Source organism: Podarcis gaigeae (assembly GCF_964106915.1).
Source record: "Podarcis gaigeae genome assembly, chromosome: 2".
In the NCBI taxonomy this organism is placed as follows: Eukaryota; Metazoa; Chordata; class Lepidosauria; order Squamata; family Lacertidae; genus Podarcis; species Podarcis gaigeae.
In genome coordinates, this window is record NC_139679.1 from 59,364,971 (window position 1) to 59,651,159 (window position 286,189).

At 40.8% G+C, this 286,189-nt stretch overlaps 8 protein-coding genes and 5 long non-coding RNA genes across 26 annotated transcripts; 9 read left to right on the plus strand and 4 right to left on the minus strand.

The window, feature by feature from the left end:
- Positions 1-1,168: 1,168 nt before the first annotated feature.
- Positions 1,169-5,824, minus strand: LOC310839753. The gene is made up of 3 exons (XR_014561637.1): positions 5,422-5,824; positions 4,143-4,195; positions 1,169-2,163 (listed from the first exon to the last, which is right to left on the minus strand). It is a non-coding gene; the product is annotated as an uncharacterized lncRNA (long non-coding RNA).
- Positions 5,825-21,745: 15,921 nt separating this feature from the next.
- On the plus strand, positions 21,746-28,743 carry LOC310839750. Its single transcript, XR_014561632.1, has 2 exons — positions 21,746-25,465; positions 25,978-28,743. It is a non-coding gene; the product is annotated as an uncharacterized lncRNA (long non-coding RNA).
- Positions 26,309-53,266, minus strand: SAR1B (secretion associated Ras related GTPase 1B). 2 transcript variants are annotated; one of them, XM_083728641.1, is made up of 8 exons: positions 52,338-52,436; positions 51,799-52,162; positions 40,636-40,711; positions 35,683-35,802; positions 34,907-34,972; positions 33,189-33,292; positions 31,669-31,800; positions 26,309-30,178 (listed from the first exon to the last, which is right to left on the minus strand). In XM_083728641.1, the coding sequence occupies exons 3-8, from the start codon at positions 40,691-40,693 to the stop codon at positions 30,062-30,064; spliced, it is 597 nt and encodes a 198-aa protein (XP_083584767.1). In that variant the 5' UTR covers positions 40,694-40,711; positions 51,799-52,162; positions 52,338-52,436; the 3' UTR covers positions 26,309-30,061. The 2 variants fall into 2 exon arrangements, 1 of the variants encoding a protein (XP_083584767.1); XR_014561604.1 differs by having other exon boundaries at positions 26,309-30,478; positions 30,623-31,800; positions 51,799-53,266.
- A 4,395-nt stretch (positions 53,267-57,661) lies between these two features.
- On the plus strand, positions 57,662-91,839 carry SEC24A (SEC24 homolog A, COPII coat complex component). 2 transcript variants are annotated; one of them, XM_083728375.1, is made up of 23 exons: positions 57,662-57,924; positions 67,200-67,718; positions 68,677-68,832; positions 70,161-70,238; positions 71,534-71,685; positions 72,195-72,367; positions 72,768-72,870; positions 74,337-74,463; positions 74,746-74,855; positions 76,873-76,985; positions 77,778-77,896; positions 78,752-78,807; positions 80,171-80,377; positions 80,588-80,708; positions 81,041-81,199; positions 82,930-83,103; positions 83,633-83,743; positions 84,130-84,305; positions 84,830-84,967; positions 85,561-85,665; positions 85,814-85,906; positions 87,231-87,334; positions 88,700-91,839. In XM_083728375.1, the coding sequence occupies exons 1-23, from the start codon at positions 57,840-57,842 to the stop codon at positions 88,812-88,814; spliced, it is 3,294 nt and encodes a 1,097-aa protein (XP_083584501.1). In that variant the 5' UTR covers positions 57,662-57,839; the 3' UTR covers positions 88,815-91,839. The 2 variants fall into 2 exon arrangements, with proteins under 2 accessions (XP_083584501.1, XP_083584502.1); XM_083728376.1 differs by having other exon boundaries at positions 68,695-68,832.
- Positions 91,840-94,612: 2,773 nt separating this feature from the next.
- LOC310839744 lies at positions 94,613-95,850 on the minus strand. Its single transcript, XR_014561626.1, has 3 exons — positions 95,728-95,850; positions 94,856-95,688; positions 94,613-94,715 (listed from the first exon to the last, which is right to left on the minus strand). It is a non-coding gene; the product is annotated as an uncharacterized lncRNA (long non-coding RNA).
- CAMLG (calcium modulating ligand) lies at positions 95,736-106,740 on the plus strand (the record flags this gene model as incomplete). Of its 2 annotated transcripts, XR_014561603.1 has the most annotated exons (5): positions 95,736-95,913; positions 99,475-99,926; positions 101,212-101,277; positions 103,487-104,530; positions 104,570-106,740. XR_014561603.1 is itself a non-coding variant. In XM_083728629.1 (4 exons), 4 exons carry the CDS (start codon positions 95,736-95,738, stop codon positions 103,667-103,669), a joined length of 879 nt encoding a protein of 292 aa, XP_083584755.1. In that variant the 3' UTR covers positions 103,670-106,740. The 2 variants fall into 2 exon arrangements, 1 of the variants encoding a protein (XP_083584755.1); XM_083728629.1 differs by having other exon boundaries at positions 103,487-106,740.
- On the minus strand, positions 104,975-109,404 carry LOC310839764. Its single transcript, XR_014561648.1, has 2 exons — positions 109,257-109,404; positions 104,975-107,234 (listed from the first exon to the last, which is right to left on the minus strand). It is a non-coding gene; the product is annotated as an uncharacterized lncRNA (long non-coding RNA).
- A 116-nt stretch (positions 109,405-109,520) lies between these two features.
- On the plus strand, positions 109,521-147,094 carry DDX46 (DEAD-box helicase 46). 4 transcript variants are annotated; one of them, XM_083728377.1, is made up of 24 exons: positions 109,521-109,654; positions 111,998-112,030; positions 113,354-113,542; positions 113,819-113,986; positions 118,734-118,830; positions 119,350-119,515; positions 120,612-120,769; positions 120,917-121,030; positions 122,152-122,317; positions 122,878-122,998; positions 123,513-123,688; positions 124,505-124,626; positions 126,745-126,823; positions 129,160-129,242; positions 130,379-130,543; positions 131,163-131,325; positions 131,414-131,607; positions 133,021-133,158; positions 134,179-134,328; positions 135,356-135,556; positions 139,730-139,948; positions 140,757-140,901; positions 143,762-143,835; positions 145,469-147,094. In XM_083728377.1, exons 1-24 carry the CDS (start codon positions 109,638-109,640, stop codon positions 145,514-145,516), a joined length of 3,186 nt encoding a protein of 1,061 aa, XP_083584503.1. In that variant the 5' UTR covers positions 109,521-109,637; the 3' UTR covers positions 145,517-147,094. The 4 variants fall into 4 exon arrangements, with proteins under 4 accessions (XP_083584503.1, XP_083584505.1, XP_083584506.1 ...); XM_083728379.1 differs by having other exon boundaries at positions 113,846-113,986; XM_083728380.1 differs by having other exon boundaries at positions 109,528-109,654; positions 113,846-113,986; positions 135,356-135,532.
- A 7,062-nt stretch (positions 147,095-154,156) lies between these two features.
- LOC310839715 (UPF0461 protein C5orf24 homolog) lies at positions 154,157-167,191 on the plus strand. Of its 6 annotated transcripts, none has more exons than XM_083728637.1 (3): positions 154,157-154,468; positions 162,551-162,980; positions 164,823-167,191. In XM_083728637.1, the coding sequence occupies exons 2-3, from the start codon at positions 162,554-162,556 to the stop codon at positions 164,861-164,863; spliced, it is 468 nt and encodes a 155-aa protein (XP_083584763.1). In that variant the 5' UTR covers positions 154,157-154,468; positions 162,551-162,553; the 3' UTR covers positions 164,864-167,191. The 6 variants fall into 6 exon arrangements, with proteins under 6 accessions (XP_083584763.1, XP_083584759.1, XP_083584762.1 ...); XM_083728636.1 differs by lacking the exon at positions 154,157-154,468 and adding an exon at positions 154,471-154,631; XM_083728633.1 differs by having other exon boundaries at positions 154,184-154,468; positions 162,551-167,191.
- Positions 167,192-175,594: 8,403 nt separating this feature from the next.
- Positions 175,595-181,962, plus strand: TXNDC15 (thioredoxin domain containing 15). Of its 3 annotated transcripts, none has more exons than XM_083728611.1 (6): positions 175,595-175,732; positions 176,045-176,427; positions 177,298-177,785; positions 178,765-178,928; positions 179,517-179,647; positions 181,701-181,962. In XM_083728611.1, the coding sequence occupies exons 2-6, from the start codon at positions 176,355-176,357 to the stop codon at positions 181,895-181,897; spliced, it is 1,053 nt and encodes a 350-aa protein (XP_083584737.1). In that variant the 5' UTR covers positions 175,595-175,732; positions 176,045-176,354; the 3' UTR covers positions 181,898-181,962. The 3 variants fall into 3 exon arrangements, with proteins under 3 accessions (XP_083584737.1, XP_083584735.1, XP_083584736.1); XM_083728609.1 differs by having other exon boundaries at positions 175,597-175,732; positions 177,295-177,785; XM_083728610.1 differs by lacking the exon at positions 175,595-175,732 and adding an exon at positions 175,821-175,902 and having other exon boundaries at positions 177,295-177,785.
- Positions 181,963-183,824: 1,862 nt separating this feature from the next.
- PCBD2 (pterin-4 alpha-carbinolamine dehydratase 2) lies at positions 183,825-216,860 on the plus strand. Its single transcript, XM_083728670.1, has 4 exons — positions 183,825-183,978; positions 190,430-190,561; positions 213,880-213,960; positions 215,918-216,860. The coding sequence occupies exons 1-4, from the start codon at positions 183,883-183,885 to the stop codon at positions 216,011-216,013; spliced, it is 405 nt and encodes a 134-aa protein (XP_083584796.1). The 5' UTR covers positions 183,825-183,882; the 3' UTR covers positions 216,014-216,860.
- A 1,436-nt stretch (positions 216,861-218,296) lies between these two features.
- Positions 218,297-244,165, plus strand: CATSPER3 (cation channel sperm associated 3). The gene is made up of 8 exons (XM_083728586.1): positions 218,297-218,507; positions 221,394-221,547; positions 225,109-225,348; positions 232,768-232,950; positions 234,578-234,718; positions 236,803-236,922; positions 241,343-241,500; positions 243,878-244,165. The coding sequence occupies exons 1-8, from the start codon at positions 218,389-218,391 to the stop codon at positions 243,972-243,974; spliced, it is 1,212 nt and encodes a 403-aa protein (XP_083584712.1). The 5' UTR covers positions 218,297-218,388; the 3' UTR covers positions 243,975-244,165.
- Positions 244,166-260,408: 16,243 nt separating this feature from the next.
- Positions 260,409-270,582, plus strand: LOC310839759. Its single transcript, XR_014561643.1, has 3 exons — positions 260,409-260,450; positions 268,946-269,142; positions 270,300-270,582. It is a non-coding gene; the product is annotated as an uncharacterized lncRNA (long non-coding RNA).
- The last annotated feature ends 15,607 nt before the right edge of the window (positions 270,583-286,189 follow it).

The following is a 286,189-nucleotide window of genomic DNA, read 5'->3' on the forward strand; positions in this document are numbered from 1 at the left end:
ATCTAAAAGCCCCTGCATCTGAAGACAAATTTCCTCCATCAATCAGAAAATCCACAAAAATGTAGATGCAGATCAGCAGAACAATAACATCTATAGGTAAAACAGCATGACTCACCAGAAAGCTGTTTGCTGCAGTCATTGTTCTTAATAGGTAAATCCATTCAGGAAGACTGTCCACTATGTAAACATCCTGGATGAGTCACCCTTATTGTGGACACGTCCCAATCTACTTCTTACCTTTAAGACTGGGGTCTTCTCTCCTGAAACCCTTCCCCTATGCGCAAGCACACCTACCTGGATTTTGCCCCCTTCTCATTGGTTATCATGCCAACTCACTGAGACACACTCTTGAATCCCCTACAAACCCTTGCAAGCCCAGATTTTAACCTTGCTCTCTGTGTGTGTCATCTCTATGACTTCTGTCTCTATATGCCATCTTTCTGTAGATCCCCTCTGGGTTTCCTCTCTGTGCACCCCAGGAACAACTTCAGACTTGCTGCTGGACTTCGAACCCAAAGCTCAGCGAAGGGTCTGTGCCTGTGACCCTGTTTTACTAATAAAGACCTGAAATCTCTTTGGCCATAGACTCCTGAGCAAAATGTCTGGGTCACTCACAGCTCTTTTATTGTCTACACTCACATGGTGTCAGGAATACTTTAGCCAGAATGGAAAACGAGCGAGGTCCCGACTAAAGAAGAATGGCAACTTAAGCTGATGGAATATGTGCAGCTTGCAGACCTAACATATAGAATAAGAGAAGAAGAAGAATACCGTATTGGAAAAGAGAAGATTGGAAAATGTTTATTAAATATATGGTGTGTACACCTGAAAATGTTGGCAGCATTAAGATAAATACAACAGTGTAAATAAGTTTTGATGGATGTAATAATGGAATACTGAATGGTTTGGTTTATGTAAAATATGCAGGGATATATGGTATGCAAAATGAACCATGGAAAGAGAAGAAGGGAAGATATTGATATTTTAAGGATGTTTAAGTAAGTATTCAAAATAGTAAAAGAGAAAAATTAATAAAAATTATATATATATATGGTATACTTTAGCCAGCACTAGAAGAGGTGAACTTTGCAACGCTCTCTGTTTTTAGTGCTATTCCCTCATTTTTAGTTTAGAATTCTTATTTCTTTAAGACAGAAGTGTATGTTTGAATATTCTTATGTGTGCCTGACACTGTACCTAGATATATATGCTGCCATGCAGTGTTGTTAAAAACTACATTTATAATTATCTTCTTTTTCTATCATCTTTGTTTGGGTATAAATCCCTAGCCTGAGAGCGTTCAGATACATGTAAATAGGACAGCACTCAGTTTGACGCTAGCTAAATATCCTTTTGGGGGAGCATCTTTCCAGGACCTATTGAATATCTTTCTCTTCCAACAAGTGGAGGTTTTTATCCAAGTCTTTATATATATTGGACTACAACTGTATTTTTATGTTTTTATTGTTACATTGCTTCAGGATGTTTTATGGGAAGCAATTCACAAATGAAAATGAATGAATGAATGAATGAATAAAAAGTTATCTATGTGGTGTGGGAGTGAGCCATGAGCGAACAGATTTGGGGCAACAGCTTCATAACAAGGGTAATGAATGAATTGGGCCTTTTTATTAATTTGCTCAAGCCATTCTGGATGTAGCAATACAGTTGGCTTAGTTAGCAAGTGAAGGGGAAAGGGAACTTTGGGATCACTTCATTTTGCAATTTTTTTTATATTCATCTGAACAAGCTGAGTTTTTCAGCAGATTCTGGCAAGTGTAACCAGTCACAACTCCTTTGACAAAGGACCATTTTTTAGGGGCTGAAGTCAACGCAAGTTGGTTTCTTCAGCTTTTTTGGCAAGCCAAGTCAGGTTTACGAAATTTCTGTCAGGAGTCCAGACTGCAGCCTGACTCATCTCCGTTTCTAAAGTTCTGTTAAGATATGGCAGGTCACATTTTCAAACCAATACTGCATTTGAGTGCATAAATCAGTGTCCCGTGACTAATTCTCTTGTCAGGCAGAGCAGTCCAAACCTCCTTATGCTGGGCTGGGCGAGGTGTTGGGCGAGGTGTTCCTCTACTCAGCTCTGCTGGCTGAACCTGCAGATGAGAGGCCTATTGGCAGTTTCCCCACCAGCAGGAAGCTCCAAAACAGGATGTTCTGAGGACAGAAAGGGAGCAGGGATGAGCCGGCCTAGGATCCTGAGCTCGCCTCACAGCCATCATACCATGACCTTGGCTCTAATTAGGAGTGAATCTGTCCAAAGTTTAAACTTCATTGCATGAACATTTTAACTAGGGCCTCACCTACATAAATTTGCCTCTCCGCAGAAACACTCAACTGTGTTATTCCTGCAACTTACCAAAAAGCCAACTAGGAGTGATTCTAAAATGCAAACAAGTTGCTTATCAGGGCAACAATGAGGAAGTTCCATACAAACTAGAGAAGCAAAAGTTAATGCTGATGCTATCTTTAAATTGCCCTGACTCTGAAAGTTTGTGACACCCAGTAGCACCACACAATGAGGCAAGAGCTGACTGCATGACCCTCAGGTGGGAAACTCGCATGTTGAGCATAGAGAGCCAAATAGATCCTCTGCTACTGGTTTAGAATTTAACCGATGGACAACACTACACTACAAAAAAAATGCCTGATTGAGCTTTCGAATGGATTATCCCTTAAAAACTGGGTACATCACGCTGCCCAACTGATGGGCAAATATGACCTCTCATTGACCAAGATCAAAGAACTTCCTTTATATTCACAGATAAATATTTTTAAACAAACTGTAAGGGCAGTGGCAATTAAAAACGACCTAAACTCTATGTACACATCCACATGCGCCCCATTATATTTTAAACTTAGAGAGGCCCACAAACAAACACCTTATTTTAATGAACTGACTTTTGTACAACTTTGGAAAGCTTTTACAGAGTTAGGATTAAATACAATAAACTCTGATAATAGAGATGGGAGACACAGAGGCATACCAACAAACAAACGTGTTTGCATTAGGGGATATCCTGAAGTAGAGAACCTTATGCATTATATATTGCACTGCTCCTTATATAATGAAGCAAGAGAATGATTTTTAGCACCTATAATGCCAAGGTCACCTGGCCAGAACCCCTCTGACATGATTTTATATCTCCTCGCAGACATAGATAAGTATGTGACCTGGTGTGTAGCACTCTTTGCAACTGCCGCTAGGAAAATTATATAGCAAATTATATAGCCAAGATAGCCACCAACTGTAAAGGAGATGAATTTATTTGACCCTACCTACATTCAAGCTATATTCTCTCTTTATCACTAAACTCCGAATATAATTGTACATTGTATTAATTAACATTATTTTTAATATATTAGTGGCCATGTGGTGATTTTAGCCTATAATTTTTATTGTTTAAAGTCTTAACCTGTATATTAAGGTACTTCTATAACTCTGTTTTGAGCAGGAAATGTCTTGGTAATCTACCGGTAAATGTTTTAAGTTTTTTGTATTAACCCAGCATATTTCCCAGCATAACTGTTGAATGTTTCTGTGTACACTGTGGCAGCCTTTGGCTATGTGCAATAAAACTGACTGACTGACTGCCTGCCTGCCTGCCTGCCTGCCTGCCTGCCTGCATGACCCAAACAAATTATGTTAATGGACCTCACTGGCTCTCATATTTTGCACTACCTGCTATGATTCCTGCTGGTACCTCTTTTTAGTCTTGAGTTTTGTTTTCATTTGAATCCTAAATCTCAGGCTCTTTGATCACCTTGGAAAGACTTCCTTTGTTTAATCAGATTAAATACTTTGTTAAGAATGAAATCTGATGGGATGCTTTGCTGTAGCCCTGTGTGTGGCTTCTTTAATTATATCTGATATTCTTGATATCAGTGTGAGATCCATGTTAAAAAAAAAAGTGGCAAGCTGTTGGTCTGAGAAAGTGACATTTGCTTACCAGCTCTAGTCACGTAATGTGGGCCAGGGCTGCAAAATGTTTTATCCTTGACACAGTCAATATCCATTGACTCCAGGGTCTATTTTTAAATTTGCACTTTCATAAAATTGAACTGAAGCCTCTTACGCTTGGTTGGTTGGCATCAAAAAAACAGCAGCAGAATTGCAAATTATTTTCAGTACTCACCTCCTTGACAATTACTTCTAATGTCTTCAGACATTATTTGTGTTTGGCAATACCTACGGAGGAAAGGAAACAGTTGCATGTGAAGAAGCAATATCTTTCATCCGGCTGTGAAGTCACTCTCAAGGACACTAATGACACTGTCTGAATGGTATACGAACCCTCCCTTCCTCTTGTGTCATCAGCACTATAATAAATTTTAGCCCATCTGTTTCAACCACAGTTCATAGGAAATATACAAAGCACACTGAAATGCAGTATTGCTGTAACATCAAATATGCAGTTCATACAGAGCAGGACTGTGGCACCAAAGTTTAATCACATTTTAGTCAGCACTAAAGTAATGGGTGTGACCTTTTCGCAGGACTATCTGGCATCAATTGCAAGTTTGTTTTTAAAACAACAACAACAACAAAACATTTAATTCTTCTGTATGGGGCCCAATGAGGTGCTGGGGCATTCAAACCATCAATGACCCAGGAGAAAAAGTTGTCTGAGCATTGTAGAAAAACTGTTGTACATAGGCAAAGTTGAGTGTTATAAAGAGGTGTTTGTGAAAAGCAATATGATGAGCTTACTAGAGCCTTGAGATTGTGTGAAGCAGCACTGCTTGGGCTGGATGGATCTCTATAAATATGGTTCATAAATAGCAACACCCTAGTGGTCCCGGGCCCTAAGGAAGTTAGATTGGCTTCAACCAGAGCCAGGGCCTTTTCAACACTGGCTCCGGCCTGGTGGAACGCTCTGCCTCATGAGACCAGGGCCCTGCAGGATCTGATTTCTTTCCGCAGGGCCTGTAAGACAAAGTTGTTCCGCCTGGCCTTTGGTTGGAGCCAATTTGATTCCCTCCCCCTCTTTCTTTTTTCTTTTCTCCTCCTGCAATGAGGCTACATTTTAATATTTTAATGTTTCAATATTTTAATGTTGTATTTTAATTTTGTTTTTAAGTTGTATTCATTCAACTTGTTTTTATTATTGCTTGTTAGCAGCCCTGAGCCCAGCCTTGGCTGGGGAGGGCGGGGTATTAATAATAATAATAATAATAATAATAATAATAATAATAATAATTCCCTCAATTAGCACAGTTGCAAACACACAGGTGATCACAAAGACACCACCCATTTCCATGACTTCTTTCCCTTGATTTGGGACGAAACTAACCCCTGCCCTAAAAGTATGAATCTCCAGATTTGAAACAATCATCAGAATAGTGGACCTGGGGTCCTTTACGCTGAAGAGTGGGATATACATTTCATAAATAAATGAAATGAATAACTCTTACTTTGTTAGCTAACTTGCACCATATTTATTTCTGTTGAAGATCTCTTGCAAGACTACGTATTCCTACCCCTGACATCTTTGTTAATGACAACATTACTAGACTCCTGGTGGGCTGAAAGGTAGACTGTAGTGCATATACAAAAATAAAAATAAAAGTAAATGAATGATTTAATAAATACTTCAGTTGGGCCCTCTCAGTTACTTCACGGAGAGCCCCTGCCTACAATCAATAAAATTCATATTTTCTCTCTGGAAATAAAAAAAGGTATATTTTCATACAACCTCCCTGACAAGACTCTATTTTGGGAGAAAGATGGAGAATGTTCTTTTGTGCACAAAATATGTGAACAGACCCTATAATTGTGCATTGCCAGAATCCTGTGTCCTCATGCAGCATCCTAAGAACAGCCACAATTCTGCTGGCACAGTAAAGGCTACAGCAAGGCTGTGTGAGAGACAGAGAAAAAGAGACAGTCAGACAGAGAGACTTTGTGTTGCTTATAAGAAGCCAGGACCTGTACGTATCTCAGTTATATTTTGCTAAATTGTGCATATATGCAGTCTCATGTTTAATACTGTCGAAAGGAACTCTCAGGTAGGAGTTCTGGGAAAGACTTTAATGAGCTGTTGCCAGTTAAAATACTCAAGACTGTGCTGGGTGGATTGTTAATCTGGGTATAAAGCAGCTCTTTATAAGCTTGGGTGTGTGTGGTTCCCATACTTGCATGTTCTTCCTGGTGCTAGAGCCTCTGAAAAGGAGGGTAGAATTAAGCCATAAATTACGTAGTTACTCTTGTCAGATACTTACATGGACGCTTCACCTTTATGCTTGAGATCTTAATCTGAATCATATTTTTAATTAATTAATTAATTAATTTTAACAATTTATATACCATTTGACTATGCAGTATACAGGAGATTGAAATGAGTTTTAAAATGAGTTAAAACTGTAAAAACTGAAATAAATTAAAATAAAACAGTTGTCAGGAGCTGTAGTCCAGGGGTCAGCAAACTTTTTCAGCAGGGGGCCAGTCCAGCGGCCTAAGGCTCCTTTGTCTTGTCTCTCTTCACTCCACTCTCTTCACTTCTCTGCATGTTCTGGGAGACATGGGAAGAGGGGAGCTGGTTGCAGGAGGAGTAGGAGACTTCCTAGATTCTTCAGCAGCATCTCTATCTCCTTGCCCCCACTCCTCTCCTGCCTCTGAGTTTGGACTGCTCTCTGCCAGAGCCTCTTCCTGCTCACTTCAGCTTTGACACCTCCTCCTCCCAGTCTGTTCCCTCTTCTCCCTCTGACTGCTCACCATCGACCTACCAACAATCCCCTGGCTCTGAGCCTTCCTCCCTTCAGAGTTCCCTTGGGGGTTCCCCCAGCTGGTGTCTCCCATCGCTCCCCTGCATCCAGTCAGTCCATGACAGTAGTGAACTCGTGTTGAGTTATGAGACCCAAAGGGTCTCCAAGCAGTCTATATTGGTAAAAAAATAAATACATTATACTATAGAAAAGAGGAGGGAGATCACATAGGACATTACTATTTCATACAGAGAAAACATAAACAAAAAATACCAGCATAAGCTCCCTCAGAACAGTGACAGAAAACATTAGCAGCCTGCAAACAATAAACAATGGTTTCTCTGCTTATCTTACTGGGCTGTATAATAAAATTGCAATGCTGTTGTCATGCTCCAGTTTATGTGGCCTCCAATAGCGTGAAGACAAAACAGCAAGCAGGTGATTGAGCAAGGAGGGCTGGGGGCCGGGGGCCAAGGCAAACTGTTTAAAGGAGGGTGGGAGGTGCTTCCAAAAATGGTTTGGCAAACCATTCTCAGATGTGCCTGCCCCTCTCCTTTAAAATAGGGTGGGGGTGTGCTGAGAGGAGGTAGGCAAGGGGTAAAGGGAGGGAGTTGGTCAAGTGTAAAGGGAGCAGTGGTTGGCTAGGTATGTGGGAAGCAGATTGGCAGGTAAGTGGGGTTGGTGAACAGAACAAGCAGGAATAACAGCCCCAGTACATAAAAGAACATAAGTACAGTAAAGCCCTTCATTAGCAGGCCCAAGGCCCATCTGGTTTGGCATCCTTTTCTCTCGTTGATGAACCAGATACAGGTGGGAAGCCCACAAACAGGACATTAACACAATAGCAGTTTCCCACCCATGTCCTCCCCTGCAGCAACTGATATTCAGAAGCATATTGCTTCTGATACTGGAGGTTGTATACAGACATCATGACTAGTCTCCATTTATAGTTTTACTGTCCATGAATTCGTTTGAGCCCCATTTAAAGTTGCCCAAGTTGGTAGCAAATTCAATAGCTTAACAATGCACTATGTTTCTAGATTAACTATACAGCAAGTGAGGATTGTAACAGTGGATTCTGGTGCCACAGTATGGTCTGTATTTTTACCTCATATTCCTGTTCAGAAGGCTCAACCAGACAGTGCATGCAGGTGTGTATAATATAAGCCTAACAACCTACAATAAATAAGAAAAGCCACTTCTGTAGGGACAAGCAGAATGGGAAAAGGTTTGTGTATTTGTGTGTGAGAGGGTATGTGAGAGGGGCGGGGAAGAGAATGCAACTCTTTATTTGCACATTGTTTCCAGACAACATCTCTATTCTTCTTAGAGTGGGCAGACGAAATATTTAGACAACTGAGAGACAGGAGAATGTTCAACAACAAAATTCAAGGGGCAATTTTGAGAACTCGAGGGAAGAACATTTATTTCAGCTTTAGTCTAAGCTATCCTTTCACACATTGCTGACAGACAGGACAGCATGCTCAGGGGAAATACACCCCATAATAACTGCTTGCTGCCACTACATCAAATCCTCCTTGCTGAGAGGAATGTACAAGGAAGGTCAGTGCTGCGGGCACCAGGGTAGAATCTTGCCCAAATCTGAAAAGAAAGCTCTAGTTGGGTAAAGCCAGTTAGAGAAGCGTGGAGTGGGGCTGTTTGTCCTGGCATGGCGGCTCCTGTCCCTGTTCTTAGCTAGCTCTGCCTTTGACACACATCTGGCATTTTGGCCTTGGGCCCAGAATCCCAAGTAATTTTCCAAACCCTGCTCCCTGAGTAGGCAAGGGGGGGAGTGTTGCGGGGGGGGGAGGAGGGAGATCAGTTTCCTTGTTAACAAAGGCTAACAACAGACAGAGCTTCCTGCTTAAATCTCAGTCCGTTACCCACCTCCTCCCTGTCATCTGTCTGCTCATAACTGCTGGAGGAGAATGCTGTAGCAAGTTCACCTGAGGGGGTGGGGGAGGAGGATAGAAGCAGAGCGGGAGAACTGATCTCTCGCAGCAGATAGCATCATCTTCCCTGTGAAATGAATGAGTCATCTCTGCAACACACTTTGCCTCTGTCAGCCACAGACACGGGGTCCCATTTCCCTGCCTGCGGAAGCAGCCCAAATGTGCATCAGCTTGACAGCACAACCCCCCCTCCTTTTGAGCCACTTTTTTCATTTGTTTTTTAATGGTCGGCACCTTTTATTTTAATACACACAAACACACACACACACACTCTTTCAATTATGTTTGCTCTTTTGGTCTGAACTAGTCACTTTAAAGGACAGATTATTTGTGCCTTTTATAGTACTGGCACCATACAGGGCCAGTAAAACAAAACACATTGTTTATTTAACTACACTAAAAAGGGTGCATGTGAAATCTAGCTGAAGTTCTTTACTGCAGTGGCTGCAAAGCTCTTTGCAGCTCTTGGCTCAAGCTGCTTTGGAAAGACAAGAATGAAGGACGTTTTTCTCCCAGCTTGCGAGTGGGAGAAGAAGAATAACCCTCTGCCTCACCCTGCCACCAATTTCTATCCAGCCTCCCCCACCCACATAGGCAAATGTGGAAGGATGACTCAGCACACCAAAGCAAAATATACTGAGCTGTCTCAACTCCAGTGTCCGTCCCCCCGCCTCCCCGGCAATCTTCTCCTTTTTCTGAGCAGCTGGTAAGGCCTGCAGAGCCAGGGGCAATGGACATTTGTTAGCTCCTGCATTTCCAAGCGTGAGAGTCCAAGGAAGAACATATGCCCTTGGCGTGAAAAGTTCAAGCGAGCCCTGCTTGGCTGAGGTCACAGAACAGTGGAAGAGAAGGGGACCGTGCCAATCAGCACTAAGTGACATGTGAATACCAGGAGATGAGATGGTGTTTAATGATGCCATTTCACATTTTAGGGCTGGAGTGGGCAAAGATGGGTGGGGGGTCCTCAGCAAGATTTGAAAGTCCATGAAAACTAGTTGGCAGGAGGGTGGGGTAATGAAAGAGTTTCAGTGGCCATTATTAGGAGAGCAAGGACTTTGCTAGACACATTATATACAACATAGGAAACATAGGAGCCAACTCCTAGGGGCCTTGGGGGGCTTTGGCCCCCACAATAAAATACTTGAGGGGGCCAGGCCTCCTAAAGTTGATGGGCATTGCCATTCAAATGGTGTGTGTGCACTGCGTCATGTAATTGATTATGTGACCGGGGCTTATCTGGGCCTCCACAATATCTTATTCAACTTGGTACCCCTGAGATACAAATATACTGTGAGTGAAGACTAGAGAAGAAAATGAGGTGCTAGACCAGGCTTCCTCAACCTCGGCCCTCCAGATGTCTTTGGCTTACAACTCCCATGATCCCTAGCTAGCAGGACCAGTGGTCAGGGATGATAGGAATTGTAGTCTCAAAACATCTGGACGGCCAAGGTTGAGGAAGCCTGTGCTGGACAATGTTGGGGGGAATGCCTGGTATCCCTCCTTATTACACGGAGTTGTTCTTGCTTAAAAGCGTCTGAAGGAGCGTCGCCACCATCTACCCGGACACTGAGGTCCAGCGCGAAAGGCCTTCTGGCAGTCCCCTCACTGCAAGAAGCCAAGTTACAGGGAGCTAGGCAGAGGGCCTTCTCAGTAGTGGCACTCGCCCTGTGGAACGTCCTCCCGCCAGATGGCAAAGAGAACAACTACCAAACTTTTATAAGACATCTGAAGGCAGCCCTGTTTAGGGAAGCTTTTAATGTTTGATGCATTACTGTATTTTAATATTTTGTTGGAAGCCGCCCAGAGTGGCTGGGGAGGTCCAGCCAAATGGGCAGAGTATATATAAATAATTAATAATAATAATAATAATAATAATAATAATAATTATAAAAGTCCACTCTTGAATAGTGTTATGGATGTTCAATATTTGTTAAGCTGATTGCTTGTTAAAAGAGATGATTGGTTGATCTTTCTTCGATGGGAGAAAATAAATGACTCATTCATTAAAAAACCACAAATCTATCTGCAAAATGGGGTCTGAGGGTGTGTGCTCAGGGGTACGTGTGTGAGAAAAGTAAGTAGTTGGTTATTTTTTTTTTCCCCCTCCTCCCCCACAACAAACACTCTGTGAGGTGAGTGGGGCTGAGAGACTTCAGAGAAGTGTGACTGGCCCAAGGTCACCCAGCAGCTGCATGTGGAGGAGCGGAGACTCGAACCCGGTTCCCCAGATTACAAGACTACCGCTCTTAACCACTACACCACACTGGCTCTCAAGTAGTTGGTTATTTGAATTAGGACAAAGAGATTGTTGTTGTTGTTTAGTCATTTAGTCGTGTCCGACTCTTCGTGACCCCATGGACCAGAGAACGCCAGGCACCTCTGTCCTCCACTGCCTCCCACAGTTTGGTCAAACTCATGCTGGTAACCTCGAAAACACTATCCAACCATCTCGTCCTCTGCCGTCCCCTTCTCCTTGTGCCCTCCATCTTTCCCAACATCAGGGTCTTCTCCAGGGAGTCTTCTCTTCTCATGAGGTGGCCAAAGTACTGGAGCCTCAGCTTCACAATCTGTCCTTCCAGTGAGCACTCAGGGTTGATTTCCTTCAGTATGGAGAGGTTTGATCTTCTTGCAGTCCATGGGACTCTCAAGAGTCTCCTCCAGCACCATAATTCAAAAGCATCAATTCTTCGGCAATCAGCCTTCTTTATGGTCCAGCTCTCACTTCCATACATCACTACTGGGAAAACCATAGCTTTAACTATACGAACCTTTGTTGGCAAGGTGATGTCTCTACTTCTCAAGATGCTGTCTAGGCCTGTCATTTCCCTTCTCCCAAGAAGCAGGCGTCTTTTAATTTCGTGGCTGCTGTCACCATCTGCAGTGATCATTGAGCCCAAGAAAGTAAAATCTCTCACTACCTCCATTTCTTCCCCTTCTATTTGCCAGGAGGTGATGGGACCAGTGGCCATGATCTTCGTTTTTTTGATGTTGAGCTTCAGACCATATTTTTCGCTCTCCTCTTTCACCCTCATTAAAAGGTTCTTTAATTCCTCCTCACTTTCTGCCATCAAGGTTGTGTCATCTGCATATCTGAGGTTGTTGATATTTCTTCCGGCAATCTTAATTCCGGCTAGGGATTCATCCAGCCCAGCCTTTCGCATGATGAATTCTGCATATAAGTTAAATAAGCAGGGAGACAAAATACAGCCTTGTCGTACTCCTTTCCCAATTTTGAACCAATCAGTTGTTCCATATCCAGTTCTAACTGTAGCTTCTTGTCCCACATAGAGATTTCTCAGGAGACAGATGAGGTGATCTGGCACTCCCATTTCTTTAAGAACTTGCCATAGTTTGCCGTGGTCGACACAGTCAAAGGCTTTTGCATAGTCAATGAAGCAGAAGTAGGTGTCTTTCTGGAACTCTCTAGCTTTCTCCATAATCCAGCACATGTTTGCAATTTGGTCTCTGGTTCCTCTGCCTCTTCTAAATCCAGCTTGCACTTCTGGGAGTTCTCGGTCCACATACTGCTTGAGCCTTCCTTGTAGAATTTTAAGCATAACCTTGCTAGCGTGTGAAATGAGTGCAATTGTGCGGTAGTTGGAGCATTCTTTGGCACTGCCCTTCTTTGGGATTGGGATGTAGACTGATCTTCTCCAATCTTCTGGCCACTGCTGAGTTTTCCAAACTTGCTGGCATATTGAGTGTAGCACCTTAACAGCATCATCTTTTAAAATTTTAAATAGTTCAGCTGGAATACCATCACTTCCACTGGCCTTGTTATTTGCAGTGCTTTCTAAGGCCCATTTGACTTCACTTTCCAGGATGTCTGGCTCAAGGTCAGCAACCACACTACCTGGGGTATACGAGACATCCATTTCTTTCTGGTATAATTCCTCTGTGTATTCTTGCCACCTCTTCTTGATGTCTTCTGCTTCTGTTAGGTCCTTTCCACTTTTGTCCTTTATTATGGAAATCTTTGTACGAAATGTTCCTTTCATATCTCCAATTTTCTTGAACAGATCTCTGGTTCTTCCCATTCTATTGCTTTCCTCTATTTCTTTGCATTGCTCGTTTAAGAAGGTCTTCTTGTCTCTCCTTGCTATTCTTTGGAAATCTGCATTCAATTTCCTGTATCTTTCACCATCTCCCTCGCATTTTGCTTGCCTTCTCTCCCCCGCTATTTGTAAGGCCTCATTGGACAGCCACTTTGCTTTCTTGCATTTCCTTTTCATTGGGATGGTTTTCGTTGCTGCCTCCTGTATAATGTTACGAGCCTCCATCCATAGTTCTTCAGGCACTCTGTCCACCAAATCTAAATCCTTAAACCTGTTCCTCACTTCCACTGTGTATTCATAAGGGATTTTACTTAGATTGTATCTTACCGGCCCAGTGGTTTTTCCTACTTTCTTCAGTTTAAGCTTGAATTTTGCTATAAGAAGCTGATGATCTGAGCCACAGTCAGCTCCAGGTCTTGTTTTTGCTGACTGTATAGAGCTTCTCCATCTTTGGCTGCAGAGAATATAATCAATCTGATTTCGATGCTGCCCATCTGTGATGTCCATGTGTAGAGTTGTCTCTTGTGTTGTTGGAAAAGCGTGTTTGTGATGACCAGCTTGTTCTCTTGACAAAGAGATAAGCAGAGAGAATTTAATGTCTGTAGCTAGAGGAAGCAGCTGGGGAAGAGGTTGTGCCGTTGCTTTGTGAGATCTGAAGCAATGTTTTTAATAGGCCAGTCAAAATGTCACAAAATACTGGGTGTGAGCTTTTGAGTTATCCAAAACTCTTCATCAAGCCAGATGGTTTGGGCGGGGGAACACAACCTGACTGATGTTGATGCCATAAGGTCTGAATCTGATCATAGTCTCTGATGGAAAAATTCATTGGAAGCCAAGATCCAAGTTTGGGGCAAGTACAATTTGGTGAGAGAACCCCAGCAGAGATTGAGCATGGCAAAACATGTAATGCTTCTCAATGTTAGTTGCTGAAAACTACGGGAGGGGTTCTTGTGTTTATGTTGTGCTCCCTGGTTTCACACAGGCTTGTGGTTGGCCACTGGGAGAACAGAATGCTGGACCAGATGGGCCATTGGCCTGATCCAACAGGCTGTTTTTATGTTTATGTTCTTAAGCTGCCCAGAAATGTTAGTGGATCGTGTAATTATATACCTTAATCACTGGTGCCATTGGACTTGGGGTGGAGTCAGGTACTATTCTATTCCTGTTTAAGAGAAACAATAAAGTTATTGCCTTGCTTCTTCACTGACATGTCTTGACCATCTTTCTTCCCATTGTTTGATCCTGCCCCTAGAGGTGAATGTTGTTTTCAATAGCTAAAATGGCTTCCAACATAATAATGCTGACTGCTTGAGGCAATGCAGAGTCCCTTGACAGTGTTTTCTTTTTAGTGCCGATCTTTAAAGCTTACTGTGACTCATTCCCCATGCCAAAATAATGCTAATATGTATGTGACAGCAGAAAACATTCCCACATAGCAATCAGGCAGCGTACATTGTATATTCTAAGAGCTCCTTTTCTAAGGCCATGCTGCTTTTCCCTTTGGACCCCTACTATACCTCTCTCAGAGGCTCAATGGCTGTGCTCCTAACTTACATTTGATCTTGTCAAGCAAAGGCAGGAAGTGTCAGGTTGCAACGTACATGTGTGACAGAAAAGAGGAACAGATGCCAACTGGAAAGGGATAATATAGGAAGCTGCTCTACAGCAAGTTATACCATTAGTCCATCTAGCTTAATATTGTCAACCTGAACTGGCAAAGGCTCCCAGCCCTATTTAGGGACACCAGGGATTGAATATGGAACCTTTCACATGCAAAGCATTTGCTCTGCTACTGAGAGAGGGTTCTTTTCCTGTGTTGCTTGAGTGGGATGGTGGATGTGCACAATGCATGTATCTGAGCTACTTGGCTTCCAAAGCAGAAACATTTGAGAATGGTCCCTTTCTTGAAAATGGTACTGTTTGAGCCTCCTCCCAGAAGAATCGATGACACAATTTCTCAGGATGCAGCCATGGGGTAATTAGCATCTTTGTTATTATTATCCCTTAGGTAGTGTATAGTTGTGGATCATTTGCAGGGAACCAGGTGCACAGAGGTACACTTAATACCCGGCGGAAAGGCCTTTATTTCTTAATGATCATTACAATTGGCTCTTGAGGAATCGCTGAGAACATTAGGAGAGGCAATCATGTTGGATAGCTGCTCTGGGGTGAATGGAGCTGAGCCTTATTAAATCTTAATGCGAGCTTTATTCCTGGGAAATGTATAAAGCAATTAGGTAGAAAATTCTCATGATTTAATTAGAAAAATGTCTGGGAAATGCTGTGCCACGTGGGAAATGCTGTGCCACGTGATCCTATTCTCAAGAGGGAAAGGCCAAATCTTGAAACACAATATCTGAAAAGGAGAGTGGAAATTTAACTACTCCTTCCAATAAAGTTGCAAGCTCATCAGATCGCATCCAGCCTAAAGATAGTAAGTGGGAAGCATTTGAGCACACCCTCTTGAATATTCTTTCCCCAAAGATGCAGCTCCTTCCTCATAGCTATAGGCTAGCTAAGATGGCATTTTGGTGCCTTCGGGACCAGTTGAGTGGTCTATTTCTCCTCCTCCTCACCTCACCCTCTTCATTCACAGTGATGATCTTACAACCACTCCCCAGCCATTCACAGTGCCTATTTGCGGTAGTATTTGGAAACTACAGGTCTCCTCCAAAGCAAGCAGAGAAGAAAGGACCTGGTGGTACTATTTGGGAACTCCTGCATTAGGGAAAGAGACATGGCTCAGTGGTACAGCAAATATTTTGTATGCAGAAGGTCCCAGGTTCAGTCCCTGGCATGTCCAGGTAGGTCTGGGAAATTTCCCTGTCTGAAACCCTGGAAAGTCATTATGGACAGTACTGAGCAGTGGTCTGACTTCATATACATCAGTGCCTTGTGTTTCTGCCCGGTCTATATCGTAATTTTCCCATGGAGCTAGAATGTGGTTGCTGTTCTTTAAATCATAGGGAGGAATTCAACATCATCAGCACAAGCATTCCTTCTTGCCTGGCAGAATGACCCTCCCTCTCTCCCCACTGCACGCTGTTCTGGGGACTCTCCTGCTTCCCCCAGAGCCGATGGGAGGAGGAAAGGGGAGCAAAGTCCCATTGCATTATCAGTGACACACTGTTGTTGGGGCTATGTAGGGGAGATGTTGGGGAGTGGTAAGATGTGAAAGAATCTGCAGTGATGGTAGTTGTGGGGAGAGAGGGTGGAACTGGATGGCCATAATCTCACACAGCATTAGGCATGTTTCAGTCCCTTGATCTGAATGTCCTTAAGCATCTCTATGGGGTCGCAGTCATCAATTTTGTAGGTCTTTTCAGCTCTATGATTTATGAACTGTTAATGAGACCTCTCTAGTTCTTGGCCATACTTTTTACTGATTGTGTGGTGAAGCACTAGCCCTGCGCAGACAGACCCCACAACAACTATATTTAACTGTAATGCCTCTCTTTTTGGAGTGTAATGAAAACTTTAAAGGCCAACACATTTTGTGTGGGCCAGAATCTAGAGAACTGGAGTTTGGGGGCATGTCTTAATGTAGGGTGGCTATATTTCAAACAGCAAGAATATGGACAGAAAAGTTGTTGAGCTGTTTTTGGCAAAGTTGTTGAGTTTTTGGGGAAACCGGTCAAAGCAACACTGCCAACATGGGCTGCCATATGTCTGGATTTCCCTGGCCCCCCTTTTTTTACTGATTTCCATCCAGACACTGCTGCCGACTGCAGTATTCTGAATATGTCCAGGAATTTCTGGACATATGGAAACTCTACTTAACTCTACTTCTTATAGATTAAGCTCATCCCACCGATGGCATTTATATCTCAGTCTGTTTCTGCTCTGCACTGTCAGCAAACGAAAGATAAAAAGGTGGAAGATGACTGATTGCTGAGTCATCCTTTTCTTTTGCTCCACTTCCTGTCACCTGCTACTACTACTACTGTTAATCCAGGAACTTTGAGTTCAGCCTAGAAAGGCAGAGGTATTTATTCTTCCTTGCAGGCAGTATTTCACGCTGTGCTGACAGACTGCAGCATGCAAGCTGTGTACTAAGATGCCATCTTCTGGAAGCTGACAGTTGCGAGTGAATTAATTGTGACAGGAGAAGAAACTCTGCAGACTGGCTAAGGCATCAGGAAGAAGTAAAGGGTTGTCTCCAGGAGCTGTTGGTGCTCTTTTCCTTTTGTAGCGAATAAGCTGAGCTTCATCTTAGACCACTTTAGCTTATGGGTGATGAATCAGCATGAACACTAAAGATTGCGTGGACATGTAAACACAAATCAGGACTCAAAATGATTTTTCCTCTTGTGGTTTGAGCCCAGCTTCTCTCTGAATTTGCGACCCATTTGATAGATGCACTGGCCAATGAATCACATTCTGGCTCCTTATTCTTTTTACTCAAGTTTCATGCAATCTGTCCAAATTTTAATTTGTTTACTGTTATTAAATGTAATGTACCTTCACCCTCTTCTTCTATTTTCCTTTAAGGGCAGAATAAAATTTTGAAATGTGGACAAAAATTTATTTGTAGAAGAAAGAGGAAGTTAGTAACATCAGCCATTCCCAACCAATCAGTGCTACCCACCACTTGTTTCTGCAAAAACCAGAAATTATGTTTCCCCCCTTGAACTTGATTTCAGGGAGTACTTCTTAGACTCATAGAATCATAAAGTTGGAAGAGGCCGTGAGGGTTCTGAACAAAGCATGGTGGATGCTTCCACTGTGGGCTCACTGCTACAATGTGCACATTGAGATTAGGCACAGGGGAGAAATGCTATTCAGTTCCAATTTAAAACATATATCTAATTCTCACAATATACCTAATTCTCACTTTCCAAAAAAAAATATTTGAACTGAAGCACAGCCATCCTTTCAAATTTACACATTCTGAATTATGCAGTGCAGTTCTCCAGCAAAGTAATGTGCATAAAAATACATATACTAGGATAAAGTGTTATTATATTAATTTGCAAAAATGTGTATTTTAGGGGAAAAATGTATTAAAAACTGCATATTAGGAGCAATTAGCACTAAATTGCTGTTGAATTTTCACTTTAAAAAAAATTGCAAACTGATATGGAAATGTGGACAACTGAACTTAAGAATGGGAAAATGAGAAAATATTCAACTGTCCTTAATATAGACACATCTTACAATACAAAGGAATGGCTAATGTGCATTCAATTTTCAAAAAGGATGGTTTAACTTCCTTTGGAAAAACCACTCTTCTCATCTCAGTGCCTCCAGGTGTCCTACTGCAGATGTCTGTAAATGAATAAATCTTATCCATCTACTCCCTATTGAACTAGCTAAGTTCTTTCAAGGCAGATAAGTACATAAGAGACACTACCAGATTATGCAGCATCTTAATACTCCCCCCCCCCCAATCTTGACCAAAGGGATTTGAAGTTCCAAAAGCAATGGAGCATCCATCGCCCATGAATTCTGCTGTGATCACATTCCACCATGCCTGGTACTGAATTAAAAGATGTAGCAAAATGCTCTTCTCTTTAAGAATTATATAATGGTTTGGGCCAATTCTATGGGCAGAATCACCAAGCAGATTCACAGCTATGTTGACAAGGCACTAGCAAAACTGAAATGTCTGCTGCCAGTTTTTTCAGACACGACAAATCCATTGTTTTGTGTTATGAGAACAAGTGACAGTGATCCTTGGACTCACATGCTTTCCCCCAACTTATACAGCGTGGTCACAAGGAAATAACCAGAAGCTTCCACTCCACTTTTAGATTAACCTCAGTTTGCTATGATGTCTAAATCCAGACAAATGGTGGTTAATTGGTACTATAGTCTGTTGAAACAAGCTGACTTCAGACCATTATCCATGGAACTGAGCTGTTTCAACTAGTCATAGTTATGATCCATCATATTTTAGGGTTCAGAAAATACACTAAACGATGTTTAAGCAGAAGTGATCTTGCTGGAGGGGAGGAAGAGGACTCATGAGCCTAGGCTCACCGAGATTTGTTCTCATAACACTAAAACACTCGGTTTAGTGTTGTGTCTAAACTCAGCCAATAATAGGGAAAAGTTAATGTAATTCTTAAGCATATTTAAAACTTAATGCAGCAGGCAGAGGAAGCTGGTAGAAAGCCTGTTCAGATGAGTCACCTTATATATGTGAATAAATTACTAAGCAATTAGTGAGGAATATACTGTGAAAGATAATGACTTGGGTTAATAGATGCTGGCATGGCCAATTACAGAGGCCCCTGACCCAGGAGCACACCAAAATGATAAATTAACTTTGAGTCTCAATACCTATCAGAAGACATAGGCTTCTTGTTGTTATCTGACATTTCCACAAATTTCAACAAGTAAAATTCTGGTAATACCAGGAAGTAGAATTCCACAGTTGTTGCTAGCTAAAGATCTGTCTCAGGCACAGAGAATGTGGTACTCTCCAGATTTTGCTAGACTATAACTCCCAGCACCCCTGACCATTAGCTATGCTGGCTAGAGCTGATAAACATCTGGAGGACACTACATTTCCTACCCCAGTTGCTATCTGCAACATGGTCAAAATACACCCCTTTTTAAAAGTTTAATAGTAATCTCCTTCAAAATTATTATTTATTAAATTTGTATACCGTCCTTTATCTGTAGATTTCAGGGCAGTTCACAACATAAATACAAGCTAAAAGACACAACATACATAATAAAAACTAGAACAAAAACAACAACCTAATAACCCTTAAATATGGCTGCATTCAGACAGCATTTTATTTTTCCTGATATTTCATTACTGGATAATTTTATTTTATGTGATCTTTCACATGACAGAAAAGCCACTTCTCAATATCTAGTGGAATCTAGCAGACGTTTAGCATTTCTTTCCATAAGTACTGGAAAAATCCATTTGCAACTCCATTAATCCAGAAAATTATGGGTGTTTTGCATTGTATTTCTCCCGCAAATTTCATGGGTCACGTCACCACTGCTCACAGGGCAAAAATGGAGGTTGTATTCCAACATACAGTTATTTCATGGGGGAGCAGAACCACCCATGACATGTCCAGTAACATCCGCTCTTGGTGTTGGCAGTAACTGGAAACAGCAAACATACTGCGGTGGAGATGGTGGTGGGAAAGCAAAGGGAAGAGATGGAAGCTCAGCAAGTCTAACAAGGCCCATGAACTGCCTATAAGAAACAAAGATCCCTCCTTTGGCTCTCTGGTGGGATCACACTCTGGTATTATGACACATCCTGATTCACAGGAGCACAGAGGTGTGTGTGTGTGTGTGTGTGTGTGTGTGTGTGTGTGTGTGTGTATAGAGTTCCACTCCTGAAACAGGGCTTCCTCTTCCTCCCACTACATGCTCTCAAATCTGCTCCAACCCTCTAGAGCAGCTTTTGAAGGTGTGCCCAAGAAGTGAACTGGGGGAGAAGAAAGGAAAGAGGGCTTTTAAGATTCTGGTGAACTGTTAATGTGTTCTATCAAAGGTGGCACAGGGAATGCAGCCATGTTGACCAGCTCTGCCCCCAGTGCATACTCTCCTGCTTGCCTCACCCCTTCCATCTGCAAGTATATGTGGCCATATTCACACCATGTATTTAAAGCACTAGGATACTGCTTTAAATAGTAATGGCTTCCCCCAAAGAATTCTGGGAGCTGTCGTTTGGTAAGGGTGCTGAGAATCATTAGAAGACCCTTATTCCCCTCCCAGAGCTTCAATTCCTGGAGTTCCCCGTGTGGAGGGATTGATTTGTTAAACCACCTTGTGACTTGTAGCTCTGTGACAGCAGTAAAGGTAAAGGTAAAGGTAAAGGGACCCCTGACCATTAGGTCCAGTTGTGGCCGACTCTGGGGTTGCGGTGCTCATCTTGCTTTATTGACCAAGGGAGCAGGTGTACAGCTTCTGGGTCATGTGGCCAGCATGACTAAGCTGCTTCTGGCGAACCAGAGCAGCACATGGAAACGCCGTTTACCTTCCCGCCAGAGCGGTACCTATTTATCTACTTCCACTTTGACGTGCTTTCAAACTGCTAGGTTGGCAGGAGCAGGGACCGAGCAACGGGAGCTAACTCCATTGCAGGGATTCGAACCGCCGACCTTCTGATCAGCAAGTCCTAGGCTCTGTGGTTTAACCCACAGCGCCACCCGCGTCCCTTGTGACAGAAGTAGGGTCTCCTAAAAACTCTCAGCACCCTAATGAAGCTACAGCTCTCAGAATTATTTGGGGGAGGACATGCCTGTTTAAGGCAGGATCATATATTAAATGTATGGTGTGAATGTGGAAGGAAGGGCTAAGAGCCTAAGAAGAGCCCTGTGTGACTTGGACCGATCTAATCTGATTTCTTTCCGCAGGGCCTGTAAGACAGAGTTGTTCCGCCTGGCCTTTGGCTTGGAGCCAATTTGATTCCCTCCCCCTCTTTTTTCCTCTCTTTCTTTTCCTTCTCCTCCTGCGATGAGGCTATATTTTAATATTTTAATGTTCCATTATTTTAATGTTGTATTTTATTTTTGTTTTTAAGTTGTAATCATTCATCTTGTTTTTATCATTGCTTGTAAGCCGCTCTGAGCCCGGCCTTGGCTGGGGAGGGCGGGGTATAAATAAAAAAATTATTATTATTATTAATCCAATAGCCTGTTTCTCACAGTGATCATCTAGTTGCCTATGGGAAGGTCACAAGCAGGACATAAGGACAATTGCCCTCTCCCACAGTTGTTCTTCAGTAACTGGCATTGAGAGACCTACTACCTCAGATGAAGCAGAAAATATACAGCTATCGTGATAAGTAGCCATCCAAGTTGGTGGCCATTATTCCATCTGTCTGCAGAAGCAAATTCTGTCATTTAACATCAACTGTGTCCTGGATCGTTTATCATTTGCAGTGGCGTAGCGTGGGTTGTCAGCACCCGGGGCAAGGCAAGTAATTTGTGCCCCCTAACCCGTGAATTTGCGCCCCCTAACCCGTGGATTTGCGCCCCCTAACCCCCAGATGTTGCGCCCGGTGCAGCCGCCCCCCCCTGCACCCCCCACGCTACACCACTGATCATTTGGCATCTTTAGATTATGAGAGCAGGAGAAAAAAATTCCTTTCTAATTTCTCTGCAGCATGTACAGCTTCTCTTCACCCCACCCCTTACTTGCCTTAAAAACACACACACTAATGCTAAAAGGGGTGGCTCTGTGTTTCATGTGAGAATCCCATCCTATTTATACCCTTTGCATCAGCTTGGAATAAGGATATTAAAATTAAATGGATTTCTGGTTATGAAAAAAACTAAAATCCCTTTGCCTTTCAAAAGACTTCCAAGAGGTAGACTCCTATATATTTGCAATATGTTCATATGGATATTGTTTAATGTTTTTGTGGAATTTATTCTCCCCCCCCCCCACCAATAATCAGAAAATACTTTGGGAAATTGCTCACGTTTGATTATTAGCTGAAGTCAGCCACAGTAAAATGAGGGAAGGTCCAGTGTTTATGGGTTGCTGCCACCTAAAGATGGGAAGTAATAAGGACACCCTGGAAAAAAAACTTTAAATAGATTTCTCTGCATTATATCATGTCTTCAACAACAAATGGCCAGCAAAGGGGGGGGGGGGGCTTGCAACTGCAGTGAGGAATTGCCATAGCTTACTTATGCCACTGCTGCCCCCCCCTTCCGAAAGCTGGAGCCAATGTAGCATAAGTGTGGACATGGCATAGCCTATGTGGGCAGCCTCAAATAAGAAGCCAGGAAGTGGAAGAGAAATGGGGTTAATCTGACACTGGGGGAGTTTTTAAGATGCAAGTAGGAAGGAACTAGAGAGACATGAAGAGAAATTTCTCTAGAACTGTGAATATTCCTTCTAGGTATGCAATTAGACAAGAGCTATTTTGCACCAGAGAATTGTCAAGGCTTCAGCTATCTGGTGTAACAGAAGGCAACTGCTTTCCTCAAACAGAAGTGCTTGGGCCTGAACTATTTTCTCACATGTGAAGCTTCTTCACAATATCACTGCCCACAACTGTTAGGTTTTTGAACTTTGAATTTGTCCGCTATTTCCCTCCCAACCACCACCATGTTCCATCCTATCCAGTAATCTTTGGTGCAGATCAGTGGCATAGCATGGGGGGTGCAGGGGGGCGGGCGCAACATCTGGGGGGGGTGCGCTCGCACTTGCAGCTCTCTAAAATCCACGGGTTAGGGGGCGCAAATTACTTGCCTTGCCCCGGGTGCTGACAACCCACACTACGCCACTGGTGCAGTTTGTGTCCCCACTCTGCTCCCACCATAACCACTATTACTAAAAGAACATAATAGATTTGTAATATTTTAGGCAACTCTTACATAGCATAGTGTGCTATGATCTTCGGCAGAGGACCAAAAATTTGGTTTTTAATAATAAATCTCCTTCCTTAAGGCTGTTCTATCTTCCAGTTAACATAAGTGGCACCAGGGGCTTGAACTGGGAATCCTGCAGCTGCTAATTCCACTATTTTTGTTTGCAGTGTTGTAGATTGGGCATGGCTTAAGCCCCAAGACAGAAATAGGGCCTTAGAAGCCTCTGGCTGATACTTCACCTTTTGCCTGAGCAAAGCATTCCATGGCTTTTTTCCAATACTGCCTTTCAGTTTAATTCCCATACCTTCTTTCTATCCATGCTGCTCTTTGCCTCAGATACTAATATCTGTATCCTGCATGTTTGTCCTTTTTCATACTCACCCTTATGAGAGGTTCCCTGCTTAAACAACTCAGGGTCACACCCTTGACTCCTTTCATGTTTTCCTCTAAGCAGACATCAGTTGCTTGTTGAGTTCAGTTTGTCTTTTGTTGTCAGCCCAACCTGGCTGCTAACCATGTTCCCTATGGTTGACTTGGGCAGTATCTTTGATGATAATCAGGAGCACATTTCTGGTTAAAACCTGCTTGGGGCCTGGCCCTTAAGAGTGCAAAGTGCATCATAATGCATTCTATAGCAGAGGCTATCTGTTTAAAAAGTAATAATTACCGGTAAATACTGATTTTAAAATGTCAGTGCACAATATGGAGCTCTTAACAGCAGAAAGATGTTTCTGTCGGGAGGGGGAAGATGGATTGAATATTTAATATTTAAGAATATGAAGAATTATACAGTAAAAGACCATGCGAAAGTTATGAAATTAGCCATTTCACAACTTTCTTGTGGTCTTTCACTGTATAGTTTCTTAGACTATTATTTCCAAATCCCACACCACATTGTAATATTTAAAATCAACAGCAGGTTGTTTTTAGGGGAAAGGCTTGCAGGTACTCCATTTTCAAATTATCAACTTGGTTTGCAAGTTGAACGATACAAGAGAGAGCAACAGAAGTTAGATAATTCACTGTTCAGTTACATAAATTTGAAAGACTGGCTTAAATCACATGACTGTCCCAGTTAGGGATCGGAAATGAGCTAACGGGCAGCACTATAAAGCACTGCTTTTTTATTAAAGCTCAGAACCATAATGCTAAGCTTTGTACTTGGAAGTTGTGCAGCACACCTCAAGTCTGTATCTGGAACCAACTCTGATATACAAATCTTTTAATCTCTTCTCCAGGAATACACTGGAAATAATAGTTGCAGTAAATTTATATTCTGTGCAATCAGACTGTCCTGGTGAATTCTTTTTATCCACTGATTTTGTAGGGCAGCCTTCCTAACAGTTCACATTAGGACTTCCTAATAGGTCAGGTTAGGACTTCAGTAAAAACAACCCATGCAGGATTTCATGTTTACAGTCGTATAAATAGATCTGATAATGCTGTCACATGGGGAAAGATTAGTTTCATTTTCTTGGAATAAAGAGGAGCAGGCAAAGCTCATCTCTGCTGTGGTTATAACACACCCTCTCCTGCTTTTGAAATTTATGTAATGGCAGTGCAGCCATAAGGTATTGGTTTCATCCAGCGCAGATTAAATCTAAATCAAAGGCTACAACTACATTTCCATATATAGAATCAGCTGTTTGATAGTCTACCACTTCCTCTTACTGTACAATGTTGCAGATATTAGGCTATTAACTAGTGTTTCCCAGTATGGGAAAATATTTGAATCGCTAAGCTCCAGAAAAGAGACTCGAGTATCGTCAGTCAGTTATTAAGGACACATTTGAGGAGATGCTGAAATAGGAGTATAAGGTTAGAGAAGGATATGTAAGACAAGAAGGCTGGTGTCCATGACAGTTAAATACTCAGTGCCATTAGCTTATTCCACAGAGTCCCTGGTTTTGAACTGCAGCTTTGATTCCTGGGGTAGACTCCTCTCGGGAAGTTTGCTACGTCACAGTTCCAAACTCCAGCTCCAAACTCCAGCTTAAGCAGAAAGACTACCTATTGAGTGTGAAGTGTTATTAATACAACACTAAGCACAGCTCTCTTGAATTTTTAAAGAAGCACAACACAGGAATTCTCCACTACAGTATTGTCTGTCCACAGTCATTGCATCCAAAGGAAGTGTTCAAACACACACAACAAAAACAGTTCCGCAAACAGTTGAAAAAGAACACTCCAAGGATAAAATTGCTTTTTTCTTTTGCTGACATTCTGCCTTACACGCAGAAACTCAACAGGCTGCTTTCTCCATTGCCTTTTCTGCATTTCACGCCTGTAAATGGAGCCTGGAGATAATTCAGAACCAATAAGGGAGGGTATACAAAAGATCCATTTATTTGGTGCATAGAACATTAATATATAGAAAAAGCTATAGCTAGAGTTTCTCTTAGACCTTCAGGCCTTCCTCTTAGCCTATATTCCCACAATCATTTTAGTCATTAGCAATTAATTCCACATCTTTAAACATGAAACTCAGTGCTTTTCTTCTAGAAAAAAAGGTGCTGGTACTCACCATGAAGTTTTTACAGTAAGTGCCACGATTTTAACCAATGCTTTTCGGGGGGGGGGGGGGAGGTGCCGGTACTGCGTACCCTTGAGGAAAAAAAGCACTGATGAAATTGTAAGACTACAGAATTAGGATGAAGTGTGCATATTTACATAATTTGCCTGACATTCCGAGCACATAATCCAAATTTCATTGAAGCAAAATATAAAGGGTTTCTTTTGGTTTTAAGAGTAGATACAGTTTAATCAAACCGTAAGTCTCTAAATACTGGAAACTCACAGTGGCAATTCTACTTCATAGCCCAATGGGAAGGCACTGTGGATAGAAACTTGGAATCGGATGTAGGAAACCAAGGTACTAATCCCAGAATTTCTCTACTTCATTGCCTCTCTTGTAAATATATATTTATAAGAATTAATGAGAAGCAAACAATTAATGAGAAGCAATTCTAAATCTTAAAAAAACCCCACAAATCTAACCACAATCCACCCACTTTTCTGTCTAGCATTTATTAAGTCAATACTGATAATGCCAAGAAAGACTTATAGTTAAAATATATCAGTATTGTACAGCCAAATGTTAATCCCAGTTTAGTGACTATAATACAGTACAAGGAATCATAGAATTGGGAGGAACTCTGAGGATTGCCTAGTCCAACCCCCAGCAAAGCAGGCATCTCAACAAATATGTATGCTTTAGTCTCACTAATGACAGCGGCATGCACGGGGCACCTGAAACCACGGTAGGAAAAATTAAATTAGACACACTTCATTCATATTAACATTTTATTAGTGAGTTTCTTCCAGCACAGTCTTAAGAGTTACTATCCTTTTAAATGAGTTAGCGAGCCAACTCTGAGTGGCAAAACAAAGTATGAAACACTGCCAACTCCCCCCGCAAAACACAGAAATAATGGCTGAATAACCTTAGGAACTGTCTGCTTTCTGGAAATAAATGCTTAACTTGCTAAATAAACTAAAACTGCCTCATGCTGAAGAAACAAAAGCAGCGGGAGAATAATTCCTTCATCTTTTTCTTTGGCATTTCTACCTAAACCTGTTAACAAAGTCATTTTGTTAACAGGAGAGTGGCTGGTTTGGACAAAACACTAAATTTGTCCTTCCACTTGTTCTCTGGTATGGGAGTTGGTTATCATAACTAGTGGTTATCATTAATGAATACAAACAAGCTTGAACCCTAAACTGTGGTTAATCTAAAACAGAAGCTTTCAATTTCTTCCTCACCATCACACTGGAGAAGGAGAAGAGAGCACACAAGCCCAGGAGGAGTCTAGGCTCATTTTTAAAGCACTAAACCAGGGATAGAGAATGTGTGGTCCTCCAGACATTTTTGGACTCCCCAGCCAGCACGGCAAATGATCAGTGATGATTCGAGTTGTAGGCCAATAGCTGGAGGGCCACAGATTCACCGTCCTGAACTAAACCATAGTTTAGTGTTATGTCCAAACATAACCAGTGTCTGATTTCTCATTCTATAAATACTGGCAAGGTACTCCAAGAGAAGACTGTAAAAACCTAAAGGGAAAAAGGATGATCATATCACATTAAAAACAACAACACTACTAGGATGGAACATGAATTGTCAATACAGGCGTCTACTGATGCTTATCACGTTTGTTATATCCCATGTATCAAGCCTCTGCTTTGCTGCCAGTTGGGGATCCATGAAAGTGCCCCACATGTGAAATTAATTTCTTAATGCCTTGTGTGGAGCAGTCCTGAAATTGGGGTCCTAGGGTGTGAAGAATAATAGGGGCATGTGCTAAAAAACAAAACAAAACCTTACATAATGCTTCTTAAAGTATTAGCCTATTCATTTTAATTCTTAATACCTCTCCCCTACTGTTACAGCTCAGAATGAGACTAATAAGGCATTCCTGCACCATTAAACAACATATCTTGACAGGATAGCGTCTTTCTTCACTAGTGACATGACAGGCCTAGTCTCCAAAATGCTCTTGTCGTCACACCACTATTTGAAAACCCTAGAAAAATGCTTAGGTCACAAGGTGGAAACCTTTAGCTTTTGTATTTCCTTATGCATGTGTGAAATATTATGTGATAATTACACTCATATATGAAGGTCTGCCCAGTCTATCAACTAATAGGATTGTGTGCTCAGTCCATAATTCAGTGATGGGGAAACCTGTGACCCACCAGGTATTGATGGGTTGTAACTCCTATCATCCCTGACCATTCACCACACTGGAGCCCAACAACACCTCATATTTGACTACTGAAAGGATTCCAATGAAAGTCAAGACACCCAGAAAAAGTATCAACAATAATCTGTATAAATGTATTCAAAGCCCTAAATTAACTTTATTGGTACAATACTGGGACTCAGATGGTGATTCAAGCACAAGTGATTCAAGCACAAGTAAATTAAAGAATTACTCTGTCTCTCACCAACAAACCTGGAAGTGTTATATTTTAAAATGAGAAATCAAGAAAAATAATAAACACATGTTAACAGCTATAAGCCATATTTCAAGTTCTTTTGCAACATCTGATATTTAGGCACCTGCTTTCAAAAGCACTACATCGGCCCTCACTTGATTTTAGTGATAGAATTTTTTGTACTTCTTGAAAAGATGTCTTCAATATCTGAAAGCCTTCTAAATAGACAAAGACTCTTCTTTCCATGGAAAAAAATGGAGCACTCACTTTGAACAAGGCTACAGAAGAAATATGCAGATTGAGCAATATGGGAAGTATAACCAAACTGTAAGTTCAGTTCCTCCCTTCCAAGGTATTGTAGAAACTGCAACCTTGTACTGAAGTTGGAGAAATCTTAAAATTCTTAGCAGCCTTTCAAAATTGCAGTCCATTGTTTTCTCTAGGGAATGCCACACAGTTAAACCAGTTTAAAATGGTTTTACTTGCATAGTACAGTGAAAATTAGGTACCAAGTAGCAGCAGCCATACTCGGATATAGGTACATAGAAAAGCTATCCTTGAAGTCTCAACATTATAACAATCTCTGACCATACTTCAAAAATAAGTATTCGATGTATTACATGACATAGGTTAAGTTCGGGTGCCACAATAATTGTTTATTGTGACAGGAAGGAGCCAAGTCCCTGCTCCTCACATGACTCTTACATTAAGGAGGTTACTCTGCCAGGTTACTTTTGTAGGTAGTACCCCAGATCAATCAACTCTGCCAAGAATCTTAAACTATTCCATTTCCTAATACAAAAACCACAACATAGTACCTACTCATGAATGAGGTAACTGCAAAGCTTCTTCTCTGCACGACAGCTATCAATTTCATCAACCCATGAACAGTTCATTAAAGAAAGTATTTTATCATAGCCAAAATGGGCAACTAGGAATCTCCTTCCTAGGGAGTACTGGCTGATAAGAGATAACAAACACTGCATAGCAACTAACAGAATGCACAAACACTTCCAAGAGGAATGAAAACTGCTCAAGGTAGGGGGTATAACAGCTACACTCAGAGCCTCAACCTAGTGAATAAAATCTAGGAAATCTAGGAAAAATTTAGAAAATCCAGAAAAACAAAATCTTGTAGATCTTAAGTGCTGAGTACACTGCCCTATTCCTTGGGCCAATAGACTGCCACCTAAATTATCCATCTTTGCCACATCCAGAAGCTTGTGCAAAACACTGTTCAGCCTATGGATGCAGCAGGGCACAAAGCCTTTCGTTCTTCCTGTGGTTCTTTAAATTCCTGCACGAAATCCAGGCATTCACTAGTACTATGATATAGTGAGATCATGGTACCTCTTGCTGTACAACGTGGAAAACTGTGAATGAATGCTGATATTCAGAAAGCATGGTTAAAATTAATTGGATTAATTCCCAGCAAAAAAGTAATCAGATAAATAAATTTAAAAATCTACAGTGCACTGAAATTATACTGCATTTCAAAAAGCTACCCCACATATTCACATTTTGAGACATCCTTACTAGGTTAAGACACATTAAAATGAAGTATCTCCCATTAAAGATGTCAAGAAACGGGATTTAGTTTTATTGCATGACGTTGCATAAGAAAGTATATTATTGAAAACTGTAAGGCATCATGCAATTATCCGTAAGCTGATTCATTACTATTCTTTGAGAGGTGGTTATACACTCTACATTTATAAAACCAGTTTTGAAAAAAGTACATAAAAATTTAACATGATGAGCATTATATATGACCAACAAGTCTGCAGAGTTGAGCTGTTAAAAACTGCATTAAAAAAAACACCATACCGAGCTAGAAAGTCACGGTCACACAAAAAAGGACTGCAGACAAGAGACAAGCTATGAATCCCAAAAGAAAGTGGTTTTATAGGACTAGAGACTAATGTTACAAGATCCAAATTGACAAACTTGCTTAAAATCCATTTTCAGTCTTTACACTTAAAATTTAACACAATTGATACAATAATAAAAAAAATACGCTATTGTAACCAAAGTCTATTGAGTTCAAGTTATGTACACTGAGAGATCAAATAATGAACAGGCTTGGGATAGTGTGATTTTGGCATTAATCAATGTATTGTGCCATCCAACGAAATCCTTCACCATAGCCTTGCCTCTTTAACACACTGCACATGAAGACTTCTAAGGGTCGGGTGTTCAATTCTTTCACTGAAACATTCCCCTGAAAATGACATAAAAAAGAAGAAAGTGGGTCAATAAATTGAAACTCAATCTTTCCCATTTCTCTGTAGCTTTTGAGTCTCAAGTAGCCAAACTGAATGACTTCCTATCAGCTGAGACCAATATGATGACCGCAACCCTCTTCTGGCCAGTTCTCCAAGCCCTGTTAAAGATCACTACAGTAATCCAACCTAGAAGTTGGGTAGGGGAGCTATAATTGAAAACAATTCGGCCTTATAGTTCTTTTCACCTCTACCCCTCTCTTCTTTGGGACTGTCTTCAACAGTTAACACCAGGCTTCCTCAACCTCGGCCCTCCAGATGTTTTGAGACTAAAATTCCCATCATCCCTGACCACTGGTCCTGCTAGCTAGGGATTATGGGAGTTGCAGGCCAAAAACATCTAGAGGGCTGAGGTTGAGAAAGCCTGGTTAACACACAACTGCCTATTGTTTTGCTTTCTCAATAAAAACTCATTTTCTGGGAAAAGTCAGGTTCCATCTCTGTCCCCCCCCCCCCCTAAGTACCTTACAAGGGCAGTACTGCTGCATGTTTTGGTTCTGTACTAGTTTTGAGGCCTCTCCACTATACTAACAGGATTTCTCGCCTCTAGCAGAATAAAGTGCAGAGAGTTGAACTAGATGACTAACAGGACCCCTTCCAACTTTCAACAATTCTATGATTCCATGAAGACACAACCACTGAGGGAATAGGTTCCCCTAGCGCTAGAAGGCAAGTGTCTTTCTCTCCATTGTCATTCATGTTCACGGAGGGCTTATTTCCTGAGCATAGAAAAGTAGGTTTCAGATGAGTGGGTGGTAACATTTTCAGAAGCCCAAGAAATAATAGAGAAATCTGCTTCTGGTATTCAAACATAAAAGTTGCCTATTGTAAATGACACAACCTGGGTTATAATTATATTTAATTAAAATATTTAAAATAAACTTTGTTTAAAATTGGAACCCTTCGGTTTATTGCTAGAGGCATTAGCAAGAACATTTCACAAGGCAACAATTCAGATTTCCATTAGACAATTAGCTCTAAAAATTCTGTATTATATTAAAAGTACAATTTAACAAAGCCAGCTTGGCTTTATGGTGAACAAGTAATCTGTAAAGGCTTACTTGTTAGTGACTTATTTTAAAAAGGAATCTATGAAGTCCTGTAAGCATCCTTTTAAAAATGTATCTTGAGAACCATATGGAACCGACAAAGAATTACTGTATTTTTCCGTGTACAAGACTAGGTTTTTTCCCCTTAAAATAATGTCAAAAATTAGGGTGGTATCTTATACTCTGGGCCATCTCCCCCCATTTTCTTAAACCTGAGTCCCCCAAAATAGGGGGCGTCTTATACATGGGGGCATCTTAGACGGAAAAATACGGTATATGCAAGCTTTCAGTAAAGCAGACCACAGAAACACTGGGGGGAGAAAATGATAGGTACATTGAAATTATGTATTTTGAAGCAATGGGAACAGGACAATTAATACCTTTCCTGTTGTCTGGCCATACAAACCGAACAGCTCTCGTAGCCCTTCTTCACTGATGGCTTCTGGTCTGTCAATCTTGTTACCAAGAATTAGGATAGGCACGTTAGCAATAGTTTCATCTGTCATAAGTGCCTATGTAGAGAGGAAAGACACATGCGTTAGGTTTTATACATTCACATAAAACATACATGAAGTGAAGCTTCAGAGACTCAATGGAGAAAAGGTGGAGAAAATTTTGACACCTTTAAAAATATTTCATTGAAGGATCTCTCTCACTCTTACATCAAGGCCAAAATATATTCAAAAATAGAGAGAATGGCCACATATTAATCAACCATAACATGGCTTTCCTCCATCAAACTAAACAAAGATTCATTAATTAACTAGGGAAAGAAAATAAAGCTTTACAGAACTGCATATTTAACAAATGTATAAAACCTGTAGAAAGATTCCACTGAGCACATGGATTGATAATATGGGCAGACTAGCTACATACGAACGAATTGCATGTCAATGTAAATTAAGAATGCATAAATATGAAGAAATCTGGAAGGAATATTTAAGTGATAAGGTAGACAGTGGTGGGAAGTAGGGGGAGGAGAGGTGGGGAAATATTGTTTAAAAGGTGTAGTCATAGGTATATCAGTATTCAAATCTGAATTGTCAAATTGCGTTATTAGTGTTATTATGGTTTTTGTTGTATGTGTCTTTTGCAGTTGTTGTTTGTATTGAAAAAATGATTAAATAAATTAAAACACACACAAAACCCCAGTAGAAATACCAAATATGATAGAAAGCTGTGAAAATCAAATGCAACCAGATAATCCAGTGATGGCTTATGCCTAATGAGACTGGTGGGGCAGAAGGAAGGAAGATTAACAGTAGGTGGAGCCAGAGCCAACTAATTCTAGTTTTGTTCCCTTCATCCTATTTTCAGAGTTCTACAAGGACAACCTATAGACCAGGGGTCAGCAACCTTTTTCAGCTGGGGGCCGGTCCACCGTCCCTCAGACCATCTCGTGGGCTGGACTATATTTTGAAAAATAACAATGAACGAATTCCTATGCCCCACAAATAACCCAGAGATGCATTTTAAATAAAAGAACACATTCTACTCATGTAAAAACACGCTGATTCCTGGATCATCCGCGGGCCAGATTGAAAAGGCGATTGGGCCGCATCTGGCCCCTGGGCCTTAGGTTGCCTACCCCTGCTATAGACTAAGGAGAATTAAGCTAACAGGTAGTACCTGGGGTGGTTTTAAATAGGAAGAGCAACACTGGTGGGGCAACGTCCCATTTGCTCTTATGCACCAGTCTCCACCAAGATAACCTTTCCCCAAAAAGTTCTCTTTTTTATTTTTATTTTATTGAGTTGTAGGGTCATATATGATGCTGTAGCCATACAGATGCAATGCCCCCTATCCCTGCAAAATACAGACTCTCCCTCTTTTCCCCATCCATCAAAACGTCACACACTTCACTAGTATTTTACAAATACCAAGTACATTACTAACTCACATCAATTTCTTGCTTTGATTCAGCCAGTCTTTCACGATCTGCACAATCCACCAGAAAGACAATCCCATTGATGGCAGGCAGATAGTTTTTCCACACTCTGCGAGCTAACAAAAGAGAGTTATAAAGGAGCTGCAAGAGGAAATTATCTGTTATTCTTCTAACTCTATTCATAGTAACACCTAATTAAGGAGCAGAAACTTTAAAAAGGGCATTAGGAGATATATTTAAAAGCTTTTTAAAAGCCCACTCTCTTTTGTTCTACAGTGTGAAGTACTGGGTTTAAAACTGAAAAACCATATTACCATATTAATTTTACTGCAAGAAACAGCCTTAATAGCCATAAATCCACTTCTAAACATCTGCTACAGTACATGGCTTGCAGGTTTTAAAAAAGAATGCTAAACTTCGTGGTAGAACTTAAAAAACACAACAAAATGGCTGTATCGCCATTAGAAATATTTATCTCCTAAACACGTGTTTATAGAAGGCAATCTTACTTGGCTACAAGTGATCGTCAAAGAAGAAGATTTATCTCCTAAAAAAATTAAACTACACCCAAGACAAAAACATATTTTCTGTTTCAGCTTCTAATAAATTCTAGAAAATGCCCTCTTTGATCCACTGGATATCCAGTATCCATGCTGAAGTATTTACACACAAAACCAAGAAATATTTGAGGATCAGTTCACTGTAAGGGTGGAGGGTTGTATCCATTGTAGTCATTGTTATTGTGGAACTTCCTCTTTCTCTCCTTTCTTCCAAATCTTTAGAGCCTACCAAATCTGCTCTGGGGGTTCCCCAATCCCACTGGAACAGATTTTGGGGTCACAGGAGTAGGAGAGGAAGGGGGAATTCCATTGCATGAGCCGAAGTTGTTCCAGGAACACAATGAACTGCATTGGATACAACTATCAACTTAAATCCACTTGATCAAATTGCTGCCTTAACCTATTTTTATTGTGTATAATGAAAACAGAGGTGTTTCACAACTTTAAGCTCTCTAAAGAATCAGAGACTAATTAAAGGCACACATTGACTTTTATTTTAGTATTGCATTGAAAATTCAATGCTGCAATAATCCTGGACCTTTTAGAAAATTCTATCACCATAAGTGCAATGCACCGCTTCCGTTCTATTAAGTACAAATATTGCAGTTGAAGCATCCTGTAGCTCATGTCAGTGTGTTGGTTTTTCTTTATCTTAAAGTGGTCAGTGAACGGGGTTGGTTAATTGAAGCTCACAGGTGTATGTTTGCAGTTTGACCTACTTAGCTGCACACCTGTGATCTCTCGACTTTTTGCCTAATTAGAAAGGGAGTTACTCTCTGCACCGAATGCAGGAAGGGATGTGATAGGATAACTGATTATTTGAAAACTGTATTTAAGTTGATCATATGTTTTGTATGCTGCTGGTGAGGAGTGGTGATGGCTTGCAGAGTTTGGCTGTTACATTTTCAATATTAAAACGAAGCAAAGATATTGCGGACAGCCTTTTATTTCTACACTCCAGTCGCTGTGCACACTCTGTGTTGATGAAAAAGTCCAACATCCCACACACCTTACATGTGTATATAACAGACTACAGTAAAAAATTAATAAAATCAGGAATGTTTTCAGAATTGAAAATACACAACCCTCTTGCAATGCAATAACTTTTGATGTGCAACCAAGGAAGCTTAACATGTTAAAAGAAGCCTTCTGTATGTTAGCATCACTTACCTTGGGTATGTCCGCCTAGATCAAAAGTAGTGAAAGTCATACCAGCAATTGTCAGCTCTTCTGCAGCTGCAGAAACAGAAAATACTATTTTTCAAAACCCTATCTTACAGCAAACTCTTCTCTAGTAAAGGTAATAATCATACTGATAAACCATATTGCATTACAGTGGTACCTCAAGTTACAAATGCTTCAGGTTACAAACTCCGCTAACCTGGAAGAGTTACCTCGAGTCGAGAACTTTGCCCCAGGATGAGAACAGAAATTGTGTGCTGACGGACCTCTGGAATGAATTAAGTTCGTTACTAGCGGTACCACTGTATAGAACAAGGTGATGAAACTGACCCTATACATGCTTCCTCAGAAGTAAATGCTACTAATCACCTGCAAGCATGCATAAGGTTGCAGTCTAACTCACACTGAATGGAAGAGTTTATTCTGGTTCCCCATTCCTGATCTAGTTCAATAGTCTACTAAAGTCCTGAGATTTGAAACAGCACTGGGCATATTACAGTGGTACCTTGGGTTACAAACACCTTGGGTTACAAACATTTCGGGTTACAGACTCCGCTAACCTGGAATAGTACCTCGGGTTAAGAACTTTACCTCAGGATGAGAACAGAAATTGCGAGGCGGCGGCACAGCAGCAGTGGGAGGCCCCATTAGCTAAAGTGGTACCTCAGGTTAAGAACAGTTTCAGGTTAAGAACAGACCTCCGGAACGAATTAGGTTCGTAACCAGAGGTACCACTGTAAGAGAGAAAGGATATATTGACTTACTTGCATGTAGTGTGGGGACATGTTGACCCAGTCTGCCATCTTTAAGCATATGTAGGAGAGTCGTTTTCCCAGCATTATCCAAACCAAGGAATACTAGTTTACCAGTTTTTTTGTACAGTCCTGGAAAAGATAAAAGTATTTGATGAGTAAGTACTAATTTCCACAAGTGTCTCATCATAATAGAATGTCTGATGATTAAGTTTTGCCAAATGCTTATTTAGGATGGAACACAACAATTTCCCTATCATCACATAATCTCAAAACATTCTACATATGTAAATACAGCCATGCAAGTATTCAGGATCAGGTTACTCTAGAAAAGATGGAAAGAGGGTGACACCTTTAAGACAGGCTATCATTCTAGCTCAAGTTTATCTGCTAAAACTAAGAGAAGAATGCGGTACAACAAGCGTAGGAGGCTCCATCTAAGATCTCCACAACATTTGGAAGGGATCATAGGTCAGTGACAGAGATATCAAACAGAGATGTGGAAAACCTCTGTTTGATATCTTGGGGAGCCACTGCCAGAGTAGACTATTGAACTAGATCAGGAATAGCGAACCTGCAGCTTTCTGGATGTTGCTTGGCTTCAGTTCCCATCAATTCCAATTTAGCATGGCCAACAGTCAGGAATAATGGGAGTCGAAGTCACTTGGGTATGTATATCTACATTATGAATGTTTGTGTTTTGATCCAGGCAGACATTCTCCTTAGCTGAACAACAAGTCAGCCCTCAGATGTTTCCTAACACATTACTATGATTATAATGCAATTATAGTTATGTTTCTAAAATGCCATTTTTAATTTAAGCCCGTTTGAATAATGAATAATAGAGAATAGGAGTCAACTGAACTGAGTTTTACTGAGCCAACTAGGCTGACCGTGAAAAAAGAAATGAGAAAGGGAAAGCTTCAGAGCTGCACACAAATCTTCAAGCAGAAATTGCAAAGATGAAAAGTGATAAAACATCTGTTGAGTTCTAAAAGTTATTCCTTTCTCAGCGAGTTCTCAGTCAATTACCCCTCCCCCACAGTGCCTATCTCCTTTTCAGAAACATTTAAAATTACTAATCATGTATTCCTCTGAAGGCCTGCAGAATGAAGTCAGTTATGAGTGTGCTTTTCCCTAAATCATAAGAAAATGTAGACTGAAAGGCTAAAAAACAACCTTCCATTAGCATGCATCATCAGAAAATGAATGGAAAATGAATGTGTTTCAGAGCCTAAAATAATACATCTTAGCTTAAAATTCATGCTTTATCCATGTACTGATTTTTTAAGGTGAGTCATAGAATAGTAGAGTTGGAAGGGACCATGAGGGTCATCTAGTCCAACCCCCTGCAATGCAGGAATCTTTTGCCCAATGTGGGGCTCAGGTCCACATCCCTGAGTTTAGGAGTCTCATGCTCTACCGACTGAGCTAACAGGGGTTATTCACTTTTAACAACTTACCCATAAATGGTGAATTTTGACATTTGACTGGGAAGGGCCATAAATCCCAGGTGTCTCCACCTAGGGATGGGAGAGACCTGTACCTGAAACCCTTGAGGGCCATAGAAAATCCTGGACTAGATGAATGGTATAAAGCAGCTTCCTATGTTATCTCTGAGCAGCTGCAGGGGATTTCAGAGAACTCTGCTTACCCAGCAAAATTTCTGAACATCCAGTCTAGGAATAAAAGAAGCTACCTTATACTGTATCAGACCATTGGTCCATCTATAACCAGTGCTGTCTACACCAACTGGCAGTAGGATTGCTTTTTGAACTTTTGCATGCAAAATATGTGCTCGAACCAATGAGCAACAGCCCTTTTTGTGGTTACTGCTGCCCCTGAGGAGGAGGAGGGTTCCCACCACAGGGACCCAATCCTCAGAAGCATGTAAAAGGCAGCAGGTGATGACAGCCACTAATGTTCCTCCTGAGCACCAGGAGGGCAGTGGTGGGAGTTCCCAGGGTGCTTGGGGCCTCAGCTCTGAAAGTCTAGCTAACTTCACAAATGATGCTTTGCACACGTAGACTATCTCTGTGTAAGAATTATGAACACAATACTATTTTAGACAAATTCAGGATGTGATGAAAAGCACCAGCAGACCTTTAGATGAACTCCTGTGTGTCATAAACATAATGATGTGACACATTTGCTTCAAAATTGCAGTGAAGCTCTTCACACTGCTGGTCCTAAATGGTTTATACAATCTATATTTTTAGCTTTTGCTGCCCTGCTCTTCAGTTCAACAGATTCTCAAATCGGCTTATGATGAAATTTAAAATCCACAATGAAAATCAGGAAAACATCACCACTTTTTTTAAAAAGAGAGCAACCACCAAAAGCAGAGCTTTTAAAAAAACCTAATAGCTTTAAAAAGTGGGGGGGGGGGGGGAATAAAAATATTTTTCATCTCTTCTTTCCTCCCCAGACTTGCAACCAGGGAATAATTTAAAAGTGAGGATGCTACCTCAGAAAAGACCTATCCAGGGCCTGCACCACATTTGAGAAGGTCCTTAGCATAGTGCCCTCCAGTGTGCATACAAACACCACCATTTCTGTTTCCCAATGAAAGCTGCCATTTTAGTTCCCCACAATTCCTTGGACCAACACTATGTCAAGGGTGCTCTGGGGCATCCCTAATGGTTGGCCATGCTGGTCGAGACTGATGGGGATTTGGGGGGTGTAAAACCAACTGGAAGGTAACAGGTTCTCTAAAGGTAAAGGTACCCCTGCCCGTCAGGGCCAGTCGTGACCAACTCTAGGGTTGCGCGCTCATCTCGCTCTAGAGGCCGGGAGCCGGCGCCGTCCGAAGACACTTCCGGGTCACGTGGCCAGTGTGACGAAGCTGCAGCTGGCGAGCCAGCACCAGCACCGCACATGGAAACACCATTTACCTTCCCGCTATAAAGCGGTCCCTATTTATCTACTTGCACTTAGGGGTGCTTTCAAACTGCTAGGTTGACAGGAGCTGGGACCGAACGACGGGAGCTCACCCCGCCGTGGGGATTCGAACCGCCGACCTTACGATCAGCAAGTCCTAGGCACTGAGGTTTTACCCACAGCGCCACCCGCGTCCCTAATATTCTCTACCCCTCCCTTAAACTGTATTTGAAAATATACTGGGATTATTTTTTTTAAAAAAAGAATGGATTATAATTCATTCTGTTCCAGACAGTAATGTAACTACTGTATTTTAAACCAACTGTTGTTTCTAAACAGTCTTCAAAGGCAACCCTAAGTACAATGCACTACAGTAATGCAAACAGTGGGGTTGTGCTGTGTTTGCAGATAGTTTTTGAAATATATGTATGTATGTATGTATGTATGTATGTATGCATGCATGCATGTATGTAAAGTTATTCTTCTCAATAAGATGTATTTTCCTCCTTTAGGAGTTTACAAATGCACCATCTTAAACCATTTCAATGTCCAGAGCTGCAATCCCGTGCATCTTTATTTCTGAGCAAGGCAAGCCCCATTACGTAGTTTAAATTTACTTCTGAGTAAGCATGTGTAATCTGCAGTTTAGTGCTGGTTTGTACAATTTATTATGTTTGTCATGCTAGTGAGTAACCTAGATAGCTTTAAGAGGCAGTCTTAAAGAGTTCATCTGTTACAAAAGATCTGCCCCAAGCAAAACTGCAGCTCATAATGATTTGAAGGACAAAGTTCGCTGCTGCTAAGCGTACTATGATACAAAGGTGCCTTTATTGCTGCCAAACTGGACAAAGTCAGAAGGCCTATCAGGGGTGCAGGCAATTCAGCAGGGATAAGAGCATTTTACAATAACCAGTGGCAGTTTCAATCAATTAGAAAAGGTGTGTTCTCTCTTCAGGAAGACTTGCGAACAAGTACATTGTTAAGGCTTCAACAGGCCGCTTTAACATTTTATAGACCAAATTGAAAATGCTACTACATTTTAGTTTTTAATTGAGGCTTTATTACTATCCCCAATTCAAAGTATATATTTGTGGTACAGAAGCTAATTTATAGAGGTAGTGGTCAGTCTGTAATGAGTAGACCATAGTGATTATTAACTAGTGCAGGCTTCCTCAACCTCGGCCCTCCAGATGTTTTGAGACTACAATTCCCATCATTCCTGACCACTGGTCCTGCTAGCTAGGGATCATGGGAGTTGTAGGCCAAAAACATCGGATTGGACAAGATGACCGTTGGGGTCCCTTCCAACTCTACAATTCTATGATAGTACTTAGTCACTTAATTGTACTGCATAGACCAATGGTCCGACTCTGTATAAAGCAGGTTCCTATGATTTTATTAATAGCACAACACGCTTTACAGTTGGCATCTTTCAGAAAAGAAAATCAGCTCTCCGAAGGATGCTGCCCAATTTGGCAGCCGTCAAGCAGCTTCCTTTCTCACATTGCCGACTGAAAGTACTTTGCTTTCCACTCCAGCTTCCCATGTTTTGCAGAGCAAGGGAGAAGAACATGGCACATGGGGTTAGAACAATGCAGTGTATTTCTGTGGCTCCCCTTCCACTGCAACTGCCAGGAGCAGGTTAATTTATTTGTCTAGTAAAGATAGGTTGCACGGTACAGCATAGGCTACGGAAAAATTAAACCAGAAATGGAACATTAGTGAGGTGGACTGCTAGCAGATATGTATCATGACAGTTGATTGTATCCAAGGTCGTCCTTCCATCCACAGACATCTCTCTGATCAGCAGGGGTTTCTTTGAAGGCAAGATGGAGGGAGGTATACTTTGCTGGTTTCCCTTCCCTCCATAGTTCTCTCTGCTCCCCAAACTGGAGGGTCCCACAAGTCTCTGAAACAGATGGGTAATTGAATAGAAAGGGAGAATCTACCCCCCCAATACCTCTCCTGCTTCCATTCATGAAAGCCTTTGCTGGATCAAAGAGCCATCCATGAATATATGGATATAATCAGTGTGATGGAAATGGAAGTAATCAGAATTGTCCATTCCATATGAAGATGTCTTACCTAAAAACTGTAGTACACTACTGAAACCACTGTAAATCCAGTCAAATATAAAGGACATGTCCAAATCTTGCAGGTTCTGAAAGAAATCAAAAGAGAAGCCCCATACATCAAATGGCATTAACACTCTACTGAAATAACATTGAAAATGAATAGAGAAATGTGGAGTACTTGACAGAATTAACATATCCAGAGATAAATCACTTTTATTATTCAGTTGTGAAACCACCAATACTGATGGATTGGAATCTTAAAAACTATTATGGAGCGGTAAACTTTCTGCACAACTAGTTCTTCATGTCCAACAGGGTTTGAAGTGTCATTTTTCAGGTCCTCCATCCCTTGCACTCGGAATAGGTGTGCGAAATAAGAATTTACTTTGATGAAAGTGGTGAAATACAATGCCTTAGAGTTTAACTCTCCTCCCTTCCATATGAAAATTTGGAAGTACTTTTTGTGAATCATAATTTAAATTCATGGCCATTCATGTTTATTTAACTAGGTAAAAGACCCAGCGGAAAACCAGGTCATTTGTTTAGAGTAACTGGCAATGCTAACAAAAACAATTAAGTAGTTCTTCCAGCATAGCATAATCAATTTCATATAATTTTGGGTGAGACATCTCCATTTCAAAATACAAGGAATGTGACCTTCTCCAGCCAGCCAGGTAGCACAAGAAATCACAATATTATTCAAATTAAACTCTACTATTGCAGCTTGATGTGTTGTCTGAAAGTTCTCAGAAAAGTAACCAATAGTGCTGAGTATAACCGCGGGGGGGGGGGGGCATTATGGAAATCATTAAAATTTTCACACACTCTGAAAAAGAGCACTCTTTTTGGCCATTTTTTGCTGGGGCTCCAAATGACACAAAAGCATTCACAGCAGGGTTAAACAACTGATGTATTCCTTCTTCCTCTCCATTCCATATGAAGATAAAGCTAAGGACTTTGTTTGCCTTCTGTAACATCACCAACTAATTAAATTTACATGCTGCAGTGACATCATAGTGGCCACATGAATCATGACTGGCTGGGACTTCAAAAAGAGAACACACAAAATGGTTTTGAATCAGTAGGGCAGCAAATAGGTTCACCACCTAACAGACCCTGAAAGACCATTTTCCATGCCAAAAATATTCACCCCAAAGTGTGTTACAGTAACTAATCAACATTCTGAGCACATCATGGTATAGAATTAAGTCTTAAACAGCCTTCAGCAAAGGGCACATCCTTCGAGCAAACCAAGATAATATCTCTCATTTGGAGGAGCCGGTTTTATTAGTTACAAACTAGGAAGCCTACAGGACTTATAGATTCTTATCTACTGGCCAGTGAACACTTCCCTCCAGTCTTAACTCTTAATTGTTTAGATTGCATGAGATTGGTGTACTTGTATTAGGGTTATACCATCCATCCCTTTCCTGCTGCCATTCATGTTTTGGACTTCTACTCCCATCATGCCAGACCACTGGCCATTTTGGGAATAGTTGTCCAGCACATGTGGAGAGTACCAGGCTGGGCTTATATCTAAAGGGTTTCAATGTAAAACTGGGAGGAAACATAAAAGTACAGCAAGTGTCCCTTTGTTCCTGGAACTCCTGAACCAACAGCAAACCCTGGTCCAGACACACTGCACAAAGCATCTGCATTAGCCATTAAGAGACGAATTGGTATGAGTACAGCCAGGACTGAAAGATCCTTTCACCCTGAATGCGACTAGAAGCAGCACAATTAAAACAGCTGCTGGGGGAGCAGTTCACTATCACCACTGCCGTGTCTTAAGGAAACACGTGGATCCAAGTGACCCTCGCACTCGTATTTCCTTATCACTGCACTGTCCTACTTCCAATCAAAATTAAACATGTCTTCAGCTCCTTGAGTGTTTGCATTTATAGCCTGCTCAGAAACAGATTGCAACACCACCAGGATAATTACTGATCGGGTTCAGTTTCCCTGATGGCACAGGAATCTGTGGTTACAACTTTTTATAAATGTTCACCCCTAACATCTGTGTGGATTGGGTCAGGTGATATGAGTTCAGAGTCCCTTGGCTGTAGTCAAGTGTAATCAAAACTTCAGTGATTCAGAGAAGGCTCCAATGTCCATTTTTTGTGACAAGACAATAGAAACTGCGAGAAAGCCACATAAGAGAAACTTTAAACCTTTCTATCACCTGGTGTTGCAACATGGAGATAGATGGTCAATAGTTTTTTTGAAACAGCCAGAAACTATATCCAGACCGCAAGGACTAGATCCTTATTTTCTCTTTTGAGAACTGCATTGCTCAGTATTGTGCATGAAAAACATTTGAAAGAGGAGAATAAAAACAGTTTATTTTTATTTTTATTTTTTTGTTGTTTGGTTATAGAAAATGAATAATAAGAAGTTTAAAAAAAGAGAGGAGAAAAAACAACTGCTTCCAACTTGCTGCTTTATTTTATTAAAGTCCCTAAAGCTCTCAGATAAACTCTGAACTTCTGAAATACTTTAAATTACCACAAACAAACTGCAAAGGTGACACTCACGTTCTTTCACTCCCAGAAATACCTATATACTGGCCTCTCCCATGAAAATATATACACTCACAGATTTGCAATACATCCACAATAGCCATTGGCCACAAATTTATCCCACTTACCTCATTAATATTAGCTATCTGGAAACATAGACAGGCTGAATAAGAAAAAAAAATCTGTTTTACAACACTTCCTCTCCCTGCTCACCAGGAATAAAATAATAATCACCATAGGTGATCTGGTAGTTTCTCTTTACAAGTCTGGGATAACATCTTACTGATTATGATACAAAGTAGCCAGGGCAAAATTCATCAGTGGATCAAGACCTAAAACAGCTCTATAGGCACTGTTATTAGGAGTGAGGAGCTATGTTTTTCCTAGATTCCTGAAGACTATTATTAATTATCAAAAAACCCCAGAACCTTCTGTTGTTAACATAAAAAGCAAAGATCTATCACATGAAGTGTAACAAGAAAAAACTAATATTAGGACCTATGCTGTGCTTCCCCTTATTAGAAAAAACTGACAACCTGATCCTATGTTTACTCAGAACTAAGTACCACTGACTTTGATATGATTTACTCCCAAGTAAGACTGCATGGGCTTGTGCTGTAAAAGGCTAGGCTAAACTATACAACAACTGATTAGATACAAGATGCATTACAAAGAAAACATTAAGGACAGAACATGCTCATCACATGAACTCCACATTACACAACGGCACGTCTAAAACTGACACTTACATGACTGAAAAGCAAAGGTCAAGAACAAGCAAACACAGCAGTACATAAACGTCATCTGATTTATTTATTGCCTGAACAAAATACCGAACAGGAAAAGCTTCCAAGAGGTTTAGAAAAACTATCTACTCAAGTAACATACAAATCAGTCCACAGGGTGTGATGCAAAATAACTGCTCATATTTCAGAGGTGAAAATAACATGACTCGGCTTTAGGAAGTTGAGCTGGAAGGATCCTTTTGGGTTAAGCAATCTTGTAAATAAAAACAGAGGCCTCTGGAGATTTTATTTAAAGTTACACTAAAATGCAACACACTATATGAGAGAGGAAATTAATATATTGTATTGAAACAAACTATGGAGGGGGAGCACAGTAGAGAAGATACCCAGCATCCAAAGTGGACATTTCTATTGCTAAATGGGAAATTACATATCGTACTGAGAAGCTTGATACTTAAAGGTAGTTTGTTCTTTTATAATTGCTGCCCTATGCTCCTTGCAGAAGGACAGACAAGATAGAAATGATGCAGTAGTAACAACAACAACAACAAACTACAAGACTGAAATTAAATATATCTACCATGGAAAAGAGGAGGGGAAAGAACCATAAAAATGCAATAGTGCAGTACTATTGGCATGTATGATTAAGGATTTTGTCACCAGATATCTTTATATAAAAATCCTGTTTGGGTCTTTCATGCTGAGGCATATTCAAGCCTAACCAAAATAAAAGACATATGCAGTTGTTTGAGGAGAAACACTTAAGATCCCATATGGCATCTCCTGCATGAGGAGTGTCAGAGATTGTGGCACAGACGGAAAGTCCCACCACAGCTTCACCGTTTGTTCATCCAAGTCACTCTAGGTCAAGCAAGAATTCAAACCAGGTCTGGATACTGGGCCCACCCTGGATCTTCCATGCACTTGTAACACTGGCCTCTAGAACAAGTTGTGGAATGGGTGAGGAATCTTCCACACCTCATCACATGAAGTAAACAAAGGGTAAGGGAGGGCATCATTCCTTCCCCCGTTTTGCTGCTGATTACCCATTGCACATTTCAATACTGTATTTGCTAATGTCCTATTCTAATGTCCATTACTATGTGTTTGGTGCAATGTGGCCTCTGCAGTGATGTTTTGAAATATCCAAAGAAATGGATCAGCCTGACCCAGGTTCTTGTGGTTAAAACTCTTCTTTTCAATGAAGCTTGCACAGGTCAGATCGAGTATCAAAACCCCACAAAACACAGCTGGTGTTCTTTATTTCAGAAAGCTATGGCTTTGCCAAATATAAATCAATATACAGCAGTGCTTTTTTGAAAGGTTGATTTCAAATCTCTCACTGCAGGCCAAGGATACTGATGTGATTTGCACACTCCTGCCTGAATACCTATGGCTATGACTACTAAAAACACAGCAAGAGGCAAGTAAATGTTATAGGAAATGATCTAGGAATAGGTGTCCTTTCACAAAGAGTATAATGTTTGTTGCTGCTGCTGCCCACACTCAGCATGGGGTGGCAGAGAGAGGGCAGATGCAAGAAAGTAACATTGCATAAGCATAGCCCACATAACTCTATCCAATGCCCTCTTCCTACACTGCGGTCCTTGAAGTTGACAGTTGTTCTACACTGTCTGCACAAGCACATGGAAACACTTTCCTTCCACTTTAGCATATATGCACCCAAGGTTTTGCCTCGCTCCCTAGCTACCACATTCAGAATGCAGAGTCATTTTTTAGATCTAAACAGCTTTAACCCTACAGGATCTTGGATACATTTTAAAATGCATTCTAAATGCCTTTATATTAGTCCTCGAGAAGAAGGCAGCCCCAGTCCCCACAGCAAATGGTCAAAGACGAGGCAAGAAACATCTGGAGGGCAGCAGATTCCCCCTTTCCCATTCTCGAATAAAGGGATATTTGAAACAGTGGCTTTCTCCAAGGCTAAACATCATAGCTTCCTCCTAGCCAGCTTACAGGATGACAATTCTAAGGTAATTATTTTATAAACGTAGTAAATGATAACTTACTATTTTGGAAATCTCCCTCTCAAAATTATGATAAATAACTAGAAGAGAATTCACTAGATAACAGCAACAGCTTTGTTTTACAATATCAAGTAAAAACTCCTCTAAGAAAAATTACGGAAAGAGTTAACATACAATCTGATTGCACTTTAGCCATTGTACTTTGTGCACCTAGAATTGTAGAAATTCAATCTTCTAGAAACAGCTTGGCAAATGAAAGTTTAAAGTCTACTGTGTGACTCTGCAAGACTCACAGCAGTTTTATTGAACTTTGCATTCTAAGAACTGCCTGTATTTTCAACTAATTTTCTATTGATGATTGAGTTCTATTCAAGTAAAGCAGAAATATATTATGGTCTCTGGAAGCTAAGTAGTATCCAATTACCTTGGAGAACAAGAAAGTTTCCAGATGAAATATTTCCATATAAATCAAAACTGTGATTTAGGTAAGCCTTTTTTCTATGGCTATCTGGTTACAATACAATGTAGTGAAACCTATTAGATGGTCATGCATTATTTGAGAGCTACCAAAGGGTGAGGTAGCACCTTTTATTTGAAAAACAGAAGCTGACCTGAACCTGCAGGCTTCTAATTCTACAAGCTATGCTAAGCATCTTTATGTAACTTCTGTAACTGAATACTGCTTACCAATCTTTGATGTCTCAATAACCAGTTAAGTTTCAGATCTCAAGTAAAATGGAATCCTGGTAAACCTTAACTGCAATTAGTGCTAATGGAGATTTTGGTAGGCTTCAGACTGACAGGGTATGAGCAGTGACAATTCACGCACCAGAACAGAAGAACTGGGAACAGGGGGAGGTATATGACACCCAGCCTGCAATGGCTCACACCCAGTCTCTTAACTATAGTTAAGAAATTGACTACGCCCAAGTTAATGAAATTATATCATGTACACCACTTCTGTTTCCCTCCCTGTCCTCTGTATCAACTTTTCAATTGTAAGCTCCATAGGACAGGGCCCATGCCACTCGTACCTTGCAAATTACTTTTGTGCATTGATGGAGCTATAAACAAACAGTGAGCTCTAACTAGTCCATCTGCACCGTGTGTGTATGTGTCCCCTATGAATGAACATAGTCATAGTGATCTATACCAATGGGGTTCAAATTTCTCAGACCGTCAGTGATCCCATTTCATATTGCTGTTCACAGAATCTCTGCTCATCTTCCATTGAATCCTTGTGTGTTACTGTTTCGACCTAGTCATTGCCCCATATGTGCTGACAGGCCCTCCTAGAACACACACCTCAACCCCTTCACAGCTGCACATTGCAAGGCAATACTAATGATGACAGACAAACTGTCTATCAGGCAGCTCACCCACCACTAATAATCCTATCACTGTGGAGCTACCATGCTTTTATGGAATTCCAAAGTTTTGTGAACACAGTTTGAAAACTGCCACTCTATTATTGAAGGGCAATTCCGTAGTGACCAATATAACATCTGGAATCTTATGTACATAACATTTGTGTTTTAGCTACTTTTATTTGAACTCTAATTAACATTAAACTATTTGTGTGGTAACTTTATTGATCTTCCCTCCAAAACAAAACCAGTATTTTTAATTTAAATACTTCCTTTTTCTTGTTTTTTTTTAAAAGATGTAACCAACATGACAATCTTGCAACCTTAAGAATTTACCTATAACTTTAATAATGTTATTGTCTTTAAAAAAAAACCAATCAAAAAAAGAAATCCATCTGCAGCAATATATGTAAAAAGCTAATGTTTCACGGACAAGAGTCAATCATATGCTGATGTTTCTTGGGAACTGTGGAAAAATGGTTTTCTGTCAAATGATCTGTGACCACTATAAGTTGTTACAATTCAATGACAGACACTTACAAATAAATGCCTCCAAAGAAAGAGCCTATGTATATGACATTTAACTATGCATTGACAAGTTGTAGGTCAGCATCAAGTCCATGTGGAAAATTGTAATGTCATTATTTGTTTCTTTTCAACCCAACATTTATCATCATTTGCAGGGAAAACCAAGGTCACAGAAATCCCCTTTTTAAGATGATGATTTCATATCGATAAATATAATCTGGCATCATTTGGCCAACAAATTTTCATTTAAATTTCTCTGCCTCAAACTTAACAACGAAGTTGCCAGCTGACACCAATACTTCAGTGGCTATTTCTGCTTCTGCATCCTTTCAGGATAACCACATTTTCCATAGGGGAAGTATTTCCTGTGCTTGTGGCTTGTTTTAAATTACCTGAAAACTTCATATACACTTTGTGTTCAAGCCTGTTTTCAAACTTTACAGGGTTGTACGGCTCCCTAAGGCAAGGCAAGATATCTTTAGCATTTTTTTTTTGGGAGGGGGATATATCTGAGGAGAAGATAGAAGCCCCTATATGCTTCAAGAAATGGGGTGGGATTCTAGTAGCAACATCAATTCTACACTTTTCCAAACCACACCTAGTTTGAACTTTCTAATAATTAACCTAAAAGGTTTTCCAACTATTAAATATGCTCTCTCTTGAAAGCAGTAACATATATCCACTCCTCATCCGACCTGTCTTTCAGATTGTAAGCTTCTTACAAAACCTCCATAAGATGCCCTACATGGTACAAATTTTAGGCCCAATAATTATTAAATTCTCAGGGAAGGAATTATGACAGTCCTAAGAAGGGATTTAAATGACACATATGACAACATATTTACGGTATGTAAGTTGCACATTGTGGTGTAATATGAGTCACAATAACTGTTGCATATAATATACATTTCAAGTAACATTTTATAACTATTATGCACTGTATGTGACCTGTTGTAAGAACATATGGCTGGGCTAGTAGAGGTGTGTGTGTGTGTGTTAGTTTTCTATGTATGGCACTCAACGTGTTTTGTCACTTTCAGACCATGGCCAGTGCTGGATGATTTGGAAGACACATACCAGAAGGCTCAAGGCAATTATTTAGTAATCCAACCCCTGCCATTCACTGCTTAATTTTGAGTAATCAGAAGTATAAGGACACCTTGGGAGTAGTGTTGCAATTGTTTGGTTGCCTTGCGTCTCTATCATCTCTGTCTCAACCTTTTAACACAACTGCATTCCTACCTTTCAACATGTAAGCAGCAACCTTTCTTGAAGTTGCCCTACTACAATGCTAAAGCTAAGAAAGTATATAGGTCATGCCATGCAAACACTTATTTTTTACACATTCTTAAAAAGCTAGCCTGCTTCATAGCACTTTGTAGTGGTATATATGTATAACAGATTAAATACAATGATTTTAATGCCAATTAGATTCACTATCAGAGAGATGGTGGCAATTCTGTATTCATTATATAATGAGGTGGTAATGGTGATCAACTAAAAGTAATTTAATACTGTTTAAATTTACCTTGAATGAATTTCATTTTTTTATTGATTCATTCCATTTCACCTAATGTTCCTTCCACCCAAAAAAGGTAGAGTTAGTAATGCAAAATAATCTACACTGACATATGTCATCAGATTCTTAAATGTTAGGAAATCAAAGTGAAACTTCCATGCCTGACCTACAGTGACCTACATATGACTAAGATTGCAAAATTACTTCTTAGTAAGAAACAACTTCTTACAAATTCCCACAGCAGAACTTACAATTTTAAATAGACGTGTGGTTAATGTTTAGTGTACTCCAGAGTCCATTTAAATACTAGCATATTGATTTGGTATGCATTACATTCTACAAGTAATTGATGTTTTCTTTAAATACAGACCTCTTTCTTGTATACTATTTTGCTGTTGTTAATCTCTGAAGACTTCGTAACTTTCTACCAATGTAACACAATGCCTGCCTTCTTTTCCACATTAAATATTAGAAATATATGAAGCTTTATATCAGTGAATAATATTTTTCAGTTTGCCTTCTGGTACAATTCATTTTTTGAACTTCTGACACATGCATAAATTTTCACTCATCTGTTCTAAATTAATTCACCTAAAATTCCTACCACCAAACATCAGGTCCACTAATGTGATAACTGCATTCCTACTTCATTGATGAACAAATTTAAAAGTAGGAGGGTGAGTCTAGAAAATCCTGATTACAAACACTACATAGTTAAAGCATGTTCAGGGGGAACTAATTTGTATTAAGCAACCTTAATATCCATACCTATTATTTTTAACAAAGGAACACATTCCCCAGGAAAAGCCTCCTAGCCTGACTTCCACATAAGAAGCATGAAAACATTTTAATGAGCAGGTTGAGTAATGAAATATGTTTTAATACCAGTTGTAGGAAAACAAGCAAACGGAAGCACTTCTTAATAGTTAAATTATAATTGTATTTGCTAGAAGCAAACAAAGTTCAATAGGATTTCCTTCCTGGTGCAAGTAGTGTTAGGATTGCTATCCAACAATACTTTTGATTTGCTTCCAGGGTAGAGCTGCAGGAACCAGTGATACTCCAGATGGTGCTAGATTACTACTCCTATCGTTCCTGACCATTGATCTTACTGGCTGGGGCTGATGGGAGCTGGAGTCTAATACAGTAGTATCTGGAAAGCCTAAGGTTCATCATCCCTACTCTAAGTGACTTCAGATGCCCCAGAAACAGCAGTGAAGAGCGGACAAAATATTAAACGAACTAAAAGTTTATGGGCTAGTTATCACTTCATGTATGCATTTAATTCTGTACAAAATAGCTGATGGGACAAAAAAGGTTATTATAAAAATTATGGTGTGTGCTTTCTCTTTCTCCCAAGCTGCTATATATACTACACTATAATAGCCCACCAGCACCAAGGCAGCAGTTTCTAATTTTCAATTAAGCCAAGTTCTTCCCATACAGCCAGTGGTGTGTCTTCTGAGCTTCCCACCACTGAGAATGTATCAGTACTGTATTAAGCCTTTTGTTTCATAATTATCAATTGGAAGAATTTGCCAACTGACATCTTATCTGAGAACATCATGTCCTCAGTGAGAACATGTGTGGCCATGGGCACGGCTTGCCAGCTTGGTCCAGAGGTGGTGCGCTTGGCTTGACCCGACTTATGTTTATGTGGGAAGTTACCTGGGCAAATCACTCTGAGTTCCGCATCCGTATATGGAAATGACAAGGGCCTACCTCACAGAACTGTTGTCAAGGGTGAAAGAAACAGAAACCGCCACACATTTTTCAGCTCGTTATGTGTGCTATAGCAGTGATTCATTAGTGGCAACTTGAGACGTGACAGCGGCAAAGGTTACTACTAGTCAAATCACCAACCCAGTTTCACCCTTCGTGCTCCCTGCACTGACTCATCATATGACAACTGGGCAAGGCACCATACTTGCTTTCCTTTCTAAATTGCAAGTGTCCTTTACTTAGGCAAAATGCATGACAGCACTGATGAACTACGGAGCCACCAACATCTATTTTAAAATAAATAAATAAATAAAAACCACCACCATAAACAAAACAGGGAAGAACATAAAGAAATAAAGAGGGGGGCAGGCAATCGAGAGACAGGGAGGGTGTGGGGGTATTGGGGGCAAGTGACAAAAGGAGAGGGGAAGAAACAGCACGAGATTATTGTTATTATTTTAGTGGGGAGGGGAAACAATCAGTGGGGCGAAAGAAGGGATCTTTTGCGAGAAGGGGCAAACAAATATCAGAGACAGCACTAAGGGCACAAGCAGAGCCAAGGGGTCGGGCAAGGGAGGACTGGGCAGGGGGTGGGGGGCAGCAGAGGTAAGGTGGGAGTATATGGCTAGCAGGACAGACCCGGCAGAGAGGGGCTATGGGGCCGGAGAGTCGTCGCGGGGCTCTGTGCGGAGGACAGGCCAGAGGCGGCGAGAGAAAGGGGAGCCAGTCCCTGGCCAACCACCTTCCCTCCCCGCCGGCAGCCCCGCCGCCAAGCGCCACTCACCCGCTACCGAGAGCCTGGGATCCGGGCCAGTCCGTCTTCAGCTCCGCCCGGCACCAACACAGGAGCCCGAGGCCGCTCCGCTCGGCTCTTCTCCTCTCCTCCGCTCCGCCCCTCGCCGGCTCCTTCCTTCCGGGTCCCGTCGGATTACGGCCGCCGCCGGTAGCTGAGCCGCCGCCTCCTCTTTCTGCTGTGGATGGTCGGGGTCGGCTGGTGGGACGTTTTGCCTCTGGCTGGGTCCCCCTCCAGCATCCCGCCCCCCAACGAAGGCTGCTCCTGTTCCAGACGCTTCTCGTTCAGAAAACAACCGCCACCATCAGCCTATAGCTGCTATCAAGGGGTCTATTCGGAAAGATGGTCCTTTCCCCTCAAGAGTACTTATGGGGTCTCGCTGGAGAAAGGAGAGCTGCGGCTTCAACCCAAATCCGCGGTTACTCCTTCAGATCCTTTGTTAGGCAGGCTGCATCCACCCCTTATTTCCTCACCCTTTTATTATAGTTGGATGTTTTAGGGTTCCAAGCCCCCCCCCCAATATTTACCACGGGGCCAAGAGCAACATTTGAAAAATGAGAGATATTACTAGATCTGGTAGTCCTAGATATCACTAGGCCTTGCGTTGAGTTCTTCGCAGCGCAAGCCTAACCATGTCTACTCAGAAGTAAGTCCTGTTGAATTAAATGAAGTTTACTCCCAGGTAATAGTTATGCAGCAGGTGAAAGTGTTCCTGCTACCCTGGGGTCTGTCAAACCACTGTAACTCACGAGAGCCCTGCTAGTATTTCTGGGTTTGTTGCTATTTTATTTTATTTTATATTTATTGCATTGTACTTTTGTATTTGTATTTACTGTAGTTTTGCTATATTTTCTTTGTAGTAATCAGTTCATCACTTTGGGGGCTGTGACCAAAAAGCAGTACAGAAAATAACCAATGATGATGGCTGGTTTGCAGTCCCACACAGTCTGTGCCTTTCCCTTTCAGGATCTCCTCCACCCCAGATGCTATGCAATAAGGACTTTGATATTGCCACATGTGTTTGTATGTTTGTTGCCAGGGTGTGGGAAGTAGGAATCCCTTTGCCTCACACTGTTATGATCTGGCTTCAGCTGCCCTCAGAATGGGACTTTCAGTAGGGAGCAGGGAACTTGAAAAGCTCAGACACAATAGCCCTTCCTCATTCAGATCCTCTGGACTGAAGGAACAGGCTCTCAGGGTGCACAAGAAGGGTGCACGGTGTTGCCAGGGTACATGAAGCGATCATTTGGAGATGGGGGGTGGGAGAGATGGGAAGAAGGGGAAAAAGCAGAGGGTAGAGGCCATTGGGCATTTAGCTCTGTTAGGATGCTACCTGGTAAAGATAGCTTATCAGGCAACATTGGGGTGAGGTAGTTGGTGAAGTGGGGTGCCCCTGCTACCCTTTAATATACCGGTACAAGCCTTTCCTCGAAGTGACTCACTTGTTGAAATGTTAAGCATTTTGCTAGCATTATATAATTATATATCTGGTTTTGGTCATGCATTGTTTTTTAGAGAGCTAATCTTATACCCTGGGACACTTCAGTCAAACATCAAATTAGGTAGATTTCCAGGATGCAAAGGGATTGTTAGCAACTCTGCAAAGGATAATAGCCTTAAGCCCACTGATTTCATTAGATCATCTTAATTGTGTGCTGAATTGTGGTTAGGATGTGAATATAAGTAAGGTCCAATTGCTAGGTTCTTCTTTGTAAGCATGGTATATTAGCTGGATGTAAAGATCATAATCTGGGCACTGAAATGCTGCATTCAGGAAGTCTTGGTAAATAATCTGGTAGTCTTATTTTGCAAAGTATTGTTTGCAGCATGAGAAAAAGATTGCCTGATTACCTTGATTCTTCCCATTGTATAATATTTCCTTAACTTTCAGCTGTTGCATAGTTTAAGTTTTCATTATTTGATCCACAAATGTCTTCTGTACTCAAGTATTAAATAACTCAAGCGGTTGGCATTCTTCCATGCAACTTTGTAACTGGGGCCAAGAATGGAATGCACTAAACTATATCATTCTACTAATATCATTCCAAATAATTTTAGAAAGTAAAATAGTTCTGTGATTAGAAAATGCTTTACTAGGCAAATATTTAAAAGGGTTAGGTAACATTTGCATTGTTCAGGGCAATTATAAGTAAAATTAATGTGGTTTGGAGTTTCGTGCTTGGTTTCTCCCCTTTCAGAAAAAAACTGAAAATACAAGGTAAATAAGACTTGAATAATTAATGGGATAGGGATAAAGCTTAGTCAGTGTGGCCTTGTGTCAGGGGAATGGCCCATCTGTAGAAAATTCAACATGCCAATGTGCCACGTTCATCAGAAACATTGTCAGGATATCGGTCATAGGAATCTACCAACCATGTTCTTCTCGCGTCATTAAACACGCCCTCCATTAAACACAAAAAATGATTGTGGCCTTCTTCCACGATAGAAAGATTGCATCATGGAAACGTCTTCTTTCACAAGTCACTTGCTAAGGACGCTTTTTGGTGTACAGTAAAAGCCAGAATGAATCTTGTTGATTTCATTTTGATAGTATCACAGTTCTCTGCTTGCAGGATGTGTTCCTTGCCTTTTGCTATTACCTTGTAAAACCTATTTTCCAACCCCACCCTTTCCATCCCCACCCAGGTAAGGGATGTATTGGGACACTCTGAAGCTGAGAATTTACTTCTTGTGACAGAGTTTAATCTAAAAAAAAAAAATTGACACAAGAACTGCATAAATTCAAGCCTACCAGCGAGCTACTTTTATTTTATTTATTTATTTACCCTTCATCTGAGGATCACTGGGCCGTTTGAAATATTAAAACCACAAAAATACATAACAGTAGCAACAATAAAAAACCAACCCCCATAGTTTAAAAGGCCATAGATTGTTTTATTAGCAAAAGGCCTGGAAGAAGAGGAATGTTTTTGCCTCTAGTGTGCACTAACAGTCATTATTTGCTACTGTCTTTGTAATAATAGTGTTATGAGTTGTGGGTACAAGATTTGCCTAAATTCTTGGGTCTGATAGGTGTTAGAATTTAATCAGTGTTTGGGGTGTTAAATTTGGTTGCCAGACACAAAATTTAACAAAGTTAAAATACTGACCAAACTAGCTTCCTATTTTCAGGAAATCTCCTGGGAGATTAGTCATTAACCAAAGACAAAGGGAAGGTAATGGGCCATTAGGAAAGCCAGACAGAGGACACTTTTTGCCAGTCAGAAAATGGGAGGGATCCATTCCTCAACCCAGATTTAATTTGGAAGACAAAGGAGAGTTTTGAGGTAGAGTTTTAGAGGTGACTTTAGGATTGGGTTTTTGCAGCAATGTTGCAGTCTGTAAAATGCAGCAAGTTGGAGAGAGGATCAGAGCCATGTTTGAGAGCATGTTGGATTTCTGTTTGAATCCAAGGCTGCAGCTATGGAGGAAGCTAGATCCTCTTGGAGTGTGATGATGAGAACCTTTCCATTGTAGTCCCAGGTTGTATATATGTGTAAATAAACCATATATCATACAGACACTACAGTCTCTGCTACCCCTCATTTCCTGAATGAAACATGAACCTTGGGTAAGCACCTAGAAACCCCTGGAATCTTGCACCACTCAGAGATTGGGGTAGTGTGTAGCAATACATATGTACAGTCATACCTCGAGTTACAGACGCTTCAGGTTGCGTTTTTTTCAGGTTACGGACCCGCTGAAACCTGGAAGTACCAAAACGGGTTGCTTCCAGGTTTTGAGGGTTGCGCATGCGCAGAAGCGCTAAGTAGTGCTTTGCACATGTGCAGAAGCGCTGAATTGCAACTCGTGTGCGCAGGCGCACGGCTGCGGGTTGTGAACGCTGCAGGTTGCAAACATGCATCCCACACGGATCACATTCGCAACCCGAGTGTCCACTGTATATGCTTACCTTCAAACTGGCTTAAATCACAATTTGGATGGCAGATGCAGAACATGGGGTGCATTTACATTCCATTCCATATATATATAAAAAGGAGGCTGGGCTGGAATACTGTAGAGTCCATGGACTGTCATCCTCCCAACTGCTAACAGTTGTTTCTAGGAGGGAAACGCAGCACAAATGTATCTATTGCATTTAAATTATAAATCAAACCACAATTAGCATAGGCACAGGGATTTGGCAAACACTGAGGTACATTTGATTAGCAGAGCCTGCAAAATTGCTTTGAGCCCACAATTGAGATGCAGAGCAGGTTGGTGTGAAAATGGTCTTCCAAGTCAAATCCTGCTGATGCAGAGGTTCCCTACCACTGTACTTTCTCCAGAAAACATGGACAAAATATCACTAGAAACCACCCTCCCTTAAAAAGTATTTCCCAGACAGGAAAATAATCAGACTTAGCACCATGCTTATTATACTTCTATTGATACATATATTAGAAGAGAGTGGAGAATTCACGTCATTGTAGAAGTGAAGGCTGACATTACTTTACAAGAAAATAATGGGTGGCAGTCATTATTTGATGAAGACATAAAAAGCTTTTATACCTTTCTGTGTAATGCCATGACTCTGAGGAAGGAATTAATGCATTAACACTACTAGGTATCTGAAGAAGTGTGCATGCACACAAAAGCTTATACGTACCAAGAACAAACTTAGTTGGTCTCTTAAGGTGCTACTGGATATATATATATATATATATATATATATATATATATATATATATATAATCTCGACTGTGTCAGACCAACATGGCTACCTACCTGAAACTATTTTAATGATTTATGTTAATTTATAATAGAAATACTAGATTGAGGCACATGTTTAAATACATCATAGTGGTTGAATTCTTTCAACAAATGATACGATTAATCAATTGGTTAAAAAAAGACCACAGATGTGTAGTATCTTGGTTTCCTTTTTAAATATAATGAAAATAAAAGCCACTTGATAGCACTTTTGACATGCTTGTTTATATTTATTTTTCAGCAAAAAAAGAGTAGAATGTGGTGGAGTGCCCTTATATCTGAAAACCTGAATCGTCTGGCTGATGGGGGAACCCATCACTGTCATGTTGGTGCCACTATATGAGGAGTGGTCTGAAAAAAGTTTTCAACTTTGTTTCAGCTCACTGGAGGGGAGAAAATAACTTTTAACTCATTGACGATTCTGTATAATGAACATTTCAACTTATACCAACAGGCAAGTCCCAAAGCCTGCACTCCCAAAATAATATAGTGTATGTAACAGGGAGTAAGTAGTTATTTCCACACGATCTAAAGGTTTCTTAAAAGATAATGTAGAATGATTTGGAAGTGACCGTTTTGCCTGCAGAATGCAAAATAACTCATAAGCAACCATACCCTCAACATTTAGATAACTATCTAAAAGAAATACAGTATATTCAAACACCAGTGTCTATAAAACAAGCAGCAACAAGAACACCCCCACCCCGCCCACGGCCCAAGCCCAAACACGCTCGGTCTGGCTGGTGGTGGTTATTCGACGGCGAAGAAAGCTCACTGCACATCCTAGGGATACCCTAATATTTGTTCGTCGCGCAGAATTACTGCCTTGCATTGAAAATAGACACTGGCAGCTCGGTTGCAACGAACTGATACAGAATAGACAAGCTTCCTCAACCTCGGCTCTCCATATGTTTTTGAGACTACAATTCCCATCATCCCTGACCACTGGTCCTGCTGGCTAGGGATCATGGGAGTTGTAGGCCAAAAACATCTGGAGGGCCGAGGTTGAATAGAACAACAAGCAAAAGTCCGGGGCAGCGCGTTCGCCGTCCTGCCCCTTTAAGCACCCCCGCCTCCATCTCTCCCGGGCGGCTGCTCTTCAGCCGTAAGCCCCGCCCACGACCCCTCTCGCTCACTCTGTCCCCGGAAGTGCCACGTGTACGAAGTGCGCTTGCGCGGCTGCGTCCGGTCCCTTCCGGTGTGAGGAGGGCGAGCGCCTCCCCGCCCTCCCACTCTGGGCTTGGCGCTGGGGCCGGGCGCGCAGTCACGGGAGCCCGCGCACCGACGACCCTCCTGCCGCCGCCACCGCCACCGCCACCATGGCCCAGCCGGGGAGACCAGCCGCCTACAGCAGCCAGAACGGAGCTGGGCAGCCGCCGCCGCCGCAGCAGCCGTACAGCAACGGTGAGTGAGGCCCGGCCGCGTCCGGGTGGGGTCGGGTAGGGGCAGCGCACGGACTGCGCGGAGAACCCCAACATGCCGGCGCTGGCGCCCGTCTTGCGCCTGGAAGGGCCCTTGGGACGGGGCGCGAGGCGAGTGAGCGCCACCAGCAAAGGCAGGGAGGGGTGTGTGTGTTTGTCTAGATGTGTCTAATGAGGAGCGCTGGGTTTTCCTTCTCGTTTGTTAGCCCGCCTTGCTGCTAGAAATAAGGGCTAGACGACTCACACGGCTTTGGGAGCCTGGGAGGGTTTCTACTTCTTAACCCTGACCCAGACCTTTCAGGCTTCGTTTCCTGACCGGCTTCTTAAGTCGCAGTCACGGCTTCTCTAGTAGCGAGTGACTAATGGGGAAGTGCTTTGAGCAGTGGCACTCTTCTTATTATTGTTCAGGCTTGATTTGATATCCGGTTTTGGCTTCATGGCAGACCTTAGTGTTTTCCTGCTAGGAGGCTTGTGAATGGCGTGGGTTCGGAGCCCTGGTGGCACTCTTAAGAGCGAAACGTTCCTTGCCGGAATATTCACGTACCTTAATGCAGAACAATAGGAGAAAGTGTCGAGTGACTGCTCTTGTACAGCCAGCTGCTCATGTAACCTTTTAAAGGTAGTTTCTCGATTTCACAATCACTTGATCAATGATAAGTTGCTTCTTCGGTATAACCGCCCCAGAGTTTTTTGTAAGAATGAAAGGCTTGACGTGAGGAGGGCTGCATGCAGTGTGGTAGTAGTAGCTTTAGTTTGTGTTCTTCATCTGCTACAAAGAATCTAGGTGGATCATGACCAAGAACTGCTGGTGTAGGTATTTGGATACAAAGTATAACATCAGATCTCTTTTATCTGACTGATTGCTCAAGTCTTATTTTACTGCGGAACATAACTATAATCTGAGACTGGGTGGATACATGTCTGAACTATGCCCCTTCACCCACAGGTACACCTACAGATGTTTCTGGGTTAAGCAACACAATTTGTAACCTTTAGATCTGGTCCACTGTGCATTTATGCGGTTGGATGGGGCCGATAGAAAGCTATATATCTTTAAATTGTACTTGCTGGAAAACATAGGAGGGGAGAGTGCTCTTGTGCTTGAATCCTGTTTCTCACAGGTAATCACTGTGAGAATAGGATGCTAGACTAGATGGGTCATTGGCCTGATCCAGCAGGCCCTTCTTATGCACCCCAGTTTCAGGATTTCTGTTGTCTGAAAGACACTTTTCTTACTGATTTCACCAGTCGTTAGTAATTACAGGATTTATGGGAATGACCACAGAACTTCATTATTTGGAATAATAAAATGCTATGGCTGGTGGCAACATTTGGATTATCTACAGTTTCATAAGCCATGGAAAACCATAGACATGCACCATGGAAGTATGTTCTTCCCTATCCCTCCTCTTCCTGTTGCATGCTACCTATAGCAAAAACATTCTGTCTTCTGTTAAGCCAGAGTTCCCATTACATACCAACTGGGAAACACTAACTTAATGTCAGTCATCCTGGTTTGCAAGCAAACATTAAACCAAGGAATTATTGCTGAGACATGTCGTGTCTAGAGTTTTGTAAACCATGGCATATAAAGCTCTGAACAGTTCTGCCTATATGACCCAATGCTGCCTCTATGTAGCAGCAGAGTGCTGCACATTAAGTTCACATTAAATCAAGTTGCTCACTCTTGATCATATTTCTAAACAGTATCTGAAATCTGTGTAGCACCTTAAAGAGGAACATTTCTTGTTTTGGAATCAAATGAGGAAATAAGGTTACAGATTCAGTGTGGCATTTTGGAATATCTTCACTTAGCTGAAATATCCTTGAGGCCTCAGCCACCATTTTGAACTTGGTTTGCTTATGTGGCACTATGTTTATGTGGTGGTGGGAGGATCTTGATTGCGCCCCCCCCCCTGAAGTACGGCTCCTACGCTTAAATAGCTGCACATTTATAGTTGAATATCTGCAGTTGAAATGGCTAGCTTTAAAAGATTGTTGTTTTATAAAATCATCATTTAATTATTTGTCTCATAAGAGATTCTAAGTAAAGTTTGGATACATGAATGTGGCTTGTGTTTTGCCAACATCATGAATGGCTCATATAGCATAAAGACAGCCCTTCTTCTGAACAACTTGTACTCTAAATAGAACAATCTACAAGCAGAGAGTAGGTTGCCAAAAAAGTGCTGCTGTTAAAAATGCACAGTTCTGAACAAATGAATTTAATTATATGTAAGTATAGATGGAGTAAAGAAGAAGTAAATTTAGAACAAGCTGAAACAGGGAAATCAGTGGCCTGGATCAGACATAATGGGAAACATGAACGAGCTCCTCCTGCCCTTCATTTATTTATTTATATTCATAATTGGAGGAGATTTGTTTAGCAGAAAACCAAGGTTTCTAGTTATGCCTAGAGAGGCCCTGAGGCCACTGGAATATGTGAGGGAAAGGAGCAAAATATCAGGCTAGTGTGATGCTTCCCAATAAAGGGAGATTTATTTTCTTGTGGAATTAGGAATTGGTTTGGTCACCTCATAAGATGAGAAGACTGTCTGGAAAAGACCCTGATGTTGGGAAAGATTGAGGGAACAAGGAGAAGGGGACGACAGAGGACGAGATGGTTGGACAGTGTTCTCAAAGCTACTAACATAAGTTTGACCAAACTGCGGAAGGAAGTGGAAGACATAAGTGCCTGGCATGCTCTGATCCATGGGGTCATGAAGAGTTGGACACGACTAAATGACTAAACAGCAACAACATCTTAAAGGAACTTTTTGGCAGAGTAAATAAATACCCATCCTTTACACATGTCAGGCATACCGCTGGCCCACATCCCTTTAACACCCATACCACCACTGTGCAAGGCCAGCAGCATAGCCCCAGTCATTGTGTGAGCTGATGTTGTGGTTTGCTTTCTGGAAAGCCATGTTTAATTGTCTGAATAGGACCCAAAAATCTAAAGACTGTGTGTAAGGATGAATGTAGTTGTAGAACTTCCCAGGTCTTTCAGTTTGTGAGCTTCTGAGCAGACCTGAGATTCCAGCAAAACGTGCCTTACATGACACACGTATTTATTCCTCCACATCCTTTATACTCTAGTGATTCATTTCATTCCCAGAGAATTCTCATTGGACTTACCCTTGATACTTTGCATCTCTTGATGTTCTCACTTTTGCTGTTCTCATTTATTCTCATGACTCCTGGGACAACATATTCTAGCAGTGGGAAACTTCCAGCCCGTGGGCCTAATTAAGCCTGGCATGAGTCCCAATTTGGTTTTTGAGGCCTTTATCCACAAAGCACATCCACTTGCCCCACATCTCATGTAATTAGTGGTATCAGGTGTGAGACAGGTATGGATTTGGCTACAAAGGAACAAATGAGGGCTGAGGTCCTGATCATTCTTTTGGAAGTGGTGCTCCCTGCCAGTGCCGATTGATAGCTACTGACAGGGAGTCCCATTCCGACTGGCTGTACTAGGGAGTTCTTTGACCAAAATAGTGTAGTTGAGGGGGACTATATCTATTTGGAGCAAGCTTTGAATTCAGACCACTTCTTCCAAATAGTGCATTGATCCTTCTGCAGATGCATGCAGAGGGGGAAATGCAGTTTGGAGGAACGGTTATAGCAAACCTGTTTGAAGGTGTGCTTCCCATCTGTATCCTTATGTTATGACAGGTAGGTGGTCTCTCTCACCTGTCAAAGTAACCCTGCCCGGGTGGGTGGGGAATTGGGGATCCATCATGATGAATGCCCAGTTCCCCACACCTGCCTTATACTGATACCAATCCTGTATCTTGATTTGAATTTTGTAATTTTGCTGTCTAGTATTGTTTCGATTCATTTATTTTATTTATTATACTTTTGTGGTACAGTCAAACCTCAGTTGCTGAACATAATCCATTCCAGAAGACCGTTCAACTTCCGAAATGTTTCACAACTGAGGCACAGCTTCCGATTGGTTGCAAGAGCTTTTTGCACTCAAGCGGAAGCCGTGTCAGATGTTCAGTTTCAAAAAAAAACATTTGAATATCGGAGCATTTATTTACGAGTTTTTGCCATTTGGGAGCCGATACGTTCCAAAGAGGAGGATTCGGGAACCAAGGGTTGACTGTATATTTGTTTTGTATTGGGAAGTGTTTTTATTTCTCCTGTGAGCCACTTTGAGCTCAAGTTGGTTGCTGGGGAAATGACATACAAATATTAAACAAAATCATTTTTAAAAACTGTCCGATCGCTTAACCTAAGTATTACAAGGATATCTGGATATTCTCCAGAACACATCTGGCTCGGTGCAGATCTTCTTAACAAAGAATGCTTACAACACTTGTATATAATAGAAGAGTGGCAAGCTCTAAAGAATGGAAGAGCAGAATTCAGCTTTGAACTCCAGCTTTGAAATGTATACAGGTGCAATTCTATTCTGGTATACCCCTGTTCATAGCACCCATAAGTTTGGTCCTTCCACAGGTAATTTTGTCTTATGGCAACTTCACATACTCTGTGTCATTTGATTACTTTTCAAAATTATGTGGATTGCAGTTCCCTTACAGCCCTGTCCTGGAACAACTGCAGGATATTAGCTGGGGATGGGAAGGGAAAGCACATTCCTAAATTTACTGATCTTCATGAAATCTGGCTTGAGGAATCAGAAATCAATGAGAGCTCACTTGACTGTTCGAAAGTGTGGGATCTTGCTGTTTTCTGAAAAACAGGAAGTACAGATCAGTTGGAGAATTGACTGAATTGATGAGTTGTCATCTTGAAACTGAAAATCAAATATGAAAGAGTATCTTAGACTACTTATGTCTGGCAGTTACACTATACATAGAACACACACCTTAAAAATTATATTGGATACCAAATTATTTTAATGGCTAGGGCATTTGCATGCATGGGGAATGATTTTCCCAGTAAAAATTATGCTGTGTGGTAGGTATTATTTAATATCTTTATTCCACAATATAGATTTGATTTGTACTTGTTCAGATTATACACAAAAATCTGCCCACTACTGTTGAGCAGAGCTTTTACTGAGGTAAGCATTGGGGAGGGGGTGGAGAGAGGGCATGATGTTTGTCACCTTATTCTGGCCGTCGGTGACAGTTGGAAGTAAAACGATTCCTTACTGCATCCAAAACCCAGCATAGATGAGAGATTTTCCCAAGCCCCTTTCCTTCTCCAGAGAAGGATGAGAAGAGTTCCTGCCAGAATAATGAACATGCTTTGTAGCAATGACATTGTGGACCTTTGATTCCAGTCTTTCCCATGAAAGGAGGCAGACTTGGCCCTGCAGTCACATTAAGATTCAGAGGCCCATGAAACCTCAGCAAAATGTATTTTAGAGACACTGCCAGCCTTCTGAATGATGGCTGGTCAAAATGTCTGTACCCTTGGGTACAGCTCTGTAAAAATTACTCTGTACTGGTCAGATTATCACTTGTTGTAATTAGTTATTTACTCTGTTACCTATCTAAAACTAGGTCCCTCACACCCATTTTTCGGATCGCACCATCACAGAGACCCAGGGCGCAGTGGTGGTAAAATAGAAGATGTGGAACTTATTTCTCATGGATCTTAGCATTTTGTTTTTTAAAAACCGAGTTAATTTTTCAGAAACAGATTGTATTTTGCTGAACATTACTGATGACGAAACTAAACTTATATTTGTGCACCAGCCATGAAACTGAACAAATAAACATCTGTTTCAAGATAACCTATCTAAAAATTAAAAATTAAAAGATAGTCAGCATTTCATGCCCAAACTTTCTGAGAGAACTGTTTTGGCAGATTGCCCTTTATTAAAGATTATTGTCCAAATTATGCCTCTGGTCTTAAGCTACAATTTGAGAGAATGATGTGCTTTCTGATACTGAATTTTTTCAGAAAAGTTTTTAAGAACTATTCTAGGCACCCCAGCTCTCCATGAGTATTTACTCTGAAGTGAAGTAATACTTGGGGTAGAATTGTATGTGCATTTGAACCTTTTCAAGTATTGAGTTATATTGCTAATAGATCCAAAGCACACTCCTCAAAATCTGTTGTACAGAATGTACTCAGCTCAACCTACCAGTTAGTCATATGATACAAGAGTTTTGCAGTGATGTTTTGATCATGTGGATTTTTGTTTTCTCAATTTTGAGCATCCTTTGTAATGCTGGGACGTAAATGTAATAATTCTGTCTTAGTGGGATGGATGGGCTACATGAAGATGGCCCCATGTTGTGTTTATGTACTAAAATGTTGCTGGAAATTATTTAACTGATATTAACAGTTGTGTTGAGCAACCCAAGTGTTTATCATTCTCACATTCTACAAAATACCACATGCAGTTCTGCATTAGAAATATTGGAAATCCCCTTCAGTTTGCCCCTTTGTGTCACCTTTGACGGCATTATTCGTTACTTGCTTAGTTATTCTTCAACTGCAAGTATTGAAAATATATTTGTCCTCCAGCTGATAAATTTGGTAAAATCTACAAAACAAGTCCTTTTATAATGAAAATAAGCAGACTGCACAGTCACCACATCTTCCTTGGCAAAATTATTTTTGAGCCTGATGCTCTTGATCTGTTACTTGGATCAGGGTGGTGGTATTTGCTGTGACTCTTCAATAACAGGAAAGACTCCTGCAGTTATTTGTTCTTTCATCTTATCTGTTTCTGCCTGTTTTGTGTTATTGTTTTATGCCTGCATTTGTTTGTGTATGGCCTGTGGCTGAAGCAAATTAACTATACCGTGGTCCCCTCTCTTACTGCCTCATGGCAGCTTGGAGCCAAACCAGATGTGACACAGGATACATGGGGAACATCTGCTGACAGCTCCTGTTCTGTTTTCAGTTTAATGCAGTTGCAGCAGGTTCTAAATTTGATCAAAGCAGTAGTTTGGGATGGTCATGCCCCCTTCTTCTTTCACATTTGTAGGGGCGACATCAGGTCAACTTAATATTTCCTCTTTGGGGAGAAAAATATCCTGGATGGGAGAGTTGGATTTTTTTAGGGCTAAGCATCCCCTTCCCACTTCTCTGATCAAACATGGAGCTCTCTGTGGCTGCATTAAAGTATCAATCAAAACTGTTGTGATACATTCCATATCATGCCCATAGGGAGCCTAAACATTTTGGGAAGGGGACCAAAAAAGCAATAGGGCATTTATCTGGTCTGTAGGACTTTTAAAAACAAAATTGTAAACTGTTTTTATTTAACCTTTAACTGTACTTCAGCTTGTGTACATTCAAAATATTTCACTAAGCAACTTCGACAATTGCTACTTTTCTTGCAATGAGTTAACAAAAAAGGTAAAAAACAAGACAAACTACTAGTAGAAAGTCAAGAATGAGCTTCAGCAGTATTCTTATAATTTATAACAAAAGTTTTATTGTTTTCGATGCTGCAAAATGTAGTGAATCTAAGACCAATGCTATCGTCATGACGTTACTCCTTAAAAGAGCAAGCTCTGCTTTACATTATTACAGTACTGGCAATAGCTGTGAACCTTAAAAAGGGGGCGGGGGGTAAAGGACCCCTGACAGTTAAGTCCAGTCATGAATGACTCTGGGGTTGCGGGGCTCATCTCGCTTAACTGGCCACGGGAGCCGACGGTTGTCCGCAAACAGTTTTTCCGGGTCATGTGGCCAGCATGACTAAGCTGCTTCTGGTGAAACCAGAGCAGTGCATGGAAACGCTGTTTACCTTCCTGCCGGAGTGGTACCTATTTATCTACTTGCACTTTGATGTGCTTTTGAACTGCTAGGTTGGCAGGAGCTGGGACTGAGCAACGGGAGCTCACCCCGTCATGGGGATTCGAACCGCCGACCTTCCGATTGGCAAGCCCAAGGCTCAGTGCTTTAGACCACAGCACCACCCGCGTCCCTTGTGAACCTAAAACTAGTGTTAAATTAGGAAAGCAGTTTTCAGCTGTTGACATACTGCTTAGAATAGTCAGTGCAGTCTTAATGAAAAGACCATGTCCTGGAAATGCTGTTCCATATTTTGTGAGCTCGTATGCAGATTGCACCAACGATGGACATTCTTCAGTAAGGGATTTTACCAACTCAAGCTCTGATTTCAAGTAGTTGTGGGTTGTGTTTCAGTATTTCAACGAGTGGATTCAAATTGTCCTCATTCAGTGCTTGAGCAAATGTTTGCAAGCTACAGATATAACAGTATTGTATGTCTCCTTGAATGTGTTTTTTGATTTATGAGTGCAATGGTCAATAACTCACCTAATTGGTGAATTTAGATTTTTAAGAAAAAATTGACCAGCTCTGTCAATCTTCCGTCTTTCCGTTTTAATGGAAAGCATCTTACCCTTGTCACATGATGTTTAATGGTAGGCAGATTCTGCTCCAGTACCATCCCAAATAAGAGCATATTTAAGAAGAAAAACAAAGGTTGTCATGTTCATTTTCTAAAATAATTTTAATTATCAGTTCATTAAAAGTTAGGGGGTGCAGAGAATTTGGGGGGCAATCTCCCCTATCCCAACTACAGACCTGCTTCACATGTCTCCTGCATGACACCTGGGTTGGTGATTCAGGGAGTTAACATGACTTACCGGTAATTCCATTCCCTTGTGTAACCATGTGCCAATCAGCTTGCTATAATGCTACAGTGCTAATGGAAAGGGTATCTGCTTGATTTGGGTCTATTTCCTGTCTCCTCTGGTAGCTCCCCATCTCACACCAAAGGCCTTTACTAAGGGTTCTTTGAACCTTTGGAGAAGATTTTTAAGGTCACAGGGAAATATAGTGAGGAGCAGTGGGTTGTGAATTGCCTTGGTGTAAGCTTCCCTTCTTTTTGTGCAACCAAGCACTTTTTGTGCAGTAGTGATTGCATACCTTTTTGTTTGTGCAAAATCTTAAACATGTTACTGTATTTTTTGCACCATAACACTCACTTTTTTCCTCCTAAAAAGTAAGGGGAAATGTCTGTGCGTGTTATGGAGGGAATGCCTACGGGTGGCATGCCTACGGATTTTCCTCCTCTAAAAACTACGTGCATGTTATGGTCGAGTGTGAAAAATACGGTAGTTCTTTTTATGGAATTATACCCCATTGTGAACAATGATATGGGGGCTTTATAATTAATGTGAAGCAAATCGGCAAAAAATGCATATAGTTACTGCTTTTCCTGGTGGCTTTCTCTCTGCCTTTAACTTGTATCTTCAGGAAAATTTAGTTTCTGTTCCTGAAATGTTTGCATTCCTCAATAGCAAGAATATATAGCATTCATTCAATGATTTCCTCCTTCCCCAGGTCCTGTACAAAACCCAATGGTGAATTCATCACGCTTACCAGGTGGACAGGGATACAATTCTTTTGTCCCAGGCATGTATTCTCAGCAAGCGCCTGCAAAGAACCTGGTGAATACATCTTCTGGACCCTATAACTATGGTGCACCTCAGAACGCTTCACCTTTTAGTAATTATCAGGGACCTGGGCAGACTCTTAATCGGCCACCTATTGGATCTGCTTCTCTAGCAACAGCACAACAGGGACCTGTTGCCCAGATGCCTCCTCTATCGCAGAACTCAGCTGCTTCATCAAGCTCTGCAGGTAGCTTTCATTCTGGACTTAATCTCCCAGCACACTCAAACTGGCAGTACGGACAGGCTCCTTCAATTCAGCCAGCAATGGGCTCTCAGCCAAACCATTTTGCTCATGCAGGGGCAACTCAGCCATTGTTACCTTCATCAGGGAATACAAATCCATCAGCAAGCTATCATGTTTCTTCTGCTGGAGGTCCTCCAGTTCAAAACAGCTATACAAAGCCAGGTAAGAAAATAAATTCTCCCAATATATTTCTGCAACTGGAGTAGCAAAGAATATTGACTGTCATTCATCTTGAGCATTCTTGAGTCCAGACTTTTGAAATAATGATGTACTTAAAAGCAATCAAAACGAATAAATGTTCTCATGTGGGTGGAAATCAGTGCTTTTTTTCGGGGGGGATGCAGGGATACACATACCTCTAAACATTTTGTGTATCTAAGTTTGGCCTCATGGAGGGGCAGTATTTCAATATGAGTAGGAAAATGAGCGTACCCCTAAACCTTTTTTAAGATAAAAAGCACTGGGTGAAATTCAACATTGTGCTATTATGATGGTTCCAGCAGTGCAAGCATTTTGCAACAGACAAGTAGATGCTTCATTGTTGCTGGTATGAGAAAAAGGTGGGTGGGGAGAACATTTCATCCCTGCTACATCATTGTATATGTTGTACCTTGTGGCATTATAGACAGAATGTGTCATGTGGATGGGGGTTACACCACGTGTAGCTCTTACCTACAGAGTGATTTATTACACTTGTATGAAACAAAATGAACAGGGCTAAACCTGGTGGTGTGGGTAGCCAAATACATTTCACAATATTCACGCTACACTAATTAATACTAACATTCTAAGTGAACTCCCTCAACCTGTCTTAGCAGTTTTGTATGACATGATTGCATTGTGAGTGATATATTATCACTATATCATCATCATCATCATTGGCCATTCTGCCCAATTAAGACTTCTGTGCATATTCCTACACCTGCTCTTTGGATCAATATGCAGATTGTATTGAAAAGGGGAGTAGAATGAGTTTGGCTTTGAATTTTATTAAGTTCACCTGAAATATCCCTCATGTAGAAGAAATTTAATGCACTTATTAAACCCTCTTGGTTGGTTCTGTACAAAAATAAAACAAATCAGAAGCAATGTTGACTCTATGTTCTGATGATTCTTGCAGGTTCTGTTCCTCTTCCAGGTAATCAGCTAACATATTCGCCAGTTAGACCTCCTTTAGGACCTCCTCCAGTTAGCAGTCCAGCGTCTACACGGCCCATGGCTCCTCCAACAAGCATGACACCCCAAGCTTTACAGAATTCATCAAATACACAAGGAGGTAAGGAATTTATCCTGTAATAAGGAAATGTTATTTAATGTTATTACTAAGGATTAGTAGGGTATCAGTGTTGCTCTATTAAACAGCAAAAACAAGAGTCTTGTTGCACCATAATATATTTATACAGGTATAAGCTCTTAAAGGCAAGTGTATAGATCCAGAGGTGTGTAGGGGATGGGTGGGATTAAAGATGGCATTAAAAATCTAAAAGTACTGTATAGTCTTAGCAATTCAATTAGAACATAAATTAGCTTTCCTCAACCTCGTGCCCTCCAGACGTTGTTAAACTACAGCTCCTCTAATCCCTTACTATTGGTCATGTTGGCTGGGATTGATGGGCGTTATAGTTCAACAACCTCTGGAGTGACCATTGACAACAGCAGTCAGGGGACCCTCCCACATGGCATGGGAGGAAGGAATCAGCAGAAATCAGGGTTGGGTATCTCTACTTTTAATGTTGTCCATAGCCTTGCCCTACCCTCTTTCAGCTCTTGTTATATCTTGAATGTTATAACTTGGATGTTGTTGCTTATGTATTAAAATATTATTATATGGAAGGAAATCTATGCAAGATTCTGAAATCCTAAATGGTTACTAGGGAGTAAGCCCTATTGAGTTACCATGCATAGGATTGCATTGATTTATCGTAAACTTGAGGTGGCAGTCTTTATCCATTCATAACTTCCAATTCACTCTTATTTTTCTAAAATAAGAAATATTCATCTGGTTCAAGTCTAATCAAAGGAATCTGGAGGGAAGAACAGGCCACCTTTGTTTTCAAAATAGGCCAGAATAATGAAATCCTGGCTGCAAGTATCTTTGAATACTCTTAAGCAGCTTTGCTTTTCAAATAGTTATCCCTTAGGATCTGACTTAAACTCAGGGTGTTATTTTACGTGCCAAAAAGCTTATGCCTTACTGGATTTATAGGACTACTGTTAACCTTACTTCTGCAGTACTGCACGACAGAGGCCAAGGGGTAGCCACCAATTTTATCAGGCTGTGTATTTCTATATTTACATGTTTCTGTATCAGAAAGTGCATTTAGAAAGAGTCTGTTAAAGGTGACTTCTACACATCCCTTCTCTCATCATTCATGTAAGCATGCTGCAGAAAGGTAGCATGATGAATTGTGGAAATTGTACTGTTTGAATGGGTAGAATTGTCATGTAGGGTGACTGAAGAATTATTTTCCAGACTGAGAAAAGCTGTACATAATGGGGGTTATTTAACCTTAACAACATTTATCCTTTGCATATCATCCAGAATTGTTTTTAGTGGCAAGAACTACACAAGCATTTGCTTTTAACAGATGCCTTTCTTGGCAGGTGATCCTGCATCCACTGCCAGTGATGGATTGTTGGTCCAGAACAATTATGATACAATAGAAGGAGGAGGCTTCTTGGGTAAGACATACTTTCTTCAATTTATCAGCCATCTCATTTCTACTTCATGACAGCAGCTTCCTGCCTCTTCCATTGCTTAAATGTAAATATATGGAGAGTTAACTGTTTCAAACATTCTGAACCTAAACACATGGGCCTGTTTAATATCCATGCAATGGTGTGACAGGTAAGACTTTGGGTGAAAAAATGTATAAGCCTTTTGGTGCAAGAGACTGAAGTCTGTAATAGTTTGGCCTCTGCTCTTTAGCCATGCCTATTTTTTAATGAACACTGTGCTGCTTTTGTTTGGAATTGTTTTACTTGTTTTTATAATGGTTGAAACCACTGGGCTTCTTTGATTATATTGTAATCTGCCTTGGGATCTTATGGTGAAGGGCAGTAAGAAATATTATGAATACATTTTTATTTTCCAGAGCTAGAAAGTGAACATAACATATGTAGATTATACATTGTATAAAGCTAAGCCCACTTTAAGTTGAATGACTTCCTTTTAATTTTAATAACCTTTAATTATTTAACAGATAAGATGAATATTCCTGAAAGTATTAAGTCACTCACTGAACTCATGTTATATTGGGCAAGATGATAAAGTCTTGACTACAGGGGGAAATTGCAAATTACATTTAAGACCTCCTAGTGCTGCTTGACATAATTGGTCAAACACAAAGCATGAAGACAAACAGGCAAATGGAATCAGTTGACACTTGCAGAACTACAGTCATTAAGCTGCTGTTGGCAAATCAGGAGCTGAAACATGTTTCCTTTTCCTGATAGGCTAATTAATGAAAACCCTCTGGCCATATACAGTATTCCTAAATTAAGACTAGCAAGTTAGAAATGGAAATACTTCAGTTCCGTTTAATGTTAGATTGTAATGATATTGTTGCTGCTGTATGACCTATCCAAGTGCATGGTGCAATGCAAGCCTTAGGTCTTCTTTAAACCACATACCCTGCAGAGTTGTTCACTCAGAAAGCATTTTTACTTCAATTACAGCAGTGTATAGATTGTATTGATTATTGGGAGCTTGTGGCCCTCCAGATGTTGCTGGACTGGGGGGGTATCTCATCCTTGACCATTGGCCATACTGACTGGAACTGGCGGGAGTTGTAGTCCAGCAAAATCTGGACTCGCAGTCGCAGGTTCCTCATTACTGAGCTAGAGTTTTAAGGAACGTGTAAAGTGGTGTGCATATTGGTTGCTACATAGAAAAAAATATGAAGAGAGTTCCACCTTGTTACGACTGGAATGTTAGTGTTATTGCTTGCATTTTAATGAGTACATTCTTCTTTTAGCAACTGCACATCCCCCTTCTGCTCCTCAGAATCTTAAAACAAACAGACATGTTGGGAGTGCTTATCCCACCTTGCCACCAGGCTACCAGAATGCATCTCCATCTGCAGGACCAAGAATGCAGTATCCAGGTGGATCACCACAGTTTCCTCAAGTAAATCTTTAAAATCTTACTAAAATGTTAACTATGTAAGTTATCTTGGGAGTTCATTGAGCTGTCTTGAGCACTATTTGTTGGGGGGGGGGGGACACACAGAATAAAAAATGAACTAATAAATACATCTACATAAAGACATTGCTGACTTTGAATTTCAGCCTTCTTTATTCCAGAGAGCTTTAGTGAGTCCAATATCTATACCAATTGAGAATTCTGGGTACATTATTTTCCCACCAGTCTTTTCTGCATTCCTTTCTAATAATCAACAATCAAGCATTGCTGCTTGATATTGTAAAAGAATATTGTCTGAAATATGTGTTCCAAAAATTATTTAAAGTCCATGTCCAGTTTGGCTCTTAGTTCAAACAGCATTTTGGGCAAGATCAACTTCTACTTAAATGCTCTAGTGCAAGTGGTCTGCAAACATAGCATTCTTCCATCCAGTTGATATGAATGAATTTTAAAGGTGATTCAAACGGCTAACCTTGCAATTCTGTTTTCATTAGCCTGGCCTGGGAGCAAATTCCTTAGCTGCATCTATGGGTGGACTGAGCCTTCAACCAGAAGGATTAAGACCTATTAATCTTCTTCAAGACAGAAATATTCTCCCTGCAACCCCTTTGCAAGCACCTATTCCGAACTTGCACGAAGATATCCAGAAGGTCAACTGTAATCCAGAGTAAGGCCAATTTAAAAATTATTTATTTTGAGGGTTGGGGGAAGGAAGACTCTTCACTTTCATATGTCCTGAAGGTGTGCCTGCCTTCTGTTGGGAGCTTAGTCGATAGCTGGCATGTAGCCTGTGATTGCTTTTCAAGTAGGATTAATAGTAAACAGAAGAACACTTCTGTAGATACCCTCTTCAGAGTGTGTCCCTGTGGTTTTCACCTGGGGTATTATAAACTATATTTAGATTTTGCATTTGTTGGTGGTTGTCACACTGCATAAAACTGAATCTGAGCTTATTGCTTGACTGAAACTTTACGTAAGAGAGGGTCATAAGGAAAACTATCTGTCCTGATCAGGAAGGGGTGATGCATGCAATTAATAGTGACTTTCACCGTTTGTCCCTCATGTAGGTTATTCCGATGTACCTTGACTAACATTCCTCAAACTCAGGCCTTACTGAACAAAGCCAAACTTCCTTTGGGGCTCCTGCTTCATCCTTTCAAAGACCTATCGGTATGATACATTATGTAAAACTCTGAGTGATGGGGAGTTGGCTTTCAGAAGAAAGCATTCAAATAATCCTCCAAACAATATTTGGAGGATGGAGTGTGAGCGCTGTGCACATGCATTCCCCCCACATCCCATTTCTTCTGTAGGGCTTGAATCAAATGGTGTGGCCAGTACCTACAAATCGGGATTGCAAACCAGGATAGATCCTTTTACGCAATATCACCCAAAGCGACGGTTCAGTGGTTTGGGTGGCACTGCAGCTTGTGGTTTGGTTCAATACAGAAAGTAAGGAATTAGGCCCTATGTGCAAGGGAAGGAAGAGTGTGGTCAAAATTCCCCAAACCATTGTTTTAGAAGATCATATGACTGCAGCCAGTATAAACAGTTTTGTTAGCCTTGCCCTAGAAAAATAACATTTCCTGCAAGATGACATTTCAGAGCCCCACTTGAAAGGAGCTTTGTTAATGGAGACCTTCCCATTCTTCAACATCTTATCTATACCCTTATGGTAGTAACTTTGTGCATCATTCAGTACTGCAGCCTTCAAAAGCCGTATGGTGTTAGGTTTATTCTTAACAGATATTTCAGTTGCTAATCTTTAAATCAAAGAGTGCATTCAAAATCTGCCTTTCCCTGATTTGAATAGGTTGCTGTTTGCAAATAGGTAGAGGGTTTCTAGGCTGGGGAATAACTACTTGATCCTAGTGGGAAATGATTGTGGCATCGGTTGTTATCATAGTAGACAGCCACTCTACCCTGTTTTCTTATAATGGGTTTACTTTTTATGTAAATGTACATTTGAATGTGACCTTACAGGATTAAGTTTAATACTCCAGTTTAAGAATATGCTGGTAAGGGGACTAGTGGCCTCAACTAAACAACACTTCCTGATAAAAGTTATTTAGAAGCAATTTTGATTGTATCCTGCAAAGTCATTGCACCAGTGGAACAACATCCTCTTGCAATGGAATTTCCCTTCCCTCTCCTCCTCCTACAACTGCCCCAGTTTGCTCTGGGGTTTTTCAAACCCTCTGCAGCAGTTGATGGGGGGTAAGGAAGGAGAGGGAAAGGAAGTTCTGTGGGACAAGCTAAGTTGTACCATTAGGAACAACCCTAGTAGTCCTCCTGCTTCCATTTTACTGCAGCAATAAAATTTGTGCATTGTCACTTAAGATAATTTTTTGCTTGTAAAACTGGTGATTTAACATAATATGGTGGTCTTGCAAAACCATTTCCCACCACAGAGCATGATTCATGTATGTCTCAGTGTCAAATAAAACACTGGGGCGCAGTTAAAATAATTGTTGTTATCACACATGTGGAAACCCACCTTCAGCTGACAGAGACGCTAGTGCTTAGACCATTGTACCATATCTGTTTACATCTGGGCCAGAGGTAGGCACCCAAATTACTCAAGGTGGCTAGTGCATTCCCAACACATGACTTACAAAAGCCTTCTTCTTTTCCAGCAATTGCCTGTGGTAACCTCCAGTACAATTGTGAGGTGTCGTAGCTGTAGGACATACATCAATCCTTTTGTCAGCTTTCTTGACCAAAGGAGATGGAAGTGCAATTTATGTTACAGAGTGAATGATGGTGAGTTTTTTTGTCAAATGAGCATAAATCCACTAAAAGCATCAACTGTATTGATATCAGATACCTGCTATATGTTAATATGCTACCTAATTCCAGTGGGACATAATTGTATCAATTGCTAGCTCTTTCAAGGGTTTAGTGCTTGAGGATGTAATATGTTAGGGGGATAAATTTTACGTGATAACCTTAGGGAATGCTAGGTGTACGACTATATCTAGAATATTCAATCCCTAGAATGCTTGTATCTTACAGTAAAGCACTATATTTTCCCCCCTCTTGCAGTTCCTGAAGAATTTATGTACAATCCTGTGACAAGAGTTTATGGAGAACCTCATAAAAGACCTGAAGTTCAAAATGCCACAATTGAGTTTATGGCTCCTTCTGAATATATGGTGAGGTCCTTTACCCAAGCTAGCTGCCTGCTATAATAACCCAATAAAAAACAGCTTCTGTTTAGTAGAAGACCTTATTCCCTTCCCTGTCGTTTACCTGCAAAGCAGGGCTTTCAAAGTGACTACCCCTGTTCTGTGGAATAGCATCCTTGTTAAGGTACAACAGGTGTCCACTATCTGTACTTTGGGAGTCAACTGAAGACATTTTTGATATGACAGCCTTTTCCAGATGGATGAAAAGGCGACTGCCTTGGGTTTAAAAACAAATCAAGGGAACACCTGTCTTCAAGGAGTAGGTAAAGGTAAAGGGACCCCTGACCATTAGGTCCATTCGTGACCGACTCTGGGGTTGCGGCGCTCATCTCGCTTTATTGGCCAAGGGAGCCGGCGTACAGCTTCCGGGTCATGTGGCCAGCATGACTAAGCCGCTTCTGGCGAGCCAGAGCAGCACACGGAAACGCTGTTTACCTTCCTGCCGGAGCGGTACCTATTTATCTACTTGCACTTTGACGTGCTTTCGAACTGCTAGGTTGGCAGGAGCAGGGATCAAGCAACAGGAGCTCACCCCGTCGTGGGGATTCGAACCACCGACCTTCTGATTGGCAAGTCCTAGGCTCTGTAGTTTAACCCACAGCGCCATCCGCATCCCTTAAGGGGTGGGTGGGGGTTGTATTTTTTTTTTATTTTAAAAAATAGCTGTTTTGCATGTAAATGATCTGGCAAAACATGTAAAATGCAATTTATAAATAATAAAAATACAAAAGTAAATCAAGGTAAGTGTACTGCTTTAGGAAAAAGTTGCTATTTTAATATAGTTCTCATTTTTATTATATTGCACTGTATTAGTCTAGGAGAAATGGCTGTGATCCTCACAGTGCCAAGCATAAGCATAAGTGCTTATGTTTTCAGTAATGAGGGATTACCCATTTTTCTTTGACTATCGCATTCACACCATGTTGAATGCTGTTCCCTGGTGGTGTCCTTGCCATCAGGAACGGCTCCCCCCATCCGTGTGTGTGTGTGTGTGTGTGTGTGTGTGTGCAGAAGGGAGCACAGATAAGCCCTGGAGGACATGCAACACACCAAATCTATCCCATGGATGCTGCCCACTGAATACAGCTTTTTTTGTAAAATTACAAGCCTATTGCCTATAAATGCAATAGACTGGTTGTATTTACTCTGTTAAACTTCCATAATAGAATTGTGACCCATAAGTGTATCTGGCTTGGTTATCAGGCATAGCCTTTCTCTGTCTTAATATGACACCAAGAAAAAGAATGAAAATCCTCTCAAATAAAGATGTTAATTTTTAGTAGAGAAAACACCCAAGACACCCCAACATTACATATTTTAAAATGCTTCCAGACCACCCTTCAGCAATTGAGATAACAGGGTGTCATACAAAGACAAAATAAAGCAAATTCATTATAATGCAGTGAAGGATAAAACAACAAATTCGTACATAAAAACAATGGCAAGCAGAACAGGTTGGATACTAATCAACTTTAAAACTTCAAAAAGCCTCGGTAAATGTGTATTGACTCTGACATTCCAGAGATCTGGTACCACAATGGGGAAGGCTCTGTCCCTCATTGTCACATAATGAACTTAACCCAGTGATGAGTCAGGAAGACAAGCCATGTGTATTGTGCCTTCTAAGGAAAAGATGATCCATAATATATTTTCTTCAAAGAACAACTGCTTGTTGTTCCTTGAGACTAGCCTCAGAATTTCAAAACATATTTGAAACCTTGGACATGATTGGGACAGGACATGGGATAATGAGCATTCCAAATGTGTGAGAAATTTGGTTTCCTCTCCCACATTCCAATCCTGGCATGTATATTTCAAGTGATGGAAGAAAACACACAATGCCTGGTTGTTCTCAGTTTGTCCCCCCCCCCCAGCAAAAACCTACCTTGTCCAATTGTGCTTCTAATTTTAATTTAAAATCAACTAGGAGTAGTGTTGTGACAAGGTTTAGAAATTTAAACTAAGGTAACTGTTTCTTTTTCAGCTACGTCCACCTCAGCCTCCTGTGTACCTCTTTGTGTTTGATGTGTCACATAATGCAATAGAAACAGGATACTTGAACACTGTATGCAAGACCGTGTTGGACAATCTAGATTTGTAAGTCCTGCACATCTTTTCACTCTGTCCATGTAGTTTTTAATGTTCATGTCATTGTCATGTTTGGTCCAATCCTTTCATGTGCCAAACCTGGAAAAAAATCAATTGATGTTATTTCAAGCTGCCATTTTCATAATAAGCACCCTACGCACTTACTGTGAATTTCAGGTACCAAATTTGTATTCATCACCGAAACAATTTACATTCTCAAGCTCATTGTATTAAAACCCCCAATTTGCTGCACTGTATTTCTTTTCATTAAAGCAACTAAAGGACTTTAGTTTCTTGTGGTACTGTACTGGATTTCAAAAGAATATATTCAAGAAGCACATTCACGCAAATAACGAATGCAGGTACTTTGTAGAGGCATTCTGATTAGGAACATTGTGCTTTTGTATTGTTTTTTCAGTAAACAAATGTAAATATATTGGTGTAACAGATGAAATCTTTATAGAACCTACAGTGCATTTGAGATATGCTTGAAATAACCCTAACCTAGATCCAACCCATTCCAGATTTTTTCTTCTTGCAAGATTATTTTTCCTTAACCATCCTTAGCATGGTGATATGTTTTTGTTACCTTAATAAAATCACCATAAGGTTTTAATCTACTACATTGAATGCTGCCACCCTGAATGACATTTTGATAGCTGTTTGCAAGAAAAATGAAGCATTAATCAAAGGGTAATGCATTACAAACATTTATTCCCAAAGAAAATACATCTATCTGTCATGAATGTGCACTTAGGGCCTTATTAAACATGATACCAAGTTTCTATGTTTAATTTTCAGACTTCCAGGAAACACTAGAACAAAAATAGGCTTTATAACATTTGACAGCACAATCCATTTCTATAGCCTTCAAGAAGGTCTCTCTCAGCCCCAGATGTTGATAGTTTCAGATATTGAAGGTAAGTAGAAATAATCTGTAGCATTAGATTTATGAAGTATGCTTTTATGAAGTATGCTTTGTGATTCCTAGAATCAGAACTGGTGTAATATACTTGCCGCTGTAGAGGTCCAGGAAGGCTGCTCATTCACTTGGTTTCTCAGATATTACAGGCCCTTTCAAAAGAAAGGGCAACTTTATTGACTCTCTCCTGTCATTTGTCTGACCCAATAAAGGGAAAATTGAGGCACTGCTGCTTCCTGAAAAGGCTGCCTGAGTCAGCACATGGGACATCAAAAGCTGCCTTTTTCAGTATGGGTCAAACCACCTTTTTGACAAGAATGGGATGGAGCACCTCACTTGCCACTCTCAAGGCTTTTGCATCTTCATTTTTATCCATTTCTGTGTTCTTTAAACAACTTTTTACCTGGGCTTTCTAATTGTTGGGGGTCATTCATTCCTCTTGGAAAGGACATCAAAGTTGTTGGTCTTGCCTTTGACTGGAGAATGGGTTAACTGTTTCCTGCTGACATACAAGAATGGAACTTGGCAGTAAAACCAACTTTTCATTTTCTTGCAGAGGTGCGTGTGTGTGTGTGTAGGGAAATTGCTAAAGCAGCTAAACCAACCAGTTCTTCTAAAGCATTTTTCTCAGAGGACAGTCTAAAGATGTCCAGTTGCATACCATATCCTTGACTGAAGTGTCTGTTGCTGTGAAAGAGTCTGTTATCTCCTTCCCACCTGCCTGGACTATTATGAAGAGAATGCTTTACAAGCACTTAATGCATTTCGTAGATGTGGGGAATATTTAAGAATACTTCTTAAACAAGTCAAACTGATTCAGAGAGCTTTCATCGCATTTTTGTTTTTCTTGCAGAAGTGTTTATCCCAATGCCGGAAAACCTACTAGTAAACTTAAATGAAAGTAAAGAGGTAAGATTAATACTATGAAGTCACTATGCAAGTATATGTTTAAAACAGATGTCATTTAACTCTGTCCTTTTGATCATTTCCCCCTAGCCCTTATAAGGCTATGAGCTAAAGTTTTTTGCCCACTCCAGTTGATTGGTTGCGCAAATATGTACAGTGCAAAGTTCTTTGCCAACTGACTAGGCAACATCTTTTCTAAGAACAGAATAAATGATAAAACCGCTAATCTGAATTTGAGGCAGTGGGGGGAGCTGACTTCTGAAACTTTAACAGTTATACTTGAACATGTTCAATTTGAAATCCTTTTAAATCAGTGGTGTCCAATCTTTATCTTCAAAGTAATGTTTTTTTAAAAATATTTCCTTTATGCTTCATGTTTATTTGGTATAGATTCCCTCTTTCTAGAAGAAACCAAATATGGTATAAACAGGTGCTTCCCAAATTATCAAATCATTTGGTATTAGTGTTTCCCAAAATATCCAAGTCTTCAGTTTTATTAGATTATGCTGCCATATACAGTGGTACCTCGGGTTAAGTACTTAATTCGTTCTGGAGGTCCGTTCTTAACCTGAAACTGTTCTTAACCTGAAGCACCACTTTAGCTAATGGGGCCTCCTGCTGCCGCCACACCACTGGAGCATGATTTCTGTTCTCATTCTGAAGCAAAGTTCTTACCTCGAGGTACTATTTCTGGGTTAGTGGAGTCTGTAACCTGAAGCGGATGTAACCCAAGGTATCACTGTAGTCTGAAGCAAAGCAAAGTTCCATGTGTGCTTGCATGTGAATAGGTAGGATATAATGCATATTACAGGAGTTGCAAGACTGTTTTAAAGCACAGATACTTTGTAATACTAATCAAGAGGACTTGAAATCCTTATTAAAGTGTTTCTATATGAGATTCCACTTCAGGAATTTAGCATTACTTTTAAGCTCATACCCTTGGTGAACACGCTATAGGCACAATAACTAAGCCCCCCCCCCCCCCCGCAAAAAAAGAATCCCAAATTCTGTTTATCCAAGTGCCCACCTGTGTTGCAGATATTGAAGCTTCTTTTAGTCTATCTTGAAATTATATTCAGGGAGGCGAGGATGGTAATGGGCTGGAGTTTGGGAGCACATTTTTGGACAAGTATGTGAAAGATAGAAAGGAGAGTTCATTGAATTTGTGGGGTTATGTTTGATTTTGAAAGAATGTGTATCTTGGAAGGGGTTGGGTGGGTTGGGAATCTTCAGAGACCAGTTGCTATAAAATGGCAAGGCTTAATATTTGCTAACAAAATGTCTTTTATGAATGCTTCTAATGAAATTTTGAATTCTATGGGAGACATGTCTTTTGAATATTCTAATGCTCTTATTTTCCCCCCAGCTAATTCAAGATTTATTGAAAACTTTGCCTCAAATGTTTACTAACTCCCTGGAAACTCAGAGTGCTCTGGGACCCGCACTACAGGCTGCCTTTAAATTGATGTCCCCCACTGGTGGTCGGATTTCTGTCTTCCAGACACAACTTCCAACTGTAGGAGTGGGTGCTCTCAAACCTCGGGAAGAGCCTAACCAAAAAGCTGCTGCAAAGGTTAGCAAAAGCTGCTTTCTATGTATTCTTTAAGTAACCCTCAATTTAACTTGTCTTATTGGCTGCAACTGCATCCCTCAAAACATCGTTTTGAACCCATGCCCAGTCTCTTTTACGGATAAGTTGAGCTACTGCTTCAGTCCACGCGAGTTCATGGAGAACAGCAGAAATGTGTATTTTGAAGTTCTATCATTTTGACTTTTTCACCAGGATATCCATCTTACACCATCTACTGACTTTTATAAAAAGTTGGCCTTGGACTGTTCTGGACAGCAGGTTGCAGTTGACCTGTTCCTCCTTAGCGGGCAGTACTCTGACTTGGCTTCATTAGGTGAGTAAGGTATTTTCACATTTGTGTGAAAAGGAAAAGAAATCAGCATGATAGTTTTAACAATACGTTTTAAATAGTAAACTGAATCTTAATGCTGGGTTCCAGTTGGAGTATAGAAAGTTAAATTTTAATACAATAAGCTGAATGCGTACAAGTTAAATGTGCATAAGTTGTGGGCTTACTGTAACATTTCTACAATATTTTAAAATACCCTGGCACATACTTTCTCCCAATACTGTTAGTGCATCTCCCAATACTATCAATGTTAGATTGTATTTATTGTGTTGACTGTAGTTTGTTCCTTCAATTTATCCTTGGATTTTTATTTTTAGGTTGTATATCGAGGTATTCAGCTGGTAGTGTCTATTACTATCAATCTTACCATCAACAACACAATCCTCTTCTGGTGGAGAAACTACAAAAAGAGCTGAAACGATACTTGACTCGGAAGATTGGTTTTGAGGCTGTCATGCGAATAAGGTGTACGAAAGGTCAGACAATTTAATTTGCTAATGTTAAGCAAAGCAATGCTTCCATAAGTGCCTAAATAAGTAACTGGCAGAAGCAAATATTTAAAAGCTTAGCATCGTGAATTTAGAATATTTAGAACAGTGAACATGCACTGTGAATGTATTAGATTCTCCCAGTGTGTTGTGATCCAGTAGTCCAGAATACTGGGTGGTTCTTCTTTCTGTCGATGAGTAGGCCAGGCTGTTTCCAAAAAGAAAAGACTTGGATTAGTTGAATTTGGAGTCAGGAAGCAGTTTCCACATCCCTAGAGCTGGATTTCTGCTTCAGTTTTAATGGATACAGGTCTTTAAATCTTTCCTTATACAAAAAATAGCACTTTTGTCTATTTGTTATTTACTTTTAAAAATAAATACAGTGGTGCCTCACAAGACGAAATTAATCCGTTCTGCGAGTCTCTTCCTCTTGCGGTTTTTTCGTCTTGCGAAGCATGGCTATTAGCGGCTTAGCGGCTATTAACAGCTTAGCGGCTATTAGCGGCTTTAAGAAAAAGGAAACAAACTCGCAAGAACTCGCAAGACGTTTCGTCTTGCGAATCAAGCCCATAGGGAAATTCGTCTTGCAGAACGACTCAAAAAACGGAAAACTCTTTCGTCTTGCGCGTTTTTCGTCTTGCGAGGCATTCGTCTTGCAAGGTACCACTGTAAAGGTAAAGGGACACCAAACCATTAGGTCCAGTCATGACCGACTCTGGGGTTGTGGCGCTCATCTTGCTTTATTGGCCGAGGGAGCCAGCGTACAGCTTCAGGATCATGTGGCCAGCATGACTAAGCTGCTTCTGGCGAACCAGAGCAGCGTACAGAAGTGCTGTTTACCTTCCCACCGGAGCAGTACCTATTTATCTACTTGTACTTTGACGTGCTTTTGAACTGCTAGGTTGGCAGGAGCAGGGACCGAACAATGGGAGCTAAAACAAAATTAAAGAGAGAGAGAATATTCTTGAATTAACTAGCCTTGGGAAAAGGTAAATGTTTGTTTGTGTGAGCTTGCTCTGAATTTACCTATAGAGTCTACCAAGTCTAGCTAAAAATAACCTTCAGACAGTTCTGCAAGTGGAAAAAATTGTTAATAAAGTGAGACCATCCCCCAAGTGTTAATCTTTAAATCAAGTTCAGGTGAAATAGTAATGGAGTTGCTTCTGTGTCTTTTAGTTTGAGAGCATTATTTTATTTTCCTTAGTCCCCCTTACAGGACTTGACTGACTCCCTGTGATAATGCAAGTGTTAATACATGTGTGTAATTATTCCTTAAGGTATTGTGCTACTTATCTGTTTAGTCACTGAGACTTTGAGACATTGGCTTGGTCCAAAGTGCCCTCTACATGTGCCAAAATAGCTTCCACATCAGCACAGGAGGATTGTTGCCCTTTGCACTTATGTTAAATATTTCTCTAATAAAGCTTTCCAGCAAAGCGCAAGTTTGTAGTGGAAATGGGTCCATGGAATATCACATATGGCCCTTTGGATCTCAGCCATTACCTTATACAAGTTCTCTGAATAGAGGACACCCAGTAAATAGGTGTTTAGTGGCACTGCCTAAGGCTGGTCTGATGCTGGAGAGCTGGATAAATTACTGAACTTCAGCAGCTTTCAGACGTGCTTAAGACTTTCTTTGCAAGGAGACAATGCAGTCAAAGTGATTGTGCAAGATTTGAGTTGAAATAGTATTCCTGAAACACTTTTCTCTTCCATAGGCCTTTCGATTCATACCTTCCATGGCAACTTCTTTGTACGGTCAACAGATCTGTTGTCTTTACCCAATGTGAACCCTGATGCAGGATATGCCGTACAGATGTCAGTAGAGGAGAATCTCACAGACATGCAGGTTGTCTGCTTCCAGTCAGCTCTCCTCTATACGTCTAGTAAAGGTAAGGATGTCATGGCATCTATTGCCACTAGTAGTATCTGCTAAAATATATACATGCTTGTTGATCTACATTTTTTGTGAAGATAAGATTAATTGGTCTTGAGTCTTCATAGATCTGACTAATTAGCACACACTAGCTTGTTTGTAGTTTTTTCATTACTGCATTAATGAACTCCAGGCCAGAATGCACATTATTAAATAGAACAACTGCTTAGCTGAAGATGGACATTTGTAGTATTCACAATTCTATGATTCTGTGTTGAGATTCCTGCATTGCAGGGGGTTGGACTAGATGATGCTGGGAGTCCCTTCCAAATCTACAATTCTATGATTTTTCTTCTAAAGTGTCTCTGGTGGAAGTTTGGTTGAAAAACTGCAACCTGTGTTTGACTTATGTGAAGAACTACATTAAGGCGGCGGGGGGGGAGACTATTAATTATAATGTTGGGCTACATCTGTGAAAGTTTCTGAAGCATCACCTGGACACATTTGTTAGATGCAGCTCTGATGTTATGGATTTCCCTGTACAGGTGAAAGGAGGATTCGTGTTCACACTTTGTGCTTACCAGTTGTTAGCCAGCTGAGTGATGTTTATTTGGGAGCTGACGTGCAAGCAATTACTGGGCTGCTAGCCAATATGGGTAAGTGCTTTGGTTGTTTTTTGAAAGTAAGGTATTTGTAGTTCTGAATAATAATGTCTGAACAATTATTATTTTATTACCACCATATTGCTCTTGAGATACTGAAGGTGGTGGTGAATGTTTTTGGTTTGTATTGCATAGCATTGTGCTATAGCTGTGTGGGTTCAAGTGGCTGGAACAATGACTCACTGTGTGAAGGGCTGACATTCTGCCATCTCTGGTTTGCATTCTTCCTAGCTTTTTGTTTGTTTGTGTGTGTGTGTGTGTGTGTGAGTGAGTGAGAGAGAGAGAGAGAGAGAGAGAGTGTCTTAAGCAACTGTATAACCATAGATCATCAAGAACGCCTAACTTAGTAGCCAAAATCAGTATGTACTTTTTTTCTTTAGCTGTTGACCGGTCAGTTACTGCTAGCCTGAGTGATGCTCGAGATGCACTGGTGAATGCTGTAATAGATTCTCTGTCTGCGTACCGGTCCTCTGTCCTAACCATTCAGCAGCCTGGACTCATGGCTCCGATTTCATTACGTCTCTTCCCATTGTATGTGCTGGCTCTCTTAAAGCAGGTAAGGATGAAAGTAAATTTGAAAACATAATATCCAGGATATGAAGGTGCCGAGATGTGCACCAAAATACATGGAAACACTGGTTTTACCATTTCCTCTGTCCACTGCAGCTTCAGTGGTTTTTCAGTGTTCCATTTTGGCTTCCCTGAAACTTTACAAGTTGTGGTTAAAGCTTTTTGACAGCAGGTTATGATAGGAAGTTGTTCCTCAAGTCCTGGAGTGTGAGGAGAAACTGGCCCTCTGGATTTAGACTAATGAATCCTTCCTTCTAGATTGATTAGTGTTTGTTGCTGTTGCACTTTCAAATTTATTAACTGTATTTAAATCAGACTTTTTCAAACAACATGAATTTTATACAAACAAATAAGCAGAGCACAGATAGATCTTGGTGTGTTGCCCTCTGAGATGTCCTTTCATCTTCCTCTCTCACATATATTACCAAATGGGATATAAATTGTATGCTATGCTGTGTATGTTTACTTCCTGAGTAATGGATGTGGCAATGATGCTACTTTTATTCACAGAAAGCATTCCAAACCGGGACAAACATACGTTTGGATGATCGCATCTTTACCATGTGTCAAGTGAAGAACCAACCTTTAGTGTACCTCATGCTTATGATGCATCCTAATTTATACCGGATTGACAATCTCACAGACGAGGTATGATCATTTTTCTCTAAATTGTGCCTGTAAACACCACCTCTTAGGCCTCGATAAGGTTTTGCCATGATTAAGGTTAATCATAGGTAAAGGTAAAGGGACCCCTGACCATTAGGTCTAGTCGCGGACGACTCTGGGGTTGCGGCGCTCATCTCGCTTTATTGGCCGAGGGAGCTGGCGTACAGCTTCCGGGTCATGTGGCCAGCATGACTAAGCCGCTTCTGGCGAGCCAGAGCAGCACACGGAAACGCTGTTTACCTTCCTGCCGGAGCGGTACCTATTTATCTACTTGCACTTTGACGTGCTTTCGAACTGCTAGGTTGGCAGGAGCAGGGACTGAGCAACGGGAGCTCACCCTGTCACAGGGATTCAAACCGCCAACGTTCTGATCGGCAAGCCCCAGGCTCTGTGGTTTCACCCACAGCGCCAACCGCATCCCTTAAGGTTAATCATACTGAAGGGTAAAATGCAGTTGCAACATACGGGTCGGTACATTGTGCCTTTTTACACGATAAGGTCTCTATTCCTATTGTTAATCAAGATCTGACCTGTAGCCTCTTCATATCTTACCAATTATATGCATATTTCTTTAGGGAGCCCTCAACGTCAATGACAAAACAATACCTCAGCCTCCCATTCTCCAGCTGTCTGTGGAGAAGATAAATAGAGATGGTGCCTACCTTATGGATGCTGGCTCTGTAAGTTACATTCTGCTAATATTCGTATTGTGTGCAAAATGTGGCTCATTCTCTTTGAAGCTTTATAGCTGTCATTTGCCAGAAAGTGTATGAGAGGAGTAAAATGCAAAGAGTAATGTTTTCTGGTTATCCATGTCTGTCTTTACAGGTGATGTTTTTGTGGGTTGGAAAGAATTGTGGACAGAACTTTATCAGCCGTGTCCTTGGAGTTCAACACTATGCATCAATACCACACAATATGGTAAGAATGTGCAGGCAACTCCCAACTCGCAAAACTGTGAACAAGGGTGCACAGTGCCGAAAGGGTGCGGGGGCAGAACAGGGTCAGAATGGACTTCTGCACATCCCAGAATGGAACCCCCATGTAAGTGAGGATTCCTCTGTAATTCAGAAGAACTTCTGGCTCCTTAGAACTACATGCAAAAGTTAAGCTACACAATTAAAATTCCTGCTGTGCAAACTGCAGTATTTTTAAGGATTGGCTTACAGGCAGCTCACTTCACCTGTTCTAATCTTTAGATATCCCTCACAAGTGTCTGAATTTACGGGCAGCATTCAGTGAAGTAGTGCGGAGGGATGTCTTTCCTCTAGGATTCCTCCAGATTGGCTCCAAAGAGTTGAGAAAGCCCCCAGAGCAGATTTAAGGGTTGTGCAGGCAGAGGAGAAGGGGAGATGGTTCCATTGCATGAGGAGAAACCCTTACACTGATAGAATGATCCACTTAACACAATGTTGAATACACCCTGTATTTCCTTATTTAGGGGAACAAAAATGTTTCCTCAAAGATTTTCCACTATGTAGGCCTGAGGGTGGGGAATCTCCAGACTGTGTGAGCTGCCATCATTTTTAAGGCTGTTTGCAAGTGGATGGTACAGAAATTGCTTGGATAGGGACTTTAGAGGCAAGTCCCTTTGACATTGTCACATGATGTCACAATGGTGTCAGGTGATTGAGGAATCATCTTCCAGTCCTGAAGGAGACATTTGGGATAGGATCCAATGGAGTGCAAGCTGGTGTGCACTGCAGCATTGCCCTCTCCTCCTGTCCCATGCACCCCAAAACTTGCGCTGGAGAGTTGGAGGAGCTTCCAGAGCATGGGGGTGGGGAATCCTGTTGCACAAGCAAATTTCTATTGCACATGCAAGTGAACACCATTGAATGCCTCTTTGTTGAAGTATACACATTGTTCACTACCAATTAGCCAGGAGTTGAAGATAAAGAACGGTGCAGAGAGTGAATCCTACTGCTGGCTAAATCTAAATCTAATCCTAAATCTAATCCTGCTGACTAAGTTTCAGAAGGGCTGCTCTTTCACCATGGTTGATTGATAGTGGGTTGCTGACAGACTGCTAATGGCATTTTGCACAACGCTGGTTTACTTGAGCAGCAGTGCCTGAAAAAATGCAGTGGGGACAGTTTTTGCCTCCTTCAAACAAATGAGGGTTATGCATATTCTTGCAGGTATAGGGGGGCCAGTATCAACCTGAATATATCTGAATATAAATAACCTGAGTACTTTAGATATTATTTTTGACTGGCATTCACAGTAGCTCTTTTTGTGACAGACACAACTTCCAGAACTTGATACGGCTGAGTCTTCTAGAATGCTTGCTTTTATCTCTTGGCTGAGGGAGCAAAGGCCCTTCTTTCCTATATTGTATATTATAAGGTAAGTGGCATTTTTATATGAGAAGACTACATCAGCATAGAGACCTGGTAGCCGTGCAGCTTGCTGCTCACCTGGGACAAGTAGCAACTGGCTCTCAGCGAACAGCTTAGTTACAAACTTCCTCTGTGGCATGCCCCCCACCTATTAAAGAGAGGAACATTCTTTGCCTGCTTGCTTCTGGCAGAGATAGAGTGAGACCACATTCAATGAAAGTAAAAAGGGGTAGCAACACTGATATTTGGTGGCATATGGGGAGTGTTAAGGGGTGTACAAATGGAGGGATGCTCAGACCCTTAAGTACTTACCTGAAATGGCCATGTTGTGGCATGCATGGAATTCCCACACAAGCCAGTAGTTCCCTTCCATTTCAATAGCAAGAACAGCTACAGGGCTGTCCCAAGTATTGCCATGAATGAAGAAGTATTTGCTTCCTCCTATCCATGTATGTATCAGAGTTTGTGCCCATGCAAACAGCATGAGCATCTTTAATGCTGTAGATTCCCGACATGTTGCATGGCGATTCCCGCCTCCCACCAGTTGGAATAAATGAAGACACGGGACACCGTTATTTTAGGTTAATGGGCAAAAAATGGCCACAACTTTATTGGTTACAGGTAAGAGTGGTATTGGCTTTAGGCATTGGTCCTATCAGACTATCCGGCATGAAACCGGAAAGGGTTAACACCAGCAAGGGGAGCCCCTGAGATGCACATCCCTAGGCAATCCCCGAGGGGTCACCGCTCAGGGGCGCACTTTAGGCCCTAGCCTCCATAGGTTTCAGACGAGGCAACGCCCTCTGGAATCCTTTACCGGACTACCCTTAAATATTTGGGGGAGGTGATGGTGCTCCTCCCCTCCAACTCATCTGCATAATAATAATACCCCTACCAATCCCTAACCGCCAAACCAAGGACGTTGTGACAATTTGCTACGAGGTAGGCGAAGAAACCAAATGGCCAGTGCCAATTTGCCAAGTGGAAAAATTCCTACCAGGCCCCTTTCGGCGGCCAACTGAGGTCCATAGCAAGGTCAGAGGGAAAACCTAGAGGGTGGGTGGGTGGGAAACCGCAGCTGCTGTGAGGACGAAAAGGGGAGATCCCAGGGCTGCGCCGACCTTAAGTGACCCAGGCCACGCCCCCTGGGGCTGACGCGGCTCAAGGATTCCCCAGGTCGTGCGGGCTGAAGACAGCCCCACGCGGTTGTTGGGGGCATGAGCCCGCAACTCCACCTCCTCCTTATGTCGAAAGTGGTTTTAACAAAATAGATTTTGCTTTTATCAGACAATTCACATTGTAAATATTTTCTAGGAATAAAGCATTAAAAAGTGTTGACACTCATGAAATTCTGTTTGCTTTTATTTTTAAGGGATGAAAGTCCATGGAAACCAAGTTTCCTGCAAAATATGATAGAAGACAGAACAGAATCTGCATTATCGTACTATGAGTTCCTTTTGCATATTCAGCAGCAAGTGAATAAATGAGCCCCTTTCAAAGGACCGTTCCTGCATACAGAACACTTGTGCTTGTAATGCTCCTATAAAGTTTTTGGCCTGATGCAGTTGATGAGAATCTCACTGTGATTTTCAGAAAGAAAGGAAAAACAAAGCAAATAAAGGACCACCAAATCTTGTACTTCAAACAATTAAAATCCATTTGAACATGTTGGATGCCTTTTTAATTTGCTGCAGAATGTTTCACTGTAAGTAGCATTATAAAGGCAATATTGAAGAGCTGAACCTTTATACAAGATTTTTTTTGTTCAAAATACTATGTTTCTAACTTTTTGTTTTGTTTTTCTGCTTTGTTTTGCTGCTATATTTCAAACCTCCCAAGACTGAGTTGCAGGGAAACTATATTGTCTTGATTTATACAATATGTATCACTAATTTTTTTAAAAATACATTTTTAAAGAAGCAATGAAACAATTCGTGGTGAACAAAATATTTAATGAACTTAGTTTCTAGTGCTTTTCAAAATGGATTATGATAAGCAAGGCAGAGTAAACGTGAAGGGATCTGGCTGGATTTAAATGAATATGAAACAATTCATTTAAAAAGCTTTAAGATGCACCAGTATTCTAGTACCTGAAAGAACCATGAACTTGCACTATGTCCATTGAGAATTATAATCACATGGCCTGAATTGGCTACAAAAATGGTGACCATGGATTCTTGTCTTCAATAGTAACATGATGTGTGTAAGTCTTAATTCATTAATTGAAAGTAAATAGGGGAACAGACTGTCCAACCAAAAGTCATGGATTGCATTTGATTAAATATAAAGTCACATTTTTATATTCAGTTAAGATTTTTAATACGAGTGCTTAATGGTGACACTAAGCCATAATCATCACGTTAAAAACAGTGTTGAGTAACTTGTCTAAAATCCAGATGAGCATCTAACATGCTGCCATTTAAAATTGCCATTTAAAATTGAAAAAATGCAGGGAAGAATTTTTGTGGCTTTAATGGAAAAAGATTTCAGAAATCCCACTTAATAGGCAAGAATCCCATTTTCTGCATAGAATAAGCAAGAATAATAAACGTTAGTTTTACTCATACCCAGGAAACTACTGTGAAATAAATCATGGCAAACAGCATTAGTGTTTTTATGTAGATTACCATACAAGCAGCCAGCATTGGTATCATCCTTCATCCATGGTAGAACTTCAACTTGTAGCTGTCTTGGATTTCTATTTTCTCTCACACCTCTTCTCCTCTCCCAAGAAAAGTGGATCGGAAATATATTTCCATTGCACTTCTTTCTTGGTGTTCCTTTTGTGGAATGATACTTTGCAGCCATTTTTTCAGACCGTTGCTTTTGTTCAGTTATAGAAGATTAACTGAAATGTCCTCAGTGACGGGCATGGGTAAGCATTACATGCACAATAAGCCACTAAAGTTCTCTAAAGAACTGTGGTGTTTATAAACCAGCATTTCGAATCGGAATACCAACTCTTATCTACTTCTAACAACCTTGTCTGCTAATCTATCCAGTGTGTCAGAGTGGTTTATAAAAGGTTGCTTATAGAATTGTTTACTTTCATGTTACAGGTGGGGGTGAATCTCCCTCTTCAAAAGGGATTAAAATACCTGTTGAAATCTGCAAAAGAGAAGTTCCTTATTGCTGGTGTCATTCTTTTTTTTTTATAGTAGTAATCCAGTTATGGAAGTTGCTATCAAGAATGATATGCACATTTTCAGCATGTCATCATAATGCAGTGCGTGCTTGTGAGTGATGGAAATCAAAACCTGAATATTATTATTTTGACCATAGTTCCATTAACTCTTCTAAACAAAAGTGTACAAAATATACCAAGAAGAATTTGTGCATAGATTGTGTGCTTAGATTATTTTTCTGGCTCAGGCACAGGTACTGTAGATGGATAACAAATGCATCCAGCACCCCTTGGGTGAATAACTGCTCCCTATGCTGCACGCATAATATTTTGAACAGATAACTGGTGTCACCAGGCTTGACTGCACTCCTTGGGGTGGTGGGAGCCCTTAAATGTAGCACCATGCCCAGCTATCTCCTGTGCACAAAGATACTTTGTTTGAAGAGTGTGTCGTGGGGTGTGTGTATTTCAAACGTGGTTTCACTTCCTGTAAGACAGGATGATAGGCCTTGACTGAACTAGCCTACCTGAGGGAGAAAATGATTTCAAGAATAAATCCCTAATCTCCACCTCTTTAACAAAAATAAAAAGGATGGTGAGCACATTATACTGTCTGGATAGGAATGCTTTTTAGAATGTTCATACTCTTTTTTGCAATGTTGAATTTTCTAATTTTCCTCATGATGGACAAAACTACATCTGCTTCAAGTTGTACTCCTTTTTTAATAATAGGGATTGCAGGGCAGACCCATGTGTAAAATTGCCTATGCTATACTTTTACTTACAACTGTCTCTTTTAAGATCTGTCACAACTTAACTAGGCAAGAATGGCCCTGATGCTTCCATCTTAGCATGGCAGTTCACAACAGATGTTCTCTATTTTTCTAGTTTTAAGATTTTTAAACAATTTAGTATGATTGATGGATATGTTAAATTCAGTCAGCATCAAAACCATCCATTTTAATTAGCCTTTACATTTCTGTAATTTCATAATTTGCAATAATGATGAGGTTTATTTTTATTCAAAATTAATTTAACAGAATATATAATCATACAGAATGTGAAGGGACCATCAAATGTGACATAAAGCTTCTGTCCACCAGTTACAGATTAAATCCTTACGTAGTAAATTTGATTTTGTAAAGTAGTGTAAAATATTGTAATATTAATCCTTGTTTTCTGAACTCAGACATTGATATTCGGTGTGAAATTGTAAACCATGCTCTTCTGAAATTGGAGGCAAGGTTTTACTTGTTCCCCTTTTTACAGTTTGTAATTTTCACTGTTTTATTCCTGTATAAAGTCATTTGTAACACATGCAAATGCTTATTTTAGCTGTGCTAATTTATCAAATTTGGCTACTCAATAAAATTAATTGAAAGAGCTCACACAGAACTTCATCAGTCCTTTTTTACAAACAGAAGTTGGACGCCACAGGAAACTTGGCAGTGTTAGTGCCATAGCCAGGCTTGAAGCCAGACTGGAATGGATCAAAGGAATCAGTTTCCTACCAAGTACAGTGGTACCTCGGGTTAAGTACTTAATTCGTTCTTAGCCTGAAACTGTTCTTAACCTGAGGTACCACTTTAGCTAATGGGGCCTCCCACTGCCACTGCACCACCACCGCACGATTTCTGTTCTCATCCTGAAGCAAAGTGCTTAACCTGAGGTGCTATTTCTGGGTTAGTGGAGTCTAACCTGAAGCGTCTATAAACTGAAGCATCTGTAACCCGGGGTACAATTGTATGCCTGAAGCTGGACTGCCATCACCTTCCTGGCCACCTTGCCCCAGAAGGAAATATTCACCATTGTGCAATAGATTAACACTTCTGGGTCCAAGTAGGTTTTCTTGAGGAGATGCAACACTGCCTCCTCTATGACAGATGGTACTCCTCACTCTCTATTGAAGAATTAATCGCTTCCTGAACCCACCTAATCAACTCCCTGCAGCTAGCTCTAAGAAGCCAGAATCGGCAAGGGACAATGAGACCTGTGGTCAGCTACACTTCTCTAAACAGCTTGCCCCACACCCTTAGGTTGCAATAATCTAAACTTATCCAGTGCTCCAGATGCCTTAGTTGGACTTAGTGTACCCATGAGGATACTGCCTACCACCCTATTCACAAAAAGTTACAAGTAGAGAGTCATTAGTGCACATAAAGGAGCTTAAAAGCAAATGTCTTCATTATATAACACACACACACACCAGGAAAAACTAAAAGTTTGTTTAGGGGGTGGTATGGGCATTGGCACAACACTTATTTAGAAGGAGGGGAGGAATGAAGGATAAAAAACGAGCAAGTAAAAGCGTAATTGCTTCACATGTTGTACAAATGTTAATGCTGCAATCCTATGCTTGCTTGTTTGGATTACAGCCACTGAATATAATGTAAACATGCATAAGATTTGGGGGTGCATGGATTTTACAAAATCTCAGGAAAGAGCATTTACAATGGCAAGGTATATTTCACCAAAACTTTAAAAACAACCAGAAACTATCAGGTATACACAACCCCCACAAAAGACATGTCATGACATCCTTGGCACCCATTTGTATATCGACTCTATTGCTGTTTTTTGTTTAATTGAAAAGCATAGGTTTAATGCAATTTATGAATGTTATCCTCTAGCTGTAAGGATTTCTACATTTAGGAAACAACCAGTCTATAATAGCATAGCAGGATGGGACAGCATTCATTACTTGTGTAACCATAGAAGTGTGAGTAGAAGACTTGCGTGTTTATGCAAAGATTGCTGGTGGGGGTGGTGAGTGCAGGAAACAAAAACAACCCCTAATTGGTTTTGAGGATCAAGAGAGCAGTGGAAAGAAAGTAGAATGGGAACACATGGAATTAAATGGAAGGTGCCTGAGTATGTCTTTTTGTGTTATCTTTGGAACACATTAACACAATGACACAGTCACTTTCTCAAATTACTTGACAAGGCTTTAGAACTTCTAAAATCACCCTTCAATAATTCCAGTAAGAATGGTGCAGTCCCTTTTATATTCAGACAAAAATATGGTGATCTCTAAATCAAAATATTGCAATTACAAAGGTGTGACAAAACAAATTTAAGCCACAGAAGAGGTGGCTAAGTGTGACATGTTTTATTGCAACAGTAGGGTTTTGAAATGGGCACTAATATTTTAACTTCTAAGTTATTAGCTGGACCAAATGATCTCACCTGCTAGACTTTTTTTTTATCCATATGACGACACTGTCTGTAAATGACTTCACTGTTGTAGTTAAGTGTTCCTGTAAATGTGTATGTGCTAGTCTTTTTGTAAGCAGAGGGAATTCATGGTTCTGCCTGAGGAGGGAGAATATGAACCATAGAAAAATATTTCTCCTAACAGTACTAGGAAGACTGATGCTGTAGTAAGTTTATTAATACAGTGGTACCTCGGTTTACGCACTTAATCTGTTCCAGAAGTCTGTTCTTAAACCGAGGTGCGCTTTCCCTAATGAGGCCTCCCGCTGCCAGTGCCCTTTCACCATTCGGATTCCATTCTTAGACTGAGGTAAAGTTCGCAAACTGGGACACTACTTCCGGTTTTGCGGAGTTTATAAACTGAATAGTTCGTAAACAGGGCTGTTCTTAAACCGAGGTACGGCTGTATAGAATTGTAGAGTCGGAAGGGACACAAAGGGTCATTGAGTCCAGCTCCCTGCAATGCAGGAATCACTGCTAAAGAATTCCTGACAGATGGCCATCCAACCTGTTTACTACATTTGAGGTTTTGGTCTACCACCTTCCCAGGTAGTCTGTTCCACTGTCAAACAGCTCTTACCATCAGAGGACTTTGTCTATCTGCAAAACAGCTCTTAGGTTTGGAACTCCAAGCAAGATGACAGAAAGCATGGTTTAATTCTAACAGTGTCATTTTTAACACTCCATAGTAAGGAACACTTTATTATATTTTAAGTGCTGGTGTTTATGATTTCACATGTCAAATTCTGGAGGGTCTGCTTTAGATTTTGTTAGGGTTGTGAAAGAGTAAAGAGATGAATGTATATTTTGTAATTTTATGCATGAGAAACATCTTTGTATGCATTGCATAGCTGAGTCAGTTTACACTTTGAGCCTTGGAACAATCTTAGATTTCTTAACTAAATACAGCTCTTTCTGCTTTTATCTTGGACATCCCAGACCCCCAGGCATCCAGGTGTTTTTAGACACTCATGATAGGAGAGAGAGACAAAACCTTGTATGTGTGTACTTGCTGCTCTGTTTAATATACGTTTCCATAAAAGACCACAAGCTTCCATGAGAGATGTGCTGATTAGCAGGCATTTTCTCGAAGACCAAATAAAAACGCTAAGAGCTATGGAAACGGATCTGAATGAGACAAACCCTTAAAATATGGGCAAGTTATCTGTATTTCCTCAGATAAAGGTGCACGTTGCTCAAAATTGCTTAAAAGGGTATATTGCTTTTAAAGGAGCAAAATAGGTGCCTGATAATTTTTCTTTAAAGAAAACAAAAGGCTGTTTAAAAAACGAAAAAAAGAAACACTAAAATTTGTGTTTCAATATGAGAAAGGCAAAAGTAAAAATCGATATGCAATAGCTGTTGGCAGTTGTTCGTTCATAAATTGAGATCAGGCTATTCAGCTTGGATGCTGGGCTAATAAATGTTAACTCCAAAAATAAATCCGATTGTGGACTTCTGGTGCTTACTCCCAAGTGCATAGGATTTGCAGACTACATTTCCTCGAGTAACTGTCGTATTTTTCTGTGTCACTTCCCCAAATACATTTGTAAAGTCAGGTTTGAAGATGCCACCATCTCCTGCATTAGGACAAATGCTACAGCGTGGAGCGATTGTGACACCCACCCACCCTTGCTGTATGAGGTCATTGCATACGCCTCATCCCCGCACCGGCGCTATCAATGCCTCTCCCTCCAGCGTGCATGCGCAAGCACTTCTTCGCGAGGCTGCTTTCGCCATCTTTGCGAAGGGCGCCATCCTCCAGCGAAAACAGCCTCAGGTTACGAGCCCGTCGAGGGGGTTTGCCATAAGCTCTCGCGGTTACAAGTAAAAGCCTGTCCTCACAACCCTCATCCAAGATGGCGCCGCTCGTGCCACCGGCTGGAGGCGGTACCTAAAATGGCGGCGGCGGCGGCGCCTGCGCGTTAGCGAAGGGTTGTCAGAGCGGGGCCTGGCCGTTCCCCCATTGTGTGCCTGCTGCGGAGAGGAAGCTCGAGGGCTTTTCGCTGCTGCTGCTGCTGCTGCTGCTGCCGCCGCCGCCGCCGCCGCCGCCGCCTCAGTACTGCTAGGGATGGAAACGGAGCCTCTGGAAGGAGACGGCGGCGGCCATGAGGGGCCTAAGACGACTTCGGCCACGGCCCCCGCACTCACGGCCTCTCAGCGCCGGGCCGAGATTCGCCGGAGGAAACTGCTGATGAACTCGGAGGATCGGATCAACCGGATCATGGGCTTCCACCGGCCAAAGGCGGGTGAGGACGGGGCGTGGCTTTGGGGGGGCGGTTTTTGACTGCGCTGGGCATCCCCTGCCTTGCCAGGGCGCCTATGAATGACCTCCTTCCTTCCTTGCCGGGGCTGGGAGCTCAACACGCGCCCCTCTTTCCCCGTCAAGTCCTTCCCGAACAATGGGATAACATAGTCCGTATATTAACGAGCTAATCTGATCGCTCAAAATAACGCTGCCCCTCCTCCCCGAGCGATATATCGCATTCGTCTTATTTGAGGTGCTCCCGCCCCTCTCCTTTTCAGTAAAGGTGCTTTGTTTGAAGATAAATCAAGTTCTTTCATGCTATCCAAGGATGTCTGTTTCAGCATTGAAAATGGTCACACCTGCCTCTACGTCCTTTGGGAAGAACGGATCATGCACAATTTATAAATTACAGTGTGTTTCGTTCAGGATTTGTGTTCCCATTTGCAATGGAGAAAGCTGAACGCTCTTATATTTGACGGGAAAGTGCCAACAAACCGTGCTGAATTATTTCAATACTTATTACTGAATGAAATCAACATTTTTTTTTCATAGTTCTATTCTCTGAATCATTTTTATCTCACCTGTTGCTTATTTATTCACTCAATTTATTAGTTTTTTGGGATGACATATGGGTTTTAAACAGCTATTACCACCAAGAAGCCCTGGTGGGTGTATCCTTGCAATAAGCTTGAAGGTCTGACTGCGCAAGAGCTTTATGTGAGAGAACTTCGAGAGTACAGGAATTTGAATCTACTCCTTTAACCCTAAGCAGTATAACACGCTGACTGGTCTCTCTCCTATTATTTATCATTTAGATAATGTTTCCAATTCACAGTATAACTTGTAACACTTGTTTGCCTTGTGTTGCCATTTTTAAATGTGGAACTGAGACCAAGATGATTTGCCTACTGCTTGCATAATGAATCTTTGTCATGTTCCTTGATTTCCTATTGAATATGTAGATAGTTTTATTAATGTGCTGTGCTTCTGGCTGCATTTAAAAGCAGAGAATGTAACTTAACATTTAGGTGGGGAAGCTGTACAGTAGCTCCTGCTTTTAGTACTTTTTGGTGAAGAAGAGGAGGAAGAGAGTTGCATTAGAGCTTGCAGGTGTTTACGTGCTTTGATTCTTTCTGTGTCCTTCCAGTACTCTTTAATATTTTCAGAGCTGAGATTCCATAGTATGTATTGGTGCCATGCTCATCCTTCTATAGTGTGTTTGAAATATTGGAGATTGAAATTGTTTCTTTTTAGTTTAAGGGTGCTAGTAATCCTCTGAAGAAAGATGACAACTTGAAGCACTTAAGAGTCCCTGAACCAGGTGTTGCTAAAGCTTTTTTGTCCCATGGGTCACATTCAGTATTGGCCAAACCTCTAGAGGCTACAGGTCAGCACTGGGTGTGGGCACCCCATACCCTCACTCATGCACACTTGCATGTGTGTACTTTGCCCTCGGCTGATTTGTGGAGATTAGCTGAGGATCATCAAAGTATTATTGGTCATCAAAGTCTGAAGGCCAGGGAGAGGGTGATTTTCATCCCCATCAGGTTTACAGCTTTCTATCATTGTAGCACCATTACCAGTACTTTTTTTCTAGAAAAAGAGTTGCAGGAACACCCACATTTTTTTAGTTGAGCTTTTTTTAGAGGAAGCCAAATCTGGCCTGGGGGGCAGCCACCCCTGTGCTAAATGAGGGTTTAGCACTGCTTCCTCCCCACAAACATGCCCTCCTTCCTTCTCTTCTTCCTGGCCAACACTAAGGGGAACAGATGCTTCATTTTAGATTAACCAGTTTAGTTTGCTGTCCGAACCCTGAACTATGGCTAATCTTAACTATGGTTAACTATCTTAACACAAAAAAATTCCTTCCAGTAGCACCTTAAAGACCAACTAAGTCAGTTCTTGGTATGAGCTTTCGTGTGCATGCGAAATACCAAGCTCATACCAAGAACTGACTTAGTTGGTCTTTAAGGTGCTACTGGAAGGATTTTTTTTTGTTTTGACTATGGCAGACCAACACGGCTACCTATCTGTATCTTAACACAGTTTGACTGAGCTTAGATGACATGAGAAGCTGTGACTAATAAAAAATGGAAAGCTCTGGGAGAGGTTGGGTGAAAGCATGTGAGCCTGGGAGAAAGATAGACTTGCTTTTGCAACGCTAAACTGTGGGTTAGTGTTCTGTCCAAACTAACCCATTATGGTCAGCTTTCTCCCTGGCAGGCTTTGTGACTTTTCATATGTGTGCTATAAAGCAGTTTTGGAAAGCCTGTAGAATGGTGTTTTTAATTATTTTGTCACAGTTCTTGGAAAAAATAGGCATGAAATGTTTATACATTTAAAAGATTAAAGATCACATTTCTGGTTTGTACTTTTGTTCTTTCTACAGTTTGTAGTCACAAATCCTTCTTGGTATGACTTGTTTCTCTCCAAACCACTGTTACATGCAAAATGAGTTATTTAAAGAGCTTTGGCAAAAAGTCTCTCTGCAATCAATCTATTTGACTGAGGGAAAAAATATGTGTGGAAAATTTATTATTTGGTTATTTGGCCTCGATAAACTACTGTAATTGGAATGGAACCAGAGGAAAGCACATGGAATGGAGTTGGTAGAAGTAACCACTCTAGCTTCATGAAAATCTGCTCTTGAGGATTAGGGAATGCTTTTGGTTGGAGTGGGCTGTAGTGCAGGGGGATGAAGGTGGGAGAGGGGATCCCCCCAAATTAGGTGGAGACATGAGCTCTGATTGTGAAAGTTGGCTTCTATCTGACTTTTTAAAAAATTCTCCTGCTGTCCACATAGTATGAAAATTAAACCAGCAATAAAACGCAAGCAGTGCAGTCCTTTTTAAAATTACCACTGAACACCTAGTCCTTGTGTTTCTTTCAAAAGCAGCAAGTAACTTGTCCTGTGTCCTTTTGAAGGGAGCTGTTTTGTAGGCTGAGGTCTGCAAGGGAAAGGGCACCAACTCTTAGTATCTTTTTGAAATGGTATTATGCTTCATTTTTATTTATTTAATAAAATTATGCCCTTCCCCTTTGCCCTATGACTCTCCAGGACAGGTTACTGCAATAAAACACATAAAGCAACCAGTACTTCAAACTCATAAAACAATCAGTATAAATAACTAAAGCCTTGGCTATCTGTCAGTGTATCACTGCACAGACCACTTCCTTAATGCGCAAAGGCATGAAAGAAACAGCAGGTATTTAGCTGGGGCAGGAAGGGGGAGTGTTATTAGGCTCAATGTGAAAAGTATATGCCATTCTTGTTTGACCCCTGTTTTCCTTACAGTGCTTAGTTCCACAACTGCATGGCCTAGGACCTTAGTCTGTAGGGATCCACTATCAGTTTATGACCTGATCTCAGATGGTCACAACAGCAGCCCTACCGCTGTACAAATATATGGTTAAAAAAGAAGAAGAAAATGTTCCACAGATGCATGTTTTGGTTTAAAGTGGGTCCCAGGTTTGAAAACATGGAAGACTACTAGCCTAGGTCTTGTAGAGTAACCTACAATATTTAGCATAGTGACTCCTTTCTTTTTTGCCTCCTCTTTAGATGATGACAGCCATTCAGAATCAAAACTTCAGCTGGAACAAGATAAACCAAGCACTCTTCCCACTCCTATTTCCAAACGGGTTGTGCTAGGTGACACTGTTTGCAGTTTGGCAGGAACAGCCGACCACGCAAGCAGTGCAATAGAGCACAAGGGAGAGAAAAAGGACTTGTTTAGCATAACTCCCGAGGTTGGAAATAATGGCACTGGCGAGCTCCGACAGCGCAGCAGAGGGGATCTGATGGAGGTTCCCCAGAGAGCACCTCGCCACGGGTTAGACCAGTATCTCTCGAGGTTTGATGAAGCGATGAAGCTAAGAAACCAACTTATCAGTGAGAAGCCAAGCCAGGAAAATGGAAATGTGGTGGAGGAATTTGATTCCTTCCGCATTTTTAGATTAGTGGGGTGTGCGCTACTTGCCATTGGAGTTAGAGCTTTTGTCTGCAAATACTTGGTGAGTAAAAAAAAAGTCTTAGTAACTTAGTTCTTCTTGTTTATTTGACCTGGTTGCCTTACTGATTAGCCCAGAAAGTTTGACAGTGGAATTTGCACTTGACAGATAAGGAATTTATGCTGAGAAAAATAACAACTTTCCCTAGGCCCACCCATCAAGTTCATAGCTGAGTAGAGATTTGGATTTAGGCCCAAATCCATAATTCTGTCCGCTCTTCAACAGTGGCTTGTCCTACGTAGTGATGATTGAGCAATGATTATTTTAAGACACATGGTGTTTGGCAAGAGGATCAGAACCACAAGAAATTGTAAGCCCTGGCCTAGCAAAAGCATCAAGAAATTACTGTACTTTGGTGCTCTTCTGTATTGACAATAATTAAGCTATGGGTAGTCCTGGAAGCCCAGGACTGCCAGCAGTGTTGTTTGCTTTTCAGGCTGTGCCAAGTGCTGTTCCAGTCTATGCAAATGGTGCTAAAACACAGCTGACAATTTACTAGCCAGTGATAACATTTAATAGTGGAACAAACGTGGCCTTATGCATGAAGCTTAACTACAAAATATGCCTAGGTTTCACCTTGTCTTAATCCTGTTGTGAGCTAATCACATGAAGCAGCCTCTCCAAAGCAATTGGGCTAAAGTTTTCTTGCCATCAGAACCCTTAAGGAAGATGTAACCATCTAATTTTAGGATTGAGGTCAAGTTGGCAAGATACGGACACAAATTCCTAGACATCAAAAATGAAGAAGACTGCTATCTTAAATTCCTTAATCATCTGTCAAAAATCATACAAAACTATCCAAACCATTTCGAGATTCCCAGGCTCGTTTTTATGGGAACTGGATAATCAAGCAGAAAAGCATTTCCTAACTATATAAAGTGCAATTCCTAATCACTGCTACTATCAAGTTGCTTTAAATTATTCAAAAGTAAATTTGAATGTTATTGTTTAATTATGTGCAAGGTTGATTATTGACTGAATGATTCATCTGAAAGTTTTCCTTGGGGACTTTTTGAATGGACATGTTCCTAGACATTACTATAGCACTCTAACCCTATAGGTCTGTACCATTACGTTAGATATATGTTCGTGACTTCTATGGATTTTCCTTAAATATAAATTCCGTCTGTTTTGACAGTGGTGCTTTGAAATTTGGTTCTCTTCTCTATATTTTCTAATCAATTGGCTGAAACACTTCATAGACTATTTCCTTGAAATAATGTAGCAATGTGAATTTCTTGTTACTACTTTCTGTTTCATTTAACTTTTTTGTTTTTTCCCCCCACAGTCAATATTTGCTCCATTTCTTACCTTACAGCTTGCATACATGGGGTTGTCGAAGTATTTCCCAAAGGTAAGACCTTTTTTTTTAGGATAAACAGATTATCAAAATGTCTAAACTTAAAAAAAGATTTGACAGAGAAAGCACCGTGTTAGAATTTTCTTAGCTTTTATGCAGCATAGCAGATAATGACAATACAATGCTAATTTAGGTTTATCAGCAATTGTTTGCATTTTGTGTATGTACATTTTGAATACTTGACTCTGTAGTCAGCTACAGAGGCAAGAGGCAGTACTGAGGATCTTCATGGGTGTAAGTTACATTCAAATTTAGAATACCTTACTTCTGAGTAAAAGTGTTTTGGACTGCACTCTAAGGTTGTGATTCTAGGCACGCTTACCTGGGAGCCACTCTCTGAACTCCATGTAGTTTACTTCTGAATAGGAAAATACAGGAATGCCCTGTAAGATGAGCTAATCTGTTGATCTTGCCCTTCCTGGAAGTCACCATTCATAAGCTTGGTGGCATCATTGTTGTAAAATAGACTTTGTCAGACTTCAGTCCCAGGGTTCCAAACTCCCATTCTTCTAGGCGCATATTGCGACAGGGAATTTCATTAGCGCGAGCAGTTTTCTGAGCTCTGGGTGCAATACTGCGCCTGATTTTGATTAAAACTGCAGAGTGGAAGGAAAGGAGGACCTTTTTCTGCCTCCCCACTTCCAGCTACTCTCCGAAAACTGGAGAAGAGACCCTCTTGAGAATATTGGAGGGGTGGGCAGGGGAAGGACTAGACCATGTGAAAAATGAACATAATATTTGTATTCTTGTTATAAAAAAGCATGCCTAGACATTCCGTTGTTGTGCCCATAACATAGATTTAAGGTGCCATTTAGCTCCTTTCATATCCCAGTTTCTAACACTGACCAGGCCACATATTGTGGCAGATTTCTCAGAGGCTTTTTGTAGCATAGGCCATGTATTTTCATCTTGAGATTTTCTTATGGCATTGACAATAATATTTATGTGATAGACTGATCATCTGAATTCTAACTAGGAAGAAAATTCCTCTTGATTGAATAGGTCTCATTCCTGTTGGTGTATGTAGGATTGCAGCTGGTTTGTAAAAGAAAAGCACAATGTTTACTTGAGCGTTATATCTCCCCCACCATGTTTTGTGACTGTGAATCCAGTGAACTAATCACTTTTCTGCAGATTACTTTTGAATAACTTTTGTGGGAGATGTTGGCCTTCTTGATGTATATCAGGGGCAGGGAACCCTTTTCAGCCTGAGCGCCGCATTCCTGTGTTGGCAGCCTTCCAGATGCCAAAAGTGGGCAGAGAAACAGACGTGGCATGTACCTTTGTACGGAAGGTGACATTCCAGCCACACACAACAGCCAGATGTTTCTAAATACACACACCTCTCTCTATCTTCTATCCAGGCAAGCAAAGTGCATCATTGTAGTCCAAGGACACATTCTAGCTAGGCAGAAGCTCTTGAGAGATCAGGACTCATGAGGGCTGAATTTAAAGGCCTTGCAGGAGGCTGCATTTGAGACCCTGGGCATGAGGTTTCTGTCCCCTTTGCTTTACATTTTTGCCCAGGGATTGATGCACAGCCTCATGTCTTCTTCTCACCTTTTAGTGTATTGATCAAATATCTTACTTTTCTTTCAAACTGGTGACATTTTCAGCTAACTTTCCTTTGCTGTCATCATTGTTTTTGTGAGAGTTGTATTGAGTGAAACATGAGAATTACCAAATGTGGGTGACAAAGGACTTATTAAGTAATAATTAGTGGACAAAAATCCCTTTTAGTATAGGCAACTGGCAAGTGAATGTAATGGAACTTTGAAGGAACCATTTCCAGTGTGATAACACCGTTTCCAGGTCCCAAAGTCATTACTTCATCACTGTAGCCTCTGCCCTTGCCTGATGAATGTAAGAGAATAGCACCAGCTGCTATTTGTGAACAGAAAGAGCTCATCATAATAGAAACAAGCAACCAAGATTACAGGAAAATACCTTTGAGAGGCATTTTTAAATGCACTTTGAGAAGTGTATGGTAAAATATTAGGTAACCTTATGAAATGTATTATTATTATTAATTGAATTTATATACCTCCCTATACCCGGGGGTCTCAGGGCAGTTCACAGAATAAAATCAAGATATAAAACCACAAAATGCCTAATAAAAATAAAAATTAATGTATTAAAGCTCTGATAAGGTGCTTAAAGATGAAAGCTGTGAAAAACGAAGTAATTTTTATTTCTTATACAGAGTGAAAAGAAAACGAAGACCACGGTATTGACTGCTGCTCTTTTACTGTCTGGGATCCCTGCAGAAGTGATTAGTCGTTCCATGGACACTTACAGCAAAATGGGGGATGTTTTTACAGACCTTTGTGTCTATTTCTTTACTTTCATCTTCTGTCATGAACTGCTTGTGTTTTTTGGTTCCTGAAGTGCCATGATAGCTGTGGAACCTGGTGTAATACTTCAGCTGGACTGCGTCACTCTTGATTTCATACATGCCTCTGGATATATAAACAGTGTTAACCCTATATCCAATACTTGGTTCAGTGCAGCTTAAACATACTTTGATGGGGAAGAGCTTTGAAGTCCCGGCTTTGAAGCTGAATTGGTAGATTTTGAGTACAGTGCAGAGTGATCTCAGATATGGATAGTCAAATGCAAATATTGGTCAATGGTCCAATGACACACTTTTCTGTAAAACTGAAATGTGTCCTTTCTGTCCACCACCCCAATTAAAAGGAATCACCCTGAAACTGTAACCTTTCCCTTTGGCTCTATGATTTGAGAGCACAGTGCAGCTGAGGTCTCCTACTTGAATAGAATTATGTTAGTCTTTATGGGTGAATCCAAGGATTCCATGAGCAAAACTCAACTCATCAGACGCTCCTGCTGGAGGAAAGTTGGGGAAGGTGATTTTTGTGTTTCTCCTATACAAGAGGGCTGGGGATTCTCCAGAACTTGTGGGGGTGGCACAGGAGGAAATGGAGATCAGAAAAATTGTTACCCTCTCCCTTTTCCCAGCAGGAGTCTCTGATGGGTCTCTGTTTTTCCTCCAAATGGATCTTTCTGTTGATGGAAGGAATGCTCTGAATACAAGCTTATCATAGGAATATCCTATTTTATTAGCTTATATCCCTCAATTCATGCATTTTAGCAGTCACAATAGTCTTACCAAAATATGGTCAGCGCCAAGATTGATTCTACAATAGAATTAGGCTGGATATAAGTCATCATTTTATGTCTTCCTTAAATGGGGTAGTATTCTCTTTGTTTTCTTGTAGTTAGGGAGGTTTGATTTTAGGATGTGAATGCAAGAGCTAAGACGAAGCAGTGAAATTCAACTTCTTTATGTGTTCCCATTAAGCATTCACTGGGTGATATCAAACATTAATCATACTCAAAGTAGGCTCATTAAAATCAGTGGATTTTAGTCCTTCATTTCAGTTAGCCTACTCTTGAGTTTGACTTCCATTGGATATTGCCTGTTATCTTTTTTTTACCTGACTAGGAATCTTAATTACTTGTGTTTACATGATCTAATGCAATATACAGCATTAGTGCAGATTTAAAAGCTGCTCTCTTGGGTAACTATACTTTCGTACCTAAAAATGTCACAAGTTTTGCTCATTCCTCTGACTTGACAAGTGCTTTGTTTTTGTTCATTGTAGTGTAAACTAACACAGGTTTCTGCTTCCTATTTCCTATATCTTCCGTTGCAAGAATATTGCATGTGGAGTCCAGCCTCTTCTGTCTGGACATTCAAGGAATCATTACATTTATCAGTAGCAGGGGGGAAATGTGACTTGTAAGAGTACAGACCAGATTTTAACCATAATTTTAATCAAATTATTAGTTTGTACAGTTGCTTACATGTTCATTTCACATGGGAATGCTGACTCACAAGTAATTTTTTTATAACCCATCTGAAACAGATACTTCAAGCGTCTTCCATCAAAACCATTAGGGCAATTCTAGGTAAATGCTCTTGATTGGTTCATTTCCGAAAGATTCCGTTCTATTGGTCAGTACCATAAAACAAGTCTTTACTTGGTTTTAGCTGGTGGTCCTTCATATTTATTTATTTATTTAAAGTTCCTTCAGTAAATCACAGTTGTTGTTTACCATTAAAAACAGATTTTATTACTAAAAAATAAATACAAATAAATTAAGAACCCTATAATATTTAAAGGCTGGTTCAGAGGAAGCCCAGATTAAGAGAGCATGCACACCCAACCTTCCTTTCTCCCTCCCCATCTTTTTCTGCTCTGCTTCAGTGCTGTGTGCAATGTTTGCAATCCCTGGTTCACTTCTGAACCTGCCACCCTGAGAAGTAATTGGCACCAGGCTTAGGTATTCAGTGAGAAATTAGGCTGGGAGAAATCAGGCTATTATGTAATAGTTCCCTTTATGCTGAAGGATGAGTGGATATTTGCCTGGGACCTTAAGAATTAATGGGAATAAATGTTCTGGAGGTACAGTGGCCATCGTAAACAATAGGTGTTACCCATGTAGCTGTAATCCCCTAAGTTACTGAAATCATTCTGTGATTATAGAGGCTAATGTCGCTTCTCTTTTTAGAGGCGGTCACTTTTTTTTTTTTGTTTTGGATAATCAAAATAAGCTGTTTTCCTTATTTTGCTTCTTTCCTCCGTTATAGTTTGCATTCGTTGACCCAAGTTTCATTGTTCTAATTGTATCTGTTACATGAAGAAAAGAGTTTTTAGAGTAAATATGGATGCACTGGAGACATCTGTGCACTTGGATTGAGGTGTTTGCCGTGGCAGTTCCCCGCGCTGAATACATGATTCTGCTCAGTTTAAAAAACCAACTTTACTCTTTAGCAGTAGGTACTGTTGTGGCAAAAACAGCAAGCAAAGCCCTGTTTGTATCTGAGTTATTTCCTGGGCATGTATTTCTTTCCTCTCTAGAATCGGGCCATGATATATTCTGTTGTGTTCAGTAGACTTTGCACTACGATAAACTCTCAGCATCTAATTGTATATGTTAAGGTCTGACTATATCTTTGTCGACATGTTGAAAGGTTCTATTTGAAGCTAATGGATGTAATACAAAAGATTCAGAACAATTGCTTTGCAAGTGAGGGCTGAAATTGAGCTGGCATTAATAATTCTATCTGTAAGGAGTGACTGTTGCAGAAATACTGTATCTGTGTCACACCTTCAAAATGCTTTGAAATTTTCATCATTCCCAACTAATAGTTTCAGAAAGCTGATAGACTTAACCATTAAAACACCTTCCAGCTGGTGTTTCTGAATTTCTTTAATTCATATTTGCCAAGCTGGACTTTTCAACAGTGATAAATCAGTATCAAGTCTAAAATTTAATGGGTAGAACATAGAATTTTCCCATATTGCCCACTTCCGCTATGAAAAGTGATGTATAGGGTGGGATAGCAGGTGAATAGTAAAAAGGTGTTTTGTATGTGGTTCCTTTTGCAAAAACCTCATTTTGCAAAATCTAATAAACCTCATGTGGTCATGTATGTCCTCCGGTGTAATTATTTCTAGACTGCTTCTATAAAGTCTGTTAGCCATTTCTTTGTTGGCATGCCTTTGTAATTCATTTTTAAAGACTACTTGGGTTGTCAAGTGTTTTACTAATATATTTCCAATGTTATTTTCATTTCCAACTATAGAATATATGTTCATGTAACTTATGGACAAGCATGATTTAGAAAGTAAAGAATTAAACACTGCAGTTAGCTCTGTTGAATCTGTTTACACACCACAATAGCAACCTGCCATCTGCCAGTTGAACAAGGACAATAATGTGTAGAAAGACCAGAATGGGAGTTATGCTGAACAGCATTGCATGTCACCCTTCTAGAAAAATTAACACAGAAACTAATGAGAGAATTAAAGAAATGTCATATTTCTATTTACAATTGTGAAAAATGTAAACTGTGGTACTGTACTATGCAATTCCATCCTGAAAGAACATCTGGAGAACTACGGAACACTGTGTTTGGACATCTGTAAAAAAGGAAGATTATTTCACCCTTTGTCATACTAACAAACTAAGCATGCATCTCTGCAGATCCTGCTCCCGTCTCACCCACCCAGTTCCATCACGACCATGAAGTAGCTTTTTACTGTAGGCTATACCAATGCACTACTACTAGGTCAACAGTTGTCCAGTCTCTCTCCAGATTTGGTGGTTAGTTTTATTTATTTATATCTACATCCGTTAGTCACATGGTGTACTGGAGCATGTTAGCATATTTGTAGATGCTTAGGCAGTGACTATGTTAAAAAAGTATATATACAGTACACACGAATTAAAGCAGATTGATAGTGTAGCATGTATCCGCATTTAAAGTCATTGAAAGCAGCATGAAGTAGCAATAGTAAAGGTAAAGGTACCCAGTCGTGTCCGACTCTAGGGTTGTGCGCCCATCTCACTTAAGAGGCCGGGGGCTAGCGTTGTCCGAAGACACTTCCGGATCACGTGGCCAGCGTGACAAAGCTGCTCTAGCGAGCCAGCACCAGCGCAGCACACAGAAATGCTGTTTACCTTCCCGCTATAAAACGGTACCTATTTATCTACTTGCACTTAAGAGTGCTTTCGAACTGCTAGGTGGGCAGGAGCTGGGACCGAAAGACGGGAGCTCACCCAGCTGCGGGGATTCGAACCGCCGACCATACGATTGGCAAGTCCTAGGCACTGAGGTTTTACCCACAGTGCCACCCGCGTCCCCGAAGTAGCAATAATTCCATATAATTAAAGAACTTGCTATCCCAGGTCTCCTTATCCCATGATTCTGCTCACTGTAATACTGTTGCACACACCTCAATTCAGTTTCCTTGCAGTGAAGGTCACTGGAGACTCTGGTGATTTTATGATTTAGTATAACAAAATAACAACAACAAAGTATTATTATATACTGTATATCCCTCCGACCTGGCTGGGTTTCCCCAGCCACTCTGGGCGGCTCCTAAGAGAATCAAAAGCACAATAAAACATCAAACATTAAAAACTTCACTAAATGATATTAACACTTGAATAGATCTTGCTTCCCCATTAAGTTTATAGGGAGATCTCCAAACCCAAAGCTATGGATTAAGCACACACAGAAAGTCAGCCCTCCTGTCTTTTTGCAGCTTCAGCCCAGACTAAAAATTGTGACTAGCTCTTGGCTAGTCTCCTACCTACAATATGTCATCTCTTCTTGGAAGCACCATTAGCTTCTTGTTCCTATTGCAACATGGCCAACTCTCTATTCTTGTAACAAAAAAGGTGCTTAGCAGCCCAACTAGGGCTGTTAACTTAAAAAACAAACAAAACAAAACAAAACTGGTTTGGCCAGTTCAGCAGTTCCTTCTACCACAGACTACAGTTTTACAGATTAAAAAATATCCCAGAGTGGTTAGGATCCACAGGCATTAGCCAAACCAGCCACCCAATCCTATAGCAATACTCTACCATCTCCATTAAGATAAATAGTTGCATACCTGGTCTGTGTTAGACATGAATCCAAGTTGTAAGTAGGAAGTATTTGCTATCGCATCATATTAGCTAGTTTCGGGTATTTGTGTATGTTAATATTAATACTAGATGGTTGTACACAGGGCATTGAAGCAATTGCCTTCAGCTTTTTCCAACCCAGCACCCAGGCATACATTTTGGGGAACAATTTCTTAATTTCTGGGGTGGTAGTGCTGCTTTTGCAACCCAACTTAGATCAGGCCATGATAGTGTGTCCCTCCCCACCAGTTGAAGACCAATGCATTAAATACATTATAAATTTATTGGGTGTATTACTTTTCTGTTCTCCTGGAGGTAACGCCCGCATTTTCTGTCTCTGGCATCAAACCGTATTGTAGCTAAAAAGAGAATTGGTGAATTTTATTTTATATCAAGGTGGCTTAGAAATCAGAACGGAATCACAGACAAGTCAGTATTAAATGCAAACATTAAGAAGCAGCTGATAAATGGAACGTGTCTCCTAGCTCAGCACCGTCTATTACAGAAGAGATTACAGCTTGCTCAATTACAATTGCAATCCATAGGTTGAACATCAGCTTGCCATGGACATCCGTCTGGTCACTATGAGAACGAGATGTTGGACTAGATGGGCTTTGGGACCCATCCAGAATGGGCTCGGCTTGCGATCTCATCTCTCTGCCCCCTCTTCCACACAAACACGCAGGAGAGAGCAAGGTTCCGGCCAGAGCCTGTGAAAGCTCGGCCCTCCGGACGCTAGGGGTCGCTGTGTCCGGCTGGCGGAAAAGCGGGTGACGGCCCCTTCCTTCCGCTTTCTGCGTAGCGCGGTTCATTTCCGCTTCGCTTATTCCTTCGGAAATGGCTGCCGCTGCTGCCGCCGCCGCCGCTAAGCCTTGAGGGATCAAGTCAGGAAGGAGGAGGAAGAGGCCGCTATGGGTCGCGAGTCCAGGTGAGCCGGGAGGCCTTTGCGGGAGCGGGTCGGGCCCTGCCCGCGTCGGCCTTTCCGTAAGGGACAAAAGTGGCCGGCCCCTCGGGGAGGCCCTTCGCGGGGCCGCGTCAGGGGGAGCCGCGCGGGAGGAAGGCCGTTCGGGGGTCGCGAGGTTCTCCACGAGCTTCTCGCCGTCAGGAGTGTCGCAACTGCCAAACGAGCCGGGACTTTATTTCAGACACTTTCATAGAGTCCGTCATGATATTTCTATATTATAATGATTTACAACTTTAGACGGGGCATCATCAGGGCAGTTTTTCGCTCTGCTTCTCTGTTATGTGTTTGAGGCGGCTGATGGCCGTCCTTCTCCCCACCCCACCCCCGGACAGGAATGTTTCTGTTCCTGGTTTTGAACCCACCTCATCCCCAGGCCAGGGGTCGATAGCATTAGCTTCAACGACCCAACAGAATGGTTTTCTAAATATGAATTTCAGCCAGAAAAGGAAATGCCACATATTTCCCATGCAAGGTTGGATTAATTTTGGTGTCCATGAGATCAGCTCTACTCAATTGTAATAAAATACAGTGGTACCTTGGGTTAAGTACTTAATTCGTTCCAGAGGTCCATTCTTAACCTGAATCTGTTCTTAACCTGAAGCACCACTTTAGCTAATGGGGCCTCCTGCTGCCGCCGTGCCGCCAGAGCACGATTTCTGTTCTCATCCTGAAGCAAAGTTCTTAACCTGAAGCACTATTTCTGGGTTAGCGGAGTCTGTAACCTGAAGCGTATGTAACCTGAAGCGTGTGTAACCTGAGGTACCACTGTATGCAAAATGATACCCTCTCTCTTCTTATTAATTTCTAATGTGTTGCTGCTTCTCACCTTTACCAGGCCATTAGTTATCCAGACTGGCCATAATCCTCTGTAAATTGGGATGACCTGTGAATAACAATTTTATTATTTCTACCCTGCCCATCCAGCTGGGTTTCCCCAGCCACTCTGGGCTGCTTCCAACAAAATATTAAAAATACATGAAAACATCAGTCATTAAAAACTTCCCTAAACAGGGTTGCCTTCAGATGTCTTCTAAATGTCATATAGTTTTTAATTTCTTTGACATCTGATGGGAGGGTGTTCCACAGGGTGGGTGCCACTACTGAGTAGACCCTCCTGCAAGGTCAACTTTGTTCATTTTTAAAAGTTCAATATGTCATTAGCTGCCACTGTGTTACTGCTGTTAATCAATATTGGGATGAAACAGATTTGCAGGTTTATGGTAGTTAGGCTGAACCGAGGCTAGCAATGAATGGTTGTAGCATACCTGAGCCAAAATAATTTGTAGAGAGAGCCTTAATAGTGACTTGGCAGATTGCGTATTTTTATTTTTCTCGGTTATATCTCATTCTTATTTTAGAGGAAGCTCAGGGCAACTTTTGTGGGGCCCACAGTAGTCTGTCAGGCACTGATCTAACCCATCCCTGCTTAACATCATTACATCCTTGGAGGCTCTCAGACTGTTCACTGAACCAGTAACAATAACACAAGGCTGCTTCTTATGATTTTTGTTGTAGTACATGGACACGAATACATAAGTAAAATTCAGTGTTGTACTATGACAAATGTACAACCATCACCAGACAGAATGATCTCCCTTCTTTCACCTGCACACTGTTCTGAAGGTTCTCCTGACTCCCCTTAGGCTAATTGGGGGTGGGTGCAGGGGGAAGCCTCATTAGGTCAATCCCACTCCGTGAGTTTAAAATGCACATTATCCAACAAGTATGAATTGTGCATGTGTGTGTTTTTAACTGTGATCCATACTAAAAATACATACAACCAGGTGATTGTGTCTCTACCTGCATGTATGTTGAAATGAAAAAGTGTGTGTATTTTTATATGTATATGTTTTAATGGACAATGTGTGTATTTTGTGCTTGGGAATTCATAGCTGATTACTGACAATTCTTATAATATTTGGACCTCTGACTTTTCCAACATCCCTATGGTTTGCCCTGGAAATTACTAATACTGTTGGAACAACTTCTACAGATTGGTTGTCTTGTACAGGTGAAGCCTGGCCTCAAGGCAAATGGATTTCCATATTAGCCATTTCTTAAAAGCCAATGTAATGCTTCTTGGACTAAATGGAAGAAAACTCTTGACTGGCATGGAACATGGTTTGAAGACTTATGTAATAAGCTTGTAATGACTTTCACAGTAACACATGGTTTCATGACATTAGGGAAAATCCCAGTATTGCATGGCATGAGTCTGGACCATTTATGTCACATAGTGTGAAAGGTTACATGCTGGTTTAGTAGAAGGTTTCACCTTGTTTATCTTAATCTCTCTCATTTCCTTAGATCAACAAAGCAACAGGTGTCCAAACAAAAACAGTGAGTTACCCTATTTAAAATAATAGTTTTTGATCTCACACTTTCTAAGCTCAGATTACTATGTTAATGATTGTGTTAATAAAGTTCTCATCCTTTTTCAGTATATCTGTATGGGGCCCAATTTAGATATTCACAGGGCCCCTATTCTTTTCTAACCTCTGTGGGTTCTTCCTGCTCAAGATGAAGTGCACTTGTTGCAAAGGAAGAAAACACTGGGACCTGCCGGTTTTTCATAGTACTACAAGATACAGTTCTTTAGTTTTTCTATATTTTCAGTTCCACAAAAGGTTTTAGCAAGATATTTATTTAGGTTGCAGTGTTTTAAGTAATACTTTACTCTTTTCACCCTATGTTTGATTTTCTTGGTATGGTTTGCTTAGCAGCCTTAACTGTGTTATAGGGTGCTAGTGGCTCTTGAGAATGTTTGGCATGTATTTTGGATATTAACCCAATACTTCTAATTTATGATATATGGTAGAGGGAAAGTACAATTTTTAACATTTTGGGCATAAAAATACTACTGTTTCTACTGCATTATTTCTCTCTACCCCATCTCAAAATTAAACAATAGGCAATGCTGACATGAATGGCTGTCCCATTGTAATTTAGGGGCTGAGTATACAATTATCCAGAGATTGGATTGCTTGATCAAGCTGCCAACAAACGGATAATGTTATCTTCTGTCCTAATTTATAATCTACATGACATTACAGCCCTAGAAATTAACAGTGTTAATAGTTAGTTGCCTGGAAATGGTTCAAAGTATGTTAGTTTATCATTTATTTTTGCTTTTACTCACTGTTTTATTAATTCCTAAACTGCTTTCCTTCTGTTATTGTTATGCTTCTTTGCCTTGAGCCATGCTTCCATTTGAAAAGGAAATACTTTACATACAAAATAATAGAGCTCAAAGAACTCTATTATTGTCAGCCCCTCTTATGAGTTCTGAATTTTATCTTATTTAACATACTTTTCTGTGTATAACACGCCCCGTGTATAAGACGACCCCTATTTTTTGAGACTCCAAATTGAGGAGGGGAGGGTATTACCCAGACTTATCAAGCTTTTTTGGGGGGGGAAATACTAACAATCACTCACCTGCCTGTAAAGTAGATTAGACTAAGAGAGACTGGCCCACACATGGTTGAGTGAGATTTGTAGCTGTGCCTCCTCAGTCCTTGTCCAGCATATGAAGATAAGTCAAGAGCTAATGTTTAACCTTTTTAAAAGCTCTAAAGCTTGTATTCTTTGAAAACATCTGTGGTTGTGTATGCTAAACTCCAATTTTGGTGTTGTGTCTTGACCATTCTGTTGCTACCACAGGCATTATCGGAAGCGCTCCTCATCACGAGGGCGTTCTGGTAGCCGTTCTAAGAGTCGCTCTCCAACTGACAAAAGAGCAAAACGTGGAGATGATAGACGTTCTAGAAGCAGGGACAGAGAACGTAGGCGTGAAAGATCACGGAGCAGGGACAAGAGGAGATCTCGGTCACGTGATCGAAAGCGTGTGAGGTAAGCAAAGGAAAATTGAATAACTTATTAAAACATTCCTTCCCTGGGAGATACTGGGTGTTTTCTGGTGAAAGAGGTTGCTTCTAACTAGAAGATGTGTCCAGTAGGAAGTGTTCTCAGTTGGTCATTTTCCTTGAAAAGCTGTAATCATTGGTATTAATGCTTGTCCTGTTTTCTTTTTAGATTACTAATGAAATCTTTTTAGATTACTAATGAATATTTTCTACTATCTCTCTTTTTAATGATTAAACTAGAAATAATATTTTGTTTACACAGTATTACCCAAAATCTGCTTGTGCGTAGGCGTTCACGAAGCAGAGAGCGGGAACGGAGCAGAGAGAGGAGACGATCACGCAGTCGAGAGAGAAGAAGATCCAGAAGCCGCAGTAGAGGGCGACGGTCCCGATCTTCTAGCCCTGGCAAGAACAAGAAAGTAGAAAACAGGTAATTGACATACTAATGCATGCCATTTTGTTAAATATTTGAATACTTTAATAGAATAGCTGTAATTATGGTCAACTTTCTATAGACAAGTCATAAGAAAGTTTGAACTTACTCTGGCTAACCATGAATTAAGCATATACACAGAGAGGGAACTTGCCATCAGTACAGCTCGTTTGAAGATTAGAAAAAAATATCCGGGGGGGGGGGAGTGTTTCATTGTGTGTGCTGTGAAGTGGTGATGGTGACATTGGAGCATCTCTGATAATGTGATGAGGGAGTTACAGCTACCTTTTCTGTGACTTTGGGAAGGAAAAAAACACTTTGATAAATACCAATGAGAGAAGAAGAATGTCCGTTGGTAGAGAGCAACGTATAGGAAGGCATGGAGATAAGCATGGTAGAATAAAAAATAAGGAGGATTGTATTGAGTTTGTGAGGAATAGGGACAAGAGATTGAATATGAAGAAACAAGTGAGTAAATGAAGTGATTAGGGAAGAGCATTGGGGAAATATGCCTAATTGCTTCTGTATGGTATCCAGTTAATAAGTTCTTTTCTCCCTTCCCTCTGTCCTGGTGTGAACTGCTAGTAAATTTCTAATACTTTTGCTGCAACCATTAGCACTAGAGATGAAATGCCAAGTTTCTGAAAATTCAGAGTCTGACATTAGAAGATTAATTGTTGGGAAATACTACATTATAGAGTCCTTTCCTTTATCAAGTTTTATTACAATATTTCATTTGACTGCTTTGAAATCTGCTTCACCACCACCACAGTGCCAAAAAGGAAGAGCCCCACATTTTTTAACATACGTTTGCCTCATCTGAACTTGGCATGATTGCAGCAGAAACTATCATGATAATAACAACCTTAAAATTTTGCTGAGATCCAGGACAGATGTTTTGCATTTGCCTTCTTCTTAGGTTTGACCTGCTGTTCCACTGTGGTGGACTTTCTCCTTTTATAACTTTTATTTACCTCAGGCACTTCAGTTCTGTATTCTCTCCCCCCCCCCCATTTCCTAAGCTGTACCCACACATTTTTAAAGCAATCCCAATAAAAATGGAAGAGCATGTATGGGCAGTGTTTATGTACACAGCATTGCAGAGTCAGCAAAGACACAAAACAGGAAATGTTGAGTATTGTGAGGGACATGTAATGCAGAGTACTTTTTGTATCTGGCTTCATAATGAGGAAACCATTTCTTCTTGTTGAGGTTCTTAACTTGTATCCAAAAACCTTCCTTCATCCTTCCTGACAGGGGGTTGGTGTTGCATACACTCTAATCTATGTACTCTGGTGTTGTTACCTGTACCATTATGATAAAGGTAAAGGGACCCCTGACCATTAGGTCCAGTCTTGGCTCATCTCAATAAAGCGCTCATCTCGTTTTATTGGCCGAGGGAGCCGGCGTACAGCTTCCGGGTCATGTGGCCAACATGACTAAGCCGCTTCTGGCGAACCAGAGCAGCGCATGGAAACACCGTTTACCTTCCCACCGGAGCGGTACCTATTTATCTACTTGCACTTTGACGTGCTTTCGAACTGCTAGGTTGGCAAGAGCAGGGACCGAGCAACGGGAGCTCACCCCGTCACGGGGATTCGAACCACCGACCTTATGATTGGCAAGTCCTAGGCTCTGTTATTTAACCCACAGTGCCACCCTCATCCCCAACCATTATGATAGGGAGCCCTTTATTTTTATTTTTCTGTAAATAATACTATGTAAGAAAAGATTTAGTTCTGTTACTTGTTTGTTGAGTAGCTGCTCTTTATAGAGAGAGTTGTGTGCCTGCTCCACCTAGTGATTGATCTTGGTGCTCTCGTTGCTGGGCACTGTGTTTATCTGCTGTTTCGGAATCCTGGGCTGCAAGAAAATGGCATTGGTGATTCTCTGGCCTCTCAGAAAATCAAACCATTCTTTATAACTTGTTCCTTTGGGGCCTCTGTGCTGCTATCACTACGTTTAGAAAACCTGAAGGAGTCCTCTTTGTTCTACAGATCTGCTTTCTCAAAATTAAAAACAGGTGTGTTAAATGAAAAGTATTGCGCAAGCATGTGGTCAAGGTATACAATAAAAATATGTAAGCCATTTCAGAAATATATCCATCTAGCTTTATCAACCTTATTCTAAAGTCACAAAGATAATGTCTTGAAAGTTCAGTGACATAAACTGTTGTTTAAGATAAGCATATGGTTTTTGTTAAAACCTTTCAGTGGGCTCTAAAGAGAACTTTATAAGATTTTACCAACCAAAATGATTTCTACATTTATAGCCAAGGGTTAGCACATGTTTGAATTGGATTTGTCCTTTTTGTGGGAGAAGAGGTGGGAATAATAAAAATCCATAATAAACATGATAAATGGCTTTCATATTGAAGCCAAGTCTGTCAGATTCTGAGGGAAGGTGTGTGTTTTAAAACATTCATTTTAGCCAGCAGTGACTCCTTGGAGGACACTAACACTTCCAAAGCAAGTGCTAAATCACTTAGTGAAACAAGCATTCATTTTTAGTTGATTTGCACAAGCTGTTTCCTTCAAGGAGGTGTAAAATAAACACTGGGACTATTAGTTACGCGTAGGTATTCTGGAAATTAAATTTTCAATAAGTGTTTGCTTTCAAAAAGAAAGAAAGAGAGAAAAAGAAAAAAAGAAAGAAAAGATCAAAATGGAGCCTAACACTTGGTATATGCCTATAAATTGTAAATGTCTGAAATTATGTGCATGATGAGATTAAGGCCAGGATCTAAAGAGGCAAATACAGAGCGCTGCAGACAGTTTTCTTTTTCCTTTTGAAGCCCCTTGAGTCACATGGGCATAAGAAGGGCCTGGTGGATCAGGCCATCTTGTTCAGTGTCCTGCTCTCACCGTAGCAGCCATATGCCAATGGGAAGCCCACAAGCAGGGCATGTGCAAGAGCACTCTTCCCACCTACGGTGTCTAGTAACTGATATTCCAAAGCATACTGCCTGTAATTGTGAAGGCAAAGCATAGCCATCATGGTTAGCAGCCAATGGTTGTTTTTATTTTTTACTTCCATGAATTTGTCTAAGCTTCTTTCAGAATCATCCAAGTTGGTGGCCGTTACACCTTCCTGTGAAAGCAAATTCCATAGTTGAACTGTGTAAGGAAGACACTTTATTGTATCTTGAATATTCCAAAATTCAGCTTCATTGGGTGTTATGAGACAGAAAGAAAAACTTGTCTATCCACTTTCTTCATGATATGCATACTTTTATAAACTTCTGTCATGCCTCCTCTTACTTGCTATTTCTCTGAATTAAAAAAAATAATCCAAATACTTCAACTTTTCCTTATAGGGGAGTTTTTCCATCCTCTTGATCATTTTGGTTGCCGTTTTCTGAACCCTATCCAACTCTAAATTATTCTTTTTGATGTGTGGTCACTAGAACTGTACACAGTGTTCCTAATGTCTTCATACCAATAGCTTTGTGTAATGCTGTTATGATATCAGTAGTTTTATTTCCAGCTTCTTTCCTAATGCTCCTTACAGCTGCCACACACTGGATCAACACCTTAATTGAACTATCCACTATAACCCCAAGGTCTCATTCCTGGTCAGTCACTGCTAGTTCAGACCCCAGGAGCATATATGTGAAATGCATCACTTTATACTTGTACTCTAGATTGCTTATGAACAAGTTAAAAAGCACTAGTGTGTGGGGCAGTGGTATGCAGTAGGGCCTTTTCAGTGGAAGCTCCTACATTTTGGAAACACCTATTTTTAGATGTGTATCCAATGGCAGCTCTACATATATTTTGAAGGCATGCTAAGGTACAGCTTTTTACTCCAGCTTTTGGGAGTGTTTGGTTGTTTGTGATTGTATGCTGGTTATGTTGAACTGAGTTTAGCTGTCATTATTTTATATTGTACTGTCTTTTTGCTGTGTAGCCTGTTCTGTGACCTTGTGGTGTAGGGCAGGTAATAAATGCACCAAATAAGTAATAAATCCTCTCCAGCCAGCATGACAGTAGTAAGGGATGATTGGGGTTCTAGTCCATCAATTTTTGGGGACTCAAGGTTGGGGGATGGTGCTTTAGATTATATTTTATGGCTGTAATGTTTTGCACATTTACTTGGGTGTGAATCCAGTTGAACATGATAGTCTTATTTTTTAATAAACAGGTTTGTCTCCATCGAATTTAGCATGCTTATTGAACAAATTCTACTTGTTCAATGGAACTTCTCCCTCTTTTCCCCCTGTGTGCCCCTCCAAATCAGCTCTTAGGATTTTACAGTACAAATCTCCTAATCTGGGAAAAGAGAGGGATGGGAATTTCTGTTGCGTGAATGGAAGTCATTCTGCGAGTGCAATAACATTATTCCCAAACCTTTTGCGTTTCAGAGCACATTTAGGAAACTAAAACTATTAATTTCAGCACAAAATTCAGTATCCCACTTCATGTAAGAAAAACCGGCAGTGCTCAGAACCCCCTTCTCAGTGTGGGCAAAGCACCTGCACATATGCCAAAACAAACAGAATGCACAGGAAAGAAGCAGGCAGCTCACACCCAGCAAAAATTGTGAGAGGCAGGGGGCATTGACAGGTGCAAAGACTGTGTTTGTGGGTGCCATGTTGGGGATTCCAGTGTTAAATAATATTTTTCCATAGTATATTGTTACTTATGTGCAATACCATTTTTGTTTCCTTCACTACACCTAAAGCTTCTTAAGGGAAGCTGACATTCACCATCAGTCATATGCAACTCTTGATACTGTCTTTCAGATCACGATCAAAAGAAAAGGTAGAAGGTGTGGAAGTTAACAAAGAAAAGAAAAAAGAGAAAGAGGACAAAGAAGAAGAAAAGGGTCAAGATGTAAATGTATGTATAGTAACTATTGAAAAGTTTCATTGTTCAATAATGGGCACAATACTGTAGTTTATCAACTTCATAGTGTTTCTAATGCTGTATAAAGTATTGTTTCTCTGCATGTAGCACAAACATCTGTTCTAAATCATCCTTCTGGACAGAATGTAGTGGCTCAATAGAGGACTTCTAACAAGTAGAACATAAGCTACATTTGTGTTGTGATTGTGGGCATTTACTTACTGCTGCTGTAACAACAGTTTCTTGTAATTACAGCTGTGCAGCTGGAACCTGCTTGCTTTTTCCTATGTTCTGCTGCTTATGTTTTGCTTCATTAGTGAATGAAACACAGTAGCTGTCCAAGGCACAGAATGACAGTACTTAATTCTCCAAGAGAGTAGACTTGTATTGTTACACATGAGTTTCCCAAGATTTTATGTTGGATGTGACTGGCAATGTCTTGCATCTCCTTTTAGAAAAACAGAGTTTATGTCAGTGATCAGTAACTGCATATGGTTGCTTTTTCTCCCTCAGAATTTCGATCAGAACAAACTAGAAGAGGAAATGAGGAAGCGAAAAGAAAGAGTAGAGAAATGGAGAGAAGAACAGCGCAAAAAAGCTATGGAAAATATAGGAGAACTAAAGAAAGAAATTGAAGAAATGAAGCAGGGGAAAAAATGGAGCTTAGAAGATGATGATGGTATTAACTTCTTATGTAACTAACTGTGGGGAGGGAAGACTTTTTGTTGCTGTTGCACATGTGCAGATGTGGAAGATCATGTTCTGTACAATGTCATATGTACTTTACTTTTTTGCATTCAAAGTGGTTAAGGGAAAGGGGAAGATATGGGCTGCATTTGCATGTCATGCTAAGCCCAAACCATGGCCGATAGTATGCAAATATGCAAACTCCCAAGGAGGAAATAACACCCACTTTACTCCTTCCCAGACTTCTTAGTTTGCTGCTGTGTAGCAGCTAAGCCGAGGTTTGGTTCAGTGTGTTGTCTGAACCCAGGATCATGGTTGAGGTCTCTCCTGAACTATGATATGTAGCCAAGGTGTGCAGTTACAGGTCCTAGTTAGGTAGGGGAGACATTAGCCACAATCCCATATTCGGACGACACACTAAGCCAAACCTTGGCTTAGCTGCCATCCCATGCTGGGGAGGAGCAAAATAGGTGCACGCTCCTTGTTGGGAACCAGCATTTTTGCATTGCCATGATAAATCATTCATTGGTTTAGAGTGATGTGCAAACCCAGCCATTGGGTTGGGCACATGTTAAGCTTCTGAACTGACCCAGACCCTGTGATCATCATCTGAGGTCCTTTGTGTGCCCCCTCCATGGGAGGTCCAGAGAGTGGCAACATAAGAATGGGCCTATTTTGTGGTGTATCCCTGTTTATGGAATGCTGTCCCAAGGGCAGCTTGCCTGGTGCCTTCATTACATATCTTTAGGTACCAGGTGTAAATGTTTCTCTATAAGTAGGCCTTTGCCTGATTAAATATTCTATGGCCTCTTAAACGTGTTTGTGGGAGGGGATTTGTTTTTATTATATTTATGTATTTGTGTTCTCATTTTCTATTTTTATGTTGTGAACCACTCTGTGATCTTTGGATGAATACAGTATACAAATATTATAATGATGATGATAAATGGATGCATGCAAGTGTTAAAGTTGTTTGGCAAGAAGAAACAATTTGATTCATTTGTTTATGAAAGCATGAATTGTAATTGTACAAACTTCTTGTATCTCAGAATGGTATTAAATATTGTTAAAACCTCTTTTTGCATTAGATGATGATGAAGAAACTGCAGAAGGGGAAAAGGAAGGTAATGAGATTGAAGATGAAGAACTTGATCCATTAGATGCATATATGGAAGAAGTGAAAGAAGAGGTTAAGAAGTTCAATATGAGAAGTGTAAAAGGTGGAGGTGGAGGTGGAAGTGAAAAGGTAAATTTTAAAAAATCATGTTCAGGTCTTAAAATAGTATATGTGCATTGAATCTGAAATATATGAAATCAAAACTAGTACCCTATAGGGTTTGCTAGTAGGATGGCTTGTAAAATTTCTAATGTTTATGACCTTTTCTTTTTAAAGAAATCTGGGCCAACAGTTACTAAAGTAGTAACAGTGGTGAAAACCAAAAAAGCATCTCCAGAAACAGAAAAGAAGAAAGGAGAACTTATGGTGAATGACCAAGATGCAATGGAGGTAATTACAACATGCCAAATTGTTTATTTTGCCATATGAAATCCCCTATAAAGTTTATAGATTTTAGAAAACAGTTTGTTTTAACCATGTATGTAACCCAGTTTTGTGGTGTTCACCAATCTATATGCAAAACTGTATATTTCCCACAGGAAAAATGAAGAGTTGCCATAGGTGTTGTAAAATATAATGGCATTTGCCTATACTTAAGTCTTAATACCTTCCTTTTGAGATTTACACTTTCAGAACTGCAGAGTCACTGATAATAATTAGAAGTAAGAAGGATTAGAATAAGCATCTTGCGAGGCCTTATGGTGGCAACAGAAGAGGGCAGCAATAGTAGTGGGGGGCTTACAAGGCCTTGCAGGCCACCTCTGCTTCTGCTAGCGTCTCCTGCCACCACTGCAAGGCCTCACAGGCCACTGCTGCCACCACCGCCATGAGAAAGGCTTGCAGGCCGTTGCCGCTTTTGCCAGTGTGGCAAGGCATTGAAGGCCACTACTACTGACGCCACCTCGACAAGGCCTCGCAGGCTGCTGTCGCTGCTGCTGCCCACTGCCATGACAAGGCTTCTCAGGCTGCTGATTATTGTGCCACTGCTGCCAGGCTGCCATGGCTACTGCCCCCCCCCCCCCCGTTGTTGATTTTGCCACTGCCAGGCTGCTGCTGCCTCTGCCGCCTAGAAGGCCTGCTGGCAGTCTGGCAGTCCCAGATTATTTCTTTTCACTATGACTCATCACCATACTTTGGATTGTCCTGAGTACCACCATTTGCCAAGTCCCAAACCAAACATTTGGATGAATTTTGGCTTTCCTGCTGCTGAAAGTGGCCATGAGGTGATTGATAATATCATTTATCAGTTTTAGACCTGTAAGTAGTAGCAGTTGCTAGGACAGTGTCCTGTTCGCTTCTGCATATTTCCTTATTTCAGATATTGTGATATACCACGATGTTTAGCTGGTGATATATTGCTATATTGGAAAGCAGTTATTGCCCAGCCCTAGACTGCTCTTAGTATAACTTTCAGTTAGCAAGGTAAGGTAAACATGCTCTGCAGAAAGCAGATTTTGCCTGAATATTACTTTGCCTGAATGTTTGGCTTTTGTGATTTTATAACTCAACAGTATTCTTCTGAAGAGGAGGAAGTAGATCTCCAGACTGCACTGACAGGGTACCAGACCAAACATAGGAAATTGCTGGAACCAGTGGATCATGGGAAGATTGAATATGAGCCCTACAGGAAAAACTTCTATGTTGAAGTCCCAGAGCTGGCTAAGATGACTCAGGAAGGTAATAACAACCGACAAAGTAGTAGTAACTCTAGTTTCAGAGCTGTTGCATTTCAGATGACCATGGATAAAAATAGGGAGATACCTGGCATACAGTAAGCATTCACGCTTACATGGGGGCTACATTCTGGGGATTGCACTATTTTGTATATAGTGCATATATAGCCAATTTTGTATATAGTCTAAACGCATTGGGTACAATGTTGGTGGGATTGCCAAATTCTTTTCTCCTGAACACCCACACCCTTCCCCCCTTTTAATTTTTTTCTTTTTCTCCAAGTGCTTAAAGCTGAATGTACACAAGTTAATTACGCATAAGTTGTAAGCTTACTGTGTTAGGAAAAGAGAGTCATCAACATATATTAATGCCTATATTAATGCATAACACTGCCTTTTGTAGTCATGCTTACAACATAGAAAGCTTATTGGAAATCTCAATATGCTTTATCAAAAACATTGCTGCAGAGGTCAATAATATCACATGTGCAGAGAATATCTTACAAGAGGGCATTGATTTATGTGGATAAGTTAATCAGTATGCTAATCTGGATTGTGTTTCAGAGGTGAATGCATATAGGCTGGAAATGGAAGGAATTATAGTCAAGGGTAAAGGATGTCCTAAGCCAATTAAAACCTGGGTACAGTGTGGTATTTCTATGAAAATCTTGAGTTCCATGAAAAAGTAAGTGAACAACAGCAAAATGAAGCATGCATGTCTTGAAGTATATATGAATTCTCCTTGTGTCTTTGCTTTCTGACTTGTGCTGTTAATAATAATAATAATAATAATAATAATAATAATAATATTTATACCCCGCCCATCTGGCTGGGTTTCCCCAGCCACTGTGGGCGGCTTCCAACAAAACACTAAAATACAATAACCTATTAAACATTAAAAGCTTCCCTAAACAGGGCTGCCTTCAGATGTCTTCTAAAAGTTTGGTAGTTATTTGTTTGCAGCACACAGTTACCATGTGGGTCTGTGTAAAAGAAATTATCTAACAAAGCCATTCAAATTCAAGATTTCAGGGTAGCTACAGGTAACTTAATTATTTAGTGTCACTTGTTCACTAATCATATATATGCTGTGATGTATTTTAATTTCAATTAATAATTTTGACTCTGTAATTTTTTTTTTAAAATGTGCATAATAGAAAGTTCACGTTCTTAACATACAATCTCTGATTTCCTTTAAGGCATGGCTATGAGAAGCCCACCCCTATCCAAGCCCAGGCTATACCTGCAATTATGGGTGGACGTGATTTAATTGGCATTGCTAAAACAGGAAGTGGAAAGACTATTGCTTTTCTGTTGCCCATGTTCAGGCACATCATGGATCAGAGACCACTGGAAGAAGGAGAGGGTCCAATAGGTACATGATAGCAACATTCTTTTTAATGCCATGCTGTTTGTGTGCAGGTTAATAATTTAATGGATCCACCATGAACTGGAAGTGAACTATGAAAGGAAATGCCTGCTTGTGCTATATAGTTATAATTTCACTATTAAATTTGGTAACTGTTCTCCTTGCCAGGCGGAGGGGAAGACAATACAGGATATGCTTTGCTTCTGTGTTGCAGGTGTTTCTTAAATGTTAATTTCTTTTAGCAGAATATGTGTGGATTAGTTTATGGAGCCATCCTCAAGTTTCCTTCCCTCCCCAATCTTTCTTCCCAAACACCGCCTCATATATATTGAGGTACTGGGTGCTACTAAGCAACTTCAGGATTTACTAAGGAAAAGCACCAGGTTGCAGTTCAAAGGAGAATGGAGCACAGCAGGAAATATGCAGCAAAATGAGGAACAAAACTGAAACAAAATGCAAAGGATGGTTGTCTGAATGTGCCTGTAAGCCACCAAGCTAGAGCTTTGCCAATTTGTTATCTAAAAAAACCAAGTTCGTGGCTTAATGGGAAGAAAATGGGTGAAATTCATATTTACCTTGTTTCTTTAAACACTTTTATATTGTACATAAAATCCTATACATCTATAAAATACCTATTACTATGACATATTAGATTTCTCTCACAAAAGAAAATTGTGTCATTCTAGAAATTGGATCTCTTTTGTGGAAGGAAATCTTGCTACCTTCTAAGCATGTGTTGGAAGTAAGGTGCTGAAAATGGTGAGATTTGTTTATGAGTAAAGAGTCAGGATTTTTGTGATTACACTGCTTTGTTCTTTTCAGCTGTTATTATGACTCCTACCCGAGAGCTGGCTTTGCAAATTACAAAGGAGTGTAAGAAGTTCTCAAAGACACTTGGGGTTAGAGTTGTATGTGTATATGGAGGAACAGGAATAAGTGAACAGGTACATATAAATCTTGTCTCGCTATTCATAGTGTCTTGATTTGTGTTGCTATCGGTGCAGAACTTGTTGGGATGCTTTTTCTTTTTTAGGTTTAAAGTTGCTTCTCTGTAAGAGTTGTTTAATTTAGAGAGAATACGAAGGTTACTATTTTGGTTCCATAGAGGCATGAGCTGGGCTCTGCTCTTGCAGCAGCCTTCCATGGCTATTCCACACTACACCCACCCCAAGAGGGACAGGACACCCACCGGGGCGGGGGGGGGGTTCCTGTTTCTTCTCTGATGCATACATTAGCAAAGGGGGCTTTTTGCTGAGCGATTTCAAAATCACCATCTTAGTAGCTCAGTAGGTAGAACATGAGACTCTTAATCTCTGGGTCATGGGTTCAAGCAAAAGATTGGGCAAAAGCTTCTTGCATTGCTTGCAGGGGGTTGGATTAGATGACCTTTGTGGTCTCTGCCAACTCTACACATCTATGAAACTGAATATGTTCCTGTTCTGGTAAAATTTTATGAACTTTCAGTTTTGTTGTTGAACCCACAGCTGTTGTTTTGACTGCAGAGCTGCTTTCACAATTTACCGTATTTTTCGCCCTATAGGACGCACTTTTTCTCCTCCAAAAATGAAAGGGAAATCTGGGTGCGTCCTATGGGGTGAATGCAGGCTTTCGCTGAAGCTTGGAGAGCGAGAGAGGTCAGTGCACACTGACCCCTCTCGCTCTCCAGGCTTCAGGAAGACATCTGCAGCCTAGGCAGCCCTGCGGGAGTTCCCGCAGGGCTGTCTAGGCTGCGGATGGCAGCCTGCTTCCTGGAGCACCAGGTGTGCTGAAAGCAGAGCGCCCGGCGCTTCGGGAACACATCCACAGCCTAGGCAGCCCTGCAGGAGTTCCCGCAGGGCTGTCTAGGCTGCGGACCCGGCGCGAGGGGCGCCCTGAAGCAGAGCGCCCCTCGCGCCGGGCAGACATCCGCAGTGTGGGGAGCCCTGTAGGAGTTCCCCGCAGGGCTCCCCACGCTGCGGATAGCAGCCTGCCGCCCGGTGCGAGGAGCGCCCTGAAGCAGAGCGCCCCTCACGCCGGGCAGACATCCGCAGTGTGGGGAGCCCTGTAGGAGTTCCCCGCAGGGCTCCCCACGCTGCGGATAGCAGCCAGCTGCCCGGTGCGAGGAGCGCCCTGAAGCAGAGCACCCCTCGCACCGGGCAGATATCCGCAGCGTGGGGAGCCCTGCAGGATTTCCCCGCAGGGCTCCCCACGCTGCGGATAGCAGTCTGCCGCCCGGCGCAAGGAGCGCCCAGGAGTTCCCAACAGGGCTCCCCACACTGCGGATAGCAGCCTGCTGCCCAGCGGGCAAAGTGCGCTAAAGCAGAGCGCCCTGCGCGCCGGGCAGACATCGGCCAGCCCCACAAGCTCGGGGGACAGCAGGGAGGCGCAGCGCCGCCATCCCGCTGTTCCTCGACCTGGTTCGGTTTCCCCGACCTGCTTTTGGGGGGGAAATAAAGGAAATTTTTTCCCCTTTATTTCCCCCCCGAAAAATCTAGGTGCGTCCTATGGGACGGAGAGTCCTATGGGACAAAAAATACGGTAGATAGTAATTGGGAGTTTCGCAGCTGCATATTTGGGACATTCCACACTTAATAATTCACAAGAAATGGAATGTATTGAGTCTAAACTCTGCCGCATAACAAGAGCGCAGTACTCAACTAAGTTTTATTTGGAATAGACCCATTGAAATTAATCAACATGGCTAAGTTAGCTCCATTAATTTCACTGATTCTACAGTGAAAGCTGGATACCACCCAAGGCAATTTAAATTACAATAGGTTGGATGCAGACTTTGCTTTCTATAAACAAAAGGCCGCCCTGAGCTAGCCAACTGCAGATTAATCTTTGTGGGACACCATAGTAAGTAAGGTGTTTGCAAGCATCTTACTATGTTTTGATTTGTTTTAACTGACAAAAAATGAGCCAGTCAGATGTTGCAGGGGAATAGTACCCCCAACCTTTAATGTTTACAGCTGAGGGAATTTGTACTAAATCACTGATGAGTAGAATAAATTGCTTAAGGGTTGCTGATAATACCATAAGTGTTATATATTTTAATTTTCCTCAACTTATTTTATAACCAGATTGCTGAACTGAAAAGGGGTGCTGAAATAATCGTTTGCACACCTGGCCGCATGATTGACATGTTGGCAGCTAACAATGGTAAGAAGAGACTTTCATTTAATGATTTTCTTTAATGATAAATAAATGGAACATTTTATTCATAAATGGAATTCTGGAAGTTATGTATTTCTTGAAGCTGTGATATCAGATATCGTGAATACAGTTATAAAAATGGTTCTTTCCAATAACTTTTAGATGTGGGTCTTATAAGTGAAGGACAGTAACTCTTAAGAATTTCTTAGAACAAGTACATGCATTTTAGATTTATATATCAACTTCAAAATTGGCTTACTTAGGATTACTGTTTCTTAATTTGAAGTTATGCTGCCTGTCTGATGCTTGTTGACATTAATGCAACATAGTAATTAACTTTAGTTGAAGGAAATATAGCTGCACATTTCTAAATTGAAGTAAATCCACAATTCATTTTCAACGAAAACATGAAATTTCTCCCATATATCGTAAGTTTTTCGTCTCAGTACAAATCAGAGACTAAACAGAGATATTGCAGCTTTAAAATGCTTTTTATTTCCGTATTGCATGCTTGTCAAATAATGTTTGATTTGCTTAAATATTGTACTTCAAAACCTCTACTAAACTGTTGACATTTGACTTCTGTGGGAAAAGTTCCTTCAAGAATTGTAGAACTGGGCTTCCAAGACTTAAGCCATCAAAGGTAGGTACATCATTGCAGTTCCCAAGCAATGTACACTTTTAGGAGCTGAATAAATAATGAAAATTCTGCCAATTAAAATGGGATAATAACATATGTATTTAGTCCTGAAGGAGGAGATTTACCTTTTATCCGCTTTAAATTAGCTACCTTAAAAGCCACATTAAAACAGCTTTTCTTTAAAGCAATATCATTGCTTCAAAATAGCCAAATTGTGTGTTCCTCCCCTTGTGTGTAACTCAGTCCAGCATCCAAATAAGTAGTTGAGAAATTCAGATCATAATTGATGATTGAGGTGGAAGTAACCTAGGGATCTGCAGAATTAAAGAATCACCTGGAAGGGAGCTTGTGGTGGAGTGCATAACCCCTATGCTGTGGAGAAAGTTCCATGCTTTCTTAGATTTTAATGTACCCCAAACTTCATGTCAGGGTTCTGCTCTTCCCATGTTCAGAGGAGGTTGGGTAGGGTTTTTCCTGCCTTACCCATTCCCTTTACAGCATATAGAAGCAGCAATACCTGCGGGTTTTAGACATTTCAATTCTTCCCTAGTTTTAAGTGTTTAAGGGTTTTGTTGTTAAAACTCAATCTGCTCTCATGTAATTCCGAATCACATGAGATAAGATCCTAAAATCCCAAGTGGACAGCACTACCACAAATGCAGGGTGTGTATGTGTTCTTCTGACCCCACCCCTTATTTTTCCATCCACACCCTGTCCTTCACACTGATTCATGACCCCCTAGTGTGGTGGGGGGAGGGCTTTAGATGTTGCTGCTAATGGAGGGGGGAACCCACAAATTGCATATGCAATGTGTGTAGGGCAGTGTGTTCTACTTACATATGGAGGTTCTTCAGTTCAATGATATAATGTAGAATTGCTACTGTGTACAACATTTAAGTTTAGCTTCAAGTGCCTTTTGTATTGGCATTTCTGAAAGAATCTGTTGTGATTTATTTTTAAAGACAAATTCTTTGAGTTTAGACCATAAAATAAGACAAAAGACATACTATGCATAGACCCATTTGCCACTACAATTGGGGTAGCTTTTTAAAGACTGAATTATAAGTGTTGAGGTGTGTCTGAAGGTATGGGAAATGGGGCTTGTACAATTCTTGTTGTTAGCTGCTGTCTAGATGATTCTCATCTTCAAATCAGTGTGAGAGGTGCTGCTTCTGATGAAAAAAAAACAGTGACAAAACTCTTGTCTTCTTTGTGGTTACTTTCACCCATCCTAAATATTTCAAATAATAATCTATGTAGAGGCTTTTGTGGGGCTTCTTCAGTTAGCTCTTGAACTTTGCCTTCCACACATGCGCTGTAATCTCTAATATGTTTTTTTCTAGGTGGCGCTCACAGATAGTGGCTGATGTGGCTCGTTGCTTCACCTCAGTCTTAGTTTTATGATGTGTTTTGGTGAGGGCTGTTTTCTGAATTTTACAGGTTCTTCTGGCCCTGTACTGGTATGCAAGAGAGGAGTTTGACAAAATAATGGGCCTTGTGCATCAGTACACAATTGCCAAAATGTCAGTGGAGCAAGAGATAAGGCATTTAGCAAATTGCTTTTCTAAAATAAATATAACGTTTAATGTTTGTTTAGCCAGTAGTCAGAATATGTACCATTTTATTTACATTTGCTGTTGAAGAAAAATGGCCTTTAGATTTATTATTGTTTCCTCTTTATTTTTCTCTCGCCTTTTCATAGGTCGAGTGACAAATCTTCGGAGAGTGACATATGTTGTCCTTGATGAAGCTGATAGAATGTTTGACATGGGCTTTGAGCCTCAGGTGAGAATGGGAAACTACTAGACTTAGAATAATTGTATTGTAGGAGTTGGAAGAAGTTATGTGTGTCTTTTTAGTTTAGACCTTGGGCCACATTGCAACCCTCCAGGTCTTTCTATCTGGTCCTTGGAACTCTCCCTAAACCACATCCTGGCTCTGCTTTGCACCATCCTTGAGTGGTTTGCCTAGTGTCAGTTTGTCCTCGAACACTAATAATGCTACTTGCTTGGCTGGATGAAAGATAGAGAAGGATGTGTAAACAGGTGTACAAACTAGTTTGCTGTACAAAGCAAAATTAATATTTGTTGTGCCCATCGTTACCTCTGCCCTTGCCCATGTGGCCTCTGAAAGACGCCTAAAAGTGATTTCAGCTCCCAAGACAAAAATAGTTCTTCCATCCATTGTTTAGAACATACTTGATTAATCTGAAATGGGTGCCTGGAAAGTTCAAAGGCTTGGCTGGCACATACTTAGCCCTATAGTGCCGCCTGCTCCCCAGTTCAGTAGACTATATACAAAGTAGCATCAGGCAACAACAAAAGGGATGTATTTAAGAAACTCTAGAAGGCTTATGCTTGTGGCAAACTTATCAGAAAGATTAGCCACCACTAATGTAGACACAGAAGTTTCTTTTCAGTAGAATGCAGGGGGGTTGTTCTGCACTTTTTGTTGCAGAATTTGTACAGAAGTAGACCTGTAAAAATAATCCTTATAGGAGATTGTCCCATGCCCAACAGTAAACAATGTCCCCAATATTCACTTGCTTTCCAATTACAATTTTCTTTCAGTAAATGAAAAAGCACTGAGAGCATATTGCTATTTGAGTATTTGTACAACCAATGTAAAGTGTTGGGGTAAACCGGGCATAGGCAATCTCAGCCCTCCAGATGTTTTGGGACTACAATTCGCATCATCCCTGACCACTGATCTTGTTAGCTAGTGATCATGGGAGTTGTAGTTCCAAAACATCTGGAGGGCTGAGTTTGCCTATGCCTGCTATGTTCTATAGGCTTTTGCAAAAATGTTTGGTTACTAAAATGTTTCCCAGAACTGTCTATGTAAGGTTTTGTATTGCATGAGCTAAGATGCAAGTAATTTGATGAATTGTGGTGTTAACCTTCCCTTTGAACTTGCTTTAGGTTATGCGCATTGTAGACAATGTGAGACCTGATCGCCAGACTGTTATGTTCTCTGCTACCTTCCCTAGAGCCATGGAGGCTTTAGCTCGTCGAATATTAAGCAAGCCAATAGAAGTCCAAGTTGGTGGTAGAAGTGTCGTCTGCTCTGATGTGGAACAAAAAGTGGTAAGTTTCAGGAATACATTTGCTGCATTTGCAACAAACTGCTCAAAACTCAGTTGTACATACAAAACTATACATCCAAGAAGGCTTCAGCTCTGGATTGTTTTGAAAAAAATAGACCTCTAAAATACATTCACTTTACAAAGTAGGGAATAGTGATTATGTTTATCCTTGTCTTACATGGCTTTGGCTAGTGACAAAAATATCTTACAGTAGTGAGATTTATTTTTCCTTATACCAAGGATATGATTTATTTTTCCTTCGACCAATGTTACTATTTGTATCCACAGTCTATGAACTGTTGTGCCAGGAAGCTTATATATAATGGGAGCTTCCTAGCAGCACAGCTCTTTCTTGTACTTCTTTCATAGCAGGGTGACTCCCCAACTCCCAAAAGCAAGAGAAGAAGAGCAGAGCCTTGGCCCACTTCCTTAGATGCAGCTGTAGTTTTTCTTGCAAAAATTAGCAATTTGCACTATCAAAATTAAAGCAAGAATCATAGAGTTGAGATGGAAGAGAACTGTATATTGACATACTTGATTTTTACTTCCAGTATCACTGGAAGCCAATTTAAGCAATTACCCGTGAGATGCTGTCTCCTTAAACTATGTTGTTCTTTCAGATTGTCATAGAGGAGGAGAACAAGTTTTTGAAGTTACTTGAATTATTGGGACATTATCAGGAACAAGGAGCTGTCATTATATTTGTAGATAAACAAGAACATGCTGATGGATTGCTGAAAGACTTAATGAGAGCCTCTTATCCCTGCCTGTCTCTTCATGGAGGTAATGGACATTATTCAGTCATTACATCTAGAGTAATGAAACCTGAATAATGTCATTTCTCAACATCTGTATTATGTGTCCTCCACAGGTATTGACCAGTATGACAGAGATAGCATAATCAATGATTTTAAGAGTGGAGTGTGCAAGCTTCTTGTGGCCACATCCGTGGCAGCCCGAGGTCTTGATGTAAAACATCTTATGCTTGTAGTCAACTACAGCTGCCCCAATCATTATGAGGATTATGTGCACAGAGCCGGCAGAACTGGACGAGCAGGGAACAAAGTATGTATGCAATATTTTTTATAAATAAACTGCTAAAAATGGTACTCTGATAAAGATGAGGTAGAGAATTTGTAGAACACTGCAGGTGGATCAGTTTTAAATAAAGGCTATTTTAAATCTAGGGTCGCGGGTGGCGCTGTGGGTTAAACCACAGAGCCTAGGACTTGCCAATCAGAAGGTCGGCAGTTTGAATCCCCATGACGGGGTGAGCTCCCATTGCTCGGTCCCAGCTCCTGCCAACCTAGCAGTTTGAAAGCACGTCAAAGTGCAAGTAGATAAATAGGTACCGCTCCGGCGGGAAGGTAAACGGCGTTTCCGTGCGCTGCTCTGGTTCGCCAGAACCAGTCATGTTGGCCACAGGACCCGGAAGCTGTCTGCGGACAAACGCCGGTTCCCTTGGCCTACAGAGCGAGATGAGCATGCAACCCCAGAGTCGGCCATGACTGGACCTAACGGTCAGGGGTCCCTTTACCTATATTAAATCTCATCTAAGTTATGATTTAAATCAGCAGGAAGTTCATTTTGACATTCATGTTTTCTGAACAAGCATGCGTTCTAACTGATCACTCAGTTAGATCAGAAGATGATAATGATAATAATCTTGTATTGGTTTGTAACTATATAAAGCCATTGTGTAACCTCAAGGCAGAATTCAGATTCTTTTGGCCATGCATCCCACACCAGTTTTGTACTGTAGAATTATGTCTGCTTCAAGGCAACCATATTCATATGCAGGTACAGTAAGATCACTGCAGTCCTGGAACAATTTAGCATGCTAATTCATGTTGCACTGAACTATGGATAATGTCTATGTACAGCATATGTTTGCATTGTTCTAGTTTCTTTTTAAATTAGGTTATTTTTTAAAGAAGACCTTTTTATAACTGAAATGTAGAAAGATAAAATTAAGACTTAAAAATGTAAATTCTAGGTTGCTTCCAGTGCTATGCTAGTGAGATTCTGCTGGTGCAACAGATCTTCTCCCCCCCCCCCCAATCTTCTCTAGAGTCCTCCCCAACTGTCTGGACTTGATGAGTGGGCTGTTGAACACACAATGGTTTCTTGCGTCAGTGTAGTTGACTTGTTGGATGCTGCCCCCTGTCTCTTGCTTTTAAAAAAAGCTAAAAGTCAATCCTAGAATGTTGTCAGGTCCTGTGGAAACATTAGCAAAAGAACTGTGATACCACAGAAGTTAGTGACTACATTCCCATTGATTCACCTGTGGGTCAAGAAGTCGCCACAAGATTAAAACAGACTGGTGTCTTGTGATTGCTCTTCTTATCTGTCACTCTATTTGTTATATATTTGGTTGCCCCCCAAACAGTGAATTAAGTTCTTCACATTAGCTTGGTGGGTTGTTGTGTCCTAAAATATAACTGCCCCCAAAGTTTATACATAATATTTTATTAACAGGGTTATGCCTATACCTTCATTACTGAAGATCAAGCACGGTATGCTGGTGATATAATTAAAGCTTTGGAGTTGTCAAGTAATCCAGTTCCTCCTGAGCTGGAGAAGCTTTGGACCGACTTCAAAGATCAGCAGAAGGCTGTAAGTAATCCGCTTTTCCGTTGTCTGATAATGTTTGTGCAAAGACAAAACAGTTGTTAAATAGGCTTCAGATGGGCACTTGTTGGGACATAGTTTTAACGTGGCTTTTATGGGGCTGGAGCCAAAGTGTCTTCTGCTCAAGAACACCTCCCACTTTGAATGTTGGGAGAGAAAAGTGAAACTAATCCAAATATGTTTTTCTGAGAAAGCAAACAGTAGCTTGAGGCTTGCCATAGAGCCTGCCTGTTTGAGCACTATGTGTCCTTGTTTGCAGGAGCTTTGTTCCTTTTGCTTTTTGAATCCAAGCTGTACTTTTAAAGTTTGGAGGCCATGCTGTAGAGTTAGGCCTGGTAATAATATAATGAGAAGGAGGTAAAAGAATGTAGTTTACTTCAGACTGCTGGTTTGGTGATGGCATTTTTGAGTGCTATTTTGTGCAACAACTTCTCACTAGTAGAAACCTAGAAAAGGGGGTGCTCTGTGTTTGTGTTTTAGTTTTTACTTCTAGGAAGTTTCATACATAAGGAGCAATAAAAAATAGCACCCACCCCCTACCTGCAGCTTGAAGTGGTGTTATCTATTGTCCCTTCCATTTTGCTGCATATGTACATCATGCCTCGATTTATAGGCTGAAAGCATTGCAGTTTCATTTTTTAGTTTTTCATTAAAATGCTGCTTGGGTGTGCATGGAAATATCTAAAAAAGAATAAGGGTTCAGTGGATTTGTTCTTTTTGTTCCACAGGTGCCATGTAGTTATTTTTTAAGGTGAAATATATTTCTATTTTATGTGTGATACCTGTTAAATCTGCTTTTTTGTTTCTACATTTGGACTTTTTCTGCATATGGAATTTTTCTACCTGCATTATTTGTTGTGAGTGCTTAGCAGCACTTTAGCAGGGTCAGCTCCCCCATTCATTAACATAAACAAGTATAAAAATATTTGCAATAGACATGTTAAAAGCTAAGTTGGAATTTTTATATTGTGGAAGTGACTTTGAACAAGGAGATTTGCCTTTTAGGAAGGGAAAACAATTAAGAAGAGCAGCGGGTTTTCTGGGAAAGGATTCAAGTTTGATGAAACTGAGGAGGCTTTGGCTAATGAGCGGAAGAAATTACAAAAAGCTGCACTTGGCTTGCAAGATTCAGATGATGAAGATACGGCAGTTTCAGTAAGTATTTAAATTTACTTATTAGTATAGCATTTTTTTCATATATACACATAGTAACTACAGAATTGTGACTTGCTCTTTCTGCTTCTGTTCGGATTGATTTCACAAAAACATGGTTGCTTGTTAGCTGAATTTCCTTTTAATATACAATTAAAAGGATTTTTGGCATTCAGATGCTTCATACTCTTTACATTAAATGGAAACTGAATACTGGATGGCATCCAACCTTGCACAAGTGGACATCCCCTTGTGCAGCAGGAGTTTCCTGTCTTCACCTTTTGTAGGCCCCTGGTAGCTCCCAGGCTTCACTCCAAAAGATTGTCAGATCCGCTGGATCAGATTTGGGGACATGTGAGGGGCTTCAGGGTTGAGGAAAGGAAGGGAAGTCATGTTACACAAGTGAAGTCCCTTGCAGAGATGGGCAGACATCACTGGATGTTACCCACTGTTTATAACAAAGAACCTTGTGAGACCTTGAAGACTAACAGATTTATTATACGTACACTTTTGTGGGCTAAAGTCCAGTCCACTTCATCAGATACATTTGATGGAGTAGATTTTGGTCCATGACAGCTGTATGTCATAAGAAATTTGATACCCTTCAATGAGTCACAAGGCTCCTCATTGTTTTTTTCTGCAATGAACTAATTTATCTGCCTTTCTTGAAACTGTTTATAATGAAGGTCAGGCATGGTTTTCAAGTTTTAATGATTTTTCTATTGCCTTTCACTCAAAATGAGACTGTCAACACCCCAGGCCGAATTATTTCAGAGACTGATTTTTGCTTTTATTCATATAATAGGTGGAATTTGGCGTTGCACACATCAGATGGAACAATCCTGCCTACAGTGTGCTTTTCTGGGGGGTTCTGACCTCCCCCAGAGCCAATTGTAGGGGTCACACAGGGGGAGGAGATGGGAGAAGCCCCATTACAAAAGGAAAAGCCCTTGCACTGGGCTTCCACTGACAGAGTTGACCATAATTTCCAGAAACTTGAAATTACATTGTTTTTTTTCTTTTTCAATAGATTGACGAGCAGATTGAAAGTATGTTCAATTCAAAGAAAAGAGTAAAGGACATGGCATCATCTGGCGGGACATCTAACGTTCCTGCCCCAACAGCAGGAAATGCAGAAAAGTTAGAAATTGCTAAGAGATTGGCATTGAGAATCAATGCACAGAAGAATCTTGGAGCCGAGGCACAAGTATTGGTCTCTTTTCAATTTAAGGTCACCCTCCTTTACAAAGCAAACATTTCTAAACTTTTATTGAATATGTTATATGTTGCCAACTGCATCCAGTAGAATTCTCATTATCTGGACAACCCTAAGAGACACACACATTTACACTGGGGTAAAAAATGGTGTAGACATTGTTTACAGAGTTCTGTATTAAAAAATGCTCAGTTTTGATTGACACAAAACCACAGTCCAAGTTAAGCAAAAAATTCACATTCCCTTTTAATGCCTTTCTGTGGTTCTATATATGAAACTATCCCAGAAGTGAGGAGTGAAGTATTTATTTTGAATAGCTGCTATAGCAGGGATGAAGAACCAGATGTTGCTGGGCAGTCTAGGAATTTGATGGCCTGGTTAGCAGAGCAGAGGGCACAGGGCATGAAAAGGAATTCATATATGGGAGGTCCAGATAACCAAAAGTTCCACTGCATATATGTTGGTAATATTTGAAGTGTTTTTGATGTGACTGTTGATGCAGAAATTCAAAGTATTAGTGCCAGTAACTGGGCCAACTATGAAAGTTATAAATACCTTAATAATTTTTCAAGGTCCCTAAAAAAAATCATTAACCATATTTGATATGCAAATATGCCTTTTTAAACAAAAGTTCTTTGTAGAATGGTATTTCTGCATGAACAGTTTTTTTGTGGTTGGCTGTTAGCATGCTCAGTAACAGTGATTACTGAATAAGAATTTTCTCATTTTTGTCATTCTCATTTTTTTCATGAACGCTTCAGTCCCAGTTTGGGATAGATAGCAAAAAAATAGGTGTCTATTTAGTCCCAGAGGACATTAAATAAAATTAAGTAATATGTTTGTTGACCAAAAAACAAGGGAAATAGAAAAGGGAATATGTATGTACAGTGGTGCCCCGCAAGACGAATGCCTCGCAAGACGGAAAACCCACTAGACGAAAGGGTTTTCCGTTTTGGAGGTGCTTCGCAAAACGAATTTCCTATGGGCTTGCTTCGCAAGAGGAAAATGTCTTGCGAGTTCCTGCGGGGTTTTTTCCCTCCCCCCCCCTTTTCTAAGCCGCTATCTGCTTATCCGCTAAGCCGCTAAAAGCCGCTAATAGCGCTAATCCGCTAAGCCGTCAATGGGCTTGCTTCGCAAGACGACAAAACCGCTAGACGAAGAGACTCGCGGAACGGATTCTTTTTGTCTTGTGAGGCACCACTGTACTAATGCTAAACAGGCCCAACTTATTTCAGCCATAAAGTTAATATCTGAAAATGTAAGGGTCTGGTGACTTTTGCTTCAGTGTATCTGAAGAAGTGTGCATGCACACGAAAGCTCATACCAATAACAAACTTAGTTGGTCTCTTAAGGTGCTACTGGAAGGAATTTTTTAATCTGAAAATGGGTTACTGTTCATATACTTTTTGCTCTGCATGAGCCACTTCCTAGGTGAGCAGTATTTTGCCCACTATTTGTGTGCAATGTGGAGAACATGCCAGAATCATGAGTTAATGCAAAGTTCCCGGAAAACCTTAAACAGGATCTCTTTTCTCTGCAACAATATTTTGGCACTTATTTTTTTGGTCTGAGCTATCTTCTCTGACTTACTCTAACCGATCTAGGAACATAGAGGGAATCATACTATAATGACCAGTGTTGGCCATGCCACCACAGTACTATCAGGGAGGGGTGTACGACACATGCCCTGGTTGCTGAGGCAGCTGTGCGGACGCTCCCTGCCTTGCTGTGTGGCAGTGAAACTGCCACAGTGCAGTAAAATCGGGAGCATTCCCAATGCTGAAGCACCTCAGTCACTTTTTCCTATCTTGGCATGCTGAGGTAATTTCACTGAACTGCAAGAGAGTGTGTTGACTCAGTTGTCTTGGTAACCAGAGGCATTAAAATGCTACAGAATTTATTTGCTGCTCTTTCAGCACAGACTCTCAGAGCAACAAACAGTCATAACATAAAACTAAACAGTAAAAATTTAGTTACAATCATAAATAAATAAATGCAGCAGAGCAATAAAAACATATGAAAAGCCTCCTGTCACAGCAAAAAAAAAAGAGCAACCAGTTATAACAGCTAGTTGAATGATCAGTGACTGGTTGGGATCATTCAGAGAATAAATAGCATGCCAGTCAGATTATCACTAGCTGGTAAACGACATCACCATACTAATTTTAGATTACTTTTGGGTGTAATCTCTTCAATTCTATTGGTCCTAGGATTTTATGTTTGGGGTGAATTCATTTTGCTAAGAAGCGAAGGGCTTTTCTCATAGAAGGTATTTCATGGTACAGTGGTGCCTCGGGTTACAGACGCTTCAGGTTACAGACTCCACTAACCCAGAAATAGTACCTTGGGTTAAAAACTTTGCTTCAGCATGAGAACAGAAATTGTGCGGCGCCGGCGGCAGGAGGCCCCATTAGCTAAAGTTGTACTTCAGGTTAAGAACAGTTTCAGGTTAAGAATGGACCTCCAGAACGAATTAAGTTCTTAACCCAAGGTACCACTGTACTAGGGTAAAACCCCATTCCAAACTTAGGCCAGAATTCAAAGATGCATGCAACTAATTGCATGCAGAAAATGCAGGTGTGGATTTCTGGAACAGCAGTGTTTGGAACAGAGGAGTTACAAATACAGTTTTTTGCCTAGCATTGTTTTCTTTTGTATAACAAAAGCATCCTGAAACCCTTGGGCTTTTTGGATCTCCACCACTTGGTTGCTTATACAGAGTTGCAACCTAGGAAAGGAAGTCATAACTTGGGGGCAGCTGTTTTGAGAAAGTGCTTAATCCTGTTCCAGATTATTTTCCTCTTACTATAAAGCTGTTAGTCCAAGCTCATTCTGCAAACAAGCCAGCACAATACAGTTTAGGCCATGTTTATAGACATACCTGTATGTAAACCCGTGCAAAATTGGACAAGAGCCTGCTAACGCTTTTCAGCATTTTCATTTAAAAGCATAATTGGTAGCAAAATGCTGTTTTAGTTTTGTTAGGCCAAACTTGATGTGCTGGGGCAGCCATGTTTATTTAGGAATATGTCTCACTTTCATGCCTTAATTGGGCAGACATAAAAAAGAGTACATGGATGAGGGAAGCTAGGCCATCCCTTACTTTGCCTGGTGCTCCACTGCTTCAAAACATTCCCAGCCAACTCTAATATCTGAAGTGGGGAGAAAAACATTTGCAGCAGAGGAAGCCAGCCATTTTGGGCAAATGAAAGAATAGCTCTCCTCACTGGCATATATGCCTAGGTGCAAAAAATAAAATAAAATAAAAATTCAAAAAGGACAGATGTTCTGCTTCATAGCTGCTCCAGTCACTTATAATTTGGCCCATAGCTGACCTACCCAGTTGATAATGAATTGAAGAGTTTGTAATGAGAGCAGCTCCACTGTTAAAATTTCAGGGTCTAACAATATATGAACAAGATCACTCTTGGAAAATACACTGTGCTGTTTATTATCTAAATAAAATAAATATCCAGTATTGCAGATCTGTAGATTGTCACAGCAGTGGCCCTAGCCTGCATTATTTATTCTGGCAGTTCCTTCCAAAACCTGGGCACGTCACATCTGCTATGACCTGGATTATAGCTAGTGCATTTCTGACCACACTGTGTTTGATTTCAGGCTTAACTTTTGAACACCAAGACCGCATGGTTCTGCTCATAATTGTTTCAATTTTTTATGTGAGGTGTGCTGTGCTTATATATATAGTTGCTACTAGAATGCAAAGACTGTCTGAAGGCCCGATTTTATGATTAAAAATAGCAGTTTATGGCACTTTAAAAATTAAGAAATTTATTATGACATAAACTTTTATGGTTCATCATCCATGAAAGCTTATTCAATAATAAACTGGTTAGCCTTTACGGTACCACAAGCATTTTTGTTTCCAGTCTTTTTAACTGCTTTTGCTGCAACAGGCTCGCATGGCTACCCATCTGGGAATTTATATGATTAGTTATCCTGGGATAATATTGTCTTTGTTTCAATTCAACATTTGTTTTGTTTGTACTTCCAAGGGGGTTTGGGATTAGTCAGTGATAGGGATGTCTCATTTGTGCAGGTTTAGAATATATATGCACAGATGGTTATGAAACAACATTCATATGCTGATAAAATTCTTGTACTACCTTGTGCTGTGGTATGTTTCTGAAATTTGTTTTGTTTTATTAAAAAAATACCTTATTACAGGATGTGATGCAGCAAGCTACAAATGCTATCCTGAGGGGTGGCACCATTCAGGCTCCAACCGTATCTGCAAAGACCATTGCAGAACAATTGGCTGAGAAGATCAATGCCAAGCTGAATTACGTGCCCATAGAGAAACAAGAGGAGGAAAAACAGGAAGGCGGACAAAATGAATCTTTTAAAAGATATGAGGAAGAACTGGAGATCAATGATTTCCCACAGGCAAGATTTTGTGGTGGTGGATTCTTCATATTGCAATGGTGACTGGATAGCTCAGGGCTCTAGCTGGGAATCTAGTAGACAGTTTCTTGCTAGCATAGGTTCTTAATTGCCCTATCCATCCTTAATATTATCAACTGTTTAACTGCTGCTGTGCAACTATGGAATTTCTCACTAGTCAGCAGCATTTGTGGTTTAATGAAGGATTGAAACTTTCACACTGAAAAAGATATTCTTCCACTGAATAAGATTTCCTTACTTTTTGTTTTCTGACCAATATTTTTGTTGTTGTCTTGAAAATTACTTTAAAAATATGTCGACTATATTCACACTTAATAATCCATTGACATTCTGCCAAATAATTTTTCTTTCCAACTCATAAAGGCACTTCAGAAGCTCACTGCAGAGACTTCATTCATGAACAAAACTACACTTCCACCAGGGTGGTTTTTAAATAAGAGATTATCTGAGGAAAGCTTGCACATATATATAGCTGTCTTCTGATAATGTTTTATATAGACTATTTCTGATACATTAAGAAGTGTTTAGCTTTTTAAAATTGTCCTGCATAGTGATGAGAGAAAAGAACTATTAAATGGCGCTTGTATTTTTTATAAAATGTTATTTATAATATTTTTTTTTTAAATTCTAAATATCAAAGCATTAATCACTTACAGTATCTCCCCATTTCTGGTTTCCGGTCATTCTGTTATGCTACTTACTGTGAAGTCCCTTTGTTTAGAATTCCACTTAGCCTTTTTAAATTTAATACTTAGCATCTTTCCTTTTCTTTGCTTCTTTTGTTTTACAGACTGCCAGGTGGAAAGTAACATCAAAGGAAGCTCTGCACAGAATAAGTGAATATTCTGAAGCTGCCATTACAATCAGAGGAACATACTTTCCTCCAGGCAAAGAGCCCAAGGAGGGAGAACGAAAAATTTACTTGGCCATTGAGAGTGAGTATTGCTAATCATTTCCACTAAAACAATATATTTACTACAGTCTAACAATTGTTATGGGAAAACTCCCATTACAGCCGTCTGGTGAATGTAAAATGAATGCCACATAGGGCGTGTTTTTAGCAAGCATTTTAGCAGCTAACTAGGCTAACAATTCTGTGTCCAGGGCAGCTGTTTACCAGCTCCATCTGGTATGCAGGCTGAGACTCTATCTGCCCGCAAACTGTCTTGCCAGAGTTGTGCATGCTCTAGTTGTCTCTCGCTTGGACTACTGCAATGCGCTCTATGTGGGGCTACCTTTGAAGGTGACCCGGAAACTACAACTAATCCAGAATGCGGCAGCTAGACTGGTGACTGGGAGCGGCCGCCGAGACCACATAACAAGTGTTGGTGCTGACCTTTAAAGCCCTAAACGGCTTCGGTCCAGTATACCTGAAGGAGCGTCTCCACCCCCATCGTTCTACCCAGACACTGAGGTCCAGCACTAAGCGCCTTCTCTCGCTTGGATGCCCTCCCACCAGATGTCAAAGAGAAAAACAACTACCAGACTTTTAGAAGACATCTGAAGGCAGCCCTGTTTAGGGAAGCTTTTAATGTTTAATAGACTACTGTATTTAATATTTTGTTGGAAGCCGCCCAGAGTGGCTGGGGAAACCCAGCCAGATGGGCGGGGTATAAATAAATTATTATTATTATTATTATTATTATTATTATTATTATTATTATTATTATTGAAAGTCAAGTGACTTGTGGTCCTGTGAAAAGATACCCAGACACATCTATTGTTGCTGTCTTAAAGGGCAAAAAAAGAGGAATTCTGCCTTGTTCTAGAAAAGTTGGCACAGCAGGTGCTATGTGCTGCTGTTCTCAGTGAGGTGGGAGAAGTGCTTGGCACAAATATTGGCTGTAGTGATTAACCACATAGTCGATTTGACACAAGCCAGTATTCAGGAGGGTACATCTGCAACGAGGTGTGGAAAACCTGCAATATTGAGCAGTTTCAGGAGTCAACATGGTCTGACATTTCCCTGTGTGCCCACACCAGCAGAGGGCTCACTCTTGACCAGAGTGTCCAAAACTGCTGACAAGAAGAAATTAAAGGAGCAAGTTGAACAATAGTAGCTTTTACATTTTTAAATACTGCCATCTGGACTTCCCATTGGTTCACCTGGAGATGAAGGACAACGGATGTGTGTTCCGTTACAGTGGAAGCTCATTACAAGCCACCTTTCCCATCAACAGTGGAAGCTCATTGCAAGCCACCTTTCCCATCAACCAGCCAGCGACTTGACCTAAATATATTTGCAATGATTTGTCAAAAGCAAGGGGAAGTGCAGGGCTTCTAGTGGTGGCATTTTTAAGCTTGAGCAAAACAAGTACCCAGTCTTGACCAGGGTAACACACCAGAGTAGATTCAGGTTTGTCCTCCCTAACTGGAAATGCCCATACAGTAGCAGGATGAAATGTCAGTGGTAGACAGGGCCTGTTCCCTCTCTATCTATCAACTGAAGGGGGGTGAGCACACTCCACTGCATTGTTCTAGTTCTAAGACCAACACCAGACACTCCTGGCAGCCTCAGTTATTGGAGCAGGAATCTTCCATATTGTCAGATGTTTCCATGTGATGGGGAGGGGAGCCACATTAGGGCCAGCTCCAAGAACTTAACAAGCTCTAAGGCATATACAAATTTGTATCACATCTTGCATGTACAGGTCATCTCAGCAACTGGGGCTCTTGGGATGCAGCAGGTAATTGCATCTGCACATCAGCCACCATTTTACTTTTGGCTCCAGCTAGGAGGATGGTAAGGGGTGTGGGTGGCGCTGTGGTCTAAACCACTGAGCCTTGGGCTTGCTGATCAGAAGGTCGGCAGTTTGAATCCCTGCGACGGTCCCAGCTCCTGCCAACCTAGCAGTTCAAAAGCACGTCAAAGTGCAAATAGATAAATAGGTGGGAAGGTAAATGGTGTTTCCGTGGGATGCTCTGGTTTCGCCAGAAACGGCTTAGTCATGCTGGCCACATGACCCGGAAAAACTGTTTGTGGACAAATGTCGGCTCCCTCGGCCAGTAAAGTGAGATGAGCGCCGCAACCCCAGAGTCGTTCGCGACTGGACTTAACTGTCAGGGATCCTTTACCTTTTTTATTTTTTAAGGAAGATGGTAAAAAAGATTCTACAAGCCTCTTTTCCTACCTCTTATCTAACCACCGTCGGCCATAGCCATAAGATGCTGCCAGTGTAACTTCAGGATGTTGAATTCTTATTTACAGGCACATCTCACTTTTTTCTTTGGGGGCCTTTGGAGCCCATCATCGAGAAGGCCTCCTTTCAGATCACCACCCACAGTGTCTGCTGGGAGCAAGACATGGAGCAGGGTTTCCCTTATTTAATCAAAGTGTGCAGGCAGGTTCATATGGGAAGCCACTGTTATAGACCTAAACTATTTTAATGGCTTTTAAATTTGGTGTAATGTTATAGAAAGAGAGAAATGCATCACTCCTGTGTAGCTATTCAGACATACAAAACTCACTAAATAGGTAACCCTGGCAAGCACGTTCCCATACGTATATCCTTGTTATTAATTTTGGTGGGAACTCCATGCAAGCCCCATGGATTTAAGGCGACATGAGGGTGCTTGTTCCATTGTTCACTAATTTCTTCTTGCTGTTTTTGCTGAATTTCTTGGTAATGTGAATATGTATGTGTATAACATTATGAAACTTAATGTAGGTTTAATGTCACAATATACGAATTATTGGATTACTGAAGCACTTTCATGGCTACCAACACAATGTGATTCCTCTGTTTGCTTGCTTCGTCCTTGATGATTTAATTTTTGTTTACTTTCTGCTTTCAGGTGCCAATGAATTGGCTGTGCAGAAAGCAAAGGCAGAAATCACCAGGCTTATCAAAGAAGAGCTTATCAGACTGGTAGGTGAAATAGTCATAATTTTTGTCTGAAATTCCAGGTATTTCATAGCAGTTATCAGCGGTGGGGAGCAGCTCACCCATGGGCTTAATTAGGCCTTTCAGGCTTCTCCTTTTGACATGTGGCATGAGTTTGGTCTAAACCACGCCCACCTGTCCAACACCTGACATCGTGTGACAGCAGGTGAGGGACAGGTAAATTCACATGGTTAAAATGTAAAGGAATAAATAGGAGAGCAGTCAATTCATCCTTTCCAGCCACTGATAAAATTTGGCACTTTGGTATCTTTTTCTGTTGCCCTGCCAAATTTAAAAAAGCACCAGATTAAAGGAAGAATGCATTTCTTCTTTTGCAGCAACAACTTGAATTCTGGGGTTTTCCTTTTGATCTTAGAAGTGTATTAAGCTAGAGCTGCAAAGGAAAAATCAGGAGCACGCTTAGAGATTCAAAAGAAAATCACCTGATGTCATATGACAGGTGGGCAGCCCCACCCATGTGTAGAAACTGCTCAAGGAGCATGAAGGAATTCTGGATTAGCCACATGCAGTTTGCCACTTGTGCTATAATTCCGCAATACTATCTGGACAGATTAATCCTACGAAGTTCATGGAGCGCGGGGGAGACTCAGGGGTGAAGTAGCCTCCATTTCCAAAGCCCTACCAGGTTTATGCGAGACAGGGCAAAATATAGTTGTGTGGGTGGCTTTTTACCTAATCCTCCCTCTTTTTTCCTCACCAATTCCTTTGTTTGAAAAACCCTCCCATTGTTTCCAGTGGGAGGGAAAATAACCTATACCAGCTCCAGAACTGGTATAGTTACTCCTGCGTTCTCGAGGCATTTCTGGGAAATGGAGGAGCTTTGGATCCAGGAAAGCCAGTGCCTCCCCCAATCTGCCCTGACATGCTCCTGTAATGACTCGCTTTGTTTTACTGCCTTCTGAGCAGAGGACAAATAAGCTGTGGCAGCAGGGCTTTGTGCTGCCGAACCAGTGAGGCCTCTGATCATGGTCCTCCCTTTCTAGTCATGGAGAGGAAGGTTCAAGTTATTCAGCAGCCTCCCAGGCGCCCTCCACAGAAGCATAGGGTTGCTTCCTTAAGCTATTTATACTTAATACCTCAAATCCAGAAATACTGGACCAGTCAGCCCCCCAGTGTTCTTGCTAGTCTGTTATAGCAACAGATAGAGACAGAATATTGTGAGGATTTTGCTGTTAGAGACATCTCCCCAAGGGGTTAACAAACATATCCTTGTACATTAAAAAATTAAGAGGGTTGCATATGTGCTTCTTTGGAAAAATCTCTTACCTTTCCATAGAAGACAACTGATTTATTTCCTTTTGTAAATTGAAGCTTTCTTTTTTTCAAAACCAGTGTTAATAATTTTCTGCTCTGTATCATGTTTCTTTTGGATTTGGATTTGGGATTCTTTGTTTATTCCATGGTGAGCTGACTTCAGACACTTAAGCTCACAATCAAATGCTTTATTGAGCTTTCCATTATGTGTTTCCTTGCCCTTAGACACTCTTGTTTTGCTACACTGTAATATACTTTTGTTACTGTTTTTATAATTGAGTTGGCTTAGAAAGTATGCTAACTACATGTCTGATTATTCATATACTGCTTTCTTCTCTTACAGCAAAATTCATACCAACCAACCAACAAAGGAAGATACAAAGTTTTATAAATATTTGGAGTAAATATGTCTGCCAGTTTTCATTTGTGAAACTTGTCATTTCTGTTTATCTTAGCTATTTACACTGCTTATTGTAAATTACATTTTTTAATGTAGTCATGCTGGATTTTTTTAAAGATCAAAATTACTTTTGTCAGGGGGTCCTTTTCTGCACAGATTACAACAGTTTCAGGAGGGCATAATTAAAGTTTTTTAAAAAAAATTGTGTGCTTCTAAGTATACAGAATAAAATCAGTTACAACTTTTATGGACAACTAGTATAAGCTCAGCTTGAAAAATCTTGAACAGGGGGTGGTAGTTGTACTTCAACAAAGGTTGAAGTTTCCCACCTCGCATAGAAAAAACCTCCCTTGCCCATCTTCCTCCCATTCCGAGTTAGATCAGTGAGAGGCATATGAACTTCTAGAACCATATAAATGGCCTGGAAATCATGAGTACTTAAACTCCTAATGGACTTTGATGCATAAGGATAACAAAAGTAGTGTCTGTATATTTTCCTGCAAAATGAGAAATTTGGAAGATTTAAATAAGTTTTCTATATATGTCTGGTTTTAGGAATTAGCAAAAAAGGTTTTTTTAAAAAATTGAACTTATTATTTAATGAGAGAAATCATACTTCCATTACATGAGAAATCTTTTCCATAAGGGAAGTACAGAATTAGTCAAGCTTATTGTGAATGTGTGTGTATATATATTCTTTAATTATTTCCCCCCATTTTTCTGTGTCGGCATATGAGAAAATAGTTTGTCAGTCACCTCCAATGTTGGTGGCGATTGTATCAGAATATGGTAGCCTACTTGAGACAGTCTCTGACCTGTAGACACTTAACTGAGAACATAGTCTAACTCTCCCTGGTTCCAAAGCTGTTCTGTTTTCCACTTCTTATCACATTAACATTTATGAGAGAATTTTTCTCAAATTCTTGTAATTTTGCCTTTATCATTGCATCACTGGTGGTATCTGTGTAAACAATGGCAGTAATAATTGGAGCTGAAAATTTTTCCAGTTTTGAAATGTCTGTCTTGTAGAAGGGTGTGATGCTATGGGGCAAAATCTAATTTTAATATGTAAAATGTACATTGATCTAAATAAATCAGGCTCAAAATTTAATAAACTGAAACACCAAAAGAAGCTCATGTGTTTTTCAAAGCATGAATTGCCTTTAACTGTGTTGGACTTCCCAAAATATTTTGCCAGATTAATGACATGTGCTGATTTTATGTTTCACTTTTCAACAGCTTTGACTTGCCATGTGGTAGGAGTGTAGCTGTTTTGTTTTTAAAAGAAAATCTAAAACACTTTCACTGGGCTGTAAGAATTCATGGGAAGGTGAGGAGATTAGCAGGGGCATGATTATGCTGTTAAATACTTTGCGATGGGAACTACTTTGAGAAGCCATGATATTGGAAACATTTCATTTGAGAAGATACTTAATTCTTTCTATACCTGTAATTTTCAGTTTTAGAATGAATACAAGGTCTTTGTAAAGAACAATTTCATTATATGTGTATTTTCTAACTTCCTCATAAAATAAAATAAAACGTCATTGTGTATTCCTTTTCTGAAAATATTGAATAGCTAAGGTTTTTTCCTTACTTGGCTCAGACTTGGTATTTCACTCCAGCAGTTCAGCTACATTTTTAAAAGGAAGGTTAAACGTCAGGAGCTCTCTGTGATAGGCAACAGGTCACAAGAACTACAGTTTCAAATCTAGAAACATTGAAATGCTTTAAAACTAAGGTTGATTTTTTTCCTCATCTGGATCTGAGCTTATTTTGGTTTGAGACGTGGATGTTTTCTTGCCTCAGCCAGCTTCTGCTGAAAGAAAAGTATGTGCATATTTGTAGACATAGTGGGTGCTATGTCAAATATAGGGGGTGTTTTTGTCAGTACATACACTAAAAACATTTGCTACCTCTGTGGAAATTGACATAGAAAGGGATCAGACAAAAAGTCCATCCTGTTTCCCACTGGAAATCTTTGAAGTCTGCTTTGACTTTTAGCATCCTGAATAATACCATATCATCTGCTTACTAAACTATTTTATGCAACACTTCCTTTTACGTGTATAATTTGTATAAAGTTTGTAGGCTGTTAACTGCTTTGATATTTTATTCTTTAAAATGTGTAGTGTTATAAAATTGAAATGAATAATAATGAAGCTATGCATGAAAATGAAATACGTTTTGACAACTTGAGTTTTAGGTATTGATGAGCCATCAACTTGTAAGCTTGCTTTTGCTTTGCTCCCCATATATTCTTTCTTTCTTCTTCCTTGGATTTTTCATAATCTGTTCAACTTGTCCCTATAGCTATGTTTCCTGCTTGTTTCTACTTTTTATATTGGGTAATTCTTTTTATATTGGCTAATTATTTTCATATTCTACTTACATTTCTTCTGTTAACTTATATATCTGCTGCTCCACACACTCTTCGCTCCTGTAATGTCCACAGGATTATATCCTCCATATCCTGAGTTTGCCGCCTCTTGCTTGCTGCTCCCTGTCATTGGAATTCTTTACCACCTGACATCTGGCTGGCTCCTTCCTTTTATTTGTTTATAATATTTTTATCTGCTGAGCCTGTTTCCGGTTTTAAGCTTTTTTATTTTTATATATCAATGTTTTTTATTGTAAGCTTAACTGATACTGATGTATGAGAAGGGTGGGGTACAAGTATTTAAAAATAACAGTTCCTGATTTTAAAAATGTACCTCCTTATACTAGCATCTTATAACTGTTCTCAAACATCTACCCCTTTCCTTTCTTTTCCCTCCCCTGCTGTGTCTTGCCTATGATTTAAGCTCTGATGGCAAAACCTTTTGTCTTCTTATGTCATGTATTTAGTCTTGAAAGATGCTTAGCAAATCTTATACCACTTGCAACTTGCTATCATCTGTTGGTAACATTTTATGTTAACATAATGGGGAGAGTGTTCCTGCGTGTGCATGCACGTTTATTTAATATATTTCTACCCCGCCTTTTAGGGCACGTTTATTTGCTTGCTTTTCCAGTCACATGACTGAAAAGGAATGTGCTGCTCCTATGATTATTTTTCTTGACCAAGATCTCTTCCAAATATGGTATCTGCTTAAACAAGTTTGTGTTCTTAAAGGCTAGAATAGAATAAATTCTGCCTCCTACTTATCCCTGGTTTAGGACAGGAAAAATGCATTTTTGCTCAGCACTCTTGACTGAAAAATGTAAAATCCATAGATCAACCTTAAAATTATTATTTTTTAAACTGTTTAAAGATAACTTACTGTGCAGTCCTGTATTTATCTAGTCAGAAGTAAGTCCCAATGGGACTTATTCCTGGGGAAGGGAGTGCAGGATTGCAGCATTAATTTTAGGATTTAGTAACTTCTTTGTTTAGAAAGCATGCTTTAAAATAAATTGCTACTGTGAAGGTAGCTATTGATCAATATAGAGGAAATTATAGGGGTGCAGGGAAAGGACATGACTGACTGCCCTGGGAATCAGAAAAAATAGTTTGCAATTTGCAAGGCTAAGGATTGATGGTGTCTTCTGCATATGCACACACTACTCATTTTTTGTTATGTTGAGTTTCTTTACGCAGGTTAGAGAGGACTGTAATTCAGTGATATATAAATAAAATATCTACTTTTCCTACCACTGACTGAAAAAAGATTAACCCCCTCCACCTCTACATTGGAGTAGTAAAAGGAAGAAGAGGTTCAGTCAGAAAAACTATTCAAGCTATGTAAAGCTGTATATGGAGAAAAACTCATTCTTTAAGGGATGTCTTCTATGTCTTACAAATATGACTTGATGTGATGTCTGCTTTTTGCTGCAGACTTCTAGGGAGGCCACAGATAAGATTAAAATCAGTGAGGCAGAAATAAGTCTCATACATAATTAACAAAATCATTATGGAGCACAAAAGCTGGTTTGACTGAAAAGGTTTCTGTGCTACTTCTTCCTGCTACTTAGTGTTCCGTAAACATGCAAAAACTCATACTACTGTTACTTCGGCCCTTTCTAATTCTTCCCAAGATCAAGGCTTTGGTTTGAGGTAAGATAAATTACTCATTTCTGCAGCTGCTTTTATTCCAAAGGTCTGAAATATTTTTAACAATCCTATCTGAGCTAGAGAACAAAAGCCATCGCATAACCCAAGAGGGGAAGGTCATGTCCAATTTTTTTAAAGCCACATTCTTGTTGAAAAGCACGGCCAAACAGCCTATTTAGTCTGGTAGAAAATATGGGTTTCCTGAGGAAATTCTGTGGTGTGTCTATAATAATACAGACCTCTTGTGGTGAAAATATTACACGTGCGTGTAGGCAGCATCTGCTGAGCCCAAAATTTAAAGGGCACCTTGTTTCTCAGGCTACCTCATTCCGTTTGCCCTGGCATATTATTCTAGCACATTTACCAACCTTGCTCTTTACAGGGTATTTTATTTTCCAACATGTTCATGCAAGGAGTAGGAGAGTTGGTGGTAGTGTGCAAGCAGATGTAATGTAACAGCACCTAAAAAAACTAAGCACAACTCTCCTACAGGCCTAAGCCCCCTCTCTGAATTTGGCTGTTGTGCTATATGAAGAATGGTGATCCTGATAGCAGAATATATGTGCTAGTAGGCTGCCACAATTGGATGTCACCCAACTACTTTGGCTTTCACCCACTACTGTAATGAATACATTATGGAGATGTAAGGAAGTGATTTAAAGTACACAATGTGCATTTTCATGTATTGATAGAATGCTGTGGTACATGTTTTTAGCATATCAACCTGATAGTACATAAACTTTCCACAGTAGTTTGTTTATCATTCAATATCCTTAGCTTCCCCTTGTATCAGAAACCTGAGCCAGAGCAGCAGCAGGACATCATGTTTGCTTTCCACTATGTCAATGTTTGAGGTCCACCAGCTCATCAATGGAACAGTTCTTAAGTATACTGGAATTCATTCGTTTCCCAAAATTCAGAAGGACACCCAACCTAGTTGGTCTACCACTGTGGCAGCAGTACAGAAGATGGTGATCTGACCACACAGCTAACATTGTATATATATTTATAATGTATATATTTTTACACCTGCCAACTTGGGATAATTTTCCATTCATCTGCTGAAGTGGGCTCTAGTCCATGAAAGCAACTATAATTAATTGCTTAGTCTTTAAAGTTGCAGCAACACTGCTGTTTTTGCTGCAACAGTTTATTACCTCTTTGGAAATGCATGGCAGTAATTCATTAAGTAATAATCTGACATGATAGATGCCTTCTTGCTGATCCCAGTAATTCCAGGTGAAAATATAATCCAGTTTAAATAGAAATACAGGCAACTCATTCGTAAGAATATGTTCTAACTAGCACTGAACAATGAGTGGTAATTCAACCCTAGTATTCCCCAGTGTAGTAATGCTGTGGGCTGTTATGTGAAATGTGAAGCAGAGTCCCTTAGTCCTAGGAGGAAGGTAGCAGACGTGGTTTAACGATTCTGCTGCTGAGAAGGGCAGGGAACTAGACGCGGTTAAGAGGGAGAAAATATGAAGTGGCATGGTTGGTGTTGCCTTAATTCTGAGAGGAGATGAGTCTACAGAGATGGTGCCACAACAGAAAAGGCTTGTCATTCTGCTTGTCATCTCTAGGCTGCTGCACAACCAGGAAGGCCTCATCAGCAGACCTTAATGACAGCTCAGGCCAACACATAACAAAGCACTCCCTTAGGTAGCCTGATTTCAGGTTGTTTAAGGGTTCACATGTTTTTGTTAGATGTTACAAGGAAATAGCACTCATGGGGGTGGGGCATCAGTTTTGTCTTTTATAATTGTTTGGTCCTTAGACTAGACAAAATTATGTGCTAGTCTGGTAGCTCACAGAATCTAGTTACTAGAGATACAAGCTAATAGTTTTCAGTGGGGTTTGCCTGCAACCAACTATGGCCATCCTATGAGTTTATAAATCACACAGAAATTCCATTCATGTAAACATGCATTTATGTGGATACATTTGTACATCAATGTGGTGGCAGAGGAGTTTACACTATTGTAACACAAAAGTAGGATCTGCTTTAACTGAAGGAAGAATGAATATGTTGTCAACAAGAATAACTGATGTTTGTGCCACCATGAATATGTGCAGATAAATTATGAAGGTTTATGTTTCCGTAATCCTTGGTTTTTATATTGGGATGAAGGGTCCAGCATTCACGGATTCTGTGCTTCAGCTCATATTCTAAAAGGAGTCCATTTTATAGCAAGCCTTTCTAAGGAAAGAGCCAGCAAGGGAACTGCACTCTGGCTCCATTCCGCTTGCAAGCGTTATGAAGAGTGCAGTAGATTAATATTTAATTGTTTATTTGCTGCTGCAAAGACTCTGCTGCCTCATGCTGCATGTACCCAGCTTATGGGTAATGTGTGGCAGCAGGGTAGCAGCTGTCTTCCCTGTTCAAAATAACACAAGGTTTTGTGTTTTTTTAATCCACACAATGTCTTCCTTAAAAATAGTCTTTAAATCTAATGCTTATTTATACTGTGTGTGTGTGTAAAGGAACTAAGGTGGCCCTTTTGAAGGGAATGCTGTAAAATAAATTTAGTTTTGAGGCAGATATGCCATTGATACTAACCCTTCACATGCCCACATCCGAAGATAATTTAAAAACATCGGAGTCCTGGTGGTGACACCCTAAAGATTAGCAAATGTATTGTGGCATAAGCTGCTTTGGGCAAGAGCCCACTTTATCAGATGTAACTTATGAAAGCTTTTGTCACAATACATTTGATCTGATAATCTGTTTAAAACACAGATGACACAACAGTCTTGAAATTGCTATGGAATACTATAAAGGCCAAGTAGAATAGCATTTTATAAAACTAATCTAAGAATATGCAAATATTAATTCAATTTAATATTTCTAATATTGTGTAGCATGTGTAGGTATAGAAATCACCCACAGAATGAAGCTAAGATCTCCTGTATCACTTACAGTACAATCCTATCAGTATTTCTTGAGAAATAAAAGTCACTGCATTGAAAGGCATTTACTCCTAGGTAGGTGTGTTTAGGATTGCAGCTTTGATGTCATAACAGAAGGATCATGCTAACACTCATCCTAGATCTTTTTACAAGGATAGATAGATAAAAAACTTTCCATGATCCTTCTGTTATGACATCAAAGCTACAAGGAAGGGCTGTAACTCAGTGGTAGAACATCTGCTTTACATGCACACGATCCCAGGTCCGATCACCAGGTAAGGCTGGTCCACATTCCTGTCTAAAATCCTTAACTACTGCCTGTCATTGTTGACAACAGTGAGCCAGTGTCAGAGCTTGCACATAACTATGTCAAGAGCATCGGAAGAGGCTTGAGAAATGTGGGGCAGAGAGCTATAACTCTATTTTGCTTGCCTTGCACTGGTTGCTCATGCAACTTTTGCCATTATGACAGCTTAAACCCAAGTTGAGAGAATCCAGCTGCAATAAAAAAAGCATTTAAAGTTCCACAGCTCATGACTCATTGTTGCCAAAACTGATTAAGATGCTTTGGCTGGTAAATTCTAACCTCTTGTTCTCTCCTCAGTCCCTCATCTCTTCCCTCTTGGCCATGTGTCTCCCCCCCCCCCCATCTTCTCTACCTTCGGTCTCACACTTTAATTAATTTTATAATGAATGATTTTAGAGTGTTGTTTGTGCTGTACTTTTGTACTGTTTTATTGTTGTTAGCCGCCCTGAGCCCGGCTTCAGCTGGGGAGGGCGGGATATAAATAAAATTTATTATTATTATTCTCTTTCTCCCCAATCCACCTCACATCTGTGAGCATCCCCTTCCCACCCCTCCTCCTTAACACACGCGCTCTTGCGGCGAGCTTTCACCGCCTGAGGATAATAGCATAGCTGCCTTAAATTATTCCTCCAGCACATTCCGTTTTTTAAAATGAAAAAAGTCCAGTCCAAGTGACCAAAATGTTTCCAAACTTGGCATGCGTTCTACCCAAACCTACATTAATCATGAGTGAATTCTAATATTACTCAACATTAAGGCAGCTGCTTAATATGGAAAGGCTACTAGAACTACTATTCTTACAGTAAAGAGCACTAAGCACTTTCTTAAGAGAAAGTTGAGGCGATATTCCTATATGCATGCACGGCTAGGCAGGGGCAAGTCCCATCCAGTTTGATGTGTTCCCTCTCTCTGGCAATTGGGTTTAGGAGAGCCCTCTTACCGGGACTCCTCTTGCTTATATTTTGCAGTCATTTAATCTTTCAGCTGAATGCTCGCGGGCTGCACTTTTCCCGTTTCATTGCAATTCGACTCCACTGTTTACATTTTCCCTATCCACACCCGTGTGTGTGTGTGTGTGTGTGTTTTATACGTCTGCCAAATGGGGGCTAACATTTCATGGGGGGCGGGGTGATGAGCTTATGCCACAACAATACCGCACCGGCTCGCCTTCGCAGCGCTGCGGGGCTCTTTGTGGGCCCACGTCTCTCCCTCATTTCGCCTCAGAGCAGGCTGCACCTCCGCCACGGCCGAGCCAGGCCCTGAGCTGCTCCCCCGGCGAGCGGCCCCTTCCCCTCAGGCGTCCGCCTGCCGCTCCCTTCCTCCTCCTCCTCACAGACCAGCCGCCTCCCCTCCCCTCCCGTCGGCCTCTGCCTCTCCTGCTCGCTCCCGCGGCGCGTTGGCCCAGACCAGGAGCGCGCACGTCGCCGCCACGGCTCCCTGCAGCTGCTCCGGCCCGGCTCTCGCGGCCCGCTCCGCCGTCTCCGCTTCTCCCCGCCGGTCTCTCTCTCTCTCGCCCGGCCGCCTGCGACGAAGGAAGCCGGCGGCGGCGGGGAGGGGCCCCAGCGCCCCGCGACGCGACCCTCCGACGACGACGACGACAACCCTCGTCGAGCTCGCGCCTCGCGGACCGAGCCACCAACCGCCGCCGCCTTGTCCCCTCCCCTCCCCCTCCGCCCTGCCAAGAATCCCTCAGGTAGGAGCCGCCCCGGGCCTGAGAGTGCCGCCCGCTTCTCTCCGCTCTCTCCTGTTCTCCGCCGCGCAAGATGGAGCCTCACCCAGCTGGCTCCAAAGAAAGGAAGGCAGGAAGGAGAGCGCCTTTCTCTCTCCTGGCGCCTTTCGGGCGCAGTCGGCGGAAGGCAGCACCCCCTGCGCCTCCCTCCTTCTTGCACCCCGGGGTGCCCGTGGGGTTTAGCGGGGTGGCGCCATTTCCGCCGCTTCCTCTACCCCCCCCCGGTTTCTGTATCAAATTGTACAATTAGGTGGGTGGAATTGAAGGACCCTTCTTTCGCCGGGTGCCCGGAGAATAGACAGCCAGACAGGGCAGCAATAGGTTGAACTAGATCTGGACAGCCTTTTCCCCCCCCCCCTTCTTTTTCCTCCCCTCCATGTAGGCGAGACGGGGTGGGTGGCTTGGTCTGCAACACACACACACACACGGAGCTTCCTCCACCTTATTTCATTTGTTCTCTTCAAAGGCCCTCACAAAATTAAAACTACGACTTTTTGTGGTGGTTGAAGCCGTCTAAATTTGCAGCATCGCCGCAGCCACCCTTAGTTGTGCCGCGTCACATAAATATAACTAAATTGAAACAAAAAAAACCCGAATGCTAAAAAACCTAGGGGGGAAAACGGAGGGAAGCCTCTCCTCGGCTTCTGCCTATCATCCAAGTGTGAACAAAAGGGCTATGTAGGTGAGAGAGCATATTAAAGGGTAACTTATTTAACTAGCCAGAGTAAGGCAGATGCGGAGTCTTAACAGCTTTTTGGCCCAAGTGGAATGATGGAAAAGGTTATCATTCCCATGCCCCAAGACCTATTTAATTTCCCCCAGTGCTGATAATGAGGCACCATCTAATACAGACACAGAACGACTCTGTGTTCCTTCTGAATGTCCCAGGAAGGACGATTATGCTCCAGTATGGGGTTGGAGCAGAAAGCAGGGATAAGCTTCTGTCAGTCTTGCCCTCTATTCTTGAACTGCTATGGTCACTCAGTAGCAGGGAAAGATATACATTTTGTGGTTTTTATAACAGTATCTCTTAGAATTTGTCTTGTTAAGTGTCCTGTTAGTTAACAAAGGCACTTTGAGCTGTTCTCTTTGTGTGTGATTTCTTGTTTATATCTAACCAACTATATGTTTAATGAAAAACAATGCCTGTCCCTGTATTTTGCACATATGTGTAAGCATACCTTTAATATATGGGACTGACAAATATTTGCATTGCTAGTTACTTAAATATTATATTGATTAGTGCTACCCACATTTATTAAGACCTGCTGCTTAAGTGCATCTCATTAGACCATTACATGTATAGCATTAGTGTGTGATTTAGAATTGTTTTATGGGATCTAAGTTTATGCTTGTAAACATTTAAAATGCAATCCTAACCCCCAATCCATGCTTCTGGAGGGGAGTAGGAGCCAATGCATATTCCCATACACTGTTCTTTACTCTTGCAGGGTATCTGGTACTTCTGGTGCTACAGAGTATCTCACTGCAGCACAGGAGGGATGGCAGATGCAAATGTATTATTGGTGATGGATCTGCTGGAGGACCCCCATACCAAGGTGTTTGGGGTAGAATTGGAGTAACAAGGATCCTCTATATCCTAAGCTGGTCCACTTCCCAGAAAGGGGTCCAAATTTGGTGCCTCTGCTGCACCAGTCTGCAGCAAAAATTGTGATTTCAATCTCCCCATCTTCCAATCTAGTCGATGCAGGTAGGAGGGCTTTGGAGACACCAGTGGTTCTATCACTCCATTTTGCCCTGCTGTTTCCCATCCAGAGGTAGGATTGCTCCCTTAGGCTGCAATCCTATACACACTTATCTGGAAGTAGGTCCCAGATTCTTGTGTGGTTTACTTTTGATTGCACTATTATTGTTGTCATGCATTTAGCTTGTACATATTTTAAGATTAGATGTTTATTTTATGGTAGATGTTTAGGAGAAATCTTTCTGCTCATGCAGATCTAAGAAAATGTTTGTTGAACATCTTAGGCTTCAGCACAGTCTTTGCAAAACTAGTGAAGAGCATGGTAAAGTACAGTCTCTAGCATGTTCTTCTGCTATTGATAGTGTCTTTATTTGCATCCTCAAATTTTTTTTTTGGAGGATAGAATTAGACATTTGAGCATAGTTTGATTCCCTCCCTCCCCCCCTCTCTTTTTCCCCTTCTTTTCCTTCTCCTCCTGCGATGAGGCTACATTTTAATATTTTAATGTTCCATTATTTTAATTGTTGTGTTTTATTTTTGTTTTTAAGTTTGTAATCATTCATCTTGTTTTTATTATTGCTTGTAAGCCGCTCTGAGCCCGGCCTTGGCTGTGGAGGGCGGGGTATAAATAAAAAATTATTATTATTATTATTATTATTATTATTATATGTCAAGATCCCAGAGGAAGCTATTAAATTTGCCTAAGAATGTACATCAGACTGATTTTATCTCCAATACCCATTACAATATGAGAATTCCAGTTGCAATGTTTTTTGTTTAATGGTAAAAGCCAGAAAAGCAGCATGCCAACTCCCCCCCCCCCCCCGGTCCCTTAGGAGTGAAGTTGATTAGGCCAGAAGATATCTGCTTGCACAAATGCCCTCTCTATTAGAGGAGTTCCTGTGAGAAAGCATTCCAGCTTCATTTTGACACAGCAGGCTGGAGTGCTTATTCACCAGACTACTTTGGTGGGACCCATTTCCATCAATCTCCCTCCTGAATGAACAGGAGTGATGGGGATTGCAGTCCATGCTCTTGAAGGGTCAAAGACTTTCCATTCCTGACCTAAGGCATGTTTTGTGGCCACATGGGGTAGCACCCTCTGGCTCTGGTCAGTACCCAGATGGAAAATCACCTGTATCCTCCTCTCTGAGTAATGGAAGAAAGGCAGGATACCAAATGTTATAATTGTTTTATTATAATGTTTGTTCTGCTCTTTGCTACAGGAACTGCAAAGAGCAGCATACAAACTTACTGGGACAAGGTGGAAGAGTTCTATCCTTGACCAGATAGCAATTTTAGGATTGATAATAGAGTTGTTACCGGATTAAAGCGATATCAATTGATTAATTGTATGAGTCTTTGTCAGTTAACAGAGTACACTTCCATATGGTAAAAACAATAGAATGGAAACAAGATGAGTAATTTCTGTGTTGTTAATGCATACTCACACATGTTGTATGTGTACTTTATAAGAGACATTCCTATGTTACATGAAAGGGGGAACACCTTTTAAAATACTTGCTATTTGCAGTTTTGTGACTTTTATAAAATATTTTGCTTAAAAATATGCTGTCTGATTAATCCAGGTAACTTTTTCGGCCAATTAACAGTTCAATTCTATATGTACCTACTTGGAAGTAAGTCCCATTGGCTTATTTGCAGTTTCCTTCCAAATAAATGAATTAAGTGGGGAAAATGATATATTCATAAGACTTAGGCACATATAAGATTGCACTGTAAAAGTTGTTAAAACTTGATTAAACATTGTAGCTTCTTTATTTAATCATGTATGGCCTGCCATTTTGTTAAAACAATGTTCAATTCAAGATGCTGAACCTGATTCACTGCTGCTTCTTATCAGTAGCATGAAGCAAATAGTAGCATAAAGCTAATCTAACATTTCCATTGTTTGGGATATTTTTAACTAGAGGAAGTTGCATATACACCTTTCCTTCTATTAACAGCCTGTATAACTTTCTCCTGTATCCATCTCTTTCCCCCATTTGTCCCTGCAACAATAAATTGTTTATCCACAAAGAATAGTAGAATAATATTGCATCAGCCCCATGTCCTATGTGAGGACCTAGTTCAAAGTGCTGATTTTAATCTTTAAAGCGCTTAATTGCTTTGAAGCAGGATAACTGAAAGATCACATTTTCTCACATACACCTAACTGAACATTGAGATCCCCTTCAGAGGCCTGCTTCAGTTGCCCTTGCCAAGTGAAGTAAGACAGTGGCTACCAGGTCTTTTTTGTGCTAGCTCCTCAACTGTTCAATGCCCTTCCTAGAGAGGATCAACTGGCACTTTCTTTATGGCCATTCTAGGACCATGTGTTGTCCTTAGCAGCAGCAGCAGCAACAACAACAACAACAACAACAACAAACCTGTGTGAAATTAAGTTTTTTATACTAAACCACTCTTGAGTGTTGTGAATTTTTTCAGTACAGTGGTACCTCGGGTTACATACGCTTCAGGTTACATACGCTTCAGGTTACAGACTCCGCTAACCTATAAATAGTGCTTCAGGTTAAGAACTTTGCTTCAGGATAAGAACAGAAATCTTGCTCCGGCGGCGCGGTGGCAGCAGGAGGCCCCATTAACCAAAGTGGTGCTTCAGGTTAAGAACAATTTCAGGTTAGGAACGGACCTCCGGAATGAATTACATACTTAACCCGAGGTACCACTGTAACTTGGTTTCATTATTTTTCCTGGATATTTAATAGCAAGTTGTTACATATTTTTGTTACATTTTATTTTATTATTTTTGTGAACCGCCCATAATTCAATGTTTTTAAATGGAATTAAATTATTAAAGTAAATGATGATGATGATGGAATATACATGGTGTCCTCACATGCTTCTGGCTAAAAGTAAAACATTGGAAGTATGCCTGCTGCACACCATGACTGCATGCAAGACAAATGCCCTACTTGGAAGTTATATATAATATGTATTTATAATACACACATTCTGCATTCTCATGTATATACTTGGTAGGAAGCATTGATAGATGCCAGCTTCCTATGGTGTGCATTACACAACATGGTTTGATTGATTGATTTATTTATACATACATACATACATACCCCGCCCATCTGGCTGGGTTTCTGGGCGGCTCCCAACAAAACACTAAAAACAAAATAAAACTTCAAACATTAAAAACTTCTCGAAACAGGGCTGCCTTCAGATGTCTTCTAAAAGTCAGATAGTTGTTTATTTCCTTGACATCTGATGGGAGGGCATTCCACAGGGCGGGTGCCACTACTGAGAAGGCCCTCTGCCTCATTCCCTGTAACCTCACTTCTTGTAGGGAGAGAACTGCCAGAAGGCCCTCGGCACTGGACCTCAGTGTCCGGGCTGAACTATGGGGGTAGAGACACTACTTCAGGTATACTGCATGACCAGGTGCATGTGGGATTCATGCAACTCCTTACTTTGAATTCACTTCAGCATAGGAAGCTTGTTGTACATGAAGCAGCACTGCATGAAAAGCTATCTGGAAGCCAGTTTATAAGTGGCCTTGATCAATCTACATTACAACAAAGCCACTGGCATAACTGCTGCTGAGGTTAGTGGAGAAATCCTCCACAGACAGTGGGGTCTCCAGTGAGCACCATGACACTTTGAGGATAGATGATCCTAAATTGTCACATTGACAAGGTCATTGATAATAAAAGGGCTTGTGCATCAAATGGTTGATCATTGTTTCCTAATTGGATGACCTCTTGTTAAGACACTGTATTTCAACACCACTTCGAAGGCCAGATTACATGTTGACTGGTATACCATTAGCACCTCTAGTTTACCCACCTTTCTAAAATGTTCTTCAGCAGACATTGATGAAAATTGATGTAAGTTTTTTTGGGGAAAGTTAAGCTTCTTGGATGGAGAAATTATTGAATTAAATAGTTCAGTGTCATCTTTCTAAGCAACAATGTGGTTTTCACAGATTGCCAAACAATTACAACATAAGTAGATTTGTGTGCCATACTACCTAATTCTTTCTAGGCCAAATTTAATAACAACATTTCCATAAAAATTCCATTGATGCCATTGCTTTTGAAACAATCTGGGAAAAGAACAATCATTTCATAATAATACACTTGTTTAATGAATGAGCTCTTCTTAAGATCGGAGTTGACATTATACTGATTTACTTTTGGTATATATTCAAATATTCTCTAAAATAGATAAATATTTCAAAGCTTACATTCATTTAGAAACTTCCATTTTGTTTTCAATCTGGATACCAAGACCACAGTTAGTATTTTGGAAATGTAGACTAGAGCATCATCTTTGAAGGAAAGAGACCTAGAATAAACAAGAAGCAGCTATACAAACAATCAGTAAAGAGAGAAAGAATTACACCACTACTGAGCCCATATTATGAGACCAAGCAGTTAAGAGGCTTTTAAGAGACTGATAAACAATGGGTCACATCAAACCTTTGATTTGATTGAATCCTCATCAAAACCAGAAGGATTTATATGGGAGATGTCATATCTATCTATGAATGAATAGGAGAGCTGCTTCATAACAAATTCATCATAACTATGCTGAAAAGCAGGAAAGAAAAAACAATGTCTGGTACTTCATAATTGATTCTACTGGCCTCCCATCCTGAGTTTGCGAATATAGGCAGGCACTGTAAATTTGGGGCATTAAAGAGAAAACAATATTAGAATACACTGAGATCCAGCACTGAGAGCCTTCTGGCGGTTCCCTCATTGCGAGAAGTGAGGTTACAGGGAACCAGACAGAGGGCCTTCTCAGTAGTGGCACCCCCCCTGTGGAATGCCCTCCCTTCAGATGTGAAGGAAATAAGCAGCTATCTTCTTTTTAAAAGACATCTGAAGGCAGCCCTGTTTAGGGAAGTTTTTAATATTTAATGCTGTATTGTTTTTAACACTTGATTGGAAGCCGCCCAGAGTGGCTGGGGAAACTCAACCAGATGGGCAGGGTATAAATAATAAATTATTATTATTATTATTCTATAATGATATATGCCTTGTAATGGGGAAGATAGTTTAATTTCCTATGGATGCAGAAACACTTTCTTAATGAAAGCTAAAATATAAGAGCTGACCCTGCATCCTTAACTATCTTAGAATAGAGAATATGAATACAGTTGAGAGAGGACTGGTCTCTAGTATATAGGAAAACATGGAAATTGATTGTGGCAGAGAAATTACAGCAGTCCAGAATTCACTGTAGACTATCCACTCTTAAAACCAGTTTCCAGATGCACAATATAAACTGTATTAAAACCATTATCCTCAATTTATGGCAGGGTTGTGTGGCCAAAGTAATGTGCTGCCACTTGTGCAAACACTTTCTGGTCTTTATTTTTCCAGGAACTAATCACAAAGCAACAAATAAACATTGACTCCCAGTTAGCACTTCTGAATAGTGCTTCTAAAATGACAGATATTAAAAGTAAAGCTCTGATTTTGTATCTACTATTGACAGTCTGGTTTTGAAAAAAGACTATAAAAGGAGCCACAAGAGAGTATGCAAAATGTGAAGTATTATGTCAGAGAAGCTAACATAAGCTGAGCATGGGGGGGGGGGGGCAAATTATTTTTGGAATGGTTTGATTTTATTATTTATATTCACACACACAATATAAACAATGGAGTACCACCATAAAATATCTATGTCCTTTTAAATGTGTTTGTTGGAAGGGAGGTTATTGGTTTGTTCTTGTTCTTGTTTTTATTATGTATTTTGTGTTCTCATTTTGTATCTTTATGTTGTGAACTGCTCATGATCTTCAGATGAAGGGCAGTATAAAAATTTAAGAAATAAAATAAAATGTCAGTATACACTTACTGGAATGGCTTTTTCAATTCTTGGTCAGATATACCTGAAAAGAACTAAGAAGAAAAGTATGAAAAAATACAGTCCTTAGAATCCTATCTATATATAATTGCCCCTGAAACATTATTTTTTATGTTCCTGTAAGTTTTATGATTATGAAACCAATAAAAATTAATTTAAAAAGAAACTTTTGGTTCACTGTGATTTTTTTTATTAAAGCACCTATCATTGCAATGCTGAAACTCTGTGTAAGATTTATTTGTGTTAAATCAAAGGTTAATGCAAAAATGTAAAATTAGCAGAAACCTATGCTGTAATATATTAATAGTGTTTTGGAGTAGTATTTGATTAATGAGTCTGTTGATATTCAAGATGTCTTGTTTAGGTGTTGGTTTGTGCCCTGTGCTGATTTTTCTAATTTTGGAGGGCATTGCAAATATTTCCCTGCTGAATGCTACCTTATTTTTTATTTTTATTCTTTACATCTCTCCCTCTTTCTCTCTCTCTTTTGGTAGAAAATGATGCATCCTGTTGCCAGCGGTAACTCCCCTTTCTGTGGGCCTGGGAAGAGTTCTTGCCTTAATGATGACAACGTGACCCCCACTGATCAGTTTGATTTGTATTCCACACAACAAACCAAGTATAGCCACACAGTCAGCCACAAGCCAATACCATGCCAGAGACAAGATGCGTTAAATGAACCACATTTGCAGACCACAAGTGGCAGGAGTATAGAGACGAAAGATGATATAAAGAAAAAGAAAAACCTCAACAGATCTGGTAAACGTGGAAGACCTTCGGGGACCACAAAATCAGCGGGCTACAGAACGAGCACAGGTAGACCGCTGGGGACCACCAAAGCAGCTGGATTTAAGACAAGTCCAGGTAGACCCTTGGGTACAACTAAAGCTGCAGGATACAAAGTCAGCCCAGGGAGACCTCCAGGTAGCATTAAAGCTCTATCACGGCTTGCAAATCTAAGTTATACTTGTAGCAGCGCAGCATTTCCCTATGCTGTGGTACATAACAGAGGAGTGCATGCTGCTGGTGAAACAAGTAGCAAAATCAAGCAACCCGCTGAGTGAAAAACGAGGAATTAAGTAACATTTCCTCAGTAATTCTTTTTAAATTATCTGAGTTGTGGCATGTTTTTTTCACTTCTTTTGTAACGTTTCCATAACTTACTTTCCTACATTTTATTTTTTTAAAGATGTCATATCATAATCACTTAATGTTTCTTACGTTCACAAGCGGACTCCTCAATGGTGCCCTTGTCTATTTCCAGAAAATAATTACTAATATTCTAAGTGTCAAAGTTATTGTCTGGCCATTTTAGTTATGTGGTTAGCAATTCAATAGCAGAATTCTGCATCCTAGGTTATTTATAGTCAAAATAAACACTTGTTCAACAAGTAACCAGAATAAACTAATAGAAACCAATTATTCAGGACAGCTTTACCAGGAATAGTTCTATAAAGTTTGCAGTGTATGTGTCTCTTTTTTCTTTTTCTTTTTGTTAATAGGAGGAAGTAGAAAAAGAACTAAATTTTCCACAATGGCTGGAACTTAACACGGACCTCAATATTTGTAGATACTTCAAAATTTCAAAACTATATTTTTTAAAAAGTGGTCATTCCAGGCAGTCATTGCATTAAAGTGCTATCAGTTTCAAGTAATCCAAACATTTAAAAAAAAATCCTATGTAGCACCTGATATATATCCAAAGTGCTATTTTTCCATTAAAGTATGGTAGCTCTCCTGCATATGCTAACTGTTGGACACTGACTTACAATTTATAAAAGCCTAAGACTACACATACCAAATCAAAAAGAATTAAATATTTGAAATATTTTATAATTTAACTTCTAAAAAGTGCTATCAAATATGCAAATAATGTACAGGTGTAATAAAAGTTGTGTCTGAGATTTTGCACATTTGTGTGCTCCTAAATCCAGTCCATTTCAGTGACATTTGGCATACACAGATATATGTGAGATTTGCCCTGTGTTCTCAGATCTGTCAATAAATATACACATTTTAAGTGACTGCAATATCTGCATAGATGGCAGCAGTTTTTTAGGATTTCACATATTTGGTGTGGTTGAAAATTATACCTTTCAGATAGATAATCTTGTCATGTTTAATAATTTTGCCAGTGGTAGTCTTATTTATCACACATACTGTAGCTAAGAGAGCGTATATCTACCAAAGGATGACATTTCATGGATCATAATTGGAAATGATACAGTTGATGCACAAGCAAGTTGCAATTTGATGTGTTTATAGACCCCAGATATATAACAAACTATTGGAATACATCTATGCATGGAGGTGCAGAACTATACATACATTTTGCCATTTTGTGCACCTAAAATAAATGTTCTGCATTGAATTGGGTATGTGTTGTTATTTTTTAAAATGTGTATGTGTGAGAGAGAGACAATGTATAATACACACATTACGTTGTAACTGAATAAACTCTCAATATTGAATATATTCCAAATATTTCTTTAGATCTAAAGCTATTCTGAAAATAAGTTTACATATAGTTATAGATTAAAAATTTAAATTTGTATCTTCAAATACGCAAGAGAGAGGTTATAGATAAATATTTGCAAATTCATGGGGACAGACTTCTTTCAGGTTAATTAGAGAGATGAAAATGAACAGTATTGATTCTTTTCCTTTGTAACATAAATATTGTGGCCTGCTGACATTTTGATGACAACTCTGATTTTAGTAATGACAACTTAAGAAATGGATGTCATTTCATGCCTTTTTTATCAGGAAAAAAGCAGCAAGCCTTCAGGTGTTCCAGTGATGCCTAACTCATAATGAGCTGGACTTTATCCTGTATTTTATAATAGGTGTGTTGAATTGTTTTGGGGGGACTTTGTATGCACTGGCAACCTTGAACCTCAACAGTACTGGAAGGCTCTTTAGTCATGTAAACTAATGGCAGCTAAATGCTGGTAAAATAATTTTTTGCTGAAGCTAAGAAGTCCATTATATATTTCCTCAAGAAACTTCGGAATATGAAACTCTTATTAATTTTCCCCACAGTGGTGCAACTTCTGACACACACAGTGCTAATGTGAGCTAGTTCACCCTCAGGACATATATTGTGTTGGCTGTTTTGTTAGATGGTTCTTTTTTTTTCCAACCCAGAGGCTGCTTCAGACCCTTTCTGAACTCTCTCTAGGAAAGCAGCTGAATGTAAAAACTACAAGAACGGCACACCTTACTGGCAAGGAGCAAGTTGCATGTCACCAACGTACCTTTGAGTAACTCTACTTACCTCCTCCTGTTTTTTAAAGCTACCCTTTTATTTCTCACGTGTGCATCTCCTCAATGGTGTCGTGCAGTGTGTTGGGAGACAACGCAGATGCATTATTGCTCTAGTATAATGAATTTTGTATTCACATATGCTGAGAAAATAATGAACTCATCTAAGCAATTTATGTTCATTTATAGTGCTTATTAATTATATCATATGGAAAACTTACCCATTAAAATAACTTAATATTGTAAGTTGGGAGGGGGGCCAGAAAAATCCTCTTTCATTTCTCTAAAGGGCAGTTTAACGCCTGGATTTGTTAATGAGGCCAGAGAAACACTGTTGGGCATTTCTTGATTCCAGTTCATTTTATCCTCTACTGCGGTTTACAAGTGCCATGCTGTGGGGGAAAACAGAAGTCAAGAACTTGAGATGTTTGAATGGTATATTCAAATATTTTTGCTACTCCTGTATATAATCTCCAGAATACATTGTCTTTTTCTTTTTCTTTTCCTTTTTTGTAACACTGTCTCTTGTCATGACAAACACTGAAACAGCATGTTAATTCCTATACTTTGATATTATTGGAGAGGGGGAGGAGGAATGTCCCTTTCTCCTCGTAGTATTAATACATGATTTGTAAAGCAAATTGATAATTTTATATTATATACCTTAATTCTGCTCTTCATAAGCTAGGATTGTTGATGTGTATTGGCACTGTTCAGAAAATCTACATGTCAAACTTGTGTTCACTTTTCTTTTGATTTAAAAATAGCCTTTTTCACTTTTTGATAAAGCAATTAGCATAATTAAGCATTAAGAGAGATCTATACTACAGCCGCTATTTTAAACACTTACAGAAATTGCTGTTCATTTTCTGGTGAAATTTACTTAAACCGTAGAACCAAATAATTTTACTTCTATTTTTGAAGTCTTGCACTGGATATTTTCAAAATCTTTACACACACACACACACACACACACACACACACACTGCTGTAAGTTTAATTAGGGGCTAACTATTGTGAAGGTGGCATTTTTAAAAAATACAGGTAATTTTCTTAAATGAATTCATGTTTTGCAAGTTTTGAGAATAGAACTTCCTGGTCAGGACTCATTTGGCATTTCTGTTTTGCAGTGGTCCATTTCAATTATGCTTTGAAGTTGCTTTTGGTCTTGGGACAAACCCAGCAAGTCAGGATAATGCATATGGGATGAGATATTCCCTGATCTACAATGCAGAAGGCAGTTAATATCAGAGCATTAACATTTGCCTTCTTTTGAAAGACAGAGTAGTAGAGATAACTTTACAGCTTTTTCCTAAGTTGTCATTTTGGTTTTTATTACAGTATGTATAGAGCAGCATCAATCAATTTATTAAACACAAAACAGTTTCTTGTAATCAAAGTTCTTGGATTCCACTTATATTCACATTATGTTTTATTCTTATACATATATTTAACATAGTTCAAACATTATTATACATGTAAGAAAATACTAGAGCGGCCTTTCCTTCTGATTTTTTTCCAGATAGATAAATCTAGGTTCTGCGATGTGTAATCTATTTCATCTTGAAAGTTATAGTAATTTTATGAAATTTTCAGAAATCTGCTTAAATGGGCCATTTTAAGATTCTCATCTTTCACTGTTTGCTTTTCTGATGGGATGGGTTATTTTGGTGGAAACAGTTGCTCATTAATTATCACCCTGTCTTCTGCTGTAAAAAGTCTGATTAGATACTGTGTATGTTCTTATGTCCATGAACTTCAGCTACTCGTGTGCAATTGTCTGTATGGGAATGGAGTAGTGTTCATGATCTGTATTTACGTCATCATATGGATGTATATTTATTAATAAAGTAATTGCTTTAAACACCAAATAACTTTATTACTGTATGTTTTATATTCTTGCCATCCCCACCCCCAGTGTAAGTTGAAACCCAGCAAACACCTGTTAAATTAACCAGCTTTGCAGATGAATAAAACAACTCTTCAATTGTTACCCATAAAAAGAAATGGAATGTTTTGAACTACTTTTTTATATGCTTTCCCTCGCTTGTTGTCTTATCAGATGGATATATTTTCCAAACAAAAATAATTCCCAACTCCCTTCTCTCCCCCACTTTATTTTCTGAAAGTATTAGGGACTGGGCCCACCATATAGGGATTACTTACTCCCTTCCTGCTTGTTATCTCCAGGCCAGCTTACTAATCATAATTAGGATGCTGGGCAATGCAGATAGTCTTAGTGGCCATAAACAGCAATACTGCAGCCTCACTATTTCTTGAAAGACTTTCAGAAATGTTATAAGACCACCTTGCATTAATTTTAGTGACAGATCAAACCTTGGTTTGAGTGACTTCAGGTTTTTTATTTATCTGAACTTAATTTATTATATGTATGTTTTCAGCTTACATCAACAGACTTGCTCTGTAATTTGACAAGGAAAACATTTTTACAGTGGTATTGCATATAGAGGAGGGGTGGGGAACCGGATCAGATCAGCAGGCTGGATCCAGATCTGAGCCACCCTCTGCTGACCACTTTTGACTGGCAGATGTCATGTGACAGCCATTTATTCAAACTCCAAAAGGAAGAATCAGCAGCACACTCTTAAGTGTGACTTCCCTTCTTCCTTTGTAGCCTTGGCTTGAATTGAAGCGGCTACTGCTGCCGCAAAGACTTCTGCAGAAAGCAGTGCTAATTGTACACCCTGTTTTGGCAGGGATCAGCTCCACTTGGGTGCTCTGATTGGGAGCTCCTGAGTGGAGCTGACCCCAGTGGTCTTTGCATTTAAAAGCACTAAATGCAGGTCTTGCTTGCCAAGGAACAATTCAGAGCACAATTCAAGACTCCTGGTGGTTTCTTTGCAGTTGTGACTTTACCTGCCCCACACCTGTTACCATAAGCTGTCAGGTGTGAGGCTGGTGGGTGTGGCTTGGAGAATACAGCCTTATAGGTTAAAATTGGGGACCCTGGTGGGCCTAATTTGCCTTGTGTGCTGGATGTTTCCCATCCTGATAAAGAGAAAGGGGATGTAGTTCGGTGCTTTGCATGCAGAATGTCCAAGTTTCTACCTTAGCATCTCCAAGTTGGATTGGGAAAGACTTGTGTCTGCAATCCTGGAGAGCTGCTGTTAGTCAATAGGTGATATATAATGTCATGTGAATGGACTTCTTCCCCACCCCACCCTACAGAGGAAATTTGGGGGGGGGCTGCAGAAGGGAGGAGGACCTACAGCGGCTATTATTTATTTAATCTATGAATCCCAAAGCAATTTAGAATATATTATGTTGCATGTCACCTGGTGTAGATACTTGTGAGCTAATACCAGATTCTTAATCCTCTTCTTATTCTAGATTCTTACTCCTCTTGCATTCAAAATTTTAGAGACATCCAGCTAACAATGGTGCTATACTATAGTGCTGCTCATGCCATTTTTATGTAAGTCACTTGATACAATTTTGCTTAAAATTTAGAATATGCAGGGTTATATCTGATGTATTGCTAGATAAGTTGTTATGAGTAGTCCTCTTTAAAGATCTTGACATTTCTATTTATTGCTGTGATGTGGCAAAGTTCCAATATCAATAATAATTAGGGGAACTATCAAAATTTAGCATTGTTCCTGTTGGCAATGGTACTTATGGTTCAGTAAGAGGCTTTTATCCAAACAGCTATATTTAAACAATTGACCACCTTGGTGGTCTACACACCGCTGAGTATTTATTGATAACAAGACAGAAAAAATGTCAACAACTGCACCTTAAGTTGTCATTCAGGTACATAGGGTGGGGGCATAAACCATTCTATGATTATTTTTTTCAAATAGCAGAAACAACCCCCACCCTTTTATGCAGATCACAGCTGTTAGTTAACTGTTTCAGGATAAGTTACTTAATATTCCATGAACACCATGAATTGAATCCAAATGAACTTACTTCAACAGAAAATCCAGTCCCATATGGGTCTCATCTCCAATGTAAGATGGGAAGGCATTCACAAAGTATATCATTTATGCATGGACATGTAAGAGTGTAGATCAAAACTGAACATCTTTTTTGGGCCCAAGCACTGCATTTCATGGTGGGACAGAGACGCAAAGCAGATAAAAGATAATTATGCGTGCTTCGTGTCCAAAAAGCAAATTGCCAATAATGCGAACAATTGAAAGAGATATTTAAGAGCATGGCCATGCTGCCGGGGGTTGATGGGATTTGGAGCTCAGTAACATCTGGAGGGCCACAAGCTCCCCACCCATGATCTTAAAATATCTCTCAATTGTTCATGTTATTGGCAATTCTCACCTGTGAGTTTCTGATCCCAATGAAGCAGACTAATAGATAAACTGCAAGATACAACTGCTAACCAAACCTGCCTTAAACAAATCTATAATTTTTGTTGATGCAGAGAAGGCCTTTGATAATATTTCTTGGATGTTTATGAAGAAAAACTTGGAAGGGATGGGAGTGGGGCGGGGGTTCGAAAATGGTATAGAAGCAATCTACACAGAACAAAAAGCTAAATTGATAGTAAACAATGTGGTGACAGAGGAGTTTAAAATTGAAAAAGGGACACGCCAGGGGTGCCCTCTATCCCCCCTATTGTTTATTTCAGTCCTGGAGGTGTTGCTAAATATGATTAGAAAGGACCGGTTGGTCCAGGGAATTGAGGTCGGAGTGAAACAATATAAATTGAAAGCATTTGCAGATGACTTGGTATTAACACTTCAGGAACCAGTCTCCAGCACTAAAAGAGTGTTAGAATTAATTTCTGATTTTGGTCGGGTGGCGGGGTTTAAGTTAAATAAGCAAAAAACCAAGGTTTTAGCAAAAAATTTGACAGCTACAGAAACAGATGAGTTCTCCAAAGAAACGGAGCTGAATGTGGTTAAAAAAGTAAAATACCTAGGGGTGTACTTGACCTCCAAAAATTTGAATTTGTTTAAAGATAATTATGAGAAATGCTGGTCAGAAATCAAAAGAGACTTGGATATATGGTCAAGACTGAAACTTTCCTTGTTAGGCCGAATAGCTGCTGTAAAGATGAATGTATTGCCGAAAATGTTATTTTTGTTTCAGGCCCTACAGATCGTGGACAAGGTGGAATGTTTTGGAAAGTGGCAGAAGGATATTTCTAAGTTTGTTTGGCAGGGCAAAAAGCCCCGAATAAAGTTTAAAATATTAACTGATGCGAAAGAAAGAGGGGGATTTGCCCTGCCAGACTTGAGGCTATATTATGAATCTGCAGCCTTCTGCTGGTTGAAAGATTGGATTTTATTGGAGAACACTGATGTCCTGGATCTGGAAGGGTTTGACAATGCGTTTGGGTGGCATGCATATCTGTGGTATGACAAGGCCAAAGTGCACAAATTGTTTAAAAACCATATTGTCAGAAGAGCAATTTGGAGGGTCTGGATAAAATACAAAGACTTATTGGAGAGTAAAACTCCGAGGTGGCTCTCACCGGTGGAGGCCAAGGCACGTAAGAGACCCAACATGGAGGCCCACTGGCCTAAATATTGGGAAATAATTGAAAAAACTGGAGACAATTGGAGGTTGCTAAGTTTGGAGAAATTGAAAACTAAGGTACGAGATTGGTTGCACTATGCGCAAATTCAAGAGGTATTTAAAATAGATAAAAAAATTGGATTCCAGGTGGAAAAATCGAAACTAGAGACTGAATTGTTAGAGCCAAAAAGTAAACTACTTTCGAGAATGTATAACTTGCTGCTTAAGTGGAATACACAGGATGAGACAGTCAAATCCGCTATGATAAAATGGGCTCAGGATGTGGGGCATAACATTATGTTTGCAGACTGGGAAAGGTTATGGAACACCGGTTTGAAATTTACGGCATGCACTGCCTTGAAGGAAAATATTATGAAAATGATATACCGGTGGTACATGACCCCAGTCAAGTTAGCCAAGATATATCATCTGTCTGACAACAAATGTTGGAAATGTGGAGAGGCGGAAGGGACATTCTTTCATCTCTGGTGGACCTGCCCGAAAGTGAAGGCCTTCTGGGAAATGATCCATAATGAACTAAAAAAGGTATTGAGATTTACCTTACCTAAAAAACCAGAGGCCTTCCTTCTGGGCATGGTGGACCAGAGAGTGCTTAAGAAGGACAGAACCTTTTTTATGTATGCTACCACAGCAGCAAGGATCCTGATTGCAAAATACTGGAAGACACAAGATTTACCCACGCTGGAGGAATGGCAATCGCAGTTGATGGACTATATGGAACTGGCTGAAATGACTGGCAGAATCCGAGACGCGGGAGAAGAAACAACTGAAGAGGATTGGGAAAAGTTTAAGGACTATTTGAAAAAACACTATAAGCTGTATGAATGTTAAAAAAAAAAATGCACCTTTCAGGAAATTCTGGCTTCAGCAAATGTAAGTTATTGGAATGAAAATTAAGATACAAGAATTCAGAGGTAAAATAATGAAATAACTTTATTGTGTTTAATATAAAACATATAAGAATTGAGCGACAGTAAAATTGAAAATAGGGAACATGATAAAATGGAAGTTACAATAAGTTTTGAAATAAGTTAACAAATTGCTGATGCTTTATAAGACAGAGAACGCAGGGTTCGGAGGATGTGGGGAAGTCCTATAGGTTAGATGGAAAAAGAATATGGAAATTTGTTATTTATATCTCTCTTTCTTATAACCACTCTTTATTCTTTTTTCTGTATTTCTGTACTTTTAAAAAAGCAATAAAAAAATGTTTAAAAAAATAAATAAATAAACAAATCTATAATTTCCAGGATCAAGTGCCTGGATAAAAGGGCTTTTCTTTTTCCAAGGCATGTTTTGTTTTGCATTTTTCCAGGGTTCTTCTTTATGTTTAAGTAATACCAAAAGGATATTCTTTAGACTCAACAAGGTTTTTTTAAAAAATCTACAGTTACTTATTTTCTAGGTTTGTTGTAAGTTACGTCACTGTAAAATCTTCCAAAGATTAAAAGCAAAATGTAACTTGCAAGTGAGAGCACTTTAGATTGTTAACAGGGTCTAAAGGCAGATGGGTATTTTTCTGTACCACTTTCTGGCTTCTTTGGCATAATATCCATCTAATGAATAAGTTAATACTTTTTGTCATGGTAGAAATAAATACAAAACCTAGTTTATTTGGAACATACAATTGCAAACAGTGTGCAGGCAACCCTATTCTGTTTCAGAATTCTCATAAATTTTACATTAAAGTGCACTGAATTTGGGCCATTTCAAGTCTGCTGGGTAGCTATGAAAAGAAAGAGATGATGTATGAGAGTCTGGTTATCCAACAGTGCCAAAGTAGGTTGTTTCATATGCTTCCCTAGATAAGTATAAACAATAATCTGTGGACTATTCATGTTCCTTTGCTGCATCTCTCCCATTATATTTGTTCTTGGATAAAACAATCAAACAAACTTTGGTTTAAGAGAAAATTTTACATGCTTAGGAATTTAATTCAAGTGCCACTCTACCCTAACTAACGAATCATGCTTGCAGAAAAATGCATTCTACAGGCTCTTACGTTGTACTTACTTAGAAAAGCATTTTGATCCTAAAACAGCTTTTTGTTTTTAATGGATACTTTTTGAAAATGGAATTCAATTAACTTAAGGCCAATGATGGTGATGACTTGTCTATAATACATAACTCTGCAGTGATCTAAAATATTGAAAGTATCTCAGTAATTAGATATTGCCCCTGCAAGGTGGGCCATCTTCATATTGTTGATTTTTTTGGTATGATCCTAGTTTGTTCTGTAGTCCCATTTGATTAGCTGTCTGGAGAGGAGGAAGTAAAGCTGAGACAATAGCCTTGGAATTCAGTCCTTTATTATCTGAGACTGAAAATTAAGTTAACACAGAGATATCAAAAGAGATGAGATATAGAACAACATACTTGAAGTGAGCCAAACCAGTGAATAGAATCAGAGAACTGTAGAGTTGGAAGGAACCCAAAGGATCATCTAGTTCAACCCCCTGCAATACATGGTCTTGGCAGCCCTTCATTCTATCTGTCTGTCTGTCTGTCTGTCTGTCTGTCTGTCTGTCTCCTACCTACCCACCCAATAATCATGAGAGCATCACATGCAAACATGAGCAAGCACACATGCAAGACTCAGGAACATAGCACATGCAAACATGATAATTGGCCATGCATGCTAGTTCAGTAACAACTGGAGAACCAAAGTTTCTCTACTCCAACTGCAGAGCAATATGCAGCAGCATGCCCACACATGAGCACATAGACCAGACAAACCACTTGAGGTGGCACAAATGGTTTAACTTTAGTGTGTCTGGCTGTTAAACAGAAGGTTGGTGGTTTGAGCCTACACAAGGACAGCTGGGGGCAGGATTCCTGCATGACCCTCAGAGTCACTTCCAACTCTATGATTCTATGATAATCATTTTTGTATGCAGGCTTTGGAATTATCATAGGCATATGGAAAACTATCTTATGCTGAGTCAGACCATGGGTCTATGTTGCTCAGCATTGTTTACACTAACTGGATTTCAGGCAGGGTTCTTCCCCAACTCTACCTGGAGATCCAGAGGACTGAATCTGGGATCTTCTACATGTAATGTAGATGCTGTAAGCCTGTACCACAAAGTTATGATCTTCAAATGTCTGTAAAATAAGTTCCTATATTGTACCTCACTGGCTTCCATTGGAAGTTATTTCTATGTACCGTATTGGCCTAAATATAAGCCTCACTTCTTTCCCAAATTCCGACCGTGAAAAGTTAAAGTGTGGCTTAAATTCGTGACCTTACAAAAACTGGCTTTTACAATATCACTGCTGAGACATATATGGTAAAATGGAACGGGTGTGAGTGCCAGCAGAATTTTAAGGGAGCGGCTTATATTCAGGTATTGTCTTTTTTCTCTCTCTCTCTCCCCCCCCCCCTTGAATTTTAAAGGTGCAGCTTATATTCGGGCCAATACAGTAATATAATTAGAATAAAGGCTAATTAGCATAGATATCAGCACAACACAGTGGGTGAATCTTTGGGATAATCTAGGAGCCCTTTAGTCATGTCACTCTAGAACATTGCTTACATGTGAGGACTACAGCAGCTTCAAATATTAGAATCAAATTGGTTCTGCTAGCTCCATGTTGGAATAACTGAGCATTTTACAGGTTAAGTGTGGCCACTGTTGGTCAGATCCTAGCCAGTATAATGTGTGGTAGAAATAACCAAATAAATTGGGTTCCTTAATATTATCACAACAGTATTTCTTAGAAGTTATTTTTCTTTCATAATAATACTGAGGACAGGAAATATTGTCAAAGCACCAAAATAGCCATAAATTTAAAGCAGATTATTTCACTCAAAGAATTCTGGGAACTTTAGTTTGTTAAGAGTGCTGGGAATGCTAGCTCTTTGAGGGGTAAACTATAGTTCCCAGGGATTTTTTGGGGGGAGGCAGTGTGTGCTAAATGTGATTTAAATGTATGGTGTGTATGCTTAGTGTCCCTTCTGAGACAAAGCTCCTAGTTCACTGAAAGGGAACATATTTTGCATGTAAAAAGTTCATTTTTAACATCTCTACTAAAGCGCTCTACTTGCTTACCTAAAGGCATAAGCTGTGTTAGGTAACCACTGGTCATAATTTCTTCTGCTTTATCACTTTCCGAAACATCTGCATTATTGCAGTGGTATGTTTTAGAAGTAGACCACGTTACCTTTGCCAGCCAGCACACTCAGAATCCGAAATGTTTACTGCTGTTGTCTGGGTGCAGAAATTGAATCTCCTTACAGCAGGTGTTTTGTTTGTTTTGCTGCTGCTGCTGTAATGAACCCAACTTTAGGAACTTCTACTCTTCTACAACACTGCTACTACAACCCATTTACAGAGCCCCAAACTGTATGAAGATGTTATTGCTGTGTCTTAATTAGGGGGAGGCGTTCAAGCTAGATCAAACTAACATCAGCTTCCGTCGAATCAGTAGAAGGCAGGACTATATTACCGTAAATAAATAATTGCCTCTGCAGCAGACTACTCGCCTGGAGGCTGGGCAAAGTATTCTGCGGGTTGTAAACAATGTTGCCGCCTCGAGATGCAGAGTGCTGCGGAATCGATTTTGGTTTAATGCTTTAAATACTTTCAATTTGCGCCAACTATCGTAAATTCATTGTTATTGCTTGGCGTCGGCAGTGGGTATTGTTCTTTTTCCTTCCTATGCATTTAGCAGCCCTATAGCGACCGCTACAGGCTGCATTTCCCATGCACCCAAAGCTGCGCAGTTCTACGCCTCCTTTTCCTTTCAGGCTGCCTCATGTATCGGGGAGACGCCCGGTTTCGAGCCGTCCCTTTTAGACGGCCCCTCGTCTGGTTTGGATTCCGTTTCCGGACAGACCCAAGGTGGCAGCCACAGGCAAATCGATAATGACAAAGGCTCCTCCCACGGTAAAAATGGCAGCCGCATCGGGGATCTCTATGGGGATTGCCACAGGGAAGGAAAATCCCGACTTTTATCTGAGCTCTCCTTAGTTTAGATCTGTGCTGGGGAGACAAAAGTACCAAGGCCAGGATTGTCACAGAGGTCTCTGCCTCAGTCGAACTCTCTTCCCATCCTCGTAAGTTGGTGGCAGATAAACTGAACTAATAATAATAATAATAATAATAATACTCCGCCCATCCGGCTGGGTTTCCCCAGCCATCCCAATCTGCAATACGACGATAATAATAACAGGCACTTTATTTCTTCTTGCGCAACAGTTAGAAAACGGGGTAGACAGATACAGTGCTGGCAAATCCTGACAAGGGCAAGGTCTTGGGTTTCTGCACTGCCGCCTGCCGCCGAACGAGGCACAGTCGGGACCTCGAGAGAAACAGTCAGGACATCCGGTCCGCCAGCGGACAAAAGGATTGTTCAGGCTCCATAGAGTTTGTTTGTTTTCGTGGTGCCCCGGAAACGGAAGAGAGTGGAGAGCGGAAGCGGCTGTTGTTGGACGGGACCTTGTTTTCCGGTTGATCCGCCGGGTCTTTTTCTTGCCCCCCTCTCCCAGCTCCCCCCTCCCTTGCGAGGATGATGGTCTTGTCCTCGCGCGGGCGGGGGCGGGGCCTCTGGCTGGCCTGGCTGCTCGCAAGTCTTCTTGCAGGTAAGGAGGGCTCGGTTGCTATGGTAGCACCGCCAGGGGAAGGGGCAGCTGAGCGGAGATGCTGAGGACAGGCGGCGCGCCTCCTTCGTGCACCTGTGGGGAATGGGGGGGGGGCCGAGCCAGCTAGGCTCGCGTCGCCACCCCTTGCTGCTGCTGCTTCTTTTTTAAATGCTTTGGAGAAGTAGGAAGCAACTCCTCAGTCTCCTGTTCTCTCTCTGGAGATCAAACAAGATAGGGCAGAAGATAAAATATAGTCTTGCGCTTGGGAAACTTGCGGGCCTACATGCGACTTCGTTTGATCCAGCAAACCAAGCGCTGCTTTAGCTAGGCTGCATGCATGCTCGGGAGCAAATGCCTAAGTGAAATATCTAGCGTTGTGTACTCTTGTTTATAAGCTTGAAATGTGCTTGCGGGTTCTAGGGGATTTGGGGGTGGGGGGAAGCAGACCATACAATTCTGAAGTTGCCCACCCCTGCTGTAGTAGAATATGTAGAGTGGTAGCCAGAGTTGAACTTGTATTCTTGGGTGGCAAGATTCTATTTTTTTGTTATATGTTTCTTTTCTGTGCATATCTTGGATGGGGTCTATTTTCTACAGTACAAAGAAAGACTTCATAAAAAATGACACTGGGCTTTGGTCAACAATACTGAATATTTCATGCCACGCTGGTATTTATGGTGAGGTGAGGGTGGCAGCGGTTGCTGCAGTGTGTGAGCCTCACTTGAACGGTTTGCTTTCTTTGAGCCCCCTCACTTCACACATTGGATTGTAAGTTCCACCCACTGCTGCGTTGCTGCGTTGAATAAAGATAGATGTACTCCTCTTGTTCAGCACTAAAGATGTTATATGATCTTGCATTTTTCGTAGCAGTAGCTGAAATGGAAGAAACCCCTGACGTGCCATCTGAAAAGTTAAGTGAAACTGCTGTACCATTCGCTGTGAAAAGCAGTTCTGTACCTGCAAGCAGCGATGGGCCTAAAGAATCGCTACAGTACAGGACTGCAGAGATAGCTGATGCTATGATGGGTAGCAGCATACCTGCAGCTGAGCCTGTAGTTCTGTCAGTTGTTCCAGGTGAGTCCAAGGAGAGACATGTCTTGGAGCATGACACCGGCACCTGTGATGCAGCCGTTGATGGTGAATGCAGTACGCAGGGTATTGTTTCGTTTTTATCTCAACCTGGGTCTCCCATACAAGAGCAAGTAATAGATTCACCTGTAGTTCTGGAAGCAGTGCATCCTTCATCAGCAGAGGACTCTAATAGCACAGATGGTATGAAAACCCCAAAAGTGAATTGTGAGGAAAGAAACATTACAGGGATAACAAACTTCACATTACAAATCTTGAATATTTCACAAGTAAGTGGAAAGCACTCTAATTGATTTTTATATATATTTACATTATTTTAATTTAAGAGTTTTTTTTTCATTTGTCTTCTTATTATCAGAATTCTTTGTATAAATGTGGATGGCATAACTTGCTTGAATAAAATTATTCAGGAAGAAAAAGGATGGATTCTATGTATACTCTGTATTTGTTTTCCTCAAGCCTGAAGGCTGCATCTTATACTATTTCCCTTACATCTCACTTTAGACCACCTCACTTTTTCTGGCTGGCAGGACAGATAGTTATCTCCCTACCCTCTAGTAGGCCAAATTTGGCAGGTGGGTGTGGGAACAGTTGTGCATAGCCATACTGGACTCTCTGCAAACTGCCACACACTGCTCCTTTCAACTTGATTTTGGAAGTTGAAAGGGACTATGGGGGCTGCTTCAAAGAGCAGTCCTAGGAGGGAGAAGCAATTTCTATTTCATGGAAACTGCTTCTTCCTCCTTGAGCAAGGTGCGTTCCTATTGCCTATCAGCTGATGCCTTACTCCAGCAAAGAAATATGCCTTGCTCCAGTAAAGAAATAACCAGGAGGTTGCTTTAAGCTGTTGGTTGCTCCTTTGGAAGCCCCACTCTAACCAGTATGACATTGGGTGGAGGGTGGGTGTATGGGTGAGCAGGTGTGGGTCCTCCAAATTAACCTGGCCGGCCAAATTTGGCCTATGTCTGGGATGAGGTTGTGGGTTGTGTCTCTGCTGATGGTGGTAAGTAGGTGAATGTCAAAATATCTCCTGAACTTCATGGTTGCAATGTAAGTTAAAAGCTCCCTAAGTAATTTAAAAACTGTTGGGCAGGTAATAAGTTTTTTTAACCTGAATTGACCAAGTTCACCTTGCATGTAGAAGTACTTCACCGCCTTGTTGAGATCAGGATAATTAACATGAACAATACTAGGTTAAATAAGTTCCCATTATGACTTTAAAAAGTCACCTTTCTCCTTCTCTTTCAGGATTTAATGGAGTTCTTAAATCCAAATGGCAGTGACTGTACCTTAGTTCTGTTTTATACTCCTTGGTGCCGTTTCTCTGCCAATCTGGCTCCTCATTTTAATTCTTTGCCCCGAGCATTCCCAACTCTTCATTTCTTGGCATTGGATGCCTCTCAGCACAGCAGGTAACTTTTACATCCCTCTCCTTTCAGGACTACTGTACCATCTTCATGTTTTTTAAATCAGGGTTAAGCAAATGTGCAGAAGAGGACTTTTTCTTGAAAAGTGCATTTTAATTGAATGATACTTTGTCTATAAATTTATTTTCCAAAATTTAGGCTGTTTTAATTGCATACATTCTGCCCATTTCACACTAATCCACGTGCCCATTATCAGCACTTAGCAGAAACAACTGAAGACATTTTTGTTTCCACAAAGTTTCCCAGCTGGATGAATATGTCTCTGCTAAGGTTGTCTACTTTGTCTTGTTTTTAAACTCAACTTCTGTTTTCAACTGTTTTTAGCTGTTTTTATTATACTTTGTACATTGCCTTTGGCCATATGTGGGAGGCAATTGATTAACAATACTATCAATTTTCTAGAGCACCCGTTTGAGTCTAAAGTATGTTGTGACCAAATGAATATATTTCTTCTGCTGAAATTAGCTATGGTTCCAATTTTGTACTGAAAAACGCTCAGTTATTTTATCATGGGGTTAAATGCAAGACATATTTAGCAAAGCTAATTCTTTGTTTGTTATTTTATGTCTTCAGTTTATCAACCAGGTTTGGAACTGTGGCTGTTCCCAACATCCTTCTTTTTCAAGGAGCTAAGCCAATGGCAAGATTTAACCATACAGATCGAACCCTGGAAACATTGAAATCTTTCATTTTTAATCAGACAGGTAGGATTTATTTACTCATTTATTTAATATATTTATATTCCACCTTCCTCCCAAGTTGGGATTCAAGGCAGCTTACAACATTTAAAAACATCAGTTATATAATACAGAATAATAAAAAGAAACTCATTGACAACAATAATTAAAATGCACTTCAGCGTATTTAAAACCAACAATTAAAATACAATTTGTCCTGACAGCAGCCCAGTGATCAGCATCATCTGTACCTTAGTTTCCAAAGGTTTGTTTGAACAGGAAGATCTGAACAGGAAGCCAATCTAATCTCTCTTAGGAGGGGATTCCACAATTTGGGAAGAGTCTCAGAAAACACTCACTCATGTTACCACCAGTCATGCTTCTGATGTTGATGGGACCAAGAGGAGGTACTGACCCAAGGGTCTCAGAATCCAGGCAGGTTCATACAGGGATATTTCGGGTAGCCTGAGCCCAAGCCATATACGGCTTTATAGCCATCACTTTGAATTGTGACTGGGAACAAACCAGTAGCTAGTAAAATTGTTTTAACAATGGGGTAACATGCTCCCTGGAAGCAGCACCAGTCAGCAGTCTGGTTGCAGCATTCTGGGCCAGATGAAGCTTCTGAACACTTTTGAAAGGTAGACCCATATGGAGTTTGTTACAGTAGTCCAAACAGGATGTAACCATGACATTTAACAGATTCCGTAGTCTGATAGCCACATGCCTTGCTGGATAAGTCCAAAGGCCCATCTAGTCCAGCATCCTTGTTTTACAGTGGCCAACCAGATGCCTATGGGAAGCCTGAAGGGAGGAACCAAATCCAACAGTACTCTCCCTGTTTGTGATTCCAACTCCCACCTACAGCTAGTTTTAAGATGTTTATTGTATGATCTCCAGGAACATTGAGTTAAAAGTTTTGGGAAACATTTCAGCCTTAATCAAGGTGTGAAATTTTGGGGCAATACAGAATAAGGCTCCATGTCCCAGGTACAAATTGATTTGGGACTAAGGACTATTGAGCACAGTAGGGATGCTTCTGAGTAAAAATGTGCATGTGGGATCTGCAATAAAATGTGATCTGGAGTGCTTCTGTTTGGTGTTAGAGCAAGCCAGCCATACCTTGTTTCAGAGAACATTCTGTTCCGTTCTCTCTCTCCAGCCCTCTCCCATTTTCCACTCTTTTTTTCCAATTATTGGAGGACCCCCAGGCATTCCAATCTCTCCCTTTTCTTTCTCAGTAGCTCTGAGTAGCCATCAACTCAGCACCTGAGTATGTTATTACAGCCAAATCCTGTCCTATTTGGTAAGGTGGATTAAGAATCCTTCAGCTCTTGTGTGGTAGCAAAAGTTGGGAGTATGATAGGTATTGCCTGGAGAATGTACGTGATACATGGGGAGAATTTAAGAGGAGAAGGGTAACTGTTTCAACAGTTATCTCTTCCTACCTATGTTAGCAGTGGAGGCAACCCAATGTCTTATGTGTTCTACAGAAGATGGGATAGTAAGTTGGGATCCACTTTGATTTCTTCCTTACATGCTGCAGCGAATAATAAAGAAAATGAAGATAGAAATAGACTTACATAAGCAGGCTCTGGTCACCACTGACTCATGAGAGAAAACAATAAACTTTTCCCTCTACCGGTGTGTTTACAGATCTTTATCTGGGCATAAAAGGGAACTTGTCAGTTGAGTTTCTGTTGCTTTTCCCCTGGGAAGCTGAAGAACATACAACTGAAATTGTAGTTGGCTAATTAAGAAGCTGTTATTAAAATAGGAGTTGTAAGCTTTCGTACTGGTACATTTTCAGGGAGAGGTGGAATTAGAGCTGTTTCCAAATGACACTAAAATACTTAAATTTGAGAGTCATATTTTCTGTTACAGTTAGAAATTCCTATTTATTTAATGCACCAGAAGGCTATAATTCAAAAATTACAGAGCTCTGATGATGTTCTAGCAGCTGGTAGTTTAAACTGCTTAGTCCTAAATTTAAAATTATAGGTGTTTTGTGCAAATATCTATACATAATGTTGATTTTGTTCAATCTTGCACCACACTAATAAGGAATACTTTTTTTCAGGAATAGAGCCCAAGTCTGATGTGGTGGTAACTGAGGAAGATCAGGATGGTCCCCTGCCTAGCACACTGACTAGAGGCATAGACTGGCTTCTTTTATTTTCTTTATTGTTCCTCATCAGCTTTATCATGTATGCCACGGTCCGGACAGAGAGCATCCGGTGGTTAATACCTGGTCAAGATCAGGAACATCAGGAATGATATGTGAACTGAGAACTTTGTTTTCAGAACAAGCTAAACAACATTAAATTAAATGGTGGATCGACTCTTTGTGATTTCTTGTTAGGCAGGACCCTGTATTGTTAATCATACATCACTCAGCAGAAATTCCTTGTGATACAAATATGAAAATGCACAGCTGGAAATTGTTCATAAAGTTGTTATGAGGGAATGACAAAAATATCTATACCTATAGATAGATAGATTCTTTATTACTATCTGATATGCTTAAGTTTTAGGAACTGTGTGGTGTCTTTTGGGGGACATCTGATGATCTCTAGTAATGCAAATGGATTGCTGCTTTCTATTTAAAAAAACAAGGATGCTATGCATCTGTGAAAATTGTTGCAGATGCAGACAGTTCTAATAGGAAAAGATCAGGTATAGGTGTAAGATGCAGCTTTTAGAAAGTTTCCTGAGCCACCCCAGATGGTCATTTTAACTATGCTAGATTTGGAGCTGCAACAATTGACCCCCATGTTTTCCCTACACGCATTAAAAAAAATAAAAGTAGGGAATTTGTAAGAATTGGCTCTCTTGTCAATTTGATGCTGTCACACATGTGGTGCTATGATCACAGTATTTGGATGACAGTTCTGCTGCTAACATGTCAGAGCTTTTAGTAAGGTTGCACTGACTACTGATACACAAACTTGACATTTATTTACGACTGAACTGGGAATATATGTTTTAGCGTTCTAAAGGGTCAGAAAACACGAATGGGAGGAATACACATACATGATAATAAACATACTTTTCACCCCATATTCCATGTTTTGCAATGTTAATGTAATTTAAGCACTATTGTGAACTTAGATAACCTTGAAAGGGTGTATCTCTACTTGTTCATGTTACTGTTCTTATTTTGATGTGTTATATAAATTAGTATGACTTTTTAAGGGTAGCCAATGCAATCCAATGAAGCTAGCTGCATTCCACATTCTGTACTACAGCAGCACCAAAGTTCTATGGCATTTAAGAGATTTCTTTATCATAATAAATCCATTAACATCCCAATATCCTTTTGGGCATCTTCAGTGGTGGTCTTTGCATGGTTTTCAGTGTAGAATACTAAAATGCTTTAATCACACAAGGCACCAGAAACCAAGAAATACCTAACGAAGCAACTGTAGGTTACATTCAGCTCTGGAGATGGCTGTGGTCGCTGTCTTCTGTCCACATTGGGTGTACAAGTTGCTAGATCCTTTGCATCCTTCAAATGTGCAGGTGGAAGAGTTAGCCATGCATTTGTGGCGTAGCTATTGCCCTGCAATCCTGCAGTGGCAGCAGACTTCCTTCTCTGAGGTCAGGTAAATTTGTGAGTTGTCTGCTGAGGGTAATGAAGATGGGCAAGTACAATAAGAAAGTCTGTTTTCCTTTCAAGAAGCCCTAGGCAGTAGGGACAGAGCCAGGTGCTGAGAAAGGTGGCAGCTGTTGTGGGAAAACACCAGGCGGCTGTTTTCTGCGCCTCACAAAGGACACGGCCGGTGGCTCGAACCTCTGGCAGAAGATTTCACCCCAACACTTTCGCTCTTCTAAAAATTGTTATGCTGTGAGAGCTCAGGCCAGGCGGTCTCCAAGCGACCCCCCCTCCCCCCATGGAGGCTGACTCAGGCTGGGGTAGCAGCAGTGCAGAAGAAGGCCAAGGGGCTAGATGCGCTTGCAGCGGTTCTCAACCTGTGGGTCTCCAGATGATGTTGGACTACAACTCCCATCATCCCTCGGCTCTGACCTTGCTAGCTAGGGGTGATGGGAGTTGTAGTTCAACAACATCTGAGGACGCACAGCTTGAGAAAGGCTGCCGGGCATAATGAAAGTAAAGTGGGCGGGGAGAGCGACGGCCTCTCGCGCAGGAGGTTTGCCTTCCATCCCGCCTCTCCCTCAGCCGGGGAGAGGGGGAGTGGGCGGCGCATGCGCTTCCCCGTGGGAGGCGGCAGGTGGGCGGGCGGAGAAGCCACGCCGGAGCCATGCGAGGCGGCGCCTGGGCCGGCCTGAGGTGGCTGCGAGCGGGGCTGACGTCCGTGGCAGGACGAGGCAGCGGCAGAAGGGAGTGCTCCGCTATGGTGAGAGGTTGGGCGGCGAAGAAGGGAAGGGGACCTCGGAGGGACTCTCCCCACCCCGGCAGCAGCGTCACTTGGGCGGCGTTGGGTTTCGTTTCTTCACCCCCCCCGACTTCTCGGCCTACCCTCCCGCGCAAAGTGGGTCCTGGGGACCTTTTGGTTTATATCCGCCCGTGCAGTCATTCATAGTGGGATTCCTCCGACAAGCATCTAGAGTGATTCATTGGGCTTTCACGCGCCCCACTTTCCGACCCAGCGAGGGAGGCTTGCACCAACTTTTGCTCTTCTCACGATTGGGATTCGGAAAGCGCGAGACTTCCTTTGGAGAGAAAGTGCATTCAAATAGGGCTCCTGTGTTTGGTAACGTTTCCTGCCTGATGCTCACTGAGGTGCAAAACCCAGTGTCTGGATTGTGCCATTTAAGATTTGGGAGGGGGATTCACGCGAAGGAATGCGCCCCTGTTTTCGGGGGATGGCGACGCATTTCTGTGCACCGCAAGCTAGCAGGTCAGGGAGGACAGCAGGCTTAGAAGTCTTGACACACTGACGTTTCCTTTTCTGTGTTCCAAGTCCTGTGAGTTCAAGTCCACCTCCTGCCTGAATTTGTGCAGCTCAGACACAGGTTTACCATAACCACCTTAATGACAACTAGGCTGCATCGGATGGGGCACTTCCAGACTGTCACTACTTTTGGTTAGGATACAGTCACATACTGTATCTGTAAATTCATGTTGCACAGTTAACATTGATCTTGTGCAACGAACCTGCTCAACACCCCCCCCCAATAATTTTACACTGGAAAAATATAGAATAACAGTTGCTCGATTCAACTTCATATCATCTCTCTTGAAACAAATCAAAATAAATGCAGGTGCTTAGAAAATAGCCAATATAACCGAAAATATATTTTTTTTGTAACGGGTTCTTTCCACACATTAGTGTGAACACCAGATGCTAAATGTAGTAAGCAGTGAACATACATGTATCAGTCAGCCCTGCAGTCACCCCTTCTGTAGGAAGAAGCAGGGAATTTTCATCAATGCAACATATTGGTGGCCTGGTGCCTGTTTGTTTACTCAGAGGTAAAACTCACAGCCTTGAATTCAGAGGTACAACTGGCATTCTTATTTAAATTGGCAGGGAGCCTGTATGTTAGTTGCAGGCTCATCAGTACTGAATAATATTAAGGGATAAAGTTAAGGCACATTTTGAGCAATGCAGAGATATAGTATAATGAAATAAGAAACACTAGGAACCTATTGCTATTACACAATGCATGGTAGATTATGTTTAAAGGTAAGAATTCCTCAAAATTGAACTCGTTTGTATCTCGCCTTTCCTCCATTGAGCTCAGAATGGGAAAAAATATATTTCCCCATTTTATTATTATAGCCTTAGGTACTTAGGCTGAGTAAGTGACTGACTTAAATTCACCCAGAGCGCTTCATGGGTGAGCAGAGACACCTGTGACTGTAGAAGCACTTTTTAACATTTATTTTGCTCTAGGGAAATGCCTGGTGCCTCAAAATTCGGAGAGCTTACCATTTGCAGTAGTAATTGAAACAGAAGAATAGAATAGATGAAATCAGGCATATAATTAAGGATTTGTGTCTGAATAATATTGACTTGTACTTGCATAAGAAGCAGAGAAATCAATTGCATATTCTTTCTGCCAGTTCTCTTTGGTACAAATTTCCCTCCTTGACGGAGTAATTTATGGGGATGTGAGTTCAGCACAATTATACATGGTGCAAAATTCAGCAGTCTGAAAACTTCAGCATTTGTTTAAATGGCAGTGAGGGGACACCAAATATGTTTCTGGCCATAATTTTTGGCAAGTGGGACTTGAAAATGTGGGGGCAATTGTTGATAAACACAAATTTGTGTATGGTTATTTTGCATAACATGCCTTAAATATATACTGAGTACATAATGTAACAACTAGACAGAGAATTTTATTAGCTAATAAAAATATGTAGTTCAGGATATATGCAGCCTACAAATAGGACCTGAGAGATGTGGGTTTGGGATCAGCCTCTCCAGTTTCAGCTGATTTTTGTCTATGTAGATCTTCCACAGAGCCTTGAAAGCTTCATTTGAGAATGTAAATTCAGAATGAGTAAATCCACTACAATTAAATATTGCCAGTTTGGGGGGTAGGCAATGGACCTCTGGGTTTATATGAGGGAGCCATGCAGCCCTAAGAAGCCTGAGCATTCCAGTGGTTTTAATCCCTCTTCAGCTTTCTTTATGATCAAAGTAGATTTCTGTTGGGGACGCAGGTGGCGCTGTGGGTTAAAGCCTCAGCGCCTAGGTCGGCGATCGAATCCCTGCGGCGGGGTGCGCTCCTGCTGCTTGATCCCAGCGCCTGCCAACCTAGCAGTTCGAAAGCACCTCCGGGTGCAAGTAGATAAATAGGGACCGCTTACCAGCGGGAAGGTAAACGGCGTTTCCGTGTGCGGCTCTGGCTCACCAGAGCAGCGATGTCACGCTGGCCACGTGACCCGGAAGTGTCTCCGGACAGCGCTGGCCCCTGGCCTCTTGAGTGAGATGGGCGCACAACCCCAGAGTCTGTCAAGACTGGCCCGTACGGGCAGGGGTACCTTTACCTTTACCTAGATTTCTGTTAGCAAGTACTTGTGATCATCGTCAATTTCTTTCCATACCACAATCCACAAAATTGTACCCAAAGTGGCTCACAACATTCTGCCCATCTGGCTGGGTTTCCCCTGCCACTTTGGGCAGCTTCAAGCACATATAAAAACATATAAAAACATAATAAAACATTAATATAATGAAATAATGAAAACATAATAAAACTTCCTGATGCAGGACTGACTTCAGATGTCTTCTAAAAATTGTGTAGTTCTTTATCTCCTTGAGATCTGATGGAAAGGAGTTCCACAGGAAGGGCGCCACTGTCAAAAATAACAACCACTTTTAATTTTCTTTAAAAAATCATTTTATTGCAGGAGTCATTTGAGTGTTTTAATTAGCAAACTCGGATTTGAAATTGGTTAGAAGAAAGTTGGGTCTGAGTAAAAATTGCAATAGGTTGTATCCTTGTGGTCTTTTTCAACTTTACAATGTTAGTCCTACTTAGATTCAACCCCTTGAAAATAATGAGCATGAAAAGGTTAGGTTCATTAATTTCATTGGGTCTCCTCTGAGTAGAGCATATTCAGCTACTACCCTGTGTTGGTTTGGGTTACACTCTGTAGTAAAATATACATAGGTGTACAAATTGAAGACCTGGGATTTAGCCTTGACTGCCAGAAATGTGCCCTGTGTGCTTAAGTGAGTCATGTGACAGACTGGTACCTCAGGTTCCTTCTTTGTACAAAGAAAAAAATACTGCCTTTCTATGTCACAGACGAGTTAGAGATTTAAATTAACTGCTGGCTTCCACAAATACATAGGACACACTTTCAAATAGACAAGTGTGACAAACTACCCAGACATGGTTTTCCTGTGCAAAACTGCTGAAGAAGGACATGGAATTTTGTAACATCAAAAGCAAACAGTATGTGGACATTGAATTGTCAATATTGGACAAGCAACTGAAACAGCCATACTTGACCCCGTGATCTTGTCATTGCATCCTACCTCATAACTGCTTTAAAGATGGTCAGCAAATAAAAGTGATCAATTATAAATAATCTGGGAAGCTAGAGTATGACATCCACCGGACCTCCTATATCAGTAATTCAGGTATCAGAGTGATGTCAGAAAAGAATGGAAGGAGGACCACTTATTTGATAACAGTGCCCTTTGGTTCAGACTCCGTTTGAAACCTCTGTCTGAGGCTTAAAATCATGACCCCCTTGCCCTGTTTATCCTCATATTCTTCACATGTGCTAATTATATTAGTGTATTGTTCAGGTTGTTTTTTTTAAAAAAACCTTGTGTAATTGGAAGTGAGAATTTTTAAATTATTTTTATACCAAAAATATACACAGAGAGACAAAACACAAGCTTGAAAAATATAATATCACTGCAATCTTATGCATGTCTACATAGATGTAAGCCCCATTAAGTTAAATGGGGCTTACTTTCATGTAAGTGGATTGTAGCCTAACTATATTAAATATCAATTAAGATTCCAAAATAAAAAAGAAGCATTCTTCCCCCTAAAGATAATTTATATTTTGAGAATAACTCTCTCATCAACAAATCCTTTTACATTAAATTTGAATAGTAATTATTAACAGGCTAGATATAAAATTTGTCACCCGTCATTAGGCTTCCAAAATTTTTAATTACTACCAACCATTTAATATACAGTTAATTTGATTAAAATATGTAAATAATTTGATTAAAATATGCAGTTAATTTGATTAATTTTTAAAGGTTTAGTAAGAGATTTCTAAAACTTCAAAAGTAATCCTAACTGCAATAAATAAACAAACACATACATACATGCATATTGGGCTCTGAATATTTTAAAGACATGAGAAATACAATACTATAGGTTATTTGTTTTGTGAGGATTTTTTTTCCTCTTTCATGTTAAGTAATGTTTCATACTTATTTGTTTCGTACTTATTTGTTTACATTTATTTTGGTGTCTACAAAATGTTTTCTAATAAAGGAAAATTTTAACAGCCTGTTTTGTTTTATATTATCGTGCATCACTATTGAGACTTGAAATAATACAGTGCCATCTAGTGGGTAAGCTTAAATTTTCACGCAGCAAATGTAGCTGCTCAGATAAAGGATTCATTTTTAAAAATTGTCCATGGTTGAAATATATATGAGTATGAGGTTGAATTTTGAAGTTTACAGTGTGATCTCATACATGTCTTCTCAGAAGTAAGTCTCATTTACTTCCATCGGGACTTACAGGTATATGGGTATAAAACTGGAGGCTTACAGTGCAACCCCAACTGTGTCTACTCAGAAGTAATGCATATTCTGAGAAAATTCTGAATTTGGATATCAGAACATTTTTCAGCGCCAGTTTAACAGTGTGGGATGCTTCTGTTCAAGATCTTCACTGTTCCATTCCATTCCCACTCAGTTTTCCATTCACTCAGCATTCTGTGGGCACAGAACATGCTCATTGGGTGATTTTGATGTTTGTGTGGAGTGAACACACCAATGCCCAGCACCAGATATATTAAAATCTAGCATATATCTATTAAGTTCTATGGGCAGCTGTCACTTGCATCTCTCGGAACATTTAAAAATAGCCCATTGGTTTGTATTCAGTGTCGGTCATTCTCAGAATACACCCACTGACTTGAATGGGTATGACTAAAATGTATTAATTTCAGTGGGTGTACTGTGAGCAGAATTTAGTTGACTATAGGTCAGGCATAGGCAAACTCTGCCCTCCAGATGTTTTGGGACTACAACTCCCATCATCCCTGACCACTGGTCCTGTTAGCTAGGGATGATGGGAGTTGTAGTCCCAAAACATCTGGAGCGCAGAGTTTGCCTATGCCTGCTATAAGTCAATATGTGTAATCATCTTTGCCATATGTCATTGAAGTACATGGTTACTAACTTTTCAAAGATGGCTATTTCAGAATGAATGAAAATAGTTGAACTCACAGGATTCTTCGGTTACTTCAGGACTTTTGATGTTGGATAGTTTTCAGATCACTCAGAGACAATTATAATAATACTGTAAGACAAAAACACTTTTGACTACATACTTAATTCTGTATAATTTAAAACACCTCTGTTGAGTTGTATTGTTTTTAGAGTGAGAGAGTTAAGCATATGCTTATATATTCCATTCAAACAAGTGGGATTAAAAAAGTGTTTAACTTTGGCAGGATCATGCACACAGATTTAGAACACTAATAGCATATGTTTATTTGGAAGCTATATTCAATGGCATTTACTCCCTAGTTGAGAGTGGTTAGGATTCCACCTAAGATACATGTTAATTTAAAAGCAACACATGGGCAGACAAAGGAGCTGCCATAGTCCAGCATCCCGTTCTTACAGTGGCCAACTAGGTCTCATGGGAAGCCTGTTAGCAGGACATGAGTGCAAAAGCACTTTCCTCACTTGTTCCTCAACAGCTGGCAGTCAAAGGCATACTGCATCCAAACTTGGAGGTAGCACAGAGCCATCGTGGCCTTGGCCTAGGTCAGTGATGGCCAAACTTGGCCCTCTAGCTATTTTGGGACTACAATTCCCATCATCCCTCACCGCTGGTCCCGTTAGCTATGGATGATGGGAGTTGTAGTCTCAAAACAGCTGGAGGGCCAAGTTTGGCCATCACTGACCTAGGTGCTGTATGTAACTGGATGGAAGTGGTTTGCCTGATACAAAGATAATGACCTCATATAATACATTTTCTGTTAATGTCCTGTAGTATTTTCACTGTGACTACGCAAACCAGTATGACAAAAAACACATTACAGCTTTTGAAGAGGAGCAGAACTTGGAAACCATGGTTTTGAAATCCATTTCCTCCCCTCTTTGTCTACCTTGATAGTCTTCACAGCTTCACTGGTTGACTACGGAAGAAAGGAACCAAGTTTTACACGAGCTCAAAGCTTCAGGATGGTCTGAGCTGACTGAAAGGGATGCCATATACAAAGAATTCATCTTCAAAACTTTCAACCAGGTAAATACTTCATTATTGCTATTTTAAGGAAATGCATTTAGCTTATATTTTTACTTCTTAGCTACCGGAACCTGTTCTTCAAAGGCCAACCTATTCACACAAATATTATCACTTTAAAAGTATTGGCGAAATCCTGATCTGGGTTCCATATATATCATTTCAGTTCTTTAGTGTTAAATCCCTGTTACAATGATGAGCCAGTCTATACTTGAATGACTGGGGCAGGCCATTTGTAGCACTGGATATTTATTGATGCCACACCTGATTTGAAACTAATTAAACTTAGCTTCAATTCATGTTGTCTGGTTTTCAGAAAGAATTTGCATACTTCCTGCTGTTTTTTCCCCTGTGCTAGTAGGATTCTGGAAAGTAAGCTTCACCAGCAGAAAAGCATGCTTGGTGAGGAGGTTTCAGAAGGATTAGTTTGAACAAGGGAAGATTAAGTAACCCCATTCTGCCCACCAGTTCTCTGATTTAAATTACTCTCACTGCTGTGTACCCATTTAGTATGACCCATATTCTAGCACACCATCATGTTTAGTTAGGCACTGAAACTTGTGACATATAATTCTTTTGACTTAATGTGGGTTAAAATGATCAATTTTTTTTTTTTTGCTTTTGGAGATAGATATAAATCTTTACAATTTCAGTTCCATGATGTTGATAATATTTACTAGTACCCCAATGCTTTTAATTTATAGAAACTTCCCAAATCTTAGGTTTGTGCACACACACACAGAGAGCAGATCTAATAGATCTAACACAACCTATGCCTAAAACTCAGCTATGTATCAGTCAGTATAGTTTAAGGTCAGGATGTAAACTACCATATTCTTCCTCAAGTCAGTAAATCTTCAGTTTACAGAACATAATACAACTATTTAACAAAAGTCAGACAGCCAAGAAGTATAATTTCCTCAGTGAGCTTCACTTTGCCCTTTGCAGATGGCATAAAATCAGGTGTGTAAAAAGCTGACAAGTTGAAATGACATAAAAGGCATTTCAGATTTATTTGTTGCACATGATATTGAGTTGATTGATCTGTTCATTGAATTTTTATTGCTTTCACAGATAACACAAATGACATATGATGCTTAGAAAACTCTTTATTCATTCCAGGTTTTGAAGACTGTATATCAACAGATGTTAACATACCTTATTGCCAAAGTTTTGTAAGCCCATAGGAATATCTATTATTTTGTGTATTACATCCAGCAGAGGAAGAATGGACAGATTCTTTGCAAATCAGGGTAAATATGGGTCAGAGGTAGTTTACTTGGTAAAAGTTTTCACTGACAAGCTGTCAAGTTATGGATTTACGGAATTGTTCTAAAATACCATGCTTTAGAATTCTGACAATCTCTATATCTTCTACCAAGTTGTAAATATGGTATAACATCTTCCCTCCCCCTCCTTTTTTCCTTTGTGTCATGCCTTTTAGAAAGTCAGCCTATAGGCAGGGACTATCTGGTTTTTCTTTATCTTACAAAAGCTACTCAGGGAGCCTTTTGGGCTGAAGGAAGAAGACATAAAATTGCTTTTAAATACGTAAGACCTATTGGCTTATGCTCGGACCATAGGTGAAGAATAAAAAGGTGGAATAGGAACTCCATTTTTTCCTTTCCTTTCATTGCTTTTAGATTATACTTACCATTATATTGCCTTTGATGTTGTGTCTGAACAATGCAGACATGGTCATTTATCTTAAACTTGCTCATGTGACCATATCCTTTTCATCTGTGGGGAGAGGAATGATCAACGTGAATAGGATTCTTGCAGGTACATATAAATCTGATAGTAAAACCTTCCATAATAATATATGTTTCTTAATATTTATATAGCACTCTTAGTTGTCCATTTTTAATCCATACAACCCAGGACTGAGGCTGTGAGAGAGTAGCTTGCTTAAGTTCATGGGTGACATAAGATTCAAACCAGGGAGTTCTTGATTCCTAACTTGGTCTCCAACTACTACCCAAAAGAGTTCTGTATTTATGCACAGCCCACAGTGAAAAACCAGTCTCTAGAGCTGTGGTTCCCAACGTGGGGCACCCCCCCCCCACAGGGGGGCAATTTGATTTTTAAAGGGGGCAATTCGAGAATTCACAGTTAATGGCCTTTTAGGCTTCTTCCATGTGAATAGGAGTTCATTTTTTGAATAATAAGGGGGTGGCATCAGGATTTTAGAGATGCTTAGGTGGGGATGGCAAAAAAAGGTTGTGAACCCTGCTCTAGAGGAAAGCTAGCTCTTTATTTGAGCCAGGAAATATGGCTGTTGAAGAGCTGATTATATACATCCAAACAGAAAGAAGCTCTTTACACTTCCTTTTTTGGTCTATATTTTTTCTTTTTTAAAAAAGGAACAGAAAAATTGGGGATTTGGGAGAAACGGCTATCTGTTACTTTCCTGTTTAATATGTAGGCAGTTCAGTAAGCTTCGCTGAAAATTACAGCTATAACTTGAATTCGTCGTCTCTTGTGGATTTTTTTTAAAAGTACAAAACACATGCAGTTATCAATTAAAACCTAATTCATTATGTATCAGAATTCTGCAGTGCAGCATTCATTAACCCTATTTCCTCTCAGCGTGCATAACAAAAGTCTTGCAAACATCTAGACCAGAGAAGGTCAGTTTACCAGATGTTTGGAGATGAGACATCTCTGCTTTGCATCACCTCTTGTTTGTTTCTGATTGCATCCCAGTCTGTCTCTTGAAAAGGGCCATCATCACAAGGCTGGATTTCATCACAAAAGGAATACCCTTCAAAATCATGTGTTTGACTGGAAAGATTCTTCTCTGGGTGTGTGTGTGTGTGTGTGTGTGTTTTGTAGGTAGCATAGAATATGATTACAGTTGAAAGGGTAGAGGAAACGGCGTTCCTTGAGTTTGGAAGTAGTTACGGAGTTTCTTCCTTTCTCCCGTATTGTCAGCCAAGTTTCCTGTTTATTTTGGCCAAACGGCAATAGAAGAGAGAAGGATATTTAGAAAAAGGGGCACATGTTGAAGATACGCAGGACTGGCTGGGATACTTGAAGGCAGTTTACAAAAAACTACTATGTTTATTAAATAAAGGCTTCAAGTTAAAGACTTCATTTAGCTTTTGGTACCACTTTTTTGCGTCTTATAACTGATGTGAGAAAGTAAACCCTGTGAGTGTCAGGACTGTAGTTAATATGTTTTAACAGGGTGGTATTCCTGTTTGAAGACTTCTAGTCTGATTTTTAAGATGCATGACTAGGTTCTATTTCAGTCTTGTTAGATACATGAATAATCTAATGGAAGTAGGCTGCAGGCAGGTCGCCAATTCAGTTGTACAAAGAAATATGTTTCAGGAATCTCGCTGAGCTGAATTGAGTTTCCTGGAGAAGATTTTTCAGGGTTCTTGACTTCATCTGCAGTGATTGTATTTCACAATTCTGAACCATAAGAATCATAGTGGATATCCCTTTATAAGATTTCTTGTCATATATTTGTATAAAGGCTTGAGCAGTATGCAGAGCAAACTAAATAGTAGTTTTGGTACTGAAGTTTTATTAACTGTCAATTCCTTAACTCCAGTAAGTTTAGTAATTTCTGAAAGCATACAGGTTTCTCTCAGTTGCCTGTATCCTATTAGGGTAGGTGTCCTTGGGCCCATTAAATGATACTATTCTCTAACTGAGATTTATAATTAATATTTTCTTATTTAGCATGGATTGATAGTATCTAATTCTCATAGTTTTGGAGAAATGTTTGAGATAATGCAGGTGAATGTTTCAGTCCAGCAACAGCAATCTGCACATAGAAATAGGTTTCCATGCATGGATTTGCTGTAGAGACACATCACACATGGGGTGCAGGCAAGAGTCCTGCTCTTTGTGTACAGTGCAACAATTGAAGGAGAGGGAATTGCCTCCAAATCCTCTCAGTAACGTATCACTGAAAAGCTTCACCCCACACAGTAGCTTCCATTAGCTGTTGAGTGGGTGGAGTAAGGAAAAAGGAAAGCATGAGGACCCTTTCCAGGCTAGCAACTGAATGTTGTTAGGAGAGATTCCACACACAAGGCAGTTGCCTTGGGACACAGCAGCAGATTGTATAGACACTTGTTGTGGTTGTCAAGCTCCCAGCATGTCTCTCAGTTTGGGACCTGAAGGATGTTGGATAGGAATTTATCTTGGTTTGCACCACTGAACCAAAGAATGCAAAGGGGAAAGCCACAGTCTGACACTCAAAAAGTAGAATTTAATATGATGTATAAGATGGCTGATATGTGTCGATTTGTTTGTTAATTGACAGACTTCCTGGTTTGGATCTTTTTCTACCCATTCCCATCCCAGCATTATTTGCAAGAGTCGAGTCCTTATAGTAGCTCTATGTTTTGGGGGGTACTTATGCTGGTGGTGGCGCAAAAACCCAACAGGGCTTTCGGCTGTTTTTTTGGGGGGGGGGGGGAGATTCAGGGCTATAGCTGTCAATGTTTCCCTTTTTAAAGGGAAATTCCCTTATTCCAAATAGGATTCCTCGTAAGAAAAGGGAAAAGTTGACAGCTATGTTCAAGGCTCTAGATTAGTTGTCTCCAATCTCTTCAGACCTGGGGCTCACGATTAACTCCAACATGCACCTGGGGGCCTATTTCTTAAATTTTCTTAAAACAGTTGTATGGTGGTAGTGCTGCTGTTGCAGACCCCTCTTGGATTAAACCACAACCCAATAATTGGTCCCTCCCAGCCCACTAATTGAAAACCAGTGGTCAGGTGGCTGAGGTACTAGACAGGTATTTGGAGACAGTAATGGGCTTGATATGGGCCAATAAATTGAAGCTGAACCCTGAAAAGACACAGGTGTTGTGTGTTCCAAGTTCTCAAGGAAGCGGGTAGACTGCTTGTTTCAGGCAGAGTTGCATTCTCCTGGAAGGATCAGGTCCATACTCCTGGATCCCATACTGCCACTTGAGATCCAGGTGGCCTTGGTAGCTAGGAGTCTCTATTCGCAGTAACAGTTCACCAGACCTGGCTCCTTTTGGATAGAGATGACTTGGCCACATTGCCCCATGCTCTGGTAACTTCCGAACTGGATTATTGCAATGTGCTCCACATTAGGCTGCCCTTGAAGACAACTCAGAAACTTCAGCCGTTTTGAAATGCAGTAGCCAGATTATTGGCAGGGGTTGCCTTTAGAACCCATAAAAGCCTTGTTCTACAGTGGCTGCCAGTTCATTTCTGGTTCCAATTTAAGGTGCTCACACTAGTGTTTAAAGCTCTAAATTACTTAGGGCCCAAATGTTAGAGACCATCTCCTGTCCTACAGACCCTCTTGGGTGTTAGGATCAGCAGAGGGGACCCTCTTAATAGTTCCACCACCCTTTTAAGTTTTGGGTGGTGTTGACTCAGGGGAAGGCATTCTCTGGCAGCCTGTGAGTTGTGCAATTCCCTCCCCACAGATGTGTATCTGATGTCTTCATTGTACAGCTCTCAGTGAATGCTGAACATGCACCTCTTTACTTTAGCCTTTACCATCTGAGACATGTGTTTTCAGCACCCACCCTATGAGTGCAATTTGTCTTAGCTGTTTTTAATACTGATTTGTAATTTGTTGTCACCTGCCCTGGGGACCCGCTGGTGAAGGGTAGGTCATTACATATTAGTAATAATAGATAGCCTCATTGCTACACATAGTCTACAATACCATTCGTACTTATCTGGAAATAAGCGCCATTGAACACAGTGGGACTTACTTCTTTGTAAGATTGCCTTGTTAATAGCTGCTAGCACCTGTTCCCTTGCTAACTACCACCAAAATAGAATTGCTTTGGCAGACTGTGCATGGCATTCTGTGTGTGCATCAGGGCTTTTTAGGCCCCCTTATCCCCACCCTTGGAACTTCTCTTGCCAAAGCTGCTTCTGAAAGTCAGGAGACGGCTTCCCCCCATGACGACATTCAGTGTCAACACAACCACAAGTTGGCAACCCCTCTTTATGTTCTTGGGGCTCTTTTGATCTTGGCCTTTGAATTCTGCAAAACCACAGCTATTGCAGTTATGCACGCTTTATAGAATGTGAATACTTCGGAGCACAGAGCGCAAGTTGAAGAATTTAATTCTCCCCATGTGGAACTTAGAACTTTTCGGCTGAGGGACAACCAGCTCTGCTTATAAGCGGAGCATTAGGGGTGACCTAGATGGACTGGTCTCTACTCATAGTATTCTTCATGTGTGGTGATGGCTTCTTGGCATAAGGTGCTGGGTTGGTTTTATTTATTTTTATCTCTACTTAATTAAGTACCATGAAGGGAATACTTCTCTTAGTCTGTGGTACTAGAATTCTTTGGCATAGGTTTTTAATTAATTGGCAGCTTCCTGGAGTCAGCTATTCCTTAAATGTAGGTCAGCTTGCTGTATAAAACAATGAAGTCCTTGGGAACTTACTTGATTTTGGATACATTCTTCCCCTACCCCGCCACTCTGTAACTTTCTCATCACATCCCTTTGTCTCCTCTGTTGATCAAAGTCGAGTCAAGTTGTTTTTATGGGCATGGTCCGAATATTTCATAGCTGTCTTGCAATACTTAATCCTTTGGCTCTTTGACTGAAAAATGTCTACGCCTTTTTATGTACTGAAAACATAATATCTTTCAGCCTACAACCTGCAAACTTAAAATGAATTTTATGTCAAATATTCAGTTGTGGGCCACATCTTTTGCTTTTTATATGCCACAGTGGCCTTGTGTTTCCCTCCCCTCCATTGTCTGATAGTGAGGTCATTTCTAGTCCTCTGAGAAACTTTATTCCCAGCCAGATGCGGCCCATATATTAAAAGTAGCACCTGTGGCTAATATCACAGCAGCTTACCATAAATTTACATGGTAACCAGGATTATATCTGTCAAGACTGTTAGAAATGTCTAGATTTAATTTGATTTCCAGTATTGAAGGGGTTCTCCTAACATTTTGCTTCATAACTATATTTTTTAAAGTTTTAAAAAAATCACTCCACTGTTAAGGTTTTTACGGCACTCCCAGCACCCATTAAGTTGATTTGTTAAATGGAGGTCAGAGTAATGTAACTTGGCTGTATTAGGATCGGAAACAAAAGCATTTGTGACAAATTTAGCCCTTTTGCGTGAATGTTCTTGGAGTCACAGCAGTGATTGCTTTTGGGTGTAGCTTGTGTCTGATGTGCTTCTTTTCTAAAGAAGAGCACTGAAGATCTGATAGGTTGACCATTCAAAAGCCAAGTTCATTTTCATGGCTTTCTGTAGATTCATTGTCTTAGTTGCTCCCATTTTATACTGTTGCACTTGATTACCTTTTGAATGAGTTTTATATCCACCTACGTTGGGCCTGTGTTTTTCATATGTTTTTTCCTGAGCCGCCTCATTTCCCATTATCCTGAGTCCTCTGCCATATGCTGTGATTTGTGCACCTGCAAAGTTTATAACAGTAATTCTTTGGGTAGTTAGGTTGATGGGTAGCCTCCCTGTATACAGGGATAAAATAGCTGATTTGCTATAAATCAAGGTTATTTACGAGCAGTGTTTGAAAGCGGAGAAAAACCTCTGTATTTGAAAATGGTGGTTGAATATTGAACTTCTGGTTTCTGTACCTGTTTGAGGTTATTTCTTTTATGAAAAGCTGGTGGTAAAATTTCCAGGACTCAAAGATATCAATTCACAGGTGCAAAAGTATCAAAACCTTAGTGCAAGAGTAGACTGGTAATACAATTCTAAGCATGTGTGTGTGTGAAAAACAAGTAGTTCTGACGTGACCAGATTCTCTTTTGGTTTATAACTTCTCATTGGGTGAGTAAATAACACTCTTGTATCAGACTCAAAAGATTGCAGGGCAAAGGTTTAGCTGTGAGACCTGGAAGCTTTCCATACATTCGCAATTTTAACATGCTGCTAGTTCCAAAAGCTAATTTTCTGGGTGATGATTAAGTGAACTTTAAAATTAACCATTTATCATTTCTTCTGTCTTGAGAGAAAGACTAGGAAACTAGTAAACCTGATCAACATGGTCTTTTTAAAAAATAATACTATTTTATTATGAAATTTGACATTGTTTTTCCTTGTAATAGGAGAATTTATGAAGTTCCACAGGTTGTTGCAGTTGTCTGCATTCAAATGCTTAACTTCACAGTATTCAGAGTGTCAATGGTAGTCAAAAGCATCACTAAAAATGCTTGAGTCTGTTAAAAGACCTAAGGTCAAGGCAACATTCATCCTTATGTGCAGTTAGTTTAAAAACAATATCAGCTCCCCTCCCCCCCCCCAATTTAAACAATAGAACTTTCACGCTACATTGGTAGCTCTGTTTTCATAAGGGTGTGCTTGCACCAGCAGAAACCTACTTCATCTCAGTTGGTCTGAATGCAATGGAATGAACAGAGTTGGTGTTGGCAGTGCAACTAGTATAGAAGAGCAGAGCTTTAGCGCTAATGCAGCTATTGCAGCAAACCACTTCTGAGTGAGAGGGCAGGTGTGAAACTACCCTATGTGAGTCCCATTCTTTCTGTCTGTAGTTGTTCCACTGGTGACAGATTCCAAAGCTTCATACTTTCTCAAGATTTCATTTCAAAATACAGTGCCATTGTAAACGGCAACATGCTTATGGAAGAGAAATTAGCACTGTTGCCATATATTATTTTTCAACATTTATCAACTTTAGGAAGTTGGGCTCTCTTAACTATCTTCATTCATTCTGCCTTCTTACTATGGGGTTGGTCCTTTGGTAAACCAATTTTTTGGGGGTACAATTTATCAGAAGACATCCAATTAGGTTGTTGCCTTTGTATTCCATTGTGTCATAAAGGCAGTGATGGCTCACACAGGAATCAGAGCTCACCTCTCTTTTGGTAGGGAGCAGTTGTTAGTCCTGTGAGTGCTTGGTTGCGGGGCGGAATTCTGCGCAAATGCCAAGTATTATTTTGTTCATGTTTTGCTACTGTGAGCTTTACTGCCCAAATAATAAATTGTCAGTATCAGGAGGCACAGCTATCCTTCATTTGACTGTGTTTTTAGAATGAGAATGGCAGTTTGATTGGGCACAGAAAATGCCATGTTGAACTATGAAGGATAGAAATTGAGAAACGGTGGCTGGGGCTATTATAGTCTGCCTTCTAAGAACTGCCCACAAGAGCTAGTGTGCAGTGCTGATAAAAATGGGATTCTAGCTGCACATAGGAGTATAGGAAGCTGCCTTATACTAAGTCAGACCACTGGCCAATCTAGTTCAGTATTGCCTACACTGTCTGGCAGTGACTTTCCCAGAACTTCAGGTAGGAGGTATTCCCAGCCCTACCTGGAGATGTCAGGAACTGAACCTGGAACTTTCTGCCACTAAGGCGGATGCGGTAGCCCTTCCCCACACTTCTGGCGTGGTGCATATTATTATCATCGGTAAGATAATAGCTGTGGCTTTTCTTTAAGTGGTGGTGTGAGGTTCTTTAACTTGTTACAAGTGAATAATCAACACTATGATTCTGTTATTCTTCTGTGAAATAATTTACCCATCACTTCCTCCAAGAACCTCAGAGTGATGCTTGCACTCATAAAAGACCTGTATGTTAGATTACGTTGAGAGATAGTGACTTGCCCCAAAGCTTCAAGCCTGCGTAGGGATTTGAACCTGTGGTTTTCATGTCCAAGCCCAACAGTCTGGACCACGTGTGTTTGTGTTTGTGTGTGTGTGTGTGTGTGTGTATTCTCTCTCTTTTTCTTGAATGGAGATGCTCTTCTAGAATTTACTGTGATTATTGCAATACAGGTTTAGGTATGTTAATCCTGGCCTATCCAAAATAAATAGAGCCAGGAAGTTCCATACAGATTGGCTCTTATGAAAACAAATCTTTTGAAAGTAGTATAGATTTATTAACTATTATATGCTATAATAATTATTCTACAGTGAATCTTAAGTATGTGTGAAAACACTGGCCGTAATCCAAACAACTGTGTGACTGTCTTAGCTTCTCAGAGAGACTTTACACTTTTAAAAACTTTTTTTAAAAAAATCCTGGCGCTTTTAAGAAGCAGTGTAGTTTCGTTGCAGTGTTGCACTAGGACTGGGGAGTCCCAGTTTTAAATCCTGACTCTACCATGAAGCTTATTGGGTTAATTTGTGATGGTAATTCTCTCATAGCCTGATAGGTTTGGTGTGAGGATAAAATGGACAACTATATATATTGCATTTACCTTCTTGGATAAAAGATGTGTTGTATATGTAAGAAACAAAAAATAATTGAATAGCAGCCTTCACCTCGTCTCTCCTGCTGATTTTGAAACTTTATGGTTGTTTGAAGGAAAGAGGATAAAAACACCACTAGATATCTCAAGGCATGGTGGCAATTGTCTTTGTCAGCTAATTTGAAAGGATGAAAAGAGATGTGTTTATAGATAATGAATTAAATGTTCTGGTTTTAACACAGACATTTATTTTATAGCCCATCTTTCAGTGTATAACAGGGCCACAAGTTTAGCTGTACCAAATCCAGAAGTTTCACATAGTTACTAGCTTTGTGAATTCATGATTCCTCATTACGTTCAAAAGGAGAGGAACATATGGTTGGGTCAACTGCAGAAGGAAGGCAGCTATTTATTCTTAATTTGAGCTGCCGAATACTTGTAAGATGGCTTGATTAACTAAACTTTGGAGTTCTGCCATGTCTGAAAAACCCATCACTATTCATTCAATCTGCACCATGTATTGTTTTCAGCTGCTTTGTTTCAGTTGTGCAAGTCTTTAGCCTCCGTCTTCCAACAAGATCTCAGCTGGACATTCATTTTTAAAATGTTAATAAACATTTTGTCTTGTAGATTTCATGAACACTTTTGGATAAATATTTGGTGTCTTGGATGTAATATTTAGTGCAGAGGATACATCTATCCAAATCTCTTCAACAGCCTTCACCTATTTTGAAATTGCGGCCGTGAACAAGTTCATAAAAATTGTGTGTTCTTTTCGTTCTTTCTAAAAGCATTAAAAAAAATTATACTCTGTAATTAAAATCGACTCTGGCTGGTAAAAAGGTATAAAGGGGGTGGGAGAGAAAAACTACAATTATACCTATTTTAAAAATTAACCATTACTTGCCAAAAGAACATCAAACCCACTTAGCGGACATCCGTTAATCCAGTGGTTAGCTGTTTCAGGCTTTAATGCACACTGTTTTACACGTTAACGGTTTTGAAGTTCCAGGCCAAGGCTGACCTTTCACATCTGCTCCTTTCACAGTAGGAATCTCCACTTACTGCTTCCTGTCAGAGTGGATTACAATGACAAAGTGCAGAGCTTGTGCTGGCTGCAATTTCGTTTTTGATCAGAATTATTTCTTTCACAAACAATCACATTTGCTAAAATGTTACATCTGCTCTGAAAAACCACTGGCAGCTCCACAGTTTATCAGTTGGGATCAAGTACAGTTTTTCATTTTGTCTTTTCATAAAGCTGTAAATCAGCCTGACTTGCTGGGGCTCTATTTTTAGTTTTTTCCTCTGCTTTCGCTGTTTTGGAATTTTTGTTCTGGCTGGGCCAAGAAAGTTAACTGGTCAGTGCATTAAAGTAGCATGAATGTGTCTAAAATTCTAGATGTACAGGTGATTCCCCCCCTTTAGAAACAGAATTTCAATTCAGAGTTTTATTGTTGCATCTAGATCTTACAAGGTGTTGGTGAACCTACATTAACTTGATTTTTGTGTTTAGCAAACTCTGACATTGTTGATTGACGAAAGTTTCTTGTAATACAGTATTTTGAATTGTAAAAGGGAAGGTAGGGATTATTTTCTCGTTATTTGGTTTTATTTTCTTGATGAAGATGGCAGTAGAAGAACTAGAATTGAATTAGAGTAGATTCTTCATGCAAAGGACCACCTTCTGGATTTATATTACACATACCATTTTGTGTGTGTGTATAAAGGATTTATCTATCAATTTATTGCATTTCAGTAAGCATGTATGTTGCAGAATCTCAAGGAAGATTTTTTTTGAGATTCCTTTAAAAAAAAGCAGTTCCTCTTAAGTGTGAAGTACAAGCAAGTTCAAACTAACTGCTGGCTTTAGATAGAGACTGTCATCTTTACTTTACTTTTCATCAGAAAGGACAAAGAAGAAATGCTGCAACATGGTGGAATACATGGTACTTTTTAAGGGTCACAATTCAGGGGCAGGGAACTTGATTAGCAGTGCAATCCTAGCTATGTCTACACAGAAGTAAGTCCCTCTGAACTTACTTCAACATAAGTGAGTATAGGATTATAGTCTAATGATCTAGTTGATTAATCAAACCCGTTGAAATTTGCAACCATAATAAAATCAGAGCAGGCTTCTTCGTTGCCATTCTTCAGGTATAATTTGGACATTTTACCTAACCCTTAATAACAGTTTTATAATCCGGCATGCCTTTTCTTACGCACACACATAACACATTGTTTTAAATGCTAAAAGCAGAAGATAGGCCTTGGTATGTTCAGCGTATAAAAAATTTCCATTAAACAATTTTTTAAAACTGCATAATGAAAGCTGGCTAGGTATAATTTTCACGTTTCCTTCTTCCTTATTTTAGCTTGGATCCAAAGTCTCCTTTATATTAAGACATAAATTATGGAAAATTGTCATTTGTGCACAGACATTAAAAACATTGTTCACAAACCAGTCTCTGGGATTTGCATTTGGCACAGAGAGTCTAGAGGATTCTACACTCTCAAATGATCTCAAATAGTGCTAATTGCCATGAACACTTACATGCAGCTCCCAAGGGCCAGTGTGCCAGATTTATGCTGTTTCTGGTACAGGAGTGACACACCTCCATACTTCTCAGCAGGGGATGCTGCCATCTAGGCTGGTTCTTCTATGTAATTCTGAATGGATTGTCTGGAGGATCTGGGCCAGAGTGTATGAGGGGGGTCCATACCGGCAGGTGTCCTACAGTTCTCCCTTGTAGTCTTGTACTCCTCAGGCTGCCTCTGAACCAAATCGAAAGTTGAGGTAGGCTTCAAGTCTGACACTAACGTTTGCTTTATATAATATTACTGTCAATTTCAAATTAGTTTTAAAGTATAAATGATAATGCTGTTTCATTGAAGTTGATTTATTTTGGAAAGCAGATGAATAAATTGGTCGGATAATGGTCATTTATTTATTAGTCTTTAGAGTAATGATTTCCAAGGCAATTTTTAGCCATGCATATTCCTTTTTTTGTTTGTCCTTGATTTTAAGTAAAAAGAAAATATTACTTTGTGATATTTGTGAGCTGTAAACCAGTGGGAGACCAGCCATTGGGCTCTTACCTCCAAGAAGGCATGTTTTGCATATGCTATCAGTGCTGCTAATTTTTCAAAAAAACATTTATTTAGTAATGGGAGAATTCCTTTCTATTTGAAATTGGCCTTGCTTTGTTTCTTTCAGAGACCCAGAATTGTCATTAGGAGCTCAGTGAGGCCACCTGTGAGCTGCTTGGAACCTCCCACTGTGGGCTCCAGAGCCCTGCCCTAACACTCCCTTCTACTCTCCCAAAATTGTCTGGCGGCAGTGGCAGCGGGACAGGAGGCTTCTATGTAAGGAAATATGTTTAACCTCTGAGGGGTTTTTTGGATCTCTCTTCTCCAAGGGCAGGGACAGAGGCCTTGTAGAGGAGGATCTGACTCCCTGTGCCTGCTCTGTGAGGATGGAGAAAGTTCTGCAGTTGGTGCTCCTCCATCAGTGTGGGCCAAAAGGAGGCCTGCCAGTGTGTTGGGAGAAACTGGTTGACCGCTGAATAGAGTAGGAGCTGCGCCAGCCCTCACTTTACAATAAAGGTTAGGAAAATCCCCCTCCCATTTTTCTTTTAAGCTTGAACAGGACAAAAAAGAAAGAGGAGAATTGTACCCTACACATCTCCCACTCTTCTGGGGAAGGGCAAAATAATCTATTTTGCATGGAGAAAGTCTCCAGGTAGGACTGTGAATGTCCCCTGTTGAAACCCTGCAGCCACTGCCAGTCGCTGTAGACAATATTGAGCTAGATGGACCAATTGGTTGGCTCGGTGTAAGGTTCCTGTGTTACTGTCCTAATTCTGGCAGAGCAAAGGAAAAGGGGAACATACACATCCTGTACTTCTCCCACCCTCTTTGGATTTCTTTGCTCATAAATGCATGGATTTCTGTGTGGATACTTCTTTCTTGTTTTAGGATCTTCGTTGCCATATACCATTGTCCTTTCATACCCTCCTTTGTGGGGAAGGGGCATTTCTGTGAGCAAGATGCTTGGGTTTATAATCTTACTGCACTTTTCCTTGAGTTTACAATTTCAGACATGCTCTGCTTGACACATCTGTGAAGTTTGCTGTGTAATATTCAGAAATTGCAGGTGAATAAAAATCATGTGAGCTGACAGTTTAAAAGTACATATTCTAATCAGAACGACTTTAAGAAGGGCCCGAAATGTCTAGTTTTCTTTGAGAGGTGCAATAAGGTAGTACTTTGAGTGTGTTTGAACAAATGAACTTTCTGTCCTTTTGAATTGTACACAGAGACTTTATTATTTAAAGCCAATGATTGCTTTAGCAGGTGTTTTGCTGCTAGAGCTTATAGAATAACAGAATATTTTGGCTCAGTGCTGGAAGTCCATTTACTTAAAACAAAGAACAAAACACTCCACGACCACACAGGCATATTTCCTAATACAAGTGACATCTTTTCTCCCACCCCGTTGCTTATTGAGCACAAAGCATGATAACTAACCTGGGGAAAGGAGATGGCAGTGGGATGTCAGCTGGTAAGTGATATTTACCCTGTGGTAACACATGGAACATCTTACATCCTTTCTTCTTTGCTGTTTCCTTCGACACACTTTTTTTTTTTTGACAATACTACAAATAAAAAGCAATAAAAAGAAAAACATCACTTTCAAACTTTTTTGTGAAGCTGGAGAATGCTGTAAAAACTTGTGTTATATTATGAAGAAATATAACCCCCCCAAAGTATGGCTTTATAAAGCAGCATCTGTGCAGTATGTTTAACGATCAAGGCTCCTACCTGTTTAGCATGATTTCTGAGTCTCTTTGCCAGAAATGTGGGCGAGGGTCCAAATAGCTACTTTCTGCTCACTTAAAAGCTTGTGCATGGAACTTTCAATCCCACCCTCCCAAACAGCTGACCTTCATGCTATATCAAAATGGTTTTTAAAAAATTCCCTTCAGATCAAAGGCAGTTTGTCATTTGGCATTGGACAGGGTGTGGGGAAGGAATGTTGTTTGAGAGAAACAAATTTGAGACCCTCTGGGCTCTGTTGCATGGTTCATTGGATCCTGGCTATAGAATCCAAGTTTGCCTCTTAGCTGAATTTTGTTCATGCTTTATAATTGCAAGTTGCTTTTGAATGTAAATTTATTGTTACTTATTTTATTTATTGTTACTTACTTCATTTATTTCACAAAATTTAATACACCGCTTGATTGTGTAAAACACCTCAAAGCTGGGCATTTGCATAGTTATGTAAGAAGTGAATGCATCTTTCGTCAGTGGAAAGCAGGGTTCACCTGTGGAATTAAGTGTGGGCTTAATTCTTTCTAGTTATTTCTTTATCAATAAGAGAATCGAAGTTGCTAGTTATTTCTTTATCAATAAGAGAACTGACATGAAAAGACCTCCAAGATAGGACACAGTAATAAAAAACGTAATGGTAAAATATTCTTTAACTCCTAGTTCCTCACTACTGTAACAGAGTATAAGGGCCGCTCATTTGCACACCTACTTAATATCAGTGGTGTGTAAATAATACATTTCCACCTGTTTTCTGACCAGTTTCTCCCACTCCTTTGCTCGCTGCTGGACCTAGTCTTTACCTCTATTTATTTGGGAAATACAAAGCTTCCAAAACTACTTAAGAATTAAAGCGTACTGATTTAAACCAATGTTTTCTCTATATATCTCATACCCACTCTTGCAGTTCTTGACGTTGTGCTAATACCTGCATGTGAAAATACTGTGTAAATGGCCATTACTTTTACCCACAGCTCGATTTGGCTGCATTTATTCTTCATGTCCTGAAAATTAGCAAATCATATGACAATAAACAGAAATGCCCTCAGTGAAGAGAGAGGGGGAAGCTGTTGTTTATCTGGTCAGGTGGTTTAGATTAGCAGTGGTGCTGGTCTGTATTATGTTACTTTAAATCATGGTGTCCCAACAGGACATAAATTATGAAGATTGTTACAGTATGTTTCATCCAATGTAAGATCAACAAATAGGAATAATTTTATAGGAAAATCACAGCATTTTGGCAGGACAGTTGTTAAAGAATTTGCTATAACGTGAAGTTTTGTTCACATTATTTGTTAATATGTAAAACATTGTTTGAATAACATACTTAGTGTAAACAGTCTAAATATCAAAGGCAAGAATGGCTTTTACAAGATTACACAGAGTGGCAAACTACTTAAAATAGATCAGTGTTTGTGCTTTTGCTGTCAAAATGTTTGATATAGAGCTGGCTAGCTAGTTTCTTCACCAGCATAATTGTAAACAAGTGTGGAAGCTATGGAGCAGTCTACAATCCTAGTAAAAAGGGCAAAGTTCCATATATTTTCTTTAAAGTTCTTCTAATTTTCTTAGAAAAATACAGAGTTGAGGTGTAGAGCTCTGTCTCTGAACACTGGTCTCTAACCTGCCCTTGAGCATAAAAAGAACAAAGTCTCTGTTTTATATGAATAAGTTGTGATGAGGCAGATACCAGAAGTTATGTAGGTTCCAGTGTGGCATGCCTTGTTTTTTGCCCTACTGGAAGAATCTAAATTTGGAGCCCAACATGAATTAGTGTGTAAATGAAGTGAAAGTTGCATGTTGATGCCATACAGCTGTAACTCTACTTTTGTATTTTTCAGAAATGCAAACATTCTGATTTTTATGTTCATGAATGCCCTGACGCCCCCCACCTCCTCCTAGGATGTGGTAGGCTCCTAGAGGAGGCTGGTTGTCCAGACTATTGCAGTTTCCCTCTTTCTTCAGTGTTACTAGGGCAAGCAGGCAGCATGTCTCTCCAAATATGATGTTATATACAGAATCAACTCTGTGTATATAAATGTAAACCAAGGTAACCCAGTAGGAGTCATTTGTGGAGAAAAGAGGAATTAATCATAACTGAGTGTAATTTTTAGGAAGTGTCAGTATATCATAGTTCGTTTAAACAAATTTCGGATCCATCTTCATTGTGATGAAACTTTCTTGGTATGATGGATCTGATACCAGAAAAAGGAAACCCAAGGATTAAACAGTGTACAGTTTGCATGAAATCCGCTCACATCCTCTGTTTGTGGATAGACAACTCTAGTGCCTGTTGCCTTCATGCCCTGATTGTGATAAATATTTGGTTGGCCACTGTTCAGAACAAAATGCTGGTTTTGTTCTGATCCAGCAAGGAGTTCCTATATGTAGGAAGTGGCATGCTATGTTGATGAGTGGCACTGAAGCACGTAAATTGGATTTGCTGATAAATTATTTGTAGAAAGTAGAATGGAGACCTATATAACACATCTATTCCCAATCCATTTTATACCCAGTTACTTAGAAAACTGTCGTATTGATTTTGGCTGTGTGTGTTGGACATAGTAATTGTCACTGGCACAAGAAGAGAATATTATGAAGCTAGTCAAAGCTAAGTAAAAGATAGTTAGGAAGTGTATAGCTTTCTAAATAGCATGGCCTTCAGTAATTTTGTTCCATTTCCCAAAGAAATTGTATGAATCCTTAGAAGTGAATAGTATGCATATGTGTTGCAAAATGGGACCAGAATAATGGTATGCTACAGTAATGTTATAGGACGTGTGCTGCAGAAATCGTTTTATGACATAAAAGCAAACATAAGATCATAGACAAAACAAAAAAAATTCCTTCCAGTTGTAGAGTTGGAAGGGTAATCTACCTACATGTCAAGAAATACTTATCAAGCTTGGTAATGTATCCGAGTAATACGAAAGGCTGTGGTGGACTTATGTGTCAATATTGCCCTTGCTTGCACCTAAACTAGGGCTAAAGATGAATGAGGAAGTGTGCTGGTGCATAGATAGAAAATCACATCCACTTTATTTCTCTTACCTGGAGCAAAGTAATGGTAATTCAGGGCTCATGATCTGCCTTCTCCAAAAAAACCATGAGTGTTGAGCCAATAACGAACCTTGGCTTTATCTCATTGTTTGGAGTGAAACAAACTGAGTTTGCATGTAAAACTAATCCAAACAACCCATAGCACTTTACATTGCTTGGATAAATTGCTTAATAAGTTTTATAAACATGTTCCAAAATCATTGGCTTGGATCCCAAGAACCAGGTGGATGGAGAAAATGCATAAGAGTTGTTCTGCAAGCTAGAGGAGTATGACTTGTAGTATACTACCACAATGTCCTGGTGAATTGCATTACAGTATGAGAAACATGGTGAATAGGAGAGGTGTAGGCTGTAGTATATAAAATATAGTGAGCTATAGAAGGCCTTGAGAAAAACCTTGTGACAATTTTGTGCAGAATGACCTGTTAGGTTGGAAGCAGTCCTTCCATGAGGGGAAGAGGTTTTTCTGCTAGCATCTTTGGAGTCATTGAGTTTTAAAAAGTCTTGAAATAGTTTTCTTTCCTGATCTATGAGTGAGTAATAGCAAATTACCCCAGACACAGTGTCCTCCTCTGATAGATATTTGGTGATTTTGAGCGCAAAGAAAGTAGCACAAAATGTCCTTTCATTTATTTCTGTTTGGACAGATTTATCACAATGATGTCATCAAATGCAGATTGCATAAAAACATTGCCACAGCATATGGAGGTTGTATGTTTCATATATCTGGCCCATATAAAAACAGTTTTCTGGCATCCCCTGATTGTTTTTCTTAGAGTATGTTCATAGAAAGCAAGTCCTGTTGAGTTCAACACAACATGTTTAGGATCCCACATTTATAGAACTACCTGTATTTGCCCATAACAGAGGAATTTGCTGTCATTTCAGAGAAGTTTCAGCTCAGTTTTATTGGGAATACTAGATTATCAAGGCCATCTTTTTGTAAATGCAGACTATTGCTTATGGTTTTTAAGGATGCATTTCTAGCTGCTTACTTAATTTTTTTTTTGCTTCTTAAAAGATGTGATAGAACATTTTAATGCCTGTATTTTTGTGCTTGTGCTTTAAAAACAAAACACTTTAGAATAATTCTAGCCAAATCACTGTTGTTATCATGATCAGAAGTATGATGGTGGAGTGTGATGAAACCTTTGGAACTGGCTATTTATTTATCTGACTTTTCAAGGCACAAGGCCTTCTCATAGCTGCTTTCTGATAAGCAAGTATCTAACCCTCTTCAGGAATCAAGAAGTGGCACCCAGTTGTGATATGGGAAGGAGGGAGGAATTGTAATGTAGGCTGCAATGTTTGATACACCACTTAATTACATTAGTAAGCAGTGGACATCAATTTCCTAAATATAAATGAATGAATGAATGAATGAATGAATATGCTAACCCTATTCAGGTATCAGGTCTACTGATGTTTAGGGATTGTGCACTGCATATGCTATATAAAAAAATGCGGTTTTGTGTAATGTGTCATAGTTTCCTGGAGTTGCAACTAAAAAAACCTAGTTGGATCATGTTGAGGATGATGAGAAATTCTCTGTGAAAAATCAGACATATCAGACATTTGTATCTGAACATATCTCGTATTGGCTCCTTTAGAAAGGCATTGTGTGCATTTACTGAGAGAGACAATAACTTTTCTCCCTCTCCTCTTTATCCTTTGGGTCAGTTCTGTTGATAAGGTGTGGAGTTGAAAGCCTGGACTATTGTATATTGCTTTGGGAAACAATTCATAAATTAAACACACACACACACACACACACACACACACACACACACACACACACAAAACCTCTTCTTCATCCTAGCAAGTGCCAGATCACAGTAGAAGCCAATGACCTTTCATGGCTTTTCAACTTACCTCATGGATGACATGAGTCTGCATGATTCTGCACACTTCTAGTCTTCCTGGCCCAAGGCTTGTGATGTGTATGAGTAGTTTGCTCGAATGTTTCTACCTTGGCTTCATTTTACCTATTTTTTAGGAAGTTTTAGCTTGGTTCCTTCCTTCCTTATTTATTTATTTTTTAAACTATTTTTATATTGCCTTTCATCCCTAACAAACCTTTTCAGGGTTTATTTTTCACTTTCAATCAGTGGGATAAGGAGACACCTTGGCCTTAAAAGGGCTCTCGTTATTAAAAGAATCACAGTGCTAATTTTTGTTTTCCACTGAGTTGCTTTTTAAAACTGATGAATGATTTAAAAATCCGGATATGAAAATACTCCCATTGTGGTAAACTAGAATACTTATGGTGCTGGAATGAAGGTCAAGGCCATGGTGGTATTTTTCAGAATAAACAAAACACTTTCCAACATGAAGCGGCTTGCTGGCAAACAAAACTCACCAAAACGAATCTGACACTACTGCCATATCACGTATGCTTGACCATGATCTTGGCTCGCAGACTGCTTAATAATATTCATTCTTTTAAATTAAAGTTGAAGAAGTGCAGACTCCAGCTCAAATTAAGATTGGTCGTGATGCCGGAATCTGGTAATTACTTTAATTGATCACCAGATAGTTTCCTTGATCACCAATTACACCCAATTACTGATTATGTTTCAAGACGTGAAGAAATGTCCAAACTGATTATGTAATAATGTTTTCATATATAATCAATCCTAAATAGCTTCTCCCTCCACTGCCAATTGTATTTTATAAAAGGAAGGTTACAGGCCTACAGATACAAAAGGTGATCCATAAACAATAAAGTTCTAATTTCATTTAATTAGCAAGGGAAGTATTTAGGGGGCTTAATGGAGATTGCTCTGCTGAAATTACTTCAACAGACCTGCTTCTCATTTTCATGGTACAAAATGTATGCAATAGGGGGATGGCTGTACGTGTTTAAAATGGACTGTAACCAAGATTTGTGCCTCTTGCATGTCGATGTAAACCTGATCAGAAGACTCCAATATTCCACACTACATATGTGCAAATCAACAGTCCTTACAAGAGGAACAAATCATTTATTTACTTAAAATGTGCCATGTAACCTTTGAAGCCCAAGAGGTCTTACAAATGCACTTCAAGTTGATTAATATTACTTTTTTTATTTGAATGAGACTTGCCTGTGCTTAACTTTCCCTAGATTATGTCCGGTGAAGTTTAGCCTGCATTCTAATGGCTGAATTATTCCCTACGGGATGGCTACCAACTAACATTTACCCTCTGATTTGCTTGCCCTTGCCTGCTTATAAAAACATAGGAAGTTGACCATATACAACAGCCAGCCATATGTTGAAGAAAGCAAATATTAAATTAAAATACTTGTACAGTTGGTATTTAAACATAGTTATGGAAGCCTTTTGCATAAATTACTGCTGAGCGCTTACATTATTCACAAAGGTTTCAAGTTTTGAAAACATTGCCATTTAGTGCAAGTGAAATAAAGACTGCACTTCTGTTCACGTTTACTAGAAAACGTCCTGTAGAACTGAGTGGCGATTAATTCGGGTAAACATGGATAGGTTGAGGCTGCGATGAAACAAGACTGTCAAGGAAACCCGTATTGGAACGCTCCTGACCGTTTCAATTGCTGACAGTTTGGTGATTTGTAAATGAAAAACTTCATTGGAATAATTTGCCCTGATTGTAATGACTGCATTCATCTTGCTGACAAAATGGTTTGCAAAGCCGTACTTCATTCAGTCACCAGTGGCGGAGGAAAAAAAAATACTGGAACTATTACCAGCCATTATGCTGTTTCTTGATTATATGTTCGTTCAAAATTGCTGCTGTAGGATTGAACATATTTCTATGCAGGCCCTTTTGTAATGAGATTTCAGTTAGATTTATGGTTAGATAGTAAATTTATAAAGATATATTTTTAAAGAACATATTTAATAGATCATAGATAAATTTCTTTTAAAATAATCTTTACACTAGATTATTAGTAGTACTTTTGACTTCAGTATTGGAAGTCAAGTTACAGAGTTAGATTCATACAAAGCCAAGCTGGTATAGCCTAGCAGATAAGAGTTTGTATGTGGAAGCATCTGACTCAAATCTCACAACAGCCACAAACTCACTAGGTGGTCAATAAGCCAAATAATATGGTCTTCGTTTCCCTGCTACCAGCAACAGTAGTAGTAGTAGTAGTAGTAATGCTCTACTTTTATACAGCTTTTGTAAGAATCGCTGAGGTAACGTATGAAACCAAATCATTGCACACATAAAATGAAATTTCCCCTCCCTCCCCCTGCATGCCCCCCTCCAACCGTTCACAAATATTCTCCAGAGGGTTCGGCGGATCCCCCAGAGCAGATTGGATGGCGAAGTTCCATTGCTCTTGCAGAAGTTGTTCTATGTGCAAAAGAATTTCATTATCTACAACACAATCCATTTGAAGCACTTTGAATGCAACTCCTAAAGTATATTTCCTATGTTCAATGTTAGTCATACTCAGTGTAAAATCATTGAAATTAATGGTCTTAAGCTAATCATGTCCATTAGTTTCAATGGGTTTACTCTAAGTATAACTAATGTTGGATGCAGCTTGAGAATTTTTTTTATTATTATATGGATGGGCTTGATATGTTTTTCCACCTCACCCGTCAAATATTGTATGGCCATTGAGAATTAATTCTTAGCTAACACTTCTATTCCTCAAGTGAAGTTATGCTGGGTTTTGTTTGCATTGGAACCACTGCAGGCCTTTTCTCAGCACCTTCCTTGTTTTGTTGTTGCCCTTCCCTTCTACTATTCTTGCACAAGTTAAAAGTGGCATATGTATGTTAAAAAAAAAGAGTAGACATGATAGGAGTGTATAAAATTATGCACGACATGGGGAAAAGTGGATTGTGGAGATCCAGGACCGGTAAAATAAAAGATTTTTTCATTCAGTGCACAGTTAAACTATGCAGGCCCATTTCCGCAGGAGACAGTGATGGTCACCAACCTGATTGGCTTTGAAAGAAGATTAGACACACTCATGGAGAATAAGGCTATCCGTGCCTATCATCCACAGTGGCTCCACAGTCGGAGGCAGTATGCTGGAAGCCGCAGGACAGAAGAATGTTGTTGTACTCAGGTTATCACTTTGGGTTTCCCACTCCACTGGCATCTGGTTGGCCACTGTGAGAACAGGATGCTGGACAAGATGGACCACTGGCCTGATCCAGCAAGGCTATTTTTACAACTGTTTTTTTCATGCAGGGTTGTTGTTTTTTTGTTTTTAAGTTTTCCCATAAGGAGGGAAACAGCAACAAAGCATATAATACCTTTAAATATTTTTCTTCTTCTTAACACAGGCTTTTGGCTTTATGACTCGTGTTGCTCTTCAGGCTGAGAAGATGAATCACCACCCTGAGTGGTTTAATGTATACAATAAGGTAATGAACTGCATCATAATATACTTATTTTCACTGGCTGGTCATACTTGAAAAACAGCCTGGAAATGTGAGTAGAGAATCTTGGCCTTATTTGTTGTTTCTGCTATCCTACGCTTGCTCTCACCTTCCTGAAAGGTGCTTCCTCCATTCACAACAGAGTATTTCAGAGTCTTGCATGCTTCTGTTAACCTCCCAGCAGCGAGACTATATTTCGCTGATTTTAAGGTGCCAGTACTTCTAGGGCTGCTTGAGAGATATTAACTCCATGTTTATAAAAATCATGTATGGCACACTGAGGAAGACATTTGTGTAAATGTATTAAGTATCTGAAGACAGAAGTGCCTGGCGTGCTCTGGTCCATGGGGTCACGAAGAGTCGGACACGACTAAACGACTAAACAACAACATTAAGTATCTAATGTTGGAAACAGATGGTGGTTTTGAGAGCTGGACGTTTGAGAGAGGCCTTTTCCCCCATAACATACATCAGGAGTGAGGAGCCTGTGAGTTTCCTGATGTTGGATAGTGCTTCCCATTGTCCCTGACCATTGGCTGTGTTGCTGGGGCTGCTAAGAACTGAAGACCAACCACATCTGGAGTGCCAGAGATTCCTCACCCAAGTTGTACAGACCTATTTCCTTTGTCTCACTGTTACTTTGGGTCAGACAGGTTGTGCAGCTTTTTTAAAAACTGAAGAAAGCAACTCAAAACCTGTTTTGCCATACATGAGTTTAGGATGACCCTACAACACACCATGAGCTGCAATCCATCTTCCAAAGTAGATCTCTAAAATTGGTTTCTCCTTAGGCCTCTTAAAAGTAAAAGAAAATTAAGACCTCTTTGCTTTCAAATTTTCCAAATCTAATGACAAATTAAGAAATCAGAAATTCAGACTCTTAGGATGTTAGAATCACAATTAGTATTATTTATTAAATTTGCCCAGGGCAACCCAAAGCAACTTACAACCAAAACATGCCTCTTAGCTCTGAAATGAGGGATAGGAAACTTGTGAAGGGGGCAGGAATCTGTGAGAAAGCAACTTGAAATGAAAGTCTCAGAGAAGGATCTTAAACTTATGTGCTTATGATTTGTTTGCTAAGTGTTCACATTGCACTGTGAGAAAGGTTTGCTTGCAGATAAATATAACCCATTTTAAACCAAATCTAAGGGTGACTTGTATGAGTGCAATATGCACAGCATCATTTTTGATAATAACAGGCTCCTATATTTGTATTGAAAATTGATAATCAGTAGTAGTGGAAAGCAAGAAGTCTGAGTTAAACATGTTTCCGGCACAGTTTTCATATCTGAGAGTTAGACAAAAATCATAAAGGCTCTATCACTTACCTCCCTCCACCTTTTTTTTTTTTGGCTAACAGAAATTTAGCAAAGTAGCATGTAGTATTCCATTCTGGAGGTGTCAATAATTCCTTGCAGGCAGCTGTATTTAACCATTAAAGGACCGATCTTGTTTGTTTTCCCTTTCAGGGCTGATCTGCAAAGTATTGCCAGCACTTCACCGTTAGGATTCTGGTTTGAGTCGCACAACTTAGCATTTGCAGTTGAGTCAATGACTTCTGAAATCAATCTGTGCAACTCCCCCCCCCCCAAACTGAGTAACTTAATTGGACACCTCTTTCTGGAAGAAGCCCAAGAATCCTAACCCTAAAGTGTTCTCTGTGCTCTGCGCTGGAGCTCTCTTTGGTTAGTCTCCAAGTTCTCTCAAGGCTGCTCACCTGACAGCTGTGTTATGTGATGCCTTTTTATTTGAAAAAGCCGTGCCATTCCAATTTACAATCAGACAGGTCTTTTTTTATTTATTTAAACCAACTGTTTGTAAATATACAAATCAAGATGTGTGTAAAAGAGTTTCAGGCTGAATCCGGATCTGGTCAGTCTGCATTAGACCACATGGGCTGGCAAATTATATGTATTTTCCTCTTCTCTTGTTAAAACAGGTCCAGATAACTCTTATTTCCCATGACTGCGGTGGACTGACGAAGCGAGATGTCAAGCTGGCTCAGTTTATTGACAAAGCTGCTGCATCTGTCTAACAAATGAATGCCGAAATCATCACAAAATAGCATTTCCTTCAAAATATTTTTCTTTGCATTGTTATGAGATGCTTGTTCAGTCCTCTCTCTCTCTCTCTCTCTCTCTCTCTCTCTCTCTCTCTCTCTCTCTGAAAATTGATTTCAAATTTCTCCATTGCTTCCGGGGCTGAAGAGTAAGGAAAGAGAGATTCCTTAGGCATATCCTCATATCCTGTAATGGAGAAGACACAGATCAGCCTGAGAACTGCAGCCCAAATTTCTGATACTGCATTGAATGGTGATAAGCATTATTTGTAACCGCAGCTTTTGCTTGATAACTGACCTGTAGTAACTTGCGCATCAAAGGCTGAGAGATTAAAAGGCCCTTTGCAATTTCTATGGAAATCCTGGTGCTTTTCAGGCTTACCTGTTTCACACTGTAGCTCCTCATGACACCCCCCTCACCCCACCAAAAAGAGGACTCACCATCCTCATGCATGGGACTGTTGGATACCAGCCATTACACATGACCTAATTCTGTGCTCAAAGGTCACGTTGCATTCTTGAAAATCATAATGGTTTATGGACTTAAAGAATTGTGGCCACAATCCACTTAGGGTTAAGTTCCTTTAAGTCATGTTGATTGCATCTTTTTGCCCAATGTGGGACTTGAACCCACCACCCTGAGATTAAGAGTCTCATGCTATGCTGGCAGAGTTTGGAAGTGTGTCCCACTTTGTTCATTGGGGCTTACTCCCTGAATGGGACTGCAGTCTGAGATGACTTTCTTAAAAGACCTGTTAGGTATTTAAGGCATTTGTGTGGTTTTTAAGCAGGGCATTGCAGTAAAGTATTTTTCAGTGGGGGGGGGGGGGGAAACATCGAAAAAGGCAACTTGTGTTATGAGAGGCAAAAATCATGTGAACATTTGGAATGAGTAAATGGAGTTCTTCTGTAATTTGTTTCTGTGTAATTTTTATTCTGTATAATTGTGATAGTAACAAAGTGCTTTAGCATAAACTGTATATTCTTATTGGAAATTCTTGGATTTATAATGTTCATCTTTATATATGTCTGCCTAAAACAAATTCCTATGGTATTGTTGCCAGATGTCCCATATTTTACAGCCTTGGGGCTATTTGCTTTTAGCATGAGACTGTTTTATGTTTCATCCAGTGAGAAATAAGCAGCAATAACTACATAGATAATATGGCTTAATATATAATAGGTGGGTATGTGGGGAGTACAAAGTGAATATGCACATTTGGGATTGCCGCTCCTTAGTTTTTGAAGATATAGGAAGACAAACTAGATTGTCCAGAAAGAATACATAACTGAGATGTTATTGCCTCCCATGATAAAGTAAGCCATTTACTTACTATGAAAACTAATAGAAGATGAAAGTATGCAAACACCTAATGCACCTGAATTAAGGCTTTGTCTCTGATCTTCAAAACAATTATGTCACTGTGGAAGCCCAATTGTGCTCAGTGGGTATCATCATCATCATTTCAGTTGTTTACCCGCCCCTTCACAATAAAATACAATATTAAAATCAGTTTAGAACCAATTACAGTCACAAGAATTGGGTGCGAACTAAATAGTTGCATCTCAGGTGTCATTGTTGCATATTTTATGAGGACATTGTTGCAAACCACACTGGTGTTCGGTAGAAGGTGAGAGATTGGGAAGAAAAGCAAATGTTGGCCCTTTTCACGATGGAGTCACGAAGAGTCGGACACGACTAAACGACTAAACAACAACAACACCTCTCCACTGGCAGGGAGTCAAACTTTCAAGAGGGTACACCTGGTGAGCAGGGCAACCCTCTTGCCAGTCTCTGTTGCCCCCTGAGTACCTAATTAGGGCACTCCACTACCTTAAATGATCTAATGTGACACTATGCTCCTATGTATTTCAGTAAATATGCCAATTTCTGGCGCAATTCAACTAGGTGGACAACATCCTGTTCTCTAGCAGAATAGAGCCAGGTTCTCAGTAGGAACCAGTTCTAGTACATTTGAGCTAAATTTCCTCCAATCATTCCCTGAATGCGGGGAAGTATTTGTCCTGACTCTGAGCAAGCTGGGACTTATAGGTAACAGTGCTTAGGATTTCTGAATTGTTTGGATCCAAAATGTTTGGATTCATCTTATTGTTCCTCACCTCTTTCAAGTGGTAGTTTTCTCCTAGTTCATAAATTTGTTCCCTACGTCTGTTTCAAATGGGAGGGCATATTCCAGATCTTCCACATGCCATTCTAGAACTGTATACTGTATGTGATCTCATAAAGGGAGTGAGTCCACATAGAACATTTCATTCTTTTTCCACTAGACTTTCTTGTTCAAATCTCCAGTGCTCCTTAAGGGACAGGGGGATTAACAGCACCTACAAAGATGGCTGAAAAGATGGCTGTAGAGTTGCCTGAAGAACATCAGCTTATTGACCAGCTATCTTACGAGTATTTTAAGTCCAAATCTGACGTTGATGTGAAACACTATGTGTGGGGATTCAGGTAAGATTTCAGTTGGTTCCTTTTAGCTGTACAGTGGTACCTTGGGTTAAGTATTTAATTCGTTCCGGAGGTCCGTTCTTAACATGAAACTGTTCTTAACCCGAAGCACCACTTTAGCTAATGGGGCCTCCTGCTGCTGCTGCACCGCTGCTGCACTATTTCTGTTCTCATCCTGAAGCAAAGTTATTAATCCGAGGTACTATTTCTCGGTTAGCGGAATCTGTAACCTGAAGCATCAGTAACCCAAGGTTCACATGCTGCTTTTTCTTCAGAAGTGGTTCCACAAATGTTGAAGCATGTAATCTGGCCAAATACTGCCTCCTCTGGCTGGCAGTGGCTTTCCAGAGTCTTGGGCACCATCTCTTACTTACGGGATCCTTTGAAGTGGAGATGGCAGGGATTGAACTTGGAGGAATTTTCTCAACCACTGAGCTGCGTGGCTTCTCCCCCAAGCACAGCAGGACAGCTCTTCTGGGGCCAGGTTGTTCTGTTGTACTTGCAATTTGGAACATTGAATGACCCAATCGCACCCAGTAGAAAGAGACATTGAATCACATGCCTCGAAGACTTACTGAAAGGAGACAAGGCCAGAACAGTAAATCATACTAGGACACGAAAGGCAGCCTCTTCTGTGTGGGGGTACTTTGGGCTCACAGGAGGCTTTAATTCAAGGGTGGAGAAACCTGTGGTAGAATACAATTCCCACCAGCTGCTGTCAGCAAGGCCAGTGTTCATGGATGAACACTGGAGGTGTAAGCTGTGTTGAGAGGTTAAGGCCAGTGATGGGGGTCTGTTGCCAAGTGTGGGGTGTGACTGCTGCAAGGAAACATGCATTTTATCTGCATGAGCTCTTAAATGCCAAATTACTTGTTAAATGTATGCAGTGATCACCTCCCTTTTTAGAGAGAAAAAAAGGGCGGAGAAGTGTATGGAGGTGCTTAACACCCCTTCTATGTTACATGGGATTCAAATCACCTTTGCCACTTCTGAGTTCTCTCCGGAAGTGGCTTTATTTTTGGAAGAAGGGACGGAGATGATCTATAAAACTATTGTTACAGATGCTCATCTGAGCAATGCAAACATGAAATATTATTACCAAACTTGTTGGGTCAACCCAATAAAACAACAATCCGACAAATCTTGTCCTGCTCAGGACATAGCTTTGATATCTCTCCCTATCCAATGGCCAGCAATGTTCCAGCAATCGTGTCTAAATCCATTGGATTTCTCATAGGTACTACTGGGGCATGGTATGAACAACTGATTTAGATATTGCTTGTTGAAATGAGCAAGTGGTTTTGACATCTCTTGGACTGCTCGCACCTTGGGGTCATAGCGGATGGCTGGATGAAGATGTTAACCTAGTGTGCAGCTGTAAAAAGAAAAGGCAAATTCCATGCTATCAGGGAATGAATAGAAAATCAAAACTGTTGATGTCATAATGCCGTTACGCAAATCGATGGTGGTATACTGTTTGCAGTTCTGGTCCCCTCCCCTCAAAAAGGATATTGAAGAGTTGGGAAAGGATTGGAAAAGGACAACCAAAATGATCATGGGGATAGAGTAGCATAGCGTTTGGGACTTTTCAGTTTAAAGAAAAAGTGAATAAGAGGTGACATGATAAAAGCTTATAAAATTATGCATGGCATGGAGAAACCAGACCAGAACACCAGAACTTGTAGGTATCTAATGAAGCTGAATGTAGGAAGATTCAGGACAGATGAAAGTATTCATTCATTTAGTGCATAGTTAAACTAAGGGGCTCCTCTCAGGAGGCAAGGATGGCCATCAACATGGATAGCTTTAAAAGACAAATAGAAAAACTTATGGAGGATAAAGTTGTGATTCGAGTACCTGTCCCCCGCTTTGGGTTAATAAATACATGTGGACATGGTATATTAGGTTAATAGGCTAGAAAAGGCGACAAATTTATTGATTACAGCATGTGAGAAGGTATTTGCTTAGACATTGGACAAGAGCAAATGTGACTCCACCCACTCGGAGAGGGGTGAGTGATGAGGAGTTAACCACCAGTAGGGGGAGACTGTTGATGCCAATACAACTATAAGCTCTCCCCTGATGTCACCGGGGGTCGTGCCACACAGGGCATTGGACAGGATCCACGACCACCGGATTCCTTTAACAGAATACCCATAAGTGAAGGGGTAGGCGATGGCCAGACCTTGCCCTTCCATAACACCAGCAACACATTCCAATGCCTAACCGCCAAATACCAGGAAAGTTGTGATGATTGCTACGAGGTAGGCAAAAAAAACCAAGAGGCCGGTGCCAATTTGCCAATTGGAAAAAAACTCCTATCCTGCCCCCTGGGCAACCAGGACGACCAACCATGGGTCCATAGCAAGGTCAAGCGAGAAGCTACGCAGTAGAGGGAGTGGCGGGTGGGTGACTCGCGAAAATTGGCAGCGCAATGGTGGGGGGAGCTGGCACGGCCGCATTTGAGCACCTAAACCACGCCCCCTGCAGTGTCTCCCGATTGGGTGCCCAGCTGGGAGGCGTGGCGTGCCAGCGATGATGGCAGGGCAGGGAGCAGAATGCCCCCTGCATGACGCGGGGTTCTGGTCCCGCTCAAAACCCCTCCCCTCCGGAAGGAGGAGAGGCTCTATCAGTGGCTACTAGCAATGGTTGCTATGCTGTGACAGCCAGAGGCAGTAATGCTTCTGAATACCAGTTGCTGGAAAACCACAGGAGGGAAGGGTGCTCTTGTACTTGGGTCCTGCTTGAGATTGTATCAGAAGCGTCCGGGGGACCATTGTGAGAACATGATGCTGGAGTAGATTGGCCACTGGCTTGATCCAGCAGGCTCGGCTTAAGTTTGGATAACTTAGAATGTTCTGTTTTACAAATTTGTCATTCTCTTTCCAGGAGAAAAGACACCGAGCTATATGAGTTCGTTGAAACATTATTCTACCATCCTCTGTTCAAATCAGTTATGATCAGCACCATCACAATCAATGCAATATTTTTGGCCATAGAAACAGATTACAAAGTTCGCTATGAGTCACATTTTTTCCTGGAGGTAACAAGACTCTTGATTGCCTGAACTTTTCATTTTTCTCTATTGTTCTAAAGCCACTTTCTCTCTTCCAGAAGAAGAAAGGAATAAACTGGGGCGGGGGCAGAGGGAGAGTCAAGTACAGAGTTTACCTGGCTCTCTCATTCCTTTCTCCTTTTCTTCTTGACTTCTAGTCAAGTTATGAGCAATGCCTTATATTATACTCTTGTCAAGCAAAAGCATTAAATGGATGGAATACCTTATTCACTATACCTGACACGAGCTTGAATTTAGGAATAGGTCCACTATTAGTATTGCTCCATAAAGTATGAATTGGAGAAAGTGTAGGATAAATACTAAGGCCAAAATTTAACATACGTTTGTTGTGTTAGAGCTCAAACGAAAGCCTCAAGTCAGCGGTGACTAAGAGTTTCAAATGTTGAAAGAACTCTATACCTATGAGTACGTACCATTGAACCCTACAGAATTTCACTGTTAGTCATGACCAGCTGAATCAGGGTCTCAGTACTCAAAACATTTCACATACGTAATCTCAACAATATTTACAATACCCTATATGGTAGGCCAATATTATTATCCCTAAACACTGATGGTTCTCAGATAATAGTTGTCAGATAATAGTTTCTCTAATGCTCCTCAGATCGATCTGAGTCATAGATTTTCCATTCATGCACTTAACCACTATATTATGTCAGCTTTTTTACTCTCATTACCATCATTTCTGCTGCAACTATTTGACCCTAGTATTGAACACAGAAGTGACACATTCACTGCTCAGAGAGCTTACTGGTAAGTCGAGAAGAGGTTGAAGGGAGAGGACAAAACAGAGACTAAGGAATAACAAATGAGTGCAAGAGTCGAAAATATTAAAAAATAACAATAAGGTTATTATACAATAATATTTCCAGCCTGGCCTTTCACCCTGCAGAGGGCCTTCTTGGTAGTGGCACCCGCCCTGTGGAACACCCTCCCATCAGATGTCAAGGAAATAAACAACTATCCGACTTTTAGAAGATGTCTGAAGGCAGCCCTGTTTAGGGAAGTTTTTAATGTTTGAAGTTTTATTCTGTTTTTAATGTTCTGTTGAAAGCCGCCCAGAGTGGCTGGGGCAACCCAGCCAGATAGGTGGCGTAGAAATAATATTTTATTATTATTATTATTATTATTATTATTATTATTATTATTATTGCTGTCCTTGTTTGTGAATTCCAAAATATTCCTGTGCTGGCTTTGGCTGCTTTAATATTTTACATTACTGAAAAATCTTAATTATGTTGGGAGAAGAATCTAGCTTAGAATAGTCACAAATGCCCTATCAACATGGTTTCAAAACTTAATGGTGATGTAATGGAGCAAGTCTGAGCCTATACTATAAATACTAATAAAACTATCCTGCACCCATTCTAATACATTGAAAGTTTAAACATTTTGCACATGTGGTTCAAGATATCTCCTGTCTGTAAAATAGCTAGGGACATTTGTCAGAAGGTTTATATGAGCTTATGAAATGCAACTGATTGCCAAATGTATGCGTATTTACAAATGTATATTGTCTTTACCAAATATTTGAATTTACTATCAGCACTCTCTGACAGAGGAAATCTATGAGTAGCTATAAATGCAACCATGCACATGCAGTATGTATACCTTTGCAAGACGTGGGATTTGTAGATAGACCGTCAAAGGGCATCATAGTTCAACGACAGGACTTATCACATTGGGTGTGCAATTGGAATACCTGGCTTCTTGCCAATGATACTGTCTTGCCAAGTCACCTGATACTATCCAATCCTGACATGTTCATTGTGTCATAAGAACATCGTAAGAGCCCTGCTGGATCAAAACAAAGACCTATCTAGTCCACCATTTTGTTCTCACAGTGGCCAACCAGGTGACTATGGGAAACCCACAAACTGGACATAACCACACTAACACTCATGATCCTAGCAACTGGTAATCAGAGCCATACAGCATCTAGCTAACACTAGAAGCTACACCCCCCCCCCCTCATGACTAGTACCACTGATAGCCTTATCCTCCACTAATCTCTCTAATCCCCTTTAAAGTTGTCCATGTTGGTAGTTATCACTATATATTCTGGTGGCAAATTCCATAAGTTAACCATGTGCTGTATGTCTCTCTGTCATACTCTCTTTCCTCTTCATTGATATCACAAATCTCAAATAGCCCTAAAGCTGCTTCTAGAATATACTTCACATTTAGTATGATGGAAACACCTTTTATCTGACAACTATTTTTGCCCACACTGGTATTCGGTATTGCTAGTGATCTGCCCACCTGCTGATGTTTTGACTGCATTTGTAGGACTCTTCTTTTACAATTGAGGCTGAATAACATTTTGAACTTGAAGTGAGCACACGGTTAATAATTGCTCTCTCATGATTTAGATGTCCTCTTGAGAAACACTTATTTTTCACACACCTTGGATGTCTTAACTTACATGAAGTCAAGTCAGCTACTGTACACAAACTCTGGGCTTTAATTATATATCCCTGTGACGTGGTAGCAGAAAGAGAAGTCTGGCTACTGTCAAGAAGTCCATTCAGCACTTGGAAACATTTTTTCCCCTTCTAATGTCAAGGTTTTGAGAATGGACGTCAATAAGTTTGCATGCCCTACCTGCACCTTGGGCATTGTGGGAGATGGGCATGCATTTTGTACTTTAATTATCCTGTGTGGTGTAGTGGTTAAGAGCGGTAGTCTCATAATCCTGGGGAACCATGTTTGCGTCTCCGCTCCTCCACATGCAGCTGCTGGGTGACCTTGGGCCAGTCACACTTCCTTGAAGTCTCTCAGCCCCACTCACCTCACAGAGTGTTTGTTGTGGGGGAGGAAGGGAAAGGAGAATGTTAGCCGCTTTGAGACTCCTTAAAGGGAGTGAAAGGCGGGATATCAAATCCAAACTCTTCTTCTTCTTCTTCTACTTGTGCTACATTCCCAAAAGAAAGACATTGTTTACACCATATATGAAACAGCAGCCTTAAAACCAATGTCAATGTGTCTTTGCTATTATGTTCCCCTTTCGACTGATCCTTTTGCCTGTTATCATCTTCACATTCATGTGAAGCTGCCCAGAGTGGCTGGGGAAACCCAGCTAGATGGGTGGGGTATAAATAATAAATTACTATTATTATTATCATCATTATTATTATTACTTATGCATCATCCCAAAATAAATTTCAAACATGTACTTTTCCCAGGCGGGAAATAAACCACACCCCACGGGTAATCTTTTAGGGCAAATGTGATTTCCCTGTCCCTTATCTTTCTGACATCCTAGGCCTCTGTACTGTGCCTTTGGGGGAGAGGCAGCAATTCATTTCCCCTCAAAATAATATTTCATACTGAAAATGCTTGTTGGGAAATATTCAGCATGGCCCTACATAAGATTAAGCCTGATGTTGGCCATGTATCTGAAGTGCTTTATTTCTGTAAGAATGAGCCTGTGGTCTACCTAGCAAAAGCCATTTCAGCAGTAACTTCCCTTGTGGTTCAATCACCAAAATAACTCCTCCTAACAATGCACCTTTGTTCCCTTTTCAGGTAGCAGATCTGATTATTGTGGCCATGTATACAGCAGAGTTTCTGATGAACCTTTACCTGGATCCCATTAATTACTGGAAGGATGGTTATAAGCGATTTGATGCGACTGTCCTTTTCATTGCTTACCTCCCATATACCATTAATAGAAGCAACCCGCAAATGCACCATACTGCAATGATGCTCAAAGGATTCCAGTCACTCCGGGTTCTCAAACTCCTCTTCTACAGCCCAGGGATGATGGTAAATGGATGTGGTTTCATGAGCGGTGAAAAAGATGACAGCTTTAAATACAGCTTGACTTTTCCTCTTCCAAACTGCCATCTCCTTCCCCCGCTGAGGATTAATTCCATTCTCTTTTGCTCAGAGGGTGATTCAAATGTGTGAAAAGCACACAGGAAGGAGTTCTCCCTGAATTGGACCATCTCAGGCTGCATTTCTGAATGCTGCCCAGTGTTTTTGCTTTTGAACACCTCCCCACACACAGAGAATATTACCATGAATTTTATTTTATTTGCCCTATTAAATGCCAGTTTTCCATTGCAGGGATTTATTCACTTATTTTAAATGTGGGGAAGCTTATGTTAATTCCCATACATTTAAACTGGCCCCAAGTTTCATCAGCAGGGAAGGAAACAAATAGTCTCTGTTTCAGAGTAACAGCACAGTCCTATACATCTCTACTTGGAAGTAAGCCCCATGGAGCTCAAATTGTTCTGGACTGTGTGCTATACTCACTGCTGACATCTGTTGTCAGGATCAGGAAACATTCCTAGTTATTAACATGGTTATCCTGTGCAAGTAAATTCAACGAATGGGGATTGTCCTTTTTACAGCTGGAACTCTAAAAATATGCAAGGAAGATTTGGAAAAGGAATTAATTATCATGAAGTGTTGCATTCTTTTGGTTTCATTATTTTCGCAAAGGTAACGCAAATTTTCAATAATAGCATAACATTTATCTGTAGTTTAATGATGTCAAGACACAGAACCTGTAATGGCTGTTATTAATAGCACATGACCAGCTTTCATTTTACAAAATATGTTAAAATCCATTGGCAAAGGATTCTAGGAGATGGTATGAACTGTGTGTTCCCTTCTCCTGCCTGAATTGTGTTTGCCATGTAGAGGGAGCCTGTTTTGTGGATTCTGCTTGTCTGGCCTTGTGTTTTTAGCATTTAAAATGCTACTTGGCAGAACCCTCCGTTGATTAGCTCTTGAACAAAATGAAATGCCTTGAGGTTGCAAACACTTAAGTGAAAGCAGATCTGTCAACCTCAGCCTGAGCTCTGATTGGCTCTTCGCAAGCATGTCCTCTTGCCCTTATGTACAACGTTGATTGATCCATGTCACCAGCATGAGAACTTTTACTCTTGCAAGATTGAATGTACTGCCCTCGGCTGTACTTGAGGGGCGATTCCAACAGTTTCCACACGAAAAACGCTTATGCCCCTGTGGAGATGGCAGTACCGAATTGGTGGCGCATGCCCTTCTGGCTTGCCCTCTTTATAAAGACTTGAGGAATGAGATCATCACCCCTCTTTTATTGTCTATTCTGGGTTGCCTAACCACTGCCACAGTGTCCTTTCTCTTGACTGATCAAGATGAGCAGGAGACAGCAAAGGTTGCAAGGTTTTTTGCTGGCGCCATCAGAATAAGATCCACTACAGTCGGCTCTCGGGTTGTAGTTGCTTCATGTTGAGCATTTTCAGGTTGCGCTCCATGGCGACCTGGAAGTAACGGAATGCATTACTTCCAGGTTTTGCCGCTTGTGCATGCACAGACGCTCAAAATGATGTCACGCGCATGCGCAGAAGCGGCAAATTGCGACTCGCAGACGAGGGTTGCGTTCGCTTCATGATGTGAATGGGGCTCCGGAACAGATCCCGTTCACATCCAGAGGTACCACTGTATTTGACTACTGATTCAAAACCCTAAAATGTATTTTATATAATTGACTTTTTATTTCTTTTCTTTGTATATCGTATTGTTGTTTTATTGCTATGGCTGATGCAAATAAAGATTCATTCATTCCTGGTAGCATGACAACCTCTGGGGATGCGGATCAATCAGCATTGTTCACAAGCCTTGCCTCCTCCCCTCCCGAACAACCTTGCAGTGGCGTAGCGTGGGTTGTCAGCACCCGGGGCAAGGCAAGTAATTTGCGCCCCCTAACCTGTCGATTTGCACCCCCTAACCCTAACCCCAGATGTTGCACCCGGTGCGGCCAGCCCCCCCCTGCACCCCCCACGCTACGCCACTGCAACCTTGATGGCTTTACATCACCAGTGGGTTCTCATGCTGTCAGGGAAGAGAGAAAGGATGACAGCAACTCACCCTCTCTTGACATGGATCAATCAACATTGTACAGAAGGGCGGGAAGCAAAGCTAGTGAAAGGCAGTCAGGACTCAGATTAAGCTTGGCAGATAAATTTTCACTTAGAGTTTCCAACTAATAGCAACTTCCTTCTGTTTGTTGATTTCTTCTGATTAACACACTGAGGTCTTATGAGGTCACTTACCTCCAAGGTCTTAAAAACGTGAAATAGGCTTTAACTTCCCAAGACCTGCAATTCTGTGTGTGTGTATACTTTCTTTTAATAAATGAAGTCTGGGGTTTTAAAGTCAGATTTCAAAACTTCTCCTTTTATGTTTACAAGCTAAGTGAGTCATGCGTCTTTTGTGAGCCCTGTTTTTTTCTGCTGCACTGTGTATCATTGTGCCTGTGGATTTAAACCCTCTGATCATGCAATTTTCTACACATGCAGAGGATTTAAACCCTCTGATCATGCAGTTTTCTACCGTATTTACTCGAGTCTCATGTGCTGTTGAATCTAATGCGCACCTCAATTTTCAGATCCTTGAAACCAAAAAAAGTATTTGCTGGCGTATGTAAATGTGTCATCAAATATAATGTGCACCTTAATTTTTGCAACGTAATTTGGCCAAAAAAGGCGACCTCTATGTTCCTCACAGAGCTACTCTCTTCAGAATGGTTTAACAATCAGCTCCCCTTCCCAGGGAATTCTGAGCTCTATGAGGGAAGAGGGATATTCTAACAATTCTCATTACCCTTAAGAAATTTCAACTCCCATGATTATTTTGGGGAAGCAATGACTGTTTAAAGAGGTATGATACAGTGGTATCTCGGGTTAAATACGCTTCAGGTTACAGACGCTTCAGGTTACAACTCTGCTAACCCAGAAATACTACCTTGGGTTAAGAACTTTGCTTCAGGATGAGAACAGAAATTGTGCAGCAGCGGCATGGCAGCAGCAGGAGGCCCCATTAGCTAAAGTGGTGCTTCAGGTTAAGAAAAGTTTCAGGTTAAGAGCGGACCTCTGGAACGAATTACGTTCTTAACCCAAGGTACCACTGTACTTTTAAAAAGGTGTAGTAAAGATTGGCCCCAAATTTGGTTTCTCTTCTTGTTTCGTCTTTTCCAACATTAGGTTTGGCTCACCACGTTTCTGCATCGTGAAAATTTGTTGGGAGTTTTAGTGTGCATTTTCCTAATACATACATTTTTATGCAATTTAGCCTAATGTACACATTTCCCCAAGCAATTATTGTAAGTTATTTTCACTGAAATATTTGCATGTTTATTTCCCCCTAATATATGCATTTATGTGCCCATTTTTGGGTTAGATAACGGGATCACAAAATTCAGAGAAGTGGTGAATTGAAGGACTTTGGTTTGCGTATAGTTTTTGGGGGAGCAAATTAGGTCAGAATAAAAAACCGAATCAAATTTGCCCGTCCCTTTTTGCGTATTGATATAATGATAAATAAATAATCCATAAATTTGTTTACTTACAAATATCTGCAATATTTAGCCATTATAAATGTATGCAAGAGTGCACATATATGCATATATATAGGCACATAAATTCTAACACACTGTGTGCCTAAATACTGTTGACTCATGGTTTTCTCTGGCAACCTTGGAGGTTTAGTTTTCAGTGGGGAGCTAATGTGTGTAGTGGCTGCTCAGCCGCAAGTTTCTGCTTGTCATTAATTGGCTGGGGAAGTTCACCAGAAGTGGGACATTTATAGGCACAAAGCTCTTATAATGATCACTTTTGAGCCTTTATCCCGCTACTTTTGATCTTGGACTTCAGTTATCACCAGGTTTTTATATGCTAATTATCCAGTGTTTCTGGGGGACAAGCTTGGGACCGGGGTATATAAAACTACCAGCAATTTATAGAAGGTAAATCAGGCATTTCCATTTATCTTTGCTAATAATACTAGAAGAAAGGGATACCCCATATAAAATTGGGAAGAGAGAAAACTGATTTAATGCAGTGTATAATTAACTGGTGGAAGCCTCTTTTTTCAATGTTGAATTGACACTGTACATTTGTATATATTGTATACCAACTCAATATTTAACATGAGATGGCACAATATAAATACTTTTATAAAGTAAATAGCCACTTCACTGATGCATATCTGAGCACACAGAATTGTATAAGCTTGAAGTCAAGTATTTGGGGGGAACAGACACATTTAAGGCTACAATTCTGTGTACACTTACCTTGACGTAAGCCCCATTGAAGTCAATAGGATTTACTTCTCTGAGTAGACATGTAACCTGTGACTCTATAAATGCAACAGCAGACCACTCATACCTTAGGCCCAGGCAACCCCCCAGGTGCTTAAAGATTTCTCTTTTGAGGAATTGTTTGAGGTTCTTTGTAAGGTTCTCTGCATCCTTTTCCTTTAACCACAACACAGGTAAAATATTAGACTTGGGATTTTGGCCCAAAGTAGTGTGACAATTCCTTGTGTTGCTAAGGAAAGCAGTCATCCCCCCCCCAATATATTTGTGTTTTACTGATAACTGCTCCTGCCCCGAAAGATGTAGGAGGTTGCATTATAGTTTATTAACTGCTGTGTAAATTACTTCTTAGCAAAGAAATGGAATTTAAGGCATGAAAAGCACGCAACACCTTCTTAGTATGGTTCCCTTTTATTAATTAAAAAAACAACCACCACCAAACTCATTACGATTTTCTGCCTCCCACCTTGGTGCAATAAATTTCCACCTTGAGGATATAATTTCCTCATTGGTATTCCACACAGAGAAGTTATGTTAAGAAACAATCCTGATGAGGATGCATGCTCCGTTTATCTGCCTTTTGGTTTGAAATTAAACGTTTAGAATGCCCAGTTCTGAAAATGACCTTTTAGGATGATGTACTGAGGATTAATCTCCATGCAGTTTACAAGATTGAGAGGCACAAAGCCTCTTCTTAACGACAGGAACCGCTGTGAATTTTTGAAGGCGTAGATGAGGAATGTAAAGATGGATGTGAGAGCAGCAAAGTTATTGGATGCCAGTATTCAAGGGGTGCTTGCTGGCCTGTTGCTACCACCGGCATTTTACAGCTCTCCTTAAGGGAGGCTGACTTTTTAAAGATTGCATCCAAATCCCTGATTGACTGGAGCACCATTACATCGCTTTATAAAAACGTCCCATGCTGTGGCGTGTAAATGGGTTTATTCCTTCTCATTTTGAAGGCCAGTTCTATTGCCATGATTAAGAGCCTGATCGTGCAAGGTGCTAAGCGCCCCCTCCTTTTGGTGGGGGCATTTATTTATTTGCATATCACTTTTAAAGGCACCATCCTTCCCTGCATTGATCCTGTGTCCTGGCAGGGAGACCTTTCTCCTGCACCCCTACCCTTGGTCACTACACCAGTCCAGCTTTATGGATTCTTTTGGACTACAGTTCTCATCACCCCTGACCACTGGTCTTGCTAGCTAGGGATGATGGGAGTTGTAGTCCAAAACAACAACAACAGCTGGCCACCCAAGTTTGGGAAACACTGATCTAGAGTAATAAATGGCTAGACCAACAACAGCTTGAAAGTGGGAGACATTAGCTCCCTGCACCTTTGCCATCAGTTACCAGGAGTGTGAATAGAGTCTAAATAATCCATTGTGTGGAGGTAGCCAATATTTTAAAAGACACACTGGCATGAGTGGAAGACACTTCTGTTTGTGCAATTTCTGATAACCACCCCTCTCACTACACCACTTCATGAACTGTTCCTGAAAGTCTTCAAAAGTAGATTTCAACACAATCAACACATCTGAAAGAAAGATGTCATGCTTAGCACCAGCAGTATAGCTGGAGGAACTGATGCTTCCCTAACCTGAATTACTAACCCCGTGTAGACTTGTCACAGTAAGAAGGGAAGTAATAACTTCTCAATCCCACATAGAGTTGTCACAATCAAAAGGGAAGTAGTTACTTCTCAAGGAACCTTCCTTCCATAACAAAGCCACTACAGTACTGTTGACTGCATGCATCAGTAATGTTTATTATGAAGCAGATGTGGGTCTTGTTGGTCTTTTGCACTACGAGAACTCCTGCTTAATATGCCCCTAGAGGAAACACCGAAAAGCACAGGGTCACTGGGTAAGAACTCTAAACAGAATGAACTCATATAAAGTGCTACAAATTACATCAGAATGTACACTAGACTCTCTGAGGAACGGATGGGAATACTGACTTGGGAATACCGTTTGAGTCAGACTGTTGGTCATGGATCTTGGCCAAGATCACAAACATTTCTATTAACTCAAAACTACAGAAGACTCCGCACTGCTTGAGTATTATATTACTCCAGAGACTGACTAAAGAATGGGCTGGCTGCCTTCCTTTCACTACAGAAAGCATACCGATGCCAAATACAAATGCCAAAGGGGTTCTTATATAATCTGCTGGTCCTTTTAAGACAAACATCTGTGACTGCCAACACTGTCTCATACTTCAGATCCCAAATCCATTTGTTGGTCTGTTCAGGTGTCAGTTCCTGGTTAGTGGGTTTGTGCAAAGCCAGGGTAAGATGCTCATCTGCCTCTCCTGCGTGGCAAAGGAATTTGCTTTGTGCCGTTAGATCAAGGCTATAGTCAGTTTGGCAGTTCCCATGCCTAGTAGAAGGACTTGTAACTGGTGTCAGTAACTCCAGATGCAGACATGTCTCAGACTCAGAACGCTGTACCTGGGAACCCATTCTTCAGTACAAAACACAGGTACATGGTGTCATTTATGAATGATCGCCATGGATGAATTTTGTCACTTGCCTAGCTTTGGCCCCAAAGCTCTGTTCAGGGGGACTGGGGAACACCTCCAGAGCAGCAGGAGAAACAGCACAGAGGGTTGCAGGGGAAGGGCAATGCTGGTGAGACTTTGGATCTTCCCATTGGTGAGATCCTTTGCTGGATCTTGGTTCCATCCATGAGCTCTTCCGTTGAAAGGAGCTCTTCTGTTGCAGAAGCCTAGTTAGGATCCAAGTCATGATCAATATCTGGAAATGGGTCAAGCGAAAGCTACCCCATTAGATGAGTGGAAGTCATTTACAAATGATGCTATGTGTGCTGCTATTTTGTTCCTCTGTAATCAGTTATCAAATGCAAAAGGCGAAAGGCCTGTAATAAATTTTAGGACTGCTGGTTCTTTTTGAGTGTATCCACCCATGCCCTGCCACTGATGACTTCACTCCATGAAACAGAAGCTCTGATTGAAATGGAAAGGAAGATTCCCACCCCTACTTCCTACCTGATTTTTTTTTAATAAACTTTTTTCTTCACATAATGTAAATTTGGATTCACTTGCTTTTATTTTCTCTCTCTTTCCACTCTGCCCAGGTCCTGGTGGCAGCCCTGGTCGAAACTGCCAAAAATGTGATCTACGTTCTCGTGCTGTTGTTCCTGCTCATGTTTATCTTTGCAATTCTGGGTCAGGGTTTGTATGGAGACCCCGACCACGGAGACACACGTAACTGGGGCACCCTAGCAGCTGCCTTTTTCACTCTTTTCAGTTTAGTGACGGTAATTATCCATTCTCGGTTAGCTCTGTCCCACATTGCTTTTATATAATGGCAAAATCAATTTGAATAGAAACTATTTCAGGGTGTAACTAGGTCTAGATCTGTTATGTTTCAAGGTTTTTTCTTATTTTAAGGACAAAGGTAGTTTCAGGGAGTGGTCTACTTAAGATGAGGAACATGGTTCTTGGGATGGTTGTTTAAGGTTCCCCTTGCCATTGTTTCACTCATTCAAAAATCATCCCTAGAGATGCTGTTTGCCCCATAAAGCAAAACATGCTGGTATCACACTGTGCCATTGACACTTGAGTGTGTCTTCAGTCCAGCTATTTTTCAGAAGACTGTAGAGTGGGTACAGTTTGCATCTCATCCCCATCGTTATCCCTGGTAAGTATTTTGCCAATGAACCTAATTTTCCTTCAATGTTCCCCACAATATCTGGACAAACACTGAGAACAGTTTTGTGGCTTCCCTCTCCCCATAATCAATTGTCCCCCCCCCCATGTTTATCTTTGTGCACATATAGTGCAAACACACCAAGATGGGCCCCAGAACAAAGAGGGGTAATAATGTGAAATGGGACAAGGACAACAGCATTATCAAGATCTCAGAGACAATAATGATTGCCTCAAACAATTCCTGCATGAAGCAGTGGGTTGGGCTGATTACCGCCAAAGGATCTTCTGATTCTATCAAATTACTATTAATTAGTAAGAGCAGTTGTTTTAAATCTGAAAGTATAGGCATGGGTCAGTTTGTGTGTGTGTGTTGGGAAGAATGTATTGCATTGAGGAAGGCAGTAAGGCAAAAAACCAACCAAACCAAGCCTTCAGTCTTGTTAATTTCATTGCTGCCACCAGGTCAATATCTTCTACCACCACGGGCCCTCAGCCGCCTGCACTAAACAGCCTTCTAAGCTTTCCCCTCTACCATAGAGTGGTTTGGCACTTAGCTTGGGGTGAATAACAAGCTCACTGACCCCCCCCCAAAAAAAACCCCAAGCTTTAATTAAGGTTTTAGTAAAGCAACATTAAACAGCTTGTGAGGAAATAATTTTAGATTTTAAAAATATATATATAGAGAGATAAATGCACCTGAGATAAATGTACCTGTTCTAGACTGTTTCCCCAACCAAGCCAATGCTTATGAATCTGTACCCCCCTGCTTATATAGGTTCCTCTGTGCCCATATGCTGACTCGTTTTGTTGTAGTGCCCCTTTGAGCTGCCAAACATTTTCTAGTGTTCCAGCACTGTTAGTGTTTCAGCCTTTTTGCTCTCAAATCTCTATCTCTTCTCATCTTTTCATCTCTTCAGTTAACTACGCTATTTTCCAACTCAACTTATGCACAATATTTTCACGCCTCTTCCCAATCTTTTAGCCAGTTGGAAGGAGAGAAGATTCCTGGTTAAGTTTCTATCTTCCATAATTGCCAGGTTCCTCTGTGCAGAGCTTTCCCGCGTACATTTAACGTTATTCAGAACTTTTACCCCTCTTGTCCAGAAAAGCCTCCAACACTAAGCAACTGTTTTACAATAGGAGTCTTACAACCCCAAATTAAATCACTATGATTTATATGAAACTTGGTTGAATCTTCTTTAGAGTTTAATCATTGATCTGATGACCTTTCAGGTTGATGGCTGGACAGACTTGCAGGATGAACTGGATGCCAAAAAATTTGTTTCAAGCCGGACATTCACAATAGTGTTCATTCTCCTGGGATTTTTTGTGTTTTTCAACATGTTTATTGCAGTTGTTATCATGGATATTCAGGTAACTTGCCTTTGTGTGGCAGAGATAGCAATTTTATCTCTGTATAAATTCATTTATCTCTGTATAAATTCATTTGTTTGATAACCAGCACTTACTGAGTTCCCACAAAACTGCTATGCATGTCAACTATTTGTGACTGAAAGTCTGCTCTGATTAGTGAATTTTAGTCTAAATCCTATGTCTAATTTTCATCCAATTTAGGCATATCTTTTATCTATATACTGCAAAATGGGTATATGAATAATAATAATAATAATAATAATAATAATAATAATAATTTATACCCCGCCCATCTGGCTGAGTTTCCCCAGCCACTCTGGGCGGCTCCCAATCAAGTGTTAAAAACAGTACAGCGTTACATATTAAAAACTTCCCTGAACAGGGCTGCCTTAAGATGTCTTCTGAATGTCAGGTAGTTGTTTATCTCTTTGACATCTGATGGGAGGGCGTTCCACAGGGTGGGTGCCACTACCGAGAAGGCCCTCTGTCTGGTTCCCTGTAACCTCACTTCTCGCAATGAGGGAACCGCCAGAAGGCCCTTGGCACTGGATCTCAGTGTCTGGGCTGAATGATGGGGGTGGAGACACTCCTTCAGGTATACAGGACCGAGGCCGTTTAGGGCTTTAAAGGTCAGCACCAACACTTTGAATCGTGCTCGGAAACGTACTGGGAGCCAATGCAGATCTCTCAGAACCGGTGTTATGTGGTCCCGGCGGCCACTCCCAGTCACCAGTCTAGCTGCCGCATTCTGGATTAATTGCAGTTTCTGGGTCACCTTCAAAGGTAGCTCCACGTAGAGCGCGTTGCAGTAGTCCAAGCGGGAGATAACTAGAGCATGCACCACTCTGGCAAGACAGTCCGCGGGCAGGTAGGGTCTTAGCCTGTGTACCAGGTGGAGCTGGTAGACAGCTGCCCTGGACACAGAATTAACCTGCGCCTCCATGGACAGCTGTGAGTCCAAAATGACTCCCAGGCTGAGCACCTGGTCCTTCAGGGGCACAGTTACCCCATTCAGGACCAGTGAATCCCCCACACCCATCCGCTCCCTGTCCCCCCAAAACAGTACTTCTGTCCTGTCAGGATTCAACCTCAATCTGTTAGCCGCCACCCATCCTCCAACTGCCTCCAGGCACTCAAACAGAGCCTTCACCGCTTTCACTGGTTCTGATTTAAAGGAGAGGTAGAGATGGGTGTCATCTGCATACTGATGAACACCCAGCCAAACCCCCCTGGTGATCTCTCCCAGCGGCTTCATATAGATATTAAAAAGCATGGGGGAGAGGACGGAACCCTGAGGCACCCCACAAATGAGAGCCCAGGGGTCTGAACACTCACCCCCCCCCACTTTCTGGACATGGTCCAGGAGAAAGGAGCGGAACCACCGTATAACAGTGCCCCCAGCACTGTTCTGTTAGATCTGTTAGATCTGTCATAGTCCTACTGCAAGCTGAAAAGTCTTGTGGGATGAACATTAACACCAAAAGTGTATACAGTCGTACCTTGGAAGTTGAATGGAATCCGTTCCAGAAGTTTCTTCGATTTCCAACACATTCAGAAACCAAAGCGTGGCTTTTGATTGGCTGCAGGAAGCTCCTGTAGCCAATCGGAAGCCACAGAATGCCCTGCTGGACGTTCGGCTTCCAGAGAACGTTTGCAAACCAGAACACTCACTTCCAGGTTTCCAGCGTTCGGGAGCCAAAACGTCCGAGTACAAAGGCATTCGGGATCCAAGGTATGACTGTATAAACAATTACTTCAAATATATTGATGCTGTTACTTCTGCAGAATGATATATCACTACTTTGGCATGAAGTACAAGGGATATGGTTATGAACTGGGCTGCTCTACTATACAAAGTATCTAGAACAGTTTGTCTACCAGTAATAAATGCTGATTAATGGGATATCCAAGGCAGAGGATCACCTTGGCTCTGTACTTAAGGAGGCAGGGAAGGGTGTAAGGAGAGGGATTACACATACCTTATTCTTTTACTGGTTGAGAAAATAAAATTTCCTGACGATGTAGTAAATGAACAGGAGCTTTGTCTCAAGATATTGTATCACCCTTTGTTTTGATACAACCAGGGGACAACTGATGAATATGAGCAAAAGCTTAAAGCAGAAAGGCATGCTGCTCTGATGGCAAAAAAGCAGTCCATTCTGAAAAGACAACAGGACGAAATAAAGGCATTACTGAATCAGCAGGTTAGCACATAATAATGTTACGTTGCATTAAGGGCATACTTTTTAGTAGATGATTCCCATTCAGTTAGGTAAAGGTAAAGGGACCCCTGACCATTAGGTCCAGTCATGGCCAACTCTGGGGTTGCGGCGCTCATCTCGCTTTACTGGCTGAGGGAGCCGGCCTACAGCTTCCGGGTCATGTGGCCAGCATGACTAAGCTGCTTCTTCTTTTTTTTTTCCAAATGAGTTTTTATTGGTTTATCATTATATATACATATAAACAAATACAAAGTATAATACATAAATTACATGTGTCATATCCAGTCCATGAATCATACATATATTACATAGTTGTTTTAAGCTCCACCGAGCCTTAGACTTCCCTCCACTCCTTTGGTAAGTGTCAGATAAATTCTGGAATCACGTATTTTATCTCCTTTACTTTTTCACTGTTCACTGTTAGAGTTATTCCAGTCCCGCCAGTGTCGTCAAAGTTCTACAATTAGTTCTTATGTACGTCAAATATTTGTTCCAATTGTCATGAAATTTCTGTTCGTCCTGATCCCTTAATCTTCCTGTTATTTTAGCTAGCTCAGCATAGTTTATCATCTTGACTTGCCAGTCACTTATAGTAGGTATTACCTCCATTTTCCAGTTTTGTGCTAACATGGTTCTTGCGGCCGTTGTGGCATATAAAAATAGATTTTTATCCTCTTTTTTAATTTCTTTGCCAGTTATTCCTAGCAGGGAGGCTTCAGGCTTTTTTGGAAAAGTATATTTCAAATTTTTTTAAAGCTCATTGTAAATCAGTTCCCAAAAGCCTTTCACCTTACTGCATGTCCACCACATATGGTAGAAGTCACCTTCTACCTCTCCGCATTTCCAGCATTTCTTATTCTTCAACCTATAAATCTTAGCTAACTTCACTGGCGTGAGATACCACCTATAAATCATTTTCCAAAGGTTCTCCTTCAATGCCGTACATGCCGTGACATTCCACAATTAACATTCCACAATTAACATTCCACAATTCATGCCACATTACAAAATCAATATTGTGACCAATATCCATGGCCCATTTGGTCATAGCCTCCTTCACCTCTTCGTCTTTCGTGTACCAATCCAATAAGAGATCATACATCCTAGACAAAGTTTTATTTTTACCTTCTATAACTTCCACATTAAATTTTTTAAAAATCTAAATGACTAAGCTGCTTTTGGCGAACCAAAGCAGCGCACAGAAATGCTGTTTACCTTCCCGCCAGAGAGGTACCTATTTATCTACTTGCACTTGGACGTGCTTTTGAACTGCTAGGTTGGCAGGAGCAGGGACCAAGCAATGGGAGCTCACCCCGTCGCGGGGATTCGAACCACTGACCTTCTGATTGGCAAGCCCAAGAGGCTCAGTGGTTTAACCCACAGCACCATTCAGTTAGTCTCCATTAATTCACAAAGAATGAATAACCGACCAAGAAAATAACCCACCTGTGGAGAATTTTAAAAGTAAACCAAATTGTAGATTTCCATTTCATTTAATGCTCAGACTGAAGTTGTTCATTTAGCTTATAAAGTGGGAAAGCTACAGCTGGGCTCCACTCTCTGGGCCACGGAGCCCAACGCTGTACAGTGGTGCCCCGCAAGACAAACGCCTCGCAAGACGGAAAACCCGCTAGACGAAAGGGTTTTCCGTTTTGGAGGCGCTTCGCAAAACGAATTTCCCTATGGGGTTGCTTCGCAAGACAAAAAAATCTTGCGTCCCCCCGCGTGTTTTTTTTCATTTTTTTCGCCCTTTTCCTAAGCCGCTAAGCCGCTTATCAGCTGTTCCGCTGATAAGCCGCTTAACAGCTGATCGCTAGAAGCTGCTAGACAGCTGTAGCGCTAATCCGCTAAGCTGTCAATGGGCTTGCTTCGCAAGACGAAAAAACCGCTGGACGAAGAGAATCGCGGAACGAATTATTTTCGTCTAGCGAGGCACCACTGTACAGAATATCGGGTCCAGAGAGAACATTATACCTACCTTTCAAGCTATAAAATCTAAATAGACTATTGAAATTGTCCGAGCATATTTAAGTGTTAGTCTTGTAGCTGGTTAGGGCTGGGATTGTTACATCTCCTGAATGAACTAGCTGTGGCTTATTAATTTTAGTTAATAGGCTTTTTGACCGCTTTTAAGACAATATTGCATCCCAAAGCAGATATACAACTACATATCCATAAAACCCAAGAACAAAACTATTTAAAACAATGCAGCTATCCAGTTCTATTCCCAAAATATACTAGTTTGCATACCAGAAAAGAAATGGCTTACCTAACTCTGAAGAACAGCATTCATTATCCTAGATTGAAAAATGGTTATTAAGGCCTGTTTAAAATTAACGAGGGATGGAGCCTTGGGCATATGTGGCAGAGAGCAAGGAAGGCAAATCCCCTCTGCCGCTGGATGAACTGTAGTATCCAATTCCCAGCTTTTATTTTTATTTTTTCCTGTTTCAGGCATCTGTAAAACCCGAGATGTGATGCAACATGTGTTTTCCTTTGTTTTGTGAGAAACTAACCTGCTCCCACCTCTAGGGGTTTTTGGCCAATGAATGAAGTCACAGCAGTGACTGACATTTAAGAAACCAGATCTAGACAATTAGACAAAGAGAAGGCTAGCTACCACCACTAAGTCTCCAGAACTACCAGAAATGGTAGACCTGTTATCTCATACTAATTATGTATGTTTATTTATCCCCTGCCCCGCACATGAAACATTCCTGCAGATGCCCATGGATAGAACTTGCCTCACTTGGAATCAAGTTCCATAAATTGGGAAGTGTATTTCTTAAGCTTTCTTATAATTTATACATACACATCCTTTACTCACACATTCACTCATACCTTCATACGCAATGGAGTTCCGTTAACCCTTTTTGAAATCTGAAGGATCCTACACAGGGCTTTTTTTTTTACTGGAACTCAGTTCTGGCACCTCTCAAGTGGATACCATTGCCATTAATAAGAGAACAAGGGAGGCATGCATGGTGAGATCCAGGCACCTCTTTTTCTAGAAAAAAAGCACAGATCCTACAGATTTTGGAAGGCATGCAGAAAGGGGGCCATGCAGGGATGCGAGGAGCTCCTTGGGAAACATGGTGCTCAGCAACTTCCTAGATGTCTATGACTCCTCCCAGACAAAACCCAAACAGTCTCAGTAATGGAATATGGACAACTTTGTAAAGTTTCTAAAGGGCTACCCATATGGTGCCCTTTTTAAATCCCACAAAACTTCTCCCAGAAATTCAAGGGTAAGATGGACCAGTCCTGATCTGGATGTGACTTCTGTTACTTTAAAACATAGGTGGGGCACCTCATAGACAGGGATTATTTCCTTATGTGGTGGACCTGTGATAAGGTTAAAAATTTTGGGAATCAATCTATAATGAACTCAAAAAAATATTTAGGTATACCTTCCCCAAAAGACCGGAAGAGTGTCTATTAGGTTTAATAGGAGCAGAAATTAAAATGCGAGACCAAAATCTATTTATGTATGCTACGGCTGCTGCAAGAACCCTCCTGGCCCAAAGATGGAAAACACAAGACATACCAACCATCCAGGAGTGGCAGGTGAAGTTGACAGAATATGCAGAACTTGCCAAATTGTCAGGGAGGATCCGGGACCAGGAAGATCAAAGTTACCAAAATAATTGGAGTACATTTATTGAATACTTAAAGAAGAATTGCAAAGAGGTTAAGACACTAGCAGGATTAACATAATACCTCCAATGTACTATAGTATTATTGTGAGAATGATGTGCGCGATAGAAAGGGGCCAAATATACCAATTGTTGGGAGGGAGGGAAGTCGCAACTCGGCAGAGTCAAAGGGAATGTATGGTATTATTATGGTTTGTTGGAAAAGATTATGTAAGGAAAACAATAAAAATTTACTTTTAAAAAAACAACATAGGTGGGGCACCTCAAGCCTGAGGGCCACATACAGCCCTCAAGTTATCACTGTCTGGCCCGCAGAACATTCTCCAGGCCCCACTCCTCCCAGGCCACCTTTTGTACCCTGAATGCTTGTGCCTGACTAGAATGTGCTCTTGAACTTGATAATGCCTCGTGCTTGTCTCTATGGAGGACATATAGGGGATATGTTTGTGTGTGTAGAAACTCGCTTCCCATTCAAAGGTAAGCATTCACATTTGCTGCTCTGCCTCCTTTCCCCTCTGGCCCTGCCCATCACTGCCACATGGGTACCAGAAGGTTGTCCCCTGGGCTGAAAAATGTCCCACCCCTACACCTCTACCTGCTTTAAAACATCAAAAAACTCACCCCCTTTCCAATGTTGCTTTTTTGACTTTTGTGGAGGTTGTTGGGAGTATAACCAGCTCTGTGAAGCCACTGGCATTAAACTGGTTGCGCTGGCATTAAACCAGTTGCCTGTCTTTTCACACCAGAAATCAACAGAATATCGAACCTTTGATGAAATGGTGGAAAGCTTCAAGAAAACCCTGTTTCACACAGATCCCATGATCTTAGAAGATTTTTGTTGCAGCCTGCCGTTCATCGATCTATATTTGTCATCTTTGGATCGTCAGGACGCCACAATTTATAAGTATGCAACACTTCCTAAGTCAACCATTATAAGAGTTTGATCACGTTCATATTAATAGTTATTTCACTGCAGCCAATGCTAATTATTTTAAATCCGTAACACTCCTTAACTCCTGTAATGTTTGTACTGAGATCTAACAGAAAGGGTCTTTTAAAGTGTGTGGCATTGTTTCCTAAATACTGTGAAGTTAATGAATTCTAAATGTTGGTGGGAAATGGTATGATTGAAGGCTTCCAAGGGGACAAAAGCATTCCTTGCATGTAGAAAGCTAGAACTTCAAGAAGATGGCTTCTGGGATAATCTTCCCAATCTTTCCAAATGCAAGGAATTTTTGAAATGGAAGGCAGTCTAGTGTTTGAAATGGTCTTGCCATAGGAGAGGTATAAAACATGGGTTTTTTGTGTTTGAATCATGTTTAACAGCTTTCTGATTATTTCAAACATGTAAAAATTGCAAGAACAGAAGCTTCCCAGTCAGGGTATTTCTGTTCAAAACAAGGAATGAATGAAAAAGTGCATTGTAGACTCTTGTTCCTAGCAAGTGCATGAACAATATAGAAGGCACAGCTTCCTGAATAAGCCCTACAAAAATACCTTAATACTGGCCATTTAGAGTTAGAAGAACAAAGCTTTGGAAATGATTAAAGATCACACTTGAATATTTAGTCACATTTTAAACTCTGTTTTGCCAACTGATACATATGGATCTTGTGATAATTTGTTCCTACTGATGAAAATGTGGCAGGCCTTTGAGGGAGACTTAAGAGGCTGAATGTAAGAAGCCACTGGGGCTGTTTCTTGCACCTTGGAAACATTACTTCCAGGATCCAAAAATCTGTGATCGTGTAAATCTGTGTGTAATGAATGTTATATTGTTCTTTATTTTAAAATAATTCTAAGCTGCTTTTATATTTAAGAAAATCCATCAACTGACTTGCTAAAAACAACAATACTATAACTCAAAGCAGCAGAAAGAAGCAATAAATAAAATTTTAGACTGAGGGGATCAATATATAAACTCACACCATCCATACAATACATCTGCTTTGTATGCCGAAGGTCTAAGGTTCCATCCCTGGCATCTCTAGGCAGGACTGGGAAACTTTCCTGTCTGAAACCCTGAAAAGCCATTGCCAGTCAGGGTAGACAATACCAAACAACATGGACCAATGTGAAGAGTTCCCAAATGCCCTCTCCAAATTGAGTACAGTGGTACCTTGGGTTACATACGCTTCAGGTTACATATGCTTCAGGTTACAGACTCCGCTAACCCAGAAATATTACCTCGGGTTAAAAACTTTGCTTTAGGATGAGAACAAATCGTGCTCTGGTGGCATGGTGGAGGTGGGAGGCCCCATTAGCTAAAGTGGTGCTTCAGGTTAAGAACAGTTTCAGGTTAAGAATGGACCTCTGGAACGAATTAAGTACTTAACCTGAGGTGCCACTGTAAATGGACAGTAAAAAGGGAAAGGCAGTTCAATGTAAGCAAGTGTAAATTGAAGCATGTTGGGGAGAAGGAATCCCAATGAGGTCTGAACTGATGGTGACTGACTAGGAACAAGGCTTGGGGTTGTAGCTCAATGAAGGTGTTGACTAAGTGTATGGCGGCAGCAGTGAAAAAAGCAAATTCCATGTTAGGGATCGTTTGGAAAGGGATTGAAAAGAAAACTTCTATGATCGTAATTCTGTTATACAAATCTAATGCACAACAGCAATTGGAATATTGTGCTCCCTTCTGGTTGCCTCACCTAAAAAATAAAAATACCGTGGAGTTGGAAAAAGTCCAGAAAAGGACAACCCAAATGATTGAGGGAATGGAGAAACTTCCCTATGAGGAAAGGTTACAGCATTTGGGACTTTTGGACTTAGAGAAAAGGAGAGTGAGGAGACCTGGTAGAAGTTTATTAAAAGTAGCTAGAGGAGCTTTTTCTCCCTCTCTCCTAACATGATAAGTCCTGGACATCCAGTGAGGCTGAATGCTGGAAGATTCAGGACAGATAAAAGAAAACACTTCTTCTCACAGTTAAACTATGGAACTTGCACCTGCAGGAGGCAGTCATAGCTACTAACTTGGATGGCCTTAGAAGATAAATTCATGGGGCATCAAGACTGTTAACAGCTACTAGCCATGATGGCTATGCTCCACCTCTGTTGTCCAAGGCAGTGTGCCTCGGAAGTGGTTGCTGGGAATCACAGGGAGGGGAGAGTGCTCTTGTGCCCGGGTTCTGCTTGCGGGTTTCACCACAGGCACCTGGTTGGCCACTGTGAGAACAAGATGCTGGATTAGATGGGCCAGCAGGCTGTTCTGATGTTCTCAAGACCTCTTGTAGCATCATGAAATGATCATTGCATGTTTTTTGCTTGTTTTCTCATTCCAGGCTGCAAAAATTGTATTATGAAATTGTTGCCGTTTTGACTAATATGCTGCAAGAAGCAGACGAAAAGCCTTTGCAGAGCCTGCAGACTCATAGGTGAAGACCTGAGTTTCCTGCTACCTAACGAAAAAGTGGTTTTTTTTTCCATTTGAAAAATCTCGTGCACGCTCCTTAGCAAATAGCAAAATGAATGGAAGAACTTCCACGAACTTCCAGCAGAGCTAGAGTTTTACTTCGTTTGTAGTCACATCTTAGGAAATATAAACGTAATTTGGCTGCTTTTCTAATGCATCCTTGTGTTTGCGGCTGTATCTCTTTCCATCTTTATAGGCTTAGGTCAAATGGTTAGATCATATCGTGTAATTTTTCCTGAGGCCATGTGGTAGCTTTTAACTGGTAAACCCAGATAGGTTGCAAACTAATGGAGTCATTCTGTGTGTGTAGGAGAGTTTTTTTGGTTGCTGTGGGGAAGGGGAAGGATCCCATGATTGTGTGCAATTTTGTTTTTCACAGCACAGAGCTCAAACAAGGGCCTGGGCCATGACCACCACCTATAGCAGCCTTCTCCAATATCTAGTGCTTTCCAGGTGTTTTGGACTACAAGTTCCATCAGCTCCAGTCAGCATGGGTCACAGTCAGGGATGGTGGGACTTGTAGTCCAAAACATCTGGAAGGCACCAGGATGGGGAAGACTTACAACTTAAAGGACACATATGAACAATTGGAATGCATGGTAGAATCTGGGTTCCTGAATTCATGTTGTCTCCTGAAACGTCACTTAAGCTGGAGCGCATTTGATTTACTATTTGCCCAGTTGACATGGGTTGGGCACTGATGTGAATGGTTACATTCTGGATTCATGGTGCCACAATGGAGATGATGATGTCAACACAGTTGGAGCCATGAATTGCCCTCAAGGTGAGATGCTTCATTTCTGTGACTTCCTCAACATACATGTATATTTTCTGGAACTTTCAAGTTAAATAATTCTGTGGATATATTCACATTCATTTAAAGGGAAAACATGCATACACACATATACATCCAACTTCATCAGGTTATTTCTCAAATAACAGCCAGTCTTGGGTTTCCAATATCTCAAATCTCCATACTTTGCATCTGATTACTAACGAAGATTTCATGCTTCAGAAACAACAGCTTATGTTGTAAGATTCTGTAAAGGCTGGGGTCCTTTGTGTTTGTTTATACAAGAGAATTCTGTTTCCTTGGAGGCTGGTGGAAGCAACTCAGTCTTAATGTAGTGTATATACACAGGGGCCTATACCATATCTATTCCAAACGTATCCTTTATCCCACAAGGAAAATGTCTGCAGCATATTTAGAGCGGGGATGGTCAACGTGATACCCTGCAGATGCTGTTGAATTCCCAACTCTCATCAGCCCCTGCCAACATGGTCTATAGTCAGACATTATGGGAGTTGTCATCCATAATATCTGGAGGGCACCAAGTTGGGCTACCCCTGGGTTACAGCAAGCACTACTGCAGAGAAAGAGTCTAGCTGATATACTGTGACTTCCCAGATATCTTGAGAGGCAATGCTATACTTGGAAGGGAATCCACTGAAACACATGCTTGGGGTTATACACTTAGCCATTTTGGACAAGATGGAAAAGATTCTCTTTAGTGATTAAGTCCATTATTTTGGAGCCATGGGACACAAAGCCCATTCACACAAAGGATGTATCAGATGGTGAGCATATGCCCTTCTTGAGTTAGCCCCAAACTATGAGAAACAGCCTAGAGACACTGTTGGATGGAGAACTGTTCCGTTCTTGAAGTATTTTGAGAATTTCATGGATGGAATTTCCCTCCCAAGGGGGGGAAAGGTGATAATATTTGGTGCTGAGTTTTCTGACTCGCATATCATTTTTATTTTACAGCTGTGAAGCACTTTATGATTATATGTAGTGGATTGGTGTATAATATTACAAAAAGAACCACTTGAAAAATGTCCTTTATAATAGTAAGTGGTTAGACTGGGTCACCCTATGCCTTTTTAGTAGTAAAATAAATTAGAAACAGACGTGTACAGTATCTAATTCTAGGCTCAAAAATGTTTGAAAAATGATGCTCATAAAGAAAAACTATTGACACTTTCTGAGAGAGATATGGGCTGACTTTAAATATATATAACAGAGCAAGTTGAGTTATTCTTCTGCAGTTATTTTTCTGAGTACAACTCACTCCACCAGACTGGTTATTGGTTTGCACACACAGCTAAATCATTTCGGGGCTAGTTCTTCCATTGTCAACAACAAATTCCTCTCCATGGACCATTAGTTTTGAGAGGCTATTTCATATATCAGTATCACACAGTGAACATATTTTGTGTTATGTATTAGCTACACACACACAGTTTGCATTGGAGAGTAGGCATTAAAGTGTCTAAATTCCACTGGAGAATGTAGCCTAATCACTCAGTACAATTATTTGCATTGCTTTTGATCACAGCCCCTAAGTAAGATATAGAAACAACCCAAACCTTGCACACCACCCTTGAGAATTTCAGCAACATTTTTCCTTGTCTTTGATAATTTTTAAGGGATTTTTTTCCTTTTCATTGGTGATGGACACTTTCTCTCTCTCTCTCTCTCTCTCTCTCTCTCTCTCTCCACATACACACACACACGTCCCAATCCTGGTGCACAGAGCAGGCTATTTTTGAAATATTTATATCTTGCCTGTCAGCTTTACTTTTCGAAGTGACATAACCTTAGAATCTATACAATCATAAAACTAAACACAAAAAGACAATAATAAAAAATGAACACCATAAAAATTATAAACAAAGAGCAGCAGCATGCAACAACACCCAATGAGAGCTTGAAGTGTGTTGAAAGCCAATATGCATACACTTAAAAGGTCCTAGACAACAACAAAACCCTGCGCAAGTAGTAGCTTCTGGTATTTGAGAATCTTTCTGCTGAAAAGATGGTTGGCAATGCCAGCACTGATAGAGCTCTCTCACTTGTGTGTACAGAAATGAGGTGACTGGAATCAGTTTCCTTACCTCAGGAGAGGTGAACAGAATTGTCCTTAACAGCACTGAGCACAGGTATTTAGTGGATACCTGTCGTTTACCCCTTGCAGCATCTCTTTATATGAAATTGGCCCAATAAATGGAAGCCTGTCCTCCAACACACAGATCTCCCTTGCTGGGTCAGACCTACAGTGCCATTCTGTAGGAACTTTTCAACTTCAAAGGTTTTAAGGACAAATCCATCTGCATGTGCCCATTCCCTACCATTTACTTTCAGATAGACGCTTCCAACTGCAAACAGAAGCTCCTCATAAAAGCCCTAGAGCGGAACCAACCATACAAGTTCCTACTAAATTTGGTTTTCATGTTGTCATTTGTAGCAATGTAATGTTTTATGAAGAACACTTCCTCAAACTTCCGCAGCATAATGAAAACATATGTGGATCTAGAAGACAATATGTGACCGTTTTCATGGAGAGATTATATCAAAACCTCATTTTTCCCCTGTTGACAGTTATATGGGCCACATTTCAGAGAGACTTAACAAATGGGGAAGAATACTATTAAGCATAGAATGTCTCACTTTTACTGTAGCCATGTACATGCTAGATGGAATAATTTATGATTTAATAATTTTTAATTATGTGAAATAATAAGAAATATGCAACAAATGAGATACACTGTATAATTAAATTATAAATTATGTTTTATTTGGACTGTTGTTGTTTAGTCGTTTAGTCGTGTCCGACTCTTTGTGACCCCATGGACCAGAGCACGCCAGGCACTCCTGTCTTCCACTGCCTCCCATGTTGGTAGCTTCGAGAACACTGTCCAACCATCTCGTCCTCTGTCGTCCCCTTCTCCTTGTGCCCTCCATCTTTCCCAACATCAGGGTCTTTTCCAGGGAGTCTTCTCTTCTCATGAAGTGGCCAAAGTATTGGAGCCTCAGCTTCAGAATCTGTCCGTCCAGTGAGCACTCAGGGCTGATATCCTTAAGAATGGATAGGTTTGATCTTCTTGCAGTCCATGGGGCTCTCAAGAGTCTCCTCCAGCACCATAATTCAAAAGCATCAATTCTTCAGCGATCAGCCTTCTTTATGATCCAGCTCTCACTTCCATACATCACTACTGGGAAAACCATAGCTTTAACAATCCGGACCTTGGTTGGCAAGGTGATGTCTCTGCTTTTTAAGATGCTGTCTAGGTTTGCCATTGCTTTTCTCTCAAGAAGCTGGCATCTTTTAATTTCATGACTGCTGTCACCATCTGCAGTGGTCTTATTTGGACTAGTGTTAAATTAAATATTGTATTGCCTAGTTTGTGTTGATTGTTGACTACTTTAGAGTTTGCCAGAGCATGGATAACTAAACATCTGAGGGTGGTGGAACTATCAAGTGGGGCCGTTCTGCTAATTTTACCAACCAAGAGAATCTGTAGGGAAAGAGGTGGTTTCTCAGATAGTCTGAGCACCTTAAACTAGGCCCAGAATGAAGTGGCAAACAATGCAGTTCTTTTAGAACAGTTTTGCCTAACCTCTGTTATATGAGTTTGACATGGAACCCTAGTTGGGTCCAATTTAAGTATGCCTGGAAAAAAGACCCGGTGGACTCAGTGGAACTTACTTCTGAGTAGGATTGTGTTGTACAGGCCTGAACAGAAATGTACTCCCAAAATTGGGAGGTAAAATGTGGTGTGTGTGATTAGATGGCAATAGGTGGAATTCTACAACAGTTCTTCTTAGAAAATTCTTCACAAATACTCCTCTGCAGAGGAAAATGTTATACCTGGAATTAAATATTCATCGCTTATGTAGTGTCAGAGAAAAATTAGAAGATGCCTATCAAATTCTGGGAGATAAAAGACTAGGAGTAAGCATGCCCTCCAGCTAATATGTTCCTGCGAGATAAAAAGACAAACTACAAAAAAATATGTGTCTGATGTCTGAGATCTGGTCTAGACATTACTTTCACAATAGCCCTGTGTTGCATTTCCATTAGGGGACTGGATCATGGTGGGGAGAGGGGGAGGGGGAATGGGAACAAGTGCAGGGTACTAAAAAGTGGAGGGAGCCTCCGTGGAAACAAAAGACTTCCTGTTTCAGACAGGGTAGATCAAAAATAGTTTGAAACTAGGAGATAGGAAAGGGGAACCAGAACCCAGATCTTTTCAACTGGATGAATATTAACTCCCTGCCCGCCCCAGCTTGTATGGCCATCTGTTACAAGCATTTGTGCACACCTTGATCAGAAGACTCAAAACCAGTTTTACTACTCTGTTGCACAGCAGGTTCTTGTACTTATAAAGCAGCTCTTAATTACTTCCAAAGTTACTTAGCAAGGTAATGTTGGTTTTGTCAGTCTACTTTCCATACCTTTTGGGGTGGAGGTGGGATGCCTTTAGATGTTATATATGCAAGCCCTTTCTATCCAGGCAAGTGACCGATTGGGGGACTTTCTTAGCAGAAGTGTTAATATTTTGAAGTATGCTCTTATACCCTTGGATCCTGAACCTCCAGATATAAAAAATATAAATGAATATGCTGAAAAGCAGAAAGGTTAAGGGACATATAAGACGGGGACGGATGGACCAGCTTTTAAGTGTGCTTAATAACTTTCCTGGAGAACAGATGTTCTCAGCATCTCCAGTCCTTGCAAGAGTAAGGCTATTTATTCACCCATCTGTATGGAAGGAAGGGCCATGACTTCAACATAGGAAGCTGCCTTATATCAAGTGACACTATTGGTCCTTCTAGCTCAGTGTTGTGTACACTGATTGGCAGTAGCTCTCCAGCATTTCAGACCGGGGTCTATCATATGGTTACCAGATTCCCCCCCCCATGAATCTGGGGACACTTTTTTTGAAGCTGAGTAGCAACAGGGAGTCAGTATTGGGGATACATGCATATTGTATAAAGGTGCAAAGCCCTTCTTTTGCACCCTCTGAAACATAAATGCGCAGAGACTGGGCAATGGTGTGCCCTGCGCCTGTGACTCTTGAGCCTTCCCTGACCTCCTTCCCCCTTTGTTTTGACAGATCAGGGGAGGCTCGGGAGTCACGGGCGGGTGGCCGTTGCCCATGAGGGGCCAGCCTGGTAGTGCAGTTGGCTCTGGTTGGCTTCAGGAGCTGCTCGCTGGTGTGGTGCAGGAAAAATGGTGGGCTCCACGGCAGTGAGCAGCTCCCAAAGCCAGCCAAAGCCAACTGCTCTAACAGGCTGGCTGCAGGCTGCTGAGGCTGCTGCTGCCATGTTTCCCGGAGACAGATTTGGAAATCTGGCACATTCTGGGGACAGATTTTGTCCGGGGACAGATTTGGAAATCCGGGGACTGTCTCCAGGAACCAGGGATGTCTGGTAACCCTAGTCTATCGCAGCCCTACCTGGAAATGCCAGGGGCTGAACCTAGGATCTTCTGCATGCATCCCACTGAGCTACACTCCTTCCCAAAGACCACATGTCTCACTAAGCTTCCATGCCCTCCCTTAAGAGTTGATTAAACTGTGCATTCAAGTAGGGGTTTTGAATAGCCAGAGGTTGGTGAGCTTGCTTTAGTCCAGAGGCAGGGAGCCTGTGGCCCTCCAGATGTTTGACTCCTACTCCCATCAGCCCCAGCCAGTATGACCAATGGGAAGTCTAACAATATCTGGAGGCCATAGGTCTGTTGTACATAATAGCAGTTTCCTTGCCCATGACACTTGCCTATTAAGATAGACCGGTGTGAGAAATCCATAATGATGTAAATTGCGAGTGTGTGCAGAATTTTCAAATGCTGAAAATATTCATATTTGAGGCACGAGATGCAGTGTGATAAAACACACGTACATTTACGACACTGTAATGTCAAAATGCATGCAGAGAACTGTAGAGAGATGTTCGGTTGTCGTGTACAAACTTTTATCTAGTCTAATGGCTGAGGAGGTTTCCTTAAAAGGCATTAATGGACAGCAGATGTTCTCCAATGACTTTTGATTTCGGGTGGCTGCTGGGTTTGATGCACCAGACCCGCTTGGCAGGGTCCTTGAGGAAAATAGGCAGCACCTTCAAGGCTTTGCTGTTTGCTACTGGGGACATGAGCTTGCTTCTAATTCGGCAGTGACTGTGTAATTGCAAATAAAGTGTTGTCACAGATACACCAATACTTTCCTTCAAAAGGAAGCTGCCCCTGTAAAAGGCTACAACCTTTAAACTTTCTACTGCAGTGGCTCCCAAAGTCCTCTACCTCCCCGCCCCCCATCAGACCATTTGAAAATGGCTGAATGTCTTGGCAGACCATTTCATGGTTTCTCTGCCTAGTGTTCAGCAATCGTAATGTGCTGTATTAGGTTATATATGGATGAATTCTAATTTTAATATAGTATAATACATTAAGAAACAAAGCATGCAATAAAAATATAATTAAAAATAAATGTGAATATTTTTCGATGTGGACTACTCTCCTTTTTTTATAAACTGACAACAACTCCCACCCTGAGTCACTCTTTTGCATGCTCTGTCTCTTAGCTTCTTCCTCCTTTTCTCACTGCTTCCTTCATTCCCATACATTGATTCTCCACTCCACTGAACTACCTTTTCAGTCTCTTTTTCCCACTCACAACCTTCTCCCCTCTTACTGCCAGCACCAAATTTATTCCTCTAAACAAGGCAGAGTCTCATCCTCCACCAACACATTTGGTTGGTCCTGTTCACCTTTTGGGCAGGCCCCTGAGTCGTAAGAATGATGGAGCAGTTGCTGCGAACACTGTTCTTCAAACACACATAACCCCTCTGTACCCGCCACTCCACAGAGTCACGGACCACCTGAATAAAGCTCATGGACCACTTATGGTCCATAGACCACACTTTGGGAACCCCTGTATGGATCGTGAAAGAATATATTCTGAAATGACTATTTAAAAAAAAATTATTTGGCAGAGTCCACCATCCGTTTCCCATAGTAAGTGGTATCACTTGTTAATGTGAAACAAATGCCTTCCCCCCTCCTCCTGTGTCACATACTGCCTCTCTCTGCAACTCTTGAGAATAAAAAAAAAAGTTCCCACAAATTCTCAGTACCAAGTAATTTTCCATTCCTCACAGTTGAGACGTTTCTAATTCCATTTGCTTATGCTCTACGGGAGCTTCTAACAGTGGTTTCAGGTGTCTGTTCAAATCTGCCACCTGGTTTCATTAATGGTGCTGTGTGCTAACAGAGTGACAGGTGTTACCTGCTTAAGCACTGACTTCAGTTCCTAGGGCATCCTGAGTTTTCCTTGGAGGCCTTCCTTCCAAAATATTATTCTACTTAGTGTCAAAGATCTATTGATATCCCAGTCAAAAGGAATATGAAAAATAAATCAGAACACTGATATTCCTTGAAACATGTCCATTCAGTGCAACAGTTAGCGTTACTATGTCAGATTTACACAGCAGATTATGTAGATGATTGAAGGCATTCTGGCATTACTGGATGGTAAGCATTATTGTAGGTTACTGTTAAATTTGATCCAACTGAAATAAGTTTGTTGTTACTCTGTGTTTACAAAGTGAATGCAAAATGACTAAGGTTTTGGGTTTTTTTAAGCCAAAATGTGAGGTGGGGGAGAAAGCAATTTAAGGGGAAATATTCACTTGGGATATGAAATACATCAGTCTTCCTAAATTGGCAAATATTTATTTGATGTCTAATAGCTCATCCCTGGCTATTCAGGGAGCTCATTCCTAGCTATTCAACATGTAGAAAGAAAAGAAAAGAAAAGAACTCAGAACTAATAAGAAACACTACAAACCCATATAAAGCACTTTATCTCAAACATCGAAAAACAGAGCATATTTTTATGAGTTACAAATAGATCCAATGATAAGTGATACAGAAAGGAGTTTTAGTAGAGGCTTTATAAGGCTAAAATGTCCTGCTGGAAGAGGAATATGATATCTGCCATTAGAATAGAAATGTGTGTGGGAAAAGTTGTTGGCATAATCAGTGCAGGATGGAAAATAGCCCCAAATATTCTAAGAAGTGTCACAAATGAATTGTGCTTCCTGTTTTTGTGAGAGTACTATTGAACTTCTTTCATGCTTATGGGCTCCCATAGGCATCAGTTTGGTCACAGTGAGAACAGAATGATGGAGCACATGGGCAAAAACAGTCTTCTCTGTCAATGGCTGGATGCCTTGGGTTCATCTGTTATCTTCTCTAGATTAAAACTCATGTTTTATTTCCATCATTATATTCATGCTAACATCAGTCCTAGAGCTAATTGGCATGATAACAAATCTGGGTAACGAATGTGGGCTGAAGGTAGCCTTAATGTGAGCATTGATGTTTGCTGCTTTGAACAAACCAAACAGCCCTGGGTACTCCCACATTCAGAGAGGGTGGGAGTGTACAATATCCAAAGAACTACATAAAGCAGAAATAAATGTATAAAGTGAGATGCTGTTGAAACAGAAGGACATTGAGATGGAAGAAGATGAAGGCTCAGCCTCTGGTAAATCAAGCTTTGAAACGACATCAAAAATCTGGAAAACCTGTTTATCAGAGTCAAAAGTGAGATAGCTACACATACCTTGAGCAGCGGCCTTGCTTTCAAATTGCCTTCAACTGTGTCTCAAAAAAAGTGACTCCAAAACAGACAATGCTCTGCATCCAGCCTCAGTCTGAATGGAACCTGCGGAGCAAGTAACTTGTGCATGATTAATTCTAGATTCCATACCTCTTGGATCCAGGCCATTACACCTGTGAAATCATGACTTTCCATATTTCCTCAGCTGGAAGAGATAATTAACATAAGAGACTACAAAACATTTCACTGCAGTGTAATTATGTGCCATTAGAATGTAATTAAATGCTTATGCAGAGAAACCCAGCCTTCTAGTTTTAAACCCTCTTTCAGACTTCAGCCAGACGAAATGGAGATTATGTTGGGATGGCATGAGGACAGTCTGGGAATAGGTATTCAGCCAGTTCAGGGTAGGTTTTCACTCCCCTTTAAGGAACAATCCATAATTTGGTAGTGCTGCTTGGTCATGTTTGCTCCTCATTAAAAGGGGGTCACTCTATCCAGGAATGATGCTGCTGCTGTTGTTCTTCTTCACAACTGTGGCTAGTGCATCAACAGCATCCTTTCCTGGTAAAGGCAGATCTGGCCACAGTTATGTGTGTCATAGCTACCTACAGGTTATAGTAATGAAAGTTATTCTTTGTGGAGCTGTCTTTGAAAAGACTCCAGAAACCTTTGTTGACAAAAATCATAGTTGCTAGATTGCAATAGGAGTTCACATTCAGGTTCATGTAACAGGTTGTACCAACTTCCATTTGGCTTCCAGTTTGCTTCTGGGCCTCATTCTAAGTGCTTGTCTTAGCCTTTACAAACAGAAGTGGGGAGGCTGTGGTCTTTGTGTTCAACACAGACAATGGTCATGAGTGTTGAGGTTTGTAGTCCAGCAACATCCGGAGGGCGGGGCACAGCTTCCCATAAATGATTTGGGACCTAGATACCTGAATGGCTGCTTCAGCTGTCATGTTTTTTTCTCTTCAGAGGAAGTTTGGCCCCTGCCCCCTGTTACATATCCTGTCTCCATCTAAGCTGCAGTTGGTGAGCAACAAGGGGTAGGGTTTTCTCAGTCATGGTGCCCAAAAGTTCTGGAGCGTCTTGCCTCAAGAAATTGGGGTAGCCCCTTCCTCCTGCTTTTAGCCCCCAATTAAAAACATTCTTTTTTAGGTACACCTTCCAATGATTTGTTTTATTAGGGGTCATAATGGTTGTTTTCTGTTTTTAATGGTGTTAATGCCACTATGCACTGCCTGTGCTTTTTAGGTGAGTTTCAGCTTTTGATGAATTGTTATTTTAAATAGCTCTTGTTACTGTTGTTAGGAGTCTTAGAGGCTCCACTAGGGATCTGAAAAGTGAGGCATAAATAGATAAAATAGAGCATACGAACCAATACCTTGCATACACAGAAAGCTATTTTAGCTACAGGTGCCTGCAAAATGCTACCCATAATTATATAAAATTACCAGAAACCACCCCCTGATTTCTAAGCATCATATTACTTATATAGCCTGTCCACAGTTATTCTTGCTCTGGTAACATCCCATTTGGATTACTATAATGTGTTGCATATGGGACTGCCTTTGAAACCTGCTCAGAAGCTTCAGTTGGTGCAAAAAATAAATACTGTTCCTCAATTGCTGGCTGGGATTGGGCAGGTTCAGATTGGGGTCTTGCCAGTTCTGAAGCAGTTGCACTAGTTCCTGGTTCACTTCCAGACACATATGTTGTATATTTATGCATTTTTTAAATATTTTGTGCTTTGATATATTTTATTGTATCATGATTTAAAACTGTTGAAAGCCCCCCTAAGTGGAGTGGGTAGACATTTTAAATACTGTATTTTTCGCTCTATAGGATGCACAGGCTCATAGGATGCACCTGACCATAGGAGGGGGAGAACAGGGGAAATTCCCCCCCCCCTTGTTTTCCTCCTCTAAATCAAGGTGCGTTCAAGGTGCGTTCACCCAAAGCCTCCGGAGCACAGCGGGAGTTCCCGCTGTGCTCTGGAGGCTTTAGGTAGCTACCACCCCCAAGCTAGAACAGCGAGACGGTCTCGCTGTTCTGGCTTCGGGGACAGCCTTTGTAGCCTCTGCAGGGCTGCGGGGTGAAGGCATCCGCTGCCCTGCAGAGGCTTTGCGTGCAGCCATCCCCAAGCTAAAAGAGCTAGACGGAGCGCTCCGTCTCGCTCCTCTAGCTTTGGAACAGCCTTTCTAGCCTCTGCAGGGCAGCGAGGTGCCTTCACACAGCCATCCCCAAGCTAGAACAGCGAGACGGAGCGCTCCGCAGCGCTCCGTCTCCCTGTTCTGGCTTTGGGCTTAGTTGCGCAGCCTGCATTCGCCCTATAGGACGCACACACATTTCCCCTTAATTTTTGGAGGGGAAAAGGTGCGTCCTATAGAGCGAAAAATAGGTAAATAAAACTCGCAGTGCTGGTACTGACCACTTGAAGCCCTTTGTGGCTTAGGACTAGTGTTGCTGAAGGACACTTCTTCCCATATGAACCTACCAAGGTGCAGAGATCTGCCTCAGAAGCCCTTCTTTAGGTCCCCTTGTTTTGGAGGTAAGATGGATGATGACCTCCAGACGGGTTTTGTTTTGGTAGTGATGGCATCAGTTGCCCAATCTTTAGAATGCCTTTCCTGGGGAGAGTGATCTGGCACTAGTTTAATAGTCTTTTCAGTGCTGGATGAATATTTTTTTTGTTTTCCAAAGCTGATAACATGCCATTTTAATGGAGTGTATATCTTTCTGGTTCTGTATTTATTTTGCATTTGGCATTAATATATCAGTTTACATAGCGAAGCATAGATCCGGTTACAAATAAGTAAATAAGAAAATTGTATATTTATTTATTTATGCCATGAGCATAAATAGAAGCTTAGGTTTTTTTAACACACACACACACACACACACACACACACACACACACGTAAATAGTTTAATATGCCAATGAACAATCTTAATCCATACAAGTATATAACAGTACATAGAACAACAGCTTCAAAACACACATTACATAAACTCAGCTAAGATTAAATAGATTTCATTCACAATAGCATAGTGATTTTTTAAAAAAATGTACATTAGTTTTAGAAGAATAATACAGCAAACATGAGGTTGCTGTATTTTGAAGAGCAAAAAAGAGGTTAGATTTGCCAACTTCTACTTTTAACTATGGAGCGCTATGAGGACTCTACCCATGAAAAAGAGGACGTTTCCTGGAAAAAGAGGAAAGATATTACAAACATTGACATGACTTGAGTCCCCCCTTTCCCCTTCTCCCCTTGCAAAACTCAAACTTAGCCCTTTGATACAAATGCATACAAAAGAGGGAGAAAAAAGGTGACTTTCGAGTTACATGAAAACATCAGTACATAGATTCCTATGGGTTTTTGACAGCCTGTAACCATGTTCTGGGTGGTAGCATATGAAATAAAATTAGACCAGGTGTTGTGAAATTTCATAAATAGTGTTATATACCAGTGGTGCAACAAATGCAATCTTATTCCCAATCAGGCATTCAGTTGTGGATTTAGTTTTATAGAGGGCAGCATTGAACACTGGTGTATACTATGCACAGCTTCATTTCTTGCCCCCATACAAAATCAAATCCTCCTATGTCTTAAACTAATGGAGTGACCACTATTCATGCATAGGCACAGTAGAATACACACCACCTTCTGCTGCTCCTGGGGTTACAGACATTTTGTATCTTTGCCACATTCCATGTTGGTCAGGGCTGGTCCATGGATACTGGTCTGTCATGAATTAGCAAGGCTCAGCTGTAGTGGGGAAACTTTCGGGGTGCCATCTTGCCCTCAGGATTGTGGGTGCCCACCACCACAATGGGGCTTATTCCCAGGTAAATTGTTATAGGATTGTAGGCTTAGTCTGTTAAATATACATTAAGCTTTCAATATAAAAACAACACTTTAAATTGTGCTCAGAAGCAGACAACCTGCGCCCTACACTGCAGTAGCACCATCTGGATGTTACTACAGTACGGATCATCCTCCCTCAGAATGGCCAAGACTATTTCGGGAGCAGAAGTGTGCCAGGTTGAGATGGATCCCAATAATGCCTTCTAAAAATGCCTAGAGTTGCCTGGTAACAGTGTGAGAGGTGTGTCTGCTTTCAGGTCATGTTATGAATAGAAAAAGCTTGTTTAATTAGTGTTAAGATCAGTCCGACTAATAATTTTGAATCCTGCAGCACCTCAGGTCAAGGCTTTAAACCAGAGATGGGGAACCTGTGGCTCTCACAGATGTTCTTGGACTACAATTCCAATAATCCCTGATCACTGGATGGGTTGATGGGAGATGGATTCTAATAGCACTTGGAGGGCCACAGGTTCCCCACCCCTCTTATAAACAATTATCATTGTCTTCAATCAAGATGTTGACATTGTTCCATCAAACAGTGTAAGAAAAACAGATGTTGCGTTGCTGTTGCCTTCGGTGAGATTCTGAGAATTGCTTAAGGGGTTTTACATGCTCAACAGCAAGAAGAGAAGGACCTTCCAGGCTCTCTCCACCATGGGAACCCTTCAAAACCCGCAACAATTTCACTCTGCCAGAGTCAGTTGAGGATGTTCTATCACATCCCTGATATTTAGGGGTGGTGTGTGTTCCTGTGGCTTTGAAGCACGGGACCTGTGTGAAGTGTGATTGGGAAATAAGGGAGAGGTGGCAGAATTTTTACAAGCCACATGCTGGATGAAAACCAGAGGCTTAGCAGAGAGGAAGGAGTCCTTGCAAACTGATGAATAGTTAATACATTTTTAACGTTGATGAGCTACAGGCAGGAACTGCAACTGTGTGGTTAATGGCCAACAGCAGGTGGAACAGGTGAATCCCAGGCCAGTGTACCGTGTCCAATGAGCCATGAAAGGCACCTGGACCATATTGTTCTAGAGTCAGAGAGCTGCCCCTTGCTACGAAGGTGTTTGTCGGACTGGTCATTATCCAAAATCACTTCCAAAAGAAGGCAGACAGTTTCTGACAAGCAGGCTGAGGCAGAATAAGCGAAGAGAGCACGGGGGCATTGTGTGGAATGCTACAGAACAAGTGCTGATCTGGGAATGCTCATGTGTAATTTAGCTGTTTAAAGGTTAAACATTCTTTAATGGCCCTTGACCTGCTGTCAGTCATCTCAAGTTAGTTGAGGCTGAACTAAATTGCAACAACCTTATCGGGAGGGACTCCCTGTCCCACTAACAATTATGGGAAAGAAACCCACATCATTTGGCTGTTTTGAGTGGTCATTCCTATTACTATATTAGTTGTAAACTTTGAGGCAAGATTTCTGTTTTGTACACTTGGATTTTGCCAGATAGCACAGTTCCAAAACTCACAATATGTGAACATTTGCCTGATTCTCAACTGGTGTCCTGGTGGAGTGGATATACTTGTGATTGGATAGGTGCAAAATTGCATACTCTTGACAGGTTAGTGTGCCTCATGTAGCAGACATCTCATGATGATAGCAGGTCTAGCCCACAGGGACAATGGGGAGAGTGGGGAGAAGCTATGGGTCAGAAATGATTTAGCCATGACAGATATTGCTTTGCATTGGTCTATCATTGGTTGGTGGAGGGTCCAAATTTGTGTGACTTGAGCCTGAGGGAGGTCCTCATCAAATTCAAACCGCTTCAACCTCTCGGCTCATAGTCATTTCTTGTTTTTGTCCCAGTGAATTACAACACTCCAGGAAGCCTCTCTCGTTTAGCTGTTCACAGGGCGCAGACCGAGCAGGGGCCTGAGGAAACTGTTTCCCTTGTTAAAATAAAGGCATTAGTTTAATATGTACCAGGAGAGGATAGGGAGTTCTCTTGTTAAATGTTTACCAATCAAATCCTGATGAGGACTTGCTTAGAGTAATTCGGCTTTAAGCTGTGGCCTGTCATTCTTGGCAAGCATTCTCACAGGGCCATGCAGACCAATTATCAAGGTTGGAGGCAAGCACAGCATTAATACTTAGACTGTAGTATCTTTGCTTAGTAGCAAATACCACTTTAAAAAGGATGAACCATGATAAATACAGATATTTTCACTCTATCTATAGAATATCTGTAGCTCTTCACTTTTGAAGACTTATATCTGAAGATATAGACAAGATGTAAGCCACATCTACCTTCAAGAGATTAAATTAAACAGAGAAATGCATTGTCTGCTGAATGATAAGAGTTTGTGTCAATGACACATGACAGAATGTATTATCCTAATACAGTGGTACCTCAAGTTATAGACTCTTCAGGTTACATTCGCTTCAGGTTACAGACTCCGCTAACCCAGAAATAGTACCTCAGGTTAAGAACTTTGCTTCAGGATGAGAACAGAAATTAGCCTGAGGCCCCATTACCTAAAGTAGTACCTCAGGTTAATAACAGTTTCAGGTTAATAACAGACCTCCACAACAAATTAAGTTCTTAACCCAAGGTACCACTGTAGTGCATAATGTGCTTGAAGGGAACCACAGGTAGCTATAGGGAGAATGGCTTTATATAATACTGTTTCATAGATGGAAGAGTGCCCTAGGTGGCTAGTAGAACACACACACACACACACACACACACACACACACACACTATAGATATAGCATGGTGGTGGTTGTCAGGTTAGACAGGAATATATCTTGTGTGGCAATGACAAACCAAAGCATGCAAAGGACTGATACTCCAAAAGCTGAAATTTAGTATGGTTTCCCAGATTGGAGTATCAAAAAAGTAGGGCACCTATCTGGATCAAAGTCCCAATGTCTTTCAATGCAGGCTTTTAAAATTCTAACTGAAAGAACCACAGACTTCCCCAAGCTGAAGTGTTCTTCCATCCAGGACCTTGAACCTCCATTTTCTTCCCCAACCCTCCTAACCCAAAAGGTAGGATTACTAGGAAAGTCCTCACAAGGCAGCCTGATGGGAAATGGCATTCCTGACTCACAGCCCTATTAAATTCTATAAACAACAGTAAAATTAAAGACACACAAATTAATGTTAAGGATGCCGTTCCCTCAATATGGATTTGAGAGACCCCAAAGATAATAACTGAGTAAGTAGGGCTAACCCTTTAAAATAAACAGGCAGCCTGGGCCTTGCCTGATGTCTACTCTTGCAGCCTAGCCAAAATGCCTTCCAAAGCCCTGGAAGATTTCTTCCCTTCATTTCTGCATTTCCTGCCCCTACCCTAAGCCAGCACACAATAACTTGAACGGGGCACTGAGTTGGACCCCAGATTATGGCTGCCCAGTGGCACTTGGGAGCCCCAGAAGCCACATCCGAGGCTACGTCCAAGGCCCCGTGAGCCCTCAGACATGACTTGCTGTGCTGCGCAAGGACCTGGAAGTCACGTCTGAGGCCCCATGGTGCAAGTGCCAAGCACCCACAACAAAAATTTTGTGAGTGCCTGAGCACCTAGAGCTCCCTATAGTTGGCACCAGTGAAGTTGAAAATCTGGAATATCTAACAGACTTTCCAAGTGTCCCTATTTTCCTGGGTCAGTCCTAGATTTACAGATTTGTTCCTGGAATGTCCCACTTTCCCCTAGGACGTCCCTTTTTTCATCGCAGAAGTGTTGAAGGGTTATACAACACCCCAAGTCAAGGAGATGAGTAACTATACAACCTTTGGAAGACGTGTGAAGGCAGCCTTCATCAGAGAAATGTTGGGGCATTCAAGTATAATAAAGCCATATAGGTTGTGTAGGCATAGATTTTCCTTAAAAGAAATCCTAATCACACATTCTAAAGAAGAACATGAAAAGCACATAAACTGGGCTCAAGCAGAATTAAAAGCTTATTTGGGGGGAGGTGGAGAAATTTCCTCACATTTTATCTGTTTAACACATGCCCTATATTCCTCAATCCATGTTTGTTGTTCACTTTTGTGGGAACAAATACACATTTTCTCCAGATCTAAGCATCTGAAAATGGTGGTGAATCTATTGCTTGCAGTACTCATTAAAACCACTTGTTTTTCTCAAAACAAACCAGCTTGGAGAGAGTTTGGTAGCCTAGCTGGCAGTTCATCATGGCTTCTTGCACTTTCTTAGGTATGAGGGTTTACAGTTATATAAAACTTAATGAATCAGTATACTTTAGATTTCCTTCCTCATACATATGGGTTCAATTAACGTCCCTGTTTGCTTATTTAAGTGTTTTCATTAAATTGCTTTACTGTATTTTCCCCTGCAACTGAAAGGGAACATGGCGGAGCTTATGCCTTCTGTCATCATCTTTTTAAGCTGAGCTTGTCCTTTGTTCCAGTGCTTTTCCATATAAAAGCGCCTGCCCTTTATTAGGGGGCTGCAGTGTGTGCCTTGCATGCTCAGATCTGCACTGCAGATGCATAGATAAAAGCTCTGTGCATGGGTGCTCAGGGGTGCTCATAGTTTGCACGTAAGCATTACCTAGTAGTTTATAAACCTTTTACAAGAACAAGTTTTGCTTCCCTTCCCTTCCCTCCCACAGCTCTGCCCCCAGCCTCACAACTGCTTCTGATGTGCCAATCTCTCCCTTACTATGTCTTGTTTAAGTGACATTCAAGGGTAGAGTTGTAGCTTAGTAGTAAACCATCTCCCACATATGCAGAAGTTACTTACTTGGTACCCCACTTACCTGGGATTAATCCCCAGTGCTTCTGAACTGACTTCCAAATAGGCATGGTTAGGCTTATACTGTTAATTAACTTTACCAAACCCCACACCCTTTAGATCTAGTCCCCTAATGTAAGGGTGTGTGTTTCTCCCTAGCTGTTGATAGATTTGGTACAGGGAATCTGAGGTTCAGTAGTTATGTCTTCTTCCATCAGTCTGGTCCTTTGGGATCTGCACTTCCGATCTTGGGGCTGCCATGGATGAAGAAGGAGGAGGCAGAGGAGGAGGAGGAGGAGAAGTTGGGGCTGGGCTTAGCAACTCTCTTTAGAATCCCATCTGCCTATGTAGAGAGGACTTGAAATTTTCTTCCAAATGCTCATTTAACCACCATATTTTCCGAGAAAAGCTCAGGGTCCTTGTTAAAAATCATAAGGTAAATTTGAAGGGAGGGAATGAGTTTATTAGTTTTGAAAACTCTGTGTACTGCTGTAACTACTCTCATGATATTTGAAAGCCTGAGATATGATGTTTAAACATGTGGTGTTAACAATACCGTTTACCTCCCCGCCACAGCAGTACCTATTTATCTATCTGCACTGGTGTGCTTTTGAACTGCTAGGTTGGCAGGAGCTGGGACAGAGCAACAGCAGCTCACCCTTCATGCAGATTCGAACCAACGACCTTCCTATCAGCAAGCCCAAGAGGCTCAGTGGTTCCATCCAGGAGTCATTCACCTTTTACCTTAACCTTAACAATACCCCTGGGCTCACAGAACCTGCTCCAATACCATCTCTCATTTTGGATACAAGGTTTTATTCTATGCTGTTGTTTGTGATGAATAGTGGGTGGCGCTGTGGGTTAAACCACAGAGCCTAGGACTTGCCGATCAGAAGGTTGGCAGTTCGAATCTCCGTGATGGGGTGAGCTCCTGTTGCTCGGTCCCTGCTCCTGCCAACCTAGCAGTTCGAAAGCACCTCAATGTGCAAGTAGATAAATAGGTATCGCTCTGGCGGGAAGGTAAATGGCATTTCCGTTTGCTGTTCTGGTTTTCCAGAAGCGGCTTAGTCACGCTGGCCACATGACCCAGAAGCTGTATGCTGGCTCCCTCGGCCAATAAAGCAAGATGAGTGCCACAACCCCAGAGTGGCGGGGATCTATGTGGAACTCTGCACACTCTGCAACTATCTCCATTATCCAAATACTCACTGCTTTTTAATCTTCCTCTGTAAAACTAAATTATGTTAATTTAGGAAGAACTACTGTAGCTGTTTTGGCAGTTGCTAAAAATGTGTGCCATGAATTGGGAACTCTGCAGTCAAACTATCCCAGCCCTTGGAGCAGCCACAGCAGTCACACCAGCTGAAGGCCCAAGTATCCTAGAATCATAGAGTTGGAAGGGACCCTGAGGGTCATCTAGTCCAACCTCCTGCAATGCAGGAATATGCAGCTGTCCCTTATGGGAATTGAACCTGCAACCCTGGTGTTATCAGTACCACACTCCAAGCAACTGGGATGCTCTTTGAACGCCTTGGGAAAGTGCTAGAAACATACCAAGTATTAGTAATAACTTGTATCTAAATTACAAAACCTTTAAACAAGCCTTTATCTGCTATCTCTTTATGAAATCTCTACCCTTGATTCTTTGTCTCAGCTGTTGCAGCAACACAATGCTTGTCAAATAAGCGGCCCAGCCATCTACAATTTAAAATACATGCTTGTATGGACTAAGTTCATCGCCCCTTCCATAATCAAGGGATATTCTTTTTCTTATCTTACCTGTCCTTCAGATAAAGGCCAGTTATCCCATCCTTACTTTCATCTAACAGCACTGGTCTTTGTTCATAGATAGATCTTAATGATTTGTTTGAGACAATGGCCATGCTTAGCATAATAAAATTGTCCCCTTGAACCCTGGGCTGATAGAGCTAAGCACATGTCTTCTCTGTAGCTATTCTTCCAGTTCTGTGATTCTATTATTCTGTTGCTATTTCAGTATAATAGCAATCATACGTTACTTTAGTGCTATTCTAGAAAAAGAGGTGCTGGAACTCACCATTAACACCTCCCTCATTCTCTTCAAATGGCAATGACACCCATCTGAGAGGTGCCGGAACTGAGTTCCTGCAGTGGCGTAGCGTGGGTTGTCAGCACCCGGGGCAAGGCAAGTAATTTGCGCCCCCTAACCCGTGGATTTGCGCCCCCTAACCCGTGGATTTGCGCCCCCTAACCCTAACCCCCAGATGTTGCGCCCGGTGCGGCCGGCCCCCCCTGCAGCCCCCACGCTACGCCACTGAGTTCCTGTGAGTTCCAGTTGAATAAAAGCCCTGGTTACATGTAACATTTTCCCTTGGTGAGATTTGATCTGATGCTAGCGTCTTTCCCTTTTGGGGTGGAGGACCGATGACTGCGGTCAGCCTCTAGAAATTAAGGGGATCCCAAGGATTCCTGAGTGCTGCGGAGATTTTCTGGTTGCATGTCTGATGCTCCCATCACGGCTCTGACCTCACTATGGAATGAAGAGATGGAAAACACTGTTGATAGGATGGCCCCTAAGTAGGGAACAAAGAATCTGTTAATTTCAGTTCTGTCAGTTTCTAATTTTCCAATCTTAAATTGAGTTCTCCGGTTTTCTGCAGCAGTTTGGCTATTCCAGGAATTAGAAAAGTCTTGGTATATAACCTACTCCCCACCCCCCACCCTCTGCAAATCATAACACTACAAAACCCAAGAATTCTAGTTCCAGAGTTAGCAATGGTCTGTTAGATAGCAAATATTGGTCATGGGGAAAATCCATTGAGGGGTTGTTGTTTTTCATCGTAAGTGAATACGGTTCCAAATTTCACTCCAAACACCCAACATTTTCTCCTCCAAATTGATAGAAATATATATTTTAAAACCCCAGACTTTCCCATCTAAGGTGGGGAGTAAGATTGCCAGAATCTTTGAGCTTGTCTGAAGTGATATGATATAGTAAACATGTATTCAGGGGCGCCGACTTATAAAAAATATTGGGGGGCCCCATACCGGGGTCCTCGCCACAAGATCCTGGCTGTGGGGCGCAATTCGGGAGGGCTCGGCTGGCCGGGCCCAGGCCCGCGGGGCTCCTCCGCGCTCCCCTCCCCCGGCCGGGCGGCGCCTGCAAAGGCTGCGGGTTCCGCTGCACGTCTGTCTCTCTTTCCACCGGTAGCGAGAGCGGGGGGGGGGGCGGGGGGAGGAGGAGGCCACCCGGGAGCCGGAACCGGGCACCAAATAAGGAGAGCGGGCCTGGATCCTGGCCTTGTTTGGCGCTTCCCCTCGGCCGGTGGCCCAGCCAAACCCGCGGCGGCGGCGAGGCGATGCCCGTGCAGGGGGGCGCCCACCCCTCGGCCCCCGCCCGGCGCTGCCGCCCCAGCACCTGCCCGCTCCTCCCAAGGGGCCTCCTCTCCCTCCCGCCTCTTCGCAGCAGTAATATAATTTTCTTAAATTATTGGGGGGGCGGAGCCCCCCCAAATGAATTTTTGAGGGGGCTCGGGCCCCCTCAGGCCCCATGGAGTCGGCGCCTATGCATGTATTCATTCACCAGTGATGCACACTGAACTAGTAAAATGCATGCACAGCTGATGGGTCTATGTGCCTGTTTCTAGTCAAATAATTGGCAAGAGCCCTGATCAGCTGTTCTGGGGTAGGGGACTAAATCCAGCCTTCTGTTTCCTACTCCCTAACAGCTGATCAACAGTGTCACTTATTTTATGGCCAAGGCTGTGTCCTGGCAGCTGAATCAGGGCAGGGACTATACACACAGCACCCCTTTGTGCACATAGTTTTTCATCTAGCGACAGGTATTTGCATGGAAGTCCCCTAGCTGGGATGTACGAGAGTGATGTAGGCTTATCCTATGTAAGAAGTATGGTCAAAGTAAACTAATTCATGTTTAAATATGTGTTAACTCCTGTCTACCTAAGAGTGTTATTTGACATGTTTAAAATGTATAGTTAAACCACATTAATTCCTTATGGAGCCATTCAGCAGTCAAATCTACTATCGTGCTAAAACAAAAAAAAAAAATTCCTTCCAGTAGCACCTTAAAGACCAACTAAGTTAGTTCTTGGTATGAGGAATTTTTGTTTTGTTTTGATTATGGCAGACCAACACGGCTACCTATCTGTAACTGCTACTATCGTGCTGTTATTAAACAAACAAAATGTCTCGCACAAAATGTCTGGGAAGACTTGAAAACAAGCAGTTAGAGGGAGATCCCTCCCTATTAAATCAGATATGAGTTTAACCATAACAGGAGTTTTAGTTATTTGCCTAAATTTAAATTGGGGTTTACATCAGACCCAGAAAAAGACGTCCGCTGAACTTGATCAGAACCATTATACAAACTTCTTTTTTAAAAAACTCTAACAAGGAAAACTATTGACGAGACTGCATTATCCGATTAACCATCCGTTTGAATTTGATGGTATTCCTAAGACTTACAAAAAAATGTTCTTCCTAACTTTGTTCACTTTCAGCAGTGAGAACTTCTCCACGGTAATGATTGTAAAGTAAAATAAAGGTTGAGACTGCCACCTTCTGCCTCATCAAAGCCTGATTCACACAGTTGAAATTCAGCAATGCTGTTATGTCTTCATGTGCTCCATACTAGACATATGGTGCACTGTGGGATACAGTTCTTCCCTCTCAAAGGGGTAGAAGGGTTGTGGATGTTGTGGGGAGAGGAGCTTGCTGGCTTATAATGTTTATAAAGCTCCCAAATTTCAAACATGTGAGCAACTTCAGTCTGCCACAGAGTGTGTCCACACATGCAGGCAGCCTCTCTCTTATCTTCAGAGGCAGTGCTTCTTTTAAGGGAAACCTGAATAAAGTAAACAAATGAGCACAGGATTGATTCTTCTGCCCTTAACCTAAAATGGCCAGTTGGTACACTCTAGCAGTTCTTCAGTACTCTAAGCTCAGCCACAGAAATATGAGCGATGGTCACAGTGAATCTCTGGAACTGCTCACAACTCTGAACTTTTTTCCCAAATGCGCCCATCCTGCCTAGCTACACAGGTCTCTTTTTAGGAGCACAGGAAACTGCCTTATATCAAGTCGTATTGTTGATTTATCTAGCTCAGTGTTGTCTACACTGACTGACAGTAACCTGCCTTTTCCATCTCTTATCTGGAAATACCAGGGATTGAATGAACCTTGTACCTCTTGAATGCAACACATGTCCTCTATCAATGACTTACTGTCCTTCTCCCTTCCTAGGGCTCAGCTCATGAATTACCTGACTGACTAGCTTAAAAACATTATTTGATCTCTCTTCACTCACTTTCACTCTTCTTCAGACAGAGAGCGCTTGTTTCCTTCATTTTGCCCTGTTAGCAGCCAGCTGTCGGTGTTAAATGTCAGGCCTGACTCATATACGGCTCTGTCCAGATTGATGCTCAAGCCACGGCATTTTGTAACAAGCAGATTGTTGAATATGGAGGTGGTAAAGTACGAGTGTATTATTTCTGAGGCTAAAGTAGAATTGGTGGGCATTGCTTGCTCCACTCATTGCCTTTACATTCAATTCATACTGGCTTATTTTTATTTTTAAGTCACCACATAATGCCGCTGTGTTCAGATGATGTTTGAGGTGAGATTGCGGGTCAGACATTCTGAGGTAAACCATGGGTGTCAAACAGCTCTTTAGATCTTACTGCAATCCCTTATTAATGAAGTATTGAGTGAGGGAACACATTTGATTAATTTCCCCTTTTCCTAGAGTCTACACCAAATATGAGGACACGGTAGTTAATATAGCTAATGCAGCATAGTGGCTAAAATCCTGAACTATGGACCTGGAAGTCCCCACCAGAGCTGCAAATTGTAAGCAGTGAAAGCTTACAACACGATGGGGTGAGGGGTGAGGGATGGTGGTGGGAAAATGAAGTACTTGTGGGATTGAGTGTGGATATGTCTGAATATTCTTAAGGATTGTATGAAATGTATGTTTGTATATTTGTAACATATATGTATTAATGTTGAATTATTTTAATAATAAAAATTATTTTTAAAAAAGTAAGCAGTGAAAGCTTTGGGGATGAAAAGGTTTTGGGGGGATGTTGCAAAATGCAATATGCCTTTTGGGTTGTTTTTTTTTTGTGTGTGTGGCTCACTGCTGCCTCCATGTTTCCACCTTAAAAATAAGACCAACCTTTAACTCGAATCCAAAGGGAGGAAATTTCCTCTGAGCTAATAGAGCTGTGCTCAGCCAGCCTAAGAGTGTGAATTTCACTTAATTTTTTTCCAACTTGAAACAAGGCATGCATTTTAAAAATTAAGCCTACTATACAATGAAACACATACCTCTTTGGAAAGTGTCTGTTCCTGATGCCTCCAATTGTAGAATCCAAGCTTTTTCAGGGGTGTGTGTGTGTGTCAGAATACGCATTTTTTGGTTTTTCAGAAATGATCTCTCAAACATGCTATAAATAGACCTTGAACACTTGTCTCATTGCAAAATGAAAATCGTTTGCTTTGAATAGGTTTCAGAATGGCTCAGATACAATATCTTGTGGAGCAAAGATGTGGATCAGTTTGGAAATGTAGACACCGGCTTGGCCTAATCCCTCCCAGCTGCTTTGCTTTGTTTTTGCCCCCAGAAAGAGCCCCTAAAAGTCTTCTCTGTAATCCTGCAAGCTGAAATTCAATCTACACACACACACACACACACACACCAAGCTTTGAGCCTCAGGCTTTGGATGTGGGGAACAGGGAAGGAAGAGGTTCACCTCTCCACCGCTCCCAAGGTGGTAAAACTCCTTTCAATTTAAGGGGAGAGCCCCCAGAATCCAATTCACATAAGTGCACTAAGAGCAGAGCTTTCAAAGTCCACTAATCTAAACAGACAATCGATAGCTTTGAGATTTTTCACTAAGTAGTCATCTTTCTGTTGCTGTTGACAACAAGGACCTTGTTTCTGGTTTCTGTTTCAGCTTATAGCAGTGAAGTTTAGCTCGGGCATCAACCTGACTGGCAAGCCAAGTTTCACACACGGTTCTGATTGTGAACCCTAAACAGCCATGTATGTCGTAGGCTCTGCTACCTTTAGATGTATCCCAAGAAGAATTTATGATCCTTTCCTAAGTGTTTCCCATAGGATTTCTCTCCAGCTCCATCCTTCCAAACGCGGGTAAGCGATAGGAATTCTACAGGCTGTTCTTTGCCCTTTTACTTTTGGTGTTATAGCAACTGAATCAGCAGCTATTCATTGTGTGATGAATTACCTGAGCTGCCTGGCCTCTTGATACTTCATTGGTCCAAAAGCTTTTAGGGTTTATTTTCAGTTTTATGACACTTTTCAAATGCAGGGTTTGGGTGTTTTTTCTAATCCCCTCACCCCTGCATATGTAGGCAAAAAAATAAAAAAAAATTAGCAAACAGAATTCTTTGGCCTGGAAAAGAGGAAAAACTAAAAACTGAAAAACAGAAGCAGGAAATGGAGGGTCATAGCTCATGCACACGTCTCATTTATACTGAGCAAGAATGGTTCTATGATGTTTACATGAGCTTAAAGGTAAAGGTAAAGGGGCCCCTGACCATCAGGTCCAGTCGTGATCGACTCTGGGGTTGCGGCACTCATCTCGCTTTACTGGCCAAGGGAGCCGGCGTACAGCTTCCGGGTCATGTGGCCAGCATGACTAAGCTGCTTCTGGCGAATCAGAGCAGCGCACGGAAACGCCATTTACTTTCCCGCCGGAGCGGTACCTATTTTTCTACTTGCACTTTGACGTGCTTTCAAACTGCTAGGTTGACAGGAGCTGGGACCAAGCAATGGGAGCTCACCCCGTTGTGGGGATTCGAACCGCCGACCTTCTGATTGGCATGTCCTAGGCTCTGTTGTTTAACCCACAGCTTAGTGGATGCTAGATAAGGTGGGGTATTATTTTTCTGGTCTTGTAGCAAGGGATGGGAGGAGGAATTTGATTCAGTTCACATTTAAAGGGGAGCTTCATAATTTGCATTTTCCAAAACAACTTGAGGACCGAAACACAACCTGCCATGGACTGGCTGGATGAAGGGGGGTGGTAGGCACCAGCCAGGAAATCACTTAGGGAACTCCCAGTGGGAGGAGGCCCAGAGCCAGGAGACTGGTGGAGGGATGATGATGATGATGAGTGGTCAGAGGGAGAAGAAGGAGCAGACTGGGAGGAGGAGGTAGAGGGCAGTCCGAGGCAGAAGCAGGGCTGGGGAGGAGTGGGACCAGGAGGCAAAGAGGCTGGCTGTGGAAGAAGCCAAGGGATCTCCCCCTCCAGTTGTAACCAGCCCCCCTCTTCCTTGCTCTCCTAGAACATGCAGAGAAATGAAACGGGCAGAGAAGAACGGAGTTGTGCGCAGACTCTTTGTTCTGAGGGCACCATCATATGAGCGAAACTCTGCTCATGGAACCTGGCTCCAGCCCACTGACTTAGAAAGAGTTTGAGCCGTAATCATTTTTTAATACGCTAATACTAATGGCAAAAACGAAGCTCTCTGCGCAGAGCGAAGGTCAAGTTCTGCGTGAAGAATGTTGGTTACGGCACCACCTGAAATGCCAAACTGTGAGTAACGAGGGTAATTGATGGGTGCAGTGTTCTCACAACAGGCAGACTCTGGAAAACTGGAGGGCTTTCCTTGTTGTTACAATAACATCACCAATAAAGAGCCAGGGTTTTGCACACACTGTACTTGCAAGTGACGGGAAGCACTAAGGCACCGGCTCCGTTCCAAGACAACATGTGTGATATCTGTTTGGCAAGTGCTACAACATGTGTTCCCTCTTCTGTTTGACTTTTCAAAGCACTAATGGCCTTACGAGTCAGAGGCCTGCCATTGATTTAAATGGATTCTGGACCAATGCCATAAATTCGTGACTCAACATAGACGTTTGCACCTCAGACCTTGCCGTGGTCCTTTGCAATGACAGTTATTGATGCACAAGGTTAGGGCTATTCATGCAATAACAAATATCTCTTTGGTAAGTTCCAACAACACTATCTCTGTTTAACATTGAAATAGTGTTGAATGGCAGCATGTTATCAGTAAAAATAAAGGGATTTTTTCTATTCTTAAGCCCTCTGTACTACTATATCCCAGTGCTTCTTTTATTGCTGCTGGTTGGAGGAGAGACGAAGGGCTGGAATTAATATTGCAATTAAGCATTATGAAGAAAGGACATACAGTGGTACCTCGGGTTAAGTACTTAATTCGTTCCGGAGGTCTGTTCTTAACCTGAAACTGTTCTTAACCTGAAGCACCACTTTAGCTAATGGGGCCTCCTGCTGCTGCCGCGCCACCAGAGCATGATTTCTGTTCTTATCCTGAAACAAAGTTCTTAACCTGAAGCACTATTTCTGGGTTAGCGGAGTGTGTAACCTGAAGCGTATGTAACCTGAAGCGTATGTAATCCGAGGTACCACTGTATTAAGAGTTTACCCATTGGGAACTTGGTTATGGATTAATCCCACATACGGATCTTGAGACCATTCTTATGACAGACAAATGAAAGACAATATAAGGACCAACTGGCTGGAGGATGTGGCCCCATGGCCAGTGTTGAATATCCTGTACAGCAGAGGCACCAACTTGCAAGAGCGAACGGAGGGGCAATGTCGTGTGTGTGACGTCCTGACATCCCGCACAGGACATCAGGACATTGGGAGGAGCTGGGGGGAGAGCTGAACATGCTGCCCATATGGCTCAGTGGCCGGTGGCTCCTCCTCTTCTTGGCGCTGCCACTGGCAGAAGGCTGTTTCGGAAAAGAACAACAACAATAAAAAATGTTTCAAAATCAATGGTTAAAATCAGTGCAGTTTTGAAAGGCTCGGCCCATCATCTTGATTCCAAATGATGTCCAATTGTATCCAAACAAAGATGGCAATCTGCTCCTTGGTCTCATGAATCAAAATTTGGTTACTATATTTTAGGAGGTGTCCAAATGCAACACAGACAATCAGCTTTCCAAAATACATAGTAGATCCTACTCTATCTCGATAAACAGTATTCTTTAAAATATATTTTCACTCTCGTTTATTTCTCTGATCAGTGTGTGCAAGCTTTAATGCTTAAATAGAGTGGCATTGTCTTTGGCAACTGTTTTGGGGTGTCATGAAAGGGCAGCAAATACTTGTTTCATTTATTATTGTTGTGTTTTTACTCTCAGGAAGAAATACTTGTTCTATTTTCTACATGAGGTACCAAAACTATTGATTGGCACAATGCATGGTGACTGCTGAGGGTGCAGGGGGGGTGCATTTGCTTTTTGTCACAGCTCTTTGGATATTTTCAAACTTCCCTGTTTCTTTAGACGATGCAGAACATGAAGGACTCTGAGAAGACCGACACTGAACAGGTATAAAGCGAGAAGGGGACCTAAAGCGGGAAAGCAATGAATGTTCTTGATTCTTTCCCTCCTTGTCTTTCTCCTTGAAACTGCCTATCCCAGCTGCTGGCTTCTGATCAAAGATAGTTGCTAATGGTAAACAACTGTAGTCAAGGACCTATGGTAACGCACTGCAAATCATCAAGAGATCTTCTGGTTGACCTCAATATACCTTCTGCCGACGCTTGACATAGAAGGCATATTAATTGAAAGAGGTACTGCTTAGCTCTCTGCTTTCTACTGTCTCTGTGCAACACATTTAACCTTGCAGCGTGTTCAAAACATCTTAATTGACCTTCTCAAGGTTATACTCTTTGTAGTCAATTAACATTTGCAGAAAGATTCATTGTGGGATTTCTCCTAAGAGATTTCTAGCAAGCATCTATATTATTCAGCGACTGGATTTATGTAGGATATGCTACACTACCATGTAACGGGAATGCAGAATAAAATTATACAGTTTTATAGGGCTGAATTTCATGTCTCAGGAGTCTTCCTATAAGGGGCCTTCATCAATTTGGAAATTTGACAGAATGCAATAAAAGATCAAGAACGGTATGGAAGACATGAATTAGGAACTCTTATTTTTCCTTTTTGTAAAGCAAGAACTAGAGAGGGCAGGATGACATTAATATGTATTGGGTTTAATATAATTAGGTACCTTTCCGTGCTGTGAACACTTCGGGAACCCACTGTCAAAAGATGTTGTCAAGGCTGTATCGTTCAATTCAACACAGATTTGAACAAATTCTTCGTGATTAAATCCTTCATTGGCAGAGAGCCAAGATGACTGGGGGATGCAATTTCATAGTCAAGTATTTGGAAATGTCTGCTTTGTAAAAGAGATGAATAAATGTAAAGGGATGGATTATTCCATCATTGGACTGAACTATCAGGCACTGACGGTTGCCATAGATAGGACATTGAGCTAGATGACCCAGATGTACGTAATTTCTTAGGAGCAGTGCTTTTTTCTGGAGGAACGCAGGGGTACACATACCCCTAAACGTTTTGTGGATCTTTGTACTGTTGTCCATTTGCTGTATTTATTTTTCCCGATTTGAACTGTAAAATGGTGGTTTTCTTGAGTCAAAATAGGGAGAAGTGCCATCTTGTTCTTGCCTCAGGGAGCAAAAGGTCTTAGGCGGGCCTTGTGTCCATCCTAGAACCCAGAGACATCTGGAGGGCTACAGGTTTCACACCCATGCTTTAAAGTGTCATCCTCTGCCTCTTTTTTGAATCCTTAAAATGCTGCTGGTGGTTATCCTAAAATGTAAAAAAGTGGCAGGTGCTCCCCTGCTTTTTAAAAATTATTGTTGGTTTTCAGAATCGAAAAAAGCAGCTGCTTCGCATAGCTGCATTAGAGTGACTCTGTTCCAGTGCCACATACTCCTAAACAGTTCTTCTTTTTTCTAAATAAAATGTTTAGAGGTACTCTCATTCCATGTACAGAAGCCAACTGGCCCTGCAATGGAGTCTTGCTTCAACAATTGGGACAAGAGAGCATCCGCCACAGCACCAGAGGCAGCTGGGTACTTTGTGGGGATGACAGCAGACTGTGCAGCATCCAGAAAAGGGGAATGGAACTGTGGAGGGAGACCAGGCTCATACCAGCATCCCTGCCCTTGAGCTGTGCTGAGTATGAACAGAGCTGGTGAATGTATGTAAACTCTGCACACAAAATAGGTTAATTCCTGGAATCTGGGACAGGAGCAGCAAGGCATCCTGCTCCATCTCTACACATTCTTTATATACAGTTTCTGACCATGTGGAAAGAACTCTGTGTAACCCCCGTGAAATATACTTGGAGTCGAGAGTGGCTTTCAGTCTCTTTATTCAGCTCATAGTGCTGAGGAGGAATGGAAGTTCCCCACAATATCTGCTTTATATACATTATTTACACAATGGGCTGCACATGATTGGCTAATTCTGGGATTTTCCTGTAGGGCAATCAGGTTGTGGATTCACTTCCACCTGGAGCTGGATTGGGTGGCTCCTGCAGACCAATCATACTGCTGCATTGTTCTAGGACCAATCAGACTGCTGCATTCTGAATCTTATTGTTCTAGGACCAGTCAAACTGCTGCATTTTGGATCCTATTCAACTCAGTACATAACACCCCCCTTTAGCAATTTTTGCAAGACTGGAAAGCAAAGAGAGGTATGCAGCTGAAGCTGTTTTATTTTACAGCTGTCTTAACTGAAAGTAGTTTTCAAATCTCTATCTATCGATATCTATCTATCATCTATCTATCTATCTATCTATCTATCTATCTATCTATCTATCTATCTATATCTATCTATCATCTATCTATATCTATCTATCTATTATCTATTATCTATCATCTATCTATCTATCTATCTATCTATCTATCTATCTATCTATCATCTATCTATCTATCTATCTATCTATCTATCTATCTATCATCTATCTCTATCTATCTATCTATCTATCTATCTATCTATCTATCTATCTATCTATCTATCTATCTATCATCTATCATCTATCTATCATCTATCTATCTATCTATCTATCTATCTATCTATCATCTATCTATCTATCTATCTATCTATCTATCTATCTAATCTATCATCTATATCATCTATCTATCTATCATCTATCTATCTATCTATCTATCTATCTATCTATCTATCTATCTGTCTATCATCTATCTATCATCTATCATCTATCTATCTATCTATCTATCTATCTATCTATCTATCTATATCATCTATCAAATCTATCTATCATCTATCTATATCTATCTATCTATCTATCTATCTATCTATCTATCATCTATCTATATCTATCTATCAATCATCTATCTATCTATCTATCTATCATCTATCTATCATCTATCTATCATCTATCTATCTATCATCTATCTATCTATCTATCTATCTATCTATCTATCTATCTATCATCTATCTATCTATCTATCTATCTATCTATCTATCTATCTATATCTATCATCTATCTATCATCTATCTATCTATCATCTATCTATCTATCTATCTATCTATCTATCTAATCTATCATCTATCTATCATCTATCTATCATCTCAAGGCTGTTTTCAATGCCTTCTCAGGGTGTGAAAAGAGAAAGGTTTGGGAACAGCCCAAGATCAAGATGCTTCCGTTAATGCGCTGATATATGAAGCATGTGTAGGAAGTGCTGGTCCTAATGTTGTTTGCTAAACACCATTTTTGTTTGCAAGATCACCATGTAATTTAATTTTCAAAAACTACATGAGTAAACCTTGATTTAGGAGTCAGGACCTCAAGTTGCTTTGAAGGTATCAAACTCATGTTTCACATGCAGCTTGCGAATCTAGAGAGAAAATCTTGTTTTAATCAGTAAAGCCATTTTGACTTATATCATTTGAAAATAGAACTGGTGCCATTGCAGTTAGCAGCAAAAGTCTAATTCGCCAGCCTAATCTTTTCCAACTTGCAGCAGCTTTTGGAGCAAGATGTTATTACTGCTTTAAAAGAACTGGATCTGGAAGTGCCCTCGTGTGAAAGGTGTCTTCCATTCACAGTAGGCAGGCATCGGGAGTTGTGTTGACATTCTCTCTTTTTTTTTTATTATAATTTTTATTAGATTTCTGTTTCATATTTTAGAATATTCACTTAAACAACCTTAAAATATCAATGGCTTCCCTTCCTCTCTTTCTATGGTTCATTTTGCACAACATAAATCCCTGCATATTTTATATAAATTAAACAATTCAACATTCCATTATAACATCCATCAAAACTTATTTACACTGTTGAATTTATCTTAATGCTCCCAACGTTTTCAGTACACAATTTTCCTCTATATATTCAATAAAAAAATTCCAGTCTTCTTTAAACGTATGTTCTTCTTGTTCTCTTATTCTATATGTTAGGTCCGCAAGCTGCGCATATTCCATCAGTTTAAGTTGCCATTCTTCTTTAGTTGGGACTTTGCTCGTTTTCCATTTGGGGGCTAACCAAACACAAGCCGCAGCAGTGGCAGACATAAATAGCCTTTTTTGACACCTGGGAATTTCTGTCTATGTTATCCCCAACTTTCTCAGCTTATGCAAAACAAGAAGCCCCACCAAGTCGGATTAGTGCCCCTATGAACAAACAGTTGAAGGTGCTGAACCATTTGTGTCCAGAGCCGTAGCTAGCTGAACTTGTGCCCCTGGCAGAACCGTCCAGATTGCGCCCCCCAACCATGGAAAATTAGTTCTTCTTTCTGCCTCTCCTCCAACCCCCCCCCGGCCCTTCCACTCATTTAATTCACCCTCTATTTAAAACCATTTCTTATGTGGCAATAATCAATATTTATATTTATGGACATATTTTTAGCCAACTTTGCGCCCCTCCATTGCCTGCGCCCCTGGCGGGGGCCCACCTCAACACCCCCTAGCTGCGGCCCTGTTTGTGTCTGCCATCCGACCCCTGTGAACTCCTGCACTGAGGATCCTCAGCATGCAAGTCAGTGGCAACAAGGTTTTCTGGAAGTAGAATGTATTAAGCCAGGGATGCTGAAACTATGCCTATACGTGGTGCCAGTAAGTTCAAAAGACTTTTATGCCATTGTTCAATGGCAGAGCACATGCTGTGCATGCAGAAGATCCTCAATGCATGTGCAGAGTTCCTTTTCCTCAGAACTATCCTCACCACCAAGCATCTAGGATTAGAGGACAGTGCTTTCAATTTGGCCATCTCCTTTGTTGGGAATCAACCACTGAGTCAAAGATTCTATATCTCCACATTAATATCATCAATAAAAGAACTTGGAAGGTTTGATCTTTCTTTTGTGGGGGAAAAATCCACTCTAGGATTAGACAGCTTTTATCCATGAAGATAATATTATCTTTTTCATTTCTATCAATTTTGCCTGCCGCAGAATTCATGTTTACTTTCTTCTAGGATGTGAATTGTGTTTTGTTTTGTTTTGTTTAAATTGCTGCTACATTTGCTACTTCTTATGTAACATCAGAGTCAATTTTTGGCAAAAGCCAACTTGCATAGCTTAATCTACCAATGCGCGCTAAACTGAAATCCATTTTATGGGCAATTCAAACCCATTTTATGGGCAATTTGTGGCAATTATTTGGGTCTACCAACCGAAAATAATGGCATAGACAACACAAGCATCTCCCCAACAGCCTCTTTTGTGAAGACGGAAGCAAAGAATTCACTTAAGGAATACTCAGAGAGAGTATAGTTAAGTACTTCTGTCTCACCTGGGTGGTCTATAGTGATTCTTTGGCAGACCTCCTTGTTGTGATTTATTTTGACCAGAGAGAGAGGGGGGGGGGGGGAAGAAACTTTATTGTTGCTGTTTGTGTTGCTGTCTTTAATTTAGTAGCTCCTCAAATTCCTTCTTGGCGTGTTATTTTACTTTTATGTTTAACTTGCCAAATTGTATACTTTCTTTTATTTTTGCTCATTTTTGTTCCCAGGCATTTTTTTTAAAGGAGACTCTCTTGCCTTCCTCAGGCTGGTCTAATGCTTTTTTTCATAGCTCTTTTTGTTCTGAGGTGACTCAAAAAACCGCAAGAACCCAAAAGTTATCAAAAACACCTCCCTAAAACAGAAGTCTTCACATATTGCCTCCTTCAAATAAATTTTCACAGTCCAGAATGTGGCCTTGCTCAAGCAGGAATCAGGAATGGAGAAGGCCAAAAGATGCCTGCAGATATAGCCAGCCATATCCCAAGAGTTTCTAGAAAAATCTAGGGACACAATCTGCCCGGGGTGCATGTGAGGAAATAGTAAGCATTGAAAGGGGTTCTCCTCCACTTTCTCCAGTCCCAATTTAGAAATGGCTTTTAACCACTCTCAACTCCAACCTGATAATTGCCACCTGCCAAATTTTAACTTGTCTGAATTAATTTTTAGATTTTTTAAATTAATTGGTATCTGTTTTTATGCATATTGTGTTGTTTTTATGATGTTAGCTGCTCTGAGCCTGGCCTTGGCTGGGGAGGGCGGGATACAAATTAACAACAACAACAACAACAACAACAACAACCAAACCATAATGCACTCCACAGAAGAGCCCTTAGAAACTGGTGATAGCAAAGGACAGGACCTTGTAGACCTGTTGCTAGTTAGAATAGGGGCTTGACTGAGGGTGGAGGAACAAATGTTAACTTTACCATTTTACAGTCAGCCAGTTTCTATACATACTTGCACTCTCCTCTGTATCTTCCATCCAGGCAAGCAAACCCTCCAAGTGTCCCTATTTTCCAGGGATGTCCCTGATTTAGAGACGCTGCCCCAGTTTCTGATTTGATCCCAGAATGTACCACTTTTCCGTAGGATGTCCCTATTTTCACTGGAGAAACGTTGGAGGGTATGGCATTATCTGATCCCCAAGCCATCTGAAGGCAATCCTGTATAAGGAAGTTTTCTTAATGTTTAATGTTCTATTATGTTTTCAAATGTGTTGGAAGCTGCTCAGAGTGGCTGGGGCAACCCAGTAAAATGTGTGGGTTATAAATAGTAAAATTATTATGATCGAATGGGACGTCCCTATTTTCATCCGAGAAATATTGGAGGAGATGGGCAAGCAAGAGGCATTATTGGACATTGTGAATACATTCCAGCCAAGCAAAAACACTCAAGGAGAGTGCGAAGTGTGGCTGAGGAGGAAGTGTAGTCTGAGGAGAGTCCTGAGGGCTGGATTGAGGTTCTCAACCCTTGAGATAGATGGACAAATAGCCTGGCCAGGTATAATACAGGTTATTGTGTTCCTAAATTGCAGCTAGTCCAGAATGTAGCCTCCAGTGTGTTATCTGGGGCAGGCCAGAGGGAACATATGATGCTGATTTTAAGACAACTTTGTGGCTCCCAGTTGGTTTCTAGGCCCAATTCCAATTTCTGGTTTTCTTTAAAGCCCTAAATGGTTCCAGGCTAGGATACCTCAAGGCCTGCCTTCTCACATATAAGCCTATTCACCAATTGAAATCTTCTCCAGATGGTCTGCTCTGGGCTTCCTCACTACCTTGAGGTTACAGAGAGTGGTTATCTAGGAGCGGGCTTCAAAAACGGTCCCGAGTTTATTTAATTAATTAATTTAACTTGCTAAATTACGACAATTTCTTAATTGACTGATAGTCAATCCTACTTTGAGACCCTCTCTGCTAGCTTTCAGAGGGCAAGCAAGGATAGATCTTTTTGTGGGACTTTTAGGGCTATTTCCAGTGACCTTTTTTATCAGCCACTTGTCCCACTTTGCTTGTGCAAAGCTTACACAGAGGTTATATGATGCCTGCTCTTTATTGAGCATTCTTCCTTATTTGTTTGTGGGAGGTTATACAACAATGACATGCATCCTGATGTTCTTATGTGGAATTTATACATCTTCCCATCAATCATTTATCCCACATTTTTAAGTGCATTGCCATGTAACTTTCCTGACGACAATAGTCTAATTTTTTTTATAAATGTGGATTTATTGTGCCAGACCACTTTAATCCGCTTTAATTTCGCATACCTCAATTTCCAGTATGCAGCTGAATTGCTCACACAGAATACTGATAGCTAGAAGGTGACCTTGGAACTCTTCGGTTATTTTAAATGCTTGAGTGGAACTTTAAATGTTGTCTATACTGATTCTGCCCCCCCCCCCCACTGCTCAGATTAGCTATGATGTTTCTTTTGCTTGATTTGTCTGTCTCTGGTTATGTTTTAAAAACTGCTCTATAGTTTTTACACATGTAGCTAGCCACTTCACAGATCTTTCCAGTCAAAATTTGGATTAATAGATAAACCAGTAACTTAAAGGGGATTGGGTGTATGTGATGCTACATGCATCTCCCTGCAATTTCAGATTTACAGTGCCATCCTAACCATGTCTATTCAGAATTCAATGGAGCTCTCCCTTGTGAGTGGGGTTAGGATTGCAGTCTAAGGCACGGGAGTCTGTGTAAATGCAGAATGTAGCATTAGGTGGAGACTTCAAAGCTGTTTGACACATTATACAGCAACATACCTGAGTTTGTCACCAAGTGTTCATTCAGTTGGGAATTCCTGGGAATTCAAGCTCCCCAATGAGTGTTGCTGTAGGATAGACAAGTTTCCAAATACCAAATGCCTCAATGACTTTGAATGAGTCATCTCCCTATATAAACCAGCCTGGGTGTAAGGATGGGGAAATTTTGATTTATCTTAGTGCCTCATTTTACAGTTGAGTTCTCCAGTTTGTGATACTCACATGAAAATAAACACATTTTGGAAAAGTAATCTGCCCAGTAGAATGCATATTTTAATGTTATTTTAACAAAGATGCATTTTCATGCACACTTTACCCTAGTATGTGCATTTTTGTACACATTATTTGGCTGGAGTGCTACCTTGCAAAATTGCATGAATTTTGCGTGATGGCTAAGTTTCAGTTCGTGTGCACAAATGAGGCATGTTTACCTTTCAGTGTGAACCAAACTGATTTTTTCCCTATCCCTACATGAGTGTTAAGATCTGCCAGAGGGACTCTCTTTAATGCTTGTCAATCAGGAATAGGGCTGGGCGATGTTGGGTTTTCAACATTGTGGTGTATCGTCAGCCACACACCGTGGTTTGGTGATATACCGCAGTGTTGAAAAAAGATGCATTGGCCCCAGCTGCAGGTGAAACTGCCACAGCTCTCATCGTGGGAGCTGAGGTGCTTTCACCCTAGCGCCTTGTGGGCTATGACCAATACACCTGGCCCCAGCCTGCTGCTCAGCTGGGGGGCGGAAAGGCGTCTGCCCCCAGAGGAGCCAGCCTCGAGTCCCCTGCTGCTCATGCTGGAGCAGCAAGAACCTTGGGGCTCCTTGGCCAAGCTCCCTCTGCCTTTGCTGGCATGGGGAGTGGGCAACCTACCTTACGCACTTACCCACACTCCCTGAAAGCAGCAGTAGCCAAGAGCACGGAACCTGTCAGTGTGGTTGACTGCCTTTGCCTCCTCCATGTTCAGGTGTGCTGTCTCTTTCTTCTGGTGGGGGGGGTCCTTCACCCCAGGAGAAATGATGCAGCCCACCTTCCTGGGCGAAGTCCACAAGACACAGGGTGCAAAGCCACCCTATCTGTGCCAGAGAGGGGCTGCTGGAGGCTGCTAGCAAGCGCTGGGGTTGCCAGCATCAAAGAGCCTCTACACTGCCTGGCTGCCTTCCACTGGAGGGAGGGCTCGGTAGCAGGAGAAGGCAGCCAGGTGAGGCCAGGGAACTCTCAGCTGGGAAGCAGAAGCTTCCCAGTATATTGCTGGTGAAACCGCCACCACTTGAGTCCCTCTGCCTCCAGTGCCCAGCTAGTTTGTTTCTTCCTCAGCATGCTGGGCGCTGGAGGCAGATGGACTCAAGTGTGGTGACTGTTTCACCAGCAATATACCACTGAGTGAAGCTGTCATTGCGGTCTGTCCCCACATTCCGGTCCTGGGTGATATAGCTATATGCCGCCCAGGCCTAATCAGGAGCTATATACTATGCAGGTCTCAGCCTCCATAGCGGCACATTGATTTTGTAATTCTCTCCCCTCTGAAATTTGGCTGGCCCCTTACTCTCTTTTCATTCAGATGCTAGCCAAAACCCTGGTTAAACTTGACTCAGAGCCTTAGAAGTTATTAATATTAAGCTGGTGTGTTTGTTTAATGTCCTTTTCCTCTTTTTAGGGTAATTGTTTTTTGTTCTGCTCTTACATTGCTATGGATTTAGATTTTTAAGGCTGTATTTGCTGTTACTGACCCTGAGATATTTGCCTATAGCAAAGTCTATAAAACCTATGGGGAGGTCTATAAATGTTTACATAAATAAATAGTAAATACCACATCCATCACATTCACACTTTACATATTTGGGTGTATCCTTGGAAAACGTTAGAAGTGCACCTAAAAACTGTACCATGTGGCCTTTGTGCTCTGAGGATATAATCATTTAAAAAGCAAATTAATGTAAAGATGAAACTTGGAAGGTATATGAACAGAGACTTCTCAGTCCTGAGGAAGACTCAGCAGACTTTTAATTAATTAGACAGTTGTGCCCACATGTAGCAGAGGCAAGGTAAATTACTCAAAATAATGAAAAAAATTCAAATTTGCATAATGTCAGGTCCTGCCTGCTTTTGGGCTTCCCATATGCATCAAAATACACACAGTTGTACACCGAGCTCCAGATGATTTAGGCAGCATATCTGAGAGTAAAATCCTCTGATTTCAATGGGACTTACTTTTGAGTAGGAATAAGAATGTTATGATACAGGGACAATAAAGAGGAAGACTAAATCCTAGACTCACTCAATGGCCAGTCTAGTGTAAGAGGAAAATAAATGGACCAATAATAAAATTAGAATGCACATTAAAAGTACGTGACTTTTCCCCAAAGAATTGTGGGAACCATAGTTCCCCACAGAGCTACAGTTCTTAGCACCATTAACAAACTACACTTCCCAGGATTCCTTGAGAGAAGTTATGGGCTTTAAATGTCCTCTGAATGTCCTTTTAATGTGTAGCATGGATCTGCCTGACATCCCATCGAGTTCTATGGGTGTACTCTCACATAAATGGCTATAGGGCTGCATCTAAATTTATTGGCTTCAAGGCGGAAGTGGACAAATGTATTAATATCTTGGTTCATGCGAGCATTTATTCAAAAGTAAGTCCCTGTTGACAGGGCTGACTTCCGAATCTGATGCCTTGCTAGTATCCTATTGGAGTCAGGAAGCTTTTCCTCTCCTCATTCTCAGGCTGCCTTTCTTTGACTTCACCATAACAACAATGCCAGATAAACAGAGCGAAAAGAGCTCTTGGAGAGATCATTTGAGCATCTTCACACAGAAATAGTACATTGAGGCCACTTTCCTGGCTGTGGATCTGTCAACTTGGCTGAAGTCTTAGGATATTGGACACAGATTTATGCAGAAAATATGGCAGTTCTCCACATATCACATCCCATGTGATTTCTCTCTCCCTCCCCACCCCTTAACCAGCAATCAAGTTCAAAATATGAGACTGAAAATAGTTCCAATGGCTACCACAAATGACGTAGTCACCAAAATAGCCATTTTTTTTCATACAGTTGTTGCAGTGAACTAGGTAGGTTTTTTTTAAAGAATGCAAAAAACACAGCACGTGGGAAAAGCTAGTTTTACCGTAAGATAGTATGCCATGAAACAAACACGCCAAGCTTACGTATGTATAATTAAATAAACCCCCTTTGTTCCAGAAAGGGGGTTTCCCGATGCTCATGTTTACCTAACCTCACAGTTACTGTATAGTCGCAAATTTGACCTTCTTTGACAATTTGATTCTCCTCTACTTTTCAATTCACAATCCAACACATTTACTAGGAAAGTCTAATTGTTTTCAAAAGGGCTTCAAAGTATTCTTAGGCTTGGGGTGTTAGTGGCTTTAAGTAACCTCTTTCCTAGCAATGCCCTCAGCAACAGTCTCAGTAGTGTTATCCTTCTCTGCATGGCTTTGATATGTAAAAATAAATGAAGCTATAGAGATATATTGGGAGCACTTCAAACCCTATTGAAGGAATCAGAATTATCGTTTCTGTTCCTGTGAATGTGTCACTTTACTCTCATCTTGGATAGATTTGGGATCTGTGCAGGAAAGCCAAAGACCTACAGCCACCTTTGTATTTCATGGCTATTTGCCCCCCCCCCCCAATCCCTCCTCCTGGGATGTGGGTGGCACTGTGGGTTAAACCACAGAGCCTAGGACTTGTCAATCAGAAGGTTGGTAGTTCGAATTCCCACGACGGGGTGAGCTCCCGTTGCTCGGTCCCTGCTCCTGCCAACCTAGCAGTTCGAAAGCACGTCAAAGTGCAAATAGATAAATAGGTACCGCTCCGGCGGGAAAGTAAATGTGTGCTGCTCTGGTTCGCCAGAAGTGACTTAGTCATGCTGGCCACATGACCCGGAAGCTGTACGCCGGCTCCCTCGGCCAATAAAGCGAGATGAGTGCCGCAACCCCAGAGTCGGTCACGATTGGACCTAATGGTCAGGGGTCCCTTTACCTTATCCCTCCTCCATTACCATCACCCCTCTTTGAATTCATGCTGTGTACATCTCAAGCAACTGAAACTAACACTTAAAAGGGGATTCTAGTCCATAAAAGGTTCTCTCTGTCAGGAAAGTGTGTTTAGGATTGCAGCCTAAGAGCAAGCCCCATTGAGCTCAAGTTCTACTCAGAACTTATTTCTGACAAGATTCTTTTGTAATCGTGGCTAAATATTTGCCTGAGTATTGCAAGCTTGCTTTCAGCTGTTTATATTGGGGGTGTTGGGGACTCCAGTTCTGTTCTTGGCCTAAAGTGGAATATCAAAAACCTACTGTTGTACCGTGCTTTTTCTCCAGTATCGTTTTTTCCCATCAAGCTGTTGGAAGTCTATGGGGTATACACCAGGAGTATTGTTAGTTAGGTTGGAAAAGGGAGTGTGTCCTCTACTTCTCCCCCTCAGAAAAGGTTCAAGAGAGGGATGGTGCTGGTCCACAATCTTCTCACTTTTTTTTCTGGAAAACTGGCCTCGGATTGTTTCAAATATTTATTTGGCCAAAAAGGTTGACACAAAAAAATGGGATGGCTTTATCAAAACTATGTTCCACTCTTAATTAACCTGCTGACTGTCTCTACCCAAAACTGCAGGCTTCAGCCAGGAGCTCTGATGCTGGAAACATCTCTTTGGAAACTGTAGAGCTTACTTTCTATTAACAAGGAGTAAAAAACAAACAAAACCCAACCCTTTTCATTTTCCAGAAATGGAGGAGCAAAAAGCCCTTCTGTTCCTTTTCTTTCTCTTTCTACTTTCTCCCATGTACTTTCTCTGTACATGGGAAAGTCCCTGATTTTAAGGGCAAGCCCCATCACTTCAACCAGGAAATCATCTTTTATTGATTTCATTGTAGTCACTTCAAAGTTAAGTGTACTGTATTTAATATTGTAGCACTGAGATCACAATCTTGGAAACAATATCACTGGAATCTTTGCACTAAATATAGGGGACTAATTCAATGGCTTTGAGGCAAATCCCACGGGACTCAATTGCAATTGAGGCAAATTCCACGGGACTCAATTGCAATGTTCAGTATCAAAGTTATAGTGATACTTGATCAATTTATGCACAGGCCACTCTTTCACTTGGTCTCATAGCATGTTTACATTTTGGGGCTCATTATATAAGAAGACAAAGGAGGAAAAGCCCACCACTACCAGACTGCAGGATTAAATGTAATACCGTATTCAAAATATCCTCTGGGATATTTTCTTTAGATTAGTGGATCTAGACATTAATATAGCTAGAAAGGAAGACCGAAAGCATTTGAAGAGGTTTTTTTTATTATTATTCCCATGCTCTTAATTTTGAAAAAAAAAAATCACAAAAACATAACTTATAAAACAATATATATACTGCATCCTCCACAACAGCATTATTGAAACATCCAGCGTAACGGTTACCACAGGTGGGAATACACTGGGAAAGAAGTACCTTGTGCATTTTATATTACGTTTCTTTGTCATCTACAGGTAATAAGTACTGACAGAAAGAAGCAACAAATATGTCTGCAGGAAAACTTCATATGCGTTTTTAATGCGTATTAATAGTTAAAGATCATATTTATCATTTTCATAGTCATTTTAAGTATTATCTACATTTACATCATAACACCTTTTTAAGATTTCTTGTTTGGGCTCCTTGCTTTTTGTTCAGAGCTGGAAAAGCAAAGTCACTTTTTTCAAACATTTCCCCCAACCACGAGATTACTATACTCCTTTCCTTTTAAGATGCAGTATCGACGTTTCAGGATAGTCCTTTTCCGTATTTTAAACATTTCTGTCCCTAGATTCTCTAG

Coding starts and splice junctions, on each gene's coding strand:
- SAR1B (XM_083728641.1), bottom strand. CDS start 40,693: ATGTCCTTTATATTTGACTGGATTTACAGTGGTTTCAGTAGTGTACTA. Junction 35,803..40,635: donor TAGTGTACTACAGTTTTTAG/GTAAGACATCTT, acceptor TATCTTTTCCAG/GACTGTACAAAAAAACTGGT. Junction 30,179..31,668: donor ATGGCCAGACAACAGGAAAG/GTATTAATTGTC, acceptor TGTCATTTTCAG/GGGAATGTTTCAGTGAAAGA.
- SEC24A (XM_083728375.1), top strand. CDS start 57,840: ATGGCCCAGCCGGGGAGACCAGCCGCCTACAGCAGCCAGAACGGAGCT. Junction 70,239..71,533: donor AGAAGGAGGAGGCTTCTTGG/GTAAGACATACT, acceptor TTCTTCTTTTAG/CAACTGCACATCCCCCTTCT. Junction 83,104..83,632: donor CCTCTATACGTCTAGTAAAG/GTAAGGATGTCA, acceptor TTCCCTGTACAG/GTGAAAGGAGGATTCGTGTT.
- DDX46 (XM_083728377.1), top strand. Junction 113,543..113,818: donor CGTGATCGAAAGCGTGTGAG/GTAAGCAAAGGA, acceptor TTGTTTACACAG/TATTACCCAAAATCTGCTTG. Junction 119,516..120,611: donor GAGCTTAGAAGATGATGATG/GTATTAACTTCT, acceptor TTTTTGCATTAG/ATGATGATGAAGAAACTGCA.
- LOC310839715 (XM_083728632.1), top strand. CDS start 154,539: ATGGAGCCTCACCCAGCTGGCTCCAAAGAAAGGAAGGCAGGAAGGAGA. Junction 154,632..162,550: donor TCGGGCGCAGTCGGCGGAAG/GCAGCACCCCCT, acceptor CTCTTTTGGTAG/AAAATGATGCATCCTGTTGC.
- TXNDC15 (XM_083728609.1), top strand. CDS start 176,355: ATGATGGTCTTGTCCTCGCGCGGGCGGGGGCGGGGCCTCTGGCTGGCC. Junction 177,786..178,764: donor AAATCTTGAATATTTCACAA/GTAAGTGGAAAG, acceptor CTTCTCTTTCAG/GATTTAATGGAGTTCTTAAA. Junction 179,648..181,700: donor TTTCATTTTTAATCAGACAG/GTAGGATTTATT, acceptor ACTTTTTTTCAG/GAATAGAGCCCAAGTCTGAT.
- PCBD2 (XM_083728670.1), top strand. CDS start 183,883: ATGCGAGGCGGCGCCTGGGCCGGCCTGAGGTGGCTGCGAGCGGGGCTG. Junction 183,979..190,429: donor GAAGGGAGTGCTCCGCTATG/GTGAGAGGTTGG, acceptor CTACCTTGATAG/TCTTCACAGCTTCACTGGTT. Junction 213,961..215,917: donor GGTTTAATGTATACAATAAG/GTAATGAACTGC, acceptor TTGTTAAAACAG/GTCCAGATAACTCTTATTTC.
- CATSPER3 (XM_083728586.1), top strand. CDS start 218,389: ATGGCTGAAAAGATGGCTGTAGAGTTGCCTGAAGAACATCAGCTTATT. Junction 218,508..221,393: donor CACTATGTGTGGGGATTCAG/GTAAGATTTCAG, acceptor TTCTCTTTCCAG/GAGAAAAGACACCGAGCTAT. Junction 234,719..236,802: donor TTGTTATCATGGATATTCAG/GTAACTTGCCTT, acceptor TGATACAACCAG/GGGACAACTGATGAATATGA.